Genomic DNA, 236,831 nt, shown 5'->3' on the forward strand with positions numbered 1-236,831 from the left:
CGTACCAGAATTTTCAAACTGAAATCCGTGTGTCCTTCATCATTTAGATTTGATCAACACTATTTCTTGTCACCCCCACTGGCAAAACATCTCTTTTATTCCACATTACTTAATCAGCTGAAAACAACCATGTGTATGAAAAAAAAAAAAACACAAAACCTTCAAATCAACTACAAAATGCAACGTCTTCTGTAGATGTTTTTTTGCTTCCAATGTTCCAAACTAAAATCACTTCCAAATGCCATTTGATCTTTCAGCTTTGCTGATTAAGATTCTATTTGGAGTTTTAATTAGTGAAGTTCAACATTTATAAAACAATAATGAGACAGTGAAGAATCTGTGAGAACTTGATTGTTTGTAAGCAGTGCTTTCAAAACAAAACAAAAACAAGAAAACTAGGAGCAAAAGCCAAGTAAACAAAACTGATTAAATTAATGAAACATTAAAATGTCTAATATGTGAGAGGAATATTATTATACACTGAGTTCATCTCGTTGCGCATTAGACCCGTAGACTCCCACTGGTCACTGATTACACTTCAGTAACTCTAGTACATTGATATCAGAACATAAAGAACATGTTTAGCCATAATTGAGAAACATGAACCTGATTCACAAAATTAGTGCAAAATTCCATTCCTTATCCTTGTTTTTTTCTTTCCCCACTCAGCTATCATGGATTGCTTGTGGCATACAGTCACCAAGGGGATTAATGTCTTTCGAACTTTTATATTCGGCATAATTGACAGATTGTTTTCTCAGTGGAGTTTTGATGTGTGCAAGAGAGGAGCAGGCAGGGACTGCTTTGAAGTCTGCAGAGCTTTTATCTCCCTCTATTTACATTGGCTAAAGTGTTAAGTGGAGTTCTTGTATTGCTTGAAGGATGTAATACCCTGCAATGAGAGATTTACAGGAAGAGAAATTGCAAACTCTGTGTGCCCCTTTCGGGGGTCCCTTCTAACAAAAATATTAATGCAAATGCAAAGGCTGAAGATGGAAAGCACTCCCAGACAAAATCAGATGTTTTTAAACAGGCTGCCGTGCTGAGTTGGCAGATGTTCGGTCGCCTCAGCAAGGACCCTTTAAACAAAAGCTGTTGATGGCTCTCTGTGTTGAGCGTAAGCTGTGCCAAGAGCTGCATTTCCTTGGAGCCATCTGGAAGATGGCAGAGGATTTGCTTGGCTGGAGCAGGCCTTGCACAGGAGCACCAGGAGAGTGAGCGCACTAATTGAAATGAATACTGATGACCTAATAATAGCAACTGACCTCCTCCATTCGTGTGAGAAGAAGAGATGGTGATATGTGCACATTTCCTCCCCTCAATAAAATACAGATGGCTAGTAGCACCATTAGACCAAATTTAGATTAGTATGTTTTTTGAGGGTTAGATCACCCAATTTCCATAATTGTCCGCAGCAACCAGGGAATTGTTTCTTTGAAAAACTGTTGAGTTTAGAAAATGTCATTTTTCATTGCTTTGTGCACTACAAAGCATTGTGGTGAAGTAGTTGGCACTGTCACCTCACAGCAGGAAAGTGCAGGGTTTGAACGCCCCCCCATCCCCAAGTGGTAAAGCTATTGGATGGAGATTTCATTATACCGAGCTGGTGGCTCGACACAGTGTATAGTCAAAGGAGATCTCAAAACCTCACCAAATAAAATAAAATGTCTCACCCTATGAAGATTTACTGGTGTATGGGGGAATGTTGGGTTTTTTATATATACTTATATGGCTTGACTCCTTAGAGAACAACAATAAGCGAGTATGGAAAAAAAAAAAAAAGATCTACTCTATGCGGATGAAATCGGTAGGAGTGAAAGGAAGTCAAACTGTAATTTGTCAGTTTGAAATGTCCGAACCACCACACTTCTATTCCATGTGCAATCTGAGGAAACGTAAAAACTTAATGTTATTTCAAAATGTAACCAACAGAGAATATCAAATTAAAATATATCACGAATGCTTTATTTTAAAAAATGTGTACAGGCTTGCTGTGATGCCAAGGGTGCAGACGTAAATCTACTGAATGTGTCTATTTCACATTAAACAACTTAAAATAATAGTATCAAGTTGTGCAGTCAAACTTGTCACTTTAATCCAAATTGCACCACACCTCTCAAACCAGTTTCCACATGCTTCTCAGACTGGGTGAAACTCCAGCAGCAAGAATCTATCGCTGCACATGCCCCGATCACCTGTTTAGTTTGTCAAACCCGCTGACAAAGCCATTTGTAAACTGGTCATGTTGGAGTTCACATCAAATTAAAACAGGCGCTATCATTCCGCCAACCTCCCAAACTCTTACTGCAAGACCATGGCTCTCACACTGGATGGTATTGACCCTGACCTGTACCACCCACAGCTCTCACAGAGCCCTGAACCCTTGCTGACCTGCCTGGCATATCAGGGGTCAGGCAGAGACAGGACCTACCACATTGACCACCCCCACATGACCAGTGGCAGAAGGCTGCCATGACAGACACCAGACAGACAGCAATGTATCCAAGGAGTGTCTCTGTGTGTGTGTGTGTGTGTGTGTGTGTGTGTGTGTGTGTGTGTGTGTGTGTGTGTGTGTGTGTGTGTGTGTGTGTGTGTGTGTGTGTGTGTGTGTGTGTGTGTTTCTGTCTGTCCCTTTCCCTCTCTCTTTAAAGTTTAGAGCAGCGTTACCGCCATCTACAAAGCAGTGTGAAGCTACAGCCCCCAGCTGCCTCCACTTCAGAGGGAGAGGGCACGTCAAAACAGCACATGGCTCGGTCCTGCCAAAGTCACGCCTGCAACTGGAGCACTCTCACGGGTCATCTGGAGTGACAGAATGGCTGCAGCCCTCTGCTGTGTTGTCTGAGGCCCAGGAGACAGGGTGGTCAGTTCTGCAAAAGATCTACATTCAAAGCAACATTTAAAATAACACCAAAAAATGTTAGCTGTGTTTTGTGAATTAACTAAGTGCACCAATTTTACCTTCCTTCACATTAAATAATTTCGCGGTATTTGTGCAAGTTGTGAGTCAGGAAGCAATTTGGCCTGGTTTGGACTCTTTGTTCCGTTATGTTGGTTTGAATTCAGCTTGTGCCTTTTGTGTGTCTTTTATATCTGCTATTGAAATAGATCTACTATTATAACCATGAATTACTTTTTGTAAATTAAAGTTGTTGACATGATGTTGTGGATATACTGTAGAATCTGTTGATTCTTAATAGGAAACTAAAATGCTTTTCCATTACATGTCAGCATTCAGTCCAAAGATGCAGTTTTTTACATTGTGTTCCATCACAGCAATAAGCTGGATTTTTAGTGTTAGGTTGACCCATTTGCTCTCCTCAGAGGGCTTTTTTGAACAACCTTGTCATCTCATGTGGTGCATTCTAGGCAGAAAAGCGACATAAAATGTCATTGACTTCTAATTGTGTTTGCGCTAATGCTATGTCAAGCCAGCCCTGGCCTCTTTTGTCCAGTCAGTAGGCCATTTGGCTGTAGCAATGCACTTGGCAAGCCAGATAACAGGTGAACGGCCATGGTCTAATAGGCCATCTGTGGAAAACACATAGCAGTCAATTAAGAGTCCACTTTCTCCAGCTGTGATGGCCATTAGACAGCCCCACCACGACAAGTGACTCTTCAGTGGCTTTTACTCTTCAGCTACCCGTTCCTTTTCATTCATGGTGTCCTCGAGCTGCCCAGTACCTCAAAGACTGAGTTTTTGCCCAGTTTTGTTGTCCACTATGCTTTTCTAGGTTCTATAGAAATGCTGTTTTCAACTCAAGGATTTTATGTGACCCTGATGGTCAAATAGAACCTCCTTCACTACCTCTTTTTCTCTCTTGTCCTCACATACTCTAACTTCCCCACTACATCACACAAAAGAAGCATAGCTCTTACCTCCCGTCAAGATGGCATCCTTTAGAATCATTACATAAACACAATGAACTAATTTAAAAGTCCTTAACATTTGCTTGAGAAATGCATGTACTATTTTTCATATCTAGTCCCTCACAATCCCCAATGGACTAACACACACACACACACACACACACACACACACACACACACACACACACACATACACACACACATCTACTGTAACAGGCAGTTGAGTCTCTCACGTGATATTGCATTTTGGACTATCTTCAAAATTGTGCAACAGCCTTGAGTTAATGAAATCACGCATCACACGTATCACTGTGACCTGGAGCTTCCAGCAGCCTCCAGTTCTGATGTTGGCTTCAGTGTGAGTAACATACTAGACTGATGTGGCACTGCTTCTTTTCTGGCTAAGTGCCATTTCCTTAGCCAGTTAGTATTTTTTAACACGGACCCAAGCCAGCTGACACAGGTAAATGCAAGTGAAGCACTTATTTTTAATGTAATAAAACTTTATTTATTTTATTCCCTTTTGTGTCTATTCTTTCTGAAGGAATTTAATTTGCGCCTACGTTTGTACTGGTGAGCTGAACACGTTATAAAACTAGACAATCTTGTTGAACAGCTGGGTAATAGTCACTACTGAGCATCATTCATTATTTTCATTTGCTTTACTGAAATAGTCAGTAAACATTGCTCTTCTTCAAAGATCAGGATATCCTCTCATCTCCACAATCAGTCTTAATCACAAAGATGGATGTAATACTTATTGTAAGATGTAATCTCTTTGGATGTTGTAATATGGAAGACAGATGTTAGAAAGCAATCATTCACACCTTCAGACCGTACAGTGTAATAAAAGGCTTATCTTCCTCTTCACACAACTTGTTATATGGCACAGCATTAGGTTTGTTCCTACTGCAGCCTGTATTCACACCCTTTCATGTTTGAGCCGCCTTGCTCAAATGGCACTATACAACATCCAGCATTCACGGTCTGTAATTAAGGTATATATCAATAGACACTTTATTAATGAACAATAATAAGACAAAGAATGAATGATTCAACTCTCAGGTGAGTGAATAAATACACTAAGAGTTTTAGCCACTTTTTATAGCCACAATATACTGCCACAATATACTGTTTATGCTTCGTAGTGAGTGGAATTGTAGCAGTGGATGTATTCTGATTCTGCTCTGAAGTAAAAGAAGCAACACCACCCGGTAAAATTACTGCATTACAAGTAAAGGCCTTGCATTCAAAATGGTGAAAAGAACAGAGGTATTGTCAGTGATGGAGCAAATGTTCTTATTTTTTGAAATCATATGTTTTGGATAAAATCTTTAACATAAAGCTTAACTAATAAATGTAGTGTAGTAAAAAGTACATTGGCCTCTGTAATGTAGAAATACGATGTAGCATCAAATACCTCAGAATTGTATTTAAGTGCGTTACTTGAGTAGGTAATATTTCATTACAGCCCACCACTGACTATGAGTGTTATAATACCCAAATAAACTGTGACCAAAATGAAATAAACATGTAGCAGAGTCTGGGGTTTATATTATTTTTGCTCAAAAGAGGACACCAAACACAACATAATTTTCAAGAGTTTTAATAATTTACTAAAAAAGAGTGTAAAAGTAACAGATCTCTCCCACTAAAGTGGATCTGTTTGATATTCAAAGTGATGAGAGATGTAACAATTTTTTGCAAACTTGCTCTCATCTGTACATTTGTGTACACTTACTTGGCAATTTAACCTCTTGGCTGTAATTAAATGAGTTTTGCGCTGTATACTATATATCAAAAAAGCTCACAGCAAAAAAATACTTTGATATGAATCACTTGAAAGTAAACCAACCAGCATGAAATGTACAGCTATAAAATTCCAAAAAACACAGCTGAAAAGTGTATATACAAACATGCTAGGGAATCTAAAGAGCAGACTGAGTGAAGCTGAAGAGACAGGCCTTTCTAATGGTTTGCTTGACATCATTTAGGAGAGCCAATGAAATAAAGCATCATTCTTAAATATTTAATTACCTTGCAATGTTCAAATACCATGATCTTCTATTGCCTAGTTCAAGTTTTTTAGCAGAAGAGGAACACTTTATAAATATACAGTATACTGTATCTCCTGCATCAATTAGTTTAATTTAAACATTTAAATAAAAAGCTAAAATGTTCAGTATCTGTAGAAAATAAAAAAAGAACTCAAATGCATTTTCTTTGATAAATGTTCATACTGTGTCCACTTCTAAAGAGATGGTTGTGTCCATCACCCTTATCATTAAGTGCCTGCTTGGAAGAGGTAATATATATTTATGTATATACATATATATCAAATTCTATGACATGATATAATTTGTATAAATATGGCATCTTTACAATTGCATTAAAATGACAAATTTTATTTCAGATCCCAAGACAATTAACAGTCAATTGGGAAAAAGGCCTTGTTTAAGTTTCTCATTTTCTTATTTTAAATACTAAAAATAAGTCATAATTCTTTGCAAATGTATGTCTTACATTATAAACAACAATTCTGTCTTAACTGGTCAAATATTTTCCATTGTGTTCTTATCCGCAACACTTTGGAAGGTGAGGAAAAAGTGCCATTATCAAATGCTCCCTCTTTGGAGTAAATGAGGACGTTTGCCCCTTTCAGCGTAAAGGTACAAGTTTCATCAACCAACTGCAAGTCCCAAGAAGCTCAGCAGTGCAGTTCTGTACAAAAACGTAAAAACATCATTAACACATCATTGATGTAACAAAACCATGGGTTTTTGTTGTCATGCCACTTTGCTGGTTGTACAATATGGAGTTATGTGGCCCTGCACAGATGTCCCTTTTCACAGGTGAGGATGTAACAAGAATCACACAGAGCTTCTGTCATCCACAGATCCTTCAAATGCCACTAAGAGGTGTAGCCCATGTGGGACATAATGCTGTTTTGATCAGGAGAAAGTTAACATTGTGATATGTCAATAAAATGGGCATAGTTGGATAGATCCATCTCAGAAAGCACCATAACTGGCACAGAGCCAGTTTTGAAGGTACAAACTGGATTTGCACGGTGTCGTGGTTAACCAAAGGTATTGTTCAGAGCATTTCACTCTTCTTATTCCTTACATTCCAGGCCCAGGAGAGTCCGACTTGCCCTGTCCTTTATTTGGCCATTGAATCCATGTCTACCCAAAACAACAGAAGAGTTCTGGTGCTCTCTGGTGCCCAGAAGGAGGAAGCGTAGGCACAGAGGAAATGAAGGTAACCGACTGTCCCCTAGAATTCTCCTTGAAGTCTCACACAGCTAAAGCATGTTCAGGATGGCATTGTACATTTGGATCAGTACAGCCAGGTGGACGGGCAGGCAGGATTGGCGGTCTTGGGTGGCAGGGGTACATGTCAGCCAGGAGAGGGCGTTGTACTGCTCCAATACAAACCTGTGTTTGAAATATACAATATAATTAATGAGATAAGTAATGCTACTTTATGGAAATTAAATGAAATATCTACATATTAAGAACATATATTTTAAATTTTACGATATACATATCTACGCCACAGACTTTTTATACTTAAATAGTAATTTTATACTCTGTTTTGTACTCACAACCCAGTATCCATTCTAACCAGCAGTGTTGCAGCAGATGATAAAGTAATTTGAAAGCCATAACGTGTTAAGTATTTACCTGAGCACATCAGAGGTGGTCTTTGAGTCTAAGGGGTGAGGGTTCCTCTTAGTCTTGTCTGACACCAGCTCATCTGACTGGGCTATGGAGATGTGGTGGTGGAGAGATGCCTGAAGCGAAGAGGCGAAGGGCACAATGTCAAATGTTGAAGCATGCTGTGTCCCTCTTTAATATTTAATCACTTACTCAAAGCATTTCAGCATGAATTCTTGATCTAATAAATATAACAGTATTCTCTCTTTTTGCTCTCTCTCTCTCTCACTCACGCACTAGCACACACGCACACACGCACACACACACACACACACACACACACACAATGTTTTGAGCACCTTGAGGAAGAGTGGACACTGGCTCTCAGCTTGCGGGCAGGAGGCCCAGAACCAGTGAGGGAGTCCGTTTGCTTGTGCAGTGGAGACATAGTAACCCAGAGCAAGCGGCTGCTGCTTCAGCTCCTCTGGTGGATTGTCCCTGGACAGCAAGCGCTCTCCCTGGCTCTGTACACACAGGAGAAGGCCAGCAGTTAACTACAACCTTTCGTTGTGATCCTAACAAATCCTGGGTTATGGCCTATATCGTTCATTCATTCATACATCCTTCAATTCTAAGCATCTGTGGGTGGGTTGTCTTCCTTAAACAAGAAAATGTGACACTGGTTATAAAAGTTAATAATATTGCATATGTATGTCACATTCAAAGATCTCCTGCAGATATACAGTAGTTCAGTGATTACCACACCAGATCATCTTATTATTTGGTTACACATGTCTTGAGTTGTGCTTGAACCTAGAATTATTTTATGTCAAGTCATATATATATATAGGTTACAGTATGAAATCCTTGCAGCTCAAAAGACATATAGGATTGTACAGTATCCGTATAGTACCGTATAGTTTTAAAGTTATACACACAGCTGCAGCAAGCTTATTGATTTTACCAAATCTGGTGATAATTGTTTTTTCCCGCTGAGTCAAAATCTTCCTGCTACAAGGTTTTTGCAAAAGAACGACATAAGTATTTGCATTCTCTCCCTGCAGGTCAATGTGGTAATGACATACACAGCACACGGAGCTTGCATATTTAACCAGTTATTTTCAAATTCAACAATTTCTCATTTGATAATATCAAGTGTAAAGACTGCAGAGAAGTGGTTCCCATGCTTCAAAGTACAAAATCAAATCTGAAACTGAAGAGTTATGCATTTTAGTTCCCCCAAAATGCCCCTTTCATAAGCAATGAAAGCGCAAAATGTCTATAGGTCATATCATGAGTTCTGAGTTCCTGTAACAATCGTTTTTTATTCAGTATTATTTAGCTGTTTAAAGCAAAGGTGGATTAAGTAGATAGAGCAAACAATCCCTGTGAAATTATTGTATTTTTTTAAGTAAAACAACCAGTTCTGTTCAAACCCTGTATCTTATTTCTTTCCTTTGTGGAGGCAGAGCAGTAGAACAGCCCACTTTCCTTAACTGAAAGCAATGATTAAATGTAACAGGTAAATACAGCAGCATGCGAGGGTATGCCATTCCTTGACTCACCCTAGTGTGCTGGAAATGTGATCCCATTCCCATCCCGGACGGAGAGCCAGGTGAGGGCACAGGAGAGGTGTTGGGGGAAGGGTGGAGGTTCCCCGTGATCAGCATCATGTCATGGCCAATGTCGTTCTCCAGTTCATCGGGAAAGGGAAGATCAAACATGTCATCTGAGGGACAAAACACAGAGAAGACAGAGTTCAGAATGTCAGCGCAGCCCCACTTAGTTTAAACTTTGGTAATCAACAATGACACCTCTCCAGTCTTGGGTCAGTTCTTACTAACACAATTAGTGTTCCCACATTTAATATTCCCAAATTTAGGACACAGCACAATGTAGTCCAGATCTGGAACTTCACCTTTTTTTTGCACAAGCTATTTGAAATTGTGACGTTGGGAGAGATATTTTAGCACAAAGATGCCCCCTGTTGGTACAAACTAATATATCTAAACCATTTTTTAAAACAAGGATGTCAAGTAATCTCGTAACTATAGTATGACTGTTATCCTGCTAGTCGTTACCATTGTTGTCTTCCGTAGGGTAGGAGCTGGGTGCCAGCTGGGTGGTGGCAGAAGTAGGGAAGACTAAGATGTGTGTACAGGAAGCATCCTGAGGTGTGTTCAGCTGCGAGGTCTGCAGGTTCAGAGCAGTGCTGCGGCCAAACACTGAGCCCATGGTCACTGCATCTGGACACACACATACAGAAACACAGGTTTCAAGGTCAGCCGTCTATTTATTGTACTGCTACTCACTGTTTTGTCAATGTGAAACTAAACTATATTTATTCCGAAGTACTGTAATATCTATTATCACCTAATAACTATTATCACCATAATTATGACCATAAACATCATCACTGTCATAACCATCATATATGGCAAAGTGGGCGGGATACTAACCAGGCATGATCACAAAGGAACCCTGTGGCTCCATGGCTACCAGACAGGCGCTGAGGATGGTGGGAGAGTCAGCAGCTGAGATCCCACACATACGACAAGCCTCCCTCAGCTGGCGCCCTATTGAATGGAGGGAATGCTCCCCAAGGAGCGAGCTCCAGTCTAGTTGAGAGGGAGGGCGGGAGGTGCATGTGTGAGAAGGACAGAACAAGATAAAAGCGAAGAAATTTAGTTAGAGAGGGAGACAGATATGAGAGGTCTTTTAGTGAATCATTCAGTTAATTTTATCTGTCGATAAAATTCTTGAGGAAAAATAGAAGAGACTAAAGTACATAAAATGAAAATTGAAAATGAGGACGGAACCTAACAAGTGATTGAACAACTATATAACAACTTAAAAGAACTTTTGCCACTGATATGTTTTACACTTGTGTGTGCCCAGGACTACAAGTGAATATTAGGCAACCGGCAAGAGCTTTGTCTTTCCTTTCTTTCACATTAGATGAATCCCAGCATCCTTTGAGGAGATGAGAATGGATTGACTTATAAGCAGTAAGAGACAAAAGGCAAACATAGTACCTCATACTGTGTGTACAGATGTTTCAAATGAATACTCATGGAACTGAGTTTGCAGTGAAGCCTCCACACACAAGAGTGGAGGCTTCCGGCTTTCACTGATCTATACTAATGCAGTATAGCACTTGGGGAAACAAACTGATTACAGTGATTATAAACTAATACTTTATCCACATTAGAATGAAAAAAAAAAAAAAGAATCAAGACGAACCCAGTTTCTTCTGAGCTGATGTCACCCACCTTTTAGCTCCCCATGCCCTAGTCTGCCTAATCGACCGATCACAATCCTCCATGGGAGTGAGGTCATCTGGATGATGCCAATACACCACTCCCACAGCTTCTGTAGTCCCATCTTCCTGGCTGAAACCTTGGGACGTCGCGCTCTGAAATGAGATCAGAGCGTCATGTGTCGTGCCGTGAAAACGAGACAAAAGTAGAAAAGTTAAAAAGGAAAACTCTGCAAAGAACTAAGACCATAAGCGACCATTTCTCACCTGTTGGGTATATCAATGTTGATAATACAGGTCTCCAGGAGCTCCCCCTGCTGGTCAGTGCAGGACACTAGGATGCAGCGCTGGTCATGTGATAGGCAGTATCCTACAAAGAGTACATTATATTTGGGAGGGAGCTCTGCCCATATCTCTCCTGGTTCTGGCTGCTTGGGGCGCGTCGGACCAAGGATGAATGGGGGAGAATACAGCTGCAGTGGGCTAGGATGCTGGAGGAGCAAATTCACATTTCAAGAGTTAAAAAGTAAATCAACAAAGGCATGAGCAAGTATATTACAAGGATTTTCAGCGTATATGCATCAAAGAATATGGTACAAGCTACAGTTACATCATTGATTGAATTTTCATGCTGACCTCTGGACCCTTAAGCACAGAATTGACAGTGGACACTGGTCCAAAGCCAGTCAGGGACTTGATGTGTGTTTGCTGGGGTAGCAGACGTCTGCACTGGGAGTAGCAAGAGAAGGCCAGGGAGCGCAGGTGCTGCAGGTACAAGTGGCTCTCCCCACTGGCTGGCTGGAGAAGATACTTGCATGACACCACCTACGTAAGATAAAGACATAAAAATGGAAAGAAAGAATGAGGATGATCACAAGAGCAAGAGTGGATTCTGCTTAATCCATTAACTTAGTGTGAATCTAATTTTTTTTGTACCTGTAGCACCAGTGCAGGTCTCATCATCTCAGGCAAAGTCTGTAGCATCTCTGTGTAGCAGCGAAGAAGCCCAAGTAGCCAAATGCTACTTGCCTCTACCTCGTCACCCTCTTCTTCCTCTCCCCCTTCACTTCTCTTTGCACTTGAGCTAAGAAAAGCATCCACTATGTAAACAACAATAGCTGGTGGGTTGGCATGGCTGTCCATTGAGTCAGCCACAGTGGGTATGCCAATTCTAGACTGCTCAGAAGTCCTGAAAAAGAGCAAGAGAAGAAAGAAGTTGTACTTTTTCAAATGTGTGGAACAAAATTTGAAATTAGGTCATATCGGGTCTTACAGTTCAGGGTTTTCTGCTGGTGTGTTGGCTGGTGGTGTGGCACTAGAAGTCCCCTTAGAATCGCTGGTTCCTCCTTGAACTGTCTCCCCTGTATGGCCTGAGGTTGCTCCAGTCGGGGTCGGCGCATTTGCTGAACTGACAGTACCTTGAGCTTGATCTCCATCAGGAGCCCAAGCTTGAGTCTGCCCAGAAGCGGCAGGCTGGGCTGAGGATGTGTTGTTTACAGGAGGCTGGGCTTTAGGAGGCAGGAGTAGACTGCCGTCCAGAGGCAGAGTTGACAGCTGGGAACCTAAAAGAACGGAATAAAAAGGTCTTTCGTGAATTTATGTTATTATCCATAGATTGATAATGGAAAAAAAGGAGTGCAATAGAAGTGCCTGGATGATGATGTAATACAATTTGAGATGAGATGAGATGAGATTACATAAAAGTAGATTACAGTAAAGTAGAGTAGACTAGAATAGAGTAGAGTAGAGTAGATTAGATTAGATAAAATTAGATTAGACTAGATTAGATTAGTCTGTTTAGTTATTCCTAACCCAGTTGCTGCTTGCAGGCATAAGCATAGAGTTTAAGTTTGCTGAGGTTGTCAGTGTGCTGCTGTCCAGCCCAGGGTCCAGTCATCCACTGGTCCACATCCAGTTCTTCCAGCTTTTCTGGCTCCACATCTTCACCCACATGCACAAGGCCATCCCTGGACACCTTGGCCAGAGGACGGTGCTTCCCAAGGCGGCACGTCTAGAAACGGAGTCAGGGCTACTGTTCATTCTCTCATTGAAAACATGTATCACAATAAATATTTACCATCTCGATCCAAATATGTGCTGAAATTCTACCATTCTTTTGAATCAGAATCCGATGTCCTACCTCATAAACAGCGCTGAGCTCCTGGAAGAAGGCCCGGGCTGCGGCCAGCAGAGAGGGGCTATTAGGGCACAGTACCACATAGGCCACATCTCGCTGCCCCCCATAAGGCTCCAGTAGCAACTTCTCCCAGAAAGGCAATGCCAAAGGGGACAATGCCAAGAAGTCCCTCTCCCGGTCATAGCCCAGTAACACCGTTGGGATGGGCAGGGGCTCTGGTGACTCCTCCGAACCTTAGACAAATAGAGATAGTTACATTTTTAGTTGACTACCATCCAATTACGACATCCCTGTCTTTTCCACTTTATCACTTTAAAGATTTATAGTATTACAGGTGACATACTCAGTAAAAAAAAACAAAGAGGGGATTCGTTTTCCGTAAAAACAAAGAATGTATTGACTAACCATAGGAGCCTCTCCCAGCCATCTTATGGAACTGCTGCCAGGTGAGCGGACCCTGAACATGTTGGATGTTTTCCCAGGTCCGTCCTGTTCTCTTCTTCTGGATGGCATCCTGCAGGAAAGGCTGCAGAGACAGCAGCATACGAACCACATCCTGGGACGACAACATGCTCATGTCCACCACTGTGGGGATTGGCAGACACACACACACACACACACACACACACACACACACACACACACACACACACACACACACACACACACACACACACACACACACACACACAAGGATACGTGAACAGATGCACACATGTTAACAAGATTCTATACACAAAAAGAAACAAATAAACACACATAAAACACATCGATACACAGTTTACATAACACAAAAAGAAGCTAAGCGTACATAAAAATAATATTCTCATCAAAGACTTTAAAGCCATACTTGATTTATGGGAGTGTATGGCATATATCATTAAAATCCCTTCTTTAGCAGCTAAATCATGCGTCTTACTGTTAGTGTGAGGCCAGGAGTGAAGAGCTGTACTTCTGACAACAGCTGGATCTACTTTCCCTCCTGTGGGGTTATCCACATACTGCAGCCCCTGTTCCAAGGCATTGTAACACTCCACACAGGCATCACTCCCATCTGCCCACTGCTTCTCAGACATCCAGCTTTGGAGCAGTGCCCCCTTGCGGCCATGGCAAGAACAGCTGAGGGGGAGGTGCAGTGATGCCAGGGATGAAATGGGCTGGGAGCACTGTTCCTGCAGAAGGATCATTACCGACGAGGCAGGGGCAGGAGCTGCGTCCTGAGGCCGCTTGGCCCTGGGGTCTCCCATAGTTGGGTCCCGTCGGCAAAGAGCCAGCCTCCTCTCGGCTGCACGGCCCACCTCAGAAGTCCGGCCATAAATATCCAGCTCATCCTCCAGGAAGAGGCCTGTGCCATGGGCCAGCCGCCTGTTCACAATGGCACTGAAACCACACATACAGCGGTACTGATCTTCACAGGTGGAATCAGGGATATACACCCCCACATCTGCTCCTTTGACATTCATATTGCAGGCACAGATACAGCAGCTGTCAAAGTTGCGATCCTTGAAGACGTTGAGGACGGAGTCTGAGAGCAGGAGGACAGCGTAAAGGCTGTGGGCCTCAGGCAGGGAGGGTCCTGGCCGAGCGAGGGGCTCTACAGAGCTAAGAGGCAGGCTGGTGGAGGGGGTAGAGGCTGGTGAGCTAAGCTCAGTACCATCCTGCTTCACCGAACCTTGCCCAGAGCTCGCAGCATTAATACCCCTTGGTGTACGAGGGGTTCGTGGAGTGGGCACAGAAAAGCGGGGAGTGGCAGGGGATGGGAGGATGCCGACAGTGGTGCTAACAGAAGCAGTGGTGGCGCTCATCTGGCCATACTCCTGGTCTGCAAGGTTGCTGACACTGGGGATGGCTCTGGAAGGAATACACATTGAGGGAAACCAAAAAAAAATAGTCAGATAGACACGCAAGATTATTCTAACTCTTTGGGGAGCAGCTCTTGAAGGTCATGCTCTTCCTTACACCCAAACAAATAAAATCCTTTGATCCAACTGACATTACTGTCCTCAGAGCACGGCACTCTTTCTAGTGAGGCTAAAAAGACCAGCTCACATATTCATCCTTCAGAAACCACATACTCCAGCACAATATTTTTAAAAGCTTTAATTAAAGCTTTTTAAAAAATGGCATTATAAAATTTTTCAAAACGTCAGAGATCTCTTCATCATAGCTGGCTACTCACGTGTATCCATCCCTGATGAAAGTGGCACTCTGGGGATGCAAGACTGTGGGGAAATGCTCCATTTTGGGCAGGAGGGCCCAGGATGGACGGTAGTAACATTGCTCAGGAATTTTGAGAGGCTGTAGACTCTGGCTGGGTAGGCAGGATAGTGGAGCAAACATAGAGGACCCAAATTGTGGCTGGATAGGGAGGAAAAACAAGTTTGTCATTTAGTAAAACACACAGAGAGACATTTCATTGCACTGAGTGAGTGGTAACAGAGTAGAGTAACAAGAACGAACCAAACCATTTGAATTAACTAATGTCACTCTCATGCTCTTAAAGGATAAGGCTGGCAATATCATTTACTTTTCTTATTTGTCAACAAATGCCATTAAAGACCACAAATGAGTCACAAATGAAAATAAATTTATTACTCAAATTTTTGGTGGGGGCTATTTTCAGCAGGGGATTAATATACATTCGGTGCTCTCATGAGTATTTACAGCAGCAGGGCGGTGCACGCGGAATTGTACTACAATAGACTACACTAAGATACACTACAGTGCCCATGTTCATCGCAATGAAGGATCACATCACCCAGTGCAACAGTGTGGCCTATGATGAAATGGAGCTCTATGGCACAGAGCAATAAGCGATTCATGCTTTGGCTACACAAGTAATGCTTGCCAGTAGAATAAAGTCACTGTTGGTCTTGTTTTTTTTTTGTTTTTTTTTCTAGCCATAGTGCTTAGGTATTCTGTGTTCAAATTATGTAGTGTTGAAATTAAGAAGCCTAATGTGTTCCACACAGATTACCCATAGGTTTAAACATTTTATGCTATATTTTAACCTTGCCAACAAAATATCAAAATGAAGGAAAGATCTGCTGTACTGAACAAGATTTATAGACTCTGAGAGTGTCCAATTTTGGTGTTTATGAGCCCACTGGCAAAACCCCCTTTGACCACTTCTATTGTCATGGTGATATCCCCCAATTCAATTAGTGCTGAGTGCATGTTTCTTGTTTACCACATCACACTCTACTATGTTTGCCTTTTCACACTATTAATGATGGAGGCAGTAGTACGATACAATGAAAATCTATTACATCTGTCGCCTACGCTCCATTGTCATTAAGTTACCTAGATCCCATCAACTCTAATATTAAATACAACCTTTCAATCCTGTTTGCATGTTTCACATATTGACTTGCGGTAAAGATGACTGTCGTTTGGAAGGGCTTGTTGTTTGTGTTAACAAGCAGATGCACCTAATAGTGGCCACTAAGTGCATTCTACTATAATTAGCTTTTCCCAGCTCAGAGAGCCTGCAGTCAGAACAGATGTCTGACTCACAATACGGAGACAGATAATTAGCGAGCTACAGGTATTAGTGAAACAATTCCAACATGATATGTGAGTCTGACCAGCTGCTCAGTAGTTGCTGCCAGTCAGTCAACAAATACTTGTACTGACATCCACTTGATGTCCAAATTTTACGTAATTTGTGAAAGTCATTAACCTGCGAGTTTTCCTATTCACATACTTTGGTGTACTTTTCTGAGTTCCCACTTTAATGCATGATGCACTAAGCTAAATTTGCTGCTATATGTGTACTTAATTGGGCATTGAATCCTCACCTTGATATCCTCCTGCCTGGGACTAGCCATGCTCTCATCCATTTCCATTCTGTATTCAGCAACCTGTGTGGAGGCTAAAGGCAGCAGGTGTTCAGCTGCCCCACTGGGTGCAGGGGGCTCTTGGCTCGGGGTGTCACGATACGTCATGATGGGAGAGAAGGCTGGGTGCTGCTCTAGAGAAGGTGGGGTGGGAAACATCCGCTGAAGGTCTGCTACTGCTGAAAGGAGACAGAAATAGAGAAAGAGATGAAGAGGCATGGAGGAGAGACAAAAAAATGTAGTTTACAGAGGTATAATGGGATTAAGGAATTATCATTGTAATTCCCCCCAAAATATTGCGAGAAAATAAGTATGAATGAATTGCTATGCATGAAAACTGTCGTCAGATACCACTGAGTGTATTTCATCGAGATTTTACAGCTAAATACGCATCAAAGTGACTCACTTGATGGATAAGGTACTGCAACTCTCCCTTCTTTCCCGAGAGGGCGATCTTCTGTTGACACTGGCAGCTTGGCTGAGTGCTGGTTTGGGTAAACAGTCTACAAATTATTACACATAAGATAAGAGAATCAGTTTCGTTCAATGCAATATTTTGTGCATCAGAATATTGAAACATAAAACATGCAGGATAATGAAAACATTAAACTAAGACATAATGTTAGCGGCTGTGTTTCCACTAAATCTTTTACCTGAAAAAATGTACCTATTACAGTCTGTTTATATAAAACAAATATATACGCACATATACACACATTCATATATATCTATATATATATCTATATATCTATATCTATATATCTATATCTATATCTATATCTATATCTATATCTATATATATATATATATATATATATATATATATATATATATATATATAGAGAGAGAGAGAGAGAGAGAGAGAGAGAGTATAGTACAAAAAACTATGATGTCTCACCCCCAGCTCTTCCTCATCTTCATCAAATATGTTGTCTAGATCAGAGATGTTGACCACCAGATCTTTTTCTCTGGTCAGGGAAGGATTGGCTTTGGCAGCTCCGTCATCCTGACCTGATTCATCTAAAACAACATAAACAACTTTAGACCAGATGCCTGAAATTCTCATTTAACACTGTACTCTGAAATATGGATTTCACTCAGTATACTGTTGAATATGTATAGCATGTTGATAGCAGTAGCAGTGGCTGTGTCCCACCTGATTTTGGAGCTGAGTTAAAAATGGACATAGCATCTTTCCCATCAGGCAGTGCTCCATTGCTGGTGATTTCTTCTCCCTGGTGGATAAATTAGAAGAAAATGAGAATATTCCTGGCTCAGTTCCAGTCAAATTGTTCAAAATAAAAAGCCTAGAGCTCCCTTTGAAACAACTACTGTGTTAGTAAGATGGGTGACATTCTGACATTTTGTGCCACGTCTTGCAGCACAAAATGGACCTTGAACCAGTGTCATTTTTTTGTGCTACGGAATAGATTTCACATCATAAAATTGTGAAGATCAATTTGAAATTTCATGCAAGAAAACGTTATTACCTGGTGTGTGAGCTGCTATTGTCACAAAACTGTTACAAACTAAATTTTGTGCACAAATTCCAAATGCGCAAGTAGTGAAATATTTTTTTATTAGAGTAGTATTAGTGTTTGTATTTAAATCTGCAATATATGATTTTTTGGCCACTTGAGGGCAGCAGAAACTAGCTGTGAACACAACACTGACATATCACCATCTTTTAGGTTGATATGGCTAATGTGTTATCAAACAGTTCTTGGTTTATACATCCATCAGATATGGAGCAACATTAGCAATAATTTGCTCTGTCTTTGGCCTGCTGGTAAATATTACTCCAAGCTGCTAAATGCTCCACTATGTTCACCAGCGGTCGCTAACTTTGCCGTGCCTGGTTTGTCTCTGTCTTTTTCACTGAAAAAAGCAGCCTTCTGTGGCTGGAAACAGGATTGGTGAGAGTGGTTTCGAATAAATCCAAACAGTGAAGTTAAAGGTTGGAAAACTGAAACAACGAGCTGAAAGTCACTATAAAGCTCCGTAGAGCCGAGGAGAAATGTAGGTGATAATTCTTTATGGGTTCATCACTATGAATCTAAAACACAACCCCTTCACCTACAGTACATGTAGTCATGTGATCCATATTAATATAAAAACTTTGATTACAGTCACTTTAAGTTTTACTGACTCTTAACTATGACTGCATTGTGTTTTTCAAACCGGTGTTGTCCTACCTTGGCCTTCTTGCTGGGTTCTCGCCCTTGGGCCTTTAATCTCTTTGAAGTGGAGAAAGTATATTCAATGTCTCCTTCCTTAAAGTCGTAGGGATCATCCCCAGGCTCCCGCAGTGCCTCCACACCTGGCTGCTGGAACAGGCCCAAAGTATGGATGTGGTCCCTCACCCTTTCCTCTGAGATTTTAAATCTCTTGTGAGTCTGTGTGTATAGCCTGCGGGAGGAAAAGAGACAAATGCAATCTCTCTGCCTTGTTTTCTTTTGTGTCCTCATATCTCATATCTAATCTCCTATTTCCAGAATAACTGACATTCTCATTGGATGTGTCATACGGTACGTAGTAGTTCCAGTTCTACATGATAAACGGGCAAATCCTCGCAAATCCCCCAATTTTCTATTGCTGATGTTTTGTGTTTAGTATGATTCTGGCTCAGGTAGCACTGCCCAATGTTTCCAGAAGCCTAGAATCTCTATCTATATTCTTTGCTAGTCAACTCCTTGTTGTTCCTCTCCCAAATGCACCAAACATTTTGCAAAACCCTGCTATTGTGTCTCTCTCCTACCTCTTTAGCGGAGCTCCTTCAGTGACTGTCTCTGTCTTCACTTCCTCTAATTTATCAGTGGGAAGTTCAGGGGGTCTGAAGTCAGTCTTATCAGTTCTGGGAGTCCTGAAGCCTCTCCACCAGCCGGCCCCATTCTCCCTCTGCCTCCGCAGAGCTGCGTACACAGCTGTCTCACTGGTAATCACCCCTAAACCTGAGGCTCCATCTGGACAGACAGGCATATCCACAGGCCCATCCAGAACCTCTGGGTCCTGCACCCGGGGGTGTGGGCTGAGTGTGGGCGGAAGTGGGGACATCGGCGAATGGAGAAGGGACTCAGGGGCTTTCCTGGAGAGTGGCTTGGGATACTTGCAACTTGGCAGAGCAGCCAGAGGCTCCATGGGTGGCTCCAGCGCCACAAGACCGCTCAGCTGGGGCCCTCCTGGTGAGTCCTGTTCCAGAGGGGTTTCCTGTGTGACAGATAGACGGTGGTGGAAGGGGACCATGGCTGGCCTCTTGGACTGTTTGTCAGCCTTTTCTGTCTTGTCACTGGTCTTGTGTTTGGGCAGGGAGGGAGGGTATAATGACGGGCCAGAGGACTGAGCGGGGTTGGCACTAGTCTGGGTGTTGGCAGTGGATGTGGCGGTCAGATTCAGTTTTTGTTGCCTCAACCTGTAACAAAGTCAAGCAAAACAAAGTTTAGAAAAAAGCCTGTACTCTAGATAACAATAAAAAACAATATAAAGAATCCGTTTTAAGCTAATATATTATTTGTAACAACTGTGTAATTTTCATTAACTTTGTTTTCATTATTATTGTCCCTAAGAAACAAAAATATAGCTATTACAATTATGACAGAGTTGTTGCTGATTCCTTGAGTTGCCAAATCCTCAACTTAAACTTTTTTAAAGTTTCAAAAACTACTAGGTTGAATTTATTTTTCTTACCCCAAGTCAGCTAGCTAATGGCTTTTCATGCAGCTGTCATGTATTTTTTTCAAAACAAAAGATTTTTCTGCTGAGCAGTAATACTCTTTCATTTTATTTAATCTTATTTAATCTTTATTTAATTTTATTTAATCTGTGATCTGAAATTTGAGCAACATGCTCATAAAAGCTGTAGGACTTTAAAACTGTATCAGTTATATGGCTATCAAAAATGAGATGAATCTTGGCATGGAGATTTTTTTGAAGACTGTATTTTATGTTGACTTAAATTTAAACATTCCCTGAACCAAGTCTCAATTGGGGCATCCAGTCTCTACAATTATTTTAATCTAAATACTTCTTTTGTGATAAACATGAAAACAAGGCTCAGAAAATGCACATATACAAGTATAACACGGATATTGAACAGCTTGGCTACAGCTCTGTGGTACCTGGAGCAGCTGCAGGGCGCTCTGGCTCCCAGATCGTTGAAGTCCCATGTGGTAACTCCATTTGGCACTTCCTTCTTAGGCGTCACGTCAGATGGCAGATTCAGTCTGCAGGGAATAAACAGATCCATGAGGGCACCAGCTCAAGTGTTTCACTGCACTTCAATTCTAATCACACCAAACAGAGGAAACAAAGTCAGCAATGGTTCAACTTACACATGAGGCTGGTTGAGATAGCATTCCCTCCAGGCCTGATGGACCACCTGACAAGTAAGCTTCTTCCCAGAATGCTTTGGGCTGATGTTAGTGACCCCCATGCCGCTGTCTGGTGTGGGAACACTGGAGACGGAGGTCACAAAGCCACTGTCCGCTGAAAAGATGGAAGGAGGAACAGATGTCATAATCTAGGGCTGAGCACAGGATTTAGCGAGGACAATTAGATTTGACGAACCTCAACCATGACTTTTATTCCATTTTTCATCTCCACCAAACACCAAGCACCATCTTTAGGTTTGTTTATGGACATGTACATTATTGCTGCAAGTTCAAGCAGAACTTAAGACTTAAGTCAACTGACAAGTGTTACTAAAATTGATCAAATAAATTTGTGCTATTTTACAAAAGTTGTGTTTGCATTCTGTTGATGACATTAGTGATTGATAGTATGTTTACAGAGAGGAATAAGTAAAAAATAATACTATACAAAATAATCCTTTTACAGAGGAATAAATTCATGACCTATATATTTATAATTTCATTGGTCAGTATTTAGAATTTCTTGAGGATAAGGACTCTTTACCTGCAATTATTTGTCAAACATCAATTGTTCCAAAATAGCTTACTATTGAGTAAAAAATGGTATTGATAAATTATCTGTTAAATGGTTTAATCAATGCATTTCAGATTCTGCGATGCTTCAACATGTCAACATGTATGTATAAATGTGGCATCTAATGTCCTATGTGTGCATGCAGGAAGGTGTCAGAGGGGATATCTCTTACCTGAGCAGGGCTGCTCTGGTGACGTTGGCGGTGTGAGCGGCACGCTGCAGTGGTTTAGCTCCCTGTTGAGGCCCTGAGCTGCAGGAACAGGTGGAGGCTGCTCCACTGGTAGGTCCCCCTGGGCAATCAGCACAAAAGCAGCTGGGTAGGTCATCCTCACTCCACCTAGGAAGATAAAAAGAAGGGCTTTATTTACGGTTATGAAACAAGAGGATGGCTGCTGCTCATTTTTTAGTGCAAGGTTTATTGAAACTGTCAAAAAAGGATACCTTATGGGAGTCAGTTAAAACAATTGCTAGTTAATTTTTTATTATGCAACACCCACATAAGAATTATTGTGCTTAAAGATAACATCATCCCCACCAACCTCTATATAATATTTCGCTGAAGAACAATTAATATGTCCCGGACATTCTCGTTAATTGGTGGCAAGTACAGTAGCTATATAGTATGTGCAATGCACTCGCTCTTTATCCATTGATGTAATCACACACTTTTTTTCTCACTGCTCATATAAAACAAACCATCTTAAATCCTTTTACACTCATGTCTTGACTTTAATTTCAGGCAGCAAAGACTCTACAGGCTTTCCTCTTTAGATATAAAAAGCCATTGGTATCCATGGGAGTTTTGATTCTGACTGATTAGACAAAGCTGTTACAGTAACTCCATGTGGCTTTCACCACGACTTCCCTATCCCTATCTTTCCTCCTCTCTCCTCTCCTCCCTTCAAGTCATTTCCTCTTTTCAACTCTGAGATGTGCTAAAAGACTGTGAGGATTGCAGCGAAAGTGCACTTCAGTAGCACCCCATCCACTAATACCTCAGCTCAAACTGCCTGGGAGTTTACATGGAGGCCGAGGGTAATCAGTGTGATGTCGATCTCTTGCTTTTTGCTGCAGCAGAGCAACATCACAGAGGTCTAGTGTTTTTTTATTGCTCTTCTCTTGCTGAGGAGATCTCAAGCATTCTTTATGATGTACTGCTCTGCGATTATATAATATACAAAACATATCTTAATATAGGATGGGATTTAAAAAAAAGTCCATAAAGCAGTAAATTCCGCTAGTGAAGATGCATTTTTCACCTTCCACACTGTTTCTAACCCAACAAACACATTCAGTTGTTCCATACCTACAATGACCTCCACTGCCACGTGACAGTTTCGATCATAGGCCTGGCTTGCTTCTTCTTTTTCCTTCTCTCCACTTCCCTCTTTCTGCTGGAGTACCATAGGGTAGAAGTAGCTCCAGTCCTCCATCAGCTTCCGTACCGCTGGGTCACTCATCTTGTAGGCCTGACCTGTTAGGGTGCCGCTCAGACCATATGGACTCAGGATCACTGCAGACAGATAAAACAGATTGGAAGGTGTAGAGCATACTGTAACATGATATCATTTAATTAAATTTACTGTACTTTATTATGTTGCACAGCAAAGACACACACTGAGGAGCTGTATTTAGCTGAAAGGTAAATACTGTGAGTTTTCCAAAGTTTTTCTTAACTTTGCCTATAATAACCTCATTTTATTTAATCATTTGATTTGGAGTATTTCTGTTTTAGACTATTTAACGTATGAGATATTCTTCTTTTACTGAGTTTTAGCATTGGGTTATAACTAAGTACATTTACTCAAGTACAGTTTAGAGGTACTTGCACTCACTCATTTTCCATGCTATTTTACACTTCTATTCCCCACAGTTCAGAGGGAAATATTGCACTTTTAATTTACACATTATATTTATCTAACAGCTACAGCCAACAGTCATTTTGCAGAAAAAAAATTCTAATACTAAACATACGAGCTTATAAGATATGATGCATTGTTATAGTTTAAACAACACAAAAGTTACAGTACTTGTAATGGAGTATTTATATAATTTGGTAGTGCTACTTTTATTGCAGTAAATGATCTCAATACACCCTCCGCTGCTGCCTATTCGATAACTGCACATCATGTTTTTTACAATACGACACACTTGTATTATACACGTTCACCAGTTGTGTAACATATTTCTGGTTGTACTTCATTGTAGTGTATTCTCACTGAACATCATTTTTATTTTGTTGTGTGTAGATAAACCATAGAAGAAAAACCTTGGGTTTGTGGTATTACCTTGCACTGGTGTGATGGAGGTCTGTGCAAGACGCATGTGGTGTTCTGTGATGTGGTATGCAGGCTGGTGCTGGGCGATCTCCACGCTTGTGCACACGTTGCTCTCCCCGTGGAGGAAGAAGGAGAAGGAACATGATAGGTGTTCACTGGGGACAGAAGATAGAAAAGTTTTAAATCACGAGACCGCAGATAGACAGAAACAGTACAGGGTTTCTGTCTGTACTGAAACCCTGTACTGTGGTGTGTATCTCCTGTGTTTGTACTGTGAGCTGATCATAGAAAGATGTGAACAGATCCCCTCTGAGATTCAGCTTGCGCACAACATTAAAACAAATTAAATGGCAACATGAGTTTGCACTGTAAAACAGACACTGCTCCCTGTGTCCCTTTTATCGCATTTGAATTAACCTACACAATTGCTAACATACAGTAATTAAACTGAGACTTCATATTAAATAAAGTCATTAATCACATCTATTGAAAAACAAATCTACAACATGAAAATGCCAGTCTTTCAGGCAGCAGCATGACAGATGATGAGTGCTTTTCTCCAAATAGCAATTTAGAGAACATACTCAGAATGTGTCTTATTAAAAGCCTTGCAGATCTCTACCTACACTGACCATTTAAATCGTTTCCCACATTGGCTCCTTATTGCAGGTATAAATCCTCATTTGCTCATGACTGATTGCGGGGACTACATGTTTACATATGCAGCGCTCTTCTTATTACACAGCCCAGGCATAGTTCATTATGCATTGCTCTTTTTTTTTTTTAAATCAGGAGGATTAATTGTTGGGGTCTTGTTGCGATCTATATACCAGTGGGCGGGCTGGACACCATTAACTACCAAGACGGCTTCACTGATGTATATTTTTAATCTATAAAACTCCTTACCACCTTGGTTGATATATATCAGACTGACAATAAAGTCAGCAGGTACTGTAATCTCCTTGTGATTACCCTGCTGCCTATATAATATCTCCTTTGCCCTGAGGGAGCTGGACCTCCATTTGAGCCGTAATGGATCATCAAATTCAATAAAATGGCCAGTTCCACAGTCACTCATGGGCAGAACTAAACACAGTCACAAGAGAGCCAAATATCTTGTGCCGTTAACCATGACAGCCTCCAGGTGGCACTGAGTGCACCCAAACAGAGAAGAGGCCAATTTCTCTGCTTCATAAACATCCCTGATGCTCCCAGAGAAAAAAAAAAAAAAAAAACATACCTTCACAACAGCAGGTGGTTTGAACACAGGTCTGCACAATCACAGGAAGAAGAGCAGAGCTAAAGCACATACTGTACATATGCACGCACAAGCCTGCAACAAACAGGCACACGAGCACATCACCTTCACACCTAAGGGCACATGCGTGCACACACACACACACACACACGCACGCACACACGCACACACACACACATAAAGCACTAGTCCATCATCTCCACAATTCACATCTCTCAACATGAATCTAAATGCCTTCAATGTCACTGCATTCCAACCTTGTCCTCTGAGCATCATTACACCATAAGAAGAGCTATATATAGCTGCATAGGGAAGCTCAGGGGAACGGCTGCAAGTCAAGAGCGACCAGTCCAACTAGCTGCCATACACATATGCACAAGCACCATAATTCACATTCAGGGTTCTTTAGGATCTCAATTGCAAAATCCTTCAATCATCTTATGCGTGTAAAGACAAACCTACATGGATAAATGCAACTTCAGTGACGTTTTTTTTGTAGTTTCAATTGGCTAACTGTTTGACTGACTGTTTGATTTTCTGTATTTCACTATGTTACACTTTCACCTCTGCCTGCTCTTAAAGTCCTAACAGCCCAGCACAGATTACATAAGGCTGTGAAATGAAGCATCCATTAGAATTTATTTCCCCCTCATGTTGATAATTCTGTTTATATTGTTATTATAGATTTTTATGAGATGTGTGTGTATTGTATGACGGGACTGTTGCGTCTACAAAAACACTATACCCTTATGACCCCTCATAAAACCACAGCCCTGCCAAATAACAGGGAATCACTGTTGGAAATCTCTACTGTCTTTGTATGTTTATCTCTCTTTCCCTGCTTTAAAATCAGGCAGTGATTCAACAGAATTAGGGGCTTGATCCCTCACTATTTCAGCTGACTTTGTGCTGATAAAAAATTGTTTACCTTGGTATATATATATATATATTATATATTATATTATATTATATATATATATATATATATATATACATACATATGTAAATATATATATATATATACACATGTTACAAAGCAAAGTCCAACATAGGGCACTGATTAAAAGGATTTCTGTAGAGAGGGAAAGTTTAGTTGGGTAAACAATTACATTTGATAAACTGCACAAGCAATCAGTCTAACCAATAACTAATGTTCAACAATTATGACTTCAGATCTATTATGGCTGCAATAAAGCATATGAGTCAGGGAAAAGCAGAGCTACAAAAAGAGCATCAAACTGCAGGCTGACGCAGCTGGGAGATTGATGCTCCCTGTCCTTTTACAAAGGGTATATTCCTGCACAGTAAGCGGGTGTGAGTGTGTGGAAGAACTGGGCTTCTTGCATCCCCCGGGACATTTGTGCAGTCGGCAAGCATGTTTGTGTATGTATGTGTGTGAGAACAGCAGACAGAGATGCGAGGCATCTGTGTGTGCTGGGCTGTACGAGTACAGGTATTAATAAATGAAGAGGAGTGATGGCTGAGACTCGCCTCAGGGCTGACAGTCCTGTTGAGAGACAGAGAGAGGAGAGGAGAGAAGGAAGGGGAGAGTGGGGGGTGGGTGAGAAAAAGAAGTGAGAGTGAGAGGAGGAAAAAAGGAAGAAGAGAGTAGAAGGAAAGACAGCAATGGAAACAGAGTGAGCGCTAGAGGTAGAAAAATGAAGGGAATGCTGGAATAAGACTGAGATGAAAAGGGATTATAGAATGACAGAGAGGAAATTAGGAGGACATGGAAAGAAAGATACAGTATAAAATGAGGAGAGCAAAACGAGTGTGAGTAAAAGAGGAAGAGGTGAATAATTCAGTGCCACGCACTGCAATTGCTGCACACATATCGATGAGATCAGAGTTTTAATGGGTGGCTACTGAGCACAATTTTATGGTGAAATCAATCAGGGAATGTAGAGACGGAGAACACACAGATAGATCACATGCTTTCCTTGTGTGTGCGGGAGTGTGTGAGTTTCATTTGGCTTCATATGTTCGGTACGTGCCTACGCTTATATGACGCAGTCAACAGCACGAATTCAGTTAAATTTAGGGTATCATATGGGAGTAACTGTGCTGATACCGTATGCATGCGACTGTATGCATGTAGAGGGAGACACAATGCATGCACGTAAACCCACAGTTACCATAATAACATGCGAACACTTGTGCATGTCTGAATGCCACGAAAAGAAGTAAAAATGGACTGCGTTTAAGGTTCATGTGACAACATGTGTCCTTTAGCCCCACCACAATGCGAACAGCCGGCCAGCCAGCAGAGGAGCTGGTTAATGTCCGACATGCACCACGGACTTGACACACATGCATGTGTCACACACTAAATAACAATGGTTATCTTGGTTGTCAGGCTGCTCTGCAATGTCTAACCCAGTAGGAAAGCAAGATAAGATTAAAAAAGATGGATAAGATTAAAGAGTAAAACAACTGTGTGTAAGACACACAAAGCTTCTGTTTCCACTGTCATAGGCATCTAAAGCCCATGATCTGATAACTGTTTAGAAATCATTAACTACAGTCATACTGTATGCACTAAGCAGGCATGATAGCATTTTCTTAGATTCTCTCAGATCAGGGGGATTAATCTGCTTAATTTGCACCTTAAATTCTCTGTCTGCCACCACAGCAGTACCATTATGAGTTATCTTCATCCTTCTATCTGAGTAACTCTTCCTACACAATCTGAACGCATCTCTTGGAAACACAAGAATGTTGACACTGCTCTGGTGTATGTGGACGGATGTAGAGGATGTTTATCCTCTCGTAAGCTCTTGTGAGCAGCATGTATACACATGCTCCAAAAGTCCTTCCAGTGCACTGGCACAGTAAGTTTATTCCATACAAACAAATCTTACCAAAGATGCATAATACACTCAGGCTTATGCAGGTGTGTGCATATGCTTCAGCGTGCACGCATAACACGCAGCCACACACCGCTATTAACACGAGCATAAGGGGGATGCAGTCAACTTGATGTATTATTCAAAGGCCCCCAGTGGGTGGCTTTAGCCAGCATTGCTATCAAAATGTTCGTGCTCAAACACTGACCCAACTATTTATATGGATTTACAATGAAAAGGTGCCATGCTCAAGGACACAAACCTTTCACACTCATTGCCCTTTCTATGGGTGTAAGAAGCACAGAAAAATATCTGTCTACTGCAGTTGAAATTAGATTTTATTGTTAGACCCAAGAAATAGAAGAGAATAACTACGAATACTTTGTCACTGGGATATTCCCACACAAATGCTGCCAAGAGGAGAAGCCTAAGTCGCTAAACTCAGTAAGAGAATCAATGTGTTCTACCACAGAGTTTTACCTTCATATCTGTGGTCCTAATTAAAAAAAGAGGAAAAGGATCTGTTGGTAGGCTGTTGATGTGATGTATCGCCATCCTCTCTATTGATTTGTGTGTTGTTTCTCTTCATACTCACTCACTCTCTCTCTCTCCAGCTCACACTCAGTGTTTGTAACTGGTAATATGTGAAATCCGGGGGATAGCGAATCACGTGTTCTCTGCTCTTTGTCTCTAGGGAGGCTCATTCCACATGTAGAACAAAATGTTTCAAAGGAGAAGGTGCAAATATTTCAGTAAACCAAATATTTAACAAGGGCACTTTTGAATGAAAGGGTGGCTGTCCTGAATTTTTATCTTTTATCTCATTTCCCTGTAGCCATAGGTTTTTATGGCTCAAAGTGTATGCGGTCAACTACAATGGCACTCAGTAGAGCGCATACCTCCGCAATGGCCAAATATTGAGGCAAATGTAGGAAAATCCTCGATCCGGCCCTTTAACCAGATCCACACCCAGATTTAATGTGTTCTTCCCTGTCCCATGCCATAAGGTTTTAGACCAGCTGAATGACTCAATGGCCATAGTCTGATGAGGGGTATTAAATATAAGTGACCACAAACAAAAGGACTTTAAAAAGTGACACAAAAAAGAGATAAAGCTTAAAGTTTAAATAAAGTTTCTAGTTGACGGTACGTAGAAGTAGAAGGTGTTCTGAAAGTAGTAGGTTTGAGTTTCTTTCCATTGACTTCCATGATAGATAAATGAGCTCAACAACCTCAAGTTTTAATTATGCAGATGTAACTGAGTCCCTAAAAAAAGTCCGGTAAGAAGAATAATAAGAAGTAAGAGGAACAATGAATGGGATGTCTTCTCTGAAGTGCTCGAGAAACAACATTGAAAATAATAAAAACGCATTAAGAATTTAATATCCAACTCAATAACAAACAGTCTTTCTAAACCCCTTAAGTTCTAAATCCAAACCCTTTAACCTTAAATAAAGTGTTTTTCACATCTGGTCTTCAAGGCAATCACAAAGTATTTCATTCAGTCCACCAGTCCCCCATTCACTTAGTCAGTAACTCAATTAACCTTCTCCATCTGGTCTGCCAGTTAGTGTGCAAGTATCCATCGATCAATCTGCCACTCAAGGGGACATTTTTCTTGTCAATCACTTTTATAACCAGTTAAATAATCAGGTGGCCCCTGAATTAATGAATAGAAAATCTTTATACCCAAGATGGGTGGGATCTTACACCATTCACCAAATGGCTATTTTACATTTGCACATAAAAATACTAATTTGATTATATATGTATATATATTTCATGATAAAGATTTTAAAAAAAGACTTGAGCAAAATTAGGTCTTTGGGAATTTTTTAAAATTATATACATTTTTTGTTTCTTACTTGCTCATTATTGTTTTTAATTATTTTCTGTCTAATGTTTATGATTAAACATGGATGAATTTAAGATATTTTCATACTAGAGAGGACATGCCATCTTAACATGACATTTTAATTGTGAAAACAAATAAAAATATACAAACACTCTTCGGGTTTGGTAAATTTATCACACGGGTCTAATACGGGGGATGGAGGAACAGGGGGGGAGAGAAAAGAGGGAATGCTTTTCATATTTTTTGTTGTTTTTATTTCTGGAGATTCTTTGACCTTGTTTATATGGCCTTACACCAAATGTCTGTTGCCTTGGAGATGGCTAATATCTCAATGTCACTGGTCCCTGAGGAGAGGAGAAGAGAGGAGAGGAGAGGAGAGGAGGGGACGGGAGGCGAGGCGAGGGGAGAGAACTTGCAGTGTATTTAAAAAGCTGTTCTGTCAGGTCAGGTAAGGATTTCTGAGATTTTAAAGTAGTATAAAAAGGCAGTGCAACTTGTTTTTGTTTCACGGTTAAGAACCGGAGGACATCAGTGTGACACTGTAAAATATGAACATTATTTATGCAATACGGCCATGAATGCAGATGAGAGCACCTACAGTAGATTAACAAATATACTGTGTACTTTACTTGGCATGCATAGAATTGACTGAACTAATGAGAGAGACAGACTCTAATACATCCATTCAGCCCTCTATAGTAATGATTAATTTATGACCCCCCACCTTCTCTGATCCCCACCTCGCTACCACACACACTGAGCTCACTCCTCCTTGCTCTTCCTCTCTCTCATGCCTCTTCTCTCACACTCTCTCTGTATCCCTGTAACTCTCTCGCCCTCCTCAGCGTCTGACGCAATCCGTTACCAACCCAGATTGCTTTCCTCTCATTCAGACACAAAGAGAGCGGGAGTGTTGGGTTGTGGAGGGGGGCTGAGCAGAGGAGGAGGTTGGTTTGGGAGTCTTCCCCTGGATGTGCCAATCCTCGCCATGCCCGGGGACACATACAAGATAAACCCCAGATAAGCCTGACAAAGGCAGCAGCGCCAAGGAGCAAGAATTGGCACGGGTAAGGGGGCATGACATGGATATTAGCGCCGAAGCGCCCCCTGTTGGGGATAGAAAGCACAGTGTGGAAGTGAAGAACAGACAAAGGAGCTGGTTACAGCTGAGGCAGGAGGTCAGCGTATGCCTAACTGAGCAATGTTCCCTCATGGCATGAAAACACTGATGGCCAGGGAACTGCAGGGGTTCTTAGGTCTCACACTGTCAATTGTTGGGCAACACTGCTATTCTGGGAACAAGGGATGGTGTGTGTGAGTATTTAGGACTGCATGTGTATTTGTATGTGTGCTGCAAGCAAGCAGTGGAGATATGTGAAAAGAAAAATTGTCATGCTCCACTTACATGCTGTGAAACGTGCAACAGCTGCAGAGTTAGACTAAAAAATAAGACTATTGCAGCCATCTACATAAGAATTGTATTTGTTGGTGCCTGCGCGTTCAAGAATTTTTCTCCCTGTTTCTCTTTCTCCTTCTCTGTCTTTCCTTCCAGGATGTTCAATAATTCACAGACAGTACAAGTCAGGATTGGCTCAGCAGGGGGCGTACCAGCTGACAACATATTCATACAGAGCACTCAAAATGATAAGGAACCGCATGATGTACAAGAGAGACATCCTCGTGTAAATCACTGCACACACTCAGACACTGAGTGTAATCTCAGGCGCAGAACCTCTACACTCAACATATGTTTGTATGCATTCAGTATGTACACGTGCACACAGTCAGGGACTAGTGTCTTTGCACCTTCCAACTTCAATCAAACACAAGTTATTCAGTCTCTAATACTTTTCTTGAATCATTCTTCTCCCATGGCCGTCTCTCCTCATTTTCAATCAGCTTGGTTATATTTGGTCATATTTGCAATTTTTTTTTGTCTTTATTCTAATAAAAGTAAAGGCACAGTCTTTTCAGTGGGCTAATTAATAAGCAACTTCCACTAGTCAAACGGGATAATGTGCTTGGTAAATGCCCACAGAGATAGAAGATGTCACAACCTCTAAAATAAAAGCCAAAAAGAAAAGACAAATATCCATGCTGATTGGAAATTGGGGCCACCTTGCATGGCCAGAGAGGGTGTGACATACAATGTGAGAAGTCTGCTGTACAGTGTAAAGTATTTATAAGACGTAAACTTTATAACCATGTATACACTCACATTTACTTACTGTAAGCTATTGTACAAGCTATTATAGTTTATATTGCATGTGCAGATGGTTGATAGAGGCAAAAACAACATCTTATTAAGGCTTTAAGTTTTGTTCTGGATTTTACAAGTCCCTTGAACTCTATTGGAGGGATGATCACCTTTCTAGTAAAAGATATGCCCTCATTTGGTGTTTTTATGATGGTGGCGGAGAGCGCTGTCTAATAGGCTCTCCTATAGTTGTTAATTTGGTTTGAAATCTTGTGACTGTTAAGGCCATAACATATGACTCACATATGACTCACATCCTTTTCATACTCATTAAACATTCAATGCACCCTGTAAGAAAGCATCTGCATTCGTTATGTTTCTCCACTCATTTATTCAGGTTTCGCTTAATTTGTTACCTGTATGCACAGGATCTTTCACACGGGACTGCTTTTAGGTACAGAAAATTCAGGCTTCCTCGCTGTATTTCTCAGAGCACTACAAGTATGCAATACAAGTGCCACACGCTCTCGAGATGTCACACTGTGCCTCACTGAGGGACTTCCACCTGCTCTGAAAAGCTAAAACTGAGTTTGCTACAGCACATCACAGCAGACTGCACTTGTGTCAGCAACTTTCTACAGCGAGAGCTTCCTGTGCGTGGCTTAATCTGCACCCCGTTTGAATGACAATGCAATTTGCAGCTTTCCAGTTCAAAAATGACAAAATAAATATAAATACATGGATTATTTTTATGTTCGCTGCCTTTAAGCAACATTCAAACAGACTTCTAAAATGAGCCATTTGACAGCTAAGGGGTTTCCTTGGAGCCGTTCACGTGAATACTTGGAATTTGAGCCTTTCTACATAGGGGATGTAGGGAATGCTGCATCCTCACCAGGAGGACAAGCTGAAGTGGGCAGACTGAGCTGTGAGAGGGAGTTATGATGGCTGAACCAACAAGTTGAGCTACTGTCATCACACCCACCCCTCTTTTTACTCTGTTTCAGTCCCTCTATCTGTCTCCCACATTGCCTACACAGTGACACAGCATGACACCGACACAAACACACACACAAGCACCCCCCCCTCACCCAGAGAGAGGGAGAGAGCAGTGAGAGCTCAACTCAGCTCGGCTCTCACCTCTCCCCACCATTCACTGTCCTGGTTTTTAATAGTCTCAGACCACGAGCCAGCCGCTGGATCATCAAGGAGAGGAGACACTGCAAATACTGAATCACGTGAAAGCCATTCACACTGCCTGGCTGTGTCCCACTTTGACATGCACACACACGGTCATACCCACATGGACCACTGTAGTGTATATTTCTCAGAGTCTGACGTACATGAAACCTCACGGGCAGAGAGACACTAAACATGCTAAAGAGGCCCAGTGACAATATCTCAGTGGCGTGTGTGTGCTGAAAGTTCACTTACCTGTTGCCCAAAGACTTTTCTTCCAGGTCGTGTGGCTTGAAGAACCACTTTCCAATCCGCACAAACCCTTTATCCATCAAACATCTGCAGCAGTAAAGAGAAGTAAAAAGACAGGGGGGAAAGAAAATCGGGGGAGAAGGATAATCCATTAGACAAATAAAAAGACAGACAGAGAATGTTGTAACACCTCTTCTCTCTCTCGTTACATACAGGAGGATGACTGATTAAAAGCAACACCTGAACAATGTCATGCACTTCCGTACTAGAATCATGCAACAAGTAGTGTTCCTGTGAAGCTCAAAGACGTTTTGACTCAACTCAGTGGTGATTTTTGAGCCCACAGCCTGTGGCAGTGTTGTATTTCATTACACAGCAGATTGCTTGTCAACAGGACAGCCTCCATAATATCATTTTCTTGCCTTGTTGTGAATTTCAAAGCTCATATCAGTAGGAACAGTTTGATGTATTTTTATGTTTAGTCGACCTTGCAATGTTGAATCATTTCTTGTATCCTTTCTATCTAGAGCTAAATTGGAAAGCAAGAAATGCAAAACAGAATCATGCTGACTCTAACTTTGGCTCGCTGACTGTTAGAGGTGTCTTATGATTTCACTTATTACACATAGACTGCAGAAAGGACTGTCCCTCAGGTGCATCTGAGCAAGAGTTTATGACAAGTGCACAGGAAAAGTAAAGATAATCTTCTGCTAATCTGCCTGCCCTAAAGTGGTGTTCACTTTTACACATGGCATTCCAAAACCTGCTCTTTCATCAGATCGAAATTTGATCATATCAAACAGTTCAGTCATCATGCTCCCTATTTGGCTATTCCACCGTCTGTGCACTTCTTTACCTCTTTTCCACGGCTTTAGAAGTTTGACTTGTCTCTGTGTGCAGGTGCCAGAGAATTCCCTGCTAGATTCTCTGACCTGGGTCAAGGAATTACAAAATGATTTTATGGACTCCTCTAAGCCAGACTCCAGCCAGCTATCCGAAGCTTTCAGCCTCTAGCTCTGCCATCTTTGGAGCATTCTTATCAGAATGTTTTCTTTTCTAACTGTGGCTGCTCACTGCACATACGATCCCTCTCTCTTGGAAACAATTAATTTCATAATTACATTAACAAAGAAGATGTATTTAAAGTGGATCAGTCACACTATGGCCAATACCCTAACCAATTGATAAGGTCAGTATTGATCCCCATACCAGTGGGGATCAATAAAAACAGCTGCATGCTTTTAGAAAAAATGCTGATGAGAGCGATGACACTGAACCAAAACAGTAAAGTTTTGGGCCTTAGAGCCAAAACAAGGAGTTGAACGAAACTGAAATATCGATATAAAAATACTGATTCGAGCACCTTTGAAGAGAAGTATGTTGGGGAGCATGTTTCCTTGATAGGCAGGTCTGTCAAGCTATCACACTTAACTGAGGTGTTTGTGTGCTGCTCGTCCCACCTCAGCTCCATTGTGGAAACACCTTGTTACCAAAATGCCAATTTTCTTGCCACAGTACCTGTCAAATATTGCATCAACACACGCTTTTTATAAACCTATCAGCAAAGTACTGTCCCTGTTTTTCTTTCATCTAATTGGATCCTGTAGTATGGCACTGTGCATAATTGACTATGTATATTATTCAGGGTCATTTGACTAATGTGTACATTTTGCTAAATGTTGTTTATATCTTTTATCCTGAAGCACTCTAAAGTCCACATTGGAATCAAAAATTGCATTACACTTTCATATGGTAATTCAATGCCATCAGGATCCCTTGTCTCTGGAGCTTTGACAAATTCAGCAACATCCTATAAAATCCAAACAGTTTCTATTGTACATGTTCACACGAGGCCAAGCTGGGCTAGGATCCTTTCCAACTCCCCAAATGAACACCATCAGAGGGAAGGATAGGCGCCGCCTAGTTGAGGAGGAGACGAGAGCAGCAGTGCAGAAGATGAGAACCTGCAAGGCGATGGGAATGAAGCAATAGGGACCTCGGACAAGATGGGAGAATGCAGTCGAGTGGAAAGTGACCTGGGAGGAGCTTTGGAAAGCTGAGTCAAACGGCATCCAATTTCTCATCCAGGCAGTGTACGATGTGCTTCCAAGCCCATCAAATCTCCACACATGGAGCAAAGGAGAGTCACTAGCATGCCCACTGTGCTCCAAGCTTGGAACCCTGGAGCACATCCTCAGCTGCTGCACAAAGGCACTTGGAGAGGAACAGTACTGTTGGAGGCATGACCAGACCTGGAAGACCATTGCTGAAGCCATCAGCACAGAAGGTAAGCAGGCGAAGCGATCTCGACCCTCCAAGCAGGCCATCGCCTTTGTCAGAGCTGGTGAGCAGCCAAAGCCCGCCAAAAGAACATCTGCAGGCATCCTGACCTCAGCAAGGGACTGGCAGCTTTTGGCGGACCTCGAACGGCAGGCCCAACCATACTGCAGCCACCACTCTGCGACCAGACATTGTCCTTGTGTCTGACTCCACCAAGCAAGCTGTGCTGCTAGAGCTGACAGTCCCGTGGGAAGATCTCTTGGAAGAGGCCTTTGAAAGGAATCTGTCCAAGTATGCAGGACTGGTCAGCAACTGTAAGCAGGCTGGAAGGAGAGCGAGGGTCTCCCAGTGGAGGTTGGCTGCAGGGGATTTGCTCTGTCTAAAGAACGGGCTGTTCTTTAGAAAGAGCAATTTGGGCATCGAGGGAAAGAGGAAGAAGAGAGCCATCCACAGTACGACCGATGCAGCAGAGAGGGCTTCAAGATGGCTGTGGCTCAAAAGAGGAGCGCTATGGAGTCAGGTAAGTAGCTAGCCATCTGGACATAGCTGGGGTCTGATCAGCCCCGACTGGGTCACCTAGAGGAGGGTGTATGATGTTGAAAGACCCGTAACACCAATGACTACAGGAACATCACTGATTATGTGTCCAGAGGCATCAGTAGATGTATGTACACAGTACATTAATTATTTCTCATAATATTTTGTAATTTAGTCTTGTTAACTTTTCTTAACATTCATCTGATTTTGTGTTTGTATTACTGAAATATTAATAACTGCTTTATTTGTCATTAAAATCTATTATTGTTCTAAATAATGATAACAGTAATAAAAAACAGCCTGTGACAGAGGTCAATTTCACCTGTACTTTATGAAAGAGAAAGTGGAAGTGAACCTTCCTGTGCTGAAATTGTGAGCTATAAAAGGAGTTAGCTTCAAGGTAATAGGAAGGTTAATTCAGCCTGCCCCTATGATGATCACTGATGCTTAAGTTAATAGAGAGCAAATATGTGCTGCTTCATTTAACAGATGGCTCTGACTCAGAAAGGAGAGCTTTGGGTACTTGAACAAGTGATTCAGCACCCAGGTTATAATTTCATTAAGATGAAGCTCCTGGAAAAAAACCAAAGCTGTCTATCAGTTAGACTTAAAAGGTTCATTTATGTTCCACACAGTACCTGCACATTCTTCATACACCTTATTTCAATTAGATTTATAAAAACATGTTTTTTTCTAACTGCTTTTAATGCTATGAAAACATAGTATAGATCGAAAACAAAAATGATCACATAATTTTATCTAATTTTAAGATCACTTTCTACCACTGGTGGGAGAAACATTCAAATCATTTATTTAAGTAAAAGTAGCAATACAGTACTATAAAACTACTCCACCACAAGTAGAAGTCCTGCATTAAAAATTTCACTTAAATAAAAGTGTAGAAGTATTAACAACAAAATGTACTTTAACTTAGTACTTTATTTTAAACAAAAAGTAAGTATTCATTATGCAAAATAGCCACCATCTCTGTGATAATAATATATTAGTGCATCACTGATGCCTTAATATGTAAGTGCTACTTTAATGTTGTAGTTGGTTGCAGTAGAACTAATTTGAACTGTTTCATACTTCATTCATATTCTGTTAGGTCGTTTAGTATAATAAGATATAATGGTGCATTATATTTTATAAGCTGATCATGATTTGCATGTAAAATCTTAATCTGTAAAGTAACTAAATCAGTCACATAAATGTAATCGAGTAAAAAGCACAAAATTTCCTTCTGTAATGTAAAGAATCAAAGTATAAAATAATATAAAATAGAAAGTACTTCAAAATTGTACTTCAAAAACATAATTTATGAAATTTGTTTTATGTAATGTTCCACCTCTGCTTTCTAGTAAAATGGTGCCAAAACTCATAAATGTCACTACATTGCAAGTTATAATTTTCATTAAATATGTATTACATTGTACATTACATTACTATGTAACTATGCTTGTTATGTAACATCTTTTCATATTCTATGTATGTCATTCACATGACTGCAGTCCTCACTCTGCAGCAAATGAAGTAGTTCTGGAAAATGACGACGGTTTTACCTCTCCAGCAGGTTGTGTATGGCCTTGAACAGGAGAGTCCTGCACTCGTAGGACAGTCCACACTCCCAAAGTCCCTCCTCAGCCACTGAAAAATAGGGGGGGGGGACATGACCAAATTATAAATCTTAATATTTTATTATCTCAATCATGACAAACAAAATGAATGATATTTTCTGTGACAGCACAACAACTGCACACACCAGCTTGAGGATAATAAATAACACATGATCCAGCGTCATGTGTTTATAGCTCACTCTGTCAAAACCTGCTGCATCTGCTGATTGGAAAACCTGCACATTCTATCAGAAATTACACTTGAAGTTATGTGTGAGAGTGCACATGTGAGTGTGTGTGTGTGTGTGTGTGTGTGTGTGTGTGTGTGTGTGTGATTGTGAGAGAGTTTGTGTGTGTGTGGTGTGTGTGTGTGTGTGTGTGTGTGTGTGTGTGTGTGTGTGTGTGTGTGTGTGTGTGTGTGTGTGCGCGTGCAGAGGATGCTTGGCTGTACAGCTGTCAGGTTGGCTGCAGCAGCAGCACAGTCAAACCCCATGCAGTTGTCAAGCCCAGTTAGCTGGAGAGTGAAAGTGTGCCTGTACGTGCGCAGGCTTACACACATGCTTGCGTCCGCATGTTTGTACATGCATACAGAGTTTTACCTCAACGCTCTTTCTCCGTTGAAATCTAAGAAATCAGCTGCGCTTTGCCCGAGCGTCTGACATGTCACCAGCCTGTTGACGTGTGTCAAATGTGCTGTGAAACAATTCTGCACCCTCCTGATTTCTTTAACCCTCTGACCCTGTACCCCGGCACCAACCCCCACTGCCCTCCTCCCAAAAAGAAAGAACACGCGCGCACACACACAGCGGCCAGTTAACAGTGTTTCTCTTTGTTCTTTGCCATATACCTGCAGGGCTGCTGGAAGAACTGGAGGATTGTGGGCGGGTGTTGTGTTTGCTTATAGGGTGGTGGCAAACAAACCAAGCATCATAGAAACACACAAGGAAAAAAAGAATGAGAGACAGAGGCAGAGGCAGATCGCCTGGGGGATGGGTGGCATAAACCCCAGTAGAGGTTTTGTCTTTCCTCTTCTATCTCCTCCTCCTCTTATTTCTCTTCTCTAAAATTTTTTTTTTTTTTTTTTTGGTTGTGTATACCTTGCTCCTCCATGGTTGCTTTGTTGATATTTCCCTTCTGTTTTTTTTTCTTCTTCTTCTTCTTCATACCACAGTGAATGAAATTTCCTTACTCGCCAGAATTACCCTGTAACCATGGAAACGCTGGCGGTGAGAACATGTCGCCCTGGCATTCAATTTCAACACTGGTCCCTCCCGCCCCTCACCCTCCTCCTTCTCCTCCTTCCTCTGTTCTATTGCTTCCAACACCTCTCCACCCCCCCACAGCCACCCCCCACCCCCACCCCTCATTTACTCCTGCTTCAGGGCTCAGACAGGAAGCTCGCTCTAGCCAGCTCTTCTACAGAGGAGAGAGATAGAGCATGCACCATGAGCAGAATGCCAAGTCTCCAGCAAATCCAGCTCATTAGCTCTCACTGTCTCTATATCTCCCTCTCTCTCCAGCTCTTAAAAATCCCCCAACTTTTCTTCTTCCCCCACTCTGCCAATCCTCCACACCCAATCTTCATTTACTCTCCTCATGACCAGCTCCACAGTAGGCTCCTGACCCCTATTACTCCAAAACGGTGTCACTGACTCACATCCTCCCAACTCTTCCATCCAAACGATGGCAAAACAGAACCACACACCCCTGAGAAGACTTTAAGGAAACTTTGCCACATTTGCTCTCCTAATTCCTGCATATGATTTTGTAGCTCCTAGAAGAGCAGGTACAATGTGTTTTACAAATCCCAACAGTGGCAACGGCACATACTTAGATGCCTGGAAATACGCAATCCACATTAGATGCTCCTGTTTATATCCTAGTTGTCAAAGAGCCAGCTCACTGCACCACACCAACGCAAGGTGTGACAAATCACTCTTGCGAACAAACAGGGTCAGGCAGCCACACAAGCACACACACGCAGCCTCACACAAACATTATAAATATAGAAAAAGGGGTGTGAAATGAAACAATGATCCGATACATTAAAACAGTGATACCCCATAGGGATGTGAGCGGCATATACTTGGAGGAAATACCATAAAACTGCCATTTCACCAACAGTCAGTTAGTAACCACCATGATTTTGAGTTTTTACTGCCTGTTAATCAGAGGAGGAACACAGATGGCCCAAGGGAGAAGCGTGCTAGAGACACTAAATGCACAGCTAAGTGCAATAGGGCTTTATAGTATCATGAGCCATCATTCATCACAGTCTGAGCTACAGGGAGCTGCATCATGCCTGAAAGATTTTAAAGGAACTAGATGTAATCAACCTCGGTATCAATTAGATTAAACTGAAGGCTCATCATTTTTGGTTTTTACTGGGTTTCACTAATAAATAGCCAGATCTTTTAAAAAAGAAGCAGATCCATTTAAAAAGTTATTTTCACCAAGATTTTCTGTCCAACATAGATCTAAAAGTTATGTTTGAGTCCAGTGGAAGATACATAAAGATAAAACATAAAAATATTCACTTTACTCTCATATGTGGCAGCAAAAAGCAGCCAACCCCCACATTTTAGAAGCTGATTTGATTTGATATTTCCATTGTAATCCTTGAAACTGAAAACATTTTCAACTAAAATACCACAGACAAAAATGTCCTGGGCTGATGTAGCAATTTTATCTGTTGTAGTGAATTTCAAAAGGTCCAAAAACAGTGCGTGTATAGATGTCAATGAATGTAGTGTATTTGAGTATGTGCAGTGTGTATGGATGTTTGCATCAGACCTATCAACATATCAGAGTTAGAGGAACATAAGGTATCAAAATGATCAGAATCATGACCGTGTGTATGCGTGTGTGTAAGCAGTGGTTCCCAAAGTGCCTTAAGTGCACATGCAAGCCCTGTGCCTGACTTTGCATAGGTATGTGTGTGTACTGTATGTGTGTGATTGTGTACAGTGAGGTAATGTCCTAACAAACTCATGTTTATTTGACACAACCTTCCTTCCCCCATCCCCGTGCCGGATCTCTCTTAACTGCTGTGCCACCCCAAACACATACAAGCAGTGATGGAACTGGGTCGCCACTACCGCTCTCTGTACTTCCAAATCTCTTTCCCATCCTCTGCATCTATCCCTGTCTGTTTCTATGTGTTCCTCTTTCTTTCTTTCATTTTTCTCATCCGTCTTTCAACTCCTTTCCCACCTCCTTCCCCGACTGTGTTGGTTTCACACCACTAGGGGGAGTGACCACTCACCACAACGATATTGTGCTAACAAACACAAAGATGATATTGATCTGAGGGGGAGAGAAGGCGGGAGTGAAGTGTGACAACACTCCGTCTTGCACACGATGACCCCCCCCCCCTTCATTTGTTCATTTGTCCTGGATCAATAGCACCAGCAGACTTGGTGTCCAGTGGTGTCTCTGCAGTGTGCAGGCTATGAGTGCTCACTGGGCAATGTGTGTGTATGTGACATTGTGTGTATGTGTGTGATTTCACACAAAACCTCAGTGCCACTTTACTAATTAGCTGCCCTGCTGCATGTCTGAGCAGACGTTGGTTGTTTGCTCTGTCTGTGTCTGTGTGCATGTGTGCGTGTGTGTGTGTGTGTGTGTGTGCGCGTGTGCGTGCGTGCATGTGTGCGTCTGTGAGTGTGTGCATGGAAACATGCCTTAGTATACTTATGTGCTTTTACTAATAAGACAGAGAGAGAATGATTACAAGGCTGCACAGATGGATACAAAGGGAAGAAGAAAGAAAAAGGGAAACAGAGAAAGAGGAATACAGGAAATAAAATTAATGATGATGATGATATGTCTCCCGATGTGTTTGTGTCTGCGGAAGTAGGAGTTATGGGCAAAATATACATTGTGATAATCACCAGAACCTTATTTCGATATCAAAATGTTCCAATATACACTAATTTTCAAAATTTTCAAACTCATTCATTCCTGTGAGTTAAATATTTTTTTGTTGAATTGAGAACTGTTAACAATATCTCCACATGAACAATTTCCTGAAACGGGATCATATGGTAAGACATTGAAATAAATATCAGGGTGGGGGCACTTGAGCATTCATGTGTTTGAGCACTCAACACAGGCAGCATACATAACCCGGTGTATAATGTAGTGTAAGTGCTGTGGGAGAAACTACAGATGTAAGCGACTAAATGTGTTAGTGTCATGTAAAGCTCACACTAGATTTTAATGACACCACCAGACAGTGAAATCAACGTGAGTGCTGGCGGTTTATGAACACCCTGAGATGCTGAATGAGATCTGAAGATGTCGCACAAGAAAATTAAATGGTCATAAAAGCTGACTGTTTTAAGAACAGAACAGGTAAGTAACAGAAAAAAACAGAACAGTAACTGTTGAGTCAGTTGATATTGATCAAAAAAGCTGTCAAACCCTGGAGATATATTATTAAGGCTGCAGTTCAGTACAAATGTTACTCATCAAACCTTTTGTTTTTAAATTCATTTATTTCTTGGCAAATTTAGACAGTGGTATGTGACATTTGAAATGAGGAATTCACCTCCTCCACTGTTATCATGATAATTTCTGAATTTTTGTCTCTCTTGACTCAGTTGCATTCTCTAAATATAAAGAGGGGAATTCCCACCGAGAACTACGTAATATGTAGTAGTTTGGTTGGCTATAATAAGCAAACTTCTAACACAGCCAATTTCTCATTTGACACTCACACGGACATTAGAATAACAGAAAGAATAGTAGTGGCCACTTATAGCCTTTACGTATATAACAACAGCAGTTCACTCTCTTTGTGCTGGCTGTGAATAATATGCTGTATTACCCTGGCACTGAGCCAGAGTTAATGCAGCTAGGCCAGAAAACAGGTGTTGTATATCCTAAGATCAATTATGGAAAGATGAGGAACAAAAACACCTTAACACTATGGTCCATTTACCACTGGGGGAAGCTTTGCTAGAAATCAGGATGTTAGGAGAACTTTTCTAAGGAGCTTCTTGTTCAGGAACTTTACTTCCATTTCCACTGGACAAACCTGCTTCCAATTTGCCCACAGCTCTCGTTTGAGGTGTGGCCGGCAAACATGAGCATGTCAGATCTTTTATAGATCCTGACCTCGTAGATCATAAACGTTTAAGTTCATCTGTTATTGAATCTTTTTGGTCAAAGGGGCCTCATTTGTCCCCAGACGAAGCCTTAGTGAAAGTTTAGTGAAGAAGATTTCAATACAGTTTCTGTCTTTCACTAATTTCTTACGCCACCACGTCTGGCTAACAATTTTCTGTCCGCATTCCTTTAGCCAACTGATTGTTGGAATCTGCTCTTAAATATCACTGTTAACCTGTCATTGTGTCTTTTACACCTATTTCTACCCGCTACCCGCTTTCTCTCCGTACTCCCCCAATACAGATGTCTAAACACTGGGGGTATCCAATCGTCATCAGCCTACATTTAATAAAGATTCTTCATGTTGGTTGAGTCTAATTGCGAAAGTCTTTTTTTCTGCCGCCAGTTCCATGATCCAATTCCACTCCTACAATGGAAATAGATTGGCATAAAGTGCTAATGAAGCTGAAAACCTGCAGTGTTACAGAGAGACAAAATTCAAGAGATGTCACCCTCTAAGAGACTAAAATGCTGAAAGACACCTCTAGCACCACCTTTCCAAAACCCTGTTAGTACAAATACAGCTAATCCTGGTTTGAGGGCAAGGCAGACCTGTGCTCCATGACGCCGATTAGTTACATCATACCCTGGCTGAACAAGTTTCGGACTTCTCCCATGTTAGACACCATCTCAAGTTTTATTGTTGACTAAATCCAAACTTTAACAACTCACATTATTATCTTCTGCGATGAAACAAGGTTTCATTACTCAGTTGTTGCTACCATAACTGACTATGAATGCTTCCAATATCTGTGTTGAAAAATAGGCTTGTTTGACATCAGACATACATTTCCATGGAACTTATTACAGTCTCCGTCTGTTAGCCTTGCTAATTCTTGAACGATTGAATGATCAAAGTAGCTTTTACGTATAGCGATCCCATTTGTTCAACTTTGTCAATATCTCTTGAGCATCAATTGGAAACAGCATGACTGTCTTATGTAACAGCAGAGAGTTTTGTGCTCTGTAACAGCAGTTCATTCTTTGCCTGAGCCCACTCTTTCAGGCTGTAGAGGAATACTGTGGAGTCTAACTAGAAAGAAAAACTGCGTGCCATTTTGTCTCTTTGGTACATTGTGAAAAGGAACTGGTCTACAGGTCAATGTTGTTTGTTATTACTCCCGTGTTTTTTCTGATTTCAGTCACAAAAGCATCAAGCTGGGTGACGTGAAAGATTACCTCCGCAAATAAGAAAGTTACAGGATCAGGTGAGGTCAACTAACATCTGACGTCAGTAATATAAGGACATGGCATCTTATTTTGCCTTTTATCCAGCAATATGTAAATATTGGGTATTTATATAACCCTTGGCCATTGGCCATACAGTTTACATTGTGAATAATGATGTGTGCGCTTCTAATACTCACTTCCATCATGTCAGTATTCAAAGTCTTCACTGCCTTATTCATATAATGCTTTAACATACATGATGCATACAAGCTATACTTGTTGGAACACAATGCATGAAATGTAATGGGTTCTGAGATGGGAGGTCACAATTTTTGGTTACAATTTTCCACGGTAGAATTACATTTTGAACCGAATCAAAGAGAAGAACACACTTTCTCACCTTATTAGTATCTGTTCTTCAGAACATCAAACAGCAAACACCCTGAACCCTCTACCCCGTGTCCATGTGACAGTCGCCTACATGTTCTCATGCTCTTGATTTCTCAGCGACTCTTCTCAACGAAACACAACAGAGTGTCTGCCATGCCTCTAAACAACACCACCAACACTTTGCAGAATTCATTAGGCCAGTAAACAGGAAACTCTGTGGGCTTTTGAATTAAATGGATTACAAATTTTTATAACCTTTAAACTGGAAGCACAAGCAATTCTATCACTTTTATTTTGGCCCACAACAGGTTAGATTTACAACTTCTGGTTAAAGTCATGAATGCTGGCAGTGTTCTTATCAAATCCTTTTAGTCCTCCATCTGCTGTAAAAACTGCAGGTATTCAAATGTGAACTTCAGCTTGCTCGCTTATCAAGTCATCTCACCTAATCGTGGCAAACATATTTCATTAAGGATGGATTTTTTTTTGAAAGGATTTACGAAACAAAATGACCCAGCCTCGGCCGAAAAAAACCATGACGTTAAAGGATTTCAGATCAGAAAATAACAAACAGGAAACACTGAACAGTCATACTTTCACACATAAATCTATATATCACCCCACAACATCATCAAAAATTTCTACATATACACATTCTTAAGTACATGTATGTAATGGCAAACAAGCTGAATGGACACACGGCAGGCACTGAGACCCAGAGAGTCCAGAAAGATGGACGGAACGAGGGGCAACAGTGACAGCGAGGAGCAGGAGGAGGAGGTTCAGAAAGAGTGAAGGGATGAGGGGGAAATCTGGAATCAATTAGGTGACTGAGATGGAGTTGCTTGCATAGTTGTGGGGGTGAGTCAGGCAGAAATGCAAGAGAAGGGACCAGGGTGTGAGTGTTGTGCCATAAGTGTATGTATTACACAAACACAACCTCCCAAAAGGAACTACACTATATCCCAGTTAGGTATTTGTTAAGTCACTGTCCACGTGCGTCTTCTGTCTATCTACATGTTTCTGTTCGTCTCTTTCCCCCGACAGCAGCACTTGGACTAGTGGAGTCAAGTTGCAGCCAAAGAAGCCCCACCTCTCCCGTGCTGAGGTCACAGTGGAGGGTAAGAATGGGTGGCTGGCATCGACCCAGGCCATGTCAACACAGCAGCTCGCAATATTCCCTTACACAACTTCCCCTTATTACTTCTTTGCACACCAAATTCACAGCGCTTTTGTTTTCTATCACTGGCTCTGACGATGGGGGAATTTGACTTAAAAAAAAAAAGAAAAAAGAATAAAGCACAAACAGTTGTAGAAAACTGGCTTACATTTTGCTATGCGTGCAGCTGAGGTTTGCCGAACAAATCTGAATTTCCAGACAAATGCGCCGAATATATCATTTCACAAATTTTAAGTAACACAGATTTTGGTTTATTCAAATGGGTTCTGCTATTATCGCTACACAGCATATCACACTGCTTCCGGCGATGACCTAGTGTGAATACTTACAGCCTGAAGCACTTCCGCTGGCATGCATGAGGCATACTAAAGAGAATAAGGAGAGGACAGGGAGGTGCAAATAAGAAGTGAAAACAAAAAGTGTGACTGTTACTGTATGTGTCTGCTTGTATTAAACAGTAACATTAACAGGCAAAGAAAGAGGCAGAAAGGGAGAGGTATTAAGTGACCAGTAGGTGTAATTCTCTGACGAGTCAGACTCTCCATGTGCAAACAGGGATCTATTTCACAGACAAAGCTGCGCATTTTAGACACTCCAGAGAGGGGAATCATCATGGCCATGCAGGAAATAGGAAGAAAAACAAATAATTGAACAACAAAGAGGAATCATTACACGCACACTGTTGCACCATCATGCTAACACGTGAAATCAACATGTCTTTTCACATGTTAGCAAAAAACCCCCATTTTTTCCATCAAGTCAACAAGACGAGGCCTCTTGGTTCAAATTTAATTCGTGGTGTTACACTTTTTAGAGATTAAAAACGTTTTTTTTTATGTGTATTTCTACATAATGTTTTTAAATTATTTTGAATTTATTAAACAGAAATGACACATAGGCTCCTTTAATTAGCATCTCACCAGTCAGCCCAGTGCGGATTGGGAGTGATACTGCGTATCATTGTCATTAGCAAGAGCATGTTGAGAGTGGAATTTATGATTTACAGGATATTTATTGTATTATTGCAGTCAATGGTGTAATTAGAGTGACTGCAGAGGATCTAGCTAGAGCTATTTTATCAACATCAAGAGCAAAATGAGATTATTCTCAAATATAACCTGCTATAATGTGTGTGGATGTGTGTTTAGAGGTTTGGGTCGTGTGGTAGTGTAAAGGAAAGTAAGAATAAGAATAAGAATAAGAGGAGATAGTTGGTGTCAAACAGAGAAAAAAGAAAAATAAACAAGAAAAGACAGAAAGATGGCAGGAGAGTCATGACAGATAAGGTAAGGAGATAAAAAGGGGCTCCGTATAATGCTGAAAGTAGAAAGAGTGTGTGTTAGCACGTGCATTTGTGTTCTATGTTGGCCTCTCGCCAACCCTGACAGTCAAAAAAGAGCCAACTGTGCAGAGAAAAGCCAACAGAATTATCCCAGACCCTTACGTAATTTGACAGTCACTTAGCTCATTCAACCCAACACACACACACACACACACACACACAGAAACAGACACACACACACACACACACACCACACAAATCTTTTGATGTTTGGCGTGCTGGGGATGGATGGATGCTAAGTGCTAAGTGCCAAGTGTTTTCCCATAAATCAGAGGGAAATAAATAAATGAATGGGACATGGTGTCTGAACTGTTTTGCACACATTGTCATGAAAACACACTGTCTCTGTGGTCTCATATAATCACAATTAGCCCCTTGAATTTCAGCACAGAATTAAAAGTTAAAAAAAAAAAAAAATCTGTAAACATCCATTCCTCTGCTGAACAAGATTAAATGGATACAACCCAAGACAGAAAAAATGTTTATTTCACAAAACTTTGAAACATTCCTTTAAATTCTAGTATTGACCTCGTGATCTCACATTCATAATCTTATAGAAGTGTTTAACATTAAAATGGCTTTTTCTATGATATGTTTGTTTTGGCATATTTAAATTATGTGCTTTGATTTCCTTTGGATATCCTCTGTATGAAGAGCAAATTAAATCTCAGAGAATTGTGTATTCAAAGGTACATGTGTGTGTATCTCAATTATTATGAGTTTGTTAGCTGACTATGTAACCATTAACCAATAAAATAATTAATAGTCTACTGTATTATAATAATTTGTATTCAGCTCACATTTTGAGTTTTATGGTTCTCAAACTTCATCTAGAATAAACTATCATCTTTTCCTAAATTTTCTTCATCAGTCACTGTCCTGGTTTTCTAAATACGCAGGAATTAAAAGCAACTGTTCATTTCTGTTTAACATGTGGTGAGGATGAGGATGCTATTTATGTAAGCAGATATTTCTGAGAAACTCCAGTGATGGCATGACTGCATCATCTATGTATCTTAGGTCCTTTTAATACCTGGATTTTATGCTTTTGTGCTTCAACTGAATAAAATCATATGACCCCCGGATGGATGTTATTGTCAGATATACTGTAAATGGGCCATAAGGAGATTAAATATGAAGTGAGTGCAGGAGAGGAGGGGAGAGGAGAGGAGAGGATTCACAGTAAATGTGGACTGGAAACTGCAATAAGTTTGTTTCAATCCACCTGCTTTCATGCTCATTTTCAATTTTTGCACTAAAAACCTGAGAGACATGGCAAAAATTTAAAAAAGGTTTAGTGCCACCAACTGTTTGCTTCGATGCGCCCAAATCCTAATACTTGCCTAAAATGGAAACACACATTAATTTAGATTTACCTTCGCGAATTTCCTGGAATTTGATTAAAATGTGCATTGAATTTGAGTGGAAACTTAGCTTATGAGTGGACAACAACCAAAAGATTAAGGCATACGGTAGCAGTGGGAAATGCAGAAGATCTTTCTTCCTTTAAATGTTGACTTAATACAAACTAAGTGTCGAAGATAGATGTAGAATTATACATAGGGATGAATACAGACAGAATTACTCGGGCTGTACAGCAGCAAGTTTGTGGCACAAAATCAAAAACTATACAGCTAGAAAATATTAAATAACATCTAGGGAAAAATAAACCTGAAACTTTCACCTTTCCAAAAAAAAAAAAAAACGCACCTCATCCTGTTTTCTTCTCACTTTTACATTTTATAAGTTGTTTCTTCTCCTTCTCAACAACCATGACATCAATTTGACACTGAACTCTACTCGTGCCTATTTGTACTACATCCATGTAATTAATGGAAGGTGGACAGTTCACACCAAAGCACCACATCAGGTAAGATTACTGACAGATGATCAAAAACAATGCGTTCGACTCGTCATTCCAGAAAAAGAAGCGTTTGAGAAGTGGGAGACGAGAGATTGACGGCAACTAAAGTGGCTTTTGTTTGTTTCTGCGTGTGGTCCGTTTGGGACCTTGATATTTTGAGTGTTGTTCAGGTGGCATGAAGTGATGCCTCCTTTGATGCCTATTCATCCAGCATGTACCTGCAGCTGTCAAAATAATGTGTCACGTGTTAAGCAGGTAGTAGTGCTGGGACATGCAAGAACCAAGTGTCAAGCACATACAATAAAAGAAAATAGTTTACCTTTTTGATTTTAAAGACAAATCTGAGAATTTAATATGTGGAAATATTCAGAATAATGTAACTATGACATCTCGTAAGCAAGCCACAGAGAACGACAATTAATATTCATGATGTCTGACAAGCATTTTAAGTAATGCACATGAAAATGAAACAATAACAGATTTAAATATAAGAGCATGATATCATTAATCACCTTAGCTTTTGCCAGAGTGGCTGGAGCTAGTGGTGTAAAAGGGTCCATTTCTGTGGTGTTGACCCTCATGTTAAACCACAGACACTTGAGCACCTCATTAGAAGTGAATGGGCCTCGAGGTGGGAGGCAGGGCAGCTATTGAGAGGCTTAGCGGGACTCCACAGAGCTTCCTAACTGCCACTAGAGGGGCGAGGAGAGAGAGGGAGAGAAAGAGAGATTGACAGCAAAGCTCCCTCTCTCAAGGATGAGGGAGGGATGGAGAGCTCTCCTCTCTCTCTCCAGGCAGACCAAGCAGCAGTTCATTCATGGCAGTGCCTGGCGTGTCTGTGTTGGTCCCTAGTCCGCTCCTCAGAGCACTTATAGTAAGAGGACACGTTCTTTCAGTCAAGTCTTGCATAGCACTGCAGAGATCGATAGTCAGAAGCAATTTAGAAAAACGGCCAATCAACAAAGATGCCCGGCATCACCTATGAGTACATGTTGAATTTAATCTCTCAGAGCGGCCACATATGTCTCAAATGACGAGGGTGCGGCAAAAATTTAAACACAATAGTTTAACAACAATACAATATACAGCAGTGATGCTGCATGTTGTGGTCACAGTTCAAACCATCAGCCAAATCTGCACCACAGTGGAGTCTGGCATTACTGCTCATTTGATCAAAAATTTTCAAATGCCCACCGATCTAATGTAATGAGCATGTCAGATACAGCAGAAGACAATCAATTTTTTTCCCGCCTTCCTTTTCTTATTCAACCACCCCTAAATAGGTAGTACGTATTATTTTGTAGGAATGTTGTTAGTTTAGTTGTAGCTAAAATAAAGATTAAAATGTGGCCAATCCAAGAGGAGAAACAATGCAGAAGCCCAGTTTTTACATGGTTGTGTAGGACTCTCTAAGAAATAATCTCTTCTGCTGCTGGCTTCGCAGGATCTCATTATCCCAGTTTTTATGACAAAATTCTTCATTCCTCTGCAATTTGAGTCAGAGCTGTGGTTACAGAAGATTAAAGATAAAAAAAAATATAGATGATGAAAGAAAAGCCCACTGTAAAAAGAGTATAGGAATTTTTAAGTTCACTGGCATCACCACGCAGTGATTTTAATCCCACATGGTTACAACCGTGCAAAAGAAAACAAACAGTTCCTCAAATTCTTTTTTAAAAATGTAAAACTTCACTGAATAAACCAAACAGCTACAAAAGAAAAGTGACTTTATGCATTCCCCATAGAGGGCAGAGGCCACAAGTCAACATATGGAGGCTTTCAGTATCCAAAAATGTAATTTTCATAATTGATAATTGTTTTAACAAACAGATGTAGCCCCTATAGGAGAATAGCTGGCTATTGTGGAGACATTGATTTTGTGTTTACTGCAACAAAATCAGCATTTCTATGCTGGTGATAAAAACGCCAGAGGAAAAAATCAATTTGGCCGTTGTAGTCCCTTGATGCAGGCTGAGAGGACTCACAACCTGCAGATATCAAAGGCAGCTGGCTCGTCTTCAAAAAGGAGGATTGAAAGGAGATAACAACAGTGTTCAATCCTTTTAAGCCTCCATCAGTTATTGAAAAATATATGTATATATATACCTTCATTTTTGAGTCATTTTTGATGTTGAACAAACTGGCCTTAGTCTGCGCATCATAATTCTTATGACCTGAAGCAAAATGAACCCAATCTTTAATTCAGACTGTAACAACATTTGGAAGAGGGCTTTTTTTTTTTTTTTTAGAGGTAAAATGTTTTATTTGTTCTTACCTTTGTGCCCAAAGTATTCTGTTTTTTTTCATGTTTTTTTCCCCACGCACTTCAGCTGCTGAAAGCGATATTCAACTGCACACTTAACTAATACTCCATAGTGGCACATGATGACATATGGTCAAGCCAAGTCAATTTTATGTATGTTGCCCAAAATATATCTATTAAAAAAAATAAAAAAAATAAAAATCACAAAATTGCTTCAAAGGTTTCTACAGTCTGTACAACATATAGTACGACACATCGTGTCTTTACACCCTCAGTCCGGACAAGAAAAACACCAAAAAAAAACCTAAAGGGTGATACAGCAGACAGATAAACGCTTCAAACCAAGTAAAATAAATATCCGCCCATACAGCGTAAGTTCTACTACTTTTCATACATTATTTTACTGTGACCACCGAGGACTGTCAGGTTGCTTTGGTGCTCTGAACGCCTCAGATGCTTTTAAGAAGCTTTTAAGTTCTTATTGCAGATAGATTATTGGGTGCAAAAGGGTCAGATAAATAAATACAAATGACTTGCACTTGGAATGGAAATGTAAAATGTAAGTGTATTGTGGGTGCCAAAGCGTCAGGCGGCATTAATATCTGCCCACAATCACCTCTACATGTCTGTCTCTAACAGTAATCTTTAATTTCCGCATCAGAGTTGAGTTATTCTTGAAAGCTGCACTTTTTTGTTTATGGTGTTTCCATATTCATCCCATAAAGGGCTGTTATAGTTCAAGACCGAGAAACATGTTTCCTTTTTTCTAACTTAACATGAAACACGGCACTTGAACACAGCTGCCTTTGTAAGGAGCTGCAGAGGCAAATAGAAGTGTCATACTTTTTCTGTCATTTCCCTTCCCTTGTTCTTCCCTCCACCCTCCATCTCAGTTTGCCCCACCCTTCAACTTTGTTTCCCACATTTTCACAGTTGCACCCTTCCATACTTACACAGATTTAATTCCCTCACAGTCACTCTTCTTTCTGTCCTCATCTTCTGCACTCCTTCTCTGTCTCTCTCTCTCTGTCTCTCTAAGACAGACACACACACACACACAAACACACACAAAGCTCTCATTCTTTCAGTTTGTGGCTTTTCTTTCAAAACTGAAAGCTTGCGAAGGAAAAACGTACGCCCCCACCCCTTCTCTGTGCAGCTGGGAAACTTCACCCCTGCCATCTCATCTCTCTCTCACACTCTCTCTCTCTCTCTCTCTCTCTCTCTAACACATACACACACAAACACGGTACAGGGTCAGGAGGTCACAGGCCACGCCCTGACAACCCACAAGGGGTGGAGAGAAGAGGGAGGAGGGAAGGTAATCAGAGATTCTCCGTCCTTCCCCACAAATTTACAGACAAGTAAACATGACTGAGGCAATTTTTTCCTCACTTCTCAGTCTGCGTCCTCCATTCCTCACTTCCTAGCTCACTTTTCCTCCTCTCACCATGTGTGTCTGCCCCCCCGTCTGTCAAGGCAAGGTCAGAGGAAAAGGGTTTTTTCCCCACAAGCAGGTCTTTCATCTTTGCACTATGAATTTGAAAGTGAATATGTGACAGCATGCAGTACTCTACGTTTGTCCATCCTGTCAGAAACAGTCAAAGCTGGAGAACAGACTGATACTTTTTCACAGATATGAGATGAGAAAGATGTGAACAGGAGGTGTGAAGTGACCAATTTTCAAAATAAGTGTTGTTTTTGCTGGCGGGAAAGCAAATAAGAAAAAATAAAAGAAACATGTGCAGCACACCACACCAACTGCATATCTAAGTGGCCAAAGAGAAATCGCAGATGTTCTTCTCTCCCTCCAAACAAACCACTTTTCTTCTTTTTGAAGCATGAATTCCCATCACACACACACACACACACACACACACACACACACACACACACAAACTCCCTCCCCTCCCTTTCTGCCTCTCTTTCTCTCGCTCTCTCTCACTACATGTATCTCTCCCTTGTCCTTCCCCTCCCTCTCCTTCTTCCCACTCTTCCCGCTGCTCCTCCCCTCTTTTTCTTGCTCATGTTTTTTTTTTTTTTTTTGCTATCATGGAATTGCCGCTTTCCACAAGTGACTCACTTTTTCACCAGTCAAAGCCAGACCGGAAAAAAAGTCAAATGCTTGTGTCTTCTCTCCGCCTCTCTGACTTTGTGTGTCCCTCTCAGTAGGTGAAGCAGCATTCCTTCAGGGGACTCGTATATTCTCCATAGGTCTCCCTCAATCAGCGGCGTTGTTCCCTATTGAGACGTGTCAGCCAGCGACCTAGTTCCCAATTCAAGCAAAAATTGGGAGGCTAATTATCCATTCCCTCTGTTTGAGTTTTGCTTCGGAGAGCTGTTCCTAAGACAAACCCTGAAGGAATAAAGAGAAGGAGTAGGCCTTGATTGGCAACCGCACACCCCCCACCTTTTATTTGCCAAGGAACCAAGCGTGCTCGCAGGCATTCGCCACCCTAACATCACAGAGAGCAGCCCCAAAAACAAGGGAGGAGAGAAAAAATAAAGCACAACAAAGCCTGAAAAGAGGAGTAGCAGGAGGAGGGGGAAGGAGAGGATGGAGAGAGGGCTGGAAGAGGCGAACGTCAGAGGAAAGAATGAATGCCAAGTAAAACTTGTTGACACAGAAAGGAGGCTTAAGCGTCATTTTAGATCAAGGCTATATTTGTTTGATTATAAATCAGATTAACAAAAAAAAGTACTTCTAACATTTCTCTTTGTCTTTTCACTTTTTATTTACCATTCAAAAAGTATATTTCAGTGCAACACACATAGTACAATGATATTATGGTATCTGTGGCGAAGGCCAGTGATGAAGAATATGAGCTTTGCACTCAATAAAAAATATTTACAGCAGATTGTTGAGATATCTCTCACTTTCGTTGATGCTCTTTTATTCACTTCCTGCCTGCTTTATTTTACCCTAATTGACCTGTGTGGGCCTGGTCTTGTTAATCTTTAATGCCTTTCATCTAGTTCCTATTCACCGATTTATGACTACAAGTCATAACCCCTAGAGGCTGTCAAACGAAACCTTTGTGGAAAGAAATGACCACTTTCACCCACATTATCAGGTCAGAAACACACTTTCCTGCCGGCGCACTGGCACCTGCTCTCTCCGACAGCATTCAACATGCATCCTGGGAGGATTGGTCCAACGTGTTTGCACAACCCTCATCACTTCTGCTGTGCTTGCAGGGATCATGTTGGCACAGTGCTGAGCCTGGAGAGCAATGCTGTAAGCTCTTGTAACGCAGCCTGTGACAACTTCTTCTCTTCACTTGTTAATTTATCCAGTTACTAACATCATTATGATGATATCAGTAACAATGGCTCGGTAGGTGGGGTAGAGGGAGAGGAAGAATGGGGTGAAAAAAAATGACAAAAAGAGAAGTAGAGGGGAGAGAACCGAAGAGAAAGAAGGATTACAAAAACACACCTCTTACACCCAACTACATTAAAATTTTACAAATTATGATGGACCGAAGAATGTGTCAGCCCCAGTATAACCTTAAAGGTTAGATTTCACAGTACACAGTATATTCAGCTGCTCACTCTCATCATCTAAATGATCAGGTTGTTACAGCTCACAGTAAATCATGAAGAGCCAGCACTTAAGGATCACCGGTTTGAATCCAGGCTGCAATAATCATGGAGGTGAAATGGACACCCGTCTCCTGTCACTTAACAACTACTGCTGAGATGCACTTCAGCAAAACGCTTAAACCGTCGCTGATTCAAGGGGGGCCATAAGTAGGATGCTGTGGCTGTGCTGAACAGGATATGACAGTGCTGTTTGGTGGGTAGGTGGAAATATATGTCATTGTATGGCTAGGTTGCTACAAGCTGTACATCTGAAAAAGTAAAGATTTTAAAAAATGGCAAATTGAGGGAATCATTCAAAGTTTCGGGAAATACACTTATTTGCTTTCTCGTTTAGAGTTAGATGAGAAGATTGATACCACTCTTATTTCTGTTTGCTAAATATGAAGCTGCAGCTAGCCGCAAGGTTAGCTTAGCCTAGCATAAAGACTGGAAACAGGGTAACAAGTAGCATGTTATATCTAAAGGCAGTGCTGGATTTTTGAGGCCAATACTGTTTTTATCTGATTGATATTTGAGAGTTTAAAAAAAATGGATGACAACATATCAACGGTAGTTTTTTTTTTTTCTTTTTTAAGAATTGTGACCAAGACATACTGAGCACAACATTTTGTACATCTTACTTTATTCTTTTGTAACACAGAAGAGTAACAAGCACAAACATTTTGGCTGATGCCTTCCTCTGTGTGTGTGTGTGTGTGTGTGTGTGTGTGTGTGTGTGTGTGTGTGTGTGTGTGTGTGTGTGTGTGTGTGTGTGTGTGTGTGTTTGTTTGTGTTTGTCACAGTCCAGCCTCTTTTAAACAGGTAAGCAGTGTCAGGTGAACATAATTTGAACAAATCAACCACAAGCATTTATCTGATTTGGGCAACACTTTCTTGATTAAAGTACCCCAAACACACCAGAAATACATGCTGCTCTTGCACACAGCGGAAGGTGCCCTCAATCAGCTACATGCTCCAAGTGTAAAAAGCAAATATGAAATGTGAAAACACTGGTTTTGATCCTGTTTTAAATAGTAAAGAGTCAGGCAGATCCCTGATATAAAAAGGAAATTATGCACGGCACATTAATATCTGAGCATCCTCGCCACCAGATCCATAACAGTAATAACCTCAATCTAACCTGTATATCTGAAGCAGGTGGCAAGTGGTGGAGAGGGTTTGTCTCCACAGGCTAGATTATGAGTTCACAGCCAGACCTGGACAGATGGAGGCAGAGGTTAGCCCTCCCTCCTACGCTCTGCTACACACACACACACACACACACACACACACACACACACACACACACACACACACACACACACACACACACACACACACACACACACACACACACACACACACACACACTTGGCAACCATTTTTTTCACAGGACAATTACCTTGCGACCTCTGCCAGCTCACTCACACACACACACACACACACACACACTCTTGGCCATTTACAGACACACAAGAAATGATAACAGTCACAGTTAAGCCGCACACAAACCTGTCGTGGTGTGTACATACACAAGGCACAACCCCCCCTCCCCAACTTCCACAAAATATGGCAACCAGGTCTGTTTCTGAAGGGCACCGCACCCAGCTGCAGCTTTCTAACACAGAAGACAGACAAACTGAGACTCTCCCTACATATTTGGCAGATATTGTTTTTTCCGCCTTGTTTAAACCCAGTGCCTGAAGTCATGTCCAATTCACTCTCTCTCTCTGTTCTGTTAATTCCATTATCTCTGATTATTTTCTCATAAGCATTGCTGCTCTAATCCACTTGTTGGTCACATATCTTTGTTGCACCAGCCAACCATTGAGCTGATAATGGATATGCACGACCCAGGTTTTTAATTCAGTCCTATCTCAGTTTGCTCTCACATCCACTAGTAACTGTGATGACGGCAGAAATACAGTGTATGATGCTGAAAATCCTTTTTAAAGTAAGATAATGGCAAAAAAAAATTATGCTTTGCAGGTGAATTTGTTCTGCTAATACAAAATGATGCATTCAAGATATGATGTTTACTTATCCCTCTGCTGCCTTGTATCGCTATGCTATTTAGTTTGCAGTCTTTAAGATCATTTTTGAATTAAATATGCACATAATTTCTCTGAGACAGTGTGGTTAAGACTCACATCTCTGGAACAACATTCACCCCCAGCTAGGATTGATTCCAGTCAGAATCTTTTTCTGCTGGATTTCCCCTACTTTGTATTCCTCTCAGCTTTACTACAGTTTCAAGAAAGAAAAGGAAATCTCAGGGTGGTGGAAGGCTCGCTCTTGGTAAAACAACAACATATAGACATTTTGTGTATTAATTTCCAGTGGCGGCCTTAATATGAGGGCAACACAAAGATCTTAAATACCTTAAAACATTTATGTGGCACGGCTCTGTACGGGATGGACAAGATAAATATTTCAGCAACATGAGATGAAGTTAAACTGATCATACAGCATAGATAAATACACCAACACCTGCTACGCACCGTTAAGTGAATGGCCCTCTAACTCTTCCTCCTGCTCTTGCACTCACCTTGACCACATGCTGTTTTGGTGGCACACAGGAGCACCACCTATGGTGTTATCAAAGTCATCGGCCCTTAGGTTTCTGCTGCAGAAACTCCTCCTAACCAGATAACGCTACACCCACACACTCATCAGCAAATCCGTAATCAAATCAATCCTATTATAGTACTCTTCAGTCATTCTGAATTGAGCATATTTGTGAGCTGACAAAACAAACTGATATTTCCGTTTTAGTGATCTAGCACATGCTTTTGTTCAGAGAAATTTATGATGAGTGCAGTGCCAGAATAACTTCAAATTCATAAATCCCAAACCCACAGTAAGGACTCCAAAGTTCAGTGGCTGCACAGTACATGTAACACTTATTAGAGTCTTGATTTGTGGTAACAAGCATCTGCAAATTTAATGAAAGCTATGTTTGAGATTTTAAAACGTTTTTGTATAATTAGAATGGAAAATAATATACAAAGTTTGTATTAAATGAACATTAAAAACTTTTTAAAAATGTGTTTCGATGACAAAATTCCCAGAAAAAAAAAATTACAAAAACACTTTAACTCTACTGAGGATCTAATCTCCAGATAGGTTTATTAAAAAAAAATTACCATTCTGTAGGCAAGAAGATAGATAGAGACTGAGATCTGACTCAGATGTAAGTTTGATAGTTGTTAAGGAGGAGGAGTACTGGCTCATCTAACTCAAGTGGGAAAGTCATTCCTCCAAAGTGAAGAAAGGAGACTACAATGCCGCTGCAGGGAAAGTAAATAAATAATAATTGGACAATTGTACCAGAACAGAGAGAGCATGGACAGGAGTCTAGTTCATGACATGAAAGTAAGAGTTTTGTTTTTAAAGTCAGTGTGTATAGCCAGAGACCATATATAGGAGCGATGTAAGAGGAGAAATTTATGGACACCTAGGACAATTCTGGTGGCAGCTTCATGGACAAGACCCAGATGGAGATGTTGGCAGTAATATTTTTGTGGATATAGTCTTATTTGGGAGCTGTGGTGGGTTGAGATTATTGCTGTGATGTGGGGCTCCCACAGCGGTTTGTTATCTATGTCACTGCACTGTTGTGAGTATTGATGGGGAGGTCTTACACAGGGTTTTCCAAAAGAAAAACAGCAGCACACTCTTGTCAAGGCTGAGCTTATATCGGAGGACAAGATGTCAGGGAGGCAAGAACAGATGAAAACCGCTCAGCTGGGATGAAACTTTATCAGTCCCTATGTGTCATATTCCCAGCAGTCAGGGAATGCAGTGTAAAGGTAGAGCGCTGCTGGTCACAGAGCAGCAACAGCAGAAAAATATATGTGGTGTGAAGGCAGGGCCAAGGACTAGAGTGTAGGAAAGGAAGAGAGGAAGCCACAGTAGTAAACCCTGGAGAACCCCAGTGGTGACAGTGTGCAGTAAAAATAGTCTTTCTGCAGTCTATCAGGTTTTCATTAATGACTGGGAAATAAATAACTGAAGCATAACAGATGAAAGATAGGGGACAATGAAGAAAAAGGTATTTTTTCTTACAGCCTTATCCAACAGTGATTTTTACCTATGTTTGTACATATACTGCTTTGAGTTAAATGAAATTGAAATCAAGTAGCGATAAATACTACAAAGTGAAATGTAAGAAAATCAAGACAAGGGTAGCAGTAGATTTCATATGGTGAAGCATTCATCCAAGTCAAGTCAAGTCAATTTTATTTATATAGCGCCAAATCATAACAGAAGTTATCTCAGGGCCCTTTTCATATAGAGCAGGTCTAGACCGTAATCTTTATAATATCAGCTTTCCAAAAATTTTTATGTGCTAAAAATTACTTTTAATGGAAACTGAAAACCCCCACAAATCCCTATGGACGCCTTCATTGATTTCAGAGATGTTTTGTACACCTGCAAATCCATACAAAAGTGTTTTTGTTACTTTCCAAAAGTGTTGCCAGATGTGGTTAAATGGTTAGTTGGTAGTTTCATCAACTCCATTCTTCATTTCAGACTGTGTGATCTGGTGGCAAAAATATTACCACTGTGCCATCAAATTTCTATTTGGTGTAACAAGGTAACTACAAATTACAAACAAACCTAAACCATGTCCATATGTCTTTGTCCACACTCCAGTATTTTTGTTTTCAAAAAGGATAAATCATATCTTTACTTTGAAGGCTAAGTGGGCTATCATTTGGTCTTATTGTGCCTGCCTTTGGTCGGTATGATGTGGCTGCTGACTGTGTGTCTGTATGCGTCCAGCTGTGACTACAGCCTTGTTTATACCGGACACGACTCAGACACATTTTTTAGTCATTCGTCTCTCGGAACACAAACGCCTTAACTTGAACCAACGCTGCCGTCTACAGCAGCCCCTCTCAGGTTCCCGCTGCATTGCCCTGACACACGCGCCACACTGGCCCGAGGCATCTGTTTACGCTTCATGTTTATAAGTGTGGACGGAATAACGTTAATAATGGCTGCAGTGCCAGAGCTCCGGCATAAGACTTACCGGGACGTTTCAATGGAACAGAGTCATCATTAATGTTAATGTTTACACCATGGCTTTATCTGCTATGACATGTAAAAAAAATCTCCCTTGAAAAAGAGCTACACACCTACTTCAACAAGCCAATATATAAGTTGCGTAAACTTGAATCATCAGTGATATTTTATTCAATAAACTGGAAATTTTCCCAAGAAGTTCATTGTGTTATTTAACGATTTCAACTTTACAGATGTGACAACACAATCATCCCTGTGATGAATCCTGTCATCATCACCCATTCCCACAAACAGAGAGAGCAGTGTGTGTGTGTGTTTGTGTCTACATGCTATGATGAAACCGCACTATTGATGACTATACAGCTTTTGTATGTCTCTGTGTGTACTCTATGTCAATCTACTAGAATGTATGTGACACTTCTGTTGGATAGTTGGATAATAAACAAGGTTTAGATCATATTTTCAGTCACACATGAACCATTGTGTGTGTGCATGTACTTTACATGCTTGTGTGGGTGTGTGTATTCCTATTTATGATATAAAAAACAGTATGTCCCTTTCTTTACGGCTGTCCCTTTCTTTACGGCTGTGCTGGCAACACGCTGATGACATGCCATTCAAGGCATTAATCCTGTTTCCTCACAAACCGTATTCAACCCAGACTCTGATTTAATATGCTGTATACATGACAGGCCAATGCCATTGGATTTTAAGAAAGCAAGCGACCATGTGTTGAACGTGATGTTTAAACACTTGTCACTGAACCAAAGACAATATCAGAGAGTGCTGGAGTACAGTTAGAGAGCAGCAGAGAGGTAACATTAGATCATAGCTGCTCATGCCGCCGGCACCATTTCAAAAGGCATGATTTTTATATACTTAACCTCTGGTGCAAAGATTCATCACCTTCAAACAATATCAAGAAATTCACATTCAACAGCTCTAGTACCCAGTCACACTGTAGGATCCATGGCTTCTTCATCCCCATTGCCACCATACTCAGTAGATCTTTGCACAAGATTTGCTTATTTTGTCCTTTACTTGCAAAAGCTTTTGTGATCACTATACACAAACAAACACCCTTTGGGAAGTTAGCCAAATCTGCCCCGTCACCTTTGATCCAATGGGTATCGAATGGGCCACTTGGTGCCACTGAAACGTGGGTAGTTAGCGGGACAGTCAGAGCAGGAGAAGCTTTTGCCTCTATATAACAGGATGAGCTTGTAGTAGAGGCCAGCAGAGGCCAAGCTACAGCAAATACAATTCAGTCAAAAACTTATGGTCCTCTCCTGTCTAACTGTGTAAACATATTACTCTGATTGCCGGAATAATAACCAACCGAACATGTTACTGAATCTGATGTTTTCATTTTCTAGCACCACTGATGGCTAGTGCAATGTTGCAGTGCTACCAAACAGTCTTAATGTGACTGTTAGATGCGGATAATTTAAATAATAACTCAAAATTTGAATGAAACTGTAATGGGGAAGTTGTTAAAGGTGGTTGCCCAACACTTTGGCTGACTGGCTCAGTAAGTGCCCTATAAGGTAATGTGTCATTTCTGAGCAGGTTTTGTGCAACGCAGGGAAAACACATGTCAGTGCGCTTTATCTTCATTTTTGAAAAATACCGCAATGACGACTTAAGAGTTCTAAATAACAGAGAAAAAGGAAATTTTGGACAACTTATTAAGACTTTAAAGAAGTAGTTCAAAATTCTGGGAAATACTTGTATCCGCTTTTTGGCCGTCACTGTGAACTGGACTGAGTTTGTTTTTTGTTGAAAATACTCCCCGGTTAATTATTACATTATGTCAGGGTTTGTTTTATTTTTAAGTCACACATCAGGCAATTGATCACACACAGGATATACTTTTATGTCATTGAATCATTATTATTTTACTCTTGTTACGATGTTCTAATGTATCATTTCTAAACAGTGATATCTATTCAGGTCCAAAGTTGACCTCTCGCCCCTTTGCAACCGCCTTCTGCAGCTGAACTGAATCCCACCTGTTGGATCGCAGGCTCTCCGGGTAAATAAGGGACTCCTCTCAGTTTCACAGGTCAGTTTAACAGTTTTTATTGTTTAAATCTTTGTAATAGCTGCCGGCGGGTATACTGAAAAATAATGGCTGTAGTATGAATATAATTAGGCTCAATTTTTCTGCATTATTTTACTTAACAACATTTTAATGAGGGGATTTCCTGAGCCCAAGTATTTCTTTAATGCAAATCGCCATCCTGGTTCCAGCTTAACCAAATTTAGTATCTTAGCCTATGTTAAGCAACATCCGCTTCTAACCATTACACAGCAAACATACCTTCTGAAAATTCATCCATTCACTGCTCTGCTGGCACACAACACTCTGAGCCACCTAGGCAGCTAATTTAACACATGCCAATCCACAGCCCTTGAATATTTTCAATACGACTCGAAACATAATTAACCTGCTGATTATTCACACTCAATGTGCCTGACGAGCCGACAGCTTTAGCTGTTCATTCAAATGTTTGTAAATCAGCATTTTTCTGAACGAATGAGTGTCTCCAATGTCAGAATAAAAACCTGCATATTTACTGCATGGATATAGCATGTACTGAGTTCTTGGTATATCAAACCAAAAAAACCTTCTGGCTTGATAAAGAGACGACCATAAAAAGCAACTGCCTGTAACATACCCTACTGTATATTGTGGAATGGGACCAAGACTGTGACTGTGCATAGTTTTTGTTTTGTTTTTTAAACAGGAGGTCAGTGTCAAACTTCGCTCTTAGTTTACTTTGTGGCGAGTCAAATGCTGTTGCTGTATTTAGGGGATTTTTTGAATGTTAATGTTGAAAACAATTTTTTTTAACCAAAACTGAGGCAGAAATATAATGAGAGACAAACTGACAAAGGTAAAAGACAAAAGAGAAGACGTAAAAGTGACATGAGGGAGAGAACTACACGGGAGAGAAATCTAACGCATAAAACATTCCCACACTGGAGTGAAATACGGGGGAGTGGCTCTTTAACACTTGGTAAAACACTGATATTCCCTGTGTTACAACCGATTCTAATTTGGAGGAATTCCAGCTTTGCTTTAATTAACAATTATCAACTCCTTCTCACATCCCAAGTGCTATTTCCAGTACTTAATAGGAACTGTACGGGGAGACCTGTGAGATTTTGTTGAGGTAAAAAAGTCCTATTATCATAACTGTAAGAAGCATGTGTGTGTGTGTGTGTGTGTGTCTGTAGATCTGTTGAACTGTAGAGTAATCTTCCCCAAGAGTTTTTCCACACTAACACAGGCTCTCTATTACTGGCCAGTATGACTGTTGGTTTTTGTGGCTCACCATCACCATCAACGATTACTATAAGGTCAGCGAGCAATACAAAATAAAAGTACATAACATACAACAAAAAGGCCATGTCATATGAATCATGTAAATAAAGTATATATATACAGTAAATTACCATCAGAACACAAAGTACAGAGGAATTTACAAATGTATAAACTAGAAAAAATGCTCTGGAGATGTGATGAAAACGATTATTCTAGCCCATGTTCGTGATGAAAACATAACTCAATTGAACTGTACAGTGTATTTTTCTCCATTACAAATTCTTGCGCAGTCTGAGTAAAGGACTCTCCCCAACAGCAGTAAGAACATCTGACAAATATCTACTGCAGTGCCTGAAGGGCCTTTTCACATCAAGTACGCTTTAATAGGTAACTGAAGACTGAAATTCTCACTATTGCTTCAACCTCTCCATCCAATATTCCTGCTTCTTTCCTCCTGACTGTTGTTCTGCTAAACCAAACCTGATATAATCCCTCTCCTGTTTCCTCCTCTCCCTGTCTTCGCGAAGCTTAGTCAATACGTTAGACTTCTACACACGTGCGCAGCGAGATAATGCAAATGTTTCTATAAATAGGGACAATAGTGCTGACAGTAGCACTCTCTCAAGTGAGATATCTCGGTGTAATTTTCACTAACACTCACAACCACACACAACCACACACACACAACCACACACACACACACACACACACACACACACACACCAACATTAAATACTGGCAAGAAAAATCTCCCCTATTGCTGTGTGCTTCATCATAGTGATAGTCCTGAAGCAGCATATAAACACTTGAGTTGCAAAGGGTGCAAAGCAAACACATTTCAGATATGTGCTCTATGAGGCTCAAATATAGGACTACTCCACACAAAACAGATCAATGTGCCCTACACATCCTAAGCAAACAGCACTCTGCTTGAATCTGCAGCAGTCTAAACAGCTTGAATCTACATAATACTGAACTCTGCTCTTTGTTAGACAATACAGCTCCTGTGTAACACAGACAGGCATTATGATTCGCTGTAAAACCTACGTTTATTTGCCACTTGTACAACTCAAGTTCATGTTGTACATCTAGTTGTAACACACAACACATATTTCATGACGTCTCAGTCAGTTTTACATAAAATCCGCTAAAACCATAAAAAGATTGTAATCATTCCCCAGTCTATATAATCCAATGCAGCATAAAAAGCAGCCATAAAAATTATACAAACTGTACAAGCCTGTAACCTGAAAACCTGAACTTTGAGCGCATAAACAGACGCTAAAGTGAAAGCCACAGAAATGGAAAAATAATTGAGATGGATAGAACAGAGGAACCGCACTCATCCTTCATCTCCTTTTGTTGTCTTTCTGTCTCACCTTCCAGCTCATGATGAATGACATCAGAGAGGTTGGGCTCTTCACCCCACCAGAAGATCCACAGCTCCTTGGCATCGGGCTTGATTTTGCGCCGCCATACGCACAGCAGGTTGGCCTGCACACAGCGCATGAAGCTGCGTAGAACCGGGTCGTCCTGGGCCGGGGCCGAAATCACCGGCCCGTACTCCCCGCCACTGCGGAAGTTGTAGCAGCGCCATTTAATGCCCGTCAACTCCGCCTGGGAGAGAAGAAAATATTTAATAAAACACTGCAGCCGTAAGCATCCCATTAAACAACCTGAAAATTAGTAATACACCATTGTTATTATGTGCACGGACTAATAAAGTAATTTCACTCTGTCTTCAGTTCAAACATGATTAAATTTAACGTAAATACTTAAACACTTAGTTGATTCACTGATAATTCAATCAACCGAAATGGAATCTACAATCATATTGATGACCCATTAAATGCTTCAGGTCATTTTTCAAGCAAAAAACACCAAATGTTTCTTAGTTGTAGCTACTCCAATGTGCTGCTTCTCTCAGTTTTATATCATTATAAATTGAATATCTTTGGGTTTTGTACTGTTGGCCTGACAAAACAAGATATGTGAATTCATCATCTTGAACATTTATAAACCAAACAAATAATCCATGAGTCAAGAAAATAATCAGAAGATTAACTGACAATGAAAATAATCATTAGTTGCAACCATAAATATCATTTAGCATTGTTTATTTTTTAATGATTGTTATTCAAGAAGCATGTTAAGCGTTTGTAATCGTATTTTAGCGGATCATTTATTTAATAGTTCCCATGGTAGCATATCCTATACTTTTATATGTGAAGGACATGGATTTTTTAAAAAAATATCTATCTCATATTTTTGGTTAAACGACTATTACGCATAAAATCCATAATACGACTGAACTGTGACTTTAGTGTTAACCAGGAGGCACTGCAATACAGTGTACAAAGATATTGTGTTTCACCATCAGACAATGTTGATTCGATCAATAACTGTGCAGACGCTGTCCAATTATGTTATATTTTCAATGATTACACAGCTATGATCTTTGTGTAAACATTTAAGTACATTTAACGTCTCCCTGTTGTGTCGTTATAACCTTATTTAACTGATAACTTCACTCGCTACTGCTGTAAAGACACAATAAAGTGTGTGTATCTATTGTGGAGAGAAGAGGTGGAGAGTGACAGCGAGTCATAAAGGATGGCCTTGAGTGAAATACGAGGAATGAACTACTACAGCAGAAACAGCACTGAAATATAGAGGGAGCCACAAAGAGCTAGAGAGACATGAGAAGAGGGAATAGTGTCAGGGTCAGTGGTTGGAACCCGGCCCAGCAACTGACATCTTCTCTATTTAATCTAATGGGATGATAGGTGTGTATGTTGCCTACTGCAGACTTGAGCGTGGAGAATCTGTGCCATGATACATTTAGTGATGAGCCAGAAAAAGAGGAAAACTTCTACTCCACCAAAAACAGAGACAGCAAACATGCATGTTATTCCAAATTTGTAAAGGAAAATACTGTACATATGTAAATATATGCTTTGGAAACTTTTTATAATGTTTGTTTGTGTCCTTGTGTATGTATTTGTGCATGAATGAGTTGAGTTAACAAAGGCACTGCTGAACAGGACAGAGATTTGGCAGGCATTGGGGCGGGGAGGGGGGTCTCTCAGTGCGTCGCGCTGCCCTCCTCTCCTGTGTTCACCCAGCTGTGAGGATCATGTTTGGCACACTGGCCCAGGGACCTTGCCGTCCAAGACCAGCTGAGAGAAGAAAAAACACTGACCCATTTCAACCCGCAGACAGGTAGAGAGGAGCTGCTCGCCTAAAATTAAAGCCTGAGAGAGAGCGGAGCCAAGGATGCTTGTATGGAAGCACAGCAGGGATGTGTCAACGTCAGAACTAAAATCAAGCCAAATGCGTGGATCTGAGGGAGTCTGTGTATGCATTAAAAGAAATGTTATGACCAATACATACACTGCAGCATCTTATTAGTGACGGCACACTGAGGTATGAACATGACCCCCAGGTACATCCTGACTGTATAATGCAGCCATAATTATGAGCATGCCCCCCATGTAACGACCGTGTGTGTAATGGGAGATATAAGCATTAGTGCTGTGATAGGCCAAGCACCAAAATTAGCCATGACAAGGTCAAGGATGCTGTTTCTCCCAAAGCAAAGAGGAAGACATCTGCTTACACCGCCTCGTCATTCCCAGTCAATGTCAAAAGTTCCTTCACTGATGGACACAGCTGTCTGCCGCTACTGAATCGGGAGTGGAGAGGAGGAGATGAGGAGAAGTGAAATGTCAGAAAATATATTCACAATAAAAGGCCTACCAGTTGTTTGTTTTATGAGGCAACACATGCTCTCTGGTGAATTGATTGTTAAAGATCCCCTGCAGACATGTTTTGAGACATATAAATAAAATATATAAAAATACTCTGCTTGGAATAATAATGATATGGTTGGATGATATAGTCCCCCCCCCCCTCTCAAAAAAAAAAAAAAAAGAAATTACCAGTTTACACGTCTACAGCTATGTTAGAGGCTCTATGAGGCTGTACTTGAGCTAAATGCTAACATCAGAATGCTAAGACGCTCACAGTGACAATGCCAACATGCTGATGTTTAGCAGGTGTAATGGTTGCATTCTTCAGCGTCTTAGTTCAGCGTGTTAACATGCTAACATTTGCTCATAAGTTTTGCAGGTGCTGCATTTAGTCACAAACTAAAGTAGTGGGCAAATTAAAACCTTGACCTGATGATTGCGCAAGAGGAAATGTCAGAGGATTCACCAAAGTCAGTAGGCTTTATCCTTCGGGGGGACCGTTTACTGCATGATCCTGAAAGATTTCATGCCGTTCCACCAAAGAAATATTTACGTCTGATTGACTGACTGACCGATATTGCCATCCATAAATCCATGCCGCTAGAATGGCTAAAAATACTTAAAAACACATCTACTCTTCCTTCTTATATGAAAAATAAAAAATAAAAATAAAAATTGATCAATATGCAAAAAAAAAAAAAAAAAAACCTGCTTGTTCGTCCACATCCTAAATTCAAATTTAAAAGGGGAACAAAGAAACTGTCCCCCTTCAACGAATTTGACAACAGTGGTCTGGTTTCTGCATCATTCTGCATAGTGAAGGTCAAACATTAAGGCTAACAACAAGAAGCGCAACACACTTTGGAGTACGGGTAAGATAAGCACACTTTTCGTGCAGAAATATGGCTTAAGTTATGTTTCTGATAACAAGTTGTATTTTCTGGTGAAATATTGCAATAAATGACCAGAGGGTTCACTATGTCTTCCCCGAGCCCAAACGCAGGTGCGGGGAGTTTTTTTGACCATGTGAAAGCAACTAACCTAACGCCCTGCTGAACTCCTGTGGAGGATTAGCTGTGGCACAGTTGCAGCGAGAGGAACAGGGCCACAGTCACACGCTGGCAGGCAGATCCAAACACATGCCTGCACACAAACACTGACACACACACACACACACGAGCGCAAACACACATCACAACATAGCAGTTTGATGATGTGCAGACCAGAAGTGCTTTAAAACACTGACATGCAGACATAGGAGGCAGACATATTTTCCGGCTGATGTCCAGTCATTTTCAGTGATGACAGCTAAGATCTGCCTGTCTCTCTGTGTGTATTTTAGCTGTTTTTTTCTGCCCTGTATGTGTACATGCATCCATATGTATGAGTGTATTTCAGTGTGTGTGTGTGTGTGTGTAGGCCTGTATATTAGGGCTACAATCTCATCGAGTGTGCCCTAGATGGCTTCAATTTCTCAGCACACTTCACCTTCACTATCAGCCCTCTGAGGTCGAAGTAATACCAGTGATAACAAACAGCCAATTCTCAAATTTATATGAATAAGTTATCAATTGTAACACGTAAGAGAAAGCAGAGGAAACCCTTCAAGCATGTAGAGCAGCTGCAGCATTGGTGACAAATGAGTGCTGCGAAATGAATCCGTGTCACACCAATGAAAACGACTTATTTTATCATTGTTAGTTTTAAAAGAACTGGGGGGCACATCAGACTTTAAACCTAGATTACATAGATAGAATAGATTAGTGTTCCGGTATCAGCCAGGCAGAGGATAAATTATACCTTGCACTGACTGTATAAGTAGTATTTTAGGTGGTAAATTCTGCAAAACTTGTTAAAATAGAGATAGTAAACTGGGATTTTACTCCAACTGATCCCAAGAATTTACTTGACAGAGGTGTCCTTCTGTGCCATCAGCGGTGGTGATGAGGGTGTGTTTGGTACACTATGTACACCATATTTGTCAAGATAGCCGGTAAAGAGCAGAGCAAATAGGTAACCAAAGCAGCAAATTCCTCGCCATCCTCGAGAATACGAAAGAACAGATCAACAAATATTCTAGGCAGCGGTCTGAGCCGGTAGCTTTAAAAACTACAACAGGGGTAAAAAGGCGAAGGGGGTCATTGAAAAAGACGGCGGATTTTGTTTCACTGTCAATAAAGCCGGCACTCCTCCAAGCCCCTTGTTCTGTAGGTTGCCTGGTTCAATTTCTGAATGAGTGCAGGACCAAAAACAAGAGTTTTTCCCTCCATTGCTAAGACGGAGCAAAGCTTTGACCTTACTCTCACCTCTATTATCTTTCTCGTCTCCACTCTCCCTCTCATCTCTCGGCATTCTCTCACTGTCACGGATGGCTATTGAATACACCCAGGAGTATCTCACGTTCTCTCTCTCTCTCTCTCTCTCACTCACTTTTTTTTTCATATTCCTCTCTTTATGTCTTTTTTTCTAGTAAACAGAGAAAGGATAACAGCTAACCATATGTTTCCAGAATAGTTTTATGTCAGCACAGAGGAGGTGGAAGATTGCGCTCCATTTCTAGTAGTCTATTAAAATCCCTCTTTTCAGCTGGCATGAAAATCTCAGTTTCTTCCGCTGGGATTGATTCGTTATTATTTTACATGCTTTTTAAAAACTGAAAACTGATTTCAAAGAGCGGCCTTAACTTAAAAACCGGAGAGTTAAAAATCATTTCCTGAATACAAGGTGAACTGAGCCGAGGCCTGGAAAACGCAATCTGTATCCCAACCAAAGGTCAACCTCAATGCCCTGGACATGTGCTTGTAATCAAAAAAAAAAAAAAAATACGTAAGTCAGACCTTTAATCTTTAGCATACATCGCTCAACACAGAAAGCAGTGGATATAGTCTAAACCGTATGACTTGTACGGCAAGTAAGACACATGCATACAATATAGGCTGTATACTTTTAAAAGGCCGAGAGCTTTACAATGTAGAGGAAACCTTCATTACTTAAATAGCAGAACTGAGAGGAAAACACACTTGACATGCACTTTGCAGGAATGCTTCTGCAGACTGAAAATATTTTGCTCCTCCTGTTCTTTCTCAAAAGCTCCTGGGACCTTTTGAATGGACAACTTGAACTTCCCAGCATGCAGCTGAATGTATGTTTGTGTCATACTTCCATGTAGGAAAAAACACAGTCACACACACTTGCGCATACTTTTTCCACACAGACACCCAGACAAGGCTTTTGCTACTGCCAGGGACAGGGTAATGTGCTGCATATATTAACAACATATTCAAACATAATTTACTTACGGAGCACTTCTTTTCACTTTCATGACAAATGAGCAGTCATTAAAAATGCATCGCATTTACAGAAGAAAAAATATTTCGTCTGGTTTCTTGAGCTTTATTAAGGACAAGTTTCATATACATTCACATTAGAATTGCAGCTGATGTGAACATTTGAGTTTACACCTAAGTGGATAGGTGCCTGGTGCTCGATCAAAGCTGACAGACAGCATATGAGAAGCTGGAATCTAAGAGAGATGCCACTTCTTTAGGAATCTCACAACAGCGTAAGAGCCTCGCAGTTTGATAGTCTGACAAAGGAGGCACTTTAGGCAATTGAGAGACAGCTTGTATCAGCAGTTTTTACCTGCACAAGTGAAACACTTATTCTGTCGGAGTGGCATGGCTTTCTCATCGACGTCAAATCTGTTTAGAAACTTGACAAGCTGCCAATATTTGGAGTGTGTTCAGATCGCTTGTGATGCCTGTGTGTCTTTAGATAAGACTCATTTTTATCAGACACATGCAACACTCTCTATCTCTCTTTGATTCAGTGTCAAAAAACGGGGGAAATTTAATTATTTCTAACAGACACTGTGAAAGAACTGACTCAGTACTGACTCTTACTTGAAGTTTCAGGAGAACATTCTTTATGTAAGTTATAATCCTTAATTTTTTCATGAAATCAAACCCTATTCTTTATACTACTTGTGGTCGGCATTTTTCACCAATAGCCATTTATTTACGTAAATTGTAAATTTATGTAAATTGTATTTACATAGCAATTTTCATTGTTCGTGGCAGAGCGCAGCATTCCTGCGCTAAGTCAAATTGCATAACTACACACGGGAATCAATGCATGAGTGTAATCCAGCATTTTTGTAATTGTATCTCATTGATATCGGCATCATTGTTTACTTTTCAGTCTCTCGCAGCCGTATCAGAGCTAGTTCGCATTTAAAGCATTCAACTGGCAAAGCACGGGGTGGCTTTGATCATGTAGCCGTCACAGAAAACAAGATGTATTTGTCACTGTGGTTAGTGCTGCCCCAAATCGTTCCTCAAAAATGCATCTACAAAACAAGAAAACAGTCATTTTGAGCATTTTTTGACAGCAGATCAGTTTTAAATAACCAATTACTTTAACCGCACTCTGCTGTTGTGTGGAAAACTACTCATGCTGTACACAGCATGAAATCATGGTGTATGCCACTGTTCCTGGCATGATGGAAAAGGCGAAATGTTGACCGACTTCTTTATTAAAACATCATGTGTTTGCTTGGCTGTGCTGTAAACAGATATACCAGTTGCTCTTCTGTTAAATTTCTGACAAAGTAGCTGCTCGACCAGGACTGAAATCTTACAGATTACAACTTTAACAACGTTTTCCTCAAATATATCAGAGCTGCAATGTTGAAGCAGTTTGATGAAAAATCAAGTGTGAGAAATAAATATGGACCAAGGCAATGTAGGTTGGGTGGCTGTGCTAGTAAGTGAGCAGTAAGAAGTCACCATTTAGAAGAGCCAGTGGCAGAAATCAGAAAAAGCAACGACTCCCCCCTCATCAATTAACCCACTGAAATCAAATTAATCCACAAGGAGTCGCGTTCCCCTCTGGCATTTTACACCACAAATGAAGAGCGATGCACATTACTGCACATGAGAGGGAGCGAGAGCGACACAAAAGCACCAAACAGGTGTAGAAAGAAGGCCTCTGGGGCTGCAGACACTAAACAGATGCTTTTCCGCTGCCTTCTGCCGCCACCTTTACAGTCCCCACAAAACAAGGGACCGTCATTTGATCTGTGTTCTGATGTAGCATCCAGCCCTGGGAGGTGAGCAAGCCAAGCGACCTAATTAGAGCAGTGAGAGTCCCCAGGGCTGAGTGACGGATAGACCTGCCAATCACACTGCGGAAAGCCTCCATCAAGCAACGACTTCTCACCTGACACAAAGAGAGGAGGGAGGCGGGAGGCGACAGCAGTGGAAGACCAATAAGGATAGTGGGACAATGCGTACAGTTGCACTGCCGCATCTAAAAAGGGCTGAAGAGATCCCAGGCCATTTGGCAAATAAAACAACACAAAGCTGCAGCGTCAGGCTGCTTTTGAAGCGTTAAGGGGACAGGCTAAAGCAGTGGCCCTGCTTCGCCTAAATTATTAACATGCAAATAAATAAACCAGTCTCTACTTCACTAGTGTCTCTGGTGTAACTTAATTAAACTCTGACAAGCCACAGGGACGGAGAAATTAGAAAGACACAGACAAAGACAGAAAAACTGAGAATCACAAAGAAGGAAAAACAGAAAACAGAGAGAGAAGTAAAAACAGTTGCTAGGCAACATACAACATCTGTAGGAATTCAGCAAGGTATTCAATTTTTGAGATTTCTGTCTCCAGGGTTACAGTGGAAATATGACATTTCAAACACTTTTGCGTCTCTTACTTTACTCTAACATCACAAAGGAGTGTACTCTACATCTCTGTATGTTGTCTCTATTGCACATAACTACATCGCCATTTGTCCCCCTACAGCTGGAATTCATGAGCTCAAATTTTGGCTTAAGATGTTATCAAGCATATCATACGGGCGTCGCGAAGGTCCTGGGATTACCAGAAGCAAGACATTAACATTTCGGTATAAGATTACTCACCAAGTTTCTTTAGCGAGAGAATGATTTGAATTTTATTCAAAAATTATTCAGCGCAGTAATTGTACAATTAGCACTGCATGGAGGCTTCTAAAATGCCTACAAGAAGTTAATAGTCTGATTGTTCCAGAAATTGGGCAAATGGAGCATAAGCGGTATGAAAAATATCTCATTTGGCTTGTAATTTCCTGCATTGATTTTTTCCGCAGGGATGCTATTTAAGATAAAATGACAGCCCTGCACAAGTCAGCATGACTTTTCCTTGTTTCATTACACACCAGATAAACAAAATATAAAGGAGAAAAAACTGGAAGGAAGCAACGCATCTGTGTGTGCATGTGTGGAAGGACAGAGGCAGGGTCAGATAATTATTTATCGCAGGTCACATCTGAACAGGTTTCAACCTGCAACTCACCTGGCTGCTGTCTCTAATCTCTTGTTTGCTTACTAAGTGGGAGTGGCAGGCAATCAGAGCTTCAACACCAGAAGTCCTCTGCATTTCTGCTAACACTCGCAACACACACACACACACACACACACACACACACACACACACACACACACACACAGAGTCTTATGTAATCCCGCTCCTCTCCTGTCTATTCACTCTTTTCAACAGGTACAATGGTACCGTGGCATGTTCATATCTTTCCTAACACCACCCTACCTAAACACTTGCTCACTCGGTCATGTCTGGTAAATACTCATGAAACCTTCTGTATTTCACTATTACACTACCAAAGGCCATTTATTCCATGAAGCAAGTCAGGGCTGAAATTGAGCTGTACATATTTTTCATTTAGCATCTGAAAAATCACGGGTGTCTGCCTAATTCAAGATGAGAGAGAGCTCCGTTTGGCAGCGCAGGGAGAATCAATGCACCACAAAACGGTGAAGTCTGCACATAATGTGTTTGTTCTCATCAAGTACCCGTCTGATTGGTCACAGATAATCTCTCAATGGAACATGTACACATGATAATTAGAATTTGCAACAGCACAGCAGACAACATTAACGTTTTCCCGCTCTCCCCTTGTTCTGCAGCTCTAAAAGACACCCTTTAACCGAAGTGTGCTCTAACTGCAATTGAATCCCAGCCAACCATGATATTGGCAAAGCTGTCTGGCTTGCAGAAAATATTTGCCCAGTTACAAGCAGGGCAATATCTCCCTTTAAAGAAATTCTCTTTGTCAAGTTGTCTGCAGTCAGGTGAGGAGACCGCAAATAGATCTCCCCGAAACAAAGCCCAGGACTCCTGTGTGATGACACGGAGACCTGCAGCATCACCGAACGCAAGTTTTATCTGTTTCTGGAATTTATCTACCCGTCAGAAAACCCGCTTCGGAATTTTTAGTTTGATCCAGAGGATCTATAGCAACACACATCCAAAATCTAATAGTTTGTAGGAAAGTGGTTTTAATCTGTAGAGGAAACATGTCTGAGCCAGGTGGCGTGTCTGTTGAAGATAACAAGAATATCAACAAATCTAAATTCAGCAAATTTACTTGGGTAGTGAACTTAACACTTAGGCATTTCCACTTCTATTCCACTACATTTCAGAGGGAAATATCATAGTTTTTACTCCACTACATTCATTTAACAGCTATATTGGTTATTTTTCAGATTAAGTCCTTACATACTGCCTACACTGCAAAAGTCCTTGCCTTACCAAATCATTGTTACTGAGTCCTAAAAAAAAAATCCTGTGTGGTAAGATAAATTCAACCCTCCGAGTAATTTTTCCTGATTCTAGCAGTGATATCTCTTATTCTGCATTTTTTCAAGATCTATCCATCCATCCATCCATCCATCCATCCATCCATCCATCCATATGCCAGCTAACTAGCTAACTTTCCGGCTATCACATGCACTTGATGGTACCAGCTACTGCCCATTCCTACCAACCCTCCTTTCCCACACAGCCTTCTGTTGCCCTGCACACATGCAGGAACACCAGCGGGTGCTAAGAATAGAACACAGCTGGCACTGCAGGGCTTACATATTTCACACTCAAGCCACCGTGCTCCAAAATACTCCTGCCCATCCCGTCCCATTTCCAGCTCCAGGACCAGCGGTGGTTCCCCCCCTCCCTTCCTGTCCGTCTTTGAACTGTTCTTCACCTCTGTGGCAGGGCCCTGACAAGCCTACTGCTCAGATAAGATACATGACTACACGCGGGAGAATTTACCAGAAAGGAGATGTGCAGTAAAAACAGAAGCACGAGTGAGGAGGGCCCCATCTTCCTGTTCCCAACCCATACACTGCCCTATATCTGTCAGTGGCTTATTCACAAGCCCTTTTGTTATGGCAGAAAACTATTTGAGAAACCTGTACGTGTGTCACTTACATACAGAATGCCAGGTTCACACAGGTGGGCCACTGCCTGATCGAGTCCTGTTGCAATGACAAGGGATTCCCGCGGCAGTGACAGGGGCAGATTAGTGGGAGGCGCCACTCACAGACTCAAGGTGAAGCCAGTGCTAGCTGTCAAAATTGCAAGCAAGCAGAGCCAAAATCACAGGTTGGGCGTAGGGGGTGCACTGTTCAGTGAGAAGCGACCAGATGGAGCTGCTCCATAGGGCATGCAGCAGAAGACTGGGGCTGCTACCTTGGAAACCTGGACTGATCCTCTCCTTGTGTAACAGGAGACTGCTGTGGCATCAATCTCATCCTTGGATATCTCAATATAAACTACACTTTCATAGTTTTTCCAGTTAAACACAGTTAAAAAGACTGAAGTACCAAAATGCATGCGTTCATAATCGTGTTTACTCATTCTTCCATCAGATAGTTTCTGATATGAAGGATTAGTCTGCTGATAATCTATATTTTTCTTGTTGTTCAACAAGTCCCAAGAAAGACAAATAATAACAATTAACTGATCCAACTAACAAGAAGTGTATGTGTAGCCAAAGCCCATTATTCCTCTGTGCCATAGAGCTCCATTGTTGCTCAAAAACTAGTGAATCTACTGCACTGGGTGACATGTTCCGTCATTACAATGAATACAGGCACTATCAATTATTTTAAGTCAATGCTACGTACACAACTAGGGGAGTATTTATGGCAACTAAATCCGCACATGAAAATACTCCCAATCCATTTAAATTCTCAATCTAGTACTGTTTGGATAAGATTTGCTAAAACCTACAGTACCCTGCTTTCTGGCAAATTATTTAGCTTTATTTACCTTTTTTTTTTTTTTTAAATGAAAGTTTATATTCGGAACCTTTTAAAAATTTTCATCTGTGGTCTTTTTTATGGGAATCGTTGACAGTAACAAAAACCGCTAGCCTTACCCTTTCAAATAAAGTTTTACTAATAGCAGACTAGTTTATTCTCATACGACTGCTTGTGTTTAGGCTATAGCCTGACAAATTCCGGATTTTAGAGGCCAATATCAATATCAATATTTAAGAGTTTAAAAGGTCCGTAATGACATAACATGTACACAAGTCTTTGATAAGAGTCCCCTGAAATTTGGTTGGAAAAGAATGGTGACCAAGACACACACTGAGTGGGACACAACTGGAAAATAAAGTAGGAAAAACCATGTCATGGCAACACTGTTATAATATTGGCATTTTTGTTCTGCAATTTCTTGTTATTTATTGACATATACATACCCAATATATCTGTGTATGTATCCGTATACAGTATCGGCTGAAATTAGTTCAGCTGAGACTTTCAGTTGAGAGCTGGCTTCTTTTGTTAATCGAAATGCGGGCTTTGTAAACGAAAAAAAACGTATATTTCTCACAGCAAGTTAAGAAAAATGGCATTGTTTTTGCCATCACTAACAAGACTTGGGTATCGTATTACCACTAGCACTGAAAAAAATTCAAACGGTACACAGCCCTATTAAACTCCAACTTGACCAATTCCTCGGCTCAGTAGGTGTTGACACACACTTCATCCAACCACTGCCTCTTTTTCATCCCTAAGCACCCTTGCAATATCCACTACCATTAATAATGAGGAAATGCAAACAGGCTATATTAAAAAGGCACCATTCCCAACTACCTGCTTCTTCTTACAAGCCTCGGCCACTCACCTGCAATAAATCAAGACACTGCTGTTAATGGTATTCCCTCAGCCACATCTCTTAGCACTTTATTTCCATGCCAGACAGTAGCATCATTATTATACATGCAAGACCTCTGTTGGAATACAGTTTGGCTAATGAGCACCTCTTAGTTGATCACATTAGACCTTCACTTGAGGACACTTAATTACCAGTGTTGCACTCCACACGCCTCTGTCGAGAGAACAGGAGCAGTCCTTTAATTAAGGTCTCTGCAATCTACCTGTGTTTGTACAAGTCTGCATCCTTGGGATATAAGATGTATTTGCAGCCCAAATAAAGGCGATAAAACAGCCAGTGTGCACAGTATGTGCATGTGAGTGTGGGTGGAAGACTTAGTCTATGCATGTGTGATACATATGTTTGTGTGGGCATGTGGTTGTTTATATTTTTTTCCCGTCTCAATGTCGGCACTTGTGTTTGTGAATGTATCTGTGTGTGTATTTGTGTGTGAGTGTGTGTGTGGTTGTGTATATAATATGATGGGTGTTTGAAGTTTGTCTCCTGAGTCTGGATGGTTTACAGTGTGCATAGGACACACACACACACACACACACACGGACACACACACACACACACACACACACACACACACACTCTGAGGCTTCCTGTGTCGTGAGGCTCTTAACTGTCTCCTCGTTGCATGTCACATTCAGGCTGGGACTCAGTTATAAGAACCTGCCCAGTCCACAGAAAGATGACTGTTTTCTTTCTCTTTCTCTCTCTCTCTCTCTCTCTCTCACTGCGTTCCTCCCTCTTTAATTTTCTCTCTTGCTCTGTCTCACTCTTTTACTCTCAGTTTCTCTCTCAAACAGGCTGAGGCTAGCAGTCAGGAAATGCACATCAGTCATAATACTTTCCTAAAATGAAAACAGATTCCGCTGCAGTCCTTTAGCCGCTCTCTCTCTCTTCCTCTCTGTCTCCCTCTCTCTCTCCCTAACTCACTCCTTCAGCTGAAAACATTCCTCTGTTTCTCCTCTCGTCCCTCCGCCCTTCCCTCCTCCATCGCCACATCAACTTAACTCACCAGCTCAGGTCTTTTCTCCCACTTACAAGGGTCTCGTTTGCTTTCTGTCACGGATGGATGATCAGCAGCACACAAGACAGTTGTTTTGTGGGTTGTGTGATCCCAGCGATCTCAAGTATCTGGCACCAGCCTCACAGAAGGCATGACAGTAATCTGCTGCGCCCCCATAATGTCCCACAGTATGGGCACTTATGCTTTCTAAGTTACTTTTTATTGATGCAGGTTGCAATAACAGCCAGTAAATCAGTGTGAGGGATGAGGTTATTGCATGTTGGAATGCTGTTTAACAGGCTGTCAGACCAGAGCACTCACTAGTTACCCACAAGACCTTTATGTAAGAACAGAGCAAATGTGGCCTGAAGGAAAAGGTTAATAAATATCCCACCTTAGAGGCTGTTTCTTCTCATTTCTGGAACTCTAAACCACCACGTTTGGCCCACAACTAATGAATATTATCATTATCATATTTATTAGTCTATAGGAGAGTCAAAAATTCCTTTCACGGTTGCCCGGAAACAAAGATGACATCTACATATTGCTGGAACAACAGTCAAAGCCCAAAAGGTATTTCATTTACGATGATAACAAGGAGAGAGAAAAGCCAGATATCCTGGCATTTTTCCTTGACAAAAGTCTCCAATTATTAATAGGTGATCAGAACTGTTGTGAATTAATTTTCTATCAATCAACTAGTCAATTAATCTACTAACTGTTTAAGCACTAAACAAAGTAGAAAGTGGTAAGATACAGGAACTCATAACAATAAAATCATTCATATACATATTTTTTCAAGTCTTTTGCTGGATCCATAGCCCCCCCTCCTCGATTTGATTTATTCACTTCCAGTGGTAATAAAAGGGCTTCAGCCTCCACTAGTTAAGCTTACGACACACATCTGTCTGAATCTCAACATCAGGATGCAATCTGCATCCCTCTGTCTGTCTCCTCGGTCTCTTTGTCTCAGTCGTACCCTCTAACCAGGACACTCGATGTGTCATTAGTGTTTTGTTGTGTCATGTACTTCCCTATAGGAGCCTTGCCCGTGAGTAACCGCTGTGGCACCAGCCAGTCGTAAATATTCTCAACAGGCCGGCTGATGGATGGACCCTTTCCCCCTTCGAAAGGGATGTTCGCGAGGCCGGCACGACGGCCAACACCGCCACAGCGTGTGAACGAAAGCTTTTTCCACGAGGGAATAACCTCGAACTGAGAGGTTGACAGAGACGTAATCACTGTTTTCAGATGCTAGGTGACAGACTGAGAGAATTTAAGACATCTGATGCTGGAGCACTGTTGCATTTACTTTGGCATCAGTCCACAGAAATTCAAGCAAGATGCTTTTCGATAGCTTAAGATACTATTTTAGATGCCCTTCTCCCTTTAAAGGCACAAAAAAAGACTGGAATACACGAGAAGGAAGAATCTCAAGCGTTTTGTTTTTGAATTTCTGAAATTTCTGCAAGCTGTGTGGTAACTACAAAGTTTGTTCCTCCTCTCCGTCCACCGAGAACATCATAAATCCATACCACATGACACTTGTTTATTTAGCTTTGGTGTTCCTTATGAAGTGTAACAGGGGCTGGCTGCTGTTGCTGATGGACAACCGGCATGATCACCTAAAAAAGCCCTCAGGACCCCTATGTTGTCGTGGTTCTCAGCAGCCTGTGCCTGAGTTCAGTCTGCCGCATGCCTTTCCACTTGGCTGCCTGTTGTAGTAGGACAGTTAACTCGCTGATTGCAGGATGAAAACTGTGAAAACACGCCGCTCAATCTTTTTCACCCTCAAAACCATCCAGGTCTTCTAAAAATGACGCTGCCTGTCGAGTCAAAAACACCTTCTTCCAGATAAACTCAGTGTGAAAGTGCTGTTTCTGCTGTATGCTTGATACATGTTGCTGTCTGTCGGATTCTTATTAGCCTGCTTTTCTCTGTGAGACATGATTGCTATAACATTTTCTTTTTTTATGAAAAAGCTGTTCCTCAGTTCACATTCACAAAAAAAAAAAAACATTCTCCTCTAATCATCTAATTTATAGCCTAGTGAGCCAATTTTTGCAGCTCAACACATTAACCTATTATTCGCTGAAGATCAGAAAATCTCTTTTTCTCTTCTCTGGCTGCAGAAATATTTGACAGAGGCAGCAGCCTGCCTTCTTTCCAAGTTAGTTGCTTGGCAATGCAACAGAGTTCCAGCTAGATTTCCAGTGAAATGATTATTTAAAGGGGAGGAGGACAATGGCCAGAGCGCACTGTGCTTTTTGATGGGGAAAATGAGTGTTTATCTACGGTTTATCAGCTAAACCCATGCGACAACTGCAAATACGTGCCAAAATAATCCGTTTGTTTCGGGGCAGCGTTTGATCATTGTATTTTAGTCATTGTGAGATATGTTTTGTGCTGAAATCAGATACTGAAGTGGAGTTCTTCCTTTTCAAACCGCGTCGATTTAAGCCTCTGAGACCGAAATATCTTATTATAACAGGCTTAGCGGTGAACTGTGGTGCTTTTTTCTTCTCTCTCTCTCTCTCTCTCTCTCTCTCTCTCTTTCCCGGACCACGAACCCGTGTTAATGATTGCCTAACAACAACATCAGCCAATTGGTTCATCTTTGTCCAACTGACACATTTACGCGTGCCGTTCCACGGTCTTGTGACTTGTCGATCGCAGCTGGCTGGCGTGTGTCTGTGGGCGAGCATGATTTATTGATACTGTACCAGAGAGAAGATGTTGGAGTGGCAGTCCTCAAGGCTTGCCCCGTTAGCCACCCAGCTCGCTGTTGTAGTCATAATCGTCCGCCGTTGGGGTCGTCAGCGCTGGGCATGTCGAAATCCTACATCGGTATCCAGCACCGAGGCAGGGCTGACAAAATCGGTTGCCTTACGAGTCCGCCGAGACAGTCGGGCTTAAAACCTCACAAGGGGTCCAAGATAATAGATTGGGGATGGTCGGGCAGAGGAATGGGCGTATTCAAAAAGAAGTGCAGAATGCATCCACGGAGCGAGAGCGGGTCTATAATGTTGCCGTGTTGTAAATCCGAGCGTGTGCGGGGATCAAAACATTGTTACAATCCGGGTCAGGCGATTCCAAATCTGATCAGTGTCAAAGGCGGAGAGCAGAGGCACGGATCCATTTCAATCCACACGCGGAGGAAGATCAGCCCGTTTTCCATATCAGTCTTTCCGCTGATAGTTTCATCATTAAATGAGCATAATCCATGAGAAGACGGCTCCTTTCTTCCGCGCCGAGGAACAGCACCCCCACCCACCCCCACCCCCCCCCAAAAGAAAAAAGAAATAAAAATGTGGAATTGGAGTCAAAACTTCTCTAAAAATGTCACACGCTCGCCGCTCTGCAAAAACAATGAACTCAGAGCCGAGACCTTACATGCAGGATATCTGATTCCGTCTGCTCCACAAGCTGATGCACCACTTGTGATAGTTTTCGAGAATTGCATGAGCTATTTATAGCCTTCTTTCTTACCACAGCCGTTCCTCTCACAATGTAGCCCCGTCTGGCGAGCACGAAGCGCCGCTCCGCGAGCAGGAATGTCCAGTGCCTCCGTCGCTCCCGGATTCAACGGCGCGCGGACGAGGGGGTCTCCGAAGGCGAAAAGAGCCCCCCCACCACCACCCCCGGTGCTGCTCCGTGGCAGGGCGGACGAAGTCGAGCGGGCTCCCGGCAGCCCCGAATCATGAGCCACAGCGCTCAGACAAGAAAAAACTATTCTTACACTCCGCCGCCAGGAAAACGACACGCAGGCTTCTGTAGCTCGGAAGGTTTGAAAAAATCCTTCCTTCCTTTCAGTTTTATATCATTACGAAACGTCCTCTTGCGACCACAGCAGCCTCAGTCTTGCAAAAAAAAAAAAAAAAAATATCTCATATGATTTTTTTTTTTTTTTTTTTTTTTAAATGCACAGTTCAAGGAAAAGTCACAGTCCTTGTCTGGCGCCGATTGTTGACATAAACACTATGTTGCATGCTGCAGAATCTTTCTTTATAAACCACCCCCCCCCCTCTCTCTCGACATTTAAAAGCGTGTCCTCCTCCTTCCCGAGAAATGGTGTGATTATTGAATTAAATCCTCAGTACGTGCGCGATGTCCTCAGCGGCGGCTCCTTCCTCATTGTTCATCTTATTACATCGGTAAATAAGTGGAAGTGTGCGTGTAGCCTGCCCGTGTCATTCTCACCCTCTGTGTCTGTTTGCTTTAGGCGAAGCGCCGCTGTAGCGTTTTTTTTTTTTTTTTTTTTTTTTTTAGCGCACACGATCGTCCAGCCCACCACGCATTGTAATGTAATGGCGGTCGGAAGCGTACTACCGAGGCTCGCCTTCCTATTTGGCCAAGTTTCGGCTCACGTGATCAAAGTCTGGGATTACAGTACCGCTCGGTGTCTTTGATATGAGGCAGGATGCGACGCCGGAGACGTCGTGCTGGTCGTGCGCGCCTGGCCGTCGGCAGTCATAGGGGTTTTCTTCACTGTTACACTCTTTGTTATTAAATGTGTCTTCGCTGTTCCGTGGTCATCTGTCTGTTAAGTGCCTGAAGAGAGATACTATTTACATGCTGTCTTGTATTTATTTTATTTATTTATTTTTTTTCCATCACTGCAGGGTGTCATTCTGTGATGCACTGGTTACATAATGTAACTGTGTTCTCAAAACAGAGGATGTGGAAGACTAGAGGTCAGAATGACTTACTGAGCTCATACTGTTTCATAAGAGACATCTTATAAAGACCATCAACACTTGGTGGTCTTTGTTATATATATATATATATATATATATAGAAGAATAAATATAAAGCGCATTTAAAATCAAGTATTGATTGCAGGAGTCCAGATTGGTTATGTCCAAGGCTGTAGTCTTGTAGAGATACTGAGGTCATGATAAGGTGAAGTCCCCCTCAGCACCCTGGACACCAAAAAGAAGGTCTCTAATGTTTTTCTCTACAATTTTTATGTATTGAGTTAGCTGTCCGATTATATTTTTTGTAAGTTTTATTTAAAGCTATACAAATAAATATTTTTTCTTATATTAACAAATGGGGGGAGGAAAGGGGTCAGAAAACATGTCCTGATAAACCCACTGTACACTACACCTGCCCGGCACTAAACAACGGAGAGACAATGTTAAAGACTTGCTGGTGAACATGATGGAGCATTTAGCTGCTAAAGAGCCAGACATTTCCCTCAGGAGCTGGTAGAGAGCAAAACAGAGTTAAAAAGAAAGTGAATAATGGACTTACCTTGGCCAGGTGGGCACAAACACGACTCCCAATGAATGCTAATGCAGCTGACTTCATGTCAATGTTGTGGTTACAGATTTTTGCCCCCGAAGTGGCCAAAAAAAAAAAAGAAAAGAAAAATCAATCAATGCAGGTTTGAACTGAGCAGTTCTTTCAAGGAAATTCCTCTCAAAATCAACAACTGCTTACAAACTCAACAAATCTAACTCACCTGTCCCAGAACTTTTTCCAAATTTTCCCTGTAACTATTACCAGATGACTTAGTTCTTCACGGGGAGTTATTAGGAAATTACAGGCTGTAAGGTACACCATTACAATTACTTTGAAATTCTGGTGAATCAGTTCTTTGTCCCATAAGTAATGAAATATAAATGTACTGGACTCAGGCTTTAAAAAAAGAACTACCTGTGAGGTTTTATATTTGCATTATAGGCAAACAGTATCGCTGGACGTTTGCTTACACTGTCAATAAAAGTGTGCTTCAGTCGTTCTCCCTCTTCTCCAAGATTGCCACAGTTTCCTGAGGTAGACAGAAGAGGCCACACGGGAGTCAGTGCATCAAATATTTGTGTTATTATCAATAATTTATCGGACATTATATGCTATATATGCACTATACTGTATGTGCTTGTATTTTCTTTATGTTTGGATTACAAAGGTAACCGGATTCGCTCTTTCTGGTTTTAGCTTCAAAGCTTACTGTGCATGTCCTTACATTTGTTAACTTGAGTCTCTTTCTACCGATAAGCAAATGTTGGACTCATCTTGTAAACCAAAACTGCAAAAGCAGCTCAGACTGCTTTACCTCCAATACAATTTTAGTCGTGAATAAACAGATCAATGAAGAGTCAATAGCTAGTCCCTCAAGGTCTTTATAAAGATTCAATAGTTAGTATTTTGAACCTTTTTTTAGTTTATAATTATCAGTCAGTAAGCTTTTTATCCCTCAATCACATTGTCCCTCACAGAAAAACAAAATGTATGACATTGAACTGAATAGACCTTTTCATTTGAAATCTTGAAGCGGCAATAATTTTTAAATGCCCACACTCCGCAAATATACCTAACTGTTCATCTTATTATCAGGCTCTCTTTCCAAGGATTCATTTTGTATGTCATCGTATCGCCATGAAGATTCGGCTGAGGCTATGTTTAAAACTTAATTACTGACAGACAGTGAAAAATGAAGTTTCATCTCCTTCCCGGTTTTCCATTGAGTTCAGTCAAAGCCTGTACAAATAATCACAGTGCTCTCTTGAAGCGAGATGTTGTCTTTAGAGCAGCAGAGGTAAGACGTTACAGCAGTGTGTCAGAGTTCCTGCACAACGTGAGGATGCAGCCTGAAAAGTTAAGCTCTTCAATTTACAGGAGAGGAGGGAAATAATGTAAAAATTGTTCTTGACTACACCGTTTGTAATATGCAAATAGTAGTGTGGCTAATTACTGACAACACAGATAATGAGCTATTTTACTGTATTATTGTTTATCTGACTGATGTTTTCTCAAAATAATTAATTGGCACTTGAGGGAAAAAATAACTATTAGTATAATAACAATTATAAGTACAAGACCCATTATTGTCAGGTAAAAAAACATTATAAAAACACATTTTTTTCATGGAGAGATGTGAACATCAACCCACCATCATGTGAAGTGTATAAACGGATGCACAGTGGCAGTAGTTTGATTTCTATTTTATAATTCATAGGTTGTTCCAAGCTGAATGCAAGATCATTTTTACATGTAGTGTGAATCTAAAAGTGAGCTATTTATAGACAACTGTACATTCCTTTTGCTGCTATACATCCCTGGCTATATAGCAGCAAGATCATCATATACTGACATATATCAAGCACAACTCTCGAAGAATGACTTCATACAGCCTTATGTATGTAAGGGGAACAGCTTGCAGCTGTTAGATATTGCCACAGAGAGGGATCCTTTAGTCCAGTGATTCTTCTTATATCTGAAAGGAGCGGGGGGGGGGGTGAATCAGATGGATGAGCGAGGGCTTAGCCTGGCGGTTATTGATCCTTTTTCTACAGGAATGATCCAGACCTCATTTGAAGACTCCCCCCCCCCCTTTTGTTCAATACATCCTTAAAGGCTCTCGCTCACAGTTTGGCACTCTTGGTGTGGAGCTGATAGGATGAGATGCAATCAGTTTGAATAAATCTATTTCAATATGCCACGCATTTCCCCTCATCAGGCCCCCATTGACTTGATCTGTGTGGGAGGAGAAAGGATGCATTACATCTCTGATTAAAGATAATATGTTGGTCTAGACAATGTGTTTAGACTCGCTCAGGATGGAGTGGCTAGGCATTTGTACGCGAGTTCAATGGAGGGGTTGTTTGGGTTGTATTTGTAGACCTTTCATTTAGTCTGCTGTCCTATAAACTGATAAGGTACTATAAACTATCAACATATACACACATTAATTTATGCAGTCATATATTCAGGTCTTTTTGCAACAGATAAGATATGTTATTTACAGTTTTGATAACTGTCTTGTAAACTTTTCACCTTGTTAAAATGTTGGATTGTCTGTTAAAAAGCATTAGTCAGTTAAGCGATAAAACGGAGAATTAAAATAGGGACCTAATGGGAGTGTTAGTGTATGAAAAGAAAACAGGGTTTTTCATCATTTATGATGGTTTATTAAAGCCACTGAAAACGTTTTTACAAATCTTAAATATTTCTATATAGTATTAAATAGTCAGGATTAAAGAAACAAAAGTCAAAGTTTGGAAAAGAAAATCACACCTTTGTATTTAACGCTAAAACAAACTATTCTGGTTCATCAGGAGACAGTTGCACCAGCTGCTTTTAAGATCAAACTTAGCCAAGTTATAACGTAAGTGTTTCCTATGTGGAGATTTATATCATGAAACTACAGTAAAACAGGTTGCACCACACAAAATCGTTCCTACATTGACCAGTGTTACTAGTATTTACACCCACCAACGGCCAGTTGTAACGGCTGCATAGCTGACCGACAAAGCTAACATTAGCCTGCTAATATGTTACCCGTTTAGAGTCAAGAGTAAAACACACATCAGACCTGACACTTGATTAAAACGTTATTGGTTACAGATGTAAATTGGGAAGGTTTTAAATTAAATTTCAACAAAACAACACAATATACCAACATATTTCTCCATGTATGCACAGGGCTACAGATGTTTCCTAGCAAGCCATTAACACATTAACCATTACAGTTGTTACCTGTTAAGTCACTCTTTAAGTTTTAATGGTGCAACCAGATTCAGTAAATCACTGTAAATCACTAGTCCGTGCCGGCTAGTACCTGCTAAGAACTTAGAAATATTTTACAAATAGCTGGTGCAACGCCATCCAGGACTCGGAGGGTGAGGTTTGCAGATTTGGAGCCTGGCAACATAATCAAATGTCCCCACGTCTGTCATCATTTTGATCCAAAGGTTGCTAAATCCTGACTGGTGTGTGGTACCTTTTGCTGACTGAGCACCGCCCACCTCAAACTGGTGAGAGGAGAACAGACGAAAGCAAAAAACAGAAAAATCTGTAATGGAAAATAACCTAAGCTGTTCCACATTTGGCATAAAATTGTTTGTTCTTTTAGGGTTCCATCATTCCTACTAAGAATTTTGATTTCAGGGCCTTTAAAACATCACAAATTGGCCATGATGACATGTTTCTACATGTCTCTCAAAATATTTTGCATACAGCCAACTATCGGAGTGCTCATTATTAATTTAGGATGAGCATATTGCAAAGGATTATGCTTGTACAAACATCAAAGGGTGTTTATCATTCATACCCAGAGAGGAATGTGTTTCTTTTAAGAACAAGCAGTAGCCTCGCAGTATCTTCATTAGTGACTGATGGATCACCGTGCGCCAAGTTAACGCACACCTAGCACCAAATTCTCTCCGTGAAATCAGATGAGAGTCTCTCCTCTCTTCGCGGCTCCAATACCTCTCTGGCATTTCCTGGAGCACGGAGAGTCTGGCTAAGAAGAATAGATGGTGTGCATTATAATGAACATGGGCTGACACCGCCTCATCCATCATTCCACCCAGGAAAATTATAGTGGTGCCAGAGAGAGAGGGAGCGAGTGAGAGAGACTTTAAATCACAGAGCATCTACAGGTCCAACTCCTCTTACACTGTCATCAGCTCATTGTTGTTGTTTTTTAATTGTCCAGATCTACTTCTGGTTTTGCTCTCAGAATGATACTGTCTAAATGTTTGTCTCCATGTCAATTTAGTGTATGTCTACTGTAACTCTCTCATTATATGTAACCTTTAATGTGCCTCTGTCTGTCTGTCTGTCTGTACACTTATATACTTGTTTTGTGCCTGTCTACTTGCCAGCCAGAAAGCATTATTTTATTTTTCCTGAAACTTGAGCTGCAACTAATGATTATTTTATTGGCCAGGTGGAGTAATCTGTCAATTATTCTGACATTAATCAATTAATCTATGTAATGGCAAGAGATAGTGGAAAAATTCCCAGTTCCCTAAGTTGACATCTTTAAAATGCCTCTGTTGTCTAACCAACAGTCCGACACCCCAAAGTATTCAGCTTACAATGATATAGAACAGGACAAGATAGCAATTCCTGACATTTAGGAAGCCAGAACCAGAGGATGTTGGGTGTTTTTAGCAATGACAATGTCAGGCTGTTGGTCAGCCACCTTTACCCCAGTTTGAAATATCTAGACAACTGTAAGAGGAATTGGCACAAAAGTTTGTACAGACACTCATGGCCCCCAGAGGATGAATCCATCTGACTTTGGTGATCCCCTGAAATATCCTCTAGTGCCATCACGAGGTTTACATTTTTATTTTTCTCTGATACATCTACACAACTATTGGATGGATTTAGGTGAAATTTTGTTACATTCATGGTCTCCGGAGGATTAATTGTGACAACTTTCAATCCTGACCTTTCACCCAGGATCCTCATCAGGTCATCATTTCATTTTGTCCACTACTTTGGTTTATGACCAAATACCTGAAAAACGAATGGCATTCCCATCAGCCTCCGCTGTGCTTCGTGTTTGTTGCTAACTAGCAAATGTTGCGTGCGAAAACACTAAGCTAAGATGGTGATAATGGTAAACAATATACCTGCAAAACATCCGCATGTTAGCGTGATCATCTTGAGCAGGTTAGCATTTAGCTTAAAGCAATGCTGTGCCTGCAGCCTCACAGAGACACAAGCATGGTTTTTGACTCTTACCTTTGTTCCTTAGAAAACGACTTTCAGATAGTTCACTATCAAAAATACCACCGAATAATTTTGACTAATCAAATTCAGTTTTGCTCAATTACTCTACAATCTAGTAGCATATATTTTAAGATTTTGCTGTTGCCTTTTGCTTGTCTTGTCTTTTGATGCTAGATTTTACCTCCCCCTGTGCTTTGCCAAGAATGACTGTAATGTACTGTCTGTCTGTTGGCAAAGGATGCACTCCACTGACCCTGATCCTCTCTCCCCTGTGAGCCCACTACACCCAGTATAATTCATCTTGATACTGGTTTTGCTCTGGTGTGATTTTATGCACATTTCTCTACGTGCCAAAGGTTTGTCTCTGGGCAGTGAAGCATAATTTAATTACACTGAGTACTCTAGGTACTCACTGAGTGCTTTTTGGGCTTTTGGATAAGTCTTGTTTAACAAAGGACATACTGGAGGTGACAGTGTGTTTGTGTACCTTTGTGTGTGACGCTCTGCCTGCGTGTGCACATTCATCTGTGATTTCGAGTGATTCACTCAAGCACTGTGAAGACTGTTGTAATGGTGTTTCCACAGCATATTGATTTCACAATGAGCAGACGATGTCTTTGTAAGATGGCTTGAGAGATGGGAAATTAGATGTTATCTCATAACAGCAGAAGATGAGGAATCATATGCTATGTTATCTGATTTTGGATTATGTCAAACTGTCAAACTCACTGATACACAGATGACGTGTGCTGCAAGCCTCCTCTCATGTTGCAGACGAGGAGGATTATCACAGATATACTACGACTAGTAAATTAAGTGCAAGATGGTAAACAAAATGAAGATTTTAATTGCAAATAGTAGCTTAAAGTTATGCAGTGTAGGAGACAGCCTGGAGGTTAGAGCAAGGCCTTTAATCCCCTGTTGCCCCAGTAAACCACCTCTGTGGCTACTATAGAATCCTGGTTGTATTTCATATTTCAACCTGCAAGGAGGAGAATACAGCCCAAGCCGTGTGCGGCGCTTTCATGTAGAAAGATTACCACAGATAGTGTGCTTTAAGTGACCAGCCAGCATTTCCACTTGGCTGCACCTTCTGATGCCACCTGAACAGAATTCAGTAGGAGCCTTCAAGCTCCTCATGCATAATGTATTGCTGAAGGTCTGCTCAGTTTTCATGTTCTCCTAATTCATTTCACAAAGAGAGAGAGCTCTGCCAGCATTCAGAGCACACAGCCTGTATCACACTATACACTGTCAAATCAGGAACCACCACTTCACCTCTGACAGTTTATTTGTTGAAACAAATGCTGTCGTGTTGCTTTTTGTTTGGCTTTAATCTTTAGGGAGGGATAATAAGCCAATAAATATTCTGATCCTGCCATTAATTTAAAGGACTTCATTTCCTACTATATAATTCTGTGGTTGCCAGAAGGATCTTAAACATGCAGAGTATTGCTATTCGATTATAACATCATATCATAGTTATATTAGTTATATTATCAGTAATTTTCTTAAACTTAATTGAATGTATCTTTTGACTTGATTACTACATTGTTGGATTCAGCATTTTTACCTTAAATATTACATTTATCATCCTTTTTGTTTTGACAAGTTTTAATTTATTGAATGAATATAACTCTTGCCTTTATGTTCTAAAGGCACTATTTCAAAAATAAATCACTAACTGTACAATACCAATAATGTGCTAATTTTACCCCCTTCAACAGTAGAGACATTGATCAAATCAACATAACAGCGTAATCCATCAGAATTCTCTATGCTCTTTGTCTTCAGGTTTCAGAGACAGAAAGTGAAATTTATTAGTTTAATGCTCGGTGACATGGCTCTGGCCTTGCCCCTCATTTTTTTGTTTCCTTCCCTTATTCCTTTTGTGGCGTGATTTGATGTGCCGTGATTGTCTTTTGTTTCTCTTTTGCTCACAGCATAAAATCATTCATGGAAATCAATCCAAACATCGCCCGCTCTTCTGTTTCTCAAAACGTAGCCTTCTGCTGACCTCAATAAATCGACCAGTGAGCGTTAAACATTTCCCTTAGTGCCCTTAAAGTGGCCTTTCCACAAACACAGTCCTTCATTAAAGAGGAGGTGTGTGTGTGTGTGTGTGTGTGTGTGTGTGTGTGTGTGTGTGTGTGTGAGAGAGAGAGAGAGAGAGAGAGAGAGAGAGAGAGGGAGCAGTATAGTAACCACTACTATAGCGTAATAAGATTATGGCCCATTGCCCTTTACTAATGATTGTGTCTGATCATTTCAGTTATTTTAAGGGGGGGGGGTGTCCTGCTCAGTCAGGCCTTTTATCTGTGAGTCAATGAAAGAACAGGGTCAAATCCAGATTTTTAACTTGAATTCACAGGCAGACGAACAGCTAAAATGTCTATTGTGAATTGTGAATAAGGATGGGTTCTATCTCGGCATGTACTTTAGGCCAAGGACCTCTGCACCCTGCCCCACATCAATCTAGTATGCACCCATTACCTCCAGTATTCATTCACCAGGGATATTGCTTTTTCTCATATCCACCTGCTGCACTTCTCACAAAGTCATCTCCAGTGTTCGCTGCTCTCAGGCGGCAGGTAGTAGTAGTTACTAAGTAGATCTCAAGTTGTAATCCACACACAGCACAAAAGCAGTGAAGAAATCAGAGCTCTGTTTTCTCCATTGAATTGCCTTTTAGCAACTGATTATTTAGTGGGTCAGGTGCCTTTGAAGGGGCAGGTGCTTTAGAGAAACAATGAAGGCCAAAGACTCAGAACCAAGAGGGTGACGCCTCCAATTTACAAGTTTAGCTTTAGACAACAGGTTCTGTTTCTTAAAGAAGACACAGAAAAGTGCATTGCGAATACTGGATTACATTTCGCTTATAATAAGACGTTGGGAAGCATAGAGGGCTTTACATGTTAAACAATGACTCAACACTCAGGGTCAAAGGAAATATAATATTTGCTAGAATCAAGCCCAAACAAGGCAACTCCAATGAGAGGTCTATTTAAAAGCCAAGCTCCTCCACTTTGTACTTATATGGGCTTTACAGTTTAAGCAAGAAAAGAGGCTTACAGCAGACATTATGAAAATAAATTAAGGAATGACATGACTTTCTCTGTGTTCATAGTTCATATGCTAATGTAACAGAATAATGCATATAAGCTCAAATAATTACGTTATTACCTCGTAGCAAAACCAAATATGAATATGCACAACAAAATATGTACTTTTTGGACGAGCTTCTCTATATTTGGATGGATGTATTAACTTATTTTCTTTTTATTGGCCTCTATTTATTGTCAGTATTAGATATCATTCAGTTTTGTGTTACCTTGTGGAAATAAAACCTAATTAAAATTTACTATATTATGGCAAATATATTACATATTTTTCATTTTTTTAGATTGCAATTTTATAATGTAATCTTGCAGGTTTTTTAATGTAATTTTGCTAATTTTGAGTTGCTCCAGTGTGTGCACAGTAATTTAGGGAAAAGCTCGTAAACCTGCGTGCACTAATGTAGACATAAAACAGGATTTTGTATCTAAATTGTAGCTGAAATGCAAACATTGAAAGTTACAATGCAGCCAAACAAACTGTATATAAAACAAGGCAAAAGTGACAGAAAATTTATGTTTCCTTGTCCTGATTGAAGGCTTGTTTTTCTGCATCTGGTCATTTGGATATCAGTGAGGGTTGTGGGGGTGGAAGCCTATGAAAGGCTGGGAATTCCTGGAAAAAAAAAAAAGGCCGTGAGACGAGTGAGAAGGAGAGAGAGAGGTCTTTTGGCCACTTGTGGCCTTCACAACCCAGGCACAAATCATAGAGGGACATGGCAATCGGAGTGACAGATGAACAATGCACCCATTTTCCAACCCCCTGTGAACAGGCCCATCCATCATGGGAGGGGAGATTAATTCAATTCATCAGCTTTTTGTCTCCTTGGGCCCCCTAATGCCACCTGATATTGCTCAAGGGGGACTTATAAATGTTTGTGGATTTGATCTGAGCCTGCTAGCATGACTCTGAATTAAAACATTACTCTTTACTCTTAGCAGTACACTGGTTTTGCCAAAAGCCAGACAGCCAGTTCTGCCATAATTCTGATCAAGATGAATACTTATGAAAAGGAAAATGTTTGCTGAAGGCAGCAAACGATAACACATGGTTTGTTGATAAGGGGACTGGTGGTTTTCACAAGAAAATATGGGTCTTGTAAATGTTTCACAGAAAAAGCTTTTAATGAACAGGCTCAATCATCACCGAAGGGGATTCAAATTTGATTTAAATTTTTAATCAAGGCACAGAAGATGTACAGCACCTTGAGGCATGTTAGCATGATATTGTCAAAGCTATATACACAATGAGAAGTCTATATAACTATGTTCAACAAGTCTGGGCAGTTTATCTCCAACAAAAGGATGGGATTTTTCTAAAACTAAATAAATATAACAGCAATATTACTGATGTGGTAGTTGGTCAGAGATCCACTGATTATCTTACATGATTAAGCCAAACTTACATTTTCATATGCTTATCATATCCTTAAAGTTGTCCTATGAAATACATAAACATATAACAGATCTGAGGCCCGAGATTTGAGTCACATATCAGTAAGACAACAAAGGCAATGCTTCAATCCACTGGTGACACATTTAAAAACAAACGTATAAACTTGCTGCAGAGTGGAATTTACGGCCCACAAGTGTGCATTGCTGCAGTCCTGTACAGCTGCACAGGTGGAGCACAGTGCAAACACAATGTTAGCAATGACCTCTAGTGGCCAATACAATAACTGACTAAAGTATTTGAAAGACTGAAAGAAACGGTGCTAGGAGCAGGCCAAGCTAAAGCCACATCCATCATGAAACATTCGGTTTTGCTGAAAATTGTGTTAAAGAACCACTGCCTTTGTCAAGATGAGGAACAATCGTACACACTGTGCGGCCGCGAAGCAGTGGAGAATAGTTTTTCTATTTTATAAACATGTGAAAAGTGATTCAGAATACACATTAAAATTGTATCTATTTTGGATGCCAAACAATGCAAGAAAACTATACAATCAATGTTTTTAAGCGCAGCTATTCATACAGTAAATAACATTTTATATATTAGTAAACATAAGAATTAGACTCCTGAGTAAACAGAATAGGCACAAACACACACACACACACACACACACACACACACCTCTTAACCATAAGGAAGCTTTTGACATTGTCTAATTAGCTTTGGAAGAGGAAAAACACCTCATCAGGAATAAAAGTGTGAGAATCTGACCAATTAATGACCATTAATACACAGAACAAACAAACACCTGCTCTGTCTAAACCAATCAGTAACAACCTCAACTGAAAAAGGGCAGTTCCAACTTGTGAACTACACATATGCATGTTTTCAGGCAAAGGGTCATAACTTTAGGATATGCTCATGCAGGTTATGTCATGCCATTTCAAAAGCCAAGATGAAAGAGGAGAGAATGACTTTGTTGCATTAAATTTACAGGCCCACTGGAAATATTGACTTATTACACTATAAGCAAAACAACTGTCCCATTATTTTCCCACTGACTTTCATCTGCCCCCCCATGTTCAAAAATTGAATAGAGAGACATCTTCAATTTGGCTTTTATTCAAAGTTCATTTTATTTGTATTTAAGCATAACCCTCCTTCTGAGGCTGGTAGTGAATCCTGCCTCCTCTCCAGACACACAGGTAGTAGGCCATGCTCAGGGATCCCACTACGGACACCAGTAGGATGGCTGCAACCAGGACAATTTTCCACACTGCTGACTCTTCTTCTTCCTCACCATCTGATGCTAAGGGGGAAAAAAAAAAAAAAAAAAAAAAAGTACTCGGTGAATGTAGTCTGTAACGGATAATTTAGGAAACAAGTGCTATTGATGATCATGTCACAGGCATGATACTCTGGATTATAAGTGAACTACTGTTAACGGCCCACCTTGGTCCTTCATAACATGCGACTCTGGAGTCGTCAGCAAGTTCTGGTCCTCCACCGTCACCTGTTCAACCACTTCTGGTGGGCTGTCAGGCCACATGCTCTCCCCCGCTGCTAGAGACTGTCCGTCAATGGCTCCATACTCTAGATTCTCGTCGGCAATAATCCACTGGCCCTGGATGTATCGAGGGATGCCTGCAAATGTTAACAGGTCAGGAGGATGATGATACAGAGGATGACAGGGGAACAGGTGCAGTGTTTTCTGCAAGGTCCTTCACAAATAAAATTTAACCAAACCGATCAAACCCTCAGCCAATACAAGATCAATATCACACATATTTTCTTACCTGGCCGACCAGTTGATGCAGCCAAAAGAGTCAAAAATACAAGATTAAGAACAAACATGGCTGTACCTACCGATGGTTGGCGTTCCTTTCTTTTATGTGGGCACCTCATCTGGGAGAATTGGCATCAGCTGTGGTCTCCTGACTCAATCAAAATAAATTACTGCAACTGGGCTCTCAAATCACCTGGTCTGATGTGCTTTTGAGCGTTTCCATTCTATTGGTTAAACCCTCCCTTGAATTACACCTCTTTCATCTTAAAGTGCTGGTAGGTGGCTCAGGAAATGGAAATTGTGACTGCACAAAGAGCAAGTTGTTATGCTGCCATTTGAAATCACACTTTAGAGAGGTGTTCTTATGGGAAGCACTTCATGCAGACTGTGTTTAGATAAGGCTTCAAAAAATACATTTTGCAAAACTGGAGCTGTCCATCATGTCCCCAAACCTACAAAGTGGTTCTGACTTACTTGCTGTCAATATTTATACTGTATAAAAAGATTTCAAAACACAATGTTAAAAAAAACAAAACAAAGAAAGCAGAGAAAATACTTTACAAGGAATTGAAAGGGAATAGCATTACCACTGATGAATTAAAACAGACCAAACATCAAGTCACTATACAATTTATTTCACTACAGACTTACAAGGTTTTTTTTCTCCAGTGTTTCAAATGTTATTACAGAATAGGAGGATTGCTGAATATTTGGTGTCCACTGTAATGAATGTAGCTTCAGCTTTCAACAGTTACTCTCACATATGAAAAATAATCTCTATCTTGCGAACTTCAGTAAATGGAACAGACCTTGAGGTTTGATTTTTTTTTTTTTTTTTTTCTCCCCCCACTTAAAGCTGAAAATGTGACTCACTTCTGAACACACTGCCACATATGAGAACATCAAAAACACGTTCAAACCATTAAACCATTCCTTTTCCTTTTGCAGCATGCGCCGATAAAAATACAGTCAAGTAATGTTTAAAATCTGAAATGTTAAAACTGAACATGATTATAAATTTATGCTGAAGATTTTCACTAGGTACGCACCAATATGCTTTTTTTTCCAGTGCAGACATGCTGACATGTCAAAGTGGAAAAAGCAAATGTGTATTTAATAATTTACCCTTTGAGGGGTCAATATTGTATGTGCAGCTGTGCTTTTCCTGCTATGGTAAATCAAATTGTCTGACATGAAAAAGGTCTATACCCCTATACTTACATAAAGTAAATGTAAAGTTTGTGCTTAAGTGGATGAAAATATCCAGTACTACACACGCTGGGGCCCTGAGCACATGTTTCAATCTTTGTGACCTGATCTGACTATTAAACAATATTGAATAGGTTGCATCAGTACTCAGTAGCAGCATGTAAAAACATGGTAATTGGTGCACCCCAGGTTTTCACAATCTTCTCTTTCAGCATCTCTCTCTCAGACAAAGTGAACCACATCCTTCATAGCAAAGAGAATATGGTGTGACACATTAAACAAAAGTTACTGCTAAAAGGGTACACTGGTGTATCGTGACACAGAATTGTGACAGCTCATCCAAATCCCAAGATACCTTTTGTTTCAGATTTCACTTCTTTTTTTTTTAAAGAATATTTTAACATTATTGTAACATTCGATACCTTACCCCTGTAATTTGCAAAGCTCATGTATTTACATAATGCCGTATTTCCCTTGCATAGTTCAGCATTAGATACAGTATATTACTTGGCTCCTCAAAGGAAAACCTTGGCAATAATATACATAAAGTATCTGTATATTTCTGAATGAATCCCTTAAACCATTCCCTGCATAGATACTACAATACTACAACTCCACAAGTATTTGAGAAGTGCAACACTAAATTTAATGTACTTATACTAGATTACTTTTTTTCTGCAGCAAGGAGGAAAAGCTGTTTTATTTGTACCACAGTTTAAAGATTATTTGGACAAGTATGACACTTTGAGAACTGATGGGTTAATCTATTTTTTTAGCTCTAATTTAGCCCATTGTATACTCCATGCCATACTGTCTCACAATAATCTGAAGCCAGATGGGTCAAACAGCTTGATTCTTGATGCAGGGAAGACAAAGTTTAAAATGAGTTATAGATGTTTGAAAATGGTCATTGTAATATTTTCAGACTGCAACGAGTTACAGCATTCTTTTTCCAACAAGTATTCTCAGTTTAATAGAACCATATACCATACTATATACTGTATATACAATCATATAGTAACCATGGTGTAAAAAAAATGCTCCCTGTGCAAATCTTGGCTCCCATGACCAACAATAAAGTATAATGAAACAATGGAAAAACCTCTATTCCAAATAATTCAGACACTTGTTTTCAGACAGAGGCAAAAAATCAGTCTAAGACAAACTTGAAACGAGTAATGAATAAGAGGGACATTGTGGAAAACTGGCTTTTTGGTCTGTCATTACAGTACCACTGAATATGGCTGATTTGTTGTCAATCTCTCGACATCTGGACATGAGGTGAGGCTCTGCAGGCCAGAGAAACAGCTCGCAACTCTAGCCCATGAGGGCAACCTCGGAGACTTTCTCTATATTCACGATCAGAACAATGTAACAGTACACTGTATCCCTGTCAAAGAATACTTTACGAAGCATGATTTCACTGTGTCAAGTGGAATATCTATACATTTTCCATACTGTTATATTCCCATTTAAACATTATTTGGTGTTGCTATCCAGATTGCCCTGAGAGGTTAAAGTTAAGGATATTTCACAAAGCAGGATTTCACTTTTAACAACTTAACCTACTTACATACAGTTTAAAAAAAAAATAATTTTGTAGTATGTGTCTTTTACTAACTTTTCTAAATCTTACTCCATGAAATCCTTCTTTACGCTTCTTTAGTAATTCACAGTGGTGGATAATCAGCACAGGTCTACGTAGTCTGGACTGGTCTCTACCCAGGAGGTGACAGTCTGCCCAGCATGGTCCTTCCTTATTTGTGCTTCTCTCCCTCACTGTAGACTTTCCGAAGGCTCGAGTCCAACAGGAAATCCACTGACCTGCAGGGTACAGAGAGTGGAAATATTGGGATGACACATAAGTGGTCTATATAACCCTTCTGCTTTAGAGGGCAACTGTTTGTTCAGCCCTCCATCACTTCACAGCAGTGTCTTATCCTTGGCTTGAGCGCAACAGCACTAGCAGTGTTGCCACCTTAGCACCTTTTTCAGTAGATTTGCCGAGTTTTCACACCCCCTTTAGAATCTAGCGACAAATATAGTGACTTTTTCGACAAACCTCAGCTACGTTTTCTCGTAGATGATAGTCATCATTATTGCCCCCCTCCCTCCACAGGCTGACGTCTCCATGCGTCTCATTCAACTGAGCACACAGCAGATGACACACACGTGACTGAGCCGCTAACCTTCTCTCTAAGTGATCATTTTTCAAGTAAATATAGCCGAAAACACAACACAGCCGTTGTCTTTAACTTATGCGTACAATTAATTTGATCGGACGATGCTGCGGTTATAAAATCAGAATTTTAGCAGTGCAGAGCAGCAGCTTGGAAATGGCTTGGATTTGACTGCTGGTTAACATGTAGTCCTAATGGGCCACATTTCAGTCACTGTTTCATACTTGTTCCGTTTTCTGACAACAGGAACAGAAAAATGTAAATGAGAACAGCTTCATTGGGAATTCAGCTGCATAAAATTACTGTATATGTGAGCACAGAGATTAGGAGGAAGCAAACAGATAAAGGGTGGTCCATCCATAGACTAGGTTTTGGCCTAGTCTTGTTTTTGGTCACTTAACAAGAGCAGCTCTGAAAATAAAGGCAAGAGGAGCTAAAATTTTTCATGCTTATCTACTATGTTGTTGCCCTCATTTGCGGCACCATATTTTAATGATGCAATTATAAGATCGTTGTTTCAACACAACTTCTGGTGATGTTACAAAAAAAATGTTATAATTATTTGTAATACATGTCTAATGTGAAATCCGTGTCTCTGGTACATACAGTATTGAAAAGCCCTGATATCTTTAGATTAAGTGGCATGTGTTACCAAATTTGTGCTCTGGCTTCACTCTAAATGTATTTGGCCAAAACACTATTTTGCATCATTTTAATACATACATCTTCATTTTTGATAAACGTAAGTGTGTATTCATTCTTCTTAAGCGTGAATTTAATATTATATAGTATATACAGCAGATAGATTACGTATCAGTGTTGAACTTTGCTGTCAGCACTGACTTTGCACACAACTGAGTGGTGAGTGCGGCTCAAACTGCTCATCATTTATACAACTTACATATTCCATGTACAGTATTCATGCATATATATAGAAACACAGACACAAACTCCAACTTGAACCAACCTGTCTATAGGAGTAATGATGAAGGGGATGGTGGAGAGGCCAATAGCAGTAGTGGTCCACTTGCGGACAGGCAGAGGCCACTTGGTGGTTCTGCCCAGCAGGTAGAGTGACGCGGCACACACACGGTTAATGGTGAAGCCCGGGATGATCACAGAGGCGAGGGCCTGCCACACAAACGTGTCCACAACTGCTACCGCTACCTGTGTCGTCTTCCCCGGGTTGTCGCCGTGGGCCTTTAGGAACAGATGGAGGATCGGAAATGAGAGCAGTAACAGCTATCGCAATCACGTTTTTTGAAAGAATACCTAAAAAAAAGTGGAGTACAAACACTGCTCACCTTATGAGCATATACAGTATCAGTAACTAACAACTCAACTCTATAGAGGGGCATTACTGAATGATCAAGTGAGCTCCTTCCCAAGGTTCATGCATTCATAAGAAGCATTAAATTGATCTATTTCATAGAGAAGCGGTACCATTTATCCTTGACGGACTAACGCCTCACAGCTGTACCATAGCTATGCTTACAAAATTAAAGCCTGAATTGTGATTGTTTGAATGATACTAATCCAGCTATTTTGTGCAAAATGAGACATAGTGGATACAAAAAATAATATAATAATTTAATACTAATTTGGAAAAGACAGGTTTCTACTTTCCTTGCTCTGGCTTGTTTATTTAGGGACCCTGTTTTTATTTGATAATCTAAGACAGCGGTTCCCAACCTTTTTGGCTTGTGAGCCCTGCTCATAACCAGATTGTGGCCATTTCAACCAAAGAGTGATTTTTCTTACTTTATTTGAGTAATTTCTAGTCCTGAATCAGTAAAAGTATTTCAGTATATCACAAGAAAAAAGCAAAGATTAAAGATTAAGTCCATTTAAGATTAAGTCTGAAAAATAAGCAGGTAGCAGAAATATTATTCTCTTTCTAATCCCTCAGATTTCTCTTCTAATTCAGGCTGCATGTAACAATTATCAATAATTTTTATTGTTGATTAATCTGCCAAATATTTTCTAAATTAACCGTTCAGTGTATAAAATTATTAGAAAATAGTGAAAAATGCTTGATATAATTTCCCACAGCCCAAGGAAACTCATAAAAATGTCTTCTTTTATTCGACCAACAGTCCAGAACCTTGAGATCTCTAGTTTACGAATATGACAAAGAATCAAACATGACAAAGAAAAACTGGAACTGGAACCAGAAGTTTGGCATTTTTGCTTGAAAAATGACCAAAATTATTTATGTATAATCAAAGTAGCTGCCAGTTAATTTTATAAATCTATTAATCAACTATTTGTTGCAGCTCTACTCATCATCTACTAATAGATGATGTTGACCTGAGATTTATTTATGACCCCCCTTGATTACATAGCAATAAAAATTTGACCGTATGATTATAATGGCTATAATGAAGATAACAGATGGTCATATCTTACCACCGCTGCCTTCTTCCCTTTGTCCACAGCATCAGCAGTAACGTACACAGTGGCCACAGCATAGCTGCCCCATACCAAACTCACTGGCACCAGAGCACGAAAGGCCTCTCCCACCTCATTGGCATAGCCTGTGGGCATAAATACATTAATGAAAATAAGACCTGAACCTTCTTAACCTCCTCTAAACGCATCATACCCTTAGTTACCCACCCTGCTAACAGGTGCTAAGGCTTTGGTCAATAAAAATAAGCATTTGTGCTATATACTTATTATAACAATAACTGGGGTTTACTGTCACTCTGAGTTTGGAGCAGTGCATTAAATACTCAAAAGTTTTTCAGAGATGTAACATGTGGGGGCACTCCTGTGCATTTATCCTGAAACATACAAGAGACCAATAAACCTTGACTTCATCTCTGACATGGTCCTGGTGAAAATGCAGAGCAAAATTTTGGAAAATGATGCAATATCCATTCCATGACGGTCAAATGCTTTAAATGTTCTCGATCTCTTATTAAGAAGTCACCTGCGCCATACGCCACAGCTCATGTAAATCAGTGGTAAAAGTAACTCCACACAGGGAGCATTATCTTTTGTTCAGCGATGACAGAAACATCAGAGCGTGGTGGAGTCAAATTCTGCTGTTGTATGTCTCCGTCAGTAGTGCTGCCGGCAAAACCCAGGCTACTATGCAAACACTGCACTCTGGTGTGCTACCTGTGCTGAAGAAAACACTCATGTCGCAAACAATAATATCGCAGCCAGTGAAACACAGCTTGGTGACAATTTATTAACTCCCCAATAATGGGCTTTGGCTAAATAAATAAATAAATAATAATCACTGGAACTCAGTGTAGTTCACACCTCTCCGTTTTGAGTTGGACTCACATCACATACTTAACTGTCTTTATTCTCCATTTAAGGCAATCAAGTCAAGATTTAGTAAGGAAACTGAACAGGTTCAAATCCAGAATACAGATTGCTATTTAAATCTAATTAGTCCTCATAAATACTTAGGTGACACTTACTACATTAAGTTCCCCCATTTGGCATTTATAAGCAGTATATAAAGATTTAATAAACGGTTTAAATCGATGACATCATCCATCGGCCCAACCCTCGTACTCTGTATTTCGACACATTACAAAAATTACACCAACAGTTTTTTCTTCCCAGCTTCAAGAATTTCATTGACATTCAGGAGTGAGTCATACAACCCCAGCTTCAGTAAGTGAGAAAAATCACATGACAGCGTTGTTTTTTTCCAACTGTCTCTAAGCAGTAGCCCAAGAATACATCGAGCTCTTCAAACTCAAAAGAAAGCTGTTGTCGGCCATGTTTAGGGCTGAACAATACACCCAACAGTGATTATAAACTCCAAACCCATCACTGCCTGGAACTACCGGGACACACAGCATTCAGGCCACTTCAAGAAAAAGAGAAGGACAAGACAAAAATTACACATGCAATAAGTGCTTATATCTCCAAATTTTGTTGCGGTTTGAATCAAATCCAACATCCCGATCAAGAAAATATGTGTATCTCTGATGGAGGCACTATAACCAATTCAACATCAAGAGAACAAGGACTAGAAGTTGAGTTAAACCTTACGCCATGCCAAGTCCAAAAATAGGGAAATGCAGTGGTATGGTAAAAATATCTATGTGTGGTACTCTGGATGTTTTTGAACCTATGTCATATATCTTAATGTAGTACAGAGAAAAACAAGAAAATCTGAATCAGAATAAATCTTTAAAAAAAACAAAAAACTGTAAAGTTAAAACAGAATTTAGAAGCAAAAAATTCGAGCCCAATAGCTGTTGTTCATATCCCTAAATGGTGATATTTACTGAAAAGCTGGCAAAGGATTGAATACTAACAGTGAACTAACTTTTGGATCTCCAGAAGCACTTATGTACAAGGCGATAAGAGCTCCATTTGTCTAATCAAGTATGATAGCCAGGGGAGTCTAGATAAGATTATGTTCCAGCAGGGCATTTCATTAATAATAAAACACGCCTTGCCTCGGTATAGTAAACCTTTGCTAGTGTGCAAAGCGTTAGGATTACTCATGGTGATTCACCATTTACCCTGTGCCCAGCCGGGCATGAAGGTGTGTTAGGGAGAGAGTTTTCCCAAGACGTTGAAGGGGAAAGAAAGAGAAAAAGACAACAGGGTTTAGATGGTGAGAGATAAAAGACAGTTTTCAGAGAGTACCAATAACAATGACTAGTAGCCAGAGAGGAAGAAACATCGAGATGAACTCTGCTCAACAACTATATCCGGTCTGATCTCCAGCTCACCACTTCTGCTGTAGTATATACCAATGGGGCATTTTTAAATTAACCTGGTGTACTACATCACCTTGAAAGAAACAGTCATCCACAAGGACATCAAGCAATCCTATCTCTTCTCTAATGTTGTCCACCTACAATCGCCCTGCTGTAAACTGCCACTGTAACACTTCGATCTAAAAGGGCTAGACGCATTAAGCTGGTGGACCCCCTAATATATTATGTTAGGGTGAATATATGACCTGTGGCCTAACATGAGAGGCAGTAAACTCTTCACTTGACGGCTAAGTTTTTACAGAAAGCAAAGAAGCCACATTTCAGGTTAAATCCAGTCAATCTTTTTTTTTCTTGCATAACCACTACTACAGTTTTTCTATGGTCTTGGCTAAATTTTTACAGAGGCATGACGTGTAAGCAACCATTTCAAGAGAACACACATTATGGATACTTGTAATTATTATGAAACATTCATATCTAAAAGAAAAAAAGGAAGTATACACTTCTATAATCTATGTTCAACTCTTTATGCAGCCTCCCATCTCAGATACAATGGGACAATGGTTTAAAAACATAGCTCATATTCACACCGAAATCATACAAATTTCTGAAACAACTGTACGAACAGGTTTTCCATTTCCGCTTACAGTTCTCTTAAACGTTGGGACATAGATATTTAACTGTGCAGGCAGGATTAAAGATGGCAGCAAACAGATTCTGATTTTATGAAGGGGGGGCAGACGGATCTACGTGCTCGCTGCCGGCGGAGAGGAGCAGCAGATTGGAGCGTGAACACCGGGGGAACAGCCTGCGCAGGGAGAACTGCTGCAGTGTGGATGCCCTTCAGACGGGCCACCGTGCGGCCAGCGGCTCATGGCCGATGGGTCAGTGAGGAGGAGGAGGAGGACAGCACTGGCAACAGGCACCGATACTAAAAGTCGTATCATCCGAACAGTCACGGCGTTTCAGTTCTCGGTCCCGTCGCGCCTGCGGGCGTTTCTTCGCTGGCGGCTGTGAGTCACTGCCTCGACTTGCTAAACAACTACCTTTACCGAGAAGGGACAGAGCTACACCTACAGCTCTACCTGAATTATACGTTATGGAAACACAGCATGGACAACGATATTGTCGTCCAGTCTCGGACGTCCATTACGTCCCGTGGTAAGGGAACGTCCTTCGTCGGGCCAGGTTAGCTATAAATAGATGTTTAAAAGAGCGGTTAGCCCGCTTTAGCTAGCCAGCGCACAGCCCCCAGGGTCACGTCGGCCCCAATGTGTCTCTCTGGTCGGTTCCAGCCATCTTCAGACCGAACCACCGCGAACGCAAAATGCAACAGTACATACCAAGGAAGCGGACCCATGTGTCGCGATAAACGTCGACCGCTTTGCCCGGCTTTTCTTCGGTGGGATCCATGCTTTCCTTGTTTTACTCCATCCCCCGACGCTGTGGCAGATCAACTCGGTGGCAGCGTGTGGGATAGCCCGGACACGGCAGGGACGGTGAAAGGGGCGTGATTTCAACCACACCATCCAACTGGCTGCAGAGACGTAAAAACACACACGCACACACACACGCGCACACACCCCATCAGTAGTATTTTCATTTTTTAACATTTATCTTTATGTATTTACAAGGAAAATAATCACATCCTTCACCTTTTCAGTGACAATGAAAATGTTTGAATGACTGATGGTAATTAATTTTTTTTTGGGCCTAAACTATGTGGGAATTTCTTTTCCTATATCATATTATCATACTACAGGTGTCTTTTTTAGTTTTATGTGGCTTATTCAATAAGCAAAGGAAAAAGCAAACCAAAACAGAAGGACCACCTGTGTAAAAGCACCCATATGGGCGAGGCTGCATTACTAAATGGGCAACTGTGTGGGTGAAGGGTGTGCATTATAGCACAATATAAACTGCATTTTTACCTGTTTCTCAATGACCTTTCTTGTCAGGGTGCCTTGTGTAAAAATCTAGTTTTGATACTATGCATATTCCTAAATAAAGTTGCATTTAATTCAGTTAACACAAACAAACACACAGTAAACACAAAGAAGCACCGTCCACCAATTCAGTTCCATTTACTGTATTTCACCAGGATGATCCACTCAGAATCAATACTGCTTTCCAGGCAGTTCTTGTTGTAGTTTTTGGGGGCTCTGTGCAAAACATAATGGCACTGCCATGTTTAGTCTATTATGTGCTCTGTAACTGATTTTGGTATTTTAAGGCAATCAGATACATACACAATGCAAAGAGGGTGGCAGGCCACAGTTCAGTTTTGCACCAGGGGCCCCTTATGGGTCTTTCTGGAGTCCTATTGTAGTTGTAGGTGCAGTGCAGGCTAAGTAGTAGCTGACAAAACCGTTAGGAGACAGGTTAGAGGAATAGCCTAAATGAAAGGCATAGAAAGTAGACATGGCTCTCTAGGGAGACACCGCATTTTATTTTTTTAAGTGATAAAGAACTGGTTGATCAGCAGAGACAGAATTACAACAAAAAGATCTACCATCTACTTAGCAGCACACTATTTTGTTATAACTTCCATACTTTCCATACCACAGATTTGCACAACTTTTTGGCACAGAGTACATACAGTAGACCCAAATAAGATGTCTTGGATCCTGTGTTTAAAGGAACACACTGAGAAATTCATAACAGATCTGTTGGTAAAGTTTGTAAATTGAAACATGGAAAAAGAAGGATAATGTATTGTTACTATACGATGCCTCTGCAGATTCCAGCTACATCACAAGGGCCTCAGGACACATTTTCTCTGAGTAATGGTTAATTTTTAAATATGCAGTTTTCCAGGTAAGCTCTCAGCCTTTCGTGCATATAAGGTTGAAAGCGTCTGGGGCATGGGTGTTTCAGAAATATATAGAAAAGGTTGTCTGCTCTGCTCTGGTTTCCTAAGGAATTCCATGATTGGTGTTAGGATTAAGATTATTACAATTTCATAATACAGCCCATTACGGATCTGCTACAGTTGCACACATCCAATTAAATAAATCAATTTCTTTTTATTTTTTTTTTTTTTTTTTACCTTAGCCATTGACTAAAACCACCAATAAAAAGCATGCATTCTGACTGACAATCAAACGGACCAATGGTGACGAGCCATGCAACACCGTGGAAGCTGACGATTCGGTGGGATGGGTTTTGCTCTACGATGGCCGCCGCCAGCAGCAGCAGCAGCAGTTGCAGCAGCAAGCGCAAGAGCAATTACAGGGAGTCCAAATCTCCATCCGGTTTAATTTCCAGAGGGAAGACGATGCCGTTTAAATCATGCTGGACTTTCGCTCTTCTTATTCTCACTGTCGGCCGGTGTTTCGCCGACGACGAGCACGAAATGGAAGAGTTTCTGAAGCGGGAGCACTCCCTCTCCAAGCCCTACCAAGGTATCCCACCCGATATAACGGTGACTGTAATACTGGCTCACGGGGACAAGCTGAGGGGCGAGGGACGGACGTTTCCAGATTAATGCATGTATGGGTTAAAAAAAAACAAAAACAAAAACAAACAGACAAACAAAAAACATCTGTGCCTGAGCTCTGTTTCCTCTAGTAACTGTTCATGTAAACGTTTGCGTGCCTCCGCTAAATCTTACCGCTGTGACATTAAACCAAAAAAAGGGCGTCACGGTGTCATGTAAACCACGTTAAGAACCGCACATACCGTGCTCCATTGAAGACCCTCGTTGCGTCTACTTTTTTTCTCCCACGCAAAAGAGACGTTTCGTTGATGGGGACAAAGCGGGGCCGCTGTGACGCCGGGCTCTACTCGGGTGCATTGTGCTGTGTCAGCTCTCTCTCTCTCTCTCAGTAACGATGGTAACCTACGTTTGTGTGCCCAGGCGTGGGCTCCTCAGGCTCCTCCCACTGGGAGCTGATGGGGGACGCCATGGTAACCACCGACCAGGTGCGCCTCACACCTGACATGCAGAGCAGGCAGGGGGCAGTGTGGAGCCGCGTCGTGAGTATTAAACCGTACATCTGCGGGTGCAGGTAAAAACCGCAGTACGCTGCATCGTGAGCGTTGGGGCCTTGTGTTCAGGGCTGCAACCTCCAATTATTTTCACTGTCCATGAATCTCCTGACTATTTGCACGAGTCACCATTCATTGCTTTGTCTACAAAATGTCAGAACATTGTGAAAAATGCCCATTATAATTTCCCCGATCCTACGGTGAAGTCTTCATATCACTTGTTTTGTGTGACAAACAGCCAAAAAAAACTCAAGCATAACCGGTTTGCTCAGTTTGTTTCAAGGAAGAGCAACAAATCTTGAAATTTCTCAAGCTGAATCTTTGGCGTTTTTGCTTGAAAAATGGCCCAAATTATTAATTGATTATCAAAATAGTTGGGGATTCATTTTATGCTGATGAAATGTTGGATTGCAGTTTGCAGTGATTACAATGTATCTCACTGGCTTTACCGATCTTGTTTGTGTCTCTAGCCGTGCCACCTGAAGGACTGGGAGATGCAGGTGCACTTTAAGATTCACGGGCAAGGCAAGAAGAACCTGAACGGTGACGGGCTGGCCATTTGGTACACTAAGGAACGCATGCAGAAAGGTAAAGTCTACATTTACCCAGCCTTACTTCTTATCTCTCAAAGGAAACTCATTTTTACATATTATTAACACTCCGCCGTCATATTCTTTCACAGGTCCTGTATTCGGAAATATGGACAACTTCACTGGCTTGGGTGTGTTTGTGGACACGTATCCCAATGAGGAGAAACACATAGAGGTATGTTGCAGCAGCACTGCTTAGACCTCACCTCTCCTGTGAAAGTAAAGTAGGGTTGACGGACGAGTGCTCACGCAGATTTGTGTAAAGGGGCTGTATTTCTGTTCTTCTGTGCAACCATTTGGAGACAGGCGCAGAAGAAGAGATACACTCCGCGCACACAGGTAACCAGTCTTTGGAACAGTTCCCCCCAACCCCGTGTCTAACCTCATTATACAGCCTCCTCTGGCCCTTAAGCATGCTTCTCTGTCTGAAAACACATCCTTATGTTTGAAACGATACTGTATGAGGTCTGTGCCGTGTGTGTGTGTGTGTGTGTGTGTGTGTGTGTGTGTGTGTGTGTGTGTGTGTGTGTGTGTGTGTGTGTGTGTTTCTTTTTCCATCCCTGCATGGTTGCTGTGTGGTTGTTGTTGTTGTTGGGTCTTAATCAGAGTAACATAAATTTCAAAAAATGGTTTTAAAATCTAACAAGTCAAAAACTACATATATATTGCCCACGCATATTTAATGTAAATAGTCCTGCAAAAAAGGCGTAAGTGAAACAGTTAATGCAGGTTTGTAAACATGAGTTTTTAAGATTCGGAGTAATGAGCAGGAACTTTTCTTTATGCAGTCTTCTACAAAGCCTGCATGTCCTAATTGCAAACCATCATTGTCCTGTATTTAATCTTAAAAAAAATAAACAGTAGGGCTTTTTCTGTAGCCTGGTTCTTGTTGTTTGAATTGCCGCCCATATCGCAGATTTTTTTTCAGCAAATTAAACAGTGAATTGAAATAAAATGGCAGTACTTCCCATTATCAGGCTACTTCTCCTTTATATAAGATCTCCTTTATAAGATTTTGAATAGAAACCTCCCCAGTTTGCATGGCATTCCTGTCAAAAAGTTTCTGCATGACTCCAGGTTTGGCTCCCAGGTGGGAGCGGCCCACTTGCCATGTGAAAATCACCATCAATGCTGTATATGATGATGGACTAATTTAATTTTCCCCATCTCTCCCCTCTCCTACCGTCGCCACAAGAGGATCTTCCCCTTCGTTCTGGCCATGGTGGGGAACGGCAGCATCAGCTACGACCACGAGCGGGACGGTCGGCCCACGGAGCTGGGTGGCTGTAACGCCATGGTGCGCAACCTGAAACACGACACCTTCCTCTTCATCCGATACATCCGCCGCAGGCTCACGGTGAGAGAGACTGTCTTCAATAATGTACCTTAATAACACTGCTTAGCTCATGCAGACACCTCCTCGTGTCCTCAGCTGTCCAGCCTCTTGTTATTATTAACTGGGTGGGCTGAGTTTGAGCAGCTAATATTTATTTAACCGATATTTATAAAGGGTAGGTTGGCTGAGCACTCATGCTCTTTTACAGCTTTTTACTGTTAAAATGTAAAATAAAATAATGTAACAAGAACAGACACTACCAGATCAGAATAATAACCCATTAGAATCCAGGCTCTGTTAAAGCAGCTACAGACAATTATTTATATATGTTTTGATTTATAGGCGGCGACAATGAAAGCAGCCTTTCCTGCGTCTTCAATCTGAGATAGTTATTTTCCAAAAAGGGAAAGATTGTTAAATGCAACAAGTTATTGCGAGGAAAAATAAGGAAAAAGCAGCTGAGTTTTGTCATAGAAAATGCAGTATTGAATTACGTAATAACTTCTATTAGTGAACCTAAGATCGAAATAAATGGAAACTAAGGGCTCAGAGCTTTAGAGCGTGGGCAGCAGCATGTTTATACTGTAAAACTCACCCCCATTGTTTAGGGTCTGTTTCAAAGAAGCAGGATCACTGAATTATCCACATAAGTTTTGTGAGTAAAACTCATAATAATTGTATACAATCGAATCCATTCCTAGGCTTTACTTACAAAACTATTCAGACAAGTCAGTGAACCTGGTTTTGGGAACAGATTTTTTTTTAATTCCGTGACCTTCAACCGTAATAGTCACTGCAGCTTCCTGATCGCCTCCTTTCTTCAGGTGATGATAGATATCGACGGGCAGCACGAGTGGAGGGACTGCCTGGACCTACCTGGGGTGCGGCTGCCCCAAGGCTATTATTTTGGCGCTACAGCCATCACTGGAGATCTCTCAGGTACACAGCTTTCACCATCCCAAACAGCTCCCAGGTAGCGGTGACTGTTGCACTTCAAGCGCCACTCGGACTATTTTTACCCTCGGCTCTCTGAACTCGTCAGACTGATATGCTTACCTACCGTACCAGTGCTTGGTATACCGTCAATCCGCATTTATATTTTTATAATCAGTTTCTCAGAAATATTTGAATATGATGTGTGAATGCGATTAATCTGCCGTTGTGCAGATGTGATGCGACTCAAAGAGACAATTTGAAAAATAAATATTTTTACATAAACAGGTTTTGTGAGATACTACTTGTAATTATCAATCGAAGGCCCTTTGGTTTTTGTGATATTTATCATTATCTAAAGTATATCTCCCAGCCTCGGTGTTGTGTATATGTACCACTACACTTCTCAATAATTCAGTGATTCTTTTTTTTCTTCCCCCAGAGTCTAATTGTTATCTTTCCTATTTTGAAAGTCTGTTTTATCTAAATCTTAAACGAAGCGTGATTGTGTTTGCATCATTGATTTTGGGGGGTAAAAACCGAGCATTGCACAAGACACAGAGATGACTGACAAGAGAATTGGTGTATATACTGTATGTATAATGTATTTCGTCATACTATGCAAAATACTTAGAGGTAGGATTAAAACTGAGGAAATTGATCATTTAAGTCATCGGACTGTATACTCGGTGATAAATGAAGAATGTAGAATATAGCTCAGTCAGCTAAACATCAAAACACATGCAATCATAAGGAAGGAGACAGCTCATTCATGAAAATAAAATATTTTACACGTTACTGATATAACCACTTCAGTCAGAGACACTTTAGACAGGGAATGTACCATTCATAGCAAATGGTTATACAGTTAGATGTAGCTGAAAAGTCTCCCTGCCTGAACTAATGCGATGCTTTTGTTTTTCCTCTATGAACATTTGCACTGAAAGCCTGAGACCCTTTCATCACATATAATAACCTCTAAGTGAAAAGACTTTTCTTGTTCTCTAAATGTAATCACATTTCCTGGTTCTCTACAGATAACCATGATATAATTTCCCTGAAACTCTACCAACTGACGGTGTTGCGGAGTCAGAAGGAAGAGGAGGAGGAGGAGGAAGATGAAATAACCATACCCAGTGTAGATAACTTGGACCTACTCAGATGTAAGAGAGAGAGACACACACAGACACACACACACACATTATTGGTGAATCCCCAGTCAACTTAAGTCTCTCTCTTCCGCTCTCTTCTGTCTTTTCCCTGCTTGTCACTCTTTCCTCCATCTCTTCTCACCTTCGCCGCCTTCCGTCCATCCACCCTCTTTCTTACTTCGGTTTCTTCTCCTCCAGTGGGCCAGAGTGAAGAAGGGATGAGCGGAATAGCCATTTTCTTCACCGTGCTCTTCTCTATGCTGGGTTGTATCTTCCTCATCGTCATTGGCCTGGTGGTATACGGCCACTGGAACGAGAGCCGACGCAAGCGCTTCTACTGAGGAAGAGGGGGACAGAAAGGTAGATGGTGATTGTGGTAACTACTGCGGTCCGTGGACCCAACTGCACAAAAGTGAGATGCTGCTGTCGGCCAGTAGAGCGCAGTAGCTCGTTTTATCCTGCCAGGAGATGGAGTCGATGTATCACCTGCTATAAAAAGCCACTCTCCAAACGTAGCCATTGGTAGTCATGAAGCAGTAGGACTTTATTTTACACTTCCTCTTCAGCCCCTGCCTGACACACACCAACTCGGCCTTATCGTCTCCACCTCTGCACAGCAGACTAGCAGTACACTATATTACACTACTTCTTTTGAGCAGCTACATTTTATTTTCCGTTACCTTATTTGACGAATATGAACTAATTTTTACTTCACTGAGTTTGATTATATTGGTTTGAGAAATATAAATGTGTAAGTATCTGACGTGTTCCTACTCTAAATAAAGATGCATCTATACTCTTCTTTGAATTAGAAAAGCCTCTCAGGGCTCCGTACTCAATCATTTTGACTGTGTAACCTATATATAGTATATTCTTATCCTGTAATTGCTGTAGTATGCATGACATTCGTTGAGGTTATTTTTTCTGAATCGTCTAGGCTACCACTGTTTTTTGTTTACATTATACTTTACCTTTTTATGTGTTTTTGTACAGCATGTGAGACATTTGACCTCTATCTCATTGGTGCATGTGCTGGTGGCAAAAATTTAGGTGTTTCAGGTAAATCTTTAACTTCAATTAAATGATATTTTTATTTTTTATCAATACTGGTTTTCACAAAATTATTTATCTCACTTATGTTTTAGCAGTTCTCGTTTCCCCTGATTTACTATATGTATTTGAGAAAATGGATCAAATTTCTTGGATCAGCTTACAGCAAATTCTTCTCAAGATATTTTAAACAAGATACATTTAAATTTTGGAAAAGAACCTTTGCACTGAAGGAGGATTGGGCGTGGTTAAATAGAATTTTAATGACTACTCGTTTATCAGGACAGTCTATTTTCCCTGTAGCGGACACTTTTTTTCTGCACATTGAATACTAGGGTGACCTTTTGTTTGAGTTTCTTGTGTTATATGTAAAAACATCACCTCTGTTTTTCTGTTAAGCGTGTCATACAGTATATGTTTTTTGAAGCGAAGCCACCAAACATACCGGCTTGGCCTCAGGCTGCCTCTTATGAATCTACTGTAGGTGCTGGCTTGCTGTTGTTGACTCAGCGCCATCTTCTTCTATATGTTATGGATATGAATCCAGGCCTCATGTCAACATCATATTATCTTTTATGTGGTGCTTTTTTTGATTGTTCAATGTATAAGGACTTTATTTCATGTAGCCTCTTAGACAGCCGTCCTACTTTATTTATAATCTGCTGTTTGTTGTTTCATTTGAAAACTGTGTGCCTCATGTATCCATCCAGTGACCCAAAAATCTTTTTTATAACCATTTCTTGTCTCGTTTCTTTGTCCAGAACTATTTGCATTGCCTCGTAAAAGACCAAACAGACCTACCCTGACATTGTTTATGACCTCTGGGTGTTCAGGTGGGTTATGTACATGACAGTAACATACAGATAGTACTTCCTGTAATTAACTGTTCAACATTTATAAGTGAAATGCTCATGTTACTGGCTGGAGCACAGAGGAAAAAGTATAAGAATAAGCCACCTTTTTCAAATGTATTCCTAGAGCATTGCACGACAGAAACCTCATGATCATGACTTTTTGAACTTTCAGTGTGTTGGGACAAGAGGTTGTGTGTTATCCTCATTTTTGGATAACATAACATCCCATCAATAATTTAGACTAACTGCCTGATGTGCCTCTCACACAGCTGTTGTGACAGTCCTCCAGATCAATATTTCAGCTTTGTCACATGCCTAGGGGGGGCACCATTTTCACTCTGTGCTCAAGGTCTATCTTTCTTTGAGCACTCAAGTTTTTTTTTTTTCCCCACAGTTTTTACAAAAGTTTAAATCAGCAAGCCAGGGTCCTGCAAATGGCTGCTTGTGGTCAAATTGATTCATTCAGAGGACTGGATTGAAGAAATGGCAAGAGTCAGTCAGTTGTGTGCCAATGTTTTTTTTTATTAAAAAAATAAAATACAAATGATGACCCAAAGAGTACACAGCAGACTTCTTGCTAAAACCAAAGCATTTTTATCTGTAATTCAGTGCTTTAATTTTTTATTTTTTTTTCCTTTTTTCACTTCACTCATTTTGGCTTGTTTAAAGTTATTGGGAAAACAATGTAGAAAGAGTCTGGTGTGTTTGTAGATGCCTGCTTCCTTCTCAAACTAGGGTGTTTCTCATTTTGGCCAAAAAGAAAAAAAAAAACCACATAGCTCAACTGGGGCAACTCCATCTGTTTGGTATTATCTGTGGTTGAGATATAAAGTTCAGGTTCCAGGTTGCTTGACAGAAACAATCACTGATAATGGGGATATTTTTGCTTTCACAAGTTCAGTGTTGTGGGGTCAACAAGTCATTCCTGTATCATTCCTGTGTGCTGGTCTAATGTAAGCTGACTGTGTTCCATGTTGAGGTCTTTCATATGCATAATATATAAAATTTTAGAAATTGACGGTGTCATAATAACTGGATTAGAAGGCAACAGTTAAATATTAAATGGAAAAAGGAGAAAGCTGTTGTTAAAACTGAGAAACCCAACACATTATATTAGTGCAACATATGAGGGATGGAAAAGTTTCAGAACAGGCCAAAGATATCAAATAAGAATTCATCCAACAAAAATAATATATTCAACATTTTCCTTCGGCTTATACAACTGAATAATGTGGTTTATTCATAAGTCAGGAGTAGAAAGCGTTAGTGGTGGAGGAGGCAGACAGGAAAAAGTCAAAAAGAGGGAAAAAATAATATATAAAGTATAATGGCTTTTAAATCCAAAGCCCCTCAGCTGACACTGAAGCACACATACTCACTACATCATTGTAGTAGCATTACAAGTCTATTTTTTTTCATAAGTTTTTTGTTTGTTTTTTTTTAATATGTACACAGACCAACCAAAGTAGATTACAGTACAGTGCAGTGCCACAAGTACTGAGAGTTATATTGCTTGTATTGGTGCCCACAGATAAATGATAGAAAAAGTGAGAAAAGGAATCGCAGCATATAACAGGAGGTTTATGTTTTTGCATAGCCTAGTTGAGTAAAGTACAATACACTATAGAGATGTGTAATGGTAAATAAAGCCAGACAATAACCATGAAACAACTGCTTTGGCTTTATGAGACTGTTGGGTCAAAAATGTGTTAATTTAAAACTCAAGCACTGCTTGTTAAAGACGACCCTGAGAGTGGGAAACCAGACCGGCCGTTGTCATGCCAACAACCACACACACACACACACACACACACACACACACACACACACACACACACACACAGAGCGGTGAAAACAACGATGATCCGTGTAGCGTGGAGATGGCAGCGACTTTGGTAGATTATTCTGTCGACACTTCTGCACGGGTGGATGTGCCCTCCTGTTACCAAGGGTCCACATGCAGAGTGGTGCAGCTGCGAAAAACAATCAGCTACAGCGTTGGCTACAGTTTCTGTTACCAAGACAGAGCCTAGTGGAGGGTGGAGTCATGGTCCACAAAGACCCAACGGACCAAAGCAAAAACTCCTGTCACAACCACGCATGCAACTAATTACATAAGAAAAATCATTCTCATTGGGCAGGGAAGGGGGGGGGGTGTCACATCACGCAACTCTGTTGAGGTTGACAAAACCAAAAAGGCAAAGTAAGAGCCTATAAAACAAACATACATGGTCATTTACAATCAGCTATTGTTAAATATGAGCTCCGCCACAACATTTAAGGACATCCACATCCAAACACTGACCATGTTCACACTGCAAATTTCTGACCATGTTCAGATGTTGGATCTCGGCAACTGTTGCTTTACATGAACAGCACAGAGCAGACAAATTACTCAATAAAATGGATGGATGGATGGATGGATGTCCGGTTGATCACTGATATAGCCCTTAATCTCGGTAATCGTGAAAACCAGGGAGGCATAGGATTTGTTTGGCAATGGGAAAACTACGCACCTCCAGTTCACTCATGCAAAAGAGAACCATCTATCCCTCATTTCTCACCCCCCTCCCATGTTATTTTGTCTACATATGTATACAAATAAGCAAAACTGCATGTTAGCAAAAAGGTCACAAAGCAATCTGTTGTCGGAGTTCATTTTTGTACTCCAATTGCAAAACACAATAGGATGTATCACAAAGAGACCATAGAAAACATAAATGAGAATATTTTTTTTTAACTTATTTTTCCTCATGCTTTCAAAACAGTTACGTTCACAGACTAATTGCAACCAGATCTATGGAACAAAAACAGAGTGAGCACAAACTCAACAATCTGGTCTTGACAAATTCCATCAGTGCCACAACTAACTAGACACACAGTATTTTAAATTCAACACAACCGCCCCTCAGAATCAATGTAAGTAAAACTCCACAGAACATGTTACAGTTTAAATCTTGTGGCCTTATACTGTTTATAAACCACATCCTTGTCTCACAAAGCGAGCATACTTTCTCAGGACAAGCTCAGCTGCTATTTTCTGTTGTTACAAAAACACTCCCCTGCTCTGAAGCAATCATGCCTGGAACAACACGAATATTACCGTTCAAAAGAAATCCAGAGCAAACCCACTTAACTACACCTACTTTAATAAGGCAGTAGCACATCTGTTTCCGCATACAGAGGCTATATTTTTATTGTGCAATTCCATAAACAAGACATTTGCTCTCTAGAAATGCAGCAAGGCAGCTTGAGGTGTTTTGGTCAAAAAATGCCTTATATTACTTCTGCTAATGGGTGTGCAGTCATGCTCACAGTGTAACAGCTTCTCAGAAAAGGTCATTGTCATGTTAGTATGGTTTCATATTTACGCACCTGCTCAACTATGGAACACAAGAAGTGCAAACCTAACACTAGTGCTTGCAAAACTGGCTAACAGCATGTTTGATTGACCTAATTAATGAACATGAAATTAAATTGACTTTCAATTTAAGCCTTAGGCAGCTGTGCATTCATTTTGTTTCAGTCTATATTCACATATTCGTTGCACTGACCCACTTCTATTGTTTTCCCATGTTTTAGCCACAACAGTAAGTAGGTCAAATGGTAGAACACAGAAACAAGAAACACAACCATGACCAGAACGGCGCTCTGGGCTGCTGCTAGTTGGAGGAAAAAGGAAACTGTTCCATGGGCCGCTGGGCTGCATGGCTCCCAAAATTATACACATTTATGTGCAGAACCCAGTGTCAAGTCCTGTTAAGAGGCCAAGAATTTCCTAAACGTGTCCTTGTCAGAGTTCAATCAGTGCTGAAAATAAAGAGACATGCCAAGCAATTTCAGTGTCTGAATAAATATATCCAACAAGCATGAAATGTTAGCATTTACTCCCTACTTTGCCGGATGGGAATGTATGGTTAATAGCTACATTAAAAAAAAAAAACTAAAAAAAAAAGCCACAGTACATGTTTGTAACAGTTGGAAGTTTAAATTGCTAATTCAGCCAAGAGACTCTTAGAGACTGTTTGGGGCATTTTTACCTTTGATGAATTCATTTAGATCATGGAATATCGCAACATTGAGTTTTACATTGTTACTGTGATATAGACCAATCAGGGGCAGTACCTTGAGCGTGTGTGCTGTGAAGCAGAATGACTGACCTGAGTCTTTACACTGTGCCCATTTTTTCCACACAGTATCAGAGGAGACAAATAAAAAGTTATTGAACGTTGTTCCAAAATAAATTCTCAATGAAACATTTACTGACTTATCAATTACTGCTTGTCTTGCACAGACTTTTATCTTGTAACAAAGTTAAAAGTTTTATTTTGCTGTCGTATTCCTACCTGACAACACCCAATTCAACTAATATGCTTTGAATACATACTGTACAGTATACTAGGCAAGCAACATGCAAGGCAGAGAGGGATGCAGTTAATCACAATAGATTATGCCGCTATGCCATCACTGACTAGACTGCAGACAGAGCCTGCATCCCCCTAAACTTTCTGATGCACCCGCCCTCTGCTGCCAATGGAAAATACCACTGCAAATCCCTCACACTGCCAAGAGCTATAGAGGCCAAAGAGAGCAGAGACAGCACCAGCTAAATAGCTACCAACACTGCAAAGCAGCATAGCGTGGCTCACACAGTTGTGACAACACACTGAAACTGGATCCAGGGCATCTCAACTTAAACCTCAGTCCATTTCTTTAACCAAATATTTAGGTAAGGACTTGTGTAGCTACTGTTGCTCATTATCATTTTGACAAACAGATGAGCAAAGCAAGTAGCACAACGGCTCGAAAATGCTAATCAACTCCAATATAAACACAGAAATTCATGCCTCATGCAAAAAACAGTGCTTTAATTGTTAATCCGCCTTACTGCTGAGTAGGTATTTCAACCAGATACTACAGCACTTTAAAGATACACACACACACACACAACCGTTCCCGAATGCACTAAAACATCCACTCACTAGTACGCACTCTAGCAGCCCCCATAAGGAGCTTTGTTGCAATTAATGACACCAGTGGCATTTACTGAAGCACAGCTGGGTATGAAATGAAGGAACAAGAGCAAGTACATCCTTTGTTATTAACATCCAAACTATATTCTGAGCAGTACACTCACTCTGACGTAATGCTAACATAGGCTTCTCATTGAATTAAAAAAAAAAAAAAAAATAGCCCTTTTGGCAATTACTATCAATTAAATGCATTCAGAATCCAGAATAGGGAGGTCACATGCACACAATCAATAAATCATACAAAGCTGATCACTCCGTACTTTCAGCTATGCTAACTGACCACAGACCACAGTATGGATATTAAAAAGGAAAAAGTGCTGCATGTATGACATTTAAAACCCAGAGACAAAACAAAAAAACTCAGCTCTTTCCTGTCCCTGCCTCTGTTATTTGTGAGTGTTTAGTCTGCCCCCAATCTAGATGCGAAACATCCCACAGACCAGAGGAGACCAGAGGACACCAGATGCTGGTTGCCATGACCTCAGAGCTGACATCACTCTGCAGCTGTACCCTAGCTTTCACAGCGCGCACACACACTCTCACACGCATGTAGCTTTGGGGAAAACAAAATGTGTGTTCATCTCAATTTATCCAGTATTATCTTAAGTTTTCAAGAGGTTTGTTTTTGATTCTTCTGCTTAGTCACTGTGGGGACAGGGGGAAATGTTGTTGACCGTGTTGGTATGCTCCTTACTGACCATCCCACCAGAGGTAAAATGTCAGATGGAAGGATGGCCGGAAATGTTCTGACCAAGCAGAGTGGTGAGACAGAAACGGAAACATGACAGCAGAGCTCAAGGATAGGGTAGGAACAAGGGAAACAGTCAATTCTGATTTCAGTCACAATCTATTGCTGCCTTCTCACTATCCAATGACATTCTGTCACTTAACACTAAGAAAAAAAATACCAAATGGTGCATCAATGTGTGTTTGCTGGTTTTTCCCACTAAGGAAAAGCAAAGCAAAAAAAAATTAAGCCAGGAGTCTGTCCACATAATGTGTTATTCATCTTTCCTAATCAGGAGCCATTAAAGATTAGTTATCATCATCATCATCATCTTAACGTCATGCCTCTGTTACGCTCTGGATCACACCATGTGGTCTCCAGTGCTGGTGCTGGCGGTCTGGCTGGGCAACTCAGAGGTGTGCTCCTTCTGTCTGAAGGTTTGCTGCTGATGCCCGGGGCAGCAGTCCCCGCCGGTGACCTTGCACATTCTGTGCTCCTCGTCGCTCTCCTCCTCTAGCCCCGAGCCCTCGTCTACGTCTAGCTGGCAAACGCAGACCTCAATCCCTGAATCGCCGGTCACATGCCGACGCCGAGTGACAAGCTCCTCATCTTCCTCTGCCGCCGTCAATGAAGCCTCTGCATTCTCCTCTTCCAGACACTGTGCTTGGATCAGCATGGAAACTGCTTCCTGTTCTGATGAGGAGCCTGTGGCCTGACTGTTCAACCTTGGGTCTGCCTCCGCCAGGGGTTGTGGCACTGAGGCAGCGTCTTGCTGGCGCAGTTGTGGAGGGAGCGCTGGAGCAGTCTCAGGAGGGTTTTCAGAGTAAGGAGGGGGTGGTGTCGGGGGGTGGCCTACCACCTCTTCATAGTCAGGAAGCTTGCAGTCGTTCCAGAACCCTGAAAGTCAGCAAATACACAAGCTTTAGCTTTCCAACAATCATCCCCATAAAGAGAGTCGTACATCCATGCAGAGCTGCAACAACTGGTTGTTTGATTGATTAGTTGGTCAACAGAAAAATTAATAAAAACTATACTGAGAATCAATTAAGTCATATTTTTAAAGTTTAAATGTCAAAAGCTCACTGGTTCCAGCTTCTCAAGTGTTAATATGTGCTGCTTTTCGTATTATCTATAATATTAATCCAAATATCTTTTGGTATTGGACTGCTGGTCGCACAAAACAATCAGTTTGAAGAAGTCAACTTGAGCTTTAGGAAATTGCGATGTTGTTTTATGGAACAATTGATGAATGAATTAATCAAGAAAATAACTGAAAGGCTGTTGAATAATGATAATAATGGTTAGTTGCAGCCCTACATTCATGCTGATTATTTTAACATGGTGTTGTAAAGGCCAATCAATTTCACAAGTGACCCCAAAAACACTTATATACTTTGGTGACTGAAGCTTTAATATTGCCCCAGACCCAGTGTGTTATTTTCTCTAAAATAAAAAGGACAGACAGTAACAACAACAACTAGCCACTGACATATTTTACAACTTTGCGCGGATTTGTTATTGTTCTGTACAGACGATATTAATGCATTATCTCCTGACTAAATCTCTTACTTCAGTCAGGATCTCTAGTTTTGCACAAATTGCAAGTCTTCATAGCAAAGTGCGTCAGTTAAATATCTAAAATGTGTTTTACAAATGATGTGGCTTCGTTTGCTGGGGATTTCTAACATTGCACAAGTAGAAGAGAGGGATGGAGGTTATGCAATGGCTTCATTAATGGCTAATCTGATATATCATGGGCTACATTTTCGTGTTCCAACTAAGGATCAGCCTCTCTCATTTCTCAAATCCTAATCTAACCACCCCTGACAGCACTCATTGGGATTCAAAATTAAACCTTAAGTAAACGACAATCCCACAGATGATTACACCTTGATTTGTTGATCAATTTCTGAAGACACAGAATCGGAATTTCACAAAATAGCATTTCATACTACCATAGTAGTAGACATGGGTAGTGTGACAAGAATATAATCTATGAAGATACCTTTTAAATGAAGATGAATTTAAAAGGAGGGTTAACATGTGCACGTCACGGTTACTGGGTTAAGGTTGCTATATTGGAGGACATGTCTAAGAAAGCCTTAAAAAAAATAACCACAGAGTATTTAGAAATGTCTTATCACTATATTCCCCATGACATCCTGTAGGACAACCTACAAGAGTAAATGTTACCAGGGTCTCTGTGTGAGTCACTGTCTGTGTACGCTCCCAGTCAGAGTTGTGTTCACATACTTGACATTAAGTCAAGCATGTACACTGTGGGCCTCAGACTCTGACAAGTGTGCACCTTTACCCACTCCTGTTTGTCACATCAGTGGACACGATATCAAGTTTCAGCGGAGGTCTGGAGTGACCACTGACATTAGGGTGGCATCTCCGCTGTCTGGTGTCCTTCTAGCTGCATCAGACCATGTCCTCCATTATACATTCAGGCAATTTGCAGCTGAGTGTGGCTAGATTTGGACAGGAACCAGCTCCTCCAAATCTAACGTAACAACTCTCTCAGTAAAAGGAACAGCTGCTCCGAGTACAGTTCAGCAATCTTGTGGGTCTGAAGACAAATCTTGTGGGTCAGGTTACTGTAATGCAGATACTGTGTAAGACCTGACCCTTACCTATGGACATAAGCTTTGAGTAGTACCCAAAAGAATAATGTTGTGCAAACAAACTGCTAACATGAAGCCCCCAAGAATACTAGTCTCAATTTGTCTAAAAGGTAGAGGAATAAAGTTGTCCAAGATGACCTTGGTATCGAGCTGCAGCTCTGCACCGAATCAGGGGAGACCTCAGGGCAAACCCAGGAGAAACTGAATCTTTAGGCAGGTCCAGGAGGACATGATGAACCCAAAGGAAGTACTAGAGGAAGTTTCTGTAGAAAACATTATCTGGTTTGTGGATCCTTATCTGTATTCAGCATATCGATCTGAGGGTGCTCTCTCCAGCTGATGCAGTGGACGCTAAAACAACTGTCACAGCCTACACATAAAGCTGCAAGATGACACAGAATATGGAATTGCAAAGTAATAGAAAAATGATATATAGAGTATATTCATGGTTGAATTCTGGAAGGAATCTCTAATGTCCCCATAGCAAACAGAAAGACAACTCACTTAGACTGAGTGGTGGAGGGGAAATGAAGGAGCTTGAGGCTCCTTGGTAGGCCATGAGGCTGATCTCACGTTGACGTTGCTCCTGCTGCAGGCGCATCTTAACCCTCCGGTGTCGGTAGGCACAGCAGCAACTCAGCATGATGATCAGGGTCCATACTAACCAGAACCCTAGGAGGGGGGGGCAGACTCAATGTAATCTTGTCATCATCTCATCATAACTGATCTAACTAACCAGCGCTTTGCCAGACTCTAAACAAGGAAAATGTGGTGACTCAATGATGAGGAGTAAAGGGTGCAGTTAGGTGTTATATTTTACTGCAACAAATTCCATTTGGTGTCATAAGATAAATATTATTTTAAGCATAAGAAAAAAGGTTAAGTATTCATCAATATAAAAACATTCTTTTCTGTAATTAATTTAGTATTGGGCTTCATGTATCATAACAAAGCAATCTCTAATTGAAGGCCCAATTCATTTCTACTTTTCAGTATTGTTGGTGCATTTTAATTTGACACCTACATAGTAGTTAACTGAAACTGATTCGAGAATGAAAGAATCCACATCAAAGAAAACCAATCTTGAGAGTTAAATCTCAATAGGGAGGGTATACACATAGTATTTGATTTATCTGAATGAAGAGTTGGGGGAAAAAAGAAAAACCAATTGTACTTACACCAGAGTTCATAGTAGTAGGTGCAACACTCTGTCTCTCCACAGCAGTACCCCATCTCACAGCGGTACTGTTCATTGTTTACCCCAAAACAGAACTCCTTCGCCTTAAACACACACAAGAGGTACACAAAGTGACTGTCTGAGTCAATACTCAATCACACAAGTAAACAAGAAAATGCACAGAAAGCTATGGTTCCGCTGGCCTATCTCTAGGATCTATTTAGCCTTTGCCATTTGTCAGTTCAGTGTCACTTATTGTGTTTGCACATTTCTGCGCCAATTTTCTGTACTGTAACACTTGTATTTATACGAGTAAATATACTTAAGAGATAAAATCAGATGTTAACTAGTTGGGATACCTAGGAAAGGCTAGAACTGAAAGCTGCCCGCGGTGCAGTACAATTAAAACACATATCAAAATAGTACAGACAGCATTATGAAATAAAGTCACCAAAAGGGAGCGGGTTGGGTAAAACGGTACAAGGGAGTCCAACCGAGTAACCAAAACAAGGCAGAGTCCAGTGGCCTTTTAAAATGATCAGAGCGCCAAAACGTCTTACCCAGGGCCTTTAATTTAAAGACGTTCGGTTATGTTTAAATGAGTCCAAATAGGTTTTGAGAGCTATCGGTATTAAAAGAACGGACGCTACTGTTACACTGTCGACCTGTCAGTGTAAATATGTAGATAACTGCTGAAGAACAATTGTGAGGGTCCATATCGCTCTCAACTATTTTTTAAACGACCGTTAAAAAATAGTGATTTTATCCGGAAAGCAAACTGGACAAACGCAGGCTGACTGCCCTGTCTGGCCATCCAATATCGAGAACTATGAATAAACACGTCAATTTGCCGGGTACCAGTTAGCAACGGCTAGCGTTAATCTTGATACCCTTGATTCAAACTATAAAATAGTGGTAAGAAAACACATCCTCGTAGCTTTTCGAGTTACGCCCTAAATCTTCCAGTAAGTTAACTGTCGAAATATAAATAAAAACTTTGACCAACTGACGTCACCTTCGGTACACAGCAGTTAACCGTGCCCAGTTTCCTTTGTGGAGGAGACAAAAGGGATCGACAGAAGGCCTTAACCCAGCCCAGGAACAGCGGCCTCGTCTAGAACCGTCCGCCGACCCCGGGAGCGCTAGCGGTGGCTTACCTGCACCAGACAGGTCCCGGTACAAAGAAGACCTACAATGGATCCCAGTGCTTTCTGCCGCATCTTCCTGGGTTGTCGGCCGTTAACGCGACGGGAATCATATAGCAGTCGGTCGAATTGACGAACTGTCGAGGTGACTGCAGGTGGCTGTTGCTATTTAACGGTTCTGCCCGTCGCACTCAGACATGTTTCGCTGCTCCTTGAGTCAGAAACAGCGCTGTTTAGTATTATGAAGCGGAGGCGGCAGCCGAACTGTAGAGGGCGCTGTGGATACGTGTGTGAAAAGACGGTTTCATATAACACAGGTTCAAGTTCAAGGCGAAAGATTACCACGCACAAATGTTACGAACCTCGATGCACGCAATTATTTTCATAGTAAATAATTCCATTAATCGTTATTTGATTATAAGATAACGTTGGCACTTTCTTGGGTCAGCATTTCTCACATTTATCATAAAAGTCAAAATGCGATGATCTCAGTCAAATGCCGAGTGATTTAACAAATAAAATTTTAAGATCAGTTTAGCTTTCATCAGCTTGCGGCATCTAAATTTGGAATAACATAACAGGGAAATACGGATTTTATCGAATGTATTTTAACACGCATCTAGAAATTATATAGTAAAATTGCACTTCATCAAGAACATGTTGCTTCCATTGTACTTCTTATGATAATGTAATATTAATAAAGTTAATTTAGCCTATACAGCACTTGTCACAATCAGTGATGAAGTGCTGTACAAAAGGCAAACATAAAAACAACAAATCAAAACTAAAACCCAAGTAAACAGTAAAAACTTATATTAGAGCTTCAACGATTAGTGGATCAACAGAACATTTATCGGCAACTAGTTTAATAATCGAATAAACGTTTTCGAATTTTTCAAAAAGCAAAAATTCCAAATATTTGCGGTTTGTATCTTGTCAAAAGGGATATTTTGCTTGCTTTTCTTTATCACAAAGGATACTAAACACAATATCTTTGGATTTTGTTGACTGTTGATCAGGCGGAAAAGGAGATTTGGAGACAACAGCTTGGCCTGTGGGAAATTATAAAATGTATTTTTCACTATTTTCAGTCAATTTTTAGATGATTAATTGAAAATTTGAAAAAAAAAATCAGGGGATCAATAGATTAATGAATAATCCTTAGTTGCAGTCCTAATCAAATCAAAGAGACGAAGCAAAATTAAGTTTGTCCTTTCTGTGTTTGTGGGGAAATCCGACAGGTAAGTTTAGGGTCAGGTTTTGCATGGTGCATTTTCGGGCGTCAGTTTTTTAATTCGGCGTCGTGCCAGAGACGCCCAGCTGTCACGTTGTTTACGTTGACGTCACGGTTTCCCCTGGCAACAGAACGAGCCAGCTGTTCGCTCGAGAAACGTGGTCAGGGAGACGTTAATCCACTCAGCCTGACCACGGGCCAGAAACACCAACAGCGTCGGGGGAAACATGGTGAGTTAACGCAATTCGCTGTCATAGCAGCCTCGCAATTACAATATGAAATGATAGATAAGCTGCATTTTCTGGAAATGTGTGTGATTCTGTAAACTGCTAGCTAAATCTGGCTAACAGTAGTTGCCAGTGAATGGGGCACCTAGTTGTCATAGATAACACACCGCTTTAGGTTTCAGAAAGTTTTTAGTGTCAGAAAAATGTCAACAATAGGTTAATACTGAGGCTGATGATATTGGTCGTCAGTGAAAATATTTATCTGTATTTCTGCATTTTAACCAATGCACAAATGTCTGGTTCGGCAAGGTTGTAGTAGTTTTAATATAACGAATCAGACTTTCTTCTGGTGCAGGCAAGCAAGCAGATTTTATCTATATACCCCTTTTCAAAGCAGAAGTTACAAAGTGTATTACAGGAAAAAAGACAAGAGAGAGAAAGGAAGACGAAGGAGGCCGTACATAAACCAAGAATACAGAGTGTAAAACCACAAAAGATAAAGTTATAAAATCAAGAAAAAGCCAAGGAGAACAAGTGAGTTATAAGACTGTGAAATAAATATGTGCACCGAAATGTGCTGAAAATATTTCTATATGTATCGATTTTTCTGTTGACAATCTGTTGAACATCCTTTGATTCTAGTTTGGATACAGTACATATGTTACAGGTCGCACAGTGCAGTGACAGCATTTTGATCCTAACAGAACACACTGCGAGGTAAATAGCTTGAGCCAAAGCCTTCCTTACCACCTTCTGGACACAAGCCACTCACTGTTGTGCACATGCCTAATCTTGGCTGACCAATAAGAGCTTTTGGCCAACTACATGTGTAGGTCATTGCAAGCGGCTAACAGCTCACACTAAAGATGATTCTTGCTGTAGGGTGAGTGTTTAACCCCCTTGGACGTGCTCCATTTTGTTCTTCTGCCAAACCTCACCACCGGGCTGGCCTGGCAGATTGCACAGGGCGCCGATCAGCATCTTATTCAAGCCTTTACCTGATACGGCTAAGGCCATGACTCTGTGACAATACAGTGAGAAAATGCTTGCAGGTTTCCCTATGTTCTGCCTTCTTGGAAACTGCTGCTGAAGCTCATCACCTCTAACTTGTACTCTGATCCACCTGCAGGGCCTGTTGTCCATTCTTCGGAGGCTGAAGCAGTCTCCAGAACAGGAGGTGCGCTTGCTGTTGTTAGGTCTGGACAACGCTGGCAAGACCACTCTGCTGAAACAGCTGTCAGCTGAAGATATTAGCCACATCACCCCCACTCAAGTACTAATATGCATACACTCCTACACATCTAGTAGCTATGACACACACCCTGTGGAGATCTTTACACTCAGATATCTTTACACAGATATTTTTCTTCATTTTAGCTTTTTAGTCAGACACATTTCCATGTCCAAATGACCTGCTACAAGTATTAAATAAAGCATTAGGCATCCATGTTGTCTTTGAACAGGGATTCAATATAAAGAGTGTTCAGTCCTCTGGCTTCAAGTTGAATGTCTGGGACATTGGAGGTCAGCGCAAAATCCGCCCCTACTGGAGGAACTATTTTGAGAACACAGATGTGCTGGTAGGTTCTGTTTGATGTATTTGAGCTGCTTGTTACAATCACCAGAAGTAAATAGATTCAATATCCACAGATAGAAGTCCTCAAAATATAGTATTTTATATACGTTATTATCAGTTTGTTAAGATCTATGACTGCATTGCTTGCAGATCTATGTGATTGACAGCTCAGACAGGAAAAGGTTTGAAGAGACGAGTCTGGTGAGATGCAATTTACATTTTCTTTAAAGAAGTGTATATATAGTTAGTACAGAACATTTTGAAGGTTGGAAATTATTTTCATTGTCAATTACAGCCTCTAAATTCTCATTTTAACAATGTTTTCTGATAATGTTAAATGCAATTAAAGCCGAACGTCACTTGAATTATTAGATTTTCTGACTCAGAGAGTTAATTATGTTACTGATTACACATGTGTGTCTGTTCCTCCAGGAGCTGGCTGAGTTGCTGGAGGAGGAGAAGCTTGCTGCCGTGCCGCTGCTAATCTTTGCCAACAAGCAGGACCTGATGACAGCCACCCCAGCCTCCGAGCTGGCAGAGAGTCTCAATCTGCACACTATCCGGGATCGCATGTGGCAGGTCCAGGCCTGCTCAGCAGTCACTGCTGAGGGAGTTCAGGTGAATGCAAACACACGTCTGCAAACAGGCAACATGCATTAACTAGCGAGGGCTGAGGCTACAGGGAGCGCTGCAGAGGGGCGCCAGCTTTGCAGTCAGTTTGCGATATCACAGAATATTTTCATTGACTACTTTACTCAGATTTACATAGTGACAGTTCCACAAATTGACAAAGGGGAGGATTTCACCTACGGTGACAAAAGCCCTTTTACTGTGTATAGGACAGACCAAGTAATCAGTATTTCTATTTTCCATCTGTAGTGTGTACATTTGCAATCCCAAAATTCAACTAAATAGATTTAACCCTAAACACTCATGATTATATATTTTGTAACTACTGGCAGCAGTATTCTGCAACACTGTTTATAAATATAAAAGCAGCAGTAAATGGTAAGAATGTCACCATAACTTGTACATGTCACTTTTAAGCTCACTTACTAACTAATTTTTTGACAAATATTTGCTTATAAGCAAACAAGTTGGCCACAAATGTTAACTAACTAAGCCATCAGCAATCCTGCAGTTTTTTTTCTTTAGTATTCAGCTGACTCTGGGTGTACAATAAATTAAAGTTTGCCGTACACACAGAATTATAATGTCCTGAAGCAGGGCACTTCTCCCTGCTGGAACTATACATACTATTTATAAGATTACTCAGATTGGAGGTCTGAAGTTAAGCATGTTATCATCTTTCTAACGACTAAAGAGGCTTTGCTGCTGTATCTTCACCATATGTACTCAAATGGTTCAGCTTTTAATGACCACGTCATCACCATCCACAGCAAGTGTATTTAAAGCATGATTAATACTGCTGGTCAACATATTATACATGATCATTTTGCTGTGATTTCATGCCTAATTTTTCTGGTAAGTATTAATCAGGGGGCAAAGACACTGACTCCATGCAGGTTATGTTGCAGTTGTCTTCTTCATCTCTTAAATGGAAGAAGATAACAAATTACCAGTAGACCACAGCAGAAGAGGATGTTCATACAGCAAAAAAATATCACTCTTAGACATGTTTGTAAACCCACTTCTAGGCTCACATCAATTTCATCTCACTCATTTTTTATTTTGTTTGTTTGTTTGATTGTTTTTCCAGGATGGCATGACCTGGGTTTGCAGAAATATAAGATTTCATAAGAAATAATTCAGGAAGCAAAAGATCCGTGAAGAATTGCAGTTGCACTTTACATTTGACCTATCCAGTCATTTTATGTCAAGGACCAGAGGGTGACAGATTGTGTTTTTTATTTTAATGACTATCACGTCTTGGCATTATGAAAAACATTGAGAAGAAATTGTCAATGCAGTCATTGCACACATTAACCTCTTAGCCCTGTCAATGCATATCTTGAGTTGTATATACTGTACAAATACTATTTTATTCCAACTGCTGTTTCTGCATACATTGTTCTTGTAATGTGGTACTTTTAATGTGTGGGTATGTGGACACTGACTGTTTGAATAAACATTCGGTATTTTGTGTGGTGGTTTTATGACTGAGAAGTGATATATGACTGTGAGTCTCCCTAGTCAAAGCTAGAGGGCAGCCTTGCACTAGCATTGTCTCTCAGCCTAATGCACAATTTTTAAATTCTCTACTTTCCATCAGTGATGTGACATCCTGTGCCATATTTGATTTGTTCATTCATAATCACCTACTTTTCTTTTACTCAATACTGTATGCTCAATAGCCAACCACAGTCTTTTTTTGACATGTTGTCAAACTGATTCTAAACCATTCACAAAGCACACATTAATCAACAGTAATTTGTTTAGTGATCCTTCAACATTTTGCTCATTCATTTAAAAAAAAAAAAGACTAACACTTAATTGATTTTAACTTCTATAATTAACAAACAATAAGGAAGAAACATTCAAAGAAACAATAGAAGAAGAAGAAAAAACAGAGCTGCTTGTGGTCACACTCTGTTCTGCTCAGGTACAGAGAAAATCTGTATCATGCACAAAATGACCATAAAACATGAACACTTGCACTTGCACACAAGAAACACTCCTCAACACATCTTTCATACACAATAAACTGAAGAGAAACACCTTGGCCATTCAATTACTCAACTTCTCCCCTTGTTCACCATGATTTACCACAGGGGAATTGCATTTTCTGTCTGTTTTTCTATTTTGTCTTTTGCAGCACATTTGCCACAAACCCTACTAATCTGAACTGGCCGAGCGCTCCGCAGTGGTCCTATAGGAAATTTACATACAAACCTTTTCCAGGACTAATAGCCCTCCAATACAATTTGCATTTATATAGCCCCCTTCATACTAACATGATTTGCCCATGATAAAAAATAAACCTCCTCCTTTGGCCTTGAGTTACTGCCGTGCTGCTGCTGCTGCTGGTGTGTGTGCACGTGTGTGTCCCAGGTTGGCTGGTTTTAATATGTCAGAGCTGCTTGATCCTCCAATAGAGGCTGAAACAATTGCAGAAAGCCTCAAAATGGACCTCATAATGATTCTGCTGTCAGGGTGGGCTTTGGTCTCATGCAGGAGCGTGTTTTCTGCCATACAGTGCGTTTGAATATCGTTGATACAGCAGAATGGGACACCTGACCAGGGCAAAGAGTCACAAGGTCAATAATAAGCCACAACAGGTCTTCTTAAACAAACTGAAAAAGGAGACCTTCATTTTTCTGTTAAAGCTGCTTTCAATTTGCTCATGCAAATGCATTCAATACCTTACAAGGCTCTATGGAGCATACATCAAAAGAGAAAAAAAGTAATGAATAAAGAAATGAGAGTCTACCATGTGAGACAGACAATAAAAGGCTTCCTCTCTCCCTCTGGATTGCTTAATCATTAACATCTAATCCACGTGATAATCACCCAACCTGTAAAAAATATACCCAATTACACATGGAAGTAGTCTGATAAATCTTTCCAAATGTATCTACCAATAGCATGTGAATCAGATGGCAAAGGCTGTGAAGTGCCTTTAAATCCCAGATGAATAAAATTGGATTTACCAAATAGAAGAGTGGATTGGAGCAACCACTCCTCATTACTTCTGGCTCTATCATCGGTGAGGTGAAAGGCAGTCAGGCCTGCAAAAGGCCATAAATCATGGGATTTTCCCAGCTACTCAGGCCAGCACACCGGCCTCCCACACAGGGGAAACGAAGGGCAGAGAGTCTGATTGACTCACAGGGGCAGAGAGAGAAAAAAGGGCAGAGAGAGATCCTGTGACTTAATTAAAGTGTTGTGTATCTCACACACTGTAACTACGGTCCACTCACTTTAGTGCTAGAGAAGTGGCGTGGGATGCATCGGCATTTCGACTCAGATGGTAACTGATATAAAGAAATTATACTGACCTCAATAATTTCTTAAGAAAAAGACATTTATTGGATATCACAGATTGCAAGGCAGACATTTACAAACACTAATAGATCTGTTTAACAGAGAAGGAAAAGTAAGTCTTTTTGATTTCTTATAGCAGTATGTGGCATTCATACTGCTTTGAGTTGAGAAACCATTTTCATCAAAGTGCATCAGGTCCTCACAACATGCAACACACCACAATGATTCAAATGTAAAACAGTCCAAAAAAAAAAAAAAAATTTTAAAGTGGCAAAAGGTTGCAGTCTGGTTCCAGAAATAATGTATCTGTAACAGAAGGAAAAATATCTGGTTCCAGCTCCTCAGATATGAGAATTTTCTTTCTCTGTTTTCTCTTCTTTGTTTTACTGAAAATTGAATATCTTTTGTTTTATACCTTCCATCAGTCCATACAAGCAATTTGAAGACACCACCTCCAGCTCTTGGAAAGTGTGATGGCAAAATATCCACTTTTGTTTTTTATTTATTTATTTATTTTGACAAATCATAAACTACAAGATTAATCAAGTAAATAATTGGCATCTTAACCAAAAGTGCAAAAAAACATAAGTAGTTGCTGCCCAAATCTCAACCGTATGTTTAATGAAAGCCATGATACTTGGTGTATTGATGATGTATCATAATATTGTTAAGCAATGTATCAATAATATCTCTGACCCCTATGCAACCCAGTCTAAACTGTAATGCTAAGGAGCATAAATAGTGGTCACTCAGGTGCACCTTTACAGTAACAGCCTGTCCTTTGCCAGGACTTAATGTTAAAGTAAACATCGGCCTCTTTCTATTCTGTTCTTCTGCTCTCTCTTCACATAAAACTCCCATGTACCTTGTAAGCTGCTGTAACCACAGTGAATCTGGCACATCCCTCTATTACAGTGCTGGGGACAGTTTGTTTGGCTAGCCCTCCTGCCTTATTCCCAGGCCAATCCTTTATGATTAAGCAGATAAGTGCTGGTACTGGATGATAAAACAAACAACAAATGTCCACATTCCTCTCATAGCTCCTTTGATGCATGTGTGTGTGTGTGTGTGCCTCTCCGTGGCTCTTACCTCTCCAAGCCCCCTTTGCTATAATCAAACTGCAGAGTCATAAACAGGGAGGGATGGGGACTATAAAAATGATCGGGAGGCTCTATCAGCTGCGGGACAGAAGTTCGCACCTCTGAGCGGGTCAGTCTCAAAGCGTGCAGGGGGTCAGCGTGGGGGTCGGCCTGGTAGGGGGTCCGAGGCTCTGTTTGATGTTATTGAGACAGAAAGCAGAGAGGGAGACTCGGTGTCAGGATGAAGTAAGAGGTGGTAATACAGTGGGATGCTACCAGAAAATTCGACTGACTCTTCAGAAGGGTATTAGCATTTTAGCTAATTCTGGGCACAGTCCAACTGTTCAAGGCTCTGGGATTGTGTGTGTCCTGTTTCAGACTATGATTTTTATTTGATCAACTCTGGAAGTTCAGAATTTGAAACCAGTTTAGGCCGTCATGGTGTGATAGTACGTGATGGGAACCTCCGAACATTTCAGCTTTGGAACAAACTTGTGAATTTGCATGAACAGCAGCTCAATAGAAAGGCCTTTAACTGGGACACTGTGCATGGACATCCCTGTATAAGATAGCTTTATTTTTGAGGGCTTTATCATTTTTTTAAAATTTATAAAACACAGTGCCTGTTGATGTTTTCTGTAAACCTGAGTTAGGAACATGTACTGCCATGTGAAAAGAAAACACAGTGAAGAATTTCACATAAGGCTTTTTGGTGTCTCATAAGCACAAAAAACACAAAAAAATAACATAACTGAATGTTTTGGAGGTGCTATGATGTGTGTGAGGTTTTGTGGTCCGAGGTGTTTGAATCATTGTTTTCCCATGTTTCTGTTACTCCATTTCAAATTTCCCACTAATTTAAGAAAGAATAAATGCTTTACTATTCCTTCACTCTCCTCTTACAAGAAACGAAACTTGTCAGGGCAGTTTCCTACAAAAAAAACAATCTTGAGTGTTTGTCTGTACAATTGGAAGACGATTTCAAATTTAAGAGTAAATTTTTTAACTGAAAAATAGTTTTTACGTGCTAATCAAGTCCCTGTCACTCCTTTGTGTTAAAATACTTTTACTGCAAATCACTACAATTGGAAACTAGTCATGCCCAATAGAAAATAACATGGGTAAACTGTGAAGACCATGAATCAATAACTGACTGACTGTTGTCTCACTCTTCACTAGCATGAGGTCAGAGGTTGTACTCTTGACCCCCCACCGACCCTTGACTCCAAACTGCACTGGGAGGAAATAACACTTTCCATCGTGCAAAATGTTCCCAGATTGACTGATTGCCCCTTATCATTTGATGGATCTGGTCCAATTCTCTTTTCTGTGTCTCTGCTCCCCCACACTCTCTTGTCCCTCCCCGGCACTCATAATTTGACTTTTTATCACCTCTTGCTGAGAGAGAGACCCAGCACCATCCGTCATTACAGCACACACTGACAGCTCCTCACACATGCATGGATTTTTACATTTGATTCAATCCAGGGGCTTACTTTACTGTAACCGATTCAATATTCCTCAAATGAGCCGACCGATCTATATACACGCCACAGTGGATGGGATGATCTATAGCATCACCTTAATAGATTTCCCAGGCCTCAGAGCCTCTCTAGTTTAGGGGAAAGGGAATAATTTGTGCAATAAAAACATAATTATTCATTTGACTTGCTTGATAATTTATGTTACTCACATGTTCTTAGGCATGACAGCTAATATGTGTGTGTGTGTATTTCATGTGTGTGTGTGTGTGTGTGTGTGTGTGTGTGTGTGTGTCGTAGGTTAACTGTGGGCGTTTTAATAAACCTCTATTCATGAATCCATCACTGTGTTCGTGCTTAAAGTCCTTCCTACATTCTTAGTGACTACTTGCTAGTTTCAGACTAGTAATTTAGTAAATCTGGTTGCACCATTAAAATTTAAGGAGACTCTTTGCTAGTTAAGGCTTTAGTAATCTGTCAATCAGTTGCTAGTATCTACTATGTAAGCAAGTAGTGTCTGTAGTATCACAAACTGTAATATAATTTATAACAAGGGTTTTGGGCTGCCAACATATATATTAAACTTAACAGACAGTCGTTTATAAATGTAGGTATGAATCTCTTTTTTAAAATATGCATACATGGAGAAATGTGTGTGTTGTGAATAGTATTCATGTAGTTAAGAGTGAGAGGACATTTAGACTCGCATCAGATATGTCGACCATGCTATCCATATTACTTTGTTTTCAGTCTCAACAGTAGCAGGGGAAGTCGGCTGTTGTTAGCTATGCAACAGTTATACCTGGCATTTAGGTGTAAATATTTAGTAGAAAACTAATCCGGTGTCAGCGCAGATATTTCCACCATTTTACCTCTCTTTCTCTGCAGTCTTAATAGGTTAGAAGCTAACATTCGTTAGCTTTTTATTTGCCATGTTGTAAGTTATTTTTAGTAGCACTTAATACACACTTTGCCACTGTGTTTTAGTATGTAACCTATGTCACTTTCTTTATTATCCTTGGCTACAAAATCAGGTTGCACCATTAAAACTTAAAGAGTTTCTAAGTAAAGCGTAATCTGTAAATCAGTTGTTATTGTAGCGCCTTCCAGTCATGGAACATCTGTAACATGATTAAAACAACAGTTTTGGGGCGTCAAGATAAATTAAACATACTAATAAACTTACTAAATCTGGTTGCACCATTAAAACTGAAATAGTCTCTTAGCTAGTTAAGACTTTAGTACTGTATAGTCATACTGTCAGTTGCTAATGATCTAAATGGACCCAGGCAGTCTTATCACAAGCTGAAACATAACTAAAAACAGCGGTTTTGGGATGCCAAGAGATATAAAAAACTTTTATAAATGTAAGTATGAATTTGTTTTGTTCATATATTCGTATATGAAGAAATACTGTATGTGTGTTAGTAGTATTCGTGCAGTTAAGACTGAGAGGGAAATGTCAGATTACACTAACGTTCACCTAACTAACCTTACTTAAGCTAATGTCATTTAGACATCGGCATAACATTTTCTCATTTTTATGTTAGTATTTGTAAGTTTACATCGTTATTAAATATGATTTTAATTAAGTGTCAGATCAGATATGTAGACCATATTAACCATTTCACTTATCAGTCCAAATGGGTAATATATTAGCTAGCTAACGTTAGCTCGGCAGTTGACTCCGTTCGCTATGCAACAGATACAAATGGCAGTAACTGGGTGTAAATATTTAATAACAAGTAATCTCAATGTAGGAACTAGTTTGTGTGGTGAGACCCGTTTTAATTTAGTTATGTGTAGATATCCACTTTGTAAACACTAACATTTTAACCGAGCTAACTTATAAACAGCTGTTTCAGTTGACTCCAGGACCAGATGAACTTTAACAAACCGGGAAGGAACTGAGGAATATCACAGTAAGCAACACAAACAGCTTTCCAAATACCAAAGATAACTTATCTTTAAATAAAACAATGTATATTATCTGCAGTAGTATGAATTAAATGTTTATGTTTATGGTTTTGGCTTCATATTATAGATACATTTCAGGAGAATGCATAATAGAGGTGTGTATCTGTGCAAAAATCTCTGCACTGTACTGTGTGACAAAACTGAGAGTGTGTGGCAGAGAGGGAAAGGGAAATATTGTTTGTGTTTTTATTTTGTTTATATCTCTCTGCCTTTTATGGCCTGCGCTCAAGCTTTGTGAGCACCAGAGAGGAAGAGAAAGAGAGTATTCTCAATTTCCCTCTAAAAAGAAAATTCATTTGCAGTTGCTAATGTAATGTCATCGTTGTGTTTACTGAGCGTGGATGATGTATAGGGGATGTTGCATTGAGTGAGACTGCTTAATGATGCATAGAATTAAGTCTGTGGCTTTCAGCTGAGCTCCCCTCTCTCTCTCATACACTCCTCTCCCTCTTCCTCCCTCCCCTTCTCACTTTCAAACACACCCTCACACTCCAACTCTGTTTCCTTCCTCTTTCCTTGCCTTCCTTTTACCTCTCTCCTCCTTTAATCCCCACCCTCCTCCTCCTCCTCCTCCTCGTCCTCCCCCTCTCCACACCAACCTCTCTTTTTTCTCTGATGCAGGCTGTCTTGGACTGTTGGCCACACGTTGCTCTGTGCTCTGTTGCCTAACTCCATCAATCACTACGAAGGGAGAGGAGAGAGTGTGGTGAGGTGGGGTGACGAAGGAAGAATAAAAATAAGATATGGTTGGGGAAAAAATGAGCGGGATGAAAATACTCACATTGGGTAGAGACGTTGTACAGTATCAGTTTTAGAAACCTGGAGGGAAGACAGCAAACGAGTGGGAAGAACACCTCTTACATTTAATGATCCGCTATGCACGGTGCCAGTCCAAATAACTGCCTGAATACTGTGTGAATATATGGATGCAATTGTGTTATTTCTGGCTCTAGCTCTGATTGCAACTGTGCTGGGGCCATGGACAATGATGATAATGACGATGATTATGATAATGTCATTTTAGTGCTTATCTTCAGGGTTATTATCTGAGTGAGATGACTACCTGAGTGGGGTAAGAGCTGAGTGGGAGGATTGCAGTTGTGGATGAGTTAATAGAAAGAAGTAAAGATGATTTTTAGGTTAGTAGGAAAATACATCCCTTCATTCACCCAGAAAGAGATTTTGAATTTTACCAGTTGTTTTTCTTTTGTCAAACATCAAACGTTTTAGAATAACTCAATTTCTCCAGCTGTTATTTAAATGTACATAGTTCAATGTCTTAGTATCTCTGGAAATAAAGGAAAGAACAAATAAACAATTGGAGATTAAAAAACAAGGAATCGTGGAATCTTGTTGTTCAGAGGGTTCGTCCCAACACTGTTGCAGTAGTTCCCAAAAATGTGTTGCACTTGTAGGTTGCTTTGTTTTCACTTTCTGTCGAGCTGATCCCAAACCAGCTCCATGGGGTTTAAGTCTGGCCGACTGTGCTGGTCTTCCATCATGTGAAGCCACCGTCTAGTTCTTTTCTTCTGATGTTTTGGATCATTGTCTTGCTGTGGGATGAACCCCTGACCAGCCGGTCTGTCTTCCTTTGTTATTTGCCTTTTTACTCACCATTCTGACCGCAACATACAGGACTACCTCCTGCAGTACAGTATTGTATCAATGATGCATCAGAGGGTTGGGTAACACAATTTGTTCCAACACTTCCTTTGTATAAGTAAAAAGTAATCAACAAAAGTTGGGATCACCTGTAGGAACTGTTTGCATCAACTTTCAAGGATTCATAAAGCTTTAAGTTAACCCATTACGTGATCCCTGAAAAAGGCCTGTTTTTTAATAGGTTTCCGTGATTTTTCAGTCATTTGTGACCTAAACCTTTTTTTTTTTTTTTTTTTTTAAACTTGTGCAGCTTACCACTTGCCTTTGTACCATTTAAGGTTTTTCACTGGATTTGAATTGCTGAACCTTAGATAAAAACAGAAAAATAGGGGTGTTCTAAAACTTTTGACCAGTAGTGTATAATATGTCATGCTTATTGTCACCAATGTGCATGCTTGAGAAATGCTGAAATATTGATGTTTCTTCCTTGGAAATAGCTTTGCTTGATTCAGCATTAGCATCTTTTTTTTAACAAACATTAAACATCTGTGATAAATGGGGATGTTAAATCTTGTATAAAGATCCTGCAGACCTCTGTGACATTTGAAGCTTTTATTATATACACAAATATCCAAATATCTAGAAAACAGGGTCAATAGTAATCGGGCAAGTCACCTGTAACATAAGGGATAATATTTGTGTTTGCAGTCCACAGGTCAGAATTTTTATTGGCTGTGTTTACAAGTTACTTCTAGTAGAACTTCTCACACATTTTGCTATGTGTTTCAAATTCTTTAGCTTTATAGAGATTGTGTTACCAAAGCTGTTCTTGTTTAAATAATTTGTTGTGATGCAAGTATAAGCAATGGCCTAGTACCTTGTGTTTGGAACATCATGAGATTGAATTATGTGCAACAGTCTTGATACTTTCCTTTTTAGTGGTAAGTATGTAAAAACACTCAAAGGGTAAGTGAAGTCCCCCTGAACCACTCACAAGCTTGCTCATTTTAACTTTCTACAAACTAAACACAATACAATTTAGTGGTCCCTCAGTATAAGTGGTATTCAAAATTAAACTGAGGGGTTCTTAAAGATCATTTAATCTGCAACACATGCGATAAAGATGTTGCATTAAGTTTAACTAGATCATTTTCACACATATACATAAAAGTGCGATACATGGTGATAAGCAGTATTTTGGTCATTTTAAATCAAATTAAAATTCTTCAAGTAAAAAAAAAAATGCATATTTCATGATGCCATTAAATTCTCATCAAGCTCCAAAGAAGTACTGTATATTCTGAAATTTACCTGAACCTTTCCTTCACCTGGCTGTCAAAGAATTGCTTCAGTCATCTGTTTTTATATCCGAGATGACTTTGGCCAACTCACTAAACTGTGTGGACGACGACTAGTTAAGTAATCCATTCTTTGTCGCTGAAAGTAGCTTCAACTCCAGAGACACCTGCTGGACTGCTGCTCTTACCGTCACTCATCACACACTGTCCACTGGGGGCTGTGGTTATGTTCTCCCAAAGGTGCAAGTAATTTTAATTTTTTTTTAATTCACAAAACTACTGGAAACCTATGTTAACATGTAAGAAAATCAGATTAAAAGTGAGAGATAGCGCTGTTTTCTTGGAGTGAGAAACTTCAGCACGGCTTAGTAGAAGAGTAAGACTGTAGTGCATTGCCACATGTATCAACTGAGTGTCATCACCGTGCTATCCAAAGTGTGCATGAATTTCACTGAGGATTGACTCATTGAAGGCTAAGTGTGACAAATTTTTGCCGTAGTTATCCTTGACCAACATAGATGACTGAGATGAAAAGTTAAATGTTGAAAAATCTAATGAAAGTTCTCAAAGTTAGCTTCACAGAGCTGATTTAAAGATGGTTTGGTAAAGAAATCTGCCAGAAATGCTACGCTTTACCACACGTTTCAGAGAAAAACAAAGAAAAAACTTGGTTTTGGTTGTGCTGTCACTGGTTTGGTTCAGTCTAGCAAAATAAGACAATTTACTGTGCCTAGACCACTGTTTGGCACATGATTCTGAGGTAATCTAAACTGAAATACAGAACTATTTTTTTCTGTTTAAAAATCTCTTAACAACTGCAAATGATGACTATATAATGCAAAAATAACAAAAACAGGTTTTAACTGCAAAAATTAGGTTAACTGCAAAAAATAGAAAAAGATGTGCTTGATTTGTTTAATGAATACACACAATAGGGCCAAAGGTTTGTGTACACCCCTGTCCAATAAAGATGTGGAGGAGCTTGACTGGCCTGCACAGAGCCACGAGGTCAACCCCATCCAGCACCTCTGGAATGAATGTGAGTGTCGACCTCATGATACTCTTGTATGAATTGAGGTCGTTATAGCAGCATAATTATTGCCCAAGCGTTTGGCGTGAGATGTCCAACGATCACATATGAGTGTTGTGTTCAGGTGTCCAGATTTGGATTTGGCCAATTGAGACTGGGATTAGACACGTCAGCCCAGAGCCTGAGCCTGTTAGGGAACATATAGTACAAAACCATTTCAGCTGTCTGACTGTTTTGTTTGTGTGTTGATTTTACAGTTTCTCTCTCTCTTTCTCACTCACTCACTCTATTGCTCCTTTGTGATCCAGCCATCCAACCCATTCATCATCCCGCCACTCTTCCCCACACAGAATTATTTTTTCTTTGATGTGTTACTAGTTGAAAACAAATCCATTTTTCTGGCCATCAATTTATCATTTGGAATGGGGGAGTCACACTTGAGTTGTAGGGGCAACCACATTTTCCCAATTCCAACTTGCACTGGGTACTGTGTGTGTGTGTGTTTGTGTGTGTGTGTGTGTGTGTGTGTGTTTGTTCCTGCGTTTTTGTATATACTGTATGCGTGAGTGTTTATCTCTGAGAGGGTCTGCACGCGAAATGCATGTATCCTGTTGTGATCAGAGCTGGAATCTAAGATGCAGGATGAGAGAAATCAGAGGTAAACAGAAATGATAGAGAGAGGAGTATTTTTAGGAAAAAGTGAGGAGGAGAGAAAGGAGTGTGTGTGTGTGTGTGTGTGTGTGTGTGTGTGTGTGTGTGTGTGTGTGTGTGTGTGTGTGTGTGTGTGTGAGAGAGAGAGAGAGAGAAAGAGAGAGAGGGCTTTCCTCTTCTTCCAGTCACCCTCCTTCACCTAACGTCTGTGATAATTTATCACTCCTCCTAGCTTGGCTGACAAACTATTTGCAGGAAAATGAGTTTTTCCGCCACGGATTTGTCCTCTGGGAATAGAAAGGGGAGCTGCTGTGTTTTTATTCCATCACACACACACACACACACACACACACACACACACACACACACACACACACACACACACACACACATACAGATGTATGGTTGTACACATGCATGCACTCACACTAACACACACACGCACGGACTTAGGTCGCCAGTATTTATTGGGGGGAGGGGGAGGTGGTTAAGATAAATGAGGTAAATTAATAGAGTCACTGAGGGAAAAGATCTGCTTCCGCACCAGCAGATCTGCAACTGACACACAAGAGATGAGCACATACCCCCCCCCATTCACTCTGTATTCCTCCCTCCTTCACCTGCCAGGCCACCCCTCCCTCTCTCACTTTGCACTCCAATCCTCCTCCTGATCCCTCGCTTGCACTCCCACAGATGACAAATGTAACACTCAGACAAACAGCGATCAGGGCCATACAGCATAATGTCAGCTTAGATCAACACTGGGACAAAAGCAAATATCACAGCAGCAACACTGCATTACAAGCACTCTGCCTGTGCACATGTGTGTGTGTGTGTGTGTGTGTGTGTGTGTGTGTGTGTGTGTGTGTGTGTGTGTGTGTGTGTGTGTGTGTGTGTGTGTCGGTATTACGGCGGCTGGCCCGGGTCACTGGATTCCAATCTCACTTTCAACCTCATCAACCAAGATATTGACAATGTGCTTGACGGAGAATTACACGACAGTAAAGGCCTAATTACGTTGCTGTTACCCTGGGCTATCCATAATCGTCAAACACGACGCATCAGTGGGACATCACAGCAGTAAATCTGCAGGCGCTCTCTCTGTCTCTCTTAATGCCTGTTAGCATTACACTGTTAACATTTCTTTCCACTATATCATCTGTTGACAACGCAGGCAGCCAAGTACACTGGTGTTCGGTCACACTTACATTATATCAGTCTAATAAATATAAAACTGACTATGAAAATATATATAGGCTGCAGGGGAAGCTCCATATCTAACTGCTCTTTTACTCCTTACCCACTGCACTTGACAGTTTAAAGCGACTATCCAACGTAGATAGATAATACAACTATGCTGCTACTACGCAGCTGGATCAACATTGTTTGGGTTATAGGTTTAGCTTATTTTTTATTTGTCAAATAATCCTGTCACTATTTGTGGTACAATACACAACTGCAATCATAGTGTATATGACTGTGTAAATGATATGATATAAAGTTCAGATGTCACAGGCCAAAAGTAAACTCACCTTTTTTTATTTTTTTTCCTCTGTGTTAAAGGTCCAGTTCGCCCGAGTTACAACAAGACTACTTTACTCTAGATAATCAACAGACCACCCTTTGAACACTTATCCCTGCTTTCTACTGAAGTAACAGTCCCTTGGGGTAAGTCAGAAAAATATGTTTATTTTGGGGTTTGTTTTTGTAATTTGGTTGAATTTACCCTTTAATTTTAGTCAATTATGGATGAAGATCCTTTCCCAAAGACACTCCTGTAAGACAAAATCTTGCTCTGCTGTAAACCAGCCCTTTTCCGAGTCTCTTTAGCAAGTTAATTAGAAACAAGACACTGATCCAGAAGATGACGCCGTGTTTCGGCTTCCTCGCTGACATTCGCTCCGACTGTTAACAGAGTTGTGCTTTTATATTTTCTGCGTTACAGCTACATGCTGCTCTGTGGATAATGAGGCTCTTTAACTATTCATTTGATTAAATCTGTTGCCCATATCTCTGCTTGTAAGAGGCGCACCTGGGTTCCCATGAGGAAACTCCACATCCCCTCATACCATTACAGCCAATTGCCAACTTTGTGATGCCTGTCTCCGTGGAAACCACTTCTGACTGACAGGCATGAGGACAAGGTTCACCAGTCGCTCTGATCCTCAAAGTCTCTTGCAATTACTAGTGTGTGTCGATGGGGGTGCGTGTGTGCGTTTGTGGCCTGTATCACCCACACTGAACTCATTCATGTAAATCACTAGAGTAATGGCTGCACATTTTGGTAAATTCTTCCACTTTTACATTCTTTTTTTTTATTTTTACAAAATGAAGTGAGGAAGGGCGTGATTGACAGATCAATAGAAAACAGAGACTGAGCAGATTTAAAAACTTGTGGCTGATCGATTGAATTAGAAGAGTTCACACCAGACCACCAGTCCAAATTTCATGCGGGCTAAACACAACTAAACACTGCTCGCAGGCCAGGCCCTTCTGTTGCTAATGGCCATTACAGCCTGTATGCCATTGTAGGCCTAACAATAGCAATCACGCTGGGATTTTGTGTGGAGCTTGCTGGCAACAGTTATTAGCCCCCCAAAAAAAACTTAAAGGGAGAGCAGTCAAGAGAAGAACAAGAAGATTTGGGGTCCTGGGCAGGGTGGGTTGGGGGGTGGGAGGGGGGCATCAGCAGGAGGGACAGGGGGAGGACAGAGTGTGGGGTCAGAGGGCAACACCAAAGCGGAAATGGGAGGCACACAGGGAACAATGGATGGGGCTGGACTAAGACAGACAAAGCTGGAGGGAGGGTGGACAGTGCACAAAACACAGGAAGATGAGGAGAAAAAGATGAGAGGACAGAATGGAGGGGAGCCAAAACAGATGGTAAGGGCTGGTTGGCGAGAAAAGGATGAGGGGGGAAAGCTGAAAAGCCACTGGCAACATATGCATCATGACAGCGTCAGCGAGGAAGAGAGGCTCAAGACCTAAACACGGCTGGATCCCAGAAGGCAGCACATTGGCAACACTGTAAACCGTTGTATTCAGATGTCTGCAGCTTTTTGGGCAAACAAAAGTCCTCATAACAAAAATCTATGTACTGTTATGGACTGCACTCTCTCTTAAGGGGGATATGTTGTGCATGATATATTGTATGCCAGCCCCCCCCCATGACACATTGGGACACCTGAAGACCTTCTGTAGTCCCCAGAATGGCCTTGACAAAATGTAGAATATTCTATCTAATTTACAAATAAAGTCTACAGACAGATAAGGGAAATTTGAGCGAATTAGAATAAATTCTGACTCTCATTTTCCTTGTATATTGCAAAAAAAATGTAATTATTGTCCAGGTAAATATCAATGTGGGAAAACCCTCTTAGCCAAGATCAGGGTAGAAAAATCTACGTTTCGGCACTTTGCGCACTGGGAAAATCGTCGCCCTATAATGGGATCATCAATACTGAGGTGTTTCTCCAGCTATTATGACCTAATTATGTGGCTCATCTCGACTCGTCGGCCGCAAAGAGACGTGCGCTCGCTCGGCCAGATTTATAAAAGTTGTCATCCAGCGGGCGCCTTTTTTCCAAGCCAAGCGCTCGTCTCCTGCGGGGGAGCGCGCAGGGGGGCGGGAGCGATGCATCGCCGCGGGCGCGCGCAGTCGGTCACACCTCTGCTCGGTTTGAGTGAGGGGCCGGAGGGCGGCAGAGGCCCGCGCGACATCGGCCGTACCGTGAATCCGGATCTGGTCATGTTCCTCAAGGGTTTCAGCGTGGAGTCGACCGCTGTGCGCTCAAGGACCCATCTTCAATAGGTCTCGCGGTAATATTCGTCCAGGTGCGCACACACGTTGACTTCATTTAGCCAATACCCCTCATTTACCTTTCTTATTATTATAACCTTATTCCCTGTGATGTTTTATTTCTACCTATATGTCTAAATATATTTATAATAACCCTGTCCCTAAAAACAGCAGAAACACTCGTAGCCCGTAACTCTCGCCCTTCACAGGGGCCAGAATACGGATCGAACTGAAGATACCGCTCCATACGTGAGCTGAGACCACTGCACCTGACATGTGGAAGACCGACTCGTTTCCAGTTTAGCGTTTGCTGGCATGACATGAGGTGCCGTGGACGGGCAGCTCCCGTTTCGGTCGAGCTGAGAATGTCCCAGAAAACTATAAACAGCAAAGTATTTCTGCACTGTTTCCGCTTATCGCTGCAGTCGGAAGTGTTTGCTCTGACCTTTCGCCCTCACCTCTTGTTGCCACCTGTCGCCGCAGGTTACGCCGCTTTTTTCCCCTTTTCTTTCATTCGTTCTTTCTTTTTTTTTTTCTTGCGGAGAAACAAACTTTGCTGGGGGAAGTAAATCCCCCAACAAGACACACCCGGAGAGAAAAGATAAAAAGAAATAAACGTGGAAAATTTTAGTTAGTGTAAAGTCTGAAAGGAGACAGTCCGAGTGGAAAAGCAGCCCAGCATGAGACTTTGTTCCGCTTTTACCAGGCAGCTTTTTTATTCTATTTCTTACTCCATGCAGAGGGTTTAGAGAGTTTAGACGGTTCAGTACAAAATCAGCAGCATATACACAAGAAGCAAAATGATGCGACCGCAGATCCGGGGTTAAACGTGAAAACTGAAAGTGAGCCAAGGCTTCAACAAGTGTGTCCAAGGCCACAATCAACAATCAGGTCAAGTCAGCAGTCAAAACTTTATTACTACATTCATTATCTGGTTACACAGCAGGCTCCACTTATGGGAGTTTACGGGCGGAGTTATAGTGGTCCCCAAATATATTAATAAACACTGACATTTTCTTACAACTACATTGTTGTGTAATGTGTATTAGAAGCCATTTATCACATTTAATTAATCTTTTGTTCATTGGAGTGAGGGTTGGAATTATAACCCCAATTTTCCATTAAAATTCCATATATTAAATATAATATGCCAGAAAGTTTGCTAAGGATATTTTATCAAACTTTTTTTTTTTTCTTTATAGGCGTTTCTGTTTCTATCCCAGGTTGCACCTTGTTAACATCACCGAAGCATTTTATTGGTCATTCAACTCCTCTCTATAGGCTACCACATCTCTCAGCAGTAGGCCTGTGGGCATACATTAAAAATAAATAAATAAATAAATACCAACAAAAAATACCAGTTTAATAAGACAAATAGAGTCATAGGTGAGGCCATAACTACAGTAGACTTATGTGTCCTTTGTGTGTCAGTTGTCTTTTCGCCATATACCAGATTTAGTTTTAAATCAGGATGCTATAGACAATGTGTCAGGCCAACGTTTTTTTTTTTATATACATTTTTGTATTCGACAACAGAGTTTTTTTTTCAGTGAAAAGGACGATTTTAATTATTATAAAGTCCAGAATACCAATAATTTAACGAAAATATATGTCTTAGTATACGTCTTCTTGGATTTCTGTGAGTCTGTGAGTCTGTGTGTGTGTGTGTGTGTGTGTGTGTGTGTGTGTGTGTGTGTGTGTGTGTGGGTGTGTGTACTTCTTCAGTCCAAAGTACAGGGAGCCTGCATTGGGATCAACGCGTAGTTTATCTCCTCTCACCGTAGGTGTCAGTAGCCAATTGATGCATTTAAGAGCGAGCGTTTTGTCTCTCGGTTGTAGCTCAAGCGAGCAACTGCTGTGTGGCCTAAATAAGCTAAACTGATATCGACAGCCCATATGAAAACGAAAAAAAACACAACAACAAACAAACAACCCGAACTGTTCAGGGGGTTAGTATGGAGCGTGGGGGCGTTGGGAAGAGGCGTCGGATCTTGCAGTTGCAGCTCCGCATCATTACTTTTGGATATGTTCCCAACATCCTGCTTTATGCGCTATGAGACCCCGGATTTAGGGCGTGTATGAATTCTGCCCCTTGGCGAGCGGACCCGTATAATTACGCTCTATTTTAATTCACAGTATCAATTCGCAGATACAAATCTATGAGTTTTAATCCCTTGTTAAACTCTCTGTAACCTCTCTCTCTCTCTCTCTCTCTCTGTCTCTCTCTTCTGCCACTTCTCCCTCCAGGCACTTCGTCAGTTTCTCGGCGCTCTGGTCACTTTACAGAGGACCGTCTCTGTTTCCATCTGATGTTATGATTCCCCTTTAGTCTCTCGACGCTTTTATTTATTTAAAAACAGTCCTCCCATTGTTCTGCAGCGGCACTGATGTAGAGCCAGAGCCCTTTAAGGACGAGGACTAAAGGACTTCAGTCACGAACTGACGAGATAAGGACTCAAGTTCCTATAACAGCAGTTTTCGTCCATTTTCTGGTTCCAACCCTGTCGTGAAACTGGGGGGAAATGGTTTAAACTAGTAATTAATTCTCGCAGATCAACAGTTACACCAAGCAACGCAATTCATTTCAATTTTGCATAGTTTTCTTTCATGCAAAGTAGATCAGTTTCCCTTTTTTTTTTTTTTTTTTAAAAAAGCTCCATATGGTTGGATGAACCTGCCTGTATATCAGACGGCGGACCAGTTGCCATGGGTGACTGTCATTAGAGGTGTTGAGTTTGTTTTACAGGCTTGTGAGAACAACATTAACAGCGTTTTAACTCGGGGATCCTGACACCCCGGTGTGACATCACGCTGGGTGCAGAAAGTAGATTTCAACTCACCGCACGTCCCAGAGGCTCGGTGTCGTTTTTCATCCATGCAAACAAACCAACACACCAACAAACAAAACAACACAAAAAACAAAACACTGGAGTACAGAAATATTCTCTAGCGCAGTCACTCACACCTCAGCACATACACATGTGCATCCAGAGTTAGCATCAGAGACTCCGCTGATTTTTTTTTTTAATCCCTTTTTACGTATCATATTGTGGCTGAAAGGCTCAACATCTGTTCTGCTTTACAGTAAAGTCAACTTTAAAGATGGACTGAAGGCAAAGAGCAAGAGGAGCTGCGAAAGATTCCCTCAAAAGTGATTTTATATTGTTCTTTTTTTTAGGCTACAAAATTATAGTCTTATTTAAAAATAAATAAATAAATAAGACCAAACTTTACAAAAAAGATGTCTCTCTGGCCCATGGGTCAGAAGAAACAGTCACCTGACTTGATTTTTAGTTATTTCATGATTCGAGATGTTTTATTTGAGCAAACGACAGTAAGAAAATGCCTTTACCTCCAGTTTTTTCTAAATCTGCTTTTGCTCCATAAGTGATTTTATTTCATTTACTTCTATTTGCACAACGAGCGTCCGGCAAAAAGCACCGAAACAAATGCGCCAGATTCTCGCTCTATCCCGCAGCCAGGTGTTAGTCTACCTGTCGGGGAGAACCCCTGACGGACCGCAGCGAATCAGGCGCTGACTTGTGCGTGAAAGCGGCGCTCGCGCCGTCGGAAACGGGGCCACATGCCTGTGCACAGTCCACTCGAAGCGGGGTTTGCCGCTGGAGGTGAATGGAAACAAGCCGTCTCCTTGACAAGTGTTTCCGTACAGTCGCTCAGTGCCATGAAAACACAGGGTCAGTCATCCTGGCCGGGGGGGGGGGGCTGGGGGTGGGTTGGGGTGTTGCTCCTCTCTTCTCCATAGAACCACACCTCCTCCTTTCTCTCCCCTCCTCCTCCTCCAATGGCTGCGGGGCTCCATCCTCTGCGCAACCCCGGTTGGATAAAACCTGGCGGAGTGCTGGCTGCACACACACACAAGACAACACAACACAACAGCTCGGACGCACGCCGTGCGACACTACCAGGGTCCCACCATTTGGATAATATCAGAATATCCGCTGGGGGGGACGTTTTTATTTGGCGCTCCGTCTTGGAAAGGTAAGCTCTCACTTAAATGGCTCCAGTTGTGTTACGTGCTGTCTGAATGAGAGTGTCGGGGGCAATTATAGTGATCCGCAGTCCCGAGGAAACAGCGAGCTGCGTCGGAGGAGGCTCAAATGATCCCCAAACACACGGCGAGACGCGCCGGGCGCTGCTGTCGGCCGGATGTCGCTCCGTCTGGTTGGTTCGCGGGAGAATGAGGCACAGTTCATGTGATTGTGGTGGGAAAAAAAAGATGTGACCCAGGACCACAGAAGCGGGGAGTTTGTTGTAGAACAGGGAAAATCCCCCAAATTCACCTGATGGTGACAGGCCTCGTTGTAAAAAAAAAAAAAAAAAAAAAAAAAGGACCTGGATATTAAATGAAACTCTGTGGTGAGTTTTCAGGAGTGAATCTGAGGCGGTGGATAAATAATAAACATGCGTATTGTTTTACCTTTTTTTTCCTCCGCCTTAGCCTCGAGCGCAGTCCTAGAAATATACCCGTGCGCTTGAGTTTATATGGATGAGTTACAATTTTTATTTTTCTCCTCATCCAATGCGATTCAACTTAAATAGCCACATTCCTTCGACGCGAAAATCGGAACACGTTGCAGCCGTGAGAGAAAATGCATCGGTCGACTGTTTAAACGCTTAACGTCTAGAGTAAAACAAAAACTGTTAGATGGGAAACGGAAAAAAGCGGGCTAGACATAAACCACAATCTGAGCATGGAAAGAAAAAAGTCACCCGAAAAAGATAAAACGACAGATGGTGAAACTGTGCAAATGTCCTGCAGGAATTCAAGGATCAAATCTTCATGTTAACCTACAGCAGCAATTGAACATCAGTTATTATCAACAGGGACAGTTAATAACAGTAAGTTCAAACAGTGGTTATTTATTAGTATTAACATTATACAGTTACATTATACTCAGAGAAACATGGTTACATTTTAAAATCATGGGAATTCAATCCTTCAGGCAGACTTCATCTGATGAACTGATTCCATCGATTCGTGATTTATTAATGACTGACAATTTCTATTCTTATGTTTTTATAATAATTATATAATTTTGTTATATTTTGTTGCAGCCAATTAAGAAGTAACAACATTTTATTCACATTTAAATATGTGATGTTGTTTTGTTTTTGTTTTTGTTTTTGGTTTTTTTTGCATGATTTTTACTTTTTGTATCATATCAATGATTTAGAGGTACCTAAAGTTTGAAATTAAAATATTTAGGTTTTTGGAAAAAAAAAAAAAAATTAAAATCACAACTTGCAAGCAGTAGTGACACAGTGAAAAAAAAACACTTTTATACTCATAAAGAGATTGAAATTAAATTTGAAGTTACACCGCATTTTTCAGAAGTGCTTTCAAATAAATGTCTGTGTGTATGTAAGTGCCACATAAATGAATCCTCAGACAAACATCAAAAGACAAAGCTTAATTCAACCTGGCAACGCAGAGTGGGCTTTATTTTAATCTAATCATAGTGTAAATGTTATTAGCCGCAGACCAAAATAAGCCTGAATCCAACCACACATGGCCCCTTGACTTATGTTGTCAGTCGACAGATCTGACAGTCTGTGACAGTCTGCTAAATTATCTGGTTTATTTGAAAGTGCCGCCCAGCAGGACATGACGGCACGTGACACACTTCAATGAAGGTTTGAATTTCAGCATTAAGCACATTGAAATTAAACCGTGGCTTCAAAACCTTTTTGCATAACTGGGATTCTTTTCCACTTGTGTCCTGTGCTGCTTTCTCAAACCAAACATAATGTGCTATTCCAGTAGTTGTCCTCGATGTGCATTTGCAGCGTGTCCTCTCCCTGAGTCTGTGCATTATTAATCAACATGGTGTCACCAACTCCTTTTATTAATATATCACAAAACGTTTTGCTCTCTTTGCTGTGGGCTTCACGGGGGCTGGATGCATGGTGGAGAGGTGTGCAGCAGCAGCCGCAGCTGAGCAGATGGAGCCTTTAAACAAGGCTTACGTATGGGCAATAACAACTGCCCGCCACCACATTAATAACAGACTTAACATCTTTTATTTAAGAGTTAAGATCCTAATAATTTGTCGCAGCTCTTAAATCCATCAGTCTTCTTTCTTTTTTCCTTTTTTTTTTAAATGTCCATTCTGTTCAATGAATCCAAGATGGAGTAGCCACCAGATCTTAGAGAAACTTCCTGTAATTTGTGTTCATTTGACGCCTTGTAGTGATAGCTCTCATGCCTTTTATAATTTAGGGGTTAATGTCAGCTTTTGCGTAATAGTCATTTTTTTTCAAGAAGCAAATCAGTGATAAGAAACACAGTCCAGCAAAGTGATTCTCAATCCTCAAATTCTCACCCCAGCTATGCTTACTTTACTTTCTCCACTTTACAGAACACTACCTTACACAACCTATGATATACATAACAACATAATGCATTTATTACTCCTCAGTTTCACTACTCAAGAGCCAAAATGATATACACCACTGGTTCTAATAATTATAAGGTGATTAATGAGACCAGTCCATCCTAATTACAAACCACTTAATGCAGGGAAATTTTATGTGTAATAGGAGCAGCCATCTGGGTTGGCCGAAGGGGAAGAAAGTCTTTCATGTTTTACAAATCCTGTTTATTAGATTATAGTATTTTTGAACAAATATAGATACATTGACCCATTCTAGACGGGAGATAAAAGATATTATTAATGCTCTGCAAACCGGGCCTTCTGCTGTCCGCAGTCGGTCTCACTGATAAAGAAACACATGGTGATTGAAGACAATATCCAGTATCTCTCTGTGGAGATTAATGAAGACACCCAGTGTGCCACTGTGAACACCAGCTGAGTGTTTTGCTCTGGATGAGCCCAGAGGCATCGCAATAAAAAATAAAAAAAAACCCCCAAAAAAACAGCCAGTTTCACAAACCCCTGTGTCCTCCTGCAGCGTGTGACCGGCGCTGCACTCAGGAGCACACTCATGCCAGACGAGGCAGGACGAGGAGTAAAAACAGTTTAACTGGGACAGCGTGGAGGAGAGCATCACGTTCAGCTGGTGGAGCAGCGACCATTAACTCAGGGATATGTCCAGCAGCACTGGAAGAGGTAAATACACAGCACGAGCTGGACCGGGCGTCTCGGACTCCCTCGCTTCTTCTGCCTCTGACTGAACAGCTTACCTTTAACATATGTGACATTTTTGCTGACATTAACAGGAAATGAAAACAAGTCTTTCTTTCTTTCTTTGTTTTTTAAGTCTCTGCATGTTTTTGCCATGAGAATTGTGATCCGTCTTCATATCAGTAACTACCTAACATCCACTCTTCCCCCTTTTATTTACCCTTATGTAGCTTGAGGTTTGGAAAACATAACAACTTTACTTTAAGTCCCCCTATTTAGCATTAATGAGCTGTATATAAACATTTAATAACTGGCTTATAACATACTACAATGTAGTTTTAAACAGCTGCAACAATATAATTGTTGACAATAACACATTAAAAAATTAGTACATTAATAAGTATCTAAAAAAGTCCTATTAAGTGCTCAGAACTACATGATGGTGTGTGTTTGTATACTGTTTTTGAATGCTAAGTGGGGACTTACAGTAAAGTGATACCATATAGGGTATCGGCTTGTTCCAGCTCTTTATCTAAGCTACATGTAGGTTAAACAATCAAACCAACGTGTCTGTGTCTTGTGCATCATTTTATATACATTTATCCGAAAGTGGGCCTGACATATTTGGGAAAACTTGGGGCCCCTCTACTAGAATTTGAAATAAAGTTTGGCTGGTGATGAGCAATGTTTGGATGTATAATAATAACTGGTCCAAAGGCGGGTCAGGCCCATTCTGCCACATACCAGCCCGGAAACGCTGAAGATCTCTATTAGAGACCATAGAGTGGCGTGCAGAGGGAGGTGTCTTGTCTTCACGTTGCAACTGTTGAAGGGAGGAATTGATATTTTCCTCTGGTTCTTGTGTGGGATGTTGAGGAAGTTCATGGAATGGCACTCAGAAACTCTCAGATATAATTTAGAACAATGCTCCTCTGGTCAGAGCCACCTAGGCCGGGTCAGTCAAGGAGCAGCAGGAGCATGTTTCAATCTATCTATCTATCGATCGATCTATCGATCTATCTATCTATCTATCTATCTATCTATCTATCTATCTATCTGCTTTGTTCGTCGGTGTGCACGCGGTGTCTGTGCGCGTGCCTGCGTGCCCCCCTCCCGGGGCTGCTCCGCTTTAATATCCTGCAGGTTGATGAAGCTTGGCGGGGAGATTTTTTTCCACACTCCGCTGGCAGCGTTAATAGTGCCCCCCCCCCCCTTTACTCGTCCGGACGCTGTTTGATGTGGAAATGAAAGCTGGGAAAAGGCTGAGAGGAAGAAGTGGCTCAATGGGTTAAATTAAAAGCAATGGTGTTCTTGCAGAGCCGCCACCGTGCAGTCTATAGAGAAGATAGTGGAGGCCGCTGGTACGACGCAGCGAGCGCTTTGTCTGTTGGTGTTTACCGGGCAAATCAGTTGTTGTTCTCCGGGAGAAGCTTTGACGGAGTTGCTTTAGATCAGCGCAGGCGAGCAAATCCTCTGTCATTTGAGCAACATATTTTCCATTTATGAAGATCAAATATATTGACAGCGTCGGTTTTTTATCTATCTAGCCTTTTCTCTCTCTGTCTCTCTCTCTCTCTATCTATCTATCTATATAAATATATATATATGATGTATTTAAACATATATGATGTATTTAAACATCTCACAATGTTTAAATACATACATTAATAGCAAAAAGATACATTAGCAATAAGAAATTATGAGATCCATATGAATTGAAATTTAATTATGACATATCTACAGATGTTTATGTTTATTAATATATATATATATGAATTAACCAAAGTAACTTTTTGTATTGTAAAAAGCATATAGGTGTACTAACATAAAAAATATTATATAATTCGGAAAGATTCATGACAATGTAATAATAATAATAATAATATCATATATAAAAAGATGTAATACAATGTGCTTCACAAAAGATGAAAGTTACACATAAAAAGACAGATGGAAGACAGATCATGCAAAATCTGTGTGGAGTCCTTCCATGTCTGTTTTTGAATCATTTAAATTCATTTAAACTTTACATCTTTAAAATATGTTTCTGTATATAACAGTGTGTTCAAATAAGTTTCCCTATAATGTCTGAGCACAACATAACAATCAGTCACCTTCAGTGAAGCTAACTGAGGCTCCATAGTTCAACCCTCACAACAAATTAGTGGCATTTAGACGAGGATTGTGAGCCTGTAGGTATTATTTATAACAAGCTATTTAGTCTGTAAGTAATCAACGAATCTTTGCTTTTTGTAGGTAAAGTTAAAGAGGGGCATCATGTAACAACCTGATAGCTTAATATTACACTTTTTCAGTGTGATTTCATTTAATATCATCATTTTTCAAGTTGTAATAAATATCACAGTCTTCTGCATAACGTTGCTCACTGCAGTGAAGGTTTGTTTCTTTTTGCTGCCGTCCTCTTGTCCTGCGTTCTCTTTTTTAATGTAAAACTTCATTACACTCCTGACAATACCTGCACTGCTACAGTTTATCAGGATGCATATACTGTAACCTTCAGCCGGTTAAAGAGTTTATGAAGGTAATTTTGAAGGATTCAAATTGAGTTGTCAGTGTTCAGGAAAAACGCGATATTCTGTTTGGAAAAAATTGAATAATTGTCCTCTGTGCATTTTAGTCGCTTCACTTTGGGCCAAATAAAATGTCGTTTGACGGCTACTTTTTCATAGATATCGCTTGTAACATTAAATTAATCACTGACTTAAGCATGGATTTCTTATAGACAGAAGTTCTGTGCTTGTGTGAATGTCCATCTGAGATGAGTGTGTTTCTTGAGCAGTGCAGGAGTATTTATAATCTGTGTGCGTGTGTGTGTGTGTGTGTGTGTGTGTGTATGTTTGTGTTTGTGTGTGTTTGTGTATGTATAATTTTGTCAACACATTTGGAAATAATTTTGACCATTGGAAAAACTATTAGGGAACTAAATTACTGTCCTTGGTTTAGTTTCACTGTATTTGCTTTCAGTGTATGCTAAAACATTATCTGTCCTCATATTGATGGTCTAAGTTTGGGATAAATTTTACATGGAGCAGCACTGGTTATGGTTAACATAGTGTCCCCAAAAGTATAAACAAAAGCGTGTGTGTGTGTGTGTGTGTGTGTGTGTGTGTGTGTGTGTGTGTGTGTGTGTGTGTGTGTGTTAGTGTGTGTGTGTCCGTGTCCAGGTGTGTATGACTTTTCTAATTGCAGTGCGGGGATGTTGGCATGTCTCAGGTCTCAAGTTCCATGACATTTATGAGTGTTCATCCCCCCTCCTCCCCCAGGTCATGGGGGTCTTAACCAACTAGGTGGAATGTTTGTTAATGGCCGTCCACTTCCGGAGGTGATCCGGCAACGCATTGTGGACATGGCCCACCAGGGGGTTCGGCCGTGTGACATCTCCCGGCAGCTCCGTGTCAGCCATGGCTGCGTCAGCAAGATCCTGGGACGGTAAGTACACCGACGAGCACCTCACTCGACTTCCTGTTACTGTTGATCAACCTGTTCGTGTTCTTTGACCTCTGAAAGTCTGTTTACTTACCATGTACACTTTGGTCTCTGACGCCCACAGCACTGACTAAAATCCTTTACTTCCTTTACTTAAAAGTAAAAGTCCTTTGCACCCCCCTTTGTTTCAGCTACTACGAGACAGGCAGCATCAAGCCTGGTGTGATTGGTGGCTCCAAGCCCAAGGTGGCCACCCCGAAAGTTGTGGAGAAGATTGCAGAGTACAAGAGGCAGAACCCCACCATGTTCGCGTGGGAAATCAGGGACCGACTGCTGGCAGAGGGAGTGTGTGACGGCGACACAGTGCCCAGCGTGAGCTCCATTAACAGGTGACAAACTGAATTATAAATGAAATCCCGTTAGAGCCACCATGGCCAAGCAATCAGGGTGTTAGAGGAAAGGTGGACGAGTGAGCACAAATACCGCACTGGGGTTATGAATTCTGCATCTTCCCATCAAGGATGTTCCAATAAATTAAACCTACATTTCTTGAAGGCACGGGAGAAAAACGCTGATATTCCCCCCTCCCATTGATATGCTATCATCATGGCAATGCTGACACCCAACAAGACATTTAAAGGTAATGTTAAATGCTAAATTGTTGTTCTTCGTTTCAGAATAATTCGAACAAAGGTCCAACAGCCGTTCAACCTGCCTCTGGATGGAAAAGGCCTGAGTCCAGGACAAACCTTAAGTAAGTCTGTACCATTCACACACATATGCACAGTGAAGGTTGTTCATCATCGTCCGTATCACCAAGAATTATCATATGATGCCGAGGGATTAAGGTTAAAGATAGAGTGTCCTCATTGCTCTGTAGGATTAAGCCCGTGACCTTGTGGTAACAGGATCACTGAGAAATACAGTATAATTTCTGCTCTCTGTCTCAATTCTGTCTGTTCTTGTTTGTCCTCTCCCTCTCAGTCCCCAGTTCGGCAGTCACCCCTCCAGAATCTCCTCAGTCGGACTCCTTGGGCTCCACCTACTCCATCAGCGGTTTGCTGGGTATCCCCCATCCAAGTGCCGAGGGCAAGAGGAGCCACGATGACAGTAAGAATCAGATCCAACGAATGAGACCCCACACGTCGGTGCAGCTTTGCTTTGTTGTGGTGCTGCATGGAACCAAGTCAATTAGACATGTAACAACATGAAAGATGGAAGAGGCTGTCCCACCAAAACAGAGAAAACAGAAGCAAATGTGGCTGAAAAGCCGTCCTCACAGAAGTAACTTCTGCACTTAAGTCCAGCAACTTTTGTAAGGTTAATGTTTAGTCTCTGAAAAAACTAAACATCCAGCATGCAGTAATCGCTCTAAAATATAACGTCTTGAAAAACACCTGAAAAACACCTATCACTCTCCAGATTGCTTAATTCAATCGCTCATTTGACCTTTATTGTTGCCACGAGGAACAAGTGAGAGCAGGTCAAGAGGCATCAAACAAAGAGCTATGGAGTGTCGAAGTGCTAATTCAGTTCAGCTCAGTTCAAAATACTTGATTTGCACCTAAAAGGCAAAATGAGGAATGTTAATGGAAAGCATAAAAGCAACACATAAACAGTTCGTTCACACACATAAAAGGATAATCCGCATCTACAAAAACGTGACACCTATTCTTCTGCATTGGCCGATGGCATGAAAGTGAACCACGTTGTGTTTTGAGGTTGCTATGAATGTCTAGTTAAACGGTTAAATGGTTGGGAGTCATTTTAGAACACTTACTAATGAAACATAGGAATTTTAGATAGCAAAAATCTGGGAATGAAGCCCCTCAGACAACAGTTTCTTTTTGCAGTTTCTCCACACACATCATATCTTCCTCCTCCTCTGACCCCTCGGTGTCTCACAGGCGATCAGGACAGTTGTCGGCACAGTGTGGACTCTCAGGGCAGTGGGGGCATCCCGCGGAAACAGATGAGAGTGGATCACTTCTCAGCAGCCTCGCAACATCTGGACTGTGGGTTTGAGCGTCACCACTACCCACCGGACTCATTCAGCTCAGCTTCCAGCAGCAAGACAGAGCAGGTAGCAGCACACTTCAAATAACTGATGTTCAATGTACAGTGAAACACTGGTAATTGGAAACACAAAGTACTTATAAGGAATTAATACTTAAATACAGCTCAAATAGTTGGTAGAGTTACATTTCTTGGTCTTGTTTTCTTATTTTCTTTCCTTTTCGGATTGGTTTCTATTTGGAACTTCAAATTGTTTTTTGACTTGCACAAATGCACATTTGCTCCCTCCACTTTCCTCCAATAGCTAATCCCTGTTCGTCATTCCCAGACTTTGTACCCGCTGTCCCTCATCAATGGCAGCCTAGACGAGGCCAAGACCAGCCTCTCAACATCCAGCTCCACCATTGGACGCAATCTGACAGGGCACCAGGGCTACACCATGGTGACTGGTGAGACTCTTAATGTTAGATAATGATGCCCTTTGACTCCCAAAAAGCACATGGCACAAAGTTGAAGTCCTCAACATGTTGACTCATAACATCAGCATCTTTTAGACTCTTACACAACCCTTAAACCACTCACTCTTTATTTGTTCCTGACATTTCACTCAGTCATTCTGTTCTAAGTTTGTAGTTCCACTCATGTGCACCATTTGTTTTCATTTTCTCACCCACCCGTTCCCCCGCTGCACACTGGCTGTCAACGCCTCAGAGCCCCTACAGCCCCTGCCGCTCTGTCTAAAGCAGGAAATGTCCCCAGAAGTGACCAGCACAAGCCCCTCCCCAAACATGGCAGCATCCAACCTGGCGTTCATGGAGCTGCAGGCGCTGCAGAAACCCGTCTCTGTCAGCAGCAGCAGCTGCAGCTCCAATCATTTCCCCAACGCATTCAACTCATTCTCCCACCATGCACCAGTGTACGGGCAGTTCAGTGGTCAGTCTGTCATCTCAGGTAATTCAGGCGTCCATTTCATTCATGTTCACACTCACAACAAAGGTATTTGTGTTTGTATTTGCAGAGGGTGTTCAGTGTAGAGCTTCAAGTAATTATTATTTTCATTGTTGATTAATTTGCTGTTTATTTGATTAGTTTTTCAATTAATCATTTGGCCTATGAATTGTCAGAAAATAGTGAAAAATGCCCACCAGAATGCTCTAAACCCAAGTTGAATAATACAAAAACCTTATTTTGTCTGATCAACTGTCCAAAGCTCTAAAATATTCATTTTACTATGATAGAAGACAAAGGAAACCAGAAACTATTCACATCCGAGAAGTCAAAACCACTGAATATTTGGCATTTGTCCTTATAAAAATAACATAAATGATAAACCCTTAATTTAAATTGTTGCAATTAATCATCTGAAGATCAACTAATCTGTTAATCAACTGATTGTTTCAGCTGTAATTCAGTATATTTTCTCTGCAGCAAAATAATTCCTTAATCTAGAGCATCCTATAGCTGTGACGAATGTAAAATAGGGACTTGAACTTCCGTCTCGACTTCAAAGGTGTGTGTTTTGGTGTGTGTTTTCAGGACGCGACATGGTGAGCTCCACCCTGCCAGGTTACCCACCTCACATCCCCTCCCCTGCCCAGACAGGATACTCCTCCTCTGCCATCACGGGAATGGTAGCAGGTAAGGGACTCATATATGACCAAATATATACACGTCAAATAAGGAATTAAGTATAAAATAAGAATCAGAAGTGAACGAATGAGTCGAACAGGTAGAGAGAAAGTGAAGCGAGGGGGATGAAGGCAGGAGGAAGAGGAATAAAGAGAAAGACAAGGCTGTAATGGAGGCTTGTAGATTAACAGAGGGACAGGCTGAGTTAATGAGTAGCCTTCCCAGGTTGGTGAACTGTGTTGTGTGTGCGCGTGTGCGCGGGTGCACATGGGCCCAGGGGGTACAGGGAACTGGCTGGGGGTTCCACCCTGCTGCCCACATCGCCCCCCCCCATAACCCACCCAGACACCTCTGACCACCCATCGCCATGGGAACCAGGGGGCCCGGGAGGGAGATGCAGGGGCGGGCGGAGGGGGTCTAAAGTCTGGGTCTGAACGAAGAGTAGGCTGTCTTTGTGGTGTGTGTGTGTGTGCGTATGCATGTACGTGCACCTTTGTGCGGGTCTCCATGTATGTGTGTCTATGTCAAGATGCCTGCATACGACCAGACAGAGTGTGTGTGTGTGTGTGTGTGTGTGTGTGTGTGTGTGTGTGTGTGTGTGTGTGTGTGTGTGTGTGTGTGTGTGTGTGTGTGATGTGCCTTTTTATTTGAAGTCTGCCCTCCGAAGCGCGAAATGAGAGGGTCTGATTTATTATTTTTCTGGTGGGCTCGCTGTGAGGAAGCGTTGATACACAATTACTGAGTGAAAGGGGGGTGTGGGGGGGGGGTTAGGACAGGAGGAGGAGGAGGAGGAGGTGGGGAGCTCAGGGATTCATTCCAGCCAACATAATTACCAATTAGATATTGGAATGTTAAAAAAAAGAGAGAGAGAAAAGAAAGAAAGAGGAGTGCCAGAAAGCAGGAAGTGTCGGACGGAGGGTGGAGGAGGAGGAGGCATTTCAGTGGGGCAGAGGCTGAACGACGCGAGGGGCCGTGTGCTGAGGAAAGAGGGCGTAGAGGGCTAGCTGCATGCACGCACCACTGGGCCGAGGGATTTTACCCTCAGCCATCCACCTGCACCACAGATTAATGGTTTACAGGCTGCGCTAACTGTTGGTGAATTATGAGCTAAAGCCGAGCAGATGCTGGCACACACACAAACAACCCAACTCTATAGAGCTCTCAGCCACGACTCGGCTTTTCCTTCTAAGATCAAATGTTTTCTTCATTGTGTTTTATCTGTAAGATGTGGGTGTTCCACAAGTCTTTTTTTTTTTCTCTTTCTTGCAGCAGGTGCAGACTACACTGGTCAGTCCTACAGCCATTCGCCCTACACCTCCTACAGTGAAGCCTGGAGGTTCACCAACTCCAGCATACTGGGTGAGCAAGGACACGCTGACAGCGTTGACAGTTTGTGCGTGTGCACTCCATTTTTGTTGTTTGTTTACCACTGACAACCTCATGCATCTAGCGCCTTAATCTCTGAATATATTTAGTTTTTCTTACATGGTAATGAATGTGACCTTCGCAATAAAAGGCAAATTATTTAGATGTCGAAATGGTTTTCAGGAGTATCTGCATGGAGTCATAGAACTCCCCTGAGCATTTAGAAGAACTCACTTCTGCTGGCCTTATGGTTCACAAACATTTTGTCGTGACGAGAATTGAAATGACCGGCTGCCAGGAAGTTGCGTGCAAATTCCCACAGTAGCATGTCATGCCCCCCCCCCCCGTGGACACCATTAGTCGTATTAATAACTAGGATTTACTTGGAGCTCCGTCCTCCACATGACTTTAATATTAGTTTTATTAATTTGTTTTTTATCGACTTCACTTTTATTTAACCAGACAGGTTAAATTTAAAGTTTGGAACCTCTTTTGCGGCATAAAAAGTTGCAAACAGAATAACATCAAATCGGAAAACGAGGGATCAGTGCTAAAAGGGCTAAAATAAACAAAGAAAGGAGACAATTAACAAAGGAGTCATTCACAAAATTTACAATCAGATACCACGATTTTGAGCTCCTTTTGAGGACATGAAGCATGAAGTCTTTCTCTGCCATCTCTCTTCATACATCACATTTAGATTTACATATACTAATGAGGTTCAGTCCTTAGTAGATCAGGGAGAAGCCTCCCAGAGTAAATCTCACCTCAGTCAATTCCATGTTGCAACTGATATCAGGGACAGACAGCGCATATAGGTCTTGTAGTCTGAGCTAATGACTCGCACCCTTTTATCTCATTACCAGACATATAGAGTTAAAATTAAAAACTGGGGTCCAAAATTATATCAACAAAAATGATAGATGATTTGAAAAATTCTAAAAAATAGTTCGACAACATGGTATACCGACCCATTGTTGTTCTCATAATGTAGACTATGGATTGACCTTAGACTTTTGAAGGCCTTTTTCACAAGGGCTTTTTCAGCTGATGAGGCACATCAGCTGAGTTTTCGGGGACGTCTCCTCCACTGCACCTCCAGACGCCCTGCTTAGAAAAGGACAGCACTGCATTTCTCCCATCTCGCTGATTCCTCAGGAGTCACGGGAGAGGTTCAGGCTCGATCCACCCGCAGGAAAAAACAGTCCAAGCTGCTCAGACTTTCGGCTCAACCATCTGCTGTAAAACCTCAGATAAAGCTGATCAAGAAAGTCTGAGCCACCACCAGCATCAACACCTTCCCCCATCTGTGTCTCCCCCCGCAGGTTCCCCCTATTACTACAGCCCGGCCTCCCGCACGGCTCCACCGTCTGCAGCCGCCTACGACCACCTCTAGTCCCCGCTGCATAGACGGACTTGGAGCTGGCCCACCAGACTCGGGAACTTGACATCAGCTGACACATCTGATTACGGGCCAAGGTGTGAAAGTCAAAACTGGATGTGAATTTTGAGACTCTGCTGACAAACCAGCAACACTGTTTTTGTGTTTGTTTGTTTTTTTACATCCTCTCATGGTCCACCAGACCTGCTCCTACGTTATTTATTTGTCAGTTCTGATACCATTTCCCAGGGTTGACTCTGACTCATGCACATTTACACATTGCTAACACTGAACTCCTCGCAGGGCCTGTTTCCAGAGACTCAGCCTGACGTCTCACATCAAGGTGCATATTTTTGTTACATAGAGCTCTTTGTTTTGGCCAAAGACTTTTCTTTCTCGCACATCTGCAACTTGACTCCACTGATTCAGTGAGTAGGGATATGCAACTTCTTTATACTGAACTATGCCTGCTTTTGTTTACAATGCTTTTTTTTTCTTTCACTCGGGAATCCTGTCCTATCATCGCAAATGTATTCCTTTTCTTGGTCTGTGTCTGCTTGCAAATTAATTTTGTGATTTGTTCTCACTGTAAATTCAGATTTTTTGAGCTTTCCTGTAGTGAACATAGACTAAAGGGTGACACATTAAATCAGAATTACAACAAAACACCCGCAAATGCCCCTCAAAGACAATTAATGTATCCGTTTAGCAATATGTACATACTGTAAATGATGAATTACTTATGGGGAAGTGATGCAATTTTACTCAGAGATAACTGATGAGGGAGGGGGTGATTTGGCTACTAAAACCAACAAGGCTCGAAATACATTTGTTTTGCTTCAAATAAATTTAGTTTGTTGTCATGCTGATGTTCTGATGTTTGGTAAGAACTGTGACTATTTTTTCTTATACTGTTATTAATATTATTGAAGATGTAAATAATGAATTTCTAAAGAATTATTTTAATTAAAGCATGACAAATTTAGTACTTTTTTCCACTGTTGTCTTTTTTAAGGATCATTCTCACTTTAAACGTTATAAACTAAAAAAAAATATTCAGTTTTTTTTTTCCTTTAAATAATTGTCGTTCAGGTGTACAGCACTGATATCTTAATATATCCTGTGTTTACAATGAACAATTGCTACAATATAACTTCTCAGAACAAGGCAGCTGATTTCATGAATAGTAGATTTATATTGTGTGCTTGTATTATTATTATTATTATTATTATTATCATCATCAGCATTAATTGCAGTTATAGCCAAGTACTTACACAGTAGTAGTCAGCTGCTTACCCAGAAATGTCGCATTTTTTCTTTGCTACTCTCAGCATTTCCAAAGGACGAAATCAATGATCCTGAAAACACGCGCATCTGCTTAATTTCTTCTTTTATTTTCTGCATCGTGTCGTTTTATTTGCAATCATTTCGTCCCTCTTCGCGGCCTCATTACTGCAGCGCGTTAACGAGGCCACGGTTCGGCGGTGCCGCGGCCCACCTGGTGCCACCGCGCGGGACCACGCCCGCGAGGACGTCGGGGAGCGAGGCCGCGCGCTCCCCGGGCGACACCTGCACCACGCGCATCCGGGTGTTCGGGCTCCCGCTCAGACAGCTGGGTAACTATGGGCACCTATTGAACAAACGCTGCGGCTACATAAGAGGGGTTTAGTTTGAAGTTTCATTTCTATTTATTTGCGCAAGTTAAAACCAAACTAACGGCATCAAAAAATAACGACAGAAACTAATGTGCTGGGACATAAAACCGGCCTGAAAGGGTTTATTGCCTCGGCCTAAGTAATATTTGTTTTAAAAATCGTTCCGTAAAAGATAGGCCACATAAAACATGCTTCCAAATGACAAGATTCGCATATGAACACAGTTCGCAAAAAACCTGCTCCATGAAGCAGGGTGATCTGGAGCTTTCGATCATAGCGCACGATCTTCCTCGGCAGGAGGCGTTGCCTTGGAATAACAGAAATGTGACATGAGTAATGATGAATATATGAATGAGTATAAACAGGCCATTAAATGTGATATGGGCACATGTCATACGTGTAATATAGTTTAGATTCTTTTTTAAAAATCTATTTCGGTCTATTGACAAAACATATCAATGGTTTTTGATTTTTCTTTGCTGTTTGTTTCTTGGTTATTTTTTGTCTTCGTTCACTTACCAGCATTTACTCATTGGGCATCCTTTTTCCACAAAATATTTTTGTTTAAAGGATTTAGTTTTTCATTATTCAAAGAAACCTTGAGGATTCTAGCCGTGGGGGAAAACAAATGTGCACTTGATCTTGATTCGTTCTCAGCGCTGGGTTTCATCCTCCTTTATGGAGGCTACTGTTTGGTCTCATTAGACCACTGTAACTTCCCAGTAATTTTCAGTTCCCAAACTTCTGCGCGGTTCATGGCCTAATTCATCATTAAAGAAACCCTCAAACCTAATTACATAACTCCTGAATCAGACAGTATGAAGGCTTTTGTCTGACTTCTAAGACGATCACTTAAAGTCCTCAATATCAGTTCAGTCAGAGCGGTATCTGTCTGCTGACGAAGATGAACTCTGACGTCTTTCTGTTTACAGTATGCACGTCTCTTTCTCTCTGTCTCTCCAAGCCTTCACTCTCCTCACATTTCAACAATTTCCTGACTCACCTCTTTACACCCCTCCTTTTGTATCCCTCTCCTGCAGCCACACTACTGTACACGTATCGCCCTGTAAACTTCAAACAATAGCTGCGCTTCATCCCATTGTTGTCCAAGTGGCCTGGCCCACTCCAGACAGCCCATCAACTGACTGGACACTCATTCTTTCCGGTTCCTTGCTCAGGCATGCGGAAACACACCCGCCCATATATATATTCATACATACGGAGGAGTTATCAAGTGGATGTACCTCACAGGGTGGAGGCAGACCTTTTAACCAAACCCTGTTTCAGATTCCTCGGCCAGCTGCAGCACACGTTAAACATTAACAGTCTCACTGCCAAAAGAGTAAAAAACAAAACATTATACTGCTACACACAAGGCACAGCAGAAATAACTGTCTCTCCCTGGGCCTATTAGCGAGGAGGTTTCGGGCCACAGTGCTTCTGGTAATGAGCCCAGCAGCACAATACAGGCACCGGGCCGGAACAGCTGAGGGGCAGACAAAGCTGGCAGGACGGGGCGACAGGGATGTACTACATTTAACACAGAGCCATACTAAAACTGTGTGTATGTGTGATGGAGAGACAGATCAAGAATGTCTATGTATGTGTGGATCAGTTTGATATAACAGTGTGTGTGTGTGTGTGTCTGTGTGCAGGAGAAAGCATGTGTCCCATTACCATTATGGGGACAAACTCAAAGACAGAATGGGGGGCCCCTGGAGAAATTGCTGCCAAAAAGGCAGCAGAGGAGTGTGTGGCAATCGGTGGGATGACGGGTCGGGGTTGTCCTGCGCCAGTCATCTGGAAAGTTCTCCACTTATCTCTGGGCCCGAGACACAGGCCAACCAATTCAGCCCGGCAAATAAGTATTATGGAGGCTGACAGAATTTTTCTTTCCAAATGAGCTGCAGAACACGTCATTGTTTTAAACTGTGAATGGCAGCGCTGCTGCATCAGCCCCGCCCGGTTCAGGCTTTTTCTGGCCCTCGGGAAAAACCCAGATTGCGTGAGTGAACCCATCACCTTGTTTATTAATTTGTTTTGAACAAAGCATGGCTGATTATTCTGAACCCGTCTTCTGAACCACCCTTATCTTTGAATCTTTGGCTAAATATTTTGGAGCTCTTTCACAGAGTGAGATTCTCATTCCGCTATGTCGCATGTTAATACCCACTCATTCTTCTATGGCTTCATACTCTTATAACACAACTAAAGGGCTCAGTACGCCACAGCTGAAGTGCTTGACAGCCTCAAACAGAGTCTAAAACCTCCTCCCACGACACCATCCTGACTTTGGAATTGGGGGAGCTCTGTCCGACAATTTTTGTCACTTTGCAAAACCAGCAATCCAACAAGCAACGACCCATTAGAACCTGAGGCAGGGCCTTCAGCTGTCAGGCTCTGTTCCTGTGGAACCTTCCTCCGGTCCGGTCTGTGGAGTCTGGATCTGGATCTGCCACCTATTGCCCCCATGCTGCTGCTCAACAACCACTGCTACCATTGTTATTATTAGCCCGCCTATTATTGCTATCATTATATTATCTTTCTTCCCCCGGGGCCCATTTCTGCTCAAGGTTTCTCTCTGTTAAAAGTTTTCCCGAGTCACTGTCGCCCAGTGATTTCTTTTGTTGGAATATTGGGTCTCTGTAAGTAACATTATAAAAAATCCAGTTGAAACTTGTGCTGAGAGTTTTTATTTTGTCAAGCAGCGCTGTTTTCCGAGGTCAAAAATGAACCTTTCAAGCTAAACAAATTCAGATGATCACCAAAGTCAGCAGGATTCATCCTCTAAATGTCTGGAAAAAATTTTATGGCAATCCGTCCAGTAGGTGCCTCGATTCTTCAGTCTGGACCAAAGCGGTGGACTGACCGAACTAACGCCATCACCACAGTCGCTCTGCTAGCGTGGCTAAACATATCGGTATCAGAGACACTTTGTCATCATGGGCCAGAAAAAAAGGCCTCGAAACACCTGAGCGGACTTCAAATGATAAGACGTTCCTCAAATTTCAAGAAACTATCTAATCTCCTCCACCTTTAACCATCATGGAACAAATGTGCCAGTCAAACAGAGCACAGGGGTCCAACAGAGGGTGTTTCTGTGTAGGAACAGAGGGGCGGAAACACAGGTGCCCTGTGTCAGACCGGCCTATTAAACAACACACGGGCCCTGAAGGCAGGAAGCTACTATTGACTTGGGGACACCAAGAAAAACACACCTTTCAAAGCGCACACACACATTCAATGCTGCACACACACACACACACACGCACACACACACACACACACACACACACACACGGAGGTGGATAAAATCTGCCAGGTATCAGGTACTGCCCTGAGGGAGAGGGTTGACCTGCAGAGGCCCCAGGGAACCAAACACACAGCTGACAAACAGCTCATTCAACATCACATACGCACTTCGATTATACTGATTTATCTAACTTGCACACAGTAGATTAGATATTACCGAGTAGTCTAAAGGAAGAATAGATGTAAATAATCAGATATTTGGACTCGATATAGGGGTTAAAACTGATTCCCGAACGAGTTGAAAGATCAATTGAGATAAGATGGAGGAGATTAGTTGACAAACATTCTTGCCGGGCCCTTTACATCGCATCAAGCCACGGCGCGGCGACTTTGAGATGCCGTCCAGTATGTTTGTCCTGCATCTTAAAAGCCGCTGAGTCTGTGCCCGAGGACTGTTGTCAGAGGCAGCAGTGTATGTGGGAGAGGAGAGGGCAAAGAGAGGTCATGCATGGAAATGCCCTTAAGCAAGGCACTTGCCTTAAGTCTTTCAACAAGAGGCTCCTTTGCTACAAAAGCCAGCATTTTTAAAAGGGGTTTGAAGGGTCGGTTATGGTGAAATCTAAAGGGTGATTCATGCTTGGACTGGGTCTGATTAGCAAATAAAACAAAAAGGTCTGGGTTTGAGTCTAGCCACGAGAAAAGCTATACTAATGAGTGCAGTCTGGGAGGAAAAAGGGTTGGGAAGATGTTTTTCTTCAGTGCCCCCCATCTCTTTGAAATCAAGTTGCAGCAATAAAAGAATACTTTTTCCACTGAAAAGGAAAATGACATTCACATGTAAACCGAATATATGGAGTGTGTTTGGTTCTTTGCGGTCAGAAAGTACAGGAGTGGTACAAGTGGACGCTGGACAAGAGCGGGAGAGAGCAAGAGTGGAGTTAATGTCTCAGAGAAAGAGGCAAATGGAGTCTGAGTGGAAAAACAAAACCCCTGAAAGGACCACAGAGAGATTTCAAGGGCCCTGGAGGGAGAGAGCAATATCACAACAGCAGCAGTCAAGAGCAAAAGATGGAGACAGACAAACACAGGAGGCGGAGGACAGAAGAAGACAGTTTTTCAGTAGCCAGAGTTGGAGAAATCCAGTGTTAGTGCTGACAAAAGATAAAAAAAACAAATTAAAAAAAAAACAAGTAGAGCGTGCAAGGCATCAGCAGCAGATGGAGAATGTGCATCAGGAGGAGCATTGAGTACAGAAAAAAAAAAAAAATCTCAGGGACGAATGTGAGCATCTACAGTGCAGTTTATGTTTGTTGGCAGTGTTTGTGGTTTATATATTTGCTGAGCATTTCAGAGCTATTGTGGATCTCATGCAATGTTCAAAGCAACACTGCGTGTGGGGGGGGGGGCAGAAGTGACCTTACGTGTCGGGGTCTTTTTTTGGTGCCCATGCTGGACAAGCCCCTAATGATCACAACTTGAGCTCTTGCCTTTTTAATTACCCACCCAGGCCTGACTGAGTCGCACAAAGCTCGAGCATGGGGTGGCGCAGATGGAACAAAAACAGGCCAATTCCTTGGGAAGGATGCACTCTGAACCCAGCAGCTAACGCCGCCCCTGCTGCTCCAGCCGGTCATTATTGTTGTTGAAGAGGAGGAGAGAGGTGGCACTCCAAAACAGGGCCACCACCGGCGCCGAAGTCATGGTCCACAACTCATGTGAGAAGGGTTTCAGTCGAGAGCTTCCTCGGTGACGCCAGCACCAAACAAGCACCTTTAACACAGATTGTGGCCCTGAACGTAACACATTATTAAACATTTCCTTTTGATCTGAAAAACAAGAGTTGCTAATGGCGGCCTCTTGCTGAAACATTTCGTCACAGGCCCAAGAGCATGTAGGTTAGCCAAGATGGCGTCACCTCTCAGCGTGCCAGGCTGCCCCTCCCGTCCCGCTGAAGGTGCTGTGATGGCCCCGGGCCCGTGTCACTCATGTGGCCCATCAGTCACCCTCATCTGCAGAATCTGACTTTATCTTAATGAGCCTTTGTTATTCCCGTGATTGAGTGGAGACTGCCTCCATTCAGAGGACAAGTTGAACATTATCACACGATCAGATCCCGAGTTTCTCCTGATGGCTGTCAGACCAGGTGGCACAAATCTTAAAGAAATCTACAAGAGGAACAGGGAGCTTCAGGACTAAAGGAAATGTCCGCTTATCCGGCGCATTCATCCAGTTCGGACACGCAGACAGGACGGTGTGTCCCTGTCTGTGCTCCTCAATGCATTTCCTACTGTCACATCACATTCCTGTGTGAGGAATGTGTGTGTTTTGAGGGTGTCTGTGTGTGTTGTGAGTGTTTGGAGGTGTGTGTGTGTGTGTGTGTGTTTTGGGGGGACGGCAGCTTAATTCCAGATATCCTGCTCTTATTGTCAACCGCCCCAGGTCGACCGCTGCTCAACATGTCACGCTGAAAGAGAACAAAACAGGGCCTGTGCCACTGAGAGCGATCACACACACACACACACCCAGGTCTGCTCCACACATCAGTTTAGGGTAACCGCGGTATTGTGATACCATATTAAAGATTCAATAATGTTCTGTTGAATTATTTTGGACATTCATTTCAAATGTAGACATTCAGTATTTGAAAAAAGTGACTGTAAAAATCATTGTTTTCATACTTTTCTGGGAAAAACAGTAATTGAATGACCAGTTTTACAGACCACTGCATCTTCAGATGGCTTTAGCTCGAGTTAATCTATCAGTTTCATCAGCCTGCAACACTCTGCGGCGCTGTGATTAACATTTTAAATTCCTTTTTCTCATCTGGCTCAGTTTCAGAGTTCTATGGGAAACATGGAGGATTTTATACACAAAAAATATTTTTTGGTTATATTTTGTTGGTTTACTGTTTTTTTTTTTTTGTCCTCCTTTCGGGTACTGTTGATGTATTTTGTCTTTAGATTATTTAATGGGTCCTATCATGTATGACGCATAATGATGTCAGCATGATATAAGAATGTGGTGTCTAAATGTACCGTCAACTTTTGTCATGTTGGCCACTTTTTTTCCTAGAAAATCCCTTGTCTCATCAAACTACAAGAAAAAAGGCTACACACTATAAACGGCCAGATGCGTAATTTGAGCCAGCGGTGGAAATAAACACACACATTCAGAAGTGACAGTTTCCCTGTGTTGGGATGTTGACAGAAAAGCAGGTTTTAAATTTTTCTGAAAAATGAAAAAAAAAAAAGAGATTTGATCTTAGAGAGTTCAAAAGTGACACAACTGAACAGAAAACGCTGGTTAAATAATAAAGATTTTTTCTCTTACTCTGCTGAAAAATTAACCACCTTCATTAAATAAGAATAAACAAAATAAAATAAACACATTTCACAGGGTGAGCACTTTTGCACCAGATACTCTCATTGCTACAGAAAGCTGCTCGTATCTGACGTTCCAGCTCACAAAACCTGTAACTGTGGAGTCAATGTTTGAATGACTGGTGTGTGTTGTATCTAAATTTAAAGACAACAACTGAATTACAGACACTTAAACCAGAGGTTTCAGATCGACCAATACTGAATGATAAACACAAGTAACATTTTATTTTCCCCAAAGAGGAAAAATATACATAGTATTTTTGAAAACAAACCCTTCATATGAACACAATTTATAACTGTGGCAACAATGTCAACAAATCAACTATTTCTGCACAATAATAAAAACAACAAAAGTGCAATTAGGATTCCTTAAAACAAGTTCATAACTGACTGACACAACATCTTATCCCCCACCATTCACTTAGACATGACCTGTACTACAGTACCCTCTTGTGGCTTACACTTTAAAAAGGCGCAATTTCTGCCCAAACATTGCAAATGAGACCAATTTTGTACTATTTTGACTATTAATACAGACAAAAAAAATTTTTTAAAAACGAATTGATTAGGACCAGAAATTTTGAGTCACTCAACAACAGAATCGGGTTCTCCTCTCTATCCTGAGAGAGTCTGAGCTTTAGGGATTCCCTGAGGCTCATCTTTAAAAAAGTGCATGAGAAAAAAATGCAGAAAAACAAAACAACTTGCTGAGACAGGTTTCATATATACAGTAACTTTGATGATTCCCTGTGATCAGTGATAAGTTCCCTGAGCTCGCAGCAGAAATATACAGTATAAATCTGCATTTTCAAATAGCCATGAACGAGTCGTATAAAACACCTTTCAGGCCTCTTTATTCCATCGAGGGATGATAGTCCTGCGATAAGTCCGTCTTTCGGAGATATTGCGTCTGACTTTGATCACCGTTGGGGGAGCCATCTCCAGCTCCAGAGAAGGGCTGGAGTGGGACTTTTTCAGCCTGCCTTCCTCCTCGTCTTCCTCCCCGACCGAGTATTCACACATGGCTTTATCAAACAGGTTCAGGTCTGCTGTGCTCAGCACATCGTTGTCTGTCTTCTCCGTGCTCTTCCAGCCCTCCAGCACTTGGATGTAGATCTCATAACGACACATCTGAAGGGTTTGAGCAAGATACGCAGGTTCACTTGTTGGTATTTTAACATTCGTATACCCACACTCTCTCACTCACAACACCTCCTCTACCTCGTGCTGCAGGTACTCTCCTCTGACGCGATGCTCCTCCAGCTCCTTGGCTCTGGCTTTTCTACCCTCTGGCGGGTTTTGCTGCAGGTGCGACAGGTCCGCCTTGAAGGACGCCAGCATCCCCGCATGAGACTGCAGCTGCCGCTCCTGCGCAGGGAGAAGCGCAGAGGAACAGATAAAAGGTTACGTGCGAATACACATTTATGCAAATCCTGCTGAGGCACAAACAGAACGAATGGGCGGAAAGTATTATCAGGGACAGAGGCTGAATTTTCGCTTCAGCTAGACACCATATATAAATGACATCTGTTGCACTGTTCATCTGTATGTAACAATATTTATCTGTATTGTGCCTCTTGAATAAACAGAAAAACACATTACCCCTGTCATACTCCAGCTGCAGGGCGGGACCATTCCGTGAAAGTGTACAGTGCAGATGTGTATCATGGAAAATATATATCATGTATGTCATTTCTGTGCAAGTAAATAGTAAAAAAAAGACCATTTGAAGACTATGTAACTTTTGAAAGAAGACATAACTCAATCTTTCTTTTACAAATGAAAAGGTGAATTCAAGAGCAATTAAACACCTGAGCACCTTTGCTCAATTCAGTACACTCAGGGTTTTGCTGCTACAGCCTCATTTGGTCTGGTATGACCACTGGCTAAGGCTAATGTTAGCTTGATATTCCTATGTAACAGACATTAGATGTGATGATTTTCTCTTCTTTCCTGCTTTTGACATTATCCACAGTGGCCACTGTTCAGCAAAAGGTACGTAGTCCCACTATAATGGGACAATAGGGATTGCTCCAAAAAAAAGTGATGGTTTTATTAGTTGTCCTTGACATTATCAAGAGAGGCAAATGGAAACAACAGCAATTTTAGGAAATGAATATAAATAGCAGAATATTACGGTCATAATTTTGTGGTATTTCGTGACTTACTTGGCAAAACGTGCTAGACTTAAAATCATAACACAGGTTCAGGGAAGAGTTTTCATACCATGAACAACAAGCCTTTTTTCTAGCATTACATATAAAGGGGTGGCTTGACTAACGTGCAGTGTAACACGTTTAACACACTCACATATAAAAATAAGTAAGATTCAGAAATAACGTGTAATTATAAGGAAATCAAAGCCTCTAAGAAGAATTAGGAGTGTGTACCAGAGTGTGAGCAGACTGCGAGGCGGGGAGGATCGGCCTGAAGAATTTCCTCTGGGAGCCGACAGCAGCAGGGAACGGAGGCGAGGAGTGCAGAGCCGAAACCAGGTTGATGCGGCTGATCCACGAGTTCATCTCCACTTTGGATCTGAGCACAAAACAAACAAGTGCTCTGACTGTTGGACTCTTTGGCACACACACACACACACACACACACACACACACACACACACACACACACACACACACACACACACACACACACACACACACACACACACACACACAAACACATATATACATACATACATACACTGACTTACGAGGCCTGAAAGAGGAAAACCCTCCAATCAGCTGTCTGCAAACGGAATACGTGCGGCTTCTTGGTGTAATCTGCTGCCTGCTCAGCCAGAGAGTGGTGCACACTCACCACCTCCTCGTTAGTCTGCTGATCCCTCCTGTAATCGTCCTGACACACACACACACACACACACACACACACACACACACACACACACACACACACACACACGAACACACACACAATGAGGGGAAATTACTGTAATGTATTTATAATACAAAATTACACACAAAACATAAAACATGCAAAATTAAATACAAAGTTATTTTCACAAAGTAAAACCTGGAGCTGAGTTACTGACCTTCTGCAAGTAAAGAACCATTCCCCTCAGCACTCCATAGAAAGTCTTCCAGCCTCTTTTCCCCCACGGAGCTGCAACACAGAACCATTCACCAGGTACGTGAAGATTAGACACTAAGAGCACCGATGTCAAAGCCCCCCACAGTAAAAGGCATGATTACAAGTCAGCGTCGTCAACTGTTAGTAGAGAGCTGAAGTTTCTAACTAGACACGTATTATTACTTGAGAGGTTATACAATCTCATTATTATCTCTTTAACTGATAAAAGCAGGATGATGTGGTGTGCTCACTATCCATTTAAAACATTAAATGCTGATTAATTAAAACTAATAATGTAAATCAAACGAACAAATTAAATAAATTAAATGTCAATACTGTAAAGACATTTTAAAAAGTAAAATAGAAAAGTGCGAATCATAAATAAAAAACATTAAATCTCACTACCTCACTGCCAAAAAAGTAAGAGGTCAGCGGATCAACTTCTAAGGTCACTGACAATAATAAGTGGCAAAAGTAATAAATGGCCTGTAAATGGCCAAATGTCTGTAAAATAACTTTAATATTCCAAAATGAAAACTCTGTTTTCCGAACCAAACTTCGCTTTCTCTTTTCATAAAAAAAGTATGGGTAAAATCATAAATGGGTTTATGATGACTCAAACTACATATTTTCAGTGGGAATCCTCCATTACAGACACCGTAGCAAAGGCATATATTAAAAATATTCAGTTCAACAATTGATGTTGTTTTCATGTACTTCAAATTCTCAACCACACACAGCAATCCCCAGTTGACATAAGATCTAATGTTGGTATTTTTTTTTAAGTGTCACTTTTACCAAATGACAGATTTTACTTTTAATAAATAACTATCCTCAAAGGCAAAATGAGGTAGACTCACTGCGTTTGCCGTCAATGTCTGCGTGGAGCTTTCTCTGGAGGAATCCCTCTTTGACCACTGAGGCCTTTTTGTCATGAGGAACATCCTGGAAGGGGTTGGCTTTGGATCGCAGCGGTGCATCGTCTCCTACATCCTCATCTAGCAACACAGAGCTTTTCAACTCCTCCTCATCACTTCAACGAACAATGGAAGATTATTATGTGTGAGATAAGACAAGTGATGGAGATGATAAAATTAAAGAATCGATGAGGGAGAACAGATAAAAAAATAAAAGTGAAATGACTACTGTCCACTTACACAGCCCACTGCAGCGGCTCACTCTTAATGGAATTATGAAGACTCTAAAATGTAGATGGAGGAGAAAAATTCAAACAACATTTAACATCAAGAGGGACTTGACCTTGCTTCGATAAAATGTGTTTCTGAAAACTTCAACTTCTTAAAGGCATTACTTTCAGGAGATCCTTGCTGAAGTTTTGACCTTCATTCATCCCATCCAGGTTGGACACAAACTTAGAGGAGGACATGGATTTTCCTACATGCTGTCAACACAACACAAAACGTGTGACTGACTGAATGTCTCACAGAGATCGGTTGGTGATACAGTGACATGTCAAAACAAAATTTACAATGTCATCAATCATTTCCTTTACAGTCATAAATATGTCCCACCTGTCCGTGCAAGTCAGTGTTGAGAAGCATCAAAGCACACGTCAGAGCCAACACAGGCCCTGAGGATATAAAAAAAAGAGTGTTAATGACACATGCATCTGTCACATGTGACTGCTCGCTGCTGTATCTCCAAGCGTGAACCAGAAATATCAAGTAAACAGTGACTGAGACTCACCTGAAGAAGAGAAGGAGTCGGGGTTGCACTGATGGAAGCGGGAGGCGAAATGCTGCAGCACACGCTCCCTCTCCTGGCTCTCTCCTATCAGTATCACGACTTTCAGAAAAGACCTGAAAAGGAACCCGAAGGAAATAAAAAGATTACAAGATGCTTTATGAGTTTGTGTTTTGTAAGAGATGTCATTGCATGCTATCCCAGCTCCGCCTCTGTAATTCTCACCTCAGGGCATGATCCAGAGTTTGCCCGGTGAAGTCAAAGAATTTGAGGTACTCCTCTCCGACAGAACAACTAAAGTCATTACTAAACAGAGAAAAAAAACATTCTGCATCAATATTATCGTGACTGTCTGAGAAATTTAAAAAGAAAATCTATTTTATAATCACCTGAAGAAGGTTTGCTAGGCTAATATAGAAATAAAAAATAAAGTACGACGATATCTTTAACTCAATATCTTGTTTTAATAATGGGACAATATACTTTGATGCAGTTTTTAAGCTTAACTGGAACCAAAGGATGATGATGTGGTATGGATAGAAAAAAACTTTGTCAGGAAGAAACTTCCTAAGTATGATGCCCAAGAATACAGTGTACAGGAAGTCACTGATCACTTCACTCAACTCAAACTGTCAAAAGGTCAAAGATCTATTTGCAGAGATGGAATAAAATATTCATGATTATGTTTTCATTAGTGTATAATCAGCTGAAACTAAGAACTGTTGTGTTTTCGTTAGCTTAGAATGAGACCTTCATATCTACACAGCGAGCGGGTCCTCTTCGCCCACCATGTTGCACCGCCATGTTTCTACAGTAGCCCGGAACGGACAAACCAAACACTGGCTCTAGAGAGGGTCTTTCATGTTTTTATGTTACCTGAAGGCCACCATAGGTTCTCCTACACGCTTGGATAGGGAGGGGTGAAGAGAGTTGGTTGCAGTCTGTAACCTAGACCACTAGATGCCACTAAATACTATACACTGGTCCTTTAAGACTGCAAAGGGACCATGTTTAAGTTGTATCACACTATTATCCTGACCATAACCAAATCCTTGATGACAAGTGCAGTGGTCTTGTTTAACATATTAAACAATAACTAAACGCCCACTGAAAATCTTGTTTTTGTTGAGCTCCGGTCTTTTAACTTCACCTTGCTACAGTGATGTACAAGTTGTACTCCAGAGACACAGTGAAACACTGCTGTTCGGCCTGGTGTTAAGATACTCTTTAAAGGACTATTCCAGCAATTTAATATTACACTTCCAGTTGGAGAAGGTGCGAGAGGTAGATCAGAAAAAAAAAGAAAAGAAAAAAAAATCAGGCAGAAGAGGTGAGATATCCTGACTTTTAGTGCTTAGTATGGGTCAAACTCCAAAAATACTGGATACTACACTGCCCATAATCCAATTCAGTAACGTCTTTTATGAGACTCTCCATGCCTGGAAAATGTGCAGGCCTTTTAAACTATATGGTTACCAGGGTTATTTTCTCAGATTTTAGAGAGTGCCTCCAAAGCCACAGAAGTCATCATGCAACTGTTTTCACAGGCTGAGCAGCCCCCGCTGTGACATGTAAACTAATCTAAATGTGTACAATCTGTTGAGTGCCCCTTTAACGTAATATGGCAGAGGATGGAATAAATAAGAAGGTGTTTATGTGGAATAGATCAGACAGTTTACCGTGGGCAAAAGAGCTTCACTCAGTATTTGAGGCGGTGCATATGCTGTGTATCTACAGGAATCATTCATGTTCTAATGTTAACAGTATTAAAGGTAAGCTTTTACTGACATTTAAAGAAAAATAGAAAAAATATCTTAGGACGTTTGTGTATATCAAACAAATGTTTGGCCCTGAATCATATGTTACATCTCGTTTATCTAGAGGCTGAAAAACTTTAGTCGCACAGTTGAGAACTGATATTCATCGTCTGGACATTGAGGTTGGAAGATTAAAAAATATTCAAGAGAAAAACAGATTGTGTACTCTGTGATTTAGGAGAAGTTGAAAGTGAGTCCCATTTTCTTTTGCACAGTATAAATGTACTGTAAAAAACTATGGTTTCAGACATTAAATTTTCCATGAAAGGGTTGGACAAAACCCTGAAATATTCTGGTGTACAGCCGATCAAAAATTAAAAAGCTTGTTTAGTGCTGCTTTGTTTCAGTTGGCTAACTGTGTTTTAAAAGCCTGGAATAGAAGGAATGATGGACTTTTCCACATTATTTCTCCAGTACTATATACTGTAGTAAATGTCAGTGATTTCTGAATTTTTTTTTTTAGACAATGAAAGTAGGAAGATTTGATTTTGATAGCTGGTTCTCTATTTTTGGACTTTGTTATTGTTTGAAAATATATACACATCAATTTGGTTCTGTCTTATTTGAATTTATGTAAACCCATGCCAGCTGGGCATAGTTGTCATTCATTCACTGATGTTATATTAATGTACAAAATTTATAGCCAGCTCTACGACTGCATGTTTGTCAGTGATGCCGCGCTGGAAATTTACATACATCTGCGGCTGGGAGCTCTCCCAAGCAGCAGAAAACCTTCTGCAGCTACAATTGCACTGGCTAGCTGTTGGTTTAGCAGCAGTGCTCGTAACAGCATCACTCTTCAAATATGAACAAAGAGAGATTTAAAAAGTATAAAACGTGCTTACTCTTTATCTAAATGCTTCACCACGTCTACACGTTGGATTCCGTCCAACTTATACAGCCGTTCAGCAAGGCAGCGGGCCATCGCTCTGTCCACCTCACCTCCATTCATATGAGGCACAGCCGTCTCAGGGGGCTTGGGCTGCTCTCCATTTGCCATGACTGTTCGTACGTCTCCATTCTTAGAACTTCCTACTTCTTCAGCGTGATGTAACGCCTTGGCCTGCCTGTCCACCTGATTTAAGTCAGCCTCTGCTTTCTGCTGTGTGACCTCAGCCTCGGGAGACGGCTGATCTGTTATTTCTGACTCAACTGAATTCTGTTCATTCTGCTCTGTTGGCTCCATCAGTTCTTGCTGCTCTGCAACTTCAGGGTCTTCAGCTTCAACACAAACTGTCTGCTCTGACTGAGTAGACTCCTCTGTCAGCTCTGCATTTTCAGGTTGGGTTGATTGTTCTGTCAGTTCCATCTGTGGTGACTGTTCCAGATGTTGTGACTGTCCTAACTGGTCAGAATCATCAGAGTGTTGCTCCTCTATCTGATGTGACACCTCTGCTTCGATCTGCTCCGGCTCTTCAGTCATTTCCAGCTGCTCTGACTCAGACTGTTTGGGCTGTGGTGATACCTCTCTCTCCTGTGAAGCTGTGTGGTCAAAATCGTGTTGCTCTAAACAACTTGTCTCCTCCACTTTTTCAGTCCACTCTAGTATCTCTTGTGAGATTTCTACCCTCTCTGCGTTTTCTTCCTCCCGTAATGATGCTTCTTCGTCGTCGTCGTCTTCGTCCACAGCCTCTGACTGTTCCACGTTATGATCTACATCTTTACACATTTCTGGCTCTTTAGTCTGACCTGTGGGACCTTCATGTAACTGTTCCAGTATCACAATGTCCTCTTCAGCCCCTGAGTGCTGACATTCCTCCAAAAGCTCTGACTGTTCAATTAGCTTATCTGGGTTTAGGGTTAGTCCAGTATCATCAGTTTGTAGTGGCTCTGCAGAAACCTTCCTACAAAGTGTGGATGAAATATGCAATGTAGTCAATGTTGTATTGGCAAATAATACTGTGACATAATTAACATAATGAAAGCATTTACTTCTAGTGCACATTTCCTGTTCCCCTTTCCGTGATACTCACACATCCCTCAGACAACTGACAGTTTTTGCCTCTTCACTTTCTTCAGTACAAAACACGTTTGTCACACACTGCTCCTCTTCTTCTTCGCCTCCCTCCTCATTCTCTTCTTCAATCTCTACACCATCTGCTGAAGTTTGCCAGTCCTCTGAACCTCCCTGTCCAGTCAGAAGAACGCCTGGCTCCTGCTGTTCCTCTTCTGGTTTTAAATTTACAAGACTGTCCACCTCATCTTCTGAGCCTTCAATCTTCTCTAGAGTATCGATTAATTCCACAGTTTCAATAGGATGTGAGGTAACAGAGTGTCCCTCCTCTTCTTCTGAGTCTGTCCTCAGTATAATCTCTGGAAGATTTTGGAGACAGGTGAACATCACAGTTTTGCTGTAAAATCTATTTATGCGTGAATTCTCAAACTGAGCAACAAATAGAAAAACATTTTCTTAAAGGTGTTGCACTGAGTAATACATACCATTATTACTGTCTACCAGCTTGTGTGTTGACTCTTCCTTTTCCTGTGTCGTTGGCTCTTGCACATCTGCACTATCACATGGCTGGAAATTTCAACACAGGCCATCAATCATGAGCAAGAGTTGTGCGAGAAAAACTTGTGATCGCCAGTGAGTTCGTGAGTAGGCAGCTGCACTCCGAGCCTCATCTGACCAACATGATGTCTGGTCTATTCCTCCCACTTCTGCTGAACCAACTACACTAACCCAAACACGTTTATCTAGTGACATAAAGACTGAGGTGGTGAGGGAAAAGCAAAGTCTACGCTCAGTGAAGGAAGGGTTAATGACACAGGAAACTGAATCTAGAGGTGTACACAGACACGGAAATAGACATAAATCTAAATAATGGCAGCTTGACAGTATTACACTTTTTTATGTTGTGTCCATTTATACAGTACATACCTCAGAGCCATTTTCTGTCCACTCTAGATTTGAGTTCAGAAGCCCTGAATCAAACCCATCTTTTTCCTCTCTCTCCTGCTGTTTAAGAAGCTCAGCATTATCATCTTGAAACTGTTGAAGTGATGGGGAAGTGGTGTCTAGAGTCATTACGCCACCAGAGTCCAGCTCATTGGCCAAGCTCCTGTCAGTCACAAGTGAAGGCGTCTCAGTAAAGGGTGCGGGTATGTCCCACTGTACTGTGGCAAAAGAAAGTGGAGCACCAGTACAGGTCATGGGACGTACTGACCAAATTAATTGCTCCCACGGTTCTGCCTCCTCAGGAGTCTCTTGTCCGGCCTTCGGGGAGAGACTGAGTTGATCTGTCCCATGTGCCTGGTTTATCTGCACCTCTGACTCGCCCCAAACAATGGCCTCCTGTTCTCCATTGATGTACTGCTGGTCTATAGAGGTCCATGAGTCTTGTTGGGGCTGCTGAAGGACTGAATCTGTACTATCTGGCAGAGAGGAGCACAAGATTTCGTCCTCCATTAGCGCCTCTCTCGGTCAGTTTCTTTGTGTTGGTTTTTTCTTTTTTTCTTTTTGAGGTTTTTGTGGGTTTTGGTTAAAGATGTTTTGACAGTTAATGTTGCCTTGCTACAAAATGTCCTCCTCTGCTACATGAAGTTCATTTGGATGTTCCTTTTGTAAGGTTGAATAAATGTGAAATCCTGAGGGTTGTTATAACATCCAGCACAGCCATTCACAGATCTGTGACCAAAGAAAGAACCCATTAATGTTCAAAACTATTTAACCACACCCTCATCTTAAGCAACACAAGAAACTATTCCCTAGAATTATCGGCCAGACACGTGGCTCGAAAACCCTAATGTTTCATGATAACAAAAATCAAGCTGTTCTGTTAAATTAATGCTTCATGAACTATTTGAATAGCAAATTTAAAAAAAAAACCTTTTGGGGAACCTTCAGGAGTAACATCTGATAGCTGACAGACAAAAAAAAAAAAGCCATCCATAACACTCTATTATATTCATTTGTTGAGTGATAGTGATGAATCAGATATTGTTTTTCTTTACAGTGACTCTGTATTTTTCTGTTAGTTTGTTAGATAGATTAAATTTAAAACTACTGAGGACAGCATTTTAAATCACATACATCACTCCAACAAAAATACTCCACACTCACCCAATAAACCAGTTTGGAGAAGGATTTTTCTAGCCCATCCTGATCATTTGTCAAATTTCGTGACTTCCTGGCATGGAACTGCAGATGTGCACTGCAAAAGACTTCAAGTGAAATGTCACAAAAGCTTGTAAGCACTTCCTGACCACAGACGTAGAGAATCAGCCGAGCAAGTGAGCAAGAGAGACAGAAAGAAAAAGAAGCAGAGAGACAGAGGTGTATGTGCTTGGATTCAGAAGAGAGGCAGAGGGTGGGAATGAGGGTTGTTTTTTTTTTGGTGAGCAGTTTAACCGTTTACATCCTGTGTTTATCATTTTATCACTGTGCTGCACTGTGACCCTGGCTGATGGATAAAGCCGTGTTGAACAAGAGACTAAACTTGTAGTCACTGTGCGCTGTCAATACAAACCAAGGACATCTCTTCTAAAAACACAAAGGCCAGCACGTTTACAATTAAAACATCAGTCATAATATTTTGTTCTTTTCTGCCTACTTCAATCTTAGGTTTGATCTCACTTGCATCTATCTCGCTCTCTCTCTGTCAAACGTGTTTAATTCTGCATTATTCTATTCACGTCAGTCAACCAACATCCGGGACAGACTTTGACCACATTTCCTTTGTGGGTGCTCATTTCTCGGTTCCTGTCAGGGTGCGCAAAGTGCTACAGTACATATATGAGAGTTAGCAAAGAGAATCCATTGTAAATCAATCACACTGTGTTGGAAACAAAATGAGTGGAGATAGTGAAACTTTACAAACTGAAAACTGTAAATGCAAAATCGTCTCTTTCGATGTCTTCAAGCAAGAAACTGAATTTCAAAATCATTTGGGGAATTCAAACATTATACAGTACTGATTATAATCTCTTGCTGGACTTTGATAAAATACTGAGTGTTTCACATGATAACACAGTTAATCTTCTGTCTGTTATGGTATCTTTGGTAGCATTGTACCTAATAAAAATTATAGCAGAAATGCTCAATTGACTGTGGAGATCTCCAGAGACAATTATCAGCCTCATAATAGGGAAGACAAGAATAAATCAGGATACTTTCAGGCAAATGTAAAATTACTCAGACAAACAGCAGTCTGCTCTAAACAGAGATTACTAAAACAAGTTGCTAACAATGTGTGGGAAGATTATACAGCACGTTGCACTTGAGAGGAGGGTAGGAACATTAAAGGAGAAGTAGAAATATCAAAAAAAACATCCAAAAACAAAATAAAAAGAGAAACACAGCAACTCTGGGTAAAGTGAAAGCTTTGAACTGACTTGTAAAGAGTTTTAAAGGTTATGACTTATAAAGGTTTGGTTGTGTAATAACAGAATTTGTCTACAGAGGATAAACACTGCCTAGTATTTCATTCATTACCATCAGTGAACATGGCACAAACGTAAACTTGTACATTTTCAAAACCCAAAGAGCTATCTCATTAGGAGGAATTTTTTTCAAGTGTGAAGCATGACTTACCCCCTCCAGACTCTTTCGAGCAACATCATATGATCAGCCAGCTTGTGAGGTTTTAAGTCTTGTGGGAGGGAAAGACACACCACTGTGCTGTACTGGGTTTATACTGCTATGCCTTCACAGACACGTTCAACCACACTCACACACATACACACAGGCACACAAATACCCCTCAGTTGATTGTGTCTGAATCTGCTCTGCACAACAAACCAGCCTCACATTGCCCCTTTTAAAGCCAGGCAGTCTCTTCGTCTGTGGTGTCGCATAAAGATGCGTGCAAGCCACAAGTCCTACTCTGGACCGAGACCTCCTCCTTCTTCTTCATGCTTGATGTCCATTTTGGAGAGATCACGATCAGACTTCCGTCTCCCTCCGTCCTGCTTGCCTCTTTGCAGATATGGTTGGGGGGGGGGTTTAGAGGAGTGTAAGAAGGAGACAGCTGCTGAGTGGCGACAAAGAGAAAGAGAAGGAACACTGTGATTGGCAGAAGTGTCAAGAGCCCAGCGACACCTGAGAGGCCTCAGCCCACGCCCACTGCCCTGAAGGCATGCAAGCACACATACATACAGGTCAGGTGGGGAGAGTGACTCACCAGGAGTAATGTGGTAAAACCAGAAGGTGTCCAAATTCAATGAGCACAAGTCAATAGCTGTGCTTCTTTCTGTTGGTTTATTGGCCTGTTTTTTTTATTTAGGTTTACCTGTAACAACAAGACTGCACTCTTTTTCATTATTTTTTATTATTTGATATGCTCTAATTATTTAATTTTTACTTTTTTGAATTTACTTTAAAGATAATAAAAACAGTTTTAGCTCGACTGGTAGTATTTTCATAATTAGCGTTATTCACATGATTTACATCACTTACAAAATCACTATTAGCTTCATTAGCAGCAGCACTTAGCATAATTTTTAGCTAACCTAGTTAAGCATTTTCATATAAATAAAAAATGCACTTGTTAAGGTTGATTCAGTTAGCTATGACGCACTAACTAGCACACTGACTGGTTATAGAATCCTTAGTTAACTTAGTAATAGTATTGTAACGTCTTTATTTTTAAAATGTTTAGCATTATTAGCTTTACTATTGATGTAACTAACTGTAAACAGGGTCATTAGCTTGATAAGCGTTCAGATTATCTTTGGTATTAAAACATTAGCATTACATATGTATTTATGTGAACGTCCTTGCTACTGGTTCTAGTAGTATTATTAATAGTAACCTAGTAGTACTGCTGTTTTTTTGCGGTTTTTCTTTTCGTTATTTAAACGCCATTATCCTAGTGGTTACTTGTGTGCACAGTGTGACGGTAACGTCTTCCGAGGACCCGGCTAAGCTCGGGTCCCGCTCCACACCGCCGGGGGTGCTGCGGACCAGAGCGCTATCAGTTAAACAAAAAACAAAACCAGCTTCTCCTCTTCGTCATTTTCCTGCGCCTGTACCTGCTTTGTTTGTTCCGCACACGGCAGCAACGCGGTCGCACACACCCACCTTTTTGTGTGTGTGTGTGTGTGTGTGTGTGTGTGTGTGTGTGTGTGTGTGTGTGTGTGTGTGTGTGTGTGTGTGTGTGTGTGTGTGTGTGTGTGTTTTTTTTTTTTTTTTATTACAGGTACTTTCAACCGTGTAAAACCGTGCTGAGTTGTCTACAAGCCCAGTCGCTCGGTCTAACATGGCCAAGTCGAACGACCTGAAAATCTTCCTGGAGTCGTCTCTGAATGAAATCTTCAAAGCCACAGTGAGCGACATCCTGGACTCGGTGGACCGGACCCTGTCCGAGTACCAGGGCACGATACAGAGGATCGAGTCTGAAAACGAGGGCCTGAAGCGGCTGCTGCTTGCACACGAGAGCAGGGAGTCTGCGGCGAGAGGTACGGTTGTCTGCAGTCGCTAAATACCGGAGGGTGCAGCTTCACCCAGTCACAGACCTTTTGTTCAAGCTTGCCCCGCGGAGTCGCATTTTTGTTTATTTAGACATTAATGAAAGGTAGCAGTACCGCAGTAAACAGAAAGCCAGCTGCATTCACATCATTCAAAACGGTTCTGTGCAACTGCTTTGGTCGACTGAAAATTAACTGGTAACTATTCTGACAATCAATTAATCGTTTCGGTCATTTTTCAAGCAACAGTTGCTGGTTCCAGCTTCTAAAATGTGATGATTTCCAGCTTTTTTTTTTTTTTGGTCATATCTGAGAGAAGACTGAATATTTTTAGGTTTTGAATACATCACCACGGCCTGTGAGAAATTATAACTACTATTTTTCACAATTTTCTGACATTTAATAAACAAATAATTGAATAATGAAAATAATGGTTGGTTGGTGCACTAAAATGTTTATGAGGTAGAAGATAGGCCTGGTGATCACTGTGTAATGCAGGACTTATTATACTCCAATGTTCCTATCTCATTATCCTGCCTGCACTGATGATTGTAGCACAACATAAGTACTTGTTCCCGCATAAATAAATGTGATAAACATTGCTAAACAAATAAGCAAATCTTCAGTACGCACTAATTCACAATATCTGTTTACCTGAAATATAACCTTTAGAATAATAATTTTAATAAACACTTACTTATTGATTTTATTATGTAGAAAAACCAACCCACAGACAAAAATATCAAATGATTGTATGCGTGTAAAGAAACACAATTGCCTTAGTATTGCAGCAGATAATATTTTGAGAAGCTCCATACTGTTTTTTGTTTTGTTTTTTTTTACATCTTGCCATCTTACATCTTGTGTTTGTTTACAATTATCATCTGGTTACAGCTCCACCTGTCAATGTCTTAATATTAAAAAATGGACCAGATGACTGTGTGTAATGTTAAGTAAGTCACTTGTGGTGATGAACCCGGGGACCGTAAACACACAACCCTGCAGCTCTGTGGAGTGCTTTAGTGTCTTTCAGCTCATTGTTTTTGATTTCTGGCCGGCAGCTCCACTCAGTTCCACCTCATTTCTAGCTGTAACAGTCAGCTGTTTTCAGGGGCGGAAAAGTTGTGATAAACCCACTTTACGCTACCTGTCTAGCACCAAACCGAGACAGATAAAGTCAGGGACAAGCTGGTGAACATATTGGAGCATTTACCAGCTAAAGAGCCAGAAATTTCCTTCGGGATTTAGTGGAGCCAAAAACGGTTAAAAGGAGAGTGAATATTAGAATTACATTTGTCAGGTGGCCAGAGGCACGACTCAAAATCAATGCTTATGTTGCTCTGTATCTGCTGGATGTGTAAATAAACGGACATAATAACTTAATGTATCAGTGTTTTGAGCTTGTGACTGCTACCCTCAGTGGCCAAAAAAAAATCAATGAATGCAACTTTAATTTAAAATGATCCTAAGGTCAAGTCAGCTGTTGATTTAACAAGCGAATTTGACTGTCCTAAAGTACTGCTGTCAGATAATCAATTATTTTAGTTACAGTTTAGGACATGCATGACTCAAAGACACAGTCTAATATTTTGTTCATTATTTTGGCCTTGAATTTTCACAGATATACGTGAACAAGATGCCACACAAAAGTTTTCGACCTCAGAATGGAACAGTCGTCCGGTCAGCTCCACCCAGGGCATGTTCAAGATGTCCATATGCAGCAGTGACAAGAAGAGCTGCAGGAGGAAGCATAAAGACAAGATGAGGGAGAGCATATCATCTGCCTCCTTTTTTCTGCAGACTAATCATATTGTAGAAAAACCATGTGTGAACGTATCAGAGGTAGGTATGTCCACACAAACCTTGGTATCTGTAAAAGAAGAGCCTGGCCTGGATGAAAGCGGTGCTATTGACCTCTCCCAGCCTTCATCCCTTCTCAATCTGACAATGAGGCCCGTAAAAAACGAGACCACAGAGGTCGGTTGTGACAGTCAGGATGCATATGCACCTCTGCTGCCACCTTCAGGCCCTGAACAAGACTCCAGAGGCAGTGACAGTGACGTTAAAGTCACCATTGTTTCTGACAGCTACATGCAGGATGGACAGTTCATTAAGACAGAGGAGGAGGAGCAGAATGGGGTGTTGCAGTATGGGGACAATGACAGTTTGTCTAAGCAGGAGTTGAAGCATGTGTTGAGATATTACCCTGAATCACACAGAGATCCAGAGGGAGCGAGCAGACAGGTTGCGGAGCCAGAAGTAGAGACGCATCATGAAACTGATTCACCCGCTGTTTCTGCAGAACAGTTTTTGGAGATCCGTGACAACTTCTTGCGCTGTCCCACCTGTCCCAAAACATTTAGTCGAGCCACCTCGCTCAACATCCACATCAAGACTCACAGCGGTGAGAAGGTCCACAGCTGCAGCTACTGTGGCAAACGTTTTGGCCGGGCTGACCTCCTCAAATCCCACAAGCGTACCCACACGGGAGAAAGACCCTATAGCTGCAACATCTGCAGCAAAACATATGCCCATCCCAGTCAGCTCAGGATACACAAACGCATACACACTGGAGAGAAACCATATTCTTGCTCACACTGTGGGAAGCGCTTCAATGAGCACAACCAGCTCAAAGTCCACTTGCGGACTCACACCGGGGAGAGGCCTTACAGCTGCCAGGAGTGCGGTAAAACGTTCAGCAATGCAGGAAACCTGCGTATACATGAGAGGATCCACACTGGTGAGAAGCCATACTGCTGCGCTCAGTGTGGGAAAAGGTTCAACGGCTTGGGTGACCTCAAAACACATTACAGGATTCACACTGGAGAAAGGCCCTACAGCTGTGAGCTGTGTAAGAAAACCTTCAGCCAGGCGGGCCACCTCACCATACACATGCGGATGCACACAGGAGAGAGACCATACAGCTGCAATGAGTGTGGCAAGAAGTTTACGGTGGCCAGCAGCCTTAAGCTGCACCAGAGGACTCACACAGGAGAGAAGGAGTACAGCTGCTCGTACTGCAGCAAGAGCTTCAGCAGGTCAGGTCACCTGAAGAGACACGAGCTGGTCCACACCAAAGAGAAGGTGTTCCTCTGCAGCCAGTGTGGAAAGACCTACACAGACCAGTCCTCCCTTAAAAAGCACTTGAAGATGCACGCTGCCAAGGAGCAGAAGGCTCAGAGCGAGGGAAGCACCAGTGAGGCCGAAACAAACCCAGTCCGACCTTCAGTCTCTGAGACACTTTCAGACACTGATAGAAATTTGAACCAAATTGTTGCAGCTGAAAAATATAATAGCTGAGATATAAGATCCAGTTACTAGCTTTTTTACAGAGCTTTGAACAACATCTCACAGCCTACATCAGCAGATGGAGCTTGCTTATTTTTTCAGAGATGACAGGGGGCACTAAACGGGTGAAACAAAAAGGACTCTGGACTAGAGAAGGAAGGAACGACAGACACAGACAGCGGCTGTGTGATGGGTAGCGGATTTGTGCGTTTGAGAGACCGTCAGACACCAAAACACAACACCGTGGTTTATAATACGATGTATTTTTTCTGCTGGAGCCACAGCGGCCTCATTGAGATGAATGACATCACTGCACACAGGGCTACGGTCGCTCTGAACACAGTCTAATGCTGCGTTAGATTACTGTGTAACATGAACATTGTATTTCTACTGTTTACTGTGTGATCGTTGTGAAAAAAGAGCTGCCGCTGTGATCGTTTTTCAGAGTTGTAAAATCCTGTCTGAGAGTGTTACAAATTGCTGTGCAGTGGTTTGGTGTCTGATAAGCCTTTAAACTCATGTATCTGTTACTCAATCTGGACCTGCATCACATTTCATTGTCTTACTGGTACCTGTAAAAACACACCCCCACCAATGCAGCCCCCTGTGCTGTTTTAACACAGGGCCAAATATTTGGAAATGTGTATGATTAATTATTTTTATTTTGATCGATTCACTCTAATATTCTCCTTGTAGGCCTCTCTCTCACAGTGTAAGAGATACAGGCAGAAAAAAAGGACCCTAAAAGAACTTTAAAGGTTGCTGTATGTTACCAAAATGTTGGCTATATGTTTATGAAATGCTTTATAGGAAGAGAAAAATTATGAAATGCGGTCAGTAAATAAATGTAATAAATGTGTCGGATTGGAAGAGTGTGTTAGTCCACCCTGCTGAAATTTTCCCCCAGGGTTGATTTTAAAAAATACCAATCTAATCGTTTTAGAGGTAAGATGCTTCTACACACATTCATACACTTTGTAGCCAGAGACTTAGAAATGTGTACTGCTCCGTGATTTAAGGTGAAGATCATTAATATAATGCTGTATATAGCTTTAACTATACAGTCAGCAATCTGATCTACTGAACTGATAAGAATGTCTTTGTGTAATAATGTTACTGAACATAATGTTACTGTTAATATTCAGTACTGATTGACCAGCTTTCAGTAGTGAATTAGTAATTGTTTTGTAAGCCATGCTGATCTCAAATGATGTCGAGCTTCTAGTGGATTTGCTTTAGGTTTTTCACTGTAAAACCTGGAAACATGTCTCTGACCATGAATGATGTACAACTGACACACACAGGAGTACAGTTTCATGTTTCTGATCATAGGGCTACTGTTTATTGTGGCAACAGGTTGATATACCTTAAGAGCAATGTATATTAAACTGAGTGTTTGCTACTAGAAATTTATTGTGATTTTTTTTTTGTGGTGACTTGTGTCTAAATTAAAGAGAAACGTTAACCAAATTTTTTTGTCTTATTTACCCATTGCAGATCTGATTTTATTTAAAATTAAATGCAATGTGCAGGAAAAAATCTTTATTTGTTCACTAAAAGTACAAATTTTTTTTTTTTTTTTTTACATTTTTGGTGCACCCAGAAAAGCAAATCCAACAGTATATACCGTACATATGTGCCTGTGCATAATGCAGTGGTCCCAGCCTTTATCCCCTGAAGCATAAAGTAAAAAAACTGAGCGTGCTTACTTCACACACACACACACACACACACACACAGACACGTGGGCACAGGGGTTTTAGTTTCTCGCCGCAGAGGACACTTTACGGCCAGAATGTGTCTAGTCCATACATAAATCTAAAGTCACGGCAGTTAGAGATATATTTTTTTAATGCTCCGATGATCCATCATGTTTCAGCACTGTTAAAGCTCTTCGATGCTGTATTTTTTTGTATTTTCACAGGTGAACAAAAGAGGATGCTGTGACAGACAAGAATGTTACATGTTAAAAGTAATCTCATTAGCATTATGAAACTTTCTGAGGTTGCAGGTCCCTGAGGTTTAAATATGTATTACTGAAAGGCACTTTAAAGGGCCAGTTCATCCATGACACAAGGCATATTTTAAGGCAACTACTGATTATTTTCATTATCAATTAATTTGTCGATTATTTAATGAATGAATTGCTTTGTCTGAAAATTGAAAAAAATACTGTGGAAAAGGCGGAGTTGGCTTAGAAAGTATGCTTTCTTTGTGATTTGGGGAAAACAGTTTTCTGCACAGATTTTTTAGAAATCCATGAATCTTATTGGTACGTTGCTGTTGATTAAGTTTTTTGCATACTCTAACAATCAAAGTAGAGTCATTGTAACAGACAAAATCTGCAGTCTTTGGAGTCTTCCTTTGGATGACCCAGAACCTAGGGACCACTGCACAGTACATCTTTTATTAATTACCATTTTTCAGTATCTGATCAAGCAAGGACATAACCTATTCTCTTGTATTTCACTACATCAATTCAACTTTCAACACATACAAACAAATAGAAAACTTGTATCCCTATTGTATATGAGTCGTGCTGGTCTTACAACAGCTGAGGCTCAATCGCAGCTTTTCCTTGGTGAGGTAGAGCATAGGCTGAATGGTGCTGCTGAAGTCCATCAAGCCAAAGGCGACATAGTGAATGTAGCAAAAAAACACGTCAGGAGAGAAGTAGTCCTGGAAGGGGAACAATGCCACAGGTGGGAAGTAGTTGAACACTATGATGGCCAGGATAATGAGGACCATTTTGAAGGCTCTCTTCTTCACAGGGTGCATCTCGTCTTTACCGGGCCCAGACTGCCGCAGCGCCCAAAGAATCACAATGTTGCAAAAGACCATGAAGGCGAATGCTGCAAGGATCATCGCCGTGAAGACCTTCTCAAAGTTGGTAATGTTGCCTGCACATTTAGCAGCAGCATAGGCCAGAATGATCACCCAGACCCCCATGGCCAGGACTGCTCTGTGCTTGCGGTCCTTCAGCTTGGTGAAGGTGATGGGGTGGACTACAGCTACATAACGGTCCAGGCAGATGCAGGAAAGGAAGAGTGGCGAGAAGTCTTTAGTGCCATAGAAGAAGTACAGCACGTTCCAGGAACTGCTGTTGTTGATGAAGACGATGTTGGCCAGCTCCAGTGGAGGGATGAGACAGAAGAGTACGTCTAAAACTGCCAGATGAAGAATGAAGATATCTGAGGTGGAGGAGTCGCCCTTGTTCTTGTGGATGAGCCACAGCACCACGAGGTTGGCCGGGATGCCCAGGAACATGTTGATAAACTGCAGGCACAGGTACCAAATGAGAACAGCGGGCATGTCTCTGCAGCGCTCGTACACCGTCTTCTCACCGAAGGTGTAGTTGAGGGGTCTGTGAGAGACGAAGAGCACAGAGGAATTGACGTAGGAAGCCTCCATGGCAGCCTGATCAGCGAGCGAGGTCGTCAGAGGACACCAGCCAGAGGAACAGAGATCTGTCAGAAAAAACACATATCAGGTTCTGTTGTTAGAGACAATAGACAAACTCACACGGTTTTAGGAAAGCCCAGGCATGATAGTCAGTGTCAGAGTGCCATTTCAGAATACACAGGGCTTACTTTACAATGGTACAACATCAAACACACCCGTGTTGTGAGGTGGTGGGGAAATTGATGCACTTTGTTGTGGCATTGTCCAAACACAATGTGTGTAAGCTATTACACAATTTTTTGCTGCATCATCCAGCTTCTACAGTAATAATTTGCTTAATTGATATAAACATGGATAATAATGTTGAAACAATTAGCTGATGGAACGATTAGTCGGCAGGCATAAAAACAACTATAGACACCTATTTCAATATGTAATTACAGTCGTTCTTCAAGGTTTTTCTTGGGTTTCAGCTTCTCACGAGTTGATTTTATTGTCATATTTCACTGTGATATTCTTTTTTTTCCCTTTTTTTGACATTACATGCACTATGCAACTAATAATTAAGCAGAAAAATAATGGGTGGATTAATCGATAATGAGGATAAAAAGCCATGTTGCGTGACTGACACTTGGCATTTGTCCTTTTTTGGCGGAGGCATTTTATTGCCTCAATTAGAGTGTCAATAGTCAAGAGGTGCCAGCAAACGAAGGGAGAGCGAGACGGAGGGACGGGAAACAAAGGTCCCTGGCTGGACTCAAACTGAGGATATTGTGGTTGAATGGTCAGCACCTTAAACCTGCAAGGCCGAAAGGGGGCTTTAACATTTGCGTGTCCGTGTTCACATTTTACTTCAACACCCTTATGAAAGCTTTTAGTTGAAATTCATGTCTGTGATGTAACATTAAAAGGTTTTTTTTATGAAATCCAGGATTCAGCATTCCCTCGATTTTTTTCTTTTTTGAATTTGTTGTGACTCCAAAGAGCACCTTTGTTTGATGAGTGTGACTTTCCTTAAAAATGCTTTTTTCTCATATAGTTTATAAAAGAAAAGACACACTGCACTCCTGTGATGAGGGATGACAAGTGGACATTGCGCCATTTTATGGGGTTACAGGCCAAAAAGGTTGGGAATCATTTTTGTATGTTTGGAGTGCTATATAATTTGATGCTTGATTTAGTGTAACCATGTTGGTGTCGTATTGTGATGTGATCGGTGTTCGTCTCTTCGGTTCCCCTAACATTTAATTTCAAAACGGTCTGTTTAATATATATCAGTATATAATAGTTTCTAAGGTGAAACGAACATGTTCTGCGTGCATGATCATCAATTATCTACCATAGATGACTAGTGATTTTTATGGAATAATCACCGGTCCCCAGTACAGAAGAGATAATGTATAAAAGCACCAGTCATTGAATTTTGCTACATACACCGTTAATAAGGAGGCACTGGCTCTGAGTACCAGCACTAGAGTGGAAGTGAAATCTTATCAGACATACCACCTTTATTTTACATAATACACTTCCCCTGAAATACCGTCCATTAGAAAAAAAGCTTCACAAACTGATTAAACGTAATTAAGGATACAGTAAACTCCAGTAAGAATACAACAGCAAAAAAAGTAAGTCTAAGTTCTATGTAGTTTTGTATGGTAAATGAAGCCTCTTACCTTTGTCTGGCACTTGACCTTCTACTGAAATGATCTCCTTTGCCCTCAGCTGTCAAAGATTGACTATCACACTGACTCTGCAGACTCCCCAGCCCATTTCCTTTTCAGATAGACTGTAAAACACCCGGCTGGAGGAATGCATAAGTCACCCAATACAGAGAACACTTACAGTGTATAAAACTGTATTGTTTGTATTTAAACCTAATCCTTGTGACTCCTGCGTACGTCTGTCCCAGTGTGAGCAAACAGTGAGCCCTCACCTTAAAATGAACGGAAAATATCTTTTGGAAAATGACACAACACTTCCGGGATCCTGCTCCATCTGATCATCCAATCCAACAGTGTTGTGGCAAGCCGTCATCCATTCACACCGATTGGCAGTGATGCAACAAACCAATGGTGCCTGACGGAAAATGGGCAGTAAACAACTGATGCAACAGTTCAGAAAATCACTTCTGATTCAATTCAGAGTAACAATGTGTAATATGTTACGTGAGGCTGACATGTTCCGAGGTGCGATGTCTGTCGGTGGGATTGTACTCCGCCCAAAATGCAGAACAAGGACTGAAAACTACTGATCACTTCATTATATTTCACACTTACAGCCTGGATATTACTGTGTTTTTCTTTGTGTCAGGCTGGTTATATCAGACACACATAAGCTGCCATTTTTGAGGGTCGCAGAATGACCTCTCAGGTAAAGTTTGACCTTTTAGTCCTATTATTTAGACAGTGAAAAGACGGCTGTGTAGATCAGACTCATTCTACAGTCTGTGTGGTGACTAAAACATCATAAAATAATGTTAACACAACCCATATATTTTAGTGTGTGAACATGTGACAGGAAAGGCCCGTTGTTTGTTTTATCATTCACTTCATCACAGGTTATCTCATGTCATACAGGTTATCTCTCTCTCTGAACCTGTTTGTATTATTGGTGTCAGGCTCCCAGGATATATCCCTCATATGTATATGTTTCCCTCCTATAGAAGGGTCTCGCAGGTTTGCTAAATTCCATAGCAGAGCAGAAACGCAGCTGTCTGCAGCAGCACACAGCTGCGTTTTGTCCTAACAGGCCCGTTTCAGAGATCATTCAAGTTTGTTGAAGTTGTAATTTCACATCGCCGGATATTTTGAATGAAGATGATATTTGCAGATTAGTAAAATGCATTTATTTAGAAAAAATATTAAAATAGTTTTTTTTTTATTATGGAGAACCTTGTTAGTTCATTGTCCTGCATAAAAAAACAGTCTGTTGTACAAATATCCAAATGAGAAAACTATAAAAACTATATTTACTGAGCATAAATAAGCACAAACGTTCAAACCATAAAACAACACTAGTTACTCAACTGATAACAACTGATAACAACTGATAACAGAGAATACAAACTTATCTGTGAGATTTTCAAAATTAGATTTTGGGGAGGGATTTAAAAACAGAGTCAACATTTCCAAATACCATTTGGGTTCTTCCTGATTATGAGGCTACAGAGAAGCCTGCTGAAGTTAAAGGTCACCTCCAGACATGTTTCAAAACATGTAAAAATACTTTGCTTTGAATAATAGTTTATGTCTGATGGGGTTTCTTCTCAAAAACGTTCAATGAACAAATTCTTAAAGGCCCTGAAAACCTATTTTCTCTATAGTTTGTTTGTAATTATGTTTTTGTCTGTGCCCTTTTTAAGGTTCTGAAGTGGGTGGGACACAGATGGGAAAATGGCGATGTCGTGTGCTCTCGAGCACAGGTTAGTATTAAAGCAATATATCAATCAAAACAATGACATTTGCACCAATCAGGATCGGCGAGTCAGAGTCTGATGAGGGTACCTGAGTTGTTTGGTCACTGTCAGTCAAGTCTGACGATTTCAAGTTGTCCAGACTTTTACATGAAATGTTGCTTATTTAGTCATGAATATTTAATGTTCTTTATCCCTCACTTAAAAATCCAAAATCTATGAGTATCAGATATATCAGATATTGACTGCAGGACACAAGATGTCTCCTACTTCAGCAAAGAGTCCAGTCTCAGTCAGTCAGTGTGCACTGGAGGTTTAAAGTTTCCACAATGTCTTTGTTTAAGTCACACATTGGACCAGGCCTGACCCTCCAACTAGCTGTGATATCACAAACTCACGATCAAATGTACACTTCAGATTTAAGGTGGGCACAGAGAAGCGTTGGTAACACTTTAATCCCATTTTTAAGCAGCATATAACCATAATAATATATTATATATTATTTATACTATTTATTTAATTATTTTGGATTTTTGCAGTTTCGGTCCTCCATATTTATACAGCAGTCTCCACAGGAGGAGTAACGGTTGTTGACAAATACATTAATAAAAACATATCTGCTTGCAACTGTGTTATAAACCATTTCTTAACTGTTAATTTACTGCTTATAAATGCTAAATAGGGGGATAAAGTAAAGTGTAATGTGAAAACGCTAGTGTCAAACGACACGCATATACCACTTTAACTTTAACACAGCACATAACCAGTCACGTACATCACAATGTGGGAGCAAAAAAAAAAAAAAAAAAAAAACAGAATGAGAGAAGTAAGTTGCTTATCTCAGGCAATGATATACTATACATGTTGAGCCCAAAGAGATCTGTTGGTTAAAACTGATATATAAGACATCTGTACAAAATATATTAAAAAAATAATTATTTTATTGCTATTATTTTTTCAAAGAAAACAAGCCTGGAGGATAGAATAAATCATTTAATTCTTATAAGATGTCTGCAAACGGAAAGAAGAGAAATATGAAAATATCTTTAATGTACACACTGAAAAATAGGAAGTGCAGCATTGCAAAGAACGTGATTTAAAAAAAGACACTGCAAAGAACCACAAGGCTTTGTTTGGTCTTATTTATTTTGTACATTTCATCCGAAGGCTGAGTACTCTCAATAGAAAGCAGAGGGAAGAGTTTCAGTCACACATAATGTAGTCTGAGCAGCAAGAGACATACAATCAAACAAGTGGGAAACAAACATCAACGGTAATTAACTATGTTATGTGCAGACATCCCAGCAGTACCGTACAGATTCATTATAAAACTACAATGTTTTTTTTTTTCCTACCGCCACCCATTAACTAAATATTTCTCTTGTAAACTTGTGGATGGCTAATTGCTTTTTTCAGTTTAGTCTACAGTCAATGGTTACCAGGCTGATCCTGGCTTACAAGGACAAGATGGGTTTTTACATCTGTGCTAACGTTTAATCTCCAGGTCTCAAAAAGAAATCTCTTTAGAAGATAAATATTTTAGAACTGAAAATATGACCCATGCAAATAATCCACTGTAAAGACAGAGGGGATGTAGCACTAGGTAGCCAAAGTGATGATTTTTTTTGTCTTTTTTTTTTGTTTCTGACATGACATCAGAACATCTCCCAACTCCGACACGTTCACCGTCTACCATGTTTGTCCTAATCAGCTCTCTTCTACGTGCAAACTTCTCTCATCCATTTCTACCACGACACCTCGTTGGCTTGTAAACTGTCCTCCCATCTCGTTTCAATCTTTAAAAAAAACAAAAACATCTCAAAATTCATGAAAGGTCTTAACATTTAACATGCTACGATAAAATACAGTAAAAACCGTTCTTCTCAACCATTCCTCTCTCTCAGTGTTTGAAATTATAAACCAAAACGAGAAAGCGAATGTCAGGTAAACATTATTAGAAATTTACATTGAAAGGAAGGAAATACTGAAAGACAAGGGTAAAGTTTATCTCATGATGACTGAAATCAAAGTACCAAACTTAAAAGATTTAAACAAAAATGTAATTGATAGATCACAGCAAGCAGATGCAGCTGATTTGTTTTCATATTAAACTGTAAGAATATGGCATTTTATTCCAACAGAAACCATTCCCCTTACTGTCAAATTGATTTTTGGACCGCTAAGTTAAAGTTTGTTTTTAATCCTGCCTGTGCAATCAAGCAGCAGAAGTAAAACAACTGTCTCTGGGAGTGGGAGCTAGGATCTTGCAGTTGCTGCAAGAAAGGGAGAAATGGGATCTCACGAGCCCCGACTCGCTTGTTGACAGTGTTCCAGTCTTTTCAGCTTGGTGGGAGTGCTTATGCAGGGAATGTGAAGGCAGCAAGTAAAAGAGCCTTTCGACTCTTGGATCAAGTCATTCGGGAGCGTTCACGTCTAGGTAGTGCGTGGTTGGGTTTGGGGTGGAGTGATGACATGTTGCAGTCGAGGGTTTTGGCGTGTCATGGCTAAAGGTGCGTCACTGCCACGAGTGGTCAGTTGGGTAAACAAAGAGTCAGCGTCAGTCTTACAAAAGATTGCTCCAGACCAGTGCAGATTATGTCATGATGTTTGCAGGAAACACGGGGATGTTATGGTGTTGGCTGGAGTGGAATTGTTTTCAGATGAAGGTGGAATCCATGGTGCTGGTGTCTTGTGCGCTGCGGGCTCGAGCCTCAAAAAGCTGTTTTATCAAGGCCGATTTCTCCTGTTCCAGTTGGGCGATGCGCTCGCTCTTCTCCGTCACCTCCTTGATGAAAAAAGGGAAATGGAGTGAGTTTCACACATACTCCTAAATGCTAGGGTGACTTCTATCTATTGGCAGTTTGTAGACTGTGTTGAACCTGTGTGAGAAGTCGGTTCTGGTCCTTCAGTCTCTGGATGGCTTGTGGAGGAGCTGGAGCTGGAAGCTGGGAGGTTGCCGAGAGCGCTGCAGACTGAGCACCGCTGGAAGGAAATGACTGCTGGGAAACGGAGAGGATCTAGTGTTAAACGAAAATCAGCTCCCAAGATTTACTGTTATATATCATTTTTTCCAGAAGTTGGTTTGTCATGGCGTGTCAAGTTTACATGTTTAATAAAACCAGCGTCCACTAACCCGCTTTGTCTGTTTCAGGTTCAGGCAGGGATTTCCTTGAAACGCTATTTTGAGGAACATTTACTGCATTCAGCTTTGGGTCAGACAAACTTTCCAATAACAAAAAAGGAAGAATTCCTCTTGTAGCCCTCTACAGACATGTTTTGAGTAGGACTAAGCACTGTCCACATTTTTACATCATAATTCTGGCTTCAAATCTTCCTTAAATCTAACAAACTATAATATAATAGTTTTCATAAGAAATTTAAAAAAAATAAATAGGCCATCTGATAAAACAATGATAATTACATGAAATATAAGCTCACTTTTGTTGATTGTTGTTGGAGTTTTTGTAATATAATTTTACATTTTTTATGGATTTAACACGTAGCGACCGCCCTGAACAAGTAGCGAGTGTTTTTCTGGAAAAAAAACCCACCTTCTAATTCTGAGCACCTGAACTCTTAAGGTGATGCTTCACCCAAGCTCTGTCTCTTGCGTTTCAAACATTCAGCCCATGCAGACTTGAAAGGTGACTTTAAAGCATGTGCCGCTTGCTTGTTCACAGAGACGGCGGTGGTAAGCTTAGATTTATAGCAGGTAACCTCAACGCCAAAAGTCCCAGTTTCACAGCGAAAAAGTATCAAAAGTATATTTAGATTGCATATACGTATCATTGAGGAATGCTTGACCTAACATAAACCCCAGTGTAACCAGAAGAAAGTTAAAATGTCTACGAGCAGTTAACACTCACCATCCCAGTGCAGGAAATAAGGTCATTAAGGCAGTGGTTGACTTCTTGCAGTTTGGGAATGAGAACATTCATGCGACTCTGATTGGCTTCTGTGAAGAAATCCTAGGAAGAGAGAACACAGAAATCACAAAATGAATTCAACAAAGTAGTTAAAGGTCTGAGGAGATCAATTTGAAGTAGTAATTAAGGAGGAGGTATTTGCAAAGTGTTTGAGAAAAAGTTACATGACTCAGACGAAAACAGACGAAAACATAAAATAAAACTGGCTGGTACTTTACTTTGTCAGGTGTACCTAAGCTCCCTTTAACCTGTCTCATCCAGCTATACAGTTAGCAATTTCCTACATTTCCCAGAATACCTTTGTGAAAATGACAACCTGAACTGAAGGCATTTAAAAAGTTTGGACAGTCAGTGGGAAGAGGGGGAGCCCAAACAATCAAATACTTGAATATATATAATCATATATATATATATATATATATATATATATATATATATATAAATACTATTTCCATGACAGGACGTGAACAGGAGTAAAGTTAACGTTATATATATCAATCTTTTCCCTCTTTGTTTTTTAAGCAATCAAACAAGTTAAATCAAATTAATGAACAGCCTAAGGGAGAACACGGAAAGAACACAAAAATATTTTCTTCTATACTTGAGAACATATTCTTCTGCAACCTCCAGTATACACTGTGGGACGAAAAATGTCTCCTCCTCTACCACAAGTGGTTTTTACCCTGTTTGACAGCTGGACATGAAATTAAAAAGAAAACTCTGTAAAACTCTTTAAATTCTCTGAATGACTGACACCATACTCTTAGTATACTTAGTGTTTATGTTCAGATCAAACTATAAATCTCGCCCAACAGATTTATATATTTATAGATTTATACAGACTGTATACTAGATGTTGATTGTATTGTTTATTGTTTGTGTTGTATCGATAATTTTTTTTTTTTTTTTTTTTTAAACTTCACCAAACAACAACATACAACAGGTGGTATCTACAATAGCCTTTTAGCTTTAAAAGTCTTAGACCAGTGTTTGAACTGACCGTGCAGTGGGAGCTCTGGCCGACATGCCGCTGTCTCTCTGTGACATTGTGGATTTGGCCCTGGTACCAGTCTCGGGCCCGCTCCACCACTTCCAGGCCCGCCAGCAGCGAGTCCTTCTCCTGCTCCAGCTCTTTCATTTGCTTCAACTGTGTGAGGTGAAAGTTACAAAAAGGATGGTATGTTGAAGGAGAGTGAAAAGAGGGGAGAGGAAAGAGGTGAAATGGAGGAAGAGGACAGACAAAAAAATGCAATTATGAACAGACAACAACAAACCCGATTTCACAGAGACCCAGTGGAAAGAGAACATATAATTTTCATATTTCCCATGCCATCACTAAGAGAGCTTTCAGGGTGCTGCCCAGATTAAATCTTATCATTAATTTTGGGCTGCTGGGCAGTCTGCGTGGTAGACAAACTCCCATGTTTTCACAAGGGCATCTGCAGCAAACTCTTTTGTGCTGGTGGAGACAATGGCGCCATACCAATTGTGCCGGACTCTCTCCCATCCTGAACAATGTTTAGAGGAGCAATCAGTCCAGCGTCATGGCAACTGCGCAGCAACCTAAGAATAGGGTAAACATCGGACCCACTTCAACTATGGCCACCCTAGTGTGCATATGTGTGTGTGTATGTGAAGGAAAAAGAGGGAGCTGTGTGTGTGTCTGTGTGTGTGTGTGTGTGTGTGTGTGTCTGTGTGTGTGTACCCCAGCAAGGCTGCATTGAGTTGTGCTGACCAGGCTGTCCATGCGGCACACTGCCACAGTGCAGGCCTCATTGCTGGCATTCAGCCACCTGGTGTGTCATCTTTCTATCCACCCAGCGCTCCATCCCTCCGTCCCCTGTGTAGCTCAGTACATTCCACTGATCAGCGCTCATACACCAGGACACATGTTGCAAATGTAAATTAACAGAGGACGACAGATTTAAGAGACCAAAAGCAAATCCTGTTTAACATACTTGTGGTCTTTCCCTAAAAAGCCTGACGACAAAGAGCGTACACAGAAGAAGGGAGGGTGGGGGGTTCTAGGGGCAGAGGAGGGGGTATGGGGTCCGTGTCTAGCATGAAGCATGACCTAGTGTCAGGCTGCATGAATGTGCAGTGGGCCACAGGCAGGAAAACCCACCTTTAGAAAAAGAAAGAAAGAAAAAGAAAGGGAGCAGAAGAAGAGAAAATACACAGAGGGAGGGAGCAAAGCAAAGAAAAAAAAAAATCGCTGAAGGGTTATGGAAAAGTCTGTGAATGTATGTTTGTGTGCTCTCTGCTCGCTGAATGAATGGGCATCAATACACACAGCAACGCATGTACAATAACATGACAACCATTGCACAAGCTGCACACAAAGAACAACATAACAGCCTTTCAAACTTCATCTACAAAGCAGCAGGAAACAGATTGGTCCAAACCTTGAGGCTCCACTGTACAACAGCAGGTCAGAAGCAACAAAACAATCCCAAAGTCCGTTAAACAGTTTAGGGCTGCAAATAACAAATATTTACATAGATTAATCGGTTGTTTAGTCTATAAAATGTTATAAAAACAGTGAGAAATGCCAAAGTGAAGTCTTGAAATTTGTTTGTTTTGTCTACCCAACAATAAAAAATAATAATCATAATAATAATAATAAGCAAATCTACACATTTAAAAAAATAAAACTTGGAAATGTCTGGTATTTTTGCTTGATGTCGATTAGTCGACTAATTGAATACTCCTTTCAGCACTATCCACACCCTGAAGCTCTACAACACTTAAACAGATTACAGCTAACAAAAAGACCCTGAGTCACCGAAAGAAGAAAAGATTTGGTTTCATTTTTGATCTGTCAGTTACTTTTTCGATTAGGTCAATTAATCATAAGAAATGTTAGAAAACTATGAAAGATCAAATTCTTCATATTGCGTGTTTTGTCTAACAAACAATTCAAAATCCAAAGATATTCAACTTACAATAATATAAAACAAAAAACAACAAACACATCCCAAAGTCCCTTAAAACAGGCGCAGATAAATAGTCTTTCGTATTGTGATGGATACACACACTGAATTCCCAGCTCCTGAACTTGATCACAACTTTTTATTTGCCTTAACTGTCACAATTAAATACCAAAATAACTCGCTGCACATCTTCAAACCCTGAAATAGACTCATTACAGAACCATTTCAAAGACCAACTTTAATTTCCCCTATCCTCGACAAACATCTCTCCCTCTCCCTCCCTGTCCTTCTCTCCCTCTCACCCTACTCACCCAGAGGAAAAAGTGCAGGGCCTTGCTGCTGTAGAGGCTACTGCTGAGGGGGATGAAGACAGTGGTGTAGGCAGCCCACACAGCCGTCCAGGCTGGGCCGGGCCGGCCAAGCGGGTCCTCTACTTCTACCAGGCCCCTGGGCCCAACCCGGCTCATTACCATCAGGGCAGCTGTGGGCCAAGTCGGCCTGGGTGGGAGGGACAGAGGGGAGGGGGAGGAGGAGAGGGGCAGGGAGGGAGGGAGAAGGAGGGGGAGTCGGTCAATCAGCCTCTCCAGACACAGAGGCCAAGGGGAAAAAAGACGGAGACGGCGACACAAACAGGGAGAGAAGGAGGGAGAGGAGGCGAGCCGGAGAGAATGAGAAATGGTGAGGCAGGGGGAGAGACACAGAGTGAGAGGAGGCATGAGCTCCGGACTGGAGGTGGGAGGGGCAGAGTGAGGGGGGAGGCAGGGGGCGAAAGGGATGGGAGGGGAATGTGGGGGGCCAATAGAAAGTGAAATGGAGAAGACCCTGCACTGGAAAAAACTTCTTTCCTTTTTTTTTTTCTCCACATTTTCTTTCTATATTCCCGTTTCAACTATTTACTTTTCTACAGAAAATAAACTATTTTATGATCTACAGTACATATCTTTAAAAGCCTCTATCACCATTATATCCAATCACACTTCAAATCATCAACGTTTTAAGTCCAAGCAGACCTCTGTCTATATCAAAGTCTTTACCAATGATCCTCTGCTTTCACCCAACTCAACACAACTAAAATGATAATAAATACCACAGCAAAAAACATCTAAAAGCTACTTATGTGTCTCACTTCACACCTTGGTTGTAACATTTTGTCAGTTTTAAACAGCTGGGGCGAAGCATCTAAAGACTACTGTCAATAACGATGAACCTACCAGGCTAAGAAATGCCAGAAAATACTGAAAAATGTCCAGAACAGTAGCTGAGAGCCACAAGTTAAGTCTAAATTCAATTGTGTTTTGTCCGACCAACAATCCAAAACCCAAAGTTATTCAAATTAAAACCATATAAGACAAAGAAAAGCAGCAAATCCTCGCCTTTAAGAAGCTAGAACCAGAACATTTGGGGCATTTTTGCTTGAAACTTTTAATAGATTATCAAAATTGTTGCTATATTTAAGTAAGTGTTTAAGTCATTTATCAAGGAAAATTTCAAAATATTTGCTTGATCTAGCTCAGCAAATGTGAAAATTTGTTAATTGATGAAGTAATCAACAGATTATTCAATAATAAAAATAATCAGTTTTGGGCAGAATTCTAACACAGCGGACAGAAATAGAACCAATACCGGCTGATTGCTACCATACGTTTTGTTGAAATTAACATGTACACATAGTGCTGGGAGTTTGGGCAAATGTAGACCAAAAGTGAAAAGACATGTTTCCAAGCTACAGTAATGTCTTAAATATCAGATTCAGCAACACATCTGAGCTTGATTTTCATTATCAATTAATCTGACAGTTATTTTCTTGATTTATCTATTAATTGTTCTGTCTGAAAGTAGTCAAACATGCTCATTGTAATTTCTCGAGTCAGTGTGTGTGTGTGGGGGTGTGTGTGTGTGGGTGTGTGTGTGTGTGTGTGAGTGTGTGAGTGCGAGTGTGACTGAGAGAGAGAGAGAGAGAGAGAATAAGTGTACCAACCATTCCGTAATCCACTCCATTGGATATTGTATGTCGTCTCTGCTCTTCCCGACTCCGCCCGTGTCGCCTGGAGCCACCAGTAAATCCTGTTGCTGATTCGCTCTGGGATCTCGGTAAACCTGATTTCACGACACCTAGACAAATGTGAAACAGACCCATTTAAATCAATTTCAACACAACGCTGTTGTCTGGAAGGCACTCTGTAGTTACTGCAGTTTTGTTTGTCGTCTGCTGCACATAACTGTGATAACAGTATGGGGGGAAAAAACACAATTCTTCATGGAAATGTTTGAAAATATGCCTCACTGTAATTATTATTCAAATATATGTGCTGGAATAAAACAAACATACTTCTAACCACTAAGTACAACTGTAATCGCAAAGGAGCAATAGTGGTTAAAGAATGTTTTTAAGAGTGTTTGCACGAGTGTTTTCACAGGACGGATGCAATGACACATGCCACACACAATAATTAATATCACATAAAGTATGTTGAATTATGTCTCGCTCAAACAGCCAAACTTTCATTCCAGGTATGTAATCCAGGTGAGTCTGAAAATTCTGACTCAGCAACAACGCAAATGAATTGCATATTGTTCAGAACCAGTCAGTCAGTCCCTGATCAAGCAAACGTGATATTAAATTTTACTGAGCAAAACACTTCCACATCTATAGACAAACAATGATGGAGAAGACCAAGAAAACCACAGAGAAAAGAAACATTAATTTGACCTGTGAATGCATTTGGGTTGCCAGTGTACACCACAGGGGGGAGCTGTACTCTGCAAATGTTTCTAGTATCAACAAGGCTGGAGGACTTTATTGCATGGTGCATACTGAACTCAGCACAGCGATGATAAATGTAGCAAAAACAGTGATGTGAAAAGACTTCATTAAACCTTCATTTTTGTTTTAATGTTCAACTAATTGTGGTCCCTTGTTTTATTACTTGACTGAGGGGGAATTCAGTGGAGCAGAAGGAAATATGTATCTGAGTTCGGGGCTATAAAACACAATGTAGAGATAATATCTCTGAAATCAACAACACTGGATAACCTCCCTGAAGTAATGCTATTGAGAAAATCTAAAAGGAGGACATTAAAAAACACGGTCAGGATTTTCAATACTGGCAAGTTAGATGGACGATAAGTGATAGTTAATACCATTTTAAGATTTTTTAGGCAAAAGGTTAAGGTGTGATCAGGAGACAGACGAAGAAAGAGGGATTTTATCTGCTGATTACTGGGTCAAACTAGGGTTTGACACTTTTGTTCACTTTAGTCGAAACAGGTGGTCAAGATGTGAAACTGACTTTAACATTTTATACTTTTTTGGGCAGACAATTGAGCATGCCACGTCATCTGATGCAGACCATGCGATATGTTTGAAAGTTCCAGAACTACTAAATGGACCTTCTGGTGAGATTGTTTTGACAGCCATTGTGTCCAACAACCAACTGTGAAACTCCACTTTTGCACCATTTTCAGTTATTCCAAAGATAACGTATAACACAGTTTCCCTGCTCGCTTCTCCCTCAACTCTCCCTAAACCTCTGCTCTGCTCCTGTATGTGTTGAGTTTGTACATTTTTCTGTGTTTCTGAGGGTTTGCTATCAGAGTTAAAACACATGCAGGTCTGATGAAGTGCAGGCTGTTTCCAAGATGTCCGAATTGAGAGTGAAAACTTGTGGCTGTTCTTCTGTGGTATTTTTCCGTAGTATCATTGTCAGATTTTTAGGCGTAACTGCATACCATCCCTACTCACCTTTCCCAAAAACAAGAGAGAGAGAAAGTCAAGAATTTGTTGTGATTACCAATGTGTTGGGGAGGTTTTCACTGCTGCAGTGATTCATTGTGCCCTGGCCTTTCTGATGTAATCTGGCCTAATCCAGCAGGGTTTGGCTGCATATGAGAGATTAAAGCATGCACACGGCTGGTCTGTCTTTCGCACTGCACCAAATGGACAAAAGTATGCGGACACCCACACATTACACCCAACATGTGAATACTGAACATTTCATTACAAAACTATAGGCATTAATATGCAGCCACAACATCCATGGATTCCTCTTTCAAGTCCCTCCACAAGATTTTGGAACCTTGCTGCAGGGATTTGCTAGCATTCAGACATGAGAGCATTAGTGACGTCGGCCACTGATGTTGCGTGATAAGGCCTGGCTTGCAGTCGCTGCAATTCATCCCAGAAACCGCTCAAGTTCTTCAAAACCAAATTCAGAAAACCACATCTTTAAAAGACCTCGCTTTGTGCACAAGGGCACTGTCATGTTGAAACAAAAAAGCGCCTTCCCAGACTGCTGCCACAAAGTTGGAAAGGCACTAATAAATATGTATGCATTCTGCAAGAATAAAATTTTACCCTTAATTGAATTTAAGAGCCCTAGCCTAAACCACAAACAGCTGCTTTTGTACCTGCCCGTCTACTGTATCTGTCTATCTATCCATCTGTGTAACTATTTGAGAACACAACACTCTTCTTAGCGCAAGTGGTGTAAGCAGTGAAAGCCCACATAGCTGAGTGTGTGTGTGAGAGAGAGAGAGAGAGAGAGAGAGAGAGAGAGAGAGAGAGAGAAAGAGAGAGAGAGAGAGAGCCTGTATATATAAACAAAATAATGAACAGCGGCTGCAGCAGCTCCTCCAACCTACATCCAGCACACCATGGAAAAAGTGAACACATGAACACGCAGACAACTGACCATCACCTGTTCCCCAGTCAGAGGGCCAGGGCAGGGATAACTCTGCCCTCCCTCCACAAGCCAAACAATCAAGGTGGATAAAGCTCTACAGGAATTTCTGACATGATCTCTGACCTGTCCTGGGGTTAACAACAGCAATTATTCAACTGGCAACCCATCTTTGTAGCAAAGGCCCTTAAACAAGCCTGTTTGAGCTGTGACATAATAGCGATGGCTGAGAAGTGTGCTGTCAAAACCCAACGATGACTGTTGTTGAGCTCTTCTGAGATTAAGGCTAAGATTAAGACTCCCTTTTGAAGTAACCATTTTTCTGTAAGACTCTCTCTGAATGACAGATACTGATACGCAAGCACCATGCAGACATTGTGCACTTGTATGTACTACATGGATCACTGCATCCAATTAAATTATTATATGAGATCGAAGCTGGCAAGACTGCAGTGGACATATCAGCTCAGTTATGCATGCAGTCAAATGGCTTGCCCATGGGAATTTAGTCTCAAGTGTATTCTGTTCTGTGCCGCGGTAGGTATACAGGGACGCATTAGCTCCGTTTCTGACTCACATCCTCAAGCACATTGTTTGGTGTCCAGATAAGATTTTGTTTTTTGTTTCAAGTCGGCAGCAAAAGGAGCAAATGCAAACTGAGGCACAAAGAGACGGAGTGGCTTGATTAGGAATCCGTAAAGTGGATGGGGAGTACTGCGATGCGGATGCAACTGACAGAAGCATCTTGCATGAACCTTTGACAAAGAGTTGTGCTGGAGATAATAATCAATTATTCTAAATCAACAAAAAAAAATGACTTGACATTATTTCTTTCTAATCATTTACATCTCAAATGTCAAAATTATCTCTGGTTAAAGCTTCTCAGATGTGGTAACGTGCTGTTTTCTGTTTTTATATCATTGTAATTTTAATATATTTGACTTTTGATCAGACAAAACAAACTATTCAGAGACTTCATCTTGGGCTTTGGGAAATTCTGATGGATTTATTTTTCAAAAATCAATCCTATTGTATAACATAGAAATTTAATTAGACTCACTGAACTGTCCCCCACCCACCCCCCAACCAAAATGCACTTTCACAAATACGATTTTTAACTATTCAGTAATGGTTTTCATGGTGCCACTTACTTGGTCCTTGGAGCTGAGGTGACTCCAGAGCCAGCGACTCAATGGACCTGACGCGGCTCTGCTGGGGCTGTGTCGTTTTAGTGGCATGGCCCGGATCGGTCCTGTAACACCCTCCCTCTGGAGCGACGGGAATCCGCTCCAAACTGCGCCCGGACCTCTCGTAGCCCGCGCTGTACCTCGCCGGTCCACACGCGGTGTACCCGGACCCCTCCTCCAGCCTGGCCCCGCTCTGGATAGAGGACGCCCTGTGCTGCTGGGTGTTGGTCACGTTGCTCGGTCCCAGCGGCCGGACCTTGTTCTCAACCCGGGTCCCGCCGCTACATGCGGCCAGCGGGGCGGGCTTCTGTGGCTGCTTCGGAGCCTGCTGCGGGTGCACGGCAGCCTGGGCCTTGAGGCGGGAGGTGTTCTCCGGGTGGAGCATGGAGTACCGCAGCCCCGCGACGAACCGCTCAAAGGTGAGGCAGCCGTGTGGGGGGGTGACCCTCCTGAGACCGCCCAGCACCCCGCCGGGCAGGTCCCGTGTGTCTGCGCCCTGCCAGCGGCTCTCGATCTCCGAGATGTGGACGTAGCCCCGTCCACCATCATCCAAAATGTCAAACAGGGTCCTCAGGCTGTGTAGGAAGGCTTTGGGCAGGCCATCTGTTGAATACTCGGTGTCCTTTGGCTGCATTTTGGCAGTTTTGAGGCCCTCCGCCTTGTCTTGAAACACTCCCTTCCTCGGCCCCACTCTGCCGTAGATCGCCGACGTCCCGTTCGGTTTGCAGCCCCGGTCGCTCGTTATCAGAGCCATGGAGGTGTCGATAATCTCCGCTGACCAATCAATCAAAAACACACCAACGCAAGTCGGCGAACTTTACTTAGACGCGCAACCGAGCATACCGAGCAACACCGGGAGCTGCCGTTCAGCGAAGAGCGAAAGACATGTCTTGAGATGATTTTTGAGCCTGAAATCTATTTTACCGCCTCGGGAGTCCACCTTCCACTGACACTCCGCCGCTCTCTGGGCCATAACTTTCCTCTTTCCGCCGAGCACCGCCCCTTCAAACGGCTGCGCGCGAGCGTCCCGGGGCCCGGCCATTGGCCGCGGTGTGCACGAGCGCGTCGCTCATTGGCGCAGGCCAGGGGTAAGCTCCAGTTTGAGTTGTGCTTTTGTTATTACCGACGCGGCAGAGACGTTATTCATAGAGCCTGGATATTATTATATACCCCCTCCTCTTGATCAGAAAGAGCTGGGTAAACTATCACCTTACCGCCCCGCCCAATAACACACACAGTCCTCATGGGGAACAGAAGCCTTTTGTTTCACCTTTAAGTTTTTAACTGTGTGATTAAAGGAAAGGTTCACAATTTTTCAAGTCTAGCTTAAAACAACACTCAGGCGCACTTGTGTATCATGGAAAGAGGTTGCGCCTGCTGTCATCATTCCCCCTGTTCACACTGGCCACCAAGGGATCTCTTTCTAATGCAAGGTTAGATTAGCATGTAGTCAACTGCCCAGGGGCCCAAGGCGCCCAGGTTCCCTCCATATCATTTGGGTCTAGAAATTTGATTTAATTTCAAACACAAATTTAACTGATCTCAAACTTGTTAGAAATTTGCACCACTGAAGGACAATATCAGCCCTGACGGGTCTCCCATCTTGTGGTCCTGTGTCAAAATCTAGTTTCCATACCATAACTATTGATGATTTGTTGTAAAGCATTTTTTATCTCATTGCTTTAACTTTTTCTGTGTCCAGTTATAAAAATAACCCTGGCATTTTATACACTGAACAATCGATCAATAATGAAAGGAAATAATTGCCAGATGTATTGATAATGAAATGAATCCTTAGTTGCAGCCCTAACTCCATTAAATTTAAAGGCAAATGTTGTACTTTTTACTCCACAACATTTATGTAACAGCTATAGTTACCTATCATCTTAAGATTTTGCATACAAGCATATGATCAGTTAATAAAATAGGATGTATTGGTAGAATAAACTACCCAACAGTTTATCACAGAGTTAAAATTAGTTCCACCTCGACCAACTACGACATTAAAGTTCTGCTTAAATATACACATCAAATACAATAATATAATAATATAACACTGATAGAACCATCCTGCATAACAAGTACTGTTACTTTTGATATTTTAAGTACATTTTGACAATACTAATATACTTTTAAGAAGCTGTATTATTGTGAAGCTGATAAACCTTGTGGCTTGGCTTATAAAGCCAAAAACTTCAAACTGTTCAGCACCTCCCTGGCCACCTCCACCTCCCTCAAAAAAACGAACAAGAAGGTCCACGAGGTGGAATTTATTATATGGTTATTGTCCTACAGGGCATCATGTCGTTCAGGTATTTATGTCACTTTGTCATATCAAGAACACTGATTTTTATGGAGGTGCAATGACAGTAAATAGAAAATTGTGCATCTTGTGTACAGTCAGAATTAGCAATTTATACATATTCTTGCTTTTAAGCCAAAAAAATTTCATATACATCATATACTAGAATTGAAATAATCTTCCATGGGCAATATTTTCTCATACATAAATTACTTGTATGACTCTGAGATCTCTGAGATTGAAGGTTAAGACGCTATTGTATATTTTTAATTAATTTTATGGGACTTTATTCGCATAAAATTAATTATCGATTTGGTCAAACTTTAACGGAATAGCCCCGACCCCAAATGAGGCTAATATCAAGTGACAACAAAGACAACAACTAATCCTATCAAAGTAAAGTGTTAACTGTGTTTCTTTACCACTCAAATACCCTTTCATCATACTTCAGTTTTTTAATTTTACATTATGTGATAAACAGTATATCGAGATCATCTCCCAGTCAGACTGACAATCTGCCCTCACTCCTTGCACACAACGTAAATCCAGCTTTCACACAGTCAAAGTCTGGCACATCAGTGAGACTTTTTCTGTTTTTCTTCTTTTGGCGATGAGTCACACAGAGAAACTCTCAGTCTCTGCATAGACCCATCTTTATCTCTGACCTGCCCAGACATGAACTCTCATCCCATCATCATGTGCAAAAACTTTAGCAGTGGTGAATGGTGAGGATGATGTCACACTGTCACAAAGGACTTCCTGTAATTTGCCTGCTCAGTGCGTACCGTTCAGTTATTTTTCCTGTCAGACCAGATAGTGAATCGCATATTTTCCGTGTTATGTTTGGCACATGTACAGTGCAGAGCCTGAAAGATAGGGCGCAAAATCAATAAATCCCCTTAGAGCAAACATATCCCCATCCCTCTGACAATTAATCACACACCAGTTGTTCTTGTTCACACATTAATTTGTGGGGAATTGATTATGACTCCAAGCTACACATCAGGTCAGATATATTACAGTTTCAGAGTATAGATTTTGCTCAGAATTGGTTTTGGTTTTTCCACTTGGGGCTGCAGAAATGTTGGAAATTGTGTTTATTATGGGGCATTTCTTTTTTTTTTTTGGACTTCTTCAGCATTTCAGGCTCCATCGTTATATAACCAAAGAAAGGCAGACAGTGAAAGAAAGAGGAGAAGGAGACACACCCACTGTCCAGTCGCAGCTCAGATCAGTGGGATCGCTCGACTCACAGAGTCTGACAACTGAGCTCTCACCCCTGCTCTCCTGGTCTCTCTTTCTCATGTTGTCACGCACATGCAGTGCTGCTGCTGCACAAAACAGCCAGACACTCACACACTCACACACACACACACACACACACACACACACACACACACACACACACACACACACACACACACACACACACACACACACACATACTCTCTCTCTCTCTGTAGGATTTATTAACCATGCCAAGTGGTTGCCAATTGTCCCAGTAGGCTAGTCCACACCACTGTTGGTTTTAGTTAATGGACAGATCTTCAGCTCCACTGGCCAGTCAGTCCTGTCATGTAACGCCTACGCAGTCTTTTCCCCTCATTATCTCCTGTTTGCTCTCCGTTTCTCTAAGTCTTTTCCGTCAGCCCTCTCAGTGTGCATGTGACAAAGGATTTGAGAGCTTATTCAATTCATCAAGCCTGTTTTTTGGACGGAGAGAGACGCAGAAAGAGACTTCAAAACCTTCAAATCTTGGTGGTGTTAAATCAGATTTGAATTACAGTCAGTGGGAGGACGAGAGCGAGGGGAAGCGAGAGTGGGGGTGGAAATCAGACTGCACAGAGATGGAGAGAAAAAAAGAATATTAAACCAAAGCCAAAATCTTCCCTTATTCAGATTGCCTTTAGAATGAGACTCCTCCATCCAGGCGTTTTCTCTTTTCCCTTCTCAAACATGTTCTCCCCTCCACCAGCGTGAGCTCGTGTTTTCAGCTCTTAGAATTTCTTTGGCGAGCTCTCCATGAATCAAACGCCTGGACTTTGGTCGCTCCATTCACTTGAGGCGTAGAAGTATGCTTGAAAGACTCTATTGTTTCAAAGGCCTGCACTGCATGGTGCAGAATTTATGTTCCGGACACCTTACTATACAAACTACTGTAAAGCTATGCAAATAACAGAATGTTATCATGTTCACTTTTTTCTTTTGTGGACATGATTACCACCACAAAATGACTGTATTTTTTAAAGAGATTTTCACAATTGGATTCAAAACTTCAAAAATGAAAGATCTTATTTACTTAGAGATGTTTCCGAGCACCAGAAAATCACATACAATTGATAGCATCTGTCATTGCGGCGGGGACGCAGTGCTGCACCTGGATAGGCTCACCATTATCCATGTCTATGTGGTAACCGTCTCCAGTGCTGGTATATTTCCACAAGTATGGCAGATGTTCAAAATGGTAATACCTCTGAATCTGGTTACTTGGCAAGGCAGGATCAGCAGTGCTCCCCTCCCTGTCACACACACATGTATGTAGCTGGTTTTTGCATGTGTCTATGGAGCGGTGTGCAAATACGCTCATGCCCATACTTATATTTTTGGCCTTTTGTGGGCTTATATTTGCTCAATCAAAACCAGTTTAGGTGGCAGAATAGGTGGTACAGTATATGTCTACCCGGGAGATATGAATATCTTGCTTTCTGCCTCTTGTCAGTGAGTATATTATCATGTATGAAAATACGGTAATGATTTTGAGATATATATTCACATTAAGCTTTTAATCTGTTACTATGTATTTAGGCTGGAGCACCTGCGCCACTCTGATAGCTGCTCAGTACTCATTCTCTTTCATATGTTGTCCTACTTTCCATCTTTGTTTAGTCAAAAACACAAACATGTGGGTGTCTTTGAGGGGAGGAGGGATCATTGTGTTACTTCTTTATACTGTATATATAGGCATTACTACGGACAAAATATACTACATTACATTCATTCGACACTTGCTTGTGTCCAAAGCAGCTCACAATTAGTGTATTCATTCTCGGGCTACATGTTTAAATATTCATTATATGTATACAGTATGATGATGTTTTTTTGTTTTTTTTAGTACTGTATATTTTTTATTATAACAACTATTCTTTAAATAATAAAAAATTAAGGACAAAAAACAGTGGGCTTGCAATTGCTTACACACCTGAATAGTATAAAATAAAATCATTAGAAGACAGCCATTACCAGAATGAAGTATATCTGGAAACCCCCAGGACAGTTAAAATGATACAAATGTCAGTTTTAGTTCTCTCCACAATTGTCTCCTCTTCTCCGTTCCTAAATACTGAATTTGCAATGAATTCTGCATTTCTCTTCTCCCCTCTTTGCTTTCCAAATCTATTGCTCATGCTCTTATTACTTCTAAAATCAACCCCTAAATCTCATGAAATTTACGTTTTGAAAAGATGTTACGCTGATATAATTCCGAACAGGATTGTTTTACTCATCTTGAGATAATACAGGGTTCATTGAGACATCATTGAAGGGAAGACTGGTGAATAAACATACAGTGGCTAAAAGCAACAACAGTAAATGTTTTTGTGTGGATTACACTGCTGCCCTGAGCATTTTATTTCATAGCTAAGAATGTGTATTTTATTTTAAAAGATGAATCTTTCCACCATGATTTGCCCCCCTTGAGTCCAAGGCATACACGACTAAAAATATTGATGTGTAATTTAGATCATACGCTTCAAGATAGAGACCGATCATTTACTGGGTTGGTTGACCCACAACGGTCTGAAATACACAACTCTGCAAATCCCATGAGGTACACAGTGACTGCTAATGTCTGGTTTCGGTAGTGCAGCGTTAATTCTGTCACGTGTCAAATAAACACGTCCAAATAATAATACCGGATTGTAAGCTTAACATCTGATTCCTCGTCAAAACCGAAACTAACTCCTGGCCTCTGATTCAGGAAACTCATCTGTGTATCCACAGGTTAATGCTGTTATGAAACTCAAAAGTTCCACAAACCCTGAAACTGACAAAACTGACACTTCATTCTTGGTGTGTATTCAATAAATAAAAGTGAAAAAATACTGGTTGCAATTAAATCCAGCACTCTCTCGATGGTTAATAAACTTATCTGAACATCTCCGGCATAGTGTATTTTCTGAAAAGGTGTTGTTATATACATTAGATAAAAATGTTCATTTATAATCATGTTCAATCCATTACATCGCCATATTTTGTCTTCTCAAGTCCCTTTGATTCCTCTGGTTTAGGCACTGAAAGAAACACAGAGAAAGGTAAATGTTAAGCATAAAAGTCTGCAAACTGTCTTCATTTTGGTTGGTCATGATTGAGGAACGGAGCTGGCCTAGCTAAATCTGTTCGAGAATAATGGCCCCGGGACAAAATATTGATAAATGTTCTTAAAACACCTTTGTTTCATGTGAACTAAGTAAACCTATTACTGCCATTAAAAAAAATCCACATTTCATAATTTTGAGCCATGAAGAAAGGCGAGCAGGTCTGCAGCCACACACTGTACTCACCCTGCGGCTGCGATCTGTCCGGGACTTTTCCTGTTTCTAGTAGTAGCCAGAGGTCTGAGCATTTCTGTGTTTCCCAGCGGGTCACTGCATAACTGCCCACTGATGAGGCCACTGGGAAAGGAGAGAGGGGAGCTTACAGAGTCTGCAGCGACAGCATTAACATCTCTTCTAAATTCAAGAGCAAATACATTTTTGTCTTGTTGGTATCCATTTAAAGCCCATGCCCAAGCTCTCACCTACTGAAATGAGCAGGCTCCATTGAAGAGGATAAGGACGCTTCCTCTGTATAGCCATCTGAATGGCAAATAAGCCAGCAGCACCTACAAAACACAAATTTATTGTTAAACGTTTTTTTAATCTCATCATTAATGCTGATTTTCAGTAGCCTTGCACTTGCATGTTTTGTTTGTATACATTCCTTCTACGGTACAAACTATGGCCGAGGAAGCAAATTTGGAGGTTTTTCTGGGAGAAACTGGTGTAAATTTCCTTATTTCTTACAAATCTTCCAGATTTCTGTTAGCAATCTTAAGGTGACTACCATCAATATTCACTGTGAGGATGCTTAACAATGACAGTAAACAATAAACATTTCCATTTTCTAATGTCCTGTATATATCAGTATCTGTTTAAGTACAATATGTAAAATCACAGAACACTGCCTGAATTTCATAACGTTAAACTTCATTTTAACATAAGTCAAAACAAACTTTTTAGCGACTACAAATAATGCATATCAAATCTTATGTTATCATACAGCTATAATGATAATGCGATCATCCTCGCTCTGTGTTGAGTTCTTTGTGCACCATGTAATGTGAAAACATGCTGCTTTGTTGATACCAGAAGCATTTGCAGAGCACAGCACCCTCCTGTGGTGTGCTCTGGTCAAAATAATGTTTTGTCCGCTGTTTCACTGGTCTTTTTTCTCAGTGTTTGTCTATAGACATGGAGACATTTACCTCAGTCATATTTAACTGAAGATTTGACAGAGCAGGGACTGATTTAGAGACACTGGTAGAATGAGTGTAAAAAAAAAAAAAAAATCCAATACAATGTGTTATTTTTAAATGTTTGATAATTTTGTGATAATGATACAATGACAAACTGCAATTTCTCGTCCGGTCGGCAGTGAGACAGTTTGGGAAGTTAAACATCACTTACCGAGTACAAAGCTCCCAGTCCCCTTCATGAAGGCATGGGACTGACAGGCAGCGTAACTCTCTAAACCCTGAAACACAAAGGGAGAAACCTTTTTTTTTTTTTTAAAACACAGCTTTTACTACATGACTGTTCCTGCTAAAAACAATTATGTGCTGTTTTCCAGTACATTACAGAGGTGACACAGTCCGTTTGTTAGCTAGTTTGACTGTCAGTGTCCTCCACAGATCAGCAGACTGCAGGGATGAGGAAACAACGTAAAAAAAATGAAAAATAAAAACCCACCGGGTGTTTTGCTACCAGCGCGTCGTCCACTCTGGTGAGACCGAGATTCACCATGTTGCCGGTTGTTTTGAAACTAGAGGTTAAAGTCTTACATGGAAAATTAACATCAGCCTGTCTCGCTGAGCCTGTACGCTTGACTCTGCTGTTATAAAACTTCCTCGCTACAAACCAAAAAAAAAAAAGACGAGGAACAGCAGTTTGTATAAAAACACTGGCCCCACCGGATGGAGAGGAGGAGGTACTGCACCTTGTCACCAGCGGAAATCAGAGTTGTTGAGTTTGTTTGCACGGTAAACAAAACACAAAAACAAGATACATTAATTAATGGAGAAAAGGGTAGAATAGGACGGTGAGGAAAAAACAAAATGAAAACTAAAATTACCTTTGATAAATTAGGAAATAAAAGTGATTATGAAACATTTGTTTTGCATAAAAAAGAAAATATAAAAAGCAATGGTCAAACTGTTAATAATCATTGTGTACATAATACAGAATACAAACGATAGTGATAGTTGATTTTTTTTTTTTTTTTTTGTAATTTAGCTCCAAATAAGCCTTAAGCCTAAATTTGAAGTTTGTGAAAAATCAGCACAAAACCTCATATAGTGCCAAAGTTTTTTCTCTAAATAAAAAATAAATAAATAAAAGTACAGATAAAGACATTTTAAAACATGGTAATCCAAAGGCTGAAACCAAAGTTAAGGTGTGCAGAAGGAAGAGGAAACAAAAAGGATAAACGTGATGGTTATGAAAATGTACACGCCATGCTTGTGTAGCCTGGTCAGGACAGTAGGTCAGATACTTCAGATTTTATGTTGAAGACAGTTTGCATTGATGAGAGACTCCTAAAACGAAGCTATGTCCACTCGTGACCCCTCGTCTCATGCTGCTACGTCAATGCGCTGTGGTCTCTTGATTTTTTCCTTCACATGTAGATTTTTTTTTTTTGGGAGTAGGTTTTTACAGGTAGCATTTGATAATGTCACAGGACAAAAAACGGAAAGATTTGGAGGAAAGTAATGAACTAGAATGGCATGCTGGCCTTAACTTACCATGCTAAACTTAGATCATAGTATTGAGATTTTTTTGTGTGTGTTTTAGAGTGGTTATTTCATTAGCAGATCCAAAAATCCTTAAGAGGTGCAGCATAAATGTTTCTCTGCTTTGTTATCCTGCCAACTGAAGGACCTCTCAGTTTTATCTTGCTTATCAGTCCTACCTTGACCTTTGTTGTTGTGGTATTTTCAGACGTTCAGAAGGACGGACACTGAACCTTTGGGAATTCAGACGAGGATAAGAAATGACATGTACAAAAAGTGTCTTTTGTCCAACCATGGAAATAATTATATATACTGTGACCTGCTACCTACCTATTTATTGCAAGGTAACCAGGGTGGAATCACACTTTTAAAGTCTCAGATTTACATTGTCCAAGCATTACACTTGAGCAGCCAACATTATCCTGCTTTGCCACTAAACAAGCATTTGTTTTTATTTTAAATCACCATACTTGTAAATTAAGGTTAATCCATAACTGGTACCCACAGCAGCTTTAAATTCAGGAACCAGAAAACAGATTAACACATGAAAGCTGGGGCTTAGAAAAAGTCATCATAGTAACGGGACACAGGCCTGCACCCCGCTGACCTCTGTGACCCCTCTGTTGAACCTCGACACCACGCTGATCTTAAAGGGACGGAGGGCTCCGCTGGAGACTGGACATGTGCAGGGAGAAGACGAGGACGAAGAGGAAGAGGAGGCCACCACCACAGAGACGCAAGTAACAACACAGAGGCTCAAGCTACCAGGCAGCCGCAGCAGACCAGCTCAACATGTTACTTCTTACATACAAAAGATATGATGAACAGACTTTAGAGATAAAAGTGATTAACAGGATAAAACCAGAGTGAGAGAAAGTTTTATTTATTTATTTATTTTTTTTTAACGATGAGCCTGTTGACATACTTATAGTACATTTTTCTCTGTCATCCAAACCACATTTCTACACACACACACACACACACACACACACACACACACACACACCAGAATCCATGTCCTGGTGCAACTACTAAAACCAAAGATGAACTGAAAAAAAATACTTTACGTAATGCATCAGCTGACACACTGATGTTTGAACTTTCCAGAGAAATCTGATTTAGATATATTTTTTCCCCCTCTCTTATTAACACAGAGTAAAAAGAACAACAGCTGGTCACTACTCGGTGAAGTGACGTGCCAGTCCATCAACTAACTGGGGGATGCTTCACTTTTGACGGCAGTAATGGTAGCATTAACGTGCAAGTCACCCTCAAATCAGAGGGAGGCAGTGACGGAGGAGATAATCTGACGGAGCAGCCTGTTAAGTGTGGTGCAAGTTGGAGATCAAATCAAGTATCAAGTTTCCTTCAGCAGTGTGATGGCCTCAGCCTCGCCCCCCCCCCACCACACACACACACACACACACACACACACACACCATTTACAGGTAACTTTCATATGGAATAATTAAACACCGTTGATTTGGCATTTGGGGTTTATTAGTTATTAACATAGCATGCAAATTTAGTTCATTTTGTATCATCAACACTTGCATTCTGCTATCGTTAAGTCTTGAGTAACTGTTCTGACGGTGCAGTGATGGCTGGCCATCAGAGTGAAAGACTGGACTGTGGCCAAGGTCAATATTAAATACCGGATTTATTTGCATTCTCTAATTTTTGTGGGTAAATCAAGAAAACAATTTTTTGAAACCCCGAGTCCTGTGTCTCGCAGCTCTGTGACGAGCAGATACCGTAGCTTACCTCATGTCTTCCCGGAACATGCATTCAAAAGAGTTTTAGGATAATATGAGAAGGAATGAAGGTTACGTGGCTCCATTACACCGAGCAACAGATGGGTGAACTTTACAAGTTTAATTTGGTTCATTTTTTATCCAAACAAATGTAAGATAATAACAAAATGCCCATTAGCAACATCTTTAAATTGCTTGTTTTGTCTGACCAAAAGGCCAAAACACAAAAATATTTAATTTCCAATTATATAAATCAGAGAAAGGTAGCAAATTTTCTAATTTAAGTAACTGGAATTATCAAATGTTTTACACTTTTGCATGACAAATGATTGAAATGTTGCGGAGACTGTTGCTAACTAAATCTTTGTTGATCAGCAAATTGTTTTACTAACCACTCCAGCAACGAACTTAATGTTTATGGTAAGTGGAAGACTGGTGTGTGAACGGATAACGGATGAGAATCCATTGTCATTATTAAATGTTTTGAATAGTGCTTGCATGGTCACCTCTTCACTCCTCATATTGACAGACACCTACACCTCAATCGAAAGGGCAACTCTCAATCCACATGTGAGGTTTTTTGTATGAACTAACATTGAAATTACCCAAGAAACCTATTAGCCAAGTGTCAAATTGCTTTTGATCCCCTTGCAATTTGGGCACTGTGTGTTGAATGGGCTATACCTCCCACACAGGTCTTTCTATATTGATGTAAACCTACTCAGATTAAAACTGAGAATTGGCACTTTAATATAGTATCCATTTTTATTTCAAAATTGAATGAGCTGAAGCACAGAGCCTGAAGAACAAAGAAAAATGTGTATCTATCCAAACACTCTACAAAGACCTCCTTAAACTGATTAGTGCAGCTGGAGTGAAATCATGGATACTTGTGCACCGATACAAGAAAGGGCTCAGCTCACCAGGTTTCGCAGGAGGTTTTAGACTCTTCAGGCTGGTTAAACTGGAACATTACCCAAAGGCCAACAACTAAACTGTTTCCCTATTCTAAGACTGGACTCTGGTGAGGGCGGTCCCACTGCTTGTCTATAAAAGCTTATGGTAAACGTACAGCACTTACAGTGCATTCAGAAAGTATTTAGACCTGAGGTCAATACCACATGACAAAGTGAGAACAGAATTCACTGTGAAATATCACATCCACATAAATTTTCAGACCCTTCTCTCCGTAATTAGTTGAAGCACCCTCGCCAGAGACAACAGCCTCTTCTTGGGTATCACGGGACAAGTTTTCCACACTTGGGTTTGGGAATTTTCCTGCCATTCTTCTCTGGTGATCCCCTCAAACTCTGTCAGGTTGGATGGGGATCCTCAATAGACAGCCAAGTCTCGAGTTTCAAGTCTCTGCAGAGATTTTCGATAAATTCAGAGTTGTCCCTAAGCCACTCCTGCACTGTCTTGGCTGTGTGCCTAGGGTCATTGCCCTGTTGGAAAGTGGCCTAGTCTGAGGTCCTGAGCACTCTGGACCAGGTTTTCATTAACAAACACAACAAACACCCCCACATCATACTTCACTGCTGGGATGGTACTGGGGAGGTGACGAGCTGTGCCTGGTTTCCTTCAGACATGTTGTGTAGACTTGAGGCTAAACAGCTGAATCTTGGTTTCATCAGACCAGAGAATCTCATTTCTCACAGTGAGAGTCCTTTAGGTGTTTTTTTGCAAATTCCAAGCGGCTTTCATTTGCCTTTCAGTGAGGAGAGGCCTCCCTCTGGCTACTCTGCCCTAGAGCGCAGATCAATGAAGTGCTGCAGTGATGCTTGTCCTTCTAGAAGTTTCTCCCATGTTTCTCCCTATCATGTCCTATCAATTGAACTGACCACAGGTGGACTCCAATCAAGGTGTAGAAACCTCTCAAAGATGATCAAGAAAAATGAGAGGCACCTGAGCTAAATTTCAACTGTCATAGCAAAGGGTCTGAATACTTCTGTCAGTGTGATATTTCAGTTTGTCCTTTTTAATAAATTTGCAAAAAATTTCTAAAATCCTGTTTTAAACAATTTTAGCCTAAAGCTGCAACATATCAAGTAAAAAAAAGTGAAAGCGTTTGGATACTTTCTGAATGCACTGTAGATTGCACTGTTCTACCTAAGCAGGACAAAGCTCTTCACAGTACATCTCCTTCACCTTCTCTCTCTCACACACACACACACACTCATATACCAATGGTTACAGGGCGGCCATGCAAGGTGCAATATGAACATTTCAAGATATAAAGAGCTTCCTTGAATCTAAAAGTTTCAATAGGTTGTTTTTTTTTTTTTTTAAATACTTCTACACTTCACTATCAGTACTCACTCAACTCCAACAAATGAGGTTCATTTTATTTATTATCATTTTACATTGGAAAAGCAACTGTCAGTTATCCCCAACTGTACTTCCATTCACATATTGTAGCTCTTTATTTCTAGGTGATTAATGCTTATATTCTTACAAAACAAAAAGATTTCAGACACAATCTGTACACTCTGTCCAAATCACACCCCTCCCTTAAACCCATCTATGACAAATACGCTAACATGGGAGCCAAAGTTTAGTGCAGTGTTGAAAACCTGTTCACACACACATACAAAAGAAACAATCAACAAGTCGCATGTATATCGGTGAATTACATGCGTATTAAGTGTCTGGATTCCTCACCTAAGACACAAGAGGACACGTTTAAGCAGGTGTGCATTGAAGGTAATACAAGGAAGGCAGGCGATTGAGGATAAATCTGACACAGAACAATTTCACTTGGACTGCTGTGTCTTAGAAAAAAAAAAAAAGCAGGAATTGGTTCTGTCCATAAAACCACTCACCAAAACAAAATGTAACGGGAAGAATTCAAGTTTTACACCCCAAGACGTCTCTCACGTGGAAGATTTTAGTGACAATGATGGTGTGCAGTGTTTTCATGGAAAATATGGAAGGGCAAGAACCAGGAGGACTCATTCATTCGTTCATTCATTTAGGATCAGCAAAGAAAAAAAAAAAAAAAAAAAAAATCAAGTAACAGGGATGAAATGTTCAGTCCCCCTCCCCGTCCAAAAAGGTCCCACATTATCCACCTTTCATTATGTTTGCCTTCAAATATCACCAGGACAAAAACATGTTTCACAATCAAATGTTTTAAATAAATATAGCTCCATTGATAGAATTTCTTCAAAAAAATAACCCTTAGAGCAAACTCTCACGAGAAACTGAGCGCTACCCCCCTTCCCCGACCCCAACACACATACCATAACCCTGCAGATGTAAAAATACAGTTGAAAAAACAGGTGTGTTTTAAAAATCAGCAAAGTAAGACTGACTGGAGGGATTCATACCATGTGATAAAGAAGTGCCAACCCACAGAAGAGGAGCAGACTTTGGTAAAGATGATTTCTTCTGTTTTGTTTCCATTTGATCATGGACACTTTGACAGAGATGCTTTGTCTTGAGAACATGAGATAATTATTTTTGATCACATGAAAGTTTAATTTTGTGATCATGAAAAAGGTCTACCAAAGTACCAAATTACACCAGGACCTGCTTTTTAAAGAGCAACTGGAGTACTTTGAAAATGCAGATTTTCTAAAAATGTAATAAATCCAGTTACTTTGGGCAATTAAAAACTTTGTACCACATCTTAAACAACAAAACAATTCCAATCAAACTGACTTTAAAAAAAAAAAACAAAAAAAAAAAAAACCTCATGGGTCGAGAAAACTCCTAGAAAAAAAATTAACGCCTTTACGTGGCAGCTACTTTATTATAGCACAGTGAAAATATTTTCAACCCACCAGTTTATGATTAAATATGAAATTTAAAATTGTGTATTATGGCCCCTTTAAGAAGAGAACAGATATACATTAGTCTGGCCGTAACCCATGACCATTTTAATGTCCTTCAGTACATATTGGCAGCACACATACATACACATACACGCACTCACGCACGCACGCACACACACACACGCACACACAATATTGGTAGTGTGGTTCAATCAGTGAAATCTATCTGATGTGTGTCGCGGTTGGCTGTGTGGTGATTAAAACAGACAGGGAGGTGGCTAAGGTGTCGATGACCATGAAGACGGCAGCCGTGCGCACCAGAGAGGTCAGAAAGGGAGCGATACAGTGAAAAGGTCCATGTCCCATTGTACCAGCTGAACGACGGGAACTGTAGCCCCTGCGTCCCCCGTTTGCACAGACGTCACCACACCCAGCGGCTGGGTAGAGGAACAAAAGTGGATGACGACAACTGTCCATGTTTGACTGTGGTCCAAAGAAGCTTGTCCAGTTCATCAACAAGACAACTTTTCCCCCCTCACATACAAAACCATAGCAGCAGGTAGAGCTCGAGGGTCTCCCTCCTCGAGGAAAATAAAGAAAAATAAAACAAACAAACAAAAACAAAACAAAACAAAAACACAAATAATACCTTTCTCCGTCATCCACATGAAAAGCAAGCTATGGAGAACTACCAGTTCTGGGAAGTGGCAGATGTCTTTTTGCTTTATTCGTCTTCCCCTCCTCCATCTTCTTTCCCCCCGAATCCATCAAATAATCAAGCAACCAACATTGTCCTCTGTCGTTAGTCTCCTGTCTGCAATTTTCCCCATTTTGCACTTCATCCCCGCTCCCCTCCCATAAGTCAAACCCTGTCCCCCCATTCTCCCTCATCCTCTCCCAGGCGAGGATGAAGGCAGATCATCGTTCGGGCTCCGACTCCAGGGCCAGCACCCGCTTGCGCTCACGACACTGCTTCTTGTGGGCGGGCCAGTCCCTCTGCTGGCACTGGGAGCCACAGTAGCGCGCCACCTGGCAGCGACCGCAGATGTTGAACTCCCGCAGCTGTGGAAAAACAAGGAACAAGGTCATCTTTGCCAGACTGTCAAATATTTTGGTACTGTGATCCTAGGTAAGAATTTCGCCAGACAAATTAACATGTGGATGGGATACAGAGATCGTGTCTATACTCAAATTAAAAAAGGCCTCTTATTTAACTACCACTTGAGATGATTAAAATTCTACTTGAAAATCCTGCAAGTTTCACAGGAATGCCAGTTACAGTACATACCCTCCTCTCTATGAGTGAACATGGAGGATAATGACACTCATAGTAGGTGCAGGAACACTCCTCTTCCTCCACCAGCTCCCCATTAGCGTTGTAGTAGCGTGTGCGGCTCAGCTCCAGATACTGTTCCTCCACAGGGTCAGCCGGCACCTGCTGGATGGCCAGCCAGTACAGAGACTGCTCTCTGGACAAGTAAGAGGACATGAAAAGAAATATTAGTCGCATGTTTCAAAATAAAAATGTTTGTATGCGCCATATGAAACATTATATATTGGACGTTAACACAAGTCACACGATAAAGTGATCCGAACTTCCATTTTTCTTAACCAAGACCATTCACACCAGTCTGTTTCTCTGTATTATGTAAGTGTTGTTGGATTTACTTTACTTCTACTTGTTTATGAGGCAGCAAGCCAGTTCTTAACCTCTATTACTCTCAATAACAATAAAATGTCAGCTAACCCAGGTTGCAATATGAGATATTTTTCAACTCATTTTCAAGAAAATTAACCACTAAATGTAAGAAGAGCTCAATTCACAGGCTCCTCAATAAATCAGACTGGCTTCATTTTTGTACAAAACATCAATGCGCTACTTTCCTACAGTGCTACAGAATTCAGCCACCAGTAAAGTAGCACTAGTATAGCTGTGGTCTTACCTTTGCTTGCTGGAAATCTCTTCTGGCTTGGGGCTCCAGCCCACTGGCACCAGTCGCAGGTTGTCTAGCCGGTTGTCCACTGTTACAGAGTTGATGTGGATGACTTGAAAACTGGGTGCAATGCCTCCTCTGTGCTTCTCCCTGGGTCAAGACATGTGCCCGGATCATAAGTCAGCCAGTCTGCTACCACTTACAAAATGACTACAGCTCATTAAGACAATAACATTGCTCTTCGTTGTAGCTGGCTAGCGAGACTGCACAGCTTTAAGGATGCTGATAGTTGCTCGCTTGCTTGTTCCAGAACACGTCTGGTCTTGTTTGGTGTAAGGAGGAGCATGACTTCTAAGGACCACAAACTGGACTTTTAAACTTTCTCTCATTAAAATAAATAAATAAATAAAAATTATTAGCCGCTCAGTCACAATTATATTTAAAAACAGTACAGTGTAGACCATGAGACTTTTGTGGCTGAGAAATATGAGATACTATGCTCACCACATGAAAGATCAATGACAACATTCACACCGAAGTATCAGCAACTCAAAAATGACAAATTCTGGGACACACATCACTTGTCCACTCAACCACCACAGTTTTGTAAGATGAAAAATTGTAGTGAAGCTTTACATATATCTACTAACTACTGATAACTTACTGTTATCTTAGAGGGCAGAGGTAGGGGAAGCTACAATGCACCAGCCCACACTGGTAAGGAATCAAATTCTGGTTTGTTCAGATAAAGATGCTCAAAGAGATATGCATCTGCTGCATCTCAACTTTGTTTTATTAACTGCTGCCAGCTCACCTCCAGAGCACTCGTCTTGCAGTTATAACTGTTGTTTTAACAGACGGTAGAAACAACAATAAGACATCCGGATACAAACAATTAACTTCATGAGTGATTACATTCAGTAGGTCCCATCAAGGACAATTCCACAATAAGGATGCTTGCCAGCACAGAGAGTTGACTCCAGACGCTCCCACAGAAAAAAAAAAAAAAAAGAAAAAAAAAGAGTTTATCCTACATCTGATATAATGAACTAATTACTTACCAGAGCAGCTCATGCAACGGCCTTCCTGCCCAGCGGCCTTTGCCGATGTCGAAAGCGTAGGCAAAGATCTTAGCTCCATTGCCGTCCGCATCTACCTCCATGCGCGCCTAGAAATGGAATAACATGATGGTTTAGTATTGGCACTAAAACTTGTGATAAACATTATTTACAGTTGAATCTTCATAGTTTACCTCAAAGGCATAGTTTTCCACAAGCGGTATGTCCTGCTCATCAATCAGTGTATATTTTGTCTGAAATGAGAAAATTGAGAGAAAATGTTTTATTTTCATGTTACTACCGCTGTAACAACCACAGCTCTAGCAAGAGCAACTATCTTTTCATGGCCTTCTTTAGCAAAATGCCAGCTCATCAAAACAAACATTTTGGGATCTTTTACATGGAGCCCAAAGGGGGAAAAAAGCCAATATGAGAGCAGGACTATATAAACTCGTCAAATAGCATAATGTCAGCTACGTGCTAGTCTGCTTTTCCATAAATAATTACTTTCATTTAAAACTATCACCTTCAGGCATTCACAAATAGCTGTCTGAGTAGTTTGATACTTTCTACTCAAATAATCGTATATTAAATAAATAAAATAAACACGACTTAAATGATCATTTTAAAATAAATACATCTGAAAACATTCCCTTTTTCACAACTTTGAACTTGCCCAACCTAATGGAGATTGCTGGGCCAAATTTATTTAAAAATTCACTGAACAGTTACTTAACATTTACTTGGAGTCAGCTCCAAACTAACTGACACCGTGTCAAAGAAGCCGTCAATGTGGCTGCATTTCTTTAAAACGGATAACCAAAAGGTCGAGTGTAAACTTTGCAACAGCAGTTTTCATATCCAACATGGCATATCATCAATAAACAGTGGGCTAACTTCTCTGGATTAGGATGCTCCTTCAGCTTTAGTGTTTAACGCTTGAGGCTTTGAGCGTATATTCAGTAGTTCTAGTGCTAGTTGATATAATGCACTTCTATTTTCAAAAATCATATGAACACACACTGGTTGGTTGTGAATCTGTTATCATTTCAGTATAAAATAATTAGGTTAAAAAGATTTAATATGCTGCAAATACTGCTTTTTATGTTTACTTTTTATTCATTTCTGCTCATAAGGCTACCAGGAACAGTGCACCGTGGTCAATGTAGTTTATCTAGACAAAACGCGCAGACCCCCCCGACCAATTGATTGGTTGAAGAGTAGGTACAATTTTAGGCGACCAACATTTTCTTTGGTTGACTACAGCCCTACCAAAAACCAGGGCAAGCATTTTACCAACCACCTACCCCTGCAAAATTACATTGAAATGTGGCATTAGTACATATTTGTGCACAATGTAACCATGTCTTACTGACCTGAAAAGTCAAACAACACCGCTTATTAAAAAGTGGAATGTTTACAGAGGCCAACAGCTGAGGGTATATTCAAACTCATACTTGGGAATTTGCCCCGCACTGCAACGCAGACACGAAAAGGAAGGAATCTCTCTTTAAGCATCACACATTGTCATACCATCTAGAGGAAAATTAGCTAAACAACCTACTTTCAACCAATCAAAATGTATGTTTCATCTAAAATTTTTACATGAACCACTTTTGGACTCAAGATGCACCACATCTATAAAAAGGAGCAACTAGTTTTAACCATTTAAGAGCCACCTAAGCTCTCTGTTAGTAGATAGGACATACAAATACACGTGACAAGATACCAACATAGTAACTCCACTGGGCATGGTGCAATTCAGGGATGATGTTGTCCACATACCAAAAGGCTGAAACATGCAATGTGACACTTGGTCTCGACTGCCAGACTGTTTTGCACATCTAAACCACCGGGGTGACATCATGTAAATTAGTTGTGTGACTGCTCATGAGCTCGGTCACTCAGCAGGTGGGCAATTAAAACGGTCTGCACCGTTTGCCCCGAGTCTTGTGACACCGGCAGCCAGGAGCATTTGTTGACCAACATTCAGCCACAGTTTAGCGTCGCGACAATTATGTAACTTTATCCAAAAAAAAACAAACAACAAAAAACGATGCAAATATTTGGCCACAGCCGTTGAGAAGTGTGCTGTCTATCCGGTGCTTTGTCACGTTGCACAAAAGAATCAGTTGATGGAGCATGGCGATGGCTTCCTTATTAGCAGACACTTCACTGTGTAATCCAAATAACACAGCTAGCGTGGCACTGCTAAGTGAACCACCGACCGTAAACGTGACATGACCCACCGGCGACGAGAGAACAACTGTATTCTCCGTTTCTACACTACCCGACACCGGCTATAACAAAAAAGCGCCCATGTGTTCAGGTTTGTGACATTATTTCACCGTTTAACGTTAGCCAACAGATAACGTACCCGGCTAAATGCTAGTTAGCGTTAGCTTCCAAGCGAGACTGTGCGGCGGCGGCGGCGGCAGTGTTACAGAAAACCAGTCTGGCTCTGCGCGGCCGGCTTTCCTAATCCGCTCAAACGCGTCTAAAAGCGGCACAGCTGAACTACTCCTGCATCGGCGACGGCTGGATAACCGTTAACGCGGCACACTAGCAGCGACTCGTCATCACTAAAAGTGTTTTTTCCAGCGCCTTTTGTGATCCCCGCGGGCCCTCCCCCGGCCGCACATGGCAGCCCTGGGATCCAGCTCACCTTCCCGGCCACACGGCCGAGCCGTACGATCCCGAGCTTGAAGTCCGACATCAGGGCGACGGGCGGTGATGAGAGAGGCGCGGGATCCAACCTAAACGTTACTCAGGTTTAAAACTCGCCGGGGCAGCCCCTCAGCCCCGCTGCGATGCCAGTTCGGGTTAACTGGTTGGGTGTTTGCGCTGACTCCTGGTCTCTCCGGCAGCAGCCCAGCCTCGGTGACACACCGCTGCTGGCGCAGGAAAGGCAGGCGAGCTCGGGGAGGCGGGGCGGGGGGAGCCGCTAACCACGCCGTCCAATCAAACTCTACGTTACTTTTTTTTAACGCCAGGCGTCTGATCACGCTGTCCAATGGAAAACGAGTATCTCCAAGAACCGCCTGTTTCGATTACTACGTCATTGCATCCTCGTGACCACTTCCAGCCATTTTCCCGCGAAATATTTGATAGCGGGGCCGGATTATCGACCTTTATTCAAAATGATTTATTACAAATGTGTTTGACGTCATGGTGTCATCGAGTATGCAGTGTATCTACATCAGTATTACTGAGGCTGCACTGAGACGCACAGAGAAAGCACTAAAGGAGCGTGCTTAGTGGTGTACATTAAGTTAGACTCGGCAACAAAAGTTTTTAAAGTTGAGTGCAGGTAATAAGTAGATTTAGACAAGGCCTTTTTCCGACCTTCTCATGAAACTGATGATATTCAATTGGCTACTTGTAGGATTACTTTGTAAGGCAATCCAATTACAGTTCAAATTCTGCATTTTTGCACATAGCCGTAGGTCCCTGTGTTTGAAACAGAAGTTAAACGACAGTTAAACATTGATTAGGGTGAAAAGGACTTAAGTTTTTTAAAATGTCAGATGTAGACCACAATTACCCATGTTTACTTTTTCACCTTGACTTTTCTTGATGCCAGTAATTGTTTTCTTGTTGAATAGAAATTCCAACTGAATGCCACTCAATTTCCATCCATTTAAAGGGATGTATCACCAATTATTGTAGCTGGATTTTTACTCATTGATTTGTTATATAGTTTATAAAAATTGTTTCCTTTTACCCTTTTCTGCGTAATTGTTCCTTCTTCTCAAATTTAAACAGGACGGCCGCAGCACAGCGCATTAGCCTTTGACAGATCCCACCGATTTTACTATGTTGTGTTGCTCCTCTGGGCTACAGTAAGTTGTATTTATCTAATTCTTTGATGGCAGCATTTGATCTCCACATACTCTGATGCTTGTTTGACAGACTAAAGGAAGATGCACCCACATGCGATAGCAAAACACTGGGGCTCCATGATGGCTTATTATTTTGTAAATCCTGCTCTTAACAAAGTAGAAACAAACTCTTAAAAGAAGAAGAAATGTCAAGCAACTAGGTGGACTAATATCAAAGTAGTTTAGCACAATCGGCAACCGGATACCAAGACCATTAAGAGTAGAGTCCTTCTTGGTAAAAGGAATCCTGCAAATAAACATGAGTAAAGGAAGGAAGAGAAGAAGGAAGAAACACAATGTCCCGCTTTTTTCATCTTAATTAGCAGCAGTGGTTGAACTGGGAATGTGCAGAGAAAGAAATACAGAGCAGGACTAAAGTTTGGAATCTGGAGGCATTAAAAAAGGTTAATCTTAAAGCAGCTTATTATAGGCCTTCATCAGTCTGAATAATCGTCAGTGCCTGGTCTCTGTCATGTCACCATGAGGGTTCATGAGTTCAGATCCCTGCACATCTGTTCAGCGATGAAGATGACCTCGTGGTTCAGTCAGTAAAGTGACTGAGCACCCTCTGGAGATCAGGAGCTGTATTACAGAAAGTAGCAGTGGCGCTTGAGTCAGGGACTGGTATAGGGAACTGGAGGGGTTGTAAATTTAGAAGACGTTTAAAAAGAACAATTTATAATTTTAGAAGAAAAAATTTAGACTAGGGTGATCTTCAGATACCACAATTTTTCATTTACTGACTCTGTAGAAATATATATTTTTTTATCCCAACACAACAATATTTTCATTCATTGGTGAAGTTCTGATTATAGTTAGCGTTTCCCAACAAATCTTATTCAAATTCTACTATATGGACTGTACATAGTCAGGATTCAAAAACATCCCAGCGCCCTTCCTCCTCCTTTGTTACCTCCTCACCAGTTTATTTACTATATTAAATAGATTTAGGTGTATTAAAGCAGTAAAGAATTGACTGCAGATCACTATAGCGTTCAAAAAGAGTATTGCTTCAATTAATGGAGTTTAAATGTATTTTAAAAGTATGTTAATACTTTTGTTACACCCTTAAAATGAACAAACAAAAATGTGTTTATCATAATTTTTTGCAACTTTTCATGACAATAAAAACACACAAAAAGTACAAAAACACCTTTTTTTTCTTCAGTCTGAACACTGTTTCTCTCCAGCAAGTGGGGACTCAGGTAAGGAATAACAAAACTCACTGATGTAAATCAAAAAGAAATGTCAGGTAATTCTTTCAAGCTGCTACTGTATACTGTATATTGTCAGTCGAGGAGATATTCAGCTGCAATAAGAAAGTCTGTATTTTACCTGTTAAAACGTTCAGTGTGACATCAGGGATGAGGAGAAAAACTGCTTTTTTTCTTTTTGTTTTTGTTTTCCTCTTCTTCCTGTAAACCTGTCAAGAAGGAGATTACAAGTAGGATTCACATGTTCAGAAACCTCGTTTGATACCTGACCTGAACTTCTATACTATAAGTCTTTTGTTTACTAGTTTTACCCTTTACAAAACAGCCTTTTATGCTGGTGTAACTACGGTGTCCCTGTGCCTCCGCTGTTCTCATTTCAAAGTCAAATGTGTGGAAACCCACCCAAGGCATGACATTCTTCTGGCAATCACTCCTATCCAGTTACCCACAGACGTGCAGCTGGGCGGAGTGGGAGGTGTGTTGCTCCCTATGCTGGTTTGATTCATTTGACATTTGATCTGTTTCCTCTAAAAATTACCTGCAGCTTCAACAAGAAGCCTTTGATTTTAGCTGAGTTTGAAAAGGGACAGGGACAGAAAAGGAAACAAAGACGATACAAAACGTTCCATGGGATATCTGTATTTCTAGTTTTGTATGATATTATCACACTGTAAACAGTTCTACTAATGAACCATTATCAATAGATTATTTTTATGTATTATGTTTGTGTATAGTTGACCCTGGTGTTGTTTTTGAAATAAAAACATCATTGTTGGGATGCCACTCCTGGCACATCAACACCTCGGGCTCACACCAGAGTGCACGGACATGTTCAGCTAATGAGCCTGGCTGTTTACAATAGCAAACAATCTTTCGTAATGTGCGTTTGGGCCTCCTAGAGGTTTTTCTCTCTGGCATCAAGAGCTCGGTGTTGCTAAACTATTGCCAAACAGAGCTGTCTCTGAGGTGTGGCTGCACGTCTGGTCCCTGGGCATACTCATATGATGAAACGGAGTATCTACCGCCCTGTTCAATTGGAATATACTCTTCTGCAGTTTTCTCAAAACTGTATCTAATAAGCATAAGCGAAATGCCACATAAAATACATTGATAGAATATATTTGAATATGAGACTGCTATAATAGCAACCAAGACTTCATTTTAGCTTATGGTCAGAAAATGGAAATCTAAATTCATTATCCGTGAGCCAAAGAAAAGCATAAAGCACTTTACAATGCCTTATATTAACCCATGCACACACACTCAGTCTTCATTTAGAGGAATGGTTTCTTTCACACCATGGGTGATAATTCAATATTATTGTCTATATGGCTGAATATATGTGAAGAGTTTTGTCTGATGCGGAGAATAACAGGAGCACATTTAATAACAGTGAAGAGCAATGTGATGATATCTAATGTGGTTTTGCATACAGGCGGCATATGGTAACATACAGTATATCTCACCCAGACCGATTTCACAGTAACATGCCAATCCGAATATTTGATCATGTAAATTACAGGCACCTTTGTCACTGAGGAGCTGGAGTGACAGATGAAAAACCTGCATTTGTGCTGAGCTGATGGTAGCTCAACATTTACTGCTTTGTTTACAAATACCATTGATGCAAACATACCTCAAACAATATTCATAAAACACTGATGAGGCATTGATTGTGTTTGGCGTTAGAGCCTTAAAAAAAAGACCTATAAATTATATGGGAATGTAGATTATCACACCCTGAGATTTGAGGGACTCCCCTTCAACACAACAGTGAGTTGTACTTTTAAATTCCCGGTGCATTCATGTTTATGCAGCATGTTAGTGCTATAACGGAATCCGAGTGGTGTTAAAAACAAACTACCTAATAGCTCACTACTCTTAAGACCCGTATGTGTCCATTTTAAGTATGTGTACCAAATCTTTAACTACAGCCCCCAGAGAAATGTTGAACGAGTGAAGTCAGAACAATACAGCATTGTTCACGGTATTTCTTACGGAGTTATTGTAAAGCAAAACAAAGTAAAACAGGTACAACTTTGAGTACTCGAGGTTACTTTCATCCTCTGAGTAGGATTCACTTTAGGTCCCAGCTGGAAATTTTTTACTTTAACAGGTTAAAATCATGTTTTTAAAAAAGGGGAGAGAAATAAGGATAGAAGATGGACTATAAATATGAAATTTTGTATTTGAGCCTCTTATATGTCCTATGAATTGATTTACCTTATTGTGATAAACAACACGACGGACAAGACTTGAACGGCGGTTATCAGCTGACGCCCAAGTCAAACGGCAGAAACCTTTTTTTTTTTTTTCCTTTTTCTTTTTTCTCCCCAGCTCTGACCGCTGTTGTCCGTGTTACTTCCGTGTTCACCTGTTACACCTGTGTTACGGCGCCGTCCCGTACGTGCGACTTCTGCTCAGCCGGTGCACCTGCCGCGTTAATGTGCCATGTCGGAGCAGCTCATAACGCGCGATTTAACATGTGTTCCCACATCGAGGGACCCGGGGGAGGCTCCGGACGCCGCGGGGAGCGGGGAGATGGATTGCGAGCAGCCCATTTTTTCCGCGCTGAGCGAGGCGCGGGACACGGCGGCGCCGAGCGGCGGCGGGGCGGCCTCGCCGGCCGCGACCACCTCCGACGCCGAGTCCGAGGTCCTCTCGGGCGAGTGCCGGCTCTGCGCGGAGCACGAGTCCGAGCTGGACTGGTTCTGTCGCACCGAGCAGAGACTCGTCTGCTCTCAGTGCGCCGTCGCGGGCTCCTGCCACGGACACGCTGTGACCCCCTTGGCCGCCAGAGTCGCCGCAGTCAGGGTGAGTGTGTGGAGCAGTTCACGGACTGTATCCATAAAGCTGTTTGCTCCTGTCACATTGTATTGACTTTGCTGCGGCCCAGTATTGGTTGTTTTCAACTTTGGAAATATACAAGGTAAATATGTTTTGTTTACTGATGGTACCTGCAGGGTTAAAAATAGAACGGGAAGTTTTTGCCCTCTATAACTTCTTTATATGCCTTATATGCCCATACGTTTGTTATTAAATATGTTTATCATTTATTTCACTACTTACTTCATCTACTAGAAAAGCTATCCCTCTGCGTCTCTTACAAGTTTTTTTTTATGCAAGATTTTGCATGATAAACATGAGAAAACGTGGATTTTCCTACTTCAGCCAGTCACAGTAAACAAGGATAGCAGCCCCAAGGCCTGACTGATAATGTGTGAAAATTTTGGTTACATATTACACAATGTCATATGTCCTTTATCATTCCTTCTTGGGTGTGCCACATATTGTATGTGGTTGTCCTGCCTGATACCGTTTGCATGGAATTTGAAAAGACAGGAATTTCTTGTTGACTGCTTCCTGTTTCCCCAGCTGGTGATGCTCCTCAAGTGTTGTGACGTGCTTGTTCAGAAACTGCAGTGTGTGTGTGTGTGTGTGTGTGTGTGTGTGTGTGATTTCACCAGAATCAACTGGTGGATGTGTGTGAGAAAATGCAACTGCAGGCGCAGAGGATTGAAAGATTTAGTGACCAGACACTGACAGCCAAAGAGCAAAAGCTTCAGGTGAGAAAATATCTCTGTTCCCCACCCACTCTACCACACACTTAATAATCACATGGACTTAAAACTCAATAATGGTTCACTTTGCTCAGTGGTGCCCACACTGTGTCACGAGTACAGCATTTTGTCATTGGCTGGCTCGCGTTTATGAAAGTCACCTTTGCGAATACGTGTTGGGTTTGCGTATGCAGATACTCTCCCCTATAAAAAGTCTCTTCGTATTAGGGCTGCAGCTAAGGATTATTCCCCTGATTATTCAATTTATCGTTTAGTGTTTAAAACATCAGAAAATAGTGAAAAATGCCATCGCAGTTTCTCGGAGCCCAAGGTGGTATCTTCAGGTGACCTTTTTTTTGTCCGACCAGCTGTTCCAAAATACAAAGCTATTCAGCTTACAGTGATACAAAGCAGAAAAAAGCAGCAAATCCTCACATTTAAATAGCTGGAAGCAGGGAACGTTTGGCATTTCTGCCTGATAAATAACTTAATCAACTAATCGATTATTGGACTAATCATTTCAGCACTACTAGGCAGCAAACTAGACAAATTTCTTTTAATGAAGTACTTGTTACAAATGTAAATTGATGAAAAAGACATTAAAAATAGAATTTGATCACTTTTCAAGTATACCTTTAAGTAAAGATTGTGTTTGCTGACTCGGTCAATGTATCACCACCGTGCAACAAAGCAAAGGTTGCAGAAAAGCCCCTCTTTCACTGCGCCCATATGCATTGACCTAGCTTAACATAATGGGTCTACAGTGGTCAGAGGTACACGTCACGCATGTGTAGTTTTCCAGGCAACAGAGAAAACAAGACCTCAGGCGAACAACAAAAACATTGTTGAAGGACAACAAATGCTGCCTTCAGAATCAAGTCACCAAACCAATAGGTATCTGTAAGAATATAAAGGAAACGTGCTTGACATGGTGGAAACTATGTTGTTGGTCATAAGGCTTGTCAGTGAATCTCTATAACCTTTGGTGAGTTTGCCTAAGAAGTGCGACGTGTCATTAATCACCTCTGATCATCAAGTGTTTGTTTGGCTGCATATGAGCAACAGAAACTTGGGCCGTGACACTGTCCGAGGTTCGATTTTAAAGGATACTTTGTTTTAAAATCTGAATTGTTTGTGGGCAACGCATTTTGCAGGGGGAACTGGAGCTTTAGAAAATACGCTTGCCTTCCCAACTAGCAGCTCTGCCTTGAAGAGCCGTTACGTTTTATTTCCTAGAGGGGAGAAGGTCATCGTCGGTTCTCACTTATAATTGAACACAGCATTATTTAGTGAAAATGAAGTGGAGGAGCCGGTTGAGGCTAAAACTTGTGAGATGGTTAAAAAGGTTGGGAACCAGTGCTCTAGCATTTCCCCCTCCTGTCACTTGTCTCTAATATTTTCTTCTCCTCTCCTGTCTCTGGACGTAGGCGGCGGCGAGCAGGGCGAGGGAGCAGGTGCTGGCTCAGGTCAGCGCGGTGCGTGAAGCCCTGGAGGAGGAGGAGCAGCGTCTCTTGGAGGAGGTGCAGAGAGAAGAGGAGCGGGTGGAGCAGTGTCTTCTCACCCAGAAAGCCCACTGGAGCCAGGCTTTGGCGAGTCTGTCACAGACACGCTCACGTCTGGTGCACACACTGACGGACAGTCCAGATGAACAGCTGGCGGTGAGAGACCGGAACAGGTGTAGCGGGAGGGGGGGGGGACGGGGTCAGGGTTGATTATGGATCACTGTGGGAAGATTTCTGAAGAATAGAGGAACTTGTGTTCAAATAACAGTGTCCTGATAATGGTCATAAACTGCTGAACTGTGATAATGCCCAGGAGAGTAATCAGTTGTTTCCTATCTCATCTTTCAGACTAGTGTCCAGGACATCGCTGAAAGGTGATCTTTTATCACATGACATGCTCGGTGAATCTATTTATTTATTTATTTTTCTTGCTCAGGACAAACCAGAAAGGTAACATCCTTCCCCTCCTCTCTGTTTTTGTGTGTTTGTGTCAGGGTGGAGGCGGCAGAGGGGGTCGGGGAGCCCTGTGATACAGACCAGCTCAGCATGAACCCACGCTGCAGTGACAGCAAGCTGCTGAGAGGTCTGTGGGCCACTGCTGTGCTGCTTGGCCCAAAAGGTTAGTGGATTTTTTTTCTTTTTTTTCAACTGTAAATCATCCTGGAGCTTCATGCCAACATGACAGATCCAGCAGGAAGATACAAGGTTATAACATACACTCATGGTGGCAATGAGAAAACTTGAAAACCCTGGAAATTGAGAAAATTTTCAAATCAAAAGCAGGGTGAGTGGAGGAGCGCTTATTTTGTACATTCTGGTCACTTGCTATGCTAAGCTGCAGATGCTAAGCTCCAAACCTGCACCGAGTAGTGGAAGAAAGTATCCGGATCCTTTCTATCCTGATGTATTTTACTCTAGAGTTGGAAGCAGCGGTGATAGTACAGCGTAAAGCCTGGGTGCTTTTGTGTCTCTGGTTTAACAAATGAAGGGAGCAGGTTTTAAAATGAATCTAAACATGGGAGAAAATCGAGAGAAATTACACCAGAGGAGGAGCATGATAAAGGTGGCAGGGAGTGTTCTGATGAGACTACAAGCGCAGTGGCTCACCCTGCATCTTGAGATCTTTGTGTGTGGCGGGGAGCAAGCTGTAACATTACAGTGTGCAGAACATTTCATTACAAGAAAGAATTCTCAAAATGCCTCAAAACGTGTCTGCTTATAGTAATGCAGCAGTTTGTGACATCCTCTCCATCTGTTTCCTTCTTCCCACAGCTTACGGATCTTATTTGAAGTTTGACCAGCGCACAGTGAGCCCTCTCCTGTCCCTGTCCGATGACTTTTGCACTTTGACCTTCCTCTACAAAAAACCCCGCCAATCCCCTCCCTACGACCCAGCACGATTCGACCATTGGCCCAACGCACTGGGTTCACTTTCTATGTCCTCCGGCACCCACAGCTGGGTAGTGGACGTAGGCCAGAGTGGTGCCTTTAAGGTCGGGGTCTGCTATGCCTCTTTGGAGCGCAAAGGCTCTGGGAACGAGGCGCGGCTGGGCTACAACACTCAGTCCTGGGTGTTGTCCCGCTACGATGGGGACTACTCCTTCTGCCATGCGGGGAAGAAGGTGCCCCTGCAGGTGGTGACAACACCCCAGAGGATCGGCCTGCTGCTGGACTGGCCGAGTCAGACGCTGCTGTTTTATGAGCTGGACTCCAGCACCGTGCTGTACTCTGTCACACAACACTTCAGTGCCCCACTGCTGCCGGCGTGCGCGGTGACTGACCGCAGTATCACCATACTGCACTGACACACTGTCCACACTGCCAAAAAACTACATTACCTTAAACATGTGAAGAAATGCAAGGTAGGGACTCTCTCTAATCTAAATATGTAACAGCATCGGTTTGTTTTTCTATTTGCTGTGGTAGCTGCTGATTCTCTTTTTTACTGTTTTTAATTATTTAATAGGTTTAAAATTCTTTATCTGTTGATCATATCATAGAGTAGTTGTGCTATTATGACTGACAATAATTATTTTTTTTTATTAAGTTAGTTTTTGTTTATAACATGATCGCTTGAACAATCAGTTTGATCCGTGTATTCGTGACACTTCCCCAAGACTCGTTCTAGAAAATATTAATTGTGCTGGTTGATCCAGGACTATTGTGAATGTTATGTGGCAAATGCTCAGTAAAGCTATCATTACGAGTTGACTGTTTTATTTTCTGACTGTGCATTTGACATTTCCATGAAAACACAAGTATTATTTTGTAATTTTTCCTTACTATAATATTTTCTCTGGGATGAAAAGCCTGCCTCTGGGCAGCTTCCAGAGGTGAATGAGTGAGCGCTAGCAAGACGCTCCTGAAAAAGACAGCATTACCCTCAGTGATACTCCTTTTTTGTATTAAAAAAAACAAACAAACAAAAAAACAAAATATTTTGAGTCAACACCTCTGCTACTTCTCAATAGTTTGTGCATGAAACCACCAGAGGGCAGCAATGTCAAATTAAGCCTTCACAACCAATGCCATGGCTATGACCTATGCCCCAATGTGCTCCTAATGACACAGCAGGTGACATCAGTGACTTAAGTAAAAAGTGAAAATGTTACTCCAGGACCACGGACAGTTACCGATACTGACTACAATAAGACAGAAACTCAGCAAACCCTTAAACTGAGCACATACCGTATGCGGTACCTGTTGAATGTATGTGTGTTAATTTAAACAGAAAATACACGTTTATCTTTAACATCAGCCAGAGACAGGGGTTTGATACGCTTACGTTTCCTTTTGGGCACAAATTCAGGTTGGGTACTGAAGCAACACATCAATAGCTTTAAGCGACCTGAAACAACATGTTCCTGATATAGGATTAAAGATGTAGCAATAGGGTAGTGGGTAGTGAGGCAAGGCTGAGGGAAAATTTAAAAAAACTATGAATCAAGTAGCAACTTCAACAACTCATCAGTGTTATTTAATATCCAGATAATGTTTGTAGCCATTAACCATCGGGTACACTGCAGCCCCGCAGAAAAGCAGTGTATTATTCCTTTTTATTACCCCTGCCTTTTTTGTAAATTGATTTTTAAAAGTATTTCCATGATGTTAATTGGACATGTTTAATCAAGACTAAGAGGGTGTACATCTCCGGGTGTAGCAATCAGTAGGATGTGGTGTAAGACTGGCACAGCCCATTCATTTTGGCTATGCTATTTTAACAGTCTATTACAAAAACCTACTGTTGGAGCCATT

At 41.1% G+C, this 236,831-nt stretch overlaps 13 protein-coding genes across 27 annotated transcripts; 5 read left to right on the plus strand and 8 right to left on the minus strand.

Annotated features, from left to right (window-relative positions):
* Positions 1-5,457: 5,457 nt before the first annotated feature.
* LOC120806306 (mediator of RNA polymerase II transcription subunit 13-like) lies at positions 5,458-81,355 on the minus strand. Of its 2 annotated transcripts, none has more exons than XM_040157321.1 (31): positions 80,832-81,355; positions 64,709-64,946; positions 37,948-38,032; positions 33,572-33,655; positions 23,991-24,136; positions 23,009-23,215; positions 21,875-22,039; positions 21,090-21,243; positions 20,877-20,981; positions 19,520-20,170; positions 18,957-19,170; positions 17,918-17,996; positions 17,660-17,781; positions 17,168-17,264; positions 16,723-16,937; positions 15,102-15,280; positions 13,842-14,773; positions 13,328-13,507; positions 12,926-13,155; positions 12,598-12,796; positions 12,059-12,347; positions 11,722-11,974; positions 11,422-11,610; positions 11,053-11,276; positions 10,799-10,941; positions 9,986-10,144; positions 9,608-9,772; positions 9,092-9,255; positions 7,886-8,050; positions 7,554-7,663; positions 5,458-7,304 (listed from the first exon to the last, which is right to left on the minus strand). In XM_040157321.1, exons 1-31 carry the CDS (start codon positions 80,901-80,903, stop codon positions 7,172-7,174), a joined length of 6,348 nt encoding a protein of 2,115 aa, XP_040013255.1. In that variant the 5' UTR covers positions 80,904-81,355; the 3' UTR covers positions 5,458-7,171. The 2 variants fall into 2 exon arrangements, with proteins under 2 accessions (XP_040013255.1, XP_040013253.1); XM_040157319.1 differs by having other exon boundaries at positions 16,723-16,940.
* A 14,342-nt stretch (positions 81,356-95,697) lies between these two features.
* Positions 95,698-104,415, minus strand: mtfp1 (mitochondrial fission process 1). Its single transcript, XM_040157584.1, has 4 exons — positions 104,309-104,415; positions 100,675-100,802; positions 99,233-99,465; positions 95,698-97,909 (listed from the first exon to the last, which is right to left on the minus strand). The coding sequence occupies exons 1-4, from the start codon at positions 104,376-104,378 to the stop codon at positions 97,843-97,845; spliced, it is 498 nt and encodes a 165-aa protein (XP_040013518.1). The 5' UTR covers positions 104,379-104,415; the 3' UTR covers positions 95,698-97,842.
* Positions 104,416-104,420: 5 nt separating this feature from the next.
* lman2la (lectin, mannose-binding 2-like a) lies at positions 104,421-113,500 on the plus strand. Of its 4 annotated transcripts, XM_040157578.1 has the most exons (10): positions 104,421-104,512; positions 106,020-106,369; positions 106,825-106,943; positions 107,426-107,543; positions 107,638-107,720; positions 107,852-107,884; positions 108,741-108,902; positions 109,706-109,820; positions 110,852-110,977; positions 111,164-113,500. In XM_040157578.1, exons 2-10 carry the CDS (start codon positions 106,078-106,080, stop codon positions 111,304-111,306), a joined length of 1,191 nt encoding a protein of 396 aa, XP_040013512.1. In that variant the 5' UTR covers positions 104,421-104,512; positions 106,020-106,077; the 3' UTR covers positions 111,307-113,500. The 4 variants fall into 4 exon arrangements, with proteins under 4 accessions (XP_040013512.1, XP_040013513.1, XP_040013515.1 ...); XM_040157579.1 differs by lacking the exon at positions 107,852-107,884 and having other exon boundaries at positions 111,164-111,306; XM_040157581.1 differs by lacking the exons at positions 104,421-104,512; positions 106,020-106,369; positions 106,825-106,943 and adding an exon at positions 106,952-106,975.
* wbp1 (WW domain binding protein 1) lies at positions 113,494-123,842 on the minus strand. Of its 2 annotated transcripts, none has more exons than XM_040157582.1 (4): positions 123,591-123,842; positions 122,435-122,537; positions 121,761-121,928; positions 113,494-119,526 (listed from the first exon to the last, which is right to left on the minus strand). In XM_040157582.1, the coding sequence occupies exons 1-4, from the start codon at positions 123,651-123,653 to the stop codon at positions 118,991-118,993; spliced, it is 870 nt and encodes a 289-aa protein (XP_040013516.1). In that variant the 5' UTR covers positions 123,654-123,842; the 3' UTR covers positions 113,494-118,990. The 2 variants fall into 2 exon arrangements, with proteins under 2 accessions (XP_040013516.1, XP_040013517.1); XM_040157583.1 differs by lacking the exon at positions 123,591-123,842 and adding an exon at positions 123,449-123,562.
* A 985-nt stretch (positions 123,843-124,827) lies between these two features.
* On the plus strand, positions 124,828-128,719 carry LOC120806356 (ADP-ribosylation factor-like protein 3). 3 transcript variants are annotated; one of them, XM_040157416.1, is made up of 6 exons: positions 124,828-125,042; positions 126,169-126,312; positions 126,503-126,619; positions 126,766-126,816; positions 127,048-127,233; positions 128,154-128,302. In XM_040157416.1, exons 1-6 carry the CDS (start codon positions 125,040-125,042, stop codon positions 128,199-128,201), a joined length of 549 nt encoding a protein of 182 aa, XP_040013350.1. In that variant the 5' UTR covers positions 124,828-125,039; the 3' UTR covers positions 128,202-128,302. The 3 variants fall into 3 exon arrangements, with proteins under 3 accessions (XP_040013350.1, XP_040013351.1, XP_040013349.1); XM_040157415.1 differs by lacking the exon at positions 128,154-128,302 and adding an exon at positions 128,336-128,719 and having other exon boundaries at positions 124,836-125,042; XM_040157417.1 differs by lacking the exons at positions 126,766-126,816; positions 128,154-128,302 and adding an exon at positions 128,336-128,719 and having other exon boundaries at positions 124,829-125,042.
* A 21,827-nt stretch (positions 128,720-150,546) lies between these two features.
* pax8 (paired box 8) lies at positions 150,547-160,436 on the plus strand. Of its 4 annotated transcripts, none has more exons than XM_040157591.1 (11): positions 150,547-150,568; positions 153,868-154,033; positions 154,222-154,419; positions 154,708-154,784; positions 155,015-155,140; positions 155,938-156,116; positions 156,375-156,495; positions 156,758-156,997; positions 157,583-157,684; positions 158,945-159,034; positions 160,366-160,436. In XM_040157591.1, exons 1-11 carry the CDS (start codon positions 150,547-150,549, stop codon positions 160,434-160,436), a joined length of 1,392 nt encoding a protein of 463 aa, XP_040013525.1. The 4 variants fall into 4 exon arrangements, with proteins under 4 accessions (XP_040013525.1, XP_040013522.1, XP_040013523.1 ...); XM_040157588.1 differs by having other exon boundaries at positions 155,938-156,113; positions 156,351-156,495; XM_040157589.1 differs by having other exon boundaries at positions 155,938-156,113.
* Positions 160,437-168,673: 8,237 nt separating this feature from the next.
* On the minus strand, positions 168,674-181,239 carry LOC120806617 (PH and SEC7 domain-containing protein 3). 2 transcript variants are annotated; one of them, XM_040157957.1, is made up of 17 exons: positions 180,850-181,239; positions 179,380-179,470; positions 178,198-178,944; positions 177,756-177,837; positions 177,290-177,629; positions 176,162-177,160; positions 173,725-173,805; positions 173,503-173,615; positions 173,328-173,386; positions 173,108-173,197; positions 172,953-172,996; positions 172,656-172,828; positions 171,758-171,828; positions 171,419-171,564; positions 171,099-171,243; positions 169,930-170,076; positions 168,674-169,839 (listed from the first exon to the last, which is right to left on the minus strand). In XM_040157957.1, the coding sequence occupies exons 3-17, from the start codon at positions 178,723-178,725 to the stop codon at positions 169,552-169,554; spliced, it is 3,306 nt and encodes a 1,101-aa protein (XP_040013891.1). In that variant the 5' UTR covers positions 178,726-178,944; positions 179,380-179,470; positions 180,850-181,239; the 3' UTR covers positions 168,674-169,551. The 2 variants fall into 2 exon arrangements, with proteins under 2 accessions (XP_040013891.1, XP_040013890.1); XM_040157956.1 differs by having other exon boundaries at positions 179,380-179,480.
* A 195-nt stretch (positions 181,240-181,434) lies between these two features.
* Positions 181,435-187,459, plus strand: LOC120806874 (zinc finger protein 436). The gene is made up of 3 exons (XM_040158392.1): positions 181,435-181,464; positions 182,456-182,714; positions 184,345-187,459. Exons 2-3 carry the CDS (start codon positions 182,516-182,518, stop codon positions 186,021-186,023), a joined length of 1,878 nt encoding a protein of 625 aa, XP_040014326.1. The 5' UTR covers positions 181,435-181,464; positions 182,456-182,515; the 3' UTR covers positions 186,024-187,459.
* Positions 187,460-188,531: 1,072 nt separating this feature from the next.
* On the minus strand, positions 188,532-189,422 carry LOC120806696 (proteinase-activated receptor 3). Its single transcript, XM_040158073.1, has one exon. The coding sequence runs from the start codon at positions 189,420-189,422 to the stop codon at positions 188,532-188,534; it is 891 nt and encodes a 296-aa protein (XP_040014007.1).
* A 5,033-nt stretch (positions 189,423-194,455) lies between these two features.
* Positions 194,456-206,513, minus strand: sapcd2 (suppressor APC domain containing 2). 2 transcript variants are annotated; one of them, XM_040156523.1, is made up of 6 exons: positions 205,515-206,513; positions 201,663-201,796; positions 197,752-197,898; positions 196,692-196,793; positions 195,705-195,821; positions 194,456-195,610 (listed from the first exon to the last, which is right to left on the minus strand). In XM_040156523.1, exons 1-6 carry the CDS (start codon positions 206,302-206,304, stop codon positions 195,482-195,484), a joined length of 1,419 nt encoding a protein of 472 aa, XP_040012457.1. In that variant the 5' UTR covers positions 206,305-206,513; the 3' UTR covers positions 194,456-195,481. The 2 variants fall into 2 exon arrangements, with proteins under 2 accessions (XP_040012457.1, XP_040012456.1); XM_040156522.1 differs by having other exon boundaries at positions 195,705-195,824.
* Positions 206,514-211,904: 5,391 nt separating this feature from the next.
* Positions 211,905-214,014, minus strand: tmem141 (transmembrane protein 141). Its single transcript, XM_040156692.1, has 5 exons — positions 213,858-214,014; positions 213,576-213,642; positions 212,648-212,731; positions 212,412-212,522; positions 211,905-212,141 (listed from the first exon to the last, which is right to left on the minus strand). The coding sequence occupies exons 1-5, from the start codon at positions 213,909-213,911 to the stop codon at positions 212,080-212,082; spliced, it is 378 nt and encodes a 125-aa protein (XP_040012626.1). The 5' UTR covers positions 213,912-214,014; the 3' UTR covers positions 211,905-212,079.
* Positions 214,015-220,329: 6,315 nt separating this feature from the next.
* Positions 220,330-226,359, minus strand: zmynd19 (zinc finger, MYND-type containing 19). Of its 2 annotated transcripts, XM_040158204.1 has the most exons (7): positions 226,085-226,359; positions 223,614-223,673; positions 223,423-223,529; positions 222,371-222,511; positions 221,716-221,896; positions 221,351-221,489; positions 220,331-221,270 (listed from the first exon to the last, which is right to left on the minus strand). In XM_040158204.1, exons 1-7 carry the CDS (start codon positions 226,133-226,135, stop codon positions 221,266-221,268), a joined length of 684 nt encoding a protein of 227 aa, XP_040014138.1. In that variant the 5' UTR covers positions 226,136-226,359; the 3' UTR covers positions 220,331-221,265. The 2 variants fall into 2 exon arrangements, with proteins under 2 accessions (XP_040014137.1, XP_040014138.1); XM_040158203.1 differs by having other exon boundaries at positions 220,330-221,489.
* On the plus strand, positions 225,310-235,737 carry bspry (B-box and SPRY domain containing). Of its 2 annotated transcripts, XM_040158201.1 has the most exons (8): positions 225,310-225,748; positions 227,185-227,261; positions 230,852-231,328; positions 231,982-232,080; positions 233,502-233,732; positions 233,925-233,950; positions 234,071-234,195; positions 234,849-235,737. In XM_040158201.1, the coding sequence occupies exons 3-8, from the start codon at positions 230,966-230,968 to the stop codon at positions 235,379-235,381; spliced, it is 1,377 nt and encodes a 458-aa protein (XP_040014135.1). In that variant the 5' UTR covers positions 225,310-225,748; positions 227,185-227,261; positions 230,852-230,965; the 3' UTR covers positions 235,382-235,737. The 2 variants fall into 2 exon arrangements, with proteins under 2 accessions (XP_040014135.1, XP_040014136.1); XM_040158202.1 differs by lacking the exon at positions 227,185-227,261.
* Positions 235,738-236,831: the final 1,094 nt, after the last annotated feature.

This window comes from Xiphias gladius, chromosome 20 (genome assembly GCF_016859285.1).
Source record: "Xiphias gladius isolate SHS-SW01 ecotype Sanya breed wild chromosome 20, ASM1685928v1, whole genome shotgun sequence".
In the NCBI taxonomy this organism is placed as follows: Eukaryota; Metazoa; Chordata; class Actinopteri; order Istiophoriformes; family Xiphiidae; genus Xiphias; species Xiphias gladius.

Bases quoted from the DNA above. Each gene is read 5' to 3' on its own strand.
- LOC120806306 (XM_040157319.1), bottom strand. From the start codon at position 80,903: ATGACTACAACAGCGAGCTGGGTGGCTAACGGGGCAAGCCTTGAGGAC. The intron at 10,145-10,798 runs GTGGGTGACATC...CCTCTCAACTAG, and splicing joins AGGGCATGGGGAGCTAAAAG to ACTGGAGCTCGCTCCTTGGG. The intron at 9,773-9,985 runs GTTAGTATCCCG...GTGTGTGTCCAG, and splicing joins TTCCTTTGTGATCATGCCTG to ATGCAGTGACCATGGGCTCA.
- LOC120806874 (XM_040158392.1), top strand. From the start codon at position 182,516: ATGGCCAAGTCGAACGACCTGAAAATCTTCCTGGAGTCGTCTCTGAAT. The intron at 182,715-184,344 runs GTACGGTTGTCT...GAATTTTCACAG, and splicing joins CAGGGAGTCTGCGGCGAGAG to ATATACGTGAACAAGATGCC.
- bspry (XM_040158201.1), top strand. From the start codon at position 230,966: ATGTCGGAGCAGCTCATAACGCGCGATTTAACATGTGTTCCCACATCG. The intron at 231,329-231,981 runs GTGAGTGTGTGG...TGATTTCACCAG, and splicing joins CCAGAGTCGCCGCAGTCAGG to AATCAACTGGTGGATGTGTG. The intron at 232,081-233,501 runs GTGAGAAAATAT...CTCTGGACGTAG, and splicing joins CCAAAGAGCAAAAGCTTCAG to GCGGCGGCGAGCAGGGCGAG.
- LOC120806617 (XM_040157957.1), bottom strand. From the start codon at position 178,725: ATGGAGGACGAAATCTTGTGCTCCTCTCTGCCAGATAGTACAGATTCA. The intron at 177,161-177,289 runs GTGAGTATCACG...CACACTTTGTAG, and splicing joins GTCAGTTGTCTGAGGGATGT to GAAGGTTTCTGCAGAGCCAC. The intron at 173,198-173,327 runs GTGGGACATATT...TTGTGTTGACAG, and splicing joins ACACTGACTTGCACGGACAG to CATGTAGGAAAATCCATGTC.
- LOC120806696 (XM_040158073.1), bottom strand. From the start codon at position 189,422: ATGGAGGCTTCCTACGTCAATTCCTCTGTGCTCTTCGTCTCTCACAGA.
- zmynd19 (XM_040158203.1), bottom strand. From the start codon at position 226,135: ATGTCGGACTTCAAGCTCGGGATCGTACGGCTCGGCCGTGTGGCCGGG. The intron at 223,674-226,084 runs GTGAGCTGGATC...TTCTCATTTCAG, and splicing joins TCGGCCGTGTGGCCGGGAAG to ACAAAATATACACTGATTGA. The intron at 221,490-221,715 runs GTATGTACTGTA...GTTTTTCCACAG, and splicing joins GTTCACTCATAGAGAGGAGG to CTGCGGGAGTTCAACATCTG.
- LOC120806356 (XM_040157416.1), top strand. The intron at 126,620-126,765 runs GTAGGTTCTGTT...CATTGCTTGCAG, and splicing joins TTGAGAACACAGATGTGCTG to ATCTATGTGATTGACAGCTC. The intron at 127,234-128,153 runs GTGAATGCAAAC...GTTATGTTGCAG, and splicing joins TCACTGCTGAGGGAGTTCAG to TTGTCTTCTTCATCTCTTAA.
- pax8 (XM_040157588.1), top strand. From the start codon at position 150,547: ATGTCCAGCAGCACTGGAAGAG. The intron at 154,785-155,014 runs GTAAGTCTGTAC...TCTCCCTCTCAG, and splicing joins GAGTCCAGGACAAACCTTAA to TCCCCAGTTCGGCAGTCACC. The intron at 159,035-160,365 runs GTGAGCAAGGAC...CTCCCCCCGCAG, and splicing joins CACCAACTCCAGCATACTGG to GTTCCCCCTATTACTACAGC.
- wbp1 (XM_040157582.1), bottom strand. From the start codon at position 123,653: ATGCGGCAGAAAGCACTGGGATCCATTGTAGGTCTTCTTTGTACCGGG. The intron at 121,929-122,434 runs GTAAGTACAATT...CCCCCCTCCTAG, and splicing joins CTACTACTATGAACTCTGGT to GGTTCTGGTTAGTATGGACC. The intron at 119,527-121,760 runs GTGAGTTGTCTT...GCTGACTTTCAG, and splicing joins CCCTCCACCACTCAGTCTAA to GGTTCTGGAACGACTGCAAG.
- lman2la (XM_040157578.1), top strand. From the start codon at position 106,078: ATGGTGACGAGCCATGCAACACCGTGGAAGCTGACGATTCGGTGGGAT. The intron at 106,370-106,824 runs GTATCCCACCCG...TTGTGTGCCCAG, and splicing joins CCTCTCCAAGCCCTACCAAG to GCGTGGGCTCCTCAGGCTCC. The intron at 108,903-109,705 runs GTGAGAGAGACT...TCCTTTCTTCAG, and splicing joins ACATCCGCCGCAGGCTCACG to GTGATGATAGATATCGACGG.
- sapcd2 (XM_040156522.1), bottom strand. From the start codon at position 206,304: ATGGCTCTGATAACGAGCGACCGGGGCTGCAAACCGAACGGGACGTCG. The intron at 201,797-205,514 runs GTAAGTGGCACC...ACATTTGTCTAG, and splicing joins ACCTCAGCTCCAAGGACCAA to GTGTCGTGAAATCAGGTTTA. The intron at 195,611-195,704 runs GTTCAACACAGT...TTTTTCATCAAG, and splicing joins AGAACCGACTTCTCACACAG to GAGGTGACGGAGAAGAGCGA.
- tmem141 (XM_040156692.1), bottom strand. From the start codon at position 213,911: ATGGTGAATCTCGGTCTCACCAGAGTGGACGACGCGCTGGTAGCAAAA. The intron at 212,732-213,575 runs GTAAGTGATGTT...TGTGTTTTGTAG, and splicing joins GACTGGGAGCTTTGTACTCG to GTGCTGCTGGCTTATTTGCC. The intron at 212,523-212,647 runs GTGAGAGCTTGG...CTCCTTTCCCAG, and splicing joins GAGCCTGCTCATTTCAGTAG to TGGCCTCATCAGTGGGCAGT.
- mtfp1 (XM_040157584.1), bottom strand. From the start codon at position 104,378: ATGGATCCCACCGAAGAAAAGCCGGGCAAAGCGGTCGACGTTTATCGC. The intron at 99,466-100,674 runs GTAAGATATGAC...CTGTTCCTAAAG, and splicing joins AAGGGAAGAAGGCAGCGGTG to GCCCACGGCGACAACCCGGG. The intron at 97,910-99,232 runs GTTGGTTCAAGT...TGTACCCTGCAG, and splicing joins ATCATTACTCCTATAGACAG to GTCAGTGGATTTCCTGTTGG.